At 54.2% G+C, this 249,928-nt stretch overlaps 4 protein-coding genes across 15 annotated transcripts; 1 reads left to right on the forward strand and 3 right to left on the reverse strand.

Moving 5' to 3' along the window:
* Nucleotides 1–759: 759 nt before the first annotated feature.
* On the reverse strand, nt 760–124,257 carry ARHGAP23 (Rho GTPase activating protein 23). 10 transcript variants are annotated; one of them, XM_030541621.1, is made up of 25 exons: nt 67,880–68,680; nt 54,929–55,108; nt 45,586–45,610; nt 43,010–43,102; nt 41,205–41,283; nt 38,946–39,000; nt 30,955–32,566; nt 27,629–27,784; nt 26,629–26,740; nt 25,559–25,616; nt 24,270–24,407; nt 22,105–22,404; nt 19,508–19,569; nt 18,298–18,425; nt 16,876–16,994; nt 15,837–15,992; nt 14,739–14,817; nt 12,846–12,919; nt 12,319–12,408; nt 11,209–11,334; nt 10,423–10,464; nt 9,918–10,011; nt 9,139–9,163; nt 6,598–6,629; nt 5,514–5,570 (listed from the first exon to the last, which is right to left on the reverse strand). In XM_030541621.1, exons 1-23 carry the CDS (start codon nt 68,189–68,191, stop codon nt 9,144–9,146), a joined length of 4,110 nt encoding a protein of 1,369 aa, XP_030397481.1. In that variant the 5' UTR covers nt 68,192–68,680; the 3' UTR covers nt 5,514–5,570; nt 6,598–6,629; nt 9,139–9,143. The 10 variants fall into 10 exon arrangements, with proteins under 10 accessions (XP_030397478.1, XP_030397475.1, XP_030397474.1 ...); XM_030541622.1 differs by having other exon boundaries at nt 5,521–5,567; XM_030541618.1 differs by lacking the exons at nt 9,139–9,163; nt 67,880–68,680 and adding an exon at nt 124,234–124,257 and having other exon boundaries at nt 760–5,570.
* Nucleotides 124,258–138,166: 13,909 nt separating this feature from the next.
* Nucleotides 138,167–176,979, reverse strand: SOCS7 (suppressor of cytokine signaling 7). The gene is made up of 10 exons (XM_030541712.1): nt 176,243–176,979; nt 167,796–167,860; nt 162,978–163,082; nt 162,197–162,298; nt 161,116–161,246; nt 160,141–160,309; nt 156,435–156,563; nt 152,548–152,683; nt 151,913–152,070; nt 138,167–146,374 (listed from the first exon to the last, which is right to left on the reverse strand). The coding sequence occupies exons 1-9, from the start codon at nt 176,977–176,979 to the stop codon at nt 151,950–151,952; spliced, it is 1,695 nt and encodes a 564-aa protein (XP_030397572.1). The 3' UTR covers nt 138,167–146,374; nt 151,913–151,949.
* A 7,512-nt stretch (nt 176,980–184,491) lies between these two features.
* Nucleotides 184,492–225,308, forward strand: GPR179 (G protein-coupled receptor 179). 3 transcript variants are annotated; one of them, XM_030541266.1, is made up of 12 exons: nt 184,492–184,982; nt 185,094–185,572; nt 198,207–198,315; nt 201,844–201,946; nt 203,758–203,987; nt 205,281–205,349; nt 207,676–207,785; nt 210,645–210,883; nt 212,302–212,440; nt 213,136–213,241; nt 214,631–214,777; nt 216,194–225,308. In XM_030541266.1, exons 1-12 carry the CDS (start codon nt 184,707–184,709, stop codon nt 220,220–220,222), a joined length of 6,036 nt encoding a protein of 2,011 aa, XP_030397126.1. In that variant the 5' UTR covers nt 184,492–184,706; the 3' UTR covers nt 220,223–225,308. The 3 variants fall into 3 exon arrangements, with proteins under 3 accessions (XP_030397126.1, XP_030397125.1, XP_030397127.1); XM_030541265.1 differs by having other exon boundaries at nt 184,492–185,572; XM_030541267.1 differs by lacking the exons at nt 184,492–184,982; nt 185,094–185,572; nt 198,207–198,315 and adding an exon at nt 198,869–198,907.
* A 712-nt stretch (nt 225,309–226,020) lies between these two features.
* On the reverse strand, nt 226,021–232,619 carry MRPL45 (mitochondrial ribosomal protein L45). Its single transcript, XM_030541268.1, has 8 exons — nt 232,533–232,619; nt 231,908–232,109; nt 230,990–231,107; nt 229,696–229,794; nt 228,994–229,042; nt 227,961–228,110; nt 227,705–227,878; nt 226,021–226,812 (listed from the first exon to the last, which is right to left on the reverse strand). The coding sequence occupies exons 1-8, from the start codon at nt 232,608–232,610 to the stop codon at nt 226,714–226,716; spliced, it is 969 nt and encodes a 322-aa protein (XP_030397128.1). The 5' UTR covers nt 232,611–232,619; the 3' UTR covers nt 226,021–226,713.
* Between the last annotated feature and the right edge of the window lie 17,309 nt (nt 232,620–249,928).

Consider the following 249,928-nt stretch of genomic DNA (forward strand, 5'->3'; position numbering starts at 1 on the left):
CTACATCGCTTGGGGAGGTGGTGTTGCTATAACAACACTGGGGGGGCATCCCTTTAAGAAGCAGCTACATGACAGCGCCCCTAGTGTAGACAGGGCCTGAGTTACAACTCGGGTGCTGCTCAGCCAATCCCTCCAGCTGGTCACTGTGTGGTGGATTCACTTGGCTCGCGTGCGAGCAAGTGTACGAACATGAGCCCAGTGGGGCCATGCAAATGAGCCACAGCCCTCGTGTCTGTACAGTGCCTAGCGCCATGGGGCCCTGCTCCAGCACTGGGACTGCTGGGTAATCCTGTAAGACAAGTAATAATGATAACGATGCTAACAGGGACTGCAGCTGCACCCCCACTGCCCCTTTTTGCAGAGACAGTCATGTGAGGTGGGGAGCCTTGATCAACCCCGACCTGGCATCGTCTTGCCCAAATGGGGGGAGTTTATTTTGTGGCTGCATCCCCTATTCACCCGAGCTCTGCCCCTTCTTCCCACATCATGAGACGTCACTGAGTCACCATCACATTACCAGCCCTGCGGGATTGTCCAAAGGCCCTGAGTTAAGAAGGTGCACGAGGCCCACGAGTGGTATCATGGGAACTGCCGTAATGCACCATCCAACGATCCAGCGCGCCCAGCGCCAACCCAGGCAGTTGCTGAGTTCGGTGTCAGATACGCCCCTTAAGTGCATGGTGGTGGAATTGGCTGGCCCACGCAGGTAAGTTTGGTTGCTAAAAAGCCAAGTGACCAGATCAATAAAAGCAGAAAGACTGTTCCTTGAATCCGCCAGTTTATTTCCAATATATAGAACTGTACGTCGGCGAGGGCTAGTCCCAAACCAGGTGGGGTTTGTTTGTTTGTTTAGTTTTGCATATTCCATAGCTATGTCTGACCTTTTACAACACATCAAGGAAAAAAAATGACTCATGCAGGAAGGTTTTAAAAATTCAACACTGTTACAGCACTTGGTGGTTTTCTTCTGGGTTTGTTTTTTTTTTAAATGAGCGAAACTTCTTTAAAAAATCCTTATAAATTCTTTGTAATATGTTACACGTTTAAAGACAATATTTACACGAAAAATGAAAACAACAAAACTTTACAGCAATTATTTGCATAAAGTATGAGAATGATGCATAAACTGGAGTAAGATTTTTTTATTTTATTTTATTTTTAAAATCCTCCCAAGGCCTCTCATTGGAATGGCTGCAGTTCGTAGTGGAAGATGCGGCGTGGCGTTATTTGGTAGCCCCAGCGCAGTAGAGGACAGATGGATGTTCGCTGCAGAGCCAGTCCCCCTAGTTCATTAGGACAATCGCCTGGCATGGGGCTGCAGGTGGCTTTTTTCTAAACACAGAGACGGGTGCACTGGATTTGGCGGGGGGAGGGTTGGTTTTAATTTCAGACTAAAAGGGACCCATAGTCTAGCAGCATGAAAACACAGTTTACCATTTTCAAGAGGAAAAATATAAACAGCTGCATAGGATGACAGCTGTTTGCTTGGTTGGTAGAAAGTGGGACTTTCTGTGCATGGAATCAATACACAGTCCCTGGGATGAATGATCTCACGCCAGCGTCGGCTCTCCTGACGCTGAGAAATGCAGCCTGCAACTCTCGGACTCAGAACTCTTCCTTGGCACTTTGTTTGTAGCGAGAGACAGGCTGCCAGGGCCAGCCAAAGTCCAGCTTGTATAAGATTAGCCTCACCTACCTGCAGCACTCTCCCCAGTTCCCACTGGCTCCCTTAACGCCGGCCTAACCCAAACTCTGGCCCGACGGGTGCGAAAGCGCTTTGAGACGCAAGGCCATGACCGGTGCCCCCAGCGGGGCGGGTGGCACAAGCACTGGGACGTTGGCGAGATGACAGCAAACAAACCCCACACGAGTGCCCGGGTGAAACCAGCAGGGGCGGGTGAGGGGAGTTTTGCAGGATGGGAGGTTTGACTGCTACGGGCCTTGCGCATTCCAAGGGCTGAGCAGGTGCACACGCTCCGAGTCCAGCAAGCCCTGGATTCAAACTGAGTTAGCTCTGTGCTCTGGCCGCAGCTGCTCTATCCAGGGGTGCACTGGCTCCCGGGCCCACTGGGCACTGCGGGTGCATAGGCCCAGCTGTTCTGGGCAGGTGCGGGGCAAGGGGCAGCCAGTGAGTGCTGAGGGGGAACCAACCGGGCTGTGAGACGCAAACACACCAGGCCTGTCACTGGGCACGTGGGGGCGAGAGAGGAAGCAAGCTGGTAAGGTTAAAAGCCGGGACTAGGATTAAACAGCCTGGGGCACAGGCACTGCTGCGTTCGCAGTCACACGGCACCAGGTCTGGAGCATTAACACTGGGCTGCCCAGAACTCGCTCCTCCCCAGCTAGAAAGAGGCTCAGGGCCGGATGGCACAAGTGGGCATTATGGGTTTACCCTGGGCCATTTCCCGGTTGGCAGGGGGCTGCCCAGCCAGGCTGAGCCTGCCAAAGACACGAGCCCACCCCCGCTGGCAGCGCCCGAGTCCCACCGGGTTGCCTAATCCCAGGTGGCTTTGCACAGCTCTGCCGCGGAGCGTGAACCCGCCTGTCCAGGGGCAGGGGCAGGAGGCCTCGGGCCGCAGACAACAGCTGAGGGTCGTGTTGGGGGAGGGATGGCAGCTGCCGAGTGCTCAGGGTTGAACTCCATGGAGCTATCGACTGCAATGGGACCAGGATTCCTCCCTCCTCCCCTGATGTTCCTGGCTGGCCCACGTACCTCTGCTTCCCTGCCACACATGGGGTGGGTAGACCCACCAGCATCTACACGGGGGGATGGTGACGGGCACACCGGGGCGGTGGGTGTGGGGGGCCGAAAATGAGGCTGGGGGCGTGCAAGGAAAACTCCCATGCCCAGAGGGAATTCGGCCCCTGGAAGCACTGAACCAGCCGTGGCCCGAGCCCCCTTCCTACGCCTCCCCAGCCCGTGCCTTTGAGGCTGGCAAACAACAGCACCGCCTGCCCCCAGCACCTCCTCCCTGGCAGAGAGCAAGACCCGGCACGGCCTGGCCCAGGGGAGGGGCTGGGGAACAAAGGGCCCCTTGGCACAAGGGACATTTCCCTGCATTCACACGAGTGGATCCCGCACCTGGTGCCAGCGGGCATGTGGTCACTGAGCATGTGCCAATAGCCCCAGCACACACACTCCTGGCTCAGGTGCCAACGATGCCAACACACTTCCATCTACCAATTACCCAACACTGAATCAGGCTGGACACAGGCACCCACAGGCACGTGCTCCATAGGGCACAGCCACAGAACACACGTGCACACACACACGTGCAAATGGTGCACACACACACGCGAACGGTATACATGCACACGTGCAACTGGTGCACAGGCATGCGCACGCAGGCATGCACACACACGTGAATGGTGCATGTGCACACACATGCACACGCCAGTGTTACGAGCCAGCAGGAAAACGCTCACGCTCATGAGCAAAGCCCACGTGCGGGCGCTGTGTCTGTGCAGCCTCCTGTCTCCATTCTACAGCCGCCTCGCTCACCCTGGACTGACCCGGGGTGGGAGAACTGGCTTGGGAAGGGGGGGTGGCTCTCTGGGGTGGGCAAGACTAGGGTGCCAGGGACCCTCTGTTCAAAGCCACCCAACAGTTCCTTGCACACTAGGGGGCACTTTCTCTGAGCCAAGGGGGGCAGGCGGAGGGGCACAGTAATGTGATGCCAGAGCTGTGGCAAGATTTCAGAGGCAGCAGCTCCTGCTGTGAGGAGGTTTGGGGGCTAGCAATGGTCTCATGGAAATTGGAGCATCCTTCCCCCACCCCTAACCCCCTAGTCAACCAGGAGCAGCACTAGGCAGGAACTGTGAGGTCTGGGGGGCAGCGGAGCAGGTCTGGCAGCCATGCAGGGAGATGAGCTGGGAGAGCCAGGAGGCTGGGGCGGGGTTGCCTGTCTCAGGCCAAGTGCTTTCTGTGGATGCGCTGTGCCCGCCCGTCCGCAGCTGGACCCAAAGGGCTGGGATCCTGGCTCTGTGGCGAGGCCGGGACACCCCGAGCTGCAGATGATCCCCCCTCCCCCCCAAGACCTGGCCTGGCAACATCAGGGGTGGGGGAGTCTTAAAAAGGGAGACAAATCAAACAGACCCACGATTAAATGCCCAAACCGAGGGAGGGTCGTTCAATCAACGCTGCGCCCGAGTGCCAGCTAGGCAGCGCGGCCAGGGCAGGGCAGGGGCGTCTCCGCCAGCCTAGGGAGCCCCATGACAAATGCCAAAGCCGGCAAAATCAGGGCGAGTGGCTGCTGGCCCTTAGGAGGTGCTCCAACCTCTGTGCGGCGCCTGGCTCTGGGTGGATGGGGAACCGCCGCCTTGGCCACAAGAGGCAGCACAGGGGGTGAGAGAAATGTGGGGGAGGGAAGCAGAGACAGTCAGGCCTCGGGTTCCGGGGGACGCAGGGGTTAGAGACACTGGTGGAAGCGGAAGGAAGCTGCGCGGGTGGGAGCCGGGCCCCGGTCGCCTGGGTTCCCCTCCAGGCCCTTACTGTGCAGCTGCTCACCGGCGCCGCCCTGGTGGCTCAGTGCCGAGGACGAGGAGGGCCTGGCCTTGGTCGACTCCAGGCTGCTGAGGCCCGAGTCCTTGTTGTCTCTGTGCAGGTCCCTGCAGGAGGCGCTGGCATCCGGGGGGCAGAGCTCGGGACCAACGGGGGGTCCCTGGCCCGGCGCCTGCTGCTCCTTCCATTCGTTGAAGTTGAGGTCCTTCAGGCCGCCGGGCACCACCACCGTATGGCGCCGCCAGGAGCTCTTCTTGCGCCGCGTCTCCGGGGAGTGGGGCTTACGCAGGCGCACGGCCAGCATGTCGTCGGCCGAGCCGCGCAGACGCAGGCGGATCTGCTCCGTCAGCGAGGGCTTGGTCGGGGCCCCGCTGCCCCACGGCTCCCCACCAGCCCCCGGGGGCTGCAGGGACTCCTGGCTGCCCTTGGTGGACGAGTCGCTGTCCAGCCAGGGCCGCGCCAGCTTCCTGCGGGCCAGCGTGTCGCACTGGATGAGCCGGTGGGAGTTGAAGGAGGCCCGGGCGAGTTTCTCCTTTTCGCCGCTCTCCGCCTCGGGCCCCTGCCCGGCGCCTGGCCCCGCCCTCCCCGGCAGGAAGCTGCTCTCCGTGTCCGTCTCCACGTGGCTGAATTCGCTGCGCTCGTCGTCCGCCTCCTCGCCTCGGCTCTCGGCCACAGACTGCACCTCCGAGCACAGGCTGCGGTCGATGGTGGACAGGGTGGAATAGCCCGAGACGATGGACCGGGTGTCCGGCGCTGGCTCCCTCGGTCCCGCCTGCTCCTCTGTGCCCGCTCGGCGGCTTAGAGCACCACGCGTTGGGCCTGGCTCTCCGGGGGCCGCGCCACACCCCGGCCCCTTGGCCTCTCCCTCCTCCGAGCCCCCGCCTCTGGCCTCCTCGGCTCTGCCTTTGCTGGCGCCCTTGGTGGCCTCGTGCTCCGAGTCGTCGTCCGTGCTGCTCCCCAAACGCTTGGCCTCCCGCCGCTTCCTTCTCTTGCGGTTGACAGCGGCGATGAAGGACATGGCGAGCAGCTCCTTGCTGTACTGATCCTTCCGGGGCACCCCCGAGCCCTGCTGGAGAGAGAACCACCCGGCTTAGTGCCACGGCCCCGGTCCCTGCCGCCCACGAGCCTGTCTGTGCCCCTGGCAGCTTCGCACCAAGCGCTCAGGCCACCAACCTGGCCACAGCCGCTCTGCTGCAGCAGTGCCTTCTGGGAAAATCAGGGGTGCCATCCAATCATGCTGTGGTGCATTATGGGAAGTACTTAGGCCACTGTCCCATAGTGGTGCAGTGCATTCTGGGGAAATGGAGGCTGCTATCCTGGTCCTGTGCCCATCTCTCAGGGCACAGGATTGCATGTGCCTTCCCACTCCTCCCTGTCCCAGCAGAACCACTGGGACGGACGCTAAGAAGAGCTAGACCCAGCCCAGCTCCTGGGAAGGGGCCGGGCTCAGGCAGCCCACGCAGTTAGGAACCATGTCACGTGTCAGCATGACACATACGTCGAGTGAACCAGAGTTACAATTCTGGATACTGCAGAGATGTGCACAGCCCCATGTCAGGATCAGGGCCAGGCTGGGCGGTCTGCTCAGAGAAACTGGTCAAGACACTCCCTCCCCCAAAGGAGCTAAATAGACAAGGGGAGAGGGGAAACTGAGGCAGAGAGAGAGCAGTGACACACAACAGGCCATGGCAGGAACAGAACTCAGTTGTCTTTGACTCTCAGGCCAGTGTCCTACCCACTGGGCCATGCCACCATCCTGTGATCTGCAAGGTCACCTTGAGGCTTTCTCCTGCCTCATTAGACCCATGTAAACCTCTCGACCTCCCTCCCTCATACAGAGTTGGCAATCCCACAACCCCCCGTCTGGCTGCTCTCGGGAGGACAGGACAGCACGGCCCAGGACTGAGGTGGGAAGGGCCATGCAAGCTGCTCTGTGCTTTTACAGCAACAGGATTTATTGGTAAAAAGCCAAATTTCCACCCTGGGTTTCCTGCCCCTTTCGCTAGGCCAGAGGCCGAGGCCCAGCAAAGCTGGAGATTTTAGCAAACACAGGACCCCTGGCCCCAGACTTCAGCGAGTCCCACGGGAGTCCTTACCTTCGACTTGGCAGAGCTGTCATTGGTTGAATCTGTAAGGCAAACGACAGAGCAGAGATTAGGGTGGGCGGGGATGTCTTTGCTAGCGGGTGGGGGGAGCTAGGGGGTGTATGGGCATCACAGCAGAGGGACAGTTCTCAAGGGCACCCCCAAGCTCTCCCTCCATGTGTGGCTCTAATCAATAGCACGATCAGCATCCAGATTGATCCAGAACTGGCAGTGGGGCGCCCGGGCTGGGAAATTAACCAGGCCCAGGAGTAGCTGTCGGGAGGGCGCCAGGACAGCGGAATTTGGGGCACTTTGCATAAAGTCCCCAAAGCCCTTGGTTTTGTCAAATTTATTTTCCCCCCGTTCAAAAGGAATAATTTGGCAAAACTGATGCGAATTTGTCAAATGTTCTGGTGCTGCTGATGCCAGAAAAAAGGTTTCAGCCACAAATTTTCTCCCAGCTCCGGCTGGCCAAGCCATGGCAGCCAGACTTGGGGGGAGCTTTCTGGGGATCTCTGGCCTCATGGGAGGAGCTTCCAGGAGGGCAGCCTACAATGATCTCTGGGTCCCTCTGTCCATTTGCATGCGACCCCCACACCCCGGTCACACAACCGCTGGGTTAATCACAGCACGTGGGAAAAGAACGGCCACCGCCACAGGGTAAAGAAAAGGAAACGAGAAAAAAAGACCCACGCCCAGCCGAGAAACGCCCAGTTGCCGGACGGGTGCCCCATCACCCACCCAGCAGCCGGACGGCTCCTACCAATGGCGCCAACGGAATGGAGCCACGAGCCCAGGACGGATGGAGGGATGGGGTGAAAGGTGACAGTGGCGCAATGGGAGAACACAGCAGGAGTTACTCCGCGGGCACCTGGGCTTTCCCCTGGGGATGGGGAGGCCCCAGGCAGGGTTATGCAGCGCTCACGCGCCCCAGTGCAAACCAGGGAGCTCTCTCTTCTGATGCTGGGGACATGTTCACTGAGCTCGGCTTAGACCCAGAGGGGCCCGATCCCCATTTACACTAGGGCCCCCTTGCACTGATCCCCCGCGGCCACACACGTGTCACTGACCCTCCATGCAGTTCAGACTCAGGGCCTGCAGGCCCCAAGGCCCAAGCTCCTTCCACGGGTGCTAGAGAAGGGGTCTCCTTCAGCTGGGAGCAGCCACCAGGGGTGATGCCCCCCCCCACACTACTACAGCAGGGAGGTGCAGGGAGGTTTTTAGCAGGGGGACCACCAGCTGATCTCTGGTGGTGGAAACTCCAGCTGAAGTCAGGGAGCGACACTTATTTCCAGCAGCCGGGGACACCCGGGGCGGCGGGACCCCAGAGGCTGTACAGCAAAGGGCCAATGCGGCTCAGTATTGCCCACGGGCTGCCTGCTCCGAATCTGAGTCCAAGTCTCTCACTGGGTCGGAGGAGGGGCAAGCCCCAAGGAATGCACAGGCGAAGGCCGTGGGGGGGGGCGTGTGTTAATCTGCAATGTCTCACAAGCAGGTTAAGGGGAGGGAGAGGATGCACCCACCGCGCCAGCCCCCACTCCACCACACTGAGAAGCACAAGGACAAACACAATGACCCCTGCACCCCACCCTGGCGAAGGGATGGGACTCACGGCTGGTGCTTATGAGAGGGGGAGCCAGGAGGGGAACGCTGACCCCTGGGAGGATCTGGAATCCCTGCCCCCAAACCTGCAGCCAGCCACCACTGGGAAGAGCGTGCTGTGAACCATGGGGGCTGGTGGGTCAGCTTGGGCTCCTTGGGGGCACAGGGGTCATGTGGGGCTGGGGGGCGCAGCCAGGATGGGGCTGGGCTGAGTGGCCACTGGGAAGGCTCAGAGGGGAGAGGCCCAGGGTTGAAGGGGAGTCTCTGCACCCTGGGCAGGCAGAGGGATTGGGGTCTCCCAAGGGCCCACCGCTGACCTCAGCACCCTGGGGTGGGTGGCACCAGCTGATCTGATTCCAGAGGAATCCCCCGCACCCACTCACATGGCCAGGCTCACACTCCTGGCATTCACAGAACCCAGCTGGCAAGGCTCCCCCTGCGCCCAGCTACGGCTCAGGTGGGCTTATGCCAAGCACCGGGGACATGGGCACCAGGACCAGCAGGCCTCTCACTCAATGCTGCTGGGTGGCAGAGGGGCAAGGGGCTCCCCTGTGCTCCCTCACAGAGCAAAGCCCAGAGAAAACTGCGTGTCTGCGGCAGTGCCCCCTTGTATCCAAAGCTGTGGGTGAATGTGTGTGTGAGGGGGAGGGGAGTGTTCCAGATCATTCATCCTCTGACTACAATGGTGGTGCAAGAGCGATGAACCAAACCAGGGGGTGTCGAGCTGGGGGTTATACAGGTACTAGGGGGCTTGCCCCCCACCCATGGCCGAAGAAAGACCACGTGGGTCACGGGGTGACGTGCGCTGCGGCCAGCGCCGTGGGGTAGGGGTGGGGGATGCTCTTCCCGGGGGGAGGGCGCAGGGATCCGGCTCCCCTCCTGCACCCGCTCTCGCACGATCACCCGACAGAATTAGAGCATGAGCAATGCACCCAGGCAGCAGCACCGTACCCGCTCTAGAGCTCCAGGAGATCCGCTGGAGGAGGAGAAGGAAGAGGAGAAGGAGGAGGAGACAGCAGAGAGACGTTTAAGGAAAGAGCATAAAGAATAAACGTCATTTCAAAGCCGCTGCGCTCCCCATGCGCAGCTCGAGCCAGGGGAGAGGACCAGGCACAGGACACAGGCAGACCGGTGGCAGAGTTGCTGGGGCTGGCTGGCTAGTGAGGGAACAACGGGCAGCCCTGTGGTTTGATGGCTGTTACCTGGACTGTTCCGCGATGGGGCCTAGCGGGGGACTCGGGAACAGCAGCTATCATGGAGTATACGTAGGAGAGGACCTGGGGAACTCACTGACACTAGACCAGCACTTCCTGGCAGTAACACTAGGGGGAGCCCAACAGCAGCTGGTAACCAGCCCGTGGGCAGTGATTGGCTCCTTGTTGTTCCTGGGTGCCAGCCTCCCCATCACACCCAATCCTCAGCAGTGGGCGTGGCCTGAGGAAATGCCCCTCCTCCTGCCCGGGAAGGCTTGTGGCCGCTGCTAGACGGGCAGCTCCTGGGTCACTTAGGGCAGGTGCCCAGCTATCCTGCGGATCAGCAGCTGCTTGAGAGGGGGGTGCCAAGCTTGCCCGGGGGGGTGCCTGGTGGGGGGAGCCCTGGCCTGGCCCAGGGGCAGTGGACCAGTAACTCCCGTGGAGGTGGATTGCCTGCGAGGTCACTCCTTCTCCGGTCCTGATGGCCCCACGACTAGAGCCTTTCCCCGCGCCCCCACCCCAGACCAGCCCCCTCACCTGAGGCGTCCCCTGGCACCACTGTCCTCCCGATGTTGGGGAGCAGGTACTCGATGTTTGGCACCAACTGCGCCTCCTTCTCGTCCACAGGGGTCTGGAACGGCAGCAGGGGGAGAGTGGTGAGCAGAGGAGCCCCTGGGCCCAGCCCCCTGACTCCCTTCCGCTCTGTCTGCCGAGTGCCCCCTGCCCTGCCAGCCGGGCGGCCGTGCTGGACAGCACTCCCCAAGCGGAGCTGCTCACCCTGGCAGGGTCCTTCCCCAGGGGCAGAGGGGGGCGCTGTTCACACATAGGGAACCGGCTGGCCTCCCCCCCCACCGGGGTCTCCAGCAGGGGGCAGGACAGAGGCTGCCCCCAGGCTGGCGTCACACGGGCCATGCATGCAGAGCTCAGCGGGTGCGTTCGGAGACCGGCTACCCCCAGAAGCAAGCAGCCCTCCCATGGCTTAGACAGGTGCCCACTGGCAGCCAGGGAGTCAACCCCCCTCCTCCCCCGGCCCAGGACTCACCTTCTCCCCCTTGTCCTCCTTGTCGCTGAAGAACCAGTCCGACTGCGGGGGCAAGGAGAGGGGACGAGGGTCAGAGCACGGCAGGACGGCAGTACAACATCTCGGGGGGAGGGAGGGGCAAGGGAGGCTGCGGGGGTGTGTGACTGGCGCCTGGTTGCTGCCAGATTCACTCCCGTGTCGCCCCCGCCCGGCGTGGAGATTTGAATGCATGAGTCCCAGTCTGCCTCTGCAGGCCTCTCCACCCCACAGCCTGGCGCCCCCCCTCCCCTCCAGCCTGGCCCACTGCCCCGGGGCACCCGCCCCCCGCTGCCCCACACTAGGAGCTGAACGCGGCAGATCCCGACTGTGCAGAAAAGTCCAACCCCGAGCCGCTGACGTTCGGCTTCCAAGGAGGGAAGTTTCCCTTCAGTCTGGTAAGATGGGCAAAGAGCAGGAGGAGCAGGGTGCCAGGGGCCCAGCCTGCCCGGTAAAGTGCTGGGGAGTGCAGGCGAGGGAAGGGCACCGGGGGCCCATCCTGCCCAGTAAAGTGCTGGGGGGAGCAGGGCACCGAGGGCCCATCCTGCCCAGTAAAGTGCTGGGGGGAGCAGGGCACCGAGGGCCCATCCTGCCCAGTAAAGTGCTGGGGGGAGCAGGGCACCGAGGGCCCATCCTGCCCAGTAAAGTGCTGGGGGGAGCAGGTGGGGCAGGGCACTGGGGGCCCATCCTGCCCAGTAAAGTGCTGGGGGGAGCAGGGCACCGAGGGCCCAGTAGAGCGCAGGGCTGCGCAAGGGGCCACCTGTCACTTACATGCTGGATGAGGGTCTCCACGATTTTGTAGCGGTCTGGCATGTGCGTCACCATGTCTGTCATGTTGTCCTCGGACGTCCGGACCAGCGTGGGGCCGAAGACCAGGGCCAGGTTCCGGGGCTCCATCTGCAGACAGGGCAGGGGGTTACAGTCCTGGCAACCAGCCCCAGGAAACCCCATCCCAGGGGGGCTCTCACCCCACTGTCAGCAGCCCGAGCACAGACTGTGCCCGGGGGGCCCCCCTCTGGTATCGGAGAGTCTCATGCCAAGGCCCTGGGCTGTAAGATCCCAGCGATAAAATCTCATCAACCCCCAGCCTGGGGAAAGGGCAGGCAAACACCCTGTCCTGCCATCGGCCTCGCTGCAACCTGTCCCTCCTGCTCTCGTCACACCCATATGAACCAATTCATTAATGAACTCTCAGTCACTTTCCCAGCACCGGTGGGTTAGGGTGATCATCCCCTTCTTACAGATGGGGAAACTGAGGCAGTGGACAACACTGTCACAGTCAGGGACAGAACCCAGCTGTCCTGACTCCCAGTTGCCTGCTCTAACCATTAGAGAACGCTGCCTCTCTCTCCACTTGGCTTTTGAGCCTATCTTCCCGGTCCAGGAAAGGAGGATATCCCAGCTGGCAGGGCTCTAGCCTGGAGCTTGGGAGACCAATCCTCTTCTCCATCACAGACTTCCCGGGTGACCTTGGGCAAGTTACTTAGGGCATGTTTACTTCTGGAGCTGGAGGCGGGGCCCGCTGCTCGGGCAGACACGTCCATGCTAGCTCTGATCACGGCAGACGTGTCGTGGCAGCCACACAAGCAGAAAGAGGGGCTGGCCGCCCTGCATGCAATCCCAGCTGAGACCCCAGATACCCATTCGGCACCAATGCAGAGAACACGCAGCACTGCTCAGGGACTCGGCTGTAGGTTTTCACGTCCACGCCCTGCTGGGGGCCTGGGGCACAGACCACGGAGCACTTGGGCCCTGGAGAGCACCAGGCGTCCTGCACACAGAGAACCCGCACCCTGGGGACCCCAGGCTCTCTAGCAGGGTGCGGGGGCTGGCTGCGCCACACGGTCTGGCTGGGTGGAGTGCAGGTGGTGGCAACGGTACCTTGTTCTTCTCGGAGTGGTCCGCGATGGTCTTCAGGTGCCCCACCAGGAACTTGAGCGTCTCGTAGTATTGTCCCGGCAGATCCCGGATCTGGGGGGGCGGGAGCAGAAGCAGCATGAATGCCTGGCCAGCCACAGAGAGGGATGGGGACCCCCACCTCCCCACCCCAGCCTCACGCCTTCCCCGCTAGGACCCTCCTCATCCCGGATCGGCTCCTCTGTTTTTCCTCTGCCCTCCACTGCACACACCTCCCCTTTTGCAGGCCAGAAGAGGGAGCAAGGCAGGGGGCTCTTCCCCCACCCCTAGCCTCAGGACAGGGCTGGGATCCCCTCACACGCTGGGCAGGTCAAGACTGGAAAGGCAGGGAGAGTCGTTCCTGGGACGGGGCTGACTCCTGCTCCCCACCCATGGGCAGCAGGTTTGGGGGCTCGGAGGGAGATCCCTGCTTGAGGGCTGTGGCCAGGGGACCTGCGGAGGGTTCCCCACGTCCCCAAGGGACCTGCAGCCCCGAGGGAAGGGCCCCATACCAGTTTCCGCAACGTCTTCATCCTCTCGCTGGCATCTTCTATCCGGTTGGCTTCGATGAAATCGTTGTACTTATCTGAAAGCCAGACACGCAGAGAGAGGCTGGATTCAATGGCCCTGCCAAGCACGGCCCCGATGGAGCACTCCGGGGAAGTGCCCGCTGGGCCAGGGCTGGGGTGAAGCCTGGGGCGGGTGCCCTGCTACAGACGCTGACGAGGGGCGGAGAAGAGAGGAGCCACCAGGCCAGAATGAAGGCAGCATTCGGCTAGGGCCTGGGTGGGCACGCTGGGGCAGAGGGGTAAGGAAGGACGTGGGGCAGCGAACGGGCTCTGGGTGACAGTAGTGACATGTACCCGGAAGGGTTAGGGTTGGAGCATGGTGCTCAGGAAGTGCTGGCAGCAGAGGACACATGGGTCATGCAGAGACAGCGAGGGAAGTGGCGCAGTCTATAGCTAGGGGGATCTGGGAGGTGCTGCATGGCCACGGGTTCCCAGGGCAGAGCGCCAGGCAGTGAGCAGAGCAGTGTGCCAATGAAGGGGTCACACGTCCAGTAGGGAGGTGGGGGTGAGAGGAGGGGCTCCAAGTGGGGTTTAGTCACATCAGCGCAGTGAGTCAGAGGTTGCAGGGGAACCTGGTTACCACTGGGCAGCAGGGACACACATCAGAGCCAGCCGCACTCCAAGTCCTGATCCTAGGGGAGGCTGAGGAGTTTGGAGTGCACGGGTGGGTGTGTGAGAGAGAGAGAGCTCTCTCCAGCTGTGTGTGCACAAGTGCGTGTGTGAGACCTGTGGATCTGTGTGTGTCCCCTCCAGCTGTGTGTGCGCGCGTGTCCCCTCCGGCTGTGTGTGTGTGCACAACCGTGTGTGTGAGAGACATCTGTGTGTGTGTGTGTGTGTGTGTGTCTGTCTGTCTGTCTGTCTGTCTGTCTTCCGGCTGTGTGTGTGCACGTGTGTCCCCCCTCCGGCTGTGCATGTGTCTGAGAGAGAGACTGAGAATGAATCCTAGGACTGGCAGGGACCTCGGAGGTCATCTAGTCCAGTCCAGGCCCCTGCATTCATGGCAGGACTAGGTATTATCTAGACCATCCCTGACAGATGTTTGTCCAACCTGCTCTTAAAAATCTCCAGTGATGGAGATTCCACAACCTCCCCAGGCAATTTATTCCAGTGCTTAACCACCCTGACAATTAGAAAGTTTTTCCTAATGTCCAACCTAAACCTCCCTTGCTGCAATTTAAGCCCATTGCTTCTTGTCCTGTCCTCAGAGGTTAAGAACAACAATTCTTCTCCCTCCTCCTTGTAACAACCTTTTATGTACTTGAAAACTGTTACCATGTCCCCTCTCAGTCTTCTCTTCTCCAGACTAAACAAACCCAATTTTTTCAGTCTTCTCTCATAGCTCATGTTCTCTAGACTTCTATTCATTTTTGTTGGCTCTTCTCTGGACTTTCTCCAATTTGTCCACATCTTTCCTGAAATGTGGTGCCCAGAACTGGACACAATACTCCAGCTGAGGCCCAGTCAGCGTGGAGTAGAACGGAAGAATGACTTCTCGTGTCTTGCTCACAACACTCCTGCTAATACAGCCCAGAATGATGTTCACTTTTTTTTTGCAACAGCATCACACCATTAACTCATGACATTTAGCCTGTGATGCACTATGACCCCCAGACCCCTTTCCTCAATGCTCCTTCCTACACCATCGTTTCTTATTTTGTATGTGGAACTGATTGTTCCTTCCTAAGTGAGTACTTTGCATTTGTCCTTATTCTCTGTGCATGCGTGTGTGTGTCCTCCAGCTGTGTGCGAGTGTGTGCCTGAGACCAGTGGATCTGTGTGGGTGCGTGTGTCGTCTGCCTGTGTGTGCTGGGGGGTAGGGCTATACCCCAGACTCACCGTCCGTGAACAGGGGCTCCGGCAGCTTCCGGAAGAAGGATTTCAACAGACTGCTGATGACGTTGAGGTCCTGCCATCTCTGTATGGGGAGAGGAGGCGATGCTTAGGGGGCAGGCTGCCTGAGGTGGGAAGGCTGAGAGCAGGCAGGCCAAAGTCAGGCTGGCCAGTGGGGTGCCCAGTTACAGCTGGGGGGAACCTCAGAGCCCAAGGCCTGGGAAAGCCACAGGGGCCTCACCACTAGCATCAAGCTAACCAGCCCCTCTGCCACATCAGGCGAGAGCAACTACTAGCAATGCCCGCCCAGGAGAGGGCACCGGGGAGGCTCCTGGCCACCTCCAGGACAGCAGGAGCCAGGGGCCAAGAGCCATATGCAGTGAGGAGTCGAACTCTTCCGGCCGTGCTCAGCCCCGCGGGATGCAGAGCGGGTAAGCTGGGTATAAATGGCACTAGCATCCATCAGCAGGCGCACCCCACAAGTGTCGCCGCCCCCCTGGGAAAAGGAGCTAACAGGAAGATGCGAGGCAAAGCGTGTCCCTGCCACCCCTCACCCCCACCCCGGTTAATTCCCATTCCTGCCCCCCAGGGCGCCTGGGAGATGAAAGCTGCTCTGTGCCTGCTGGGTGTTATTACAGGGCAGAGTCACTGGACTAGCCGGCTGGGCCACTACTGCCCTGCACAATGTAACATCAGCAGGCAGCTGCAGCCTGTTGGTTTGCGGCCCTGCATCCCGGGGGCTGGGGCCACGCCAGGCTCTCGCCCAGGGGCTGCTCTGCCTACAGACAAACCTTGCAGCCTCGGCAGCCGGGTCAGACACAAGTGGACCTGTGACCCCACTCGCCAGGTCACAATGCTGCTCCCTCAGATTTGGCCTGCCCTCCCCTCCGTCCTGACGAATGGGCAGCCGGGCCAATCCTGAGTGACTGGTGCTTGGCCCTTGTACTTATACCAGAACTGTGGATGCATCCGAAGGCTCAACGTGCCCCGCTCCAACAGAGCAGCGTGACCCTCCCCTCCTGTCTGTCCATCTCCCCCCAGTTCTGGGGGCGACACACGGGAGTTTTGCTGAGGGAGGAAACTTGTCTCAAGCGGGCTCCGCACCTCATCCTGCAGGTTGATCTCGGTGCCCCCCTTGTTGAGCTGCTCCTGAAGGCTGGACACCACAGCGTTGTTCCCGGGCACGCGGTAGATGCCCATGTACTCCAGCCCCTTGTCCTCCACCACCTTGCAGCAGGCCTCCACGATCAGCGGGACGTTCTGCAGGGAACAGATACGGCCTGAAGGAGCTGAGACCACAGGGAGGATCCACTGCTCAGCATGTGCGTGGGTGCGTGGGGGGGGTGAGTCAGAGATGGGCACAGCTGGAATAGCAGATGCCAGACGTGAAAGGGATGGAGGGGAGTCAGCGATGGGCACAGCTGGAGTGGCAGCTGCCAGATGTTAAGGGGGGGATCAGCAATGGGCATAGGTAGAATGGCAGCTGCCAGATGTGAAGGGAGGATCAGAGATGGGCACAGCTGGAATGGCAGTTGCCAGATGTTAAAGAAGTGGGGGGAATCAGAGATGGGCACAGCTGGAGTGGCATTTGCCAACCCACCCCAGCAAAGGCAGCGGAGCCCCACCTTTGCCCTGGCAGTAAAGCCGGGCAAGGAGAGAGGGCGGCAGCGCCGTTCAGGCCCCGGCTCAGCTGGGCCTTGAGCCCAGACTGGGAGAAAACATAGATGAGAACAAAAGAACGGCGGGGGGGTGGGGAAAGAGCCCCCGCAAAAGGGCACAGGGGCTGCAATTGGCTGAGCCCTCCCTACTCAGGGATCCCAGCAACGACAGCTGTTCCCAGTCCCCACCTCCTGAATGCTGCTGGCCAACGCTCCTCAGCACGGACGTCCACTCCCTGCCTCGTGCTGGCTGCTCAGCCAGCGGGCAGCAGGCCAGGGGAGGAGTCGATCCCTAGGCCAGGGGTGGATGGTCCTGAGAGCAGCCCCGCGGGCAGAGCAGGGTGGTACAGCTGGGTAGATGTGCTCAGAGCAGGCGGGGCCGCGCCTTCATTCCGCCCAGGCGGGGCGCTCAGAGTGGGCGGGGCCGCACCCTCGTTCTGCCCAGGCGGGGGGCCCAGAGGGGGCAGACGCAGGCTCAGACCTACCTTGTTGGCTGGGGCGGGCTGGCAGTCCTCCAGCCTCACGCCGAAGGCCCGCGGAGCAGGTTTCTTGTTCTTTTTCATGATGTTGATGCCCCAAGGGGCTTTCGGGGGGGCACCGTCATCTAGAACCAAACTCTGGGTCAGTGTCCGAAGAGCAAGACCCCGGGGAATAAAGACCCCCAACCACCCCCCACCACAGGCAGGTGCACATGCCCCCCCCCCCCCAGCCTTTCAGCCCCCAACACAACCTCACACGCACACCCACCACCCGTGATGATCTGGGCTCTTCCAGACAGGTTCTCGCCCCGCAGGAGCTGAGCACTGGCCGGCCGGCTGTCCACTGAGCAGACGTCTGCACGCACGGTGTGCGCTCCCCGAGCGAGGCGCATGTGCAGCGGAGTGTTGTTTCTGGAGGGCGTTTTTGGGGGCGTGGGGGGGTTAATACAATTATGCCCATTGCTCTGGGTCTAGGCTGGAGGAGGCCGGTCCCAGCAAGGCACTGAGTACTGGGAGCTGAAAGCGGCGAGGTTTATGACCGCCGTTTGCTCCCGGGAAGCTCTTTGCACCAGCCCCGAGAAAGCACCGTCTGCCCCGCAGCCAAGCTGGTCCCTGCAGCGTGTTGTGCCTGGCCGAGGAGCAGAGATCTTCGGTCTGGAGCGTCAGACCATCGTGTCGCTCCCCTGGGCCCGGCCATGGGGCACCAGGGGAGCCTCTGGACGGAGTGCAGGACAAGCCAGATGTGCTCAAGGTAGCGGGCAGTGCCGAGACATGCTGTGGCGTTCTGTGCCGGTGGACAGCGTTCCCAGGTGCCGACTGCTTCCCGCCCACATCTCTCGCACTGCTGTGACCCAGCCACAAGGCGACGAAGGCAAGGCAAACTGAGGCCAGGTCTTTGTCCGCCAGAGCGGGCGGAGGTTCCTAGCCAAGCAGAGACAGCAGACCGCGTCGCTTGTGGATGCTGCTACGAGGAATCTGGGAGCACACCTGGATGGCAGGTGTGTAGCTTCAACCCACAGAGACAACCGTGTCCATGAGCTCTTCCGAGCACAGCCCCCTGCTCAGCAGCATCACCTCCTCTTGCTGGGCCCAGCTCCCCCCGGTGGTTCTTCGGCCCAGAGCAGATCTCAGCAGAACACTGGACCACGCTGCAGGCAGCAGGCTGGCTGCATGTGCCGAAGGAGAAGCCACATCGTGGATCAGCTGCAAATGGCTGGTGCTTGAGGCCGGGTTGTCTGACCTGGTCCCCTAACTGCTGCACGTAGATGTTGATCCACAATCTCACGCACCCCACACATCCCCAGCGACTCACAGAGCCCAGACCCCCAATGCAGACACCCCACCAGGTGTACACTCAATGCACCGCGACACATGCACAGCCCCGGGCAGCCATGCATGCTTCCCCCCCACGCCGGCGACTGGGTGTACCTTTAGTCACGGCCATGTCCTGCCTTGGGGAGCGGGGGGCGCTCGTCCCTGTCTGCTTCAGGAACTCGGCCTTGATCCCCAGCCCACGCGAGCCCTTGGGGGAAGAGTCTGGTTTCGTTCCAGAGGGGCTGCAGAGAGATCAGACGGGGGGCTCAGCCTCTCCTCTTGGCCCCCGGCCTCTCACCCCCACCCTCACACCAAGCACTCCCTGGATCACAGCCACCCCTGCACAGGGGGGCAGGCTTTGGTGGCAAAACTGCAGTGCAAGGCATCCTGGGAGTAGCTATGCAAATTAACTCCACTATTTACTCACAGTGCTTTACACTGCAGTGGGCTCCCCCTTCCTGGGCACACCCAGTGCAGCAAGGGCAAGACCTTCTGCTGCCCAAATGTTACAGGGGCATCCGAGGGCGCCTCCTCCAGCACGCGCAATGCAGGTTCTGCCGGTTCCTGGCTTGGCCCTCTCTGCCCTACTCTCAATGTCAGTTAGAAGTCCCCAGCTAATGGCAGTACCACCCTCCCCCCCTCAGCAGGCTCCCAGCTCTTCCAAGCCCTGGTCCCTAATGGAAAGTGCCACCACTTGAATCCAGCTTGGGTTCTTAAGTCCCTCTAGCTGCACCAGTGTAAATCTCTGGCCAAGGTGCCCTCAGACTGGATTCACCCGGTGCTTAACGTCGGTTTGGTTAAATTCGGTAATTTCCTGACACAAAACCGGCTGACGTACTGCTCCGGTAGGGACGGCAGCCAGTTATCTAGCTCACTCGGTGCAAATTCACTTCTGTGGCCAGGCCGGGCCTGAGCTCAGGCACTTACACGCTGCACCTTTCTGCTGAGGGCCCAAAGCGCTTTAAGGAGGCAGGTCAGTATTATGAACCTCATTTTACAGGCACAGAGCATTAAGTGACTTGCCCCAGAGAACCCAGGAGTCCTGTGTCTCCAACCACACACAATCCTCTGGATATTCGCCCCCAGTGCAGCCACCCAGAAGGTTTGCTAGCTGTCTGTACATGGTACTGCTCTAGCCTCCATCTCTGAGGTATCGACCCTCCCAGGCAATCAGCCCCTTGGACCGAGAGGCTAAGTGACTTGCTCAAGGCCACACAGGCAGAGCAGGGAACTGAACCTAGGTCTCCCATGTGGCAGGCTAGCTCGCTAACCACTGGGGAAGGCTCCCCCCAGCAGGTCGGCAGCTGGCGCGCAGAGCCCTTACCTCACTTTCCGGTAGTCATTTAGCTTCTTGTTGATAAGTGCTTGGCTTGCAAACCCGGGGTCCTGCAGCGGCACAAAGACAAGAGGAAGGGGAGAGCATAAGTGCCATGTCTGGCACCAGAGCCCAAGCGAGCGTCGTCTCTTCCTTCAGCCAAGCCCCTTCCCAGCGAGGGGTTCGTGCGGGGGCTGGGGGGCTCACTGGCCCTAGCAGGGGCAGGCTGGAGGATTTTGCTGCTGATTATCCTTCTGATGGGCACAGCCAGGCAGGCAGGACCAAAGCACCAGGGACTGAGTCCCGGAATACAGGCCTGCCTGGGAGCGCTGTACCGGGCACAGGCAGAGAGATCCCCCTCAGCCGAAGGGGCATGACCAGCCCTCCGGGGCCTGGCACACGCTCCCACCCTGCAGTGCCTGGGATGACCAGCGCAGCAGTCCCCTGCGCACGGCACTTTGCTCTCGTCCCTGGCTTGGGAAGGTTCCGGGGGTTCCCAGAGATCAGGCTCCCAAAAGGCAGCTGGTTAGACAGTGGGGCGGACGAAGCTGCGCCCCACGTAACTCTGGGGAAACCAGCATCATTCCCTGTGGGGCACCCCCCCCCCCCCCCCGTATCACACTCCTAGGGCACAGCTCGGCCAGAGCATGGGAGGCGCCTCTCACCACTCCCCATCCTACTGCCTACTGATCCCCAGCTTCAACACAGCCTCCCCACTGAGCCCGCATGGGGGGCTGGGCTGTGGGGCAGGCCTCTGAACCCCAGCAGCTCCACTACTGCTATGCCCTGCCAGTGAGAATACAGAGCTGGCCGGTGCCGGGGGAGAGGAGAACTACCACATGTTCCACGCTCGGCAAGATCTTCCTGGAACCCCTGCAGGGCAGCCTGAGCTAGGCATGGATCTTAGGGCAGCTCCCACCCCTCTAGTGCCCTGAGCTGGGCACAGATCTTAGGGCAACTCCCACCCCTCTAGTGCCCTGAGCTAGGCACGGATCTTAGGGCAACTCCCACCTCCGTAGTGCCCTGACCTGGGCACGGATATTAAGGCAACTCCCATCCCCGTACTGCCCTGAGTTGGGCAAGGATATTAGGGCAACTCCCACCCCCGTAGTGCCCTGAGTTGGGCATGGATCTAGGAAAGCTCCCATCTCTGTAGGGGCCTGAGTTGGGCACGGATTAAAGGCAGCTCCCACCCCTGTAGGGGCCTGAGCTGGGCATGATCTAGGGAAGCTCCCACCCAGATCTTCGGGAAGCTCCCATCCCCGTAGTGCCCTGAGCTGGGCATGGATCTAGGGCAGCTCCCACTCCTGTAGTGCCCTGAGCTGGGCACGGATCTTAGGGTAGCTCCCATCTCTGTAGTGCCCTGAGCAGGGCATGGATCTTAGGGCAGCTCCCACCTCTCTAGTGCCCTGAGCTGAGCACAGATCTTAGGGCAGCTCCCATCCCTCTAGTGCCCTGAGCAGGGCATGGATCATAGGGCAGCTCCCAGCCCTGTAGTGTCCCTGAGCCGTGCTCAATTCTCCATACAATTAAAAGAATCTCCCAGCTAACTTTCTCCAAAAGCCGAAGTGGTGGATTGTGCAGCCCACATCAAATCAGCAGGGGTTTCCCTTCTCCTGCCCTACAGCCCAAACTGCTCCCAGCCTGTGCCCCAGGGAGGGAAGAGGAGCTCTCCTGGTGCGCTCAGCTGCTCAGAGGGCCCTGCAGGCACGCGGCTGCATTACATAGCAAGGCCTATATAGAGGGAACTTCATGCCTGGGATCCCTGGAAATTCAGGTAATTATCCCTCTGCAGACCAGCAGGGGTCACCATAAGCTAACGAACACACTAGCCAGCTGCTCAGGACCCGGGCACTGCAGGGACAGTTTAGTGCCAGGGAAGGGATCTCACCAGGACTGACCCACAGGGAGCCATCAGCCGGGAATCTGGCTGGTCAGCCAACTGGCTGGTCTGGCCTCTCCATCTCTTGAGTGAAAAGAGGGGGCTGGAGGACGGCTGCCATCACCCTGGCCCTGTCCTCTGCTGAGCCCTCCTCTCATCAGCCCCTGCAGGATGACAGGCCCCGGGGGAAATGACTTCATTCAGAGTAAAGAAGGGGGCACAAGGCCTGGATTGGGGGAGGGAGCAGAGGGATGGTGGGAATGGAGATGCACCTGCCACATACAGCGCCCCTGGACTGTGCCCAGCCAGAGGCTATAGCGAATAGCATAAGATGAAGGAGGCTGACCCATTCTCCTCTTTCAGGGAGTAGTGAGGTTCCAGTGGACTACAATTCCCAGCATGCAGTACAGTACAGTCTCCTTGGGTGGAGAAGCATGGCATGCTGGGACTTGGAGTACCAGTACACCCATCCGGGCAAAGCAGAGCATGGCATGCTGGGACTTGGAGTCCCAGTGCACCAAGATGGCATGCTGGGACTTGAAGTCCCTATAAGCTGGTCCTCCATCCAGAAGAGGGCAACTGCAGGCCCCACACTTGGACCAACCCTGCCCTAGAAGGAGCAGCTGAAGGCAAACATCTGGAGGGAACCAAAGTGGTTAGTGCCGGGGCGTCTGCGGAGAGCCAGGGGCCTGGAGGGAGCCAGGAGCCCCATGCTGGCTCTCACCTCGCCCTCGGCCTTGCTGTTCTCCCTGACGACTTTGATCCAGGCCAGCATGTCGTCCCGATCCTCTGCCTGAAAGAGATATTCACAGAAGTCAGCGGTCGTCAGCCGGAAGACGTGCTTCCTCTTGGTCTCGCTGTAGGAAATGTCCACCAGGCACGCTCGGATGCTGATCGGCTGCTCCTCCTCACCTTGGGGCGGCACGTAGGTCACGGCCTCCCGCCTGTCCTTGCACAGGTAAAGGGAGTGTGCGCGGAGAACGGCGAAGACGCGCTTCCACTGCCGGATGCCCCCGCCAACTTTCTGCAGAGGGAGAGGACGGGCAATGAGCGCTGGCCGGGAGAGAGCCAGTCTCCTCCTTGGCTAGCCCGCCGGGTACTGCTGCCCACCTCGATATGGGGCAGCGCCACCTGGCATTGACATGAGCACCTGTTCAAGGCGCTGCCACGCAGCCGAGACACAGGGAAAGCCTAGGCCCAGGGCAGAGCCAGTTGGTTAAGCCCACGGCAATGTGACCTGGGCATGCACACCCAGCAGAGATGCAGGGGATCGGGACAAAGCCCCCCAGCCTCAATGCAGGCCCAGAGCCTCAGTCCAGGAAATGCCACCCAGGATGCTGTTGCCCAGCCTTGACCACAACACAGACCAGGGGCACTGCTAGCAAAACTCAACCAGAGCAGCTCACGCCCTGTCTGTGCATTCAGCCAAGCAGACGGCAGATCCCCACAGAGCAGACACTGAAAGCATGTAGCCCCTTTTTCCAGCATGTTCCTTCCAGCTCTGACGCATGGATTTCACCCGGGGACCCAGAGAGAAGGACCCCCATTGCCTTCTGGTAGCAATCACCCCACTGTAATCACAGCAAAGCCCACCCGGAGCTGACAGCAGCGGATCCTGCAGGGCTCCAACAAGGAATGCTGACCCAGGGGCTTTGATTGTAACGAGGGAAATTGCGTTCCCCAATCAGAGGATCAAACCCACTCCCACCAACCTGGAACTGCCTTATGACCCCATGAACCCTGCCCCTCCGAAGCATGACCTACTCCCAGTGTTTCCCTCTCAATCCACCACACCAACCCCCTGCCCTGGAAAGTGAACCCCTCTTGGGTGGTGATAGGGGAAGGCCTCCATTCAAACCCCTTCACTTACAGGATGCTGCCAAGCCCTGCTCCCATTCTCTACTCCAGCCTCACCCCCTGGAGACCCTGCAGAGCTGCTTGTCCGGCAGCTGCGGGCGTCTGACTCAGAAGGGCTAGGATTCCCCGTGCCCTGGGGGATGCTCGGAGGCAGCGGGATGGCCCTACCCTTCTTTGGGTCTCCCCCAGGGCACCCCACCCCCCGTCCCAGCCCTGCTCTCTCTCAGCCAACCCACCACCACAGCCCTTGGAGTGTGTGTGGACCTGGACAGTGCAGATGTCTGGTGTCTGCCGCCCACAGGGTGCTGGCATTGGCGTGACTGGCAGGGGTGGAAGTGCGGCCACTGGAAACCGCTGCCTCCCTTGCACTGGCCAACCCCTCGACCCCAGCTGCCCTCACCTCCTGGCCAGGCCAAGTGCCCCTTGCCAGAAGAATGGGGCTCCCTGCCCAGGCTTGAGGGAAGGCCCTTGATTGGCCAGAGATCTCTGCGTATGTCCAAGGACAATCCCGTGTCTGACCAGCGCTCCCCACACGTATGTGGCATCGTTTGTGGGTATGAGACTTCCTCCACCCGGTTAAATTCCAGAGGCTGTTCTCCTTCTCCCACTCCTGGGTTAGCACATGGGTTGGCAGGGTGCTTGGCAGAAGGGAGACTATCGTGGTACCCCCTGGAAGGCAGGACTCCTGCATTCTATTCCTTGCTGTGTCGGAGGTGTGCCCTAGTGGTTAGGGCAGGGGCTACTGGGAAGCAGGACTCCTGGGTTCTATTCCCAGGTCTGCTGCTGTCTCCCTGTAGGACGCTAGCCAATCGCTTCATGGGTCAGTGCCTCAGTTTCCAGTAAAAATACCAGCCTTAACAAGGGTGTTCGGCGGCTTGATTCATTCATGTTTATTAAGTGCTTGAGATCCTCAGGCGGAGAAGGGGATCACATGACACATCACATAAACATCTCCAAAGAGAGGTTCTTCTCCGTACAAGCATGCCCAGCACTCCCCTCCCGGCCTGGGCTTCCTGTGCAGTGAACACGTACCTTCCCCTTTTGGGTGAGGATCTGTTTGTAGTGGAGCCAGCCCTCTTTCCTCACATCGCTGAAAGTCACGTCCGAGAGGTCGGAGGTCGAATGCCTCTTTGATCTCGTGTCTTCAGACATTCCGAGGCTGTCCAGAGACTGCAGGGGGAGAGGCGAACGGAGAGATGGGTGTATGGCCCTCCCGGGTACTGCACTCATGCCTGGCATCCAGAGGCAGGCAGGCGTGCATGGTGCTGGGGGGGCACCTCTCCAGCTCTGGCGTGCTACCCCCTCAATCACACCACGGGGCATTACAGGCAGTGGCTTCCCATTGGGGATAGGAGAGCCAGGCCTCCCAGCTCGATCAGGCCCAGCACCGTGATAACTATACAAACACCAGGCAACTCTCAGGTTTTGTCTCCACCAGGATTTCAGCCACCTCAGTGCAAATCCCTCGTGTACACCGAGTTTCCACGGGGGTGGCAAAACTGACTCACTCTGGCCTGAAATCAGGCTGGCGCTGATGCAAGTCATGCTGCACTGGAGTAAGTTGGATCTGTATAAGGGGTTTAAACCAAGGAGCCAAACCTGGGGGCTGAAATCCCAGTCGAGATAAGGCCGTGCAGCTCCCACTGATGCAATCGTGAGCTGTGGGGCAGCAGGTGCCCCCCTGCCGTACACCTCAAAGGCCTCATTTATCCCAGCGCAGGGTGGGCGTCAATGTCCGAGCGGAACTGACGCGCACTGGCGCGAAGGGCTCTGCCAGGTGCAGGGAAATGCAGCGCATGGTCCAGCCTGCGTCCCTGAGCGTTAGAGGAGGCAGAACCCACTGGGCCAAACTCTCTGCTGGCGGAAGCAAGGAAAGCTCCCCTGACGTGAGTGCTGTTTGGCCCGTTTTACGCCAGCCCGTCCAATTGATCCCGGGTGTCACCTGCCTTAAGCTGATCGGTGCAAATTGTTGTTCATGGATTACTCTGGGCTGTGCGGGGGTGATGCACAAACCTGCGGTTTTCCGCTGGAGGCACTGGGTGCAAGACCGAAACAGCACAGCTAGGACTGTACTGTGCTAGCGGGAGGCTGTCCGAGCCTCAGGAGGGACTCGGAATAGCAGAGTGGCAGGCGGGGAAGAAATGCCCAGCTGCCTCAGGAAGAGCAGCCACCCAATATGAGGCCCCGGCTCCCCTCACACGAACCAGGCCCCTTGGGTGGCATCCACATGGCTGGGGGTGCATGGTACCTGCACAGCCTTGGTGGGCATCATTGCAGCAGCAGGTAGAACCCCCACCCCATTCTTCACTGTGAACACCTACCCCGTCTGTGAAGAAGCTCCTCAGCATACGCAGACTCGGCACCCGGCTTGGCATCCTCCTGCAAGGAAAGCAGCCGCCCGTGAGCCCGGAGCAAGAGGGGTGGCAAGCATTCCCGAGCACAAAGGCATTTCAAGGACAGGCCCCACTGGCTCCAGCCCCTTCTCGTGGTGGCTGGGGCATCTCTTCATATGAAGCCACAGCAGTCACTGGCTCCTTGTGGGCTGTGGAGAAGGCTCTGGCCTGGGGCTCAGGAGACCTGGGTTCGAGCTCTGGCTCTGATGGAGGATAGGGGCAATTGGGCCTTTGAGATCCACATATACAAACCTTGTGTGAGCTGGGCATTAATCCCCCACCAGGAGAACCACGAGGGCAGCAGCAAACGGAGGGGCTGGTTTGCATCGTTCACACCCCGTGCTTTGGCGGAGCTGCTCCAGGACGGACAATATGGCCGAGCGAAAGGAACACAGAGGTATGTGGTCCCAAGTTCTAAACCTAGCTCTGCTACTTCCTCACTGCAGGGCCTTGGCAGAGTCACTTAGGGCCTGATTTTCAAAAGTGCCCTCTCACATCTCTCAGACCATGAATGCAAAGGCTGGCTTAGGGCTTGTCTGCATGGGGATGCTACTGTGAAATCAGCTAGGGTGTGAACTGACCGAGGCCACAGCTATAACCCACCAGCTCTCCTAGGGACAAGCCTTAGGCCAGGCAGTGAACACCACCACACTTTGGAAAGTTAGCTGCGAAACAACACAAAGGATTCTGGGGTATGGTGTAACGTGGCGAACTCCTGATCTCTCTCAAACACAGTATCGAGCCTCACGTCTTTTGTGGATCAGATCAGCTGTGTCCCACCCCCTGCCCTAATGGATCACACTCCTGGCCTGTCAAATCCAAGACCAGCCAATAGTGGCACTTCAGGAGGCACTGAAGTCTCTTGTCCTATAATGCCCAGCAGCTGGAGATCACACCCTGCCGTGTGCAGCTGCAATGCCAGGTCGGGACTACCCCGAGAAGGGAAGAAGCCGTTGTTTGGCTGGCATGCAATGGGGTGGGGAAGAGGTCACCCCTACCTTAGGATCTTCCCCTCGTCACGAAATGTGTTCAGACCATCGTCACACGACTTGGAGCGCTCGGTTGTTATGGCCAGGAGGTAGGAGGATCGGCGGCTGGCTTTGATGCTGCCTGAAAGGGAAAGGAAAGAGAAAAGGGCCATCAGTAAACCCAGGAAGAGCCAGTTCACAAGGCAGTTGGTGCTTTACCAGCCTCGGGATTGGCTTGTCACAGTACTAAGGACTGGGGATCAGGACTCCTGGGTTCTATTCCTGTCTCTGAGAGGAAATGTGCCTAATGGTTAGAGCTTGGGGATTGGCAGTCAGGGCTCAGGGGTCCTGGCTCTGCCACGGTTTTGCTGCATGACTTCAAGCAAGTCATTTAACCTCTGTGCAGCAGCGTCTCTGTCTGGAATACGTGCGAGCAAGCCAGGAATGCAGGGAGACAACGTATGCCATGTCCCAGAATGCAGCAGGACCCCAGATCAGAATACCCCAGCAGGGCCCACAGCTTTGCGGGCTACTCCAGGCAGCAATTTACTGGAGCCCCTCATGGCTGACACACACTCCCGGCTGCCTGATTTACGTAGCCCATTTCTCCCCATCAGGCCAAGGGCTCCCCCTTGGGGCAAGGCCCTTTCCTACCTGGCTCGTCTGGCCCAGCTCCCCTCAGTGGGTCCAGGATCATCCCCTACAGCAGACTGTCAGGTACTCTGCATACACCTCATTTCCCAGGACATAAGCGACGGGGATCCCAGCTCCTTCCCTGGGGAGGCTCCACCACGGCCCAGCAGGACCCTGAGGGCTTCCCCCCATGTTCACCCTGCATTTCCCTTCCTCCGCCGACTCATGACGTCCCCCCTCTGGAAGTTGGGGCCGTTCCCTACTTCTCTCTCGTTCTGCACTCTGGCTCCTGGCTGCTCAAGGCACAGGCCACTCTCCGCCCTGAAGCCCTGCCTGGTACCGGTCAGCGGCTGCCCCCGAGGGTGTCCCTGCCCCAGCGGGAGGGGCGGGTACTTACTGCAGTCCTGGGAGTAATGGCGGCTGATGGCGAAGGTGAAGGTGGGTGAGGAGGGGCTGCCGGTGATGGCGGGGGCAGAGTTCACGGCACTGGAGACGACGGAGGAGGCGGGGATGTGCTTTGCCTTCAGGTCGATGCTGGGGCTCGTCGGCTCGTCTGGAAGAGTGGGGGGCACCGTGAACCAAAGGAACCGCAGGGGGACTGAAGAGAGCAGCTAGCCAGCCAGAGACCCATGCGGGAAAGGCTGGGGTCTCCCGCCCAGCGCCTCCCACTGGGGTACCCTCCCCCTGCCCTCTGGCACCAGCCCCCAGAGTGCCTCCTGCTGCGAGGCTGGGATCTGTGCAGTCTGGGCTCCGCCAGCACCCCCTGCAGTGAGCAGCCCAGGACCAGAGTGCCAGGGAACTCCTGGCTTCTGGATCCTCTGCCAGGGCCCTTCCCCGTGGGGCAGCGCCAGTGCCCAGGGCAGGCTCAGCAGCAGGCACGCAAGAGGCCGTCCCCAACCCCTTCTTTACCCCTCCCAGGAAGGAACAGCCCAGTGGGTCAAGAAAGTCAGTGAGCAGCCCCTGCCCCTCCAAACCTAGGGCTGCCTCCCCAGGCAAACCGGTCATCCCCCATGGCCGCTGGTGTCAGAGAAACCAGCCCTGCCCTCCACCTCCGAGGAGCCCTGCTGCCCCGAAAGCTGCAGGCCAGAGGACCGCTCGCTGGGGCTGAGGCACAGAGCCCAGGCGGCAGCGCCCGTGCCAGGGGTGCACCGATACCCTGTTGCGGAGGTGCAGGCAGGTCTTGATGCCATGTTCTAGGTACACACAGCTGCTCTTCGCTGGAGCGGGGCAGGGGGATGGGAACTAGTGGGAGGGGCTGCATGTGGAATGAGGAGGAGGGAGAGGGCCCTGCCTCGATGCACCTGCTCCACTGCCAACAAAGCGGACTGTGTGCGCCAGGGCAGCCCCATGCTGCTGCTTCCCCCAGGCAAGGTGGCCAGCGGGACAAAGGCGGGCAGGGCCGGGTGCACAAACAATAGCCAGGCTTGTGAGGAATGCATGGAGGACAACGGTCCCACAGTGCCAGGCTGGGCACGTCGCAGGCAGCAGAGTAAGACTTCCATTGTGCCGTGGTCTCTCCCGGGTATGAGGAGATGGCATGTGCCAGGGAGAAAGGCCAAGACGTCCCTCGAAGGGGAGCGTGGGGCCCAGTGAGCGGAGAGAGGCTGGCAGGGCCAGAGCTGCCCAACCATGGGGTCTCACTGGATGGAACCCCAGGCAGGTTTTATCTTGGGCCCCACAGGAAAGCCGGGGGACAAAGTGGCTGCAGGGCAGGCAGAGGAGAATCAATCCCTTTCCCCGGGACCCGTGCTCAGGAGAGACCAGCTGCTGGGCTGACACGGAGATGCCAGCGAGCCACGCGAGCAGCTGGGCCTGCCCAGCTCAGGAGACACACCAAGGTGGCAGGGTCTGCAGGTTCCCCGGAGTCTCTACCTCCCCCCGTCCTGAAACCCCCAAGCGGCCGTGTCTGGTCTGGCTGCAGCTGGACCAGCGTCGGGGAAACAGCACAGTCAGCAGCAGGGCCCTGGACTGGGAGTCGGGGTCTGCTGGGTGACGCTGGCCAGGTCCCTTCCCTCCTCTGTGCTTCTGTTTGCTCCTGCCCTTAGTCTGACTTGTGTGTTCCTTGTGGCCAGGGCCAGGGCCGTCTCTCCGCGACTGTGTCCAGCTCTCGGCTGGGGCTCTGCCAAAGGACGGCCTGGCAGGAGACCCCCCTCACTACAAGTGTGGCAGCTTTCGGTGGAAAGGGGGGGTACCAGGCAAGTCGGAGCCCCCTCACTGTGACCTCCCAAGGGGCAGCAAGGGACCAGGCAGCCACCGCTGCTGAAGAGCAACTCAGGCATGGGGGATGGTGCCTCCCCAGGGAGCCCAGCAGCCCCCCCGCCCCCGCAGAGCTGGTCTCTGGTCCTCTCCTGTCTCCTGGTGCCTTTTGGCTGGGGGAGTTCCTGGGCACTGAGCACATGGCACACTGGCAGGCCTTGCCAAGGCTTTCTGCCAAGCCCGGACTGGAGAGACATACTCCTGGGAAGCCGGGCCTGCCCTGCTGACGGAGGCCAGCGCTGGGCAGGCGGGGACGGCTGCAGCAACCTCGCTAACCACATCCCTGCCCTGTCCAGGCAAGAAGGAATTTGGAGGGTGGAGATCCTGTGGCCAGCCCCCTCCCAGTAATGCGCAGAGGGATCGGATGGCACAGGAGACCAGAAACGGGAGACGAAGCATTTGGCCTCTCGTTAGCTAGTCTGAATCTAGCACAGCCAGAGAGCAAAGTGTGTTGCAGGGGCTCAGCCCAGGTCCGTGGCACCCGGAAAGGCAGGACTCTCCATGTTGGAGGAGTGGCACGTTCAGGGCAGTGCCCGCCCCCCTGCCTCTCTGGCAGCCAACTGATGGAATTCAGCCACAGGGGTCGCCAGGCAGGCACCTTTCACGGACAGCACATAAGGCCAGATCCTACCAAGCCCCTGCAAGCAGCTCCAGCTGCAGGGCTCTGGGGGTATGCCACTGGTATGCCGAGTCTAACAGCATGTGGAAGGGGCAATGGGACAATCAGAGGCCACCTCGATGGGCTGCTCAGGCATCCGAGGCCAGTGCCCAGCTTTAAGGCAGATATGGGGACGGTCCCAGGCTCCACGCTGCACACAGAGACAACAGCAGTCATGGGATCCCAGCGGCCAGGCCCCCTGACCAGAAGGCTCCTTCCTGGGCATCCCTGACCCTTCCAGCACTGGACAGATTGGAGACCCCTTCTCCCTATCCCAGGCTGGATGCTTCCTGCCCATGCCCCCCTGTGCTTCACTGCCTGCAATGGCAAGATTTGTTTGGACCTTATGTGACTGTCTGGATGACCACAGTGGGCTACCACGAGACCAGGGCAATGGCCTATCCGGACCCCTACCACCCTTCTTCACCTGGCCCTTTGCTCTCCTGATCTGTGGGACCACCTAGCACATCCCTGGTGGGTTGGCTTCTCCAAACCAGGCACACTCATCCAAGCAGGTGGCTGCACCTGGCTTCACTGTGACCATTTGCACCTGCCCCGCCTACAGTCGCATCTGCCTGTGCACCAGCTGCCATTTACCCTCTGCGGGTCAGACCCAGCGGGGACACATCATTACCAGCAGGTGACGCCCGCTCCGAAGCATCCATTACCCTGCAACCGAGGCTGCTTCCCACCCTGGGCCTGGGCTTTCAGAGGCAAAATGCTCCCTGGTTCGATACACAGCTGTGAGACCCCCACCGCCTTGTGCTCTGGTTGAAGGCACCCCCCACACAAACACACTCCCCCCTCACCTATAAATGGAATGGATGCCAGGGAATCCTCTGGCACCGCCAACGGTGCCACCCGCCGGGCAGGCCGCTCCACCGCTGGCTTGTCCCCTTTGCAGCTCAGCGGCGGGTCACAAATGTCCGTTTCCTTCATGTGGTCGGGGAAGATGAAGTTCATCTGCCTGGCGGGGGCCGGCGCCTTGCGGCCCGTGGGGGGCTTCTGCCTGAGGACCACTTCCTCTTTCCTCTCCTCCACCTCAGGCTGAGGCAGCTGGAGAGACCTGGCGCCACTGTCTTGGCTGGGGGTTCTTTGGTCCTTGGGGATCTCGGGCCCACTGCCTGGCAGGGGGTCCGGGCCAGGGGGGGCAGCAGCTGGCAGTGACGGGAACCTGTCCGGGTAAGATGCTGGTTGGGTTCCTTGCCTTTGCGATATATTGAACACTGGAAGGCCACCAAAGATAGGGTCCCTGAAGGAGAGCGCGTGGAGTAGGCCAGTCCTGCGCTGGAAGGAGGGGCTATAGCTCCTATACCCGATGTACCCCGAGTCATCGATGCTCTGCAGGTTGGGCTGGGAAGGATGTTTCTGCACATGGGTGGGGTGAGGCTCTCTAGAGGAGCAGGGGGGGGCGCACGAACTTGGCTGGCTAGGCTGAGCTTGGGCAACTTGCCCAGGGCCCGGCCTATAGAACTTCTCCGGCAGCCACGTGCCCTCGTCCAAGCGCGGCGAGACCAGGGCGCTCTGCTCCAGCGCCTCCATGGAGCGTCCGTACCTCCCCAGGGAGTTGTCGGACCGGGCCCGGTAGCCCCAGCTGTCGTGGCTGGGCTGGAGCAAGGTGTCTTGCGAGGCACTGTGGGGCCAGCCTCTGGAGGCTGGGGTGTCTCCCAGGCGGTCCTGAGAGATGCTGCGGTACCGGGGCGGCATGGCGTACCTCCGCTCTTCCGAGGCGCTCCGGCGAGGCACCTGGCTGGACAGCCAATTGGAGAGCGCCTGCTGGCACTCCAGCTGGCTGATGGCCTTGGGGCCACTCAGATACTCCCAGGAGGGACGGCCTGGGCCGCCAGGCCCCATGCTAACATCCCGGCCATCCTTGAAACCGCAGGGAGTCCGATGGTCTGGGAGGTGCCTGGGGACCCTGTAGCAGGCCTGGCTGGCCATGGAGGAAGAAGTTGGGACGCCGTACCTCTCTGGTAAGGAAGAAGCAAGGGGACCTGCGAAGCTGGAGTTGGAGATGCGTGAGAAGGAGCCGGGGGCTGGGACCGGCCTTGCGATGGGCATCCTGGGCCTCGGCTGGGTGATTCCATACTGGATCTCCTCTGTGCGGTGCGCCGGGCTGGAATGGGTGCTGCCGAATTCCTGAGCAGTGTTGCTTCTGGCTTCGTTCCACGTGCCGGGCATGGGGCTGCCAAGCGCCGCACTGTTCAGGGGGGAAGATGGGCCTGAAGGAACAGGCCGGTAGGATCTGCCGTCCGCCTGCTGTCCCTGCAAAGGCTCGGCTACCATCGCCTCCCAGCTGGGAGCCCTGGACTGGAACGGGTAGGTCTTCCGAGGGTAACAGATGGGAGGTGGCTCTGGGATGCTCTGGGCTCCCCCAGAGTAGGGTTCATTGCCCTTCAAGTAGGCATCCTGAGAATAGGCCTGAAAAGGAGAGAGAGGAGAGGAGTCAGGGCAGCCGGTGTCCTGGCCCAAGAGACATTGGCACCACCAGGCATCCTCCCAACACCCATCCCAGGCCCGCCACCCCATCAACACGGCCCGGGTTCCTGGGAGCCGACCAATAAACTCGATGGGATGGGGGTAACACCAGGACAGTGGCACAGCTGAGCCCACACGGGACAACTGAACCAGGACAGGACGAAACCTGAGCCCCATGGCGCTGTCATTCAGAACAAGGACACCACTGATGCACCAAGGCCATGGGAGGCTGAGTGCGAAGAGGCACTCAGCTCTGGGATCTCCCAGGCCCCCCATGCTTGACTCAGATGATCACAGGGTACAAACAGGGCAGAGACCAAGCACCGGCCTCCTGCGACTGTGAGGCACTTGAGCTTATGAATCCAGCTGGGATGGGCACTGCTGGGCCCTTCAGGGATAAAGACTCAGGGAGACAGCTGAGGTGAGGCCACCAGTGACACCAAGCTGTGTGATGACTGCGGCGCCACTCGCTTGGCACGTCCCTCTGGCAGGACAGATCGCATCCCCCTTCTAGGGCAGGGCTGGCAACGCGCAGCGTGAGCAGAACTAGGGGCTCCTGCTGGAGGAGCACTCAGCGCTGTGGGGAGGGGGGAGGGGGGCGTGCCATCACGGCACCAGGGGGATGGGGGGCTAATGCCCACTTAGGGCCTGATCTGCAGGGCGTGCCAAGCGTGCCCACCTGGAGCCTAAGTCCACTGGGGCTGCGGCCAAGTGATTTCGAGGGGCTCCCTGTGAGACATGGGAAAGGGAGCTGATTTTCAGGGGCAGGGGCTCGGGCTCAGCACATTGTGAAAAACCAGGTCTCTAAAGCTGAGCCTCTCAGAACTGCTGCTCCTGAAATCATCAGTGACCATCTCAGCCCAGAGCCTCGCTCAGCCTGGGAAAGGGCCGCCCGAAATCCTCCCTGCTGTGCAGATGTCAAACATTTCCAGACGCGTTTTCTCCTGGGGTGGAAAGTGACTAACACACTCCAGTCACTGCCAGCTGCATTGCTCTCCCCTGCTCATGTGCTGTGCTCCCAGCTATGCTGGCGTCACATGGTCTCCGGTTCCCTCTCCTTAAAATACTCCATGACGTGCTGAGCTGGACGGAGCGCCAGGGTTTTCCTTCTCATCTCTTGCAGGCATTTATGAACTAACATGCCCAGCTGCAGACCGAGCGTAAACTGCACCTCTTTACAAAACTGCCTTCTACAGCCTTTGTGTGAGCAGAGAAAGCGCTACCCAGTGGTTAAAGCAAATGACTGGGCGTCCGGACATGGGGGTTCTCAGCCCAGCCCTGCAACTGATGCACTAAGTACGTTTGGGCAAGTCACTTCCCTTCTCTGGACCTCAGTTTCCTCACCTGCAAAATGGGGCTAAACCTGCCCACCTTTGGAAAAAACCCTGAGACCCTCCAGCACAAGGCTCTAGATAACGACACTAAGTATTATTGTAACCTACACCAGATGTGGCTCTGACTAGGCAACCCCAACAGATCACCCCAAAACGTCATCAAGGGCACGTCCTGAGTACAACCTGGGGCCAGCCTCTATTGTCCGCCCCGTGTCACAGACGGGGAGCGCGAGGAAGGGAGAAGGGCTGCCCCAGAGGGACGCAGGATAAGAATTCCGGGACGAGGAACCTCGGCCCAAGGCGAAAGCGCAGCGAACGCCGGTGAGGTCTAAGAACACTCTCCACGCCAAATGCCAGGCATAACTGCTGGACCTCCCTTGGCTAACAGAAACACAGAGCCCAGCAGCCGGAACTCCCCTGCCCCAGAGAAATCCACCCTGCAGGACGAGGAAGAAGGAGAAGACCCATGTGTGACAGGTGCCAGGTGGCTTCCTGGCAGGTGCCCACGTCCCATGGTGATGGGCACAGAGTAAGAACTTGAGCGGGGGACACACAGAGGCCGCTCTGCCGGACACCACACCACGATGCTTCCCAGCAGACCATCAGGTAAGACCAGACGGGAGGACGGGGGACACAAGGGAAACGTGGGGCATTGCCTACATACACAACACACACACACGACACCCTGCTGGATACCACGCTGGGAAGCTTCGGGCTGGAGTTACCCAGGACCCTTGCTGCTGCAGGCCACACCCAGTGGGACATGCCAAAGAGTCAAGCAATGACCTGGACAAGAAGAGGCGTCCTGTAAAGCAAGAATCCCCTGCTAAGCAGAGAGACCCAGATAACTTGGTGAGCATGGCTGGGCCCGCATGCTGAGGCCGGGTTCGGTGTAGTGCTCTCTAGCCTGGCCCCTAGCTCCCAGCCAGGATTCGTTCATGCAACATCCTTTAACCCCCTGCACCAGCTGGGGCATTTCTAACGTGCCTGGTGTTCTCACCCTTGGGCCTGAGGTTGGTTCCCAGAGTGAAAGGGTTAACGACTAAGCGACGATAAGAGCCGCACTGCAGCCTCCTTTCTCCAGACGAACAGATCACAAGCGGATCGCAGGCAGGGCAGGGCTTCACCTGGAACGCAGCTGCCTCTGGGGTGGAAGGCAGCAGCCTGTCAACACGGCACAGCAAAGCCACAAGAATCATTCTGGAGCAAAAGTGATGCTGCAGTGGAAACCGCCTGGTAGATTTAAGGAGCCCAAGCGCAGTCAGAGCTGGAAATCAGCCAGGGGAGAGCGAAGGCAAGGGTTTCCAGTGAAGTTACCACACTGACAGCTTGCTGTCCATGGCACTTCTGGACACAGAGACTGCCCACACAGGCCCCTGAGTGGCCACGGCTCCCCAGCCACCGGAGCCAGACAGCAGCTCTCCAAAGGGAAGCAGCTCCAGCCACCCCACTGCATTGTCCCCAAACGGCCCTACCCCTGGAATCTGCTCCGATTCTGACACCCCAAGAACCAGAGAGAGGGGAGGGAAACAGCCCCCCTCCCAAAGCTTCCTCTTTCTGGACGCGTGCTGGGGCCCGAACCCCAGGGTCCTTCCTGCCTCGTCACTCAGTCCTTGAGAGGCCAAGGGAGGGAGCAGTGCCCCTGGCTGCTCTCAGCCCCCCACTGTCCCGGAATCCTGTTTTCGGGAAGGCTGCATTTCTGGGCAATGACAAACCAGCTCTTTCTGCTCCAAAAAAGGAGCGGAGTGGTGCGGAGCTCCGACACGCTCGCCTAAAGGGGCGGCCAGAGCCCTGGGCTTCCTTCCCAGACTGTTCCACCTACTGAAGGCCCCCAACCCCGTTTTTAACCTGCTCAAGCTACAGCCAGAGAGTTAAACACTCGCCTTTACGAGTAGCCGGCTCAGCTTTGAGGGGTTTCCTCTGCACTGGAATAAAAGGAGTCATCACAGGAGCCCCCCGCCGGCGTTTCTCTCTACAGACACCGTCTCTTATGCTAAGCTCGTACAGCGCCTGGCACAATGGGGCCCTGTTCTCGGTGGGCTCAGGCACTATCGTGGTAAACACGTTCAATCCGAATAAGATAGACGATCGAACAATAATATAATACGCACCAACTACTGGGATCCCATGTATATCACAGGCATCGGCAGCACAGAGCTCTTTACGATCCCTCGATCCAGCAGCCTTCTCCCTCGGCTGGCCACTCCCTCACTGCTCCCCGGGCACAGCCCTGGCCCAGACTAACATTTCCTTCTCAATTTTTCCTTTTAAGTTGTTTGGGGATTTTGCGACTGGGACGTCCTGAGGCGGGAGGGAGGAGAGGCCGCCCCCAAGCTGCAGGGAGCTCCTGGCTGAGGCCTGCCATTGGCTGCCCGAGCCGCACACCGCAGGAATGCACCGGGATGGGGAAACCCACACAAAGGTTCCTTTAGAATCCGAGCCGGGAAACAAAGCTGGCCCATGGCATACAGCTCCTTTCGCACCTCCTGGGTCTCCTCCGTGGCCCTCTTCCAGGAAGGTCGGCTGCATCCCACGCACAGAAAGACAGATGCAGGCAGGCAGACACACGAAACTGCACTGCCCTTGTTCAAAAACCATTTGCTCCAAACACACCCACAGGCCAGTGCCCTGGCCGAGGAGAGCTGGGCCAAATTCATCCCCGGTGTAACTCAAGAGGATGTGCCCTGCCTGATCACAGCCACGGCCCAGCTAGGCTGGAACCCTGAGCCTGCCAGAGGTCAGCCCCAGATGTATCAGAGGAAGGTGCTGAAGGGCTCCAATTCCCCGCTCTGCCATTGACCTGCCGGGTGACCCTGGGCATGCCAGGCCCCTGCTTGGTGCCTCAGTTTCCCCTCCCACCCTTTGTCTATTTCGACTGTAAGCTCTTCGGGGCAGGGACTGTCTCATACTATGCGTCTGGGCAGCCCCCAGCACAATGGGGCCCTGATCTCTGTTGGCACTACTGTGATATACATGACAACAAAAACCAGGCAATTAGACACTAACCCCAAACCTGCCCAGGGGAGCTGTTCCTTCCTGACCCCAGTGGCTAGTGGTTGCAAAGGCCCTGAAGCCAGAGCGTTTGGAACCCAGGGACTTCCCTGCCATTACCCAAGGGATGAATCTATCCCATTGCTGCAGACGCACTGGGAATCCTCAGCTTGGGGCTCTAGAGTAGCCTGGGTCTCTGCGGGGCCCTGGGAGTGGCTCTGGGAGGGGCTCTCATGCAGGCCCTGGGTACATTTGGGCTTCCCCTCGCTCTGTATGGCCTCAGGGCAGGTGGATCACAAAAGCTCTGCCCTCCCCACCCCCCCCGGCGTACTGCTGACACCCAAGCTGCCAAGGGATGGGGACAGAACTGAGGATCTTTCTTGCCCAAGGAGACAAACTCTCCCCACCCCGTAGCCAGCATCCAAGAGTGGGGAAGAGGGGGAGGGTCCTGTGTCAATCATGCCTCAATGGCCTGATGCTGAGTCATGCCCTGGCAGCAGCAGACGCCGCACACCAGGCCATGGGGTCAGTGGGCTCAGATGACTGTGTGTCCCTCCTCCATTCCTTGAGGGACGGAGCACCTCCCCGGCTCTCCCAGGGCTAGCTCCGCTCCTTTAACACAGATCACCCCAGCCGTCCGGACAACAGAACTGCAGGCTGCTGGGAGCATCTAGTCCGACCTGCCATATCCCACTGGCCATGGAAGTCGCCCAGAGATTCCGACACCCAGCCCAGCCACCCGCAGGCAGCACTAGAGCGTGTCTCCCACAAACGTCCCCCATCTTCACGGAGGGACTCGGGGTGATGGTGAAGCCACCACATCTCTGGACAAGCTGCCCCTCACCCCCCACCCACCCCCAGCTCATTCCCTGCACTGCCAGACGTGCCTCTTCTCTGTGGGGTGATCTGGACTGGTCCTACTTCCATCCCACCCCGCAACAGCCACGTCACGGTGACCGACTCCAGCCCAACACTCAATGATCTGTCACTTACAACCAGGGTCGGCTTTATTCCATCTCCCTCCTTGCACGCTGCACCCCCACCCCGGGTGACCCTCCCTCGTTCCACCCCTCCCCACTCTCCCAGTGCGGTGGATGTTTGTAGCTGCAGCAAGAGGAGGTGGCCAGTCAGCCCAAGGCAGGAGACAGGAATGGATTTCAAACAGGGTTGAGGTGAATAGGCCAGCAGCATTCAGAGCTGGCAAACCCCCAACCAGCCTTGAATTCAGAACACACCACCCAAACTGCTAATGCATGGGGCCCCAAGAAAACAAGATTCCGTTGGGGGGCTGTTAAAGGGAACCCAACCCCCTCTCCATATTCCACCAGCCTCACCCCCAGTCGAGGGAGGGGCTCAGGCACGAGGGATTTCAAGTACCACAGTTAACACCACTCGCACAGATGGCCGCTGCTAATCTGCTGGAACAAGGCCCCGATGTCAGGTTTGCCCAGATAACCCTCCCGCTGCAATCAGCCTCCTCACGCTGATCTGGCAGCCCTCAGCCTCCCACTGTCCTATCAGCCCCTAGGAGGCCACACGCACCCTCTTGGGCATGACGTGTGCCTGGCAGCCTTGCAGAATGCCGGCTAGCTAAGGCTTAAGCCGGGCTAGGCCAGCGTGCAGCCCGAAAAGCTGCTACTGCACAGCACATGGCCCCTTGCTTTTCAGAACTGGATGCGTCCCAGTGCAGACTACAAGTCCCAGCATGCAACGGGGCACACAGAGGTAAGATGAGAGTGACTCAGGTGCACCTGACAAGTTGCCCATGTGGCCCACATCCCTGAGTTAAGCCATCTCTCCCCGGACTGTCACCTGCTCCGGTACCCTGGACAGCGGCAGTGCTCAGCCCCACTGCCCGAAGAATGCTGAGCTAGGGGCCCTGTGTCAGCTCCTACCCACCAGGAAAGGAGAAGGGCTCTGTGCCGGGCGTGGCAAAGCAGGGCGAGGCGAGGCACACCCAGCTCACCACCGGGAGAGATCAGCAGCAAAAGGCTCACCAGCTGGAGGACGTCCTCGTCTTTGGGCATGATGGAGAGTTCCAAGGCATCGTCACTGCAGAGAGAGGGAAAGGTAGAGCGCGTCAGGGTCCGGGTACTGCCTGCAGCCAGCTCCCCGTGTCTCCAGGCGGCGAGCCCCGCAGGGACCAGAGGCAGTGACTGGACGCCAGGGATCCGCAGTGGAGGTGGGTTCCAGACGCACAGGACAGCACTCCCCACCCGATGCTGCGTGAGTGGCTGGGAAGAAGGCAAGGCCTGCAACTGGCAGGCAGCTCTGGGAATTACCCTCGAAGCTCAAGTGACAGGCGTGTGCTTTTGGTGCTGCAAGTCCAGGGTTCGGTCCTCACCGACCTGGTGTCTGGCTGGCTGCTGCCGGGGGGGGGGTATCTGATTAGTAGGAGTTAATGCTGAAGGAACAAGGATGGTGGGTTTTATTGATTTATATTTTTTTAATTTAAATTCCCCAGTGCTGTTTAAATGCTGCAGATCTGCAGCATCGCGGCCCTGGGCTAGTGCACGAGAACTGGGCTGGAGATTTGCAGGGCAGCGGTTTTACTCCAAGGGTTTGAGCTGGAAGATCCCAGCAGCACCGGGCCCATGCAGGCCAGCGCAGCAGCAGCAGCAGCTCACACATGCAGCCTGGGACAGTAGAAGCTGCTGTTACTCCCAGAGGAGACAGCAGCCAAGCCGCCACGATGGGACATTTTCCTTCCCAGGGGACAGGCAAGACTTTGTCCTCACGCCACATGCAAAAGCCAGGACCTGTCAGAGTGTAGCTACGCATCCGCCCGCTGCCCCCCGCTAGCTGCATGGGGGTGCACAGCCAGCAACAGCTCTCAGATCCAGCCCTGGGCTGGGCTGGGCACGGGCCGCTGCTTGACTCACAGGCAAGACAGCCGCCCGCTAACCTGGCAAAGGCGCCTACTGCACCATGGCCCCTCCATGCCTGTAGCTCACCTCACCTCTCCCTTAGTCTGAGCAGGGCCCTCCCCACCCCCGTGAGGCACTCGTCCACCCTCTCTCCTTCAGTCCCTCCTCCCAGCTCGGCACAGCCAAGCCCACCATTGCGAACTTGCATCGAGAAAAGGGCTGGGAGTCCTGACCCCTAGTCCCCCTGCTCTAACATACCCTCCCAGGGAGCAGAATGGAACCCAGGAGTCCTAGCTCCGGTCCCCTGCTCTAACCATTAGCCAACATTCCCTCCCAGAGACCAGGATAGAACCCAGGAGTCCTAGCTCCGGTTCCCCAGCTCTAATCATTAAGCAACATTCCCTCCCAGAGACCAGGCTAGAACCTAGGAGTCCTAGCTCCCGGTCTCCTGCTCTAACCATTAGACCATGCTCCATCACAGAGCCAGGCCTGAAACCCAGGAGTCCTGGCTCCCCATCCCCTGCTCTAGCCACACGATCACTCCCTCTTCCTTTGGTGATGGCGGCTGCTTATTTCTTTCTCCACTAGCGAGAAGCACAAGCCATGGCAAGAAACTGCAACAAAACCGCAGGAAAACCCATTTCAGTTTGAGAGCCAGTTGACAGCAGACAGCCCCGCCATCCCCCTCCCCGGCTGACTGCCACCGGGGATTTTTCCAAATGCATTTAGCATCCAGGGCCGTATCTTATATTTAGTTCATATCCAGATCACTTTCATTTGGTTCCTTCCCCGGGTGCTATATTTAGGAGTTATCTTGGTCAGGTCTGCCCCTCTATCTCCTCTATCTAATCAGTCGTTACACACAGAGTGGAATACACACAAATCCAGGTCATTAATTAAATCCCAACTCCAAAGAGAGACAGACGCACACACTGGCTTCTTTCTTCCCTTTTTGGTGTGTGAGGGAACGTGTGAGAACTAAGGGGTGGGGGATAGGAAATTCTCCCACATCCATCAACTTAGCCGATCCAGCACCTGCCAGTAATCCATACCGGCTTTTTCCCAAGTGCCTGGTGATGGGGACCCACCTTCCTGGGGCAGGACCTCAGCACTTCATGCAAACCAGGCCCCTTGGGGTGTCTCAAGGTGGCCACCCAAAAATCACTCATCACTTTGGAAAAGCTTGGCCTAGGGCCCAGTTCCTCCAAGGTATTTAGGCACCTGATTAGCACTGGCACCACTAGGAGTTGGGCACCCATGCACCTTTGAGGATGGTGGATTTGAGTGTGAACATTTGGCCTGAGCCCCCCGGGCGCACTTCGTCTCAGCCAGCAGTCTCACCGCAGGGCGTATCCGGCCCCCCGGCCGGCGGCACAAGCATGCCCTCACCTGTTCTGGATCAGCGCTATGACCTGGGAGTAGGTTTTCCCGATGATGCTCTCCCCGTTCACCTTGACAAGCCGGTCTCCTGCAGAGGGAACACAACCGCGGGCCCACACGTGAATGGGAGAGCAGCTAGTCAACCCAGAGTGAGCACAGCTGGCGGTAACCATAGCAACGTGCAATACCACCCATAGCGTGCTGCTACCCGTGGGAGCTGGGGGCACTCGGCACCTCGCAGGAGATGGGGCAGTGGCGTTAAGAGAGCCCCCCTCTGTCCCCAGCAATGGAGTCCTCTTGCCTTTGCACAAATGGAGCTGGCTTGTTATCTGACTGCTCTCCTGCCTCAGCCTGCTGGGCAGACGACCCATCCACCTTGCAGCCCTGTCCCTGTTAACGAGCGCTCAGCGGCTGGGCCAGGGGGCCACAGCAGGGTGGGGCCCTCAGCTGGCCTCACTCAGCCGAAGACAAGGAAGCGCCCCAGGTTTGTGCCAGCTGACGTCTGGCCTAGAGTATACAACACTCAGCGCCTTCCTTCCGTTTACTGCCTGCTCATTTTAGCCGGGCACATGCCATCCTCACCCTGAGCGCTGGCAGAACGGTTACTGCTGTTGCCACCGACAACTGGGGGCCCAAAAGTGCCAGCCCCTGCGCTGCTCTGGGGGGGCACCAGCTGATGGTGGCAAGAGACAACTGCTTTCAGAGGTTGTAGTATAGAGCAATGGGCAAGGTGGGGGGAAGAGACAGAAAGCCCCTTCCCTCTGCCCCTAGCCCCAGCCTGGAGCAAGCGATCCACCCGGGCGGACAGGACGTCGTACGGACAAATGTCACACAAGGACAAGGACATTTTCCCCCAGGCTGTGAGCTCTGAGGCAAGGCCTGTCCAGAGAGGCTCCCTTATGGGGTTCCCTAGGTTCTGCTGCTATGGCGACTCCCCTTCTTTCCAGGCAGTGAGCTCGCTCAGAGCCAAGAGGCCTGAAGGGACCCTTTGCCCCAACGCCCCCCGCGGAAGGGGAGATTTTCACCCTAACATGGCACAGCTAGCTTCCCCACTGCTGGCAAGTGAACAAGCTTCCCCTTTCAGCCCACCGCCAGATGGCTGGAGCATGCCCCGGGTGCTGCAGGATGGCTATGCGGCTGGCATACACCGAAGAAGAGCAGCCCAGGAACATGGAAGGGGTTGAGAAGGTGACATCTGGGTGGAGCCAGGGGCTACGGACCCATTAGGGGGATCTGCAGTGAAAGCCCCAGCCATGTCCCGTGCACCCAGGACACACTTCCACTCCCCACCCCCCATTACTTAATTACCGCTTGAGAAGCGATTCTGACTCTGGCCCTGGCTCCACCACCAGTTTCCACCCCACAGCTGAATGGAGCTAAGAGACATGCAGGAGGGAGGCTGGCAGGACTTGCTGGAGTTAGGAGGAACCAAAGCTTCTCTCCCGCCCCTCTGCGGGAAATGGCTTCGCTGCTAATACACGGAGTGCCAGGCTCCTTCCTTCTCTGCTCCCACCTCCATCAGCACCTCCCTTGGTATTCAGTGGGGTTCAGATCATGCCCTGTGCTTTGCAGACAGGCGTCTGCCAGATTCGTCCCTTGGGGAGGAATGGCCCCTGCAGACATGAATCTTTAACAAAGCCCTGTTCTCCCACAGCTGTTTACCAAGCATTTGAATTAACTGGAAGGGTTTTTCGGTCTGTTTCCCATGGGAACCCTCAGTCCATGGGATTTCAATCCCCTCCAGGAGCACTTTGCCACTGGCTTTCCCAGTGCAGTCCCCCAGGTCGCCCTCACCCCATGGGGGGCTCCCTCACCTGTGCGGAGGCCAGCCTGGTGCGCAGGCCCGGCTTCCTTCACATTCTTCACAAAGATGGTGTCCATGGGCTCCAGGCGGCTCCGCTGGGGACCTGCGCCAGGAAAGGGAAGGGAAAGGATGTCAGAGACCAGAGCTCGACACCAGGGGGGTCCCTCACGGGAAAGATGGGTACATGCTGTATACTCACACACTCATGCATGCTCACTGGACACAAGCACACAGAGAACTACGTGCATGAGCACGTGCACACACACACACACACACACACAGGATACAAAACGCTTCTGTGTACTGGTTACACACGCAGAGAGCTACATGCATGAGCACACACACACTGGATACACACACGCTCGTGTGTACTGGATACACAGTGCTTGAGTGCACACACGTCATACACACACAAGACACTCACATGCATACACGCTGGCTACACACACGCAATTAAAAAAAAACCCAGCAGGTTCCAGCACTGCAGCTCCACACCGGCAAACACAGACCTCGAAGGCTAGGACCCAGAGGAACAATCTGGTCCTAGGGCGACACACATTATCTGAGAGCGGGAAGCACGTGTCCCCCTCACTGGACCCCTGGTGGGACAAGGTCCTCCTGGGCGGGAGGGAAGGAAGGTTTCAGCCCCTCTTCAACTGGTAGTTCTCAGCCTCTCCCCACCTGGGACCCAACCACCAGCCCCGATTTCTTGCCACGACCCACCCCATCCCACAATCCTTTGGCCGCGAGGGATTGGGGTCACAGCAAGAGGCTGTGGTTGGTTATGGGCAGGGAATGGCAGAGCAGGAAGGGGCAGGGGATGTGCCAGAGGAGTAGCCTGTATGTGCCTTGGTCCATCACCTGGCCCCCACCTCCAGCCTCGCTTCGTCTGCAGCCAGTCCCCTCCCCACAGGGCTGGAGTCAAGCAAGGGGCCAGAACTGAAAGTACTCTGTCAAGCCCGGCGTGTGGCTATCCATTCTGACTGCATCAGATCCGGTTAACTCAACTCCAGCCTGGAGGTGCAGGCTGGGTGCTGGGCTTCAGACCTGTCCTCTGCACAAAGCCAAGCCAAGAGCAGCTTCAGTAACTGTGCACGGGCCGTGGAAGTCACAGCTTCCCCCCACATCCATGTGCACTCCCGGGAGGGCCCGCTCCCCCCGCTGGGCCCCTGGGCCTCAGCAGATGCCACTCAGGCATGGACACTTGTACACCTCTAGGTCCCTGATCGGAGCTTGGTCTGGGATCTGTCTACAAGACCTTCTCCCCCGTTCCCCCCCATGACTCTGCCGGGCCGGCGCTCCCTGTGCAGGGAGAGGCCTCGGAGCGTGGGTGCTGCAGGACAGGCTGGGTGGCAACGCCAGGCTGGGTACCCCTGTAGGCCAGGCTGGAGGTGGATCATCCCCAGAGCTAGAGGTTCGGAGGCGGGAGAGCCTGGGACAGGAACAGAATTGAGGTGCCACAGAGCTGGGCAGCCTGACTCTCACAGTTGCTAGCCCACTGCTCAGGCGCTATGCTTGTCTCAGACATGACGTGACGGGGGCTGGGAGCTAGAGTGCCTGTCTTGCACTGAAACCCCCAGGGCAGCGGCTGGGCTCTTGGCTGGGGAAAGACACCAAGAAACCGCGGCCTTGAATCCAGATACAAACAAGGCAAAAGCCAGTGATGTGCACCCAAAGCACCCGCCGGCAGGCTGAGGGAGTCGCTTTGCACCCTCCGATCCCACCAAAGCAAAATGTTCCCAGCTGGCCATGAGCACAGCCTCCCTGTAGGGAAAGGCTCCTTCGCTGTAAATCTAGGGCAAGGCACAGTTCCCAGTCTGGGAGGGATGAACAGCACAGAAACTGGCTAGGTGGCAGCTTTATTCCTTCCCAGGAGCAGTTGGTCTGCGGCCAGCACACAGCCGGAGCCAACGCGGAGCAGCCGGGGGAGGCGGGAGAACCAGCTGGTTCTGGGATCTAGTCGGGAAGGTCCTAGCTAGGGGCAGAGACGTAGGGAAGTGCCCAAGGTATTGCCAATGGGGCATCACCTAATGGATTTGGGGATGAATAATGCAACCGCTAGTAAGCGGGGGAAGGGGACAGATACCCCCGAATGGCTGGGATGTTAGAGGGATCCTACCACAGCATCTCTACATGGGCTTCCTCCTGCACAGTCTGAGATGGTCCCACCAGGCAGGGCAGCTTCCCTTGGCGTCAGGGGAGCCCAGCTTGCCCATCTCCGAGTGCGACAGAGCCGGTTCAGCTCAGGCCTAGGTTGAGTTCAGCAGATTGGTTGGTGATTCATGCTAAGGGGAGCCGGGTACCTTCGTCTGTGCTGGAAAGATCCCCCCTCCCTGCCTGGCCGGTCTGCTGCAACACTGATCTGCTGCTCAGCAGCCTGGCGCATTTCACAAACCACCAGGGGCTGCAATCACTTCCCTGGCAGGGAGGTACGGAGTGTGGGCTGGTCAGTAAAGCAGGCCAGAGCACCAATCGGCTCCCTTTCACACACGGCCATCCGTACGTGTCTGGCCACACACACGACACATACACACACGCACATGCACAGACGATACAAGCGGCAGGGTGCCAGAGATAGGTGCTTACCTCCTCGGTTTCCATTCTCTTCCTCCTGCACAGGGAAGAGAGAGAGACCAATGTCACAGAGGCTTTGGAGAAGTCCGAAAGGTGGGAAGAGGGACAGATCCCTCAGGACGGTTGATTAACACGAAGGGGGGAACCCGGCAGTAGGGGCGGCTCAGCAGACAAGGAGCATGGGTAACCTCTGAGGCATCGAAACACCAGCAAAGTGACCTGGTGCCTTCTTATCCTCCCTCTGCCACCCGGACTGCCCAGAGGGTAAAATTAACTCTTGACACAGGATCTCCCTGGGCCGTCAGCACATCAGTTCAGCTGGGCGGGCAGGGGAAGGGTTTATTCTCCCTCACAGTGACTGTATAATGGCCACTCCAGCTTCCGATTAGCCAAGGGGAGAGCGCCACAGCAGGTTTGCCCTTTCTGACGGCCTCAGAGGAAGCCCTGATCTGGTCATACAGCTGCAGGGAGGGTGGGCGCACACTCAGCTCCCACAAGCCTGCTCCCTGGAAGAAACAATCACAGACTCCTGGGGCCACCAGGTTGTGGGCTCTGCTCACCCAGGGCCCTGGCCGGAGAATGAAGCTGTAATCTCCTCTCTCCCATAGGGGTCAATGCCGCTCCAGGAGTTCGGGGGTGAGGCACCATGATCGGGCATTCCTTGAGCAGCCTCTGCTGGCCCCTGGGTGGAACGTAAAGCTGCCCCCCCTCCCCGCAAGGGTAAATCCTCTCACCCCACAACAGGAGCCTGTATCAGGAGGGGCAACCCTGGGATGCCATGGGCAGCTGGCACTGCTGGAGGGAAACAGAAGGTGCCAGCTCAAACCTGGTTGGGTCTGGAGCAGAGGCAATAAGGGAGAGAGCTGCCCGGACCAATCTAGGTACCATCGTGGGCTGGGAAGTACAAGTAGGTTGGGGAAACAGACATTCCCCCTGAGCCCTTCAGGGTTCCCTGCCATTCCCGAGTCAGCCAAAGGGGTCACTGCAGAGCAATCGAAAAAACTGCAAAGCAACCTAAAGGATTTGGACGCTCAGCTCCCATTAAACTGAATGGGGACTAGGTGTCTAAATACCCCAGGCAGCACTGCAAATCCCACCCCCTCCGTCCCCAGGAGACGAGCTCCCTGCCCTGGGTGTGCTACCAGCTTCCGACAGCCAGGGGAGGCAGGCTCTGAGTCCTCTCCCATGTCCCGTCAGATGGGAATCTGAGATGGGTAACGGGTAACGAGCAAGGGAAGCAGAAGGGCTTCAGAGGGGCAACCAGGGCTATAAATTGCAGTGCAGATGTTCGGGCCAGGGCTCTGAAACCCCACGAGGGGGGCGGGTCTTGGAGCCCGGGCTCCACCCGCAGCCCAAATGTGAACATTCCCCGCAGGCTGAGACAATTAACCTGGGATCTGAAACTGGTGACGCGGGGTTTTGAGGCACTGCAGCCGTCCGAGACAGCAGGGGAGACACACATGGGGAGATGCTGGCGAAGGGAGACCTGGCCTGCTGCTCCAAGGTGTGACCCGGTGGGTTTGATTTGAATTCCTTTTGGGGTGGGGGAAGCAGGGGGAAATGTTGTTGCCAGGACTCAATACACCAGACGGAACCATGTGAAGTATTTTGGGTTGCAAAGCTCTTGTGAAGACCCAAAAAGGGAAACTGAGGGCTGGGTGCTGCAGGGCTGCCCCATGCCATAAGGGGGCGATCTGGAGGCAGCGACCCTGGTTACAAGGGCCAAAACCTTGCCACGCGGCTCGGAAGAAAGCTGATGGTGCCACCCTATCACCAGGCCCCGTGTCCATGCCAATAGAGGGGCTGACAGACAGAAAGGGAGCGCCCCGCCATGGGGGGGCTGAAAGCCTCCCCCATCTGGAAGCGCCACTCCGGTGATGCTCTCTGGAGGCCGGTCCCAAACTGCGAGCGTGGCTATATTTAGCGCTGTAATGATTATCCAGGGCGAACTGCGGGAGGCCACGTGCCGGTTTCGGCCAGAGGGGCCGTCTTCACGGTGCTGCGTTATTTATGGCATGACGCGAGCTGACAAGATCTGGAGCAGGGAGGGGGGAGCGAAGAAGGCGTCTGGACTTTGGGAGACAGACGTGGGGATGGGCTGGGGGAACAGGGGGATCCCGGCGAACTCAGAGCTGATGTTTCTGATGATGGCTTGACCCCAGCTGGTCCCAGTCAGAGGCTGACACTGGGGGGATACTCCAAGGTATGCCCGAAACTTCTTAAGACTCCAGCTCTGCTGGGCTTCCCTGAATGTCACTTTCTAGGTAGCCAGGAGGGCATGAGCTGGGTATGCGCTTCCAAGAGTCACATGCCAGATTCCCAACGTTAACCCACGGCTCTGGGTCAGTGGGAAGGGGGGAAGTGGGGGGTAGGGCCCTGTCAGGACATGCAGCTTGCGACCGTGGCAGGTAGGTCCCACACTGGCTATGGGGCACAGATTGATCAGCCTCCAGGCAGGGGAGCCTGGACACACTGTCCCATCCTGCAGCCCAGTGCCTGACCGCCGTCCCAGAGGGCTCTCGGCGCGAGGAGAGACCTGTGATTGCACAGGGGTGGGGAGAAGGAAGGGAAGCAGCCCCCCCAAACCCGAGGGGGAGGAGTTTTTCCAAGCCCAGCTGGATGGGGTCATCGAGGTGGCAGCTCCCTCCCCAAATTGCTCAGCCAAAGCAGCGGAGCTGGCGAATGCGGGAAGATACAAACACCCCCAGCTACCGAACTCCTGGGGCCGTGGGAAGGGAGTGGGATGGGAAAGTTCCCTTAAGCCCAAGGCTTCCTCCTCCGCAGCCCCACCCTGCTTCTCCCCTCCCCTCCAACCTGCCCTGGCTCTTGTGCCAGGCCAGGCAACCCGGGGGGATGTGGGTTTGGCTCCCCTGCGACACGGAAAGGTGTGATGCCAGCGCTGTGTGGAATGCAGAGCTCCTGTCTCACTCCCTGCTGAGTCAGCTCCACCGAAACCTGCCCTCCAGGTCTAGCCTGGGGCCTGGCTCCCCAGCCCTGCTTCCCACCACCCGAAAGCCGGCAGCTGGGGAGCAAGCTGCATTTCCACTCCTTGCGTTGCTACTTTCCAAACAGGTTCTGATCCCGGGAACAGCTGCCCTTTGCTCCGAGCACCACCGGGGGGATCCTACGCCTGGAGCATCCCTGATCAATTCACGAGTCCCTCTGCCAAGCACTAGCCCCCAATACACGGCCTTAATCCCGAGGTGCAAAGCTCCCTCCTGCTCTTTCCAGGGCTAACTCAGGCTCCCTTGCCTGGGGATCCCGGGTGCTTCCGAATCCTGACTCATCACTAGGCCCTACGCTCATTACATAAGAGCGGCCAGACTGGGTCAGACCAAAGGTCCATCTAGCCCAGTGTCCTGTCTGCCGACAGTGGCCAATGCAGGAGCCCCAGAGAGTATGAACAGAACAGGGAATCATCAAGTGATCCATCCCGTCGCCCATTCCCAGCTTCTGGCAAACAGCGGCTAGAGACACCATCCCTGCCCATCCTGGCTAATAGCCACTGATGGACGTAGCCTCCAGGAACTTTAGTTCTTTTTTGAACCGTTATAGTCCTGGCCTTCACGACAACCTCGGGCATTGTTCTGCACCTGCCCTAGACAGGCTCATGCCTCCCTCCTGGGAGCTTGCAGGAAGCAAGGTCGGGGAGCCCTGTGATGCTTCAAGAAATGCAGATGCAGAAAGGAGGCCGGATGGAGATTTCTGGATGGGTGGGGGCTGGTTACAACAGCCTGGGAAAGGACCCGCTCACCCAGGGAAAGTAGGAGAGGTGTCGTTGGTGTTACTTACGGGCGAGTAAAACACCCACCCTTCTGCACCTATTGGCATCCAGGGACAGCGGGCAAGGAGATCGGGTGCTTGGGCTGGTAAAGCTCCAGGCCCATTTTGAACAGCTGGGGCGACACATATTTTTAGTGTGGGCAGGAAAGTGGCAAGGTGAGGGGGGGACGCTCCATGGCGCCCGTGTGTGGGAGAGGAGGCAAAAGTGAGACCTCCAGGGTTGTGCAAGTAGGGAGGATGATCGAGTGGATCAGGCACTGGGCTGGGACTCAGGAGACCTGGGCTCTGTTCCTGGGCGAGTCACTGAATCTATCCTGGGCCTCGCGCCCCCAGCTGGACAACGAGGCTAGCACAGGGCACGGCGAGGATAAACCCCACTAGCGACGCAGAGTGGCGTGACGAGAGCCAGAGATGGGGGAGTCCTGAAGGGGGTGGGGGAACCTTGGGGGCACTACAGAGTCAGGAAGGGGGCTGCATGGACTCATAGAAGATCACGGTCGGAAGAGACCTCAGGGTCATCCAGTCCAATCCCCTGCTCAAAGCAGGACCATTCCCCAACTAAATCATCCCAGCCAGGGCTTTGTCAAGCCAGGCCTTAAAAACCTCTAAGGACGGAGTGCCCCATGGGTCACCGGGCTCTCCAAGACAGGTCCCCCTTTGTCTGAAGGACACTGCACAGAAGAGAGGGGAGAGAATCCAAGCGATTCCAGACCCCAGGCAGCCTTTCAATGGGCCTGGCAGAAACTTGCTTTTTCTTTTCAAAGCGACCCAGACAAAGGCTCGGCTGGCGGAACCTGGGAGCGCTGGCTCCAGCTGCGATGCTGAGTCCCACCTGGTCAGCAGTTCCAGGCCAGACGCCGAATCCGAATGGAACTGCCGCCAGCAAACAGTGCTGGGGTTGGGGGTTGCTCAGGACAGGCGCCTCGGTGCCTGGGATCCCCACCGCTCGCTGCTATAGCTCGGCAGCGCTGGGAAAGGGGGTGGAGGGGAAAGCGGCCAGGCCATGGTCCCACGCGGGAGGGAGTTATCGGGTGGTCTCGTCACACTCATGCTGCCAGTTCTGCACCAGGCTGCCCCAGGGAAAGGCAGACAGGAGTCAGGCCCATGTTGGAGCCCTGTCATGCAGCAGGAGAAAGGCAGGCCTGTGTCCGGGGAAGGGATTTCTGAACAGCTCCCGAATGCAGCAAAGAGAATGCAGCCAGGGCTCGGCGTCAGCATTTCTGGATGCAGGTTTTCAGGTCCTGAGCTGGGATAGAGTGGAGGGGGTTCCTGGGCCTTGTGCTCTGGGCAGTCGTGTCACGGCTCCACACGCAGCAGAGGAGAGAGAGCCAGGTCTCCGTGCTGGAGGCATCGGTATTTGGCGCGAGGCAGCCAAGGGACATGTCTCAATGTCAGACGACTCCAGATGCTGCTGTCACACAAAGCTCCATTTTAACGGGCTCCTCACATCCATCATGGACCAGGACGGGGAAAGGGGCTAACAGTTGGGTGCTATTGTCAGACGTTTCAAAGTCTGCAAATATGTGGTGGGAAGATGAAAGGTAACCTGGAGACAAGATGCTGTTTGATCCCCAAAACAAGTTGGGCGGCCGGGGGAGGAAATGACTTAGCAAAGGAACCGGTTCTGAGCAGCCATGAAAAAGCCCTGGGTGTACCTCCGTCTCCAGATGAGCCCTGTCATTAAATGCTCCCCCCTCCAAAGGGTCTCACATCTCCAGCCAATGAAATTCCAAGTTGGCAGACGTTCATCCTGGGGTATTTTAGCAGCTGCCTGTGTAAGGCAACCGCCAGTTCTCAGGGACTGCCCCAGACATAGGGAGGTACTGTCCCACTCCGACTCCACCCAATCAGGTCAGCCGTTGGAGCAGGTTCTTGGGGTAGATTTCACGGCATGTAGCTACCCTACAGCACCAGTGAAACGCAGCCACCTGTGGGGCGGAGGGTGGCAGTCGAACCGAGGACAGAGCGGAGAGGGGCAATCTGAGCCATGGATCTGGGCCAGGTCCTGTGTCGAGCACAAAATTAACTCCAGGACCTGGACCGGCGGCAGAACGATGTGAGAAAACCACGTGCCCCACATGCAACTGGTCACGTGCCTGTGGCCACCTGGCTTACACGCCAAAGCTGTAAATACCTTCATGCACAAACTAGGCATGTAGCCTACATGTTGTTAACTACAGCGGAGGGTAGGGCCCCAGCCGAGCTCAGGGCGGGGGCAGAAGAGGCACCACACACGCAGCAAGAGACAGCTCCTTGCAAAGAGAACTTATCATCTAAGCAGTGGGAAATAATCTTTCCTTTCTCTGGTGTACAGGCTGGAGAATGCAGGCTGAGATTAAATGACTTACCCATGGTCACCCAGGGAGTCAGTGGCAGAGGCAGGAACTGACCCCAGGTTTCCTGAGTACCAGCCAAGGGTCTTGACCCATAAGAACATCCTTCCTCTTTACACAAATACCTTTCAGGAGCAGTCCAAGTAGAATTGAGTGGTCCCTGGGGTTTTACAGCTCGGATTGTTAAGAGGTCCCAGAGGGGAGATAAAAAAGGTTTGTACTATTTCGGTTAGAAAGGAGCTGGGTGGGAGATGATTTATAGATAATGACTGGTTAACGAAGAAACCAGCTGCCATTTCTCTTGACCCTGCCACAGCAAAGCAAGGAGCTCCTCCATCCGACAGGCAGTAAATTTGAAAAGCTGTAAATTTGCTACCAGTCAATCTGCCGGAGGCAGCATGTAGCGAATCTGCGGAATTCATCGCCATCGGCGATCAGCAAAGCAAACAGTTTGGCGGGATTTGCACAGGGGGATTTACGGGCACCCACCAACAAACAGAGGCAGCTGTACAAAGCTAAGGAATCAGGTCAAAAAATGTCCCAACAAATCCTCATGCTGCAGGGCAGAGGCTGCTCCTCGTTTGGGAAGGGAGGGGAGGCACACGGAGGGGCACCAGGTCCGAAAGGAAGCATTGCGCAGCTAGTCAGCTGCACGGCCCCGGGGCAGAGAAGGGGCAACAGCTTCCCTTGAGACATCAGGCCCTGGGCACAAGAGCAGACTCAGAAGCTTTTGCTTTGGCAGCTCCTGCGTTGCTGTGATCTTCTGCCACTGAAACCTCTTCTTCCTCCCCAACCCCCGAGTCTGCAGCAATCAGCTGTACCCCCCCCCACACACACACACACACTCTGTCTCCTCAGGGACCAAGAGGGCGAATCTAGGAATCAAGCAGGGGATCCCTTCCACGGCAGGGGGCTGGATACACCTGCTCTCCCCCCATAATGCCGCCGCACTCCATGGGCAGAACTCTTGGCCCCACCCAGGTCTCGGCTGAATTAGTATTCCCCTGAAACTCAGGGGTTATTTTGCACGAATTGTGCCGGGTGAAGCATCCAGATCGCCTGCCCCAGCTGGTTGCCTTAATCATCATTTGCTGCTGCGTATGCGCCCTGCGAGGGAACATCAGGGCAGGCCCTGTCCCTCAAACCATTTCAAGGGAGCCCATTGGCTGCGCCTGTCTAGCCTGCTGTTCAGCGATGAAGGGGTTAAACTGTGTGTTGAAGATGCAGTTCTCAGCCTGAACCCGGGGGGGGGGGGGCACCAGCAGCTGAGCTGGGGGCTGGGATGCTCCCCAGCTCCCTACCCTTCCACACAGCTCAGTTACAAGCAGAGTCAAAGCCCCACCATAACTCCCGCTTCTGGGGACAGGAGCACGGGATTCTGGGATGCATCCCTGGGGGCGAGCAGCACAGCTATGGGAGAGGGTCCCAAACCCCGATTGCGGAAGCTGATTGGCTCCCCAGCTGGGCACTGCCACACACCCTCGTTCTGGAAAGGCAGCCTCCCCCAGGCTCCTGCACACACAGACCCGCAGCAGCCTTCTCGATAGCAATCGCAGAGCAAGCCAGACCCCGTCGCTGGGATGGCCCCACATACCAGCCATTTGGCCGTGGTACCTCTGGGCAGGCGAGCGAAGGTCCATCCACATGTGCAGTGCCGCAGGTGCCAGGCCAACAGGCAGTGCCCTAGCCAGATGCAGCTCTGCTCAGAGAGGAGCAAACACCAAGCCGTTCCAGGCGGCAGTGGGTCAGGCAGTCAAACAGCAGCGCAGGAGACGGTTGTGTGGTTATTCTCGCTGATCGGGTAGGCAAATGCCATGCTTCAGAGAGGCCTCCGCCGGTGGCAGTGAACAGGAAGGAATTCCCCCCACTTGGCATTGCACGGTAAGGGATGCCGCAAAAGCAACATGCATCGGCCTCTCTTGGAGAAACGATACCAGACCCGACGGGCCAACGCCCCAGTCAAGTAGGAGGAAAATCCTCTGGGTCAATAGTCCTGAGGCAACCAACTATGCATCTGGCATGGGCCCCACAGTAGCAACTTGAACAGCTAAGGGATTTATTTCGCTCCGTTCTATGGCAAAACCTGCAGAGCATCCGGGCAGAGGCACCAGGGGGTTTGCAGGGCTGGTGGCCACTCAGAGTCATCGGTTTCTCATTACGACGGTAGCTTTAGTGGTGGAGAGCTGGGGCGGGTGGCTTTTCCTTCAGCTGTGGCCCCATTCACTGGCCAGACACTGGAGCGGATCCATTTGCCCTTCCACTTCACAACCAAAGAACAAACAGTGCGGGGAAATCTAAGCCAGCTTTCCTTCCCTGGACCGGCCGGGGCCATCTTCTCTGCCACCAGCTGGCTGGAGCCAAGGAGCATCCTGCCGGCAGGAGCTGAGAGGACTATGGATGCAGCACGTTCAGCCCCAGGGAGATCTGCATGCCTACAGCCAAGGCCTGGCCAGGCTCATCCAGTGTCCACCTTGGCCACGGAGAGGTCACCATCATGCAAGGCCTCCGCAGGTATTTAAACCAGGGGCGATGTTGGCGAGTGTCCCTGGAAGGCAGTGCAGGGTGGGTGGCTGAACTATGGGAGAGAAGGGGGAAGAGAGAACCAGCCACTTTGGAGTGACAGTGCCTGGAACAAAGAGATGGAATTTCAAACTGGGGGACGGTGGGGCACCTGTCCCCAGTAGAAATATGCAGAATTCAAAGCACATGGGAGAGATGCAAGCCAAGGCAACAGACAGTCTGAACAAGAAAGTAAGGATGCTCCATGGGCCAGAGGGAAGGCAGCGCTGTGGGCCTTTCACACCGGATTCAGAGACCCCCATGAGCTGAGCACATCGGATTGCAGAGACTCGAGATTCCCAGGAGGGACCACGGTCAGATAGTCACCACAGGCTCTGGGGAGGGAGGGAAGCAGTGACTTCTTAAGCAGGCAGAATTTGAAGGGAGGCTGCTATCATATAACGGCTGGGAGGGAGCCAGGGAAATTGGCTTATTTGGGTTGTTTCCCCTTTGGGGACCTCGGTAACATTCACTCACATGAATCACCCTGGGAAATTTGATAGGGATCAACATCCAGGCCTGTCCTGGGGGGACGGGGACCCAAAACTGCTGCCCTCTCCCCACTCCTCCCAACCCCCCCCCAAATAATGCTATTGTTGTACTCAGCAGAGGGAGGGGTCTTCCTCCCAAATGGACATGCCCCGCAGGCTGTTGGAGCCAGGGGAGGGAGGCAGGGCTACCTTGACATTGGAGTGGACCGCCGACTCCGGGGGGTAGACGATGAAATGTCGGAGGGTGAAGCCGAACCCCCCCTGCGAGCTCTTCTGCAGCAGCACCGTCTTTGGCCCCACCCAGGGGAAAGGCTCCTCCAGGGGGGCGTTGGCATTCGGAGAGGTCCCATCTCTCCGGCCCAGCGGCGGCTGTCGGGGGCAAGAAGAAAGCAGTTAAGGCAAATCTCCACTTGGATTACTGTGTACTTCCCTCCCAGCTCTCCACGTCAGCCCCATGAAAGGAAGGACGGCCTGCTGGTTACAGCACTGGGCTGGCACTCAGGGCACCAGCCTGCTGTGTGACCTGGGTTAATTCATTTCACCTGTATGCAGCGCCTGGCACTGCGGGGCCCCGATTGCAGCTGGGCCTCTGGAGGCTACTGGAAGGCAAAGGCTCATTCATTATTGCGCTGCATTGTTGGTGTTATGGTAACACCAATCCAAGATCAGGGCCTTGTTGTGCCAGGCGCTGCACAGGTGTCGAGCAAAAAGACTGGCCCTGTCCCAGGAAACCCATCTACATTTCCCACCCTGAGCTGCTCCTGGGCAGTCAAAAAGTGTCCATGTCCCCATAGAAATTCCTGTCTGTACATTCCTTTATTCCCCTTCCCACACAGGAATAGCTACACTGGCATAAGGACCCTGACCAACAACTGGATCTACCCTAGGCAGGGGTCTACCCCGGTAATGAGACCAGTATCGCTGAAGTGACCCAACTAGCGTGTACACATGTTCCCGCTGGCAGGAGCTGCGCTGGAGAAGGCTCTTGCACCGGCTGCCGGGAGCGTGTGTGAAGCTGGAGGGAGACGAGGCCAGTGCACAGGCAGTGAGGGAGTAGGGGAGAGAGCAAAACAAGTGCTGCATGGCTGGCTGGACCGAGGGGCAAACGAGGCAGGGGCTTTTGAACTGGATCCCGGAGCAAATGGGGAGCCGGCGGGGCAGTGTGAGGAGGGGGATGCAGCTGGGGAAGGCCAAAGACAGCGTCTGGGAGGCCATGGGGAGGGGAACTGCTAGGACAGGCGCAGCATGAAAAAAATGTCCCCTTCCCATTACATGCCTGGTGAGAACCAGAGCGTGGGTGGAGCCAGGAAGGGGGCAGGGGGTGGGCACCACTGTGGGCACTGGCACTCAAACACTTCCTGGAGCAGATCCCACTTCCCAGGGCCTGGGGCTCAGCCGCCTCCGGTTCCTCCTTCCCTTCCTGCAGGCAGCCAGCCGACTCCTGCTGTCCTCTGCAGACATCTCCTCCTTGCCACCTCCCCACAATAAAGCCACGGGGCAGAGGCCTCCCCATCAGGCGCTACACGGTGCTATTGCCTGACGGCAGCGGGCAGATTCTGACCGATGCCCAGATCGGATAATTGGCAGCTCCCAGCTGGTGGCTGCAGGATTTTCTGCTGGATCACCAGACACGCAGGGAGACACTCTAACGGTTGGGAGTCTGGGCCACTGAAAAAGCCAAGTGCACCCCGGCTGCCTGTGGCAGACCGAACAAGACACCAAGGGAGAAATGGGCGGGTTAGGGGGTGGAATCTACCAAGTCTGACGGCACCGTCTCCCCAGCAGGCTGTGGGAAGCAGACTTGCCGCAGCCCGGCTGGAGCTGCCCCATTCAATCAGCCAACCAAAGGAATGCCGAGAGGCAGTGCAGGGTGTAATCTACAGGCCCTGGGGCTCCCTGCCAGCCACCCCCCTTCCCGCTCCCCAAGCTCTGCAACACAACACGCTGTACTTTAGAGACACGCTTCACCTTTGGGCCCCTGCTTGGACCCAGCCTCTTTTGGCTCCATGGGGCCATGCTGCACGTCACGTGGCTCAACAAGATTACAGAGCAAACCTGTCCCTGCGGCACTTGTGACCATTGGCCAACGGATCCCTCCTATGGGGAAGGCTCTTCCCAACCCTCCTGTCCCCACAAAGCTGCTCCAGTGACAGGCCTGATCCTGCAACCCTTCCTCCTGCCCCATTGGTGGGACTTGACTGGAATAAACCAACACTCCAAGCCCATTTCCAACTGCGGGTGACACGACAGGCCGCTAAAGTCTCCCGCCTGCATGCACCAATGGGCCCAGCAGCCCAGCAAACAGCCGCTTCAGGGCCTCGTAAGTGTCCCAAGGCTGCCAGGGCGTCAATTCATAACTCCTCCGGCCACTCAAAACCATGGACTCAGCAGAGACTCTGGTTTTCTGGCTCATCACAACACCAGGTAACACACCCTGCTGCCTGCTAACACAGAACTGACCACTCCATTTTAAGGGGTGTCCTACATCGTGTGCGTGAACCCCACATACTCAATCTGTCCTACCTTACGTTTAGCTTGGATGCTCTGGTTACCTTCTCCAGACCGGAGGAAGAGCTCCGTGTCCCTTCCCCGAACAGAAGTTGGTCCAATAAAAGGTATTAGCTCCCCCACCCTGCCTCTATAATGAAGAATAAACTGTGGCTCTGTCCTAACAATTTTCATCAGCAGATCTCAAAGCGCTTCACAAAGGAGGTCAGTAGCATTAACCCCATTTTGCAGTTAGGGAAACCGAGGGACAGAGAATGTGGGGACAACAGCGCTGCCCTGTCTCCCTGGGGCCTCATGAGGATAAACCCATCACAGGTTGTGAAGTGCTCTGAGATCCAGTGAGGAGAACGGGGTGTTGTGATTGTTCTGATTATGAACTATGTAGGGGCTGGGTTCGCGAGACAGATAAATGTGGCGATAATCCCACTCCCGCCACGTTCCCTTTTTCCATCTGTGAGATGATTTTATTGCTCTTCCCCTGGCCCCTAAGAGAGACACGCACAAAATAAAGAGATGGGATAAAATTAGCCAAAGCCCCCTAAGTGATTTAGGAGCCTCTCCTCCAATGACTTTCAATGGGAAATCTTGGAGCTTGTCTACAGAGGGAAATCGACCAGCAAAGCTACTGTGGAATAACATCCCACGTGGACACACTTATTCTGGAACAGCTGTAGTGTTTTCAGCTCACGCCCTACCTGATTCCAGAATCACTTTCCTGCACAGATAAGTCGCGAGCTCTTAAGTCCCTTTGGAAAACGAGACTTCAGCTGCTTAGTCACTTGGGGGCTTTTTAAAAGTTTACTCCTGGGACCCAACTCCACGTTGCCCTGCATGCTGGGTCCCATTCTCCACTGGCCTGTGTAGCCTAGTGGGTAGAGCACTGGACTGAGACTCAGAAGACTTGGGCTGTAATCCTGGCTATGCCACCGGCCAGTCATGACAACGCCCTATACCTCAGTTTCCTCATGTGTAAAACAGAGGTAAGGATTCTGCCTTCCTTCGTCCAGTGTTATGAGAGCTAGGCAGTACTGTTTTCATTGTTAAATCTATGCAAAGTGAGTGCAGATTTGCCCTGGCGTGAATGGCTGCGCAAGAGGCAGGCCAGTGGAGCTGTTAGACCCGGCCAACAGGCTCAAGCTACATTGCAGGAAACGTGGCAGCAAAATGAGATTGGAGCCGAACAGCAGAAGGGGTGAAACATTCTTGGGGTGGGGGGGTGGGGGGGAAAAACCGACAGGAGGAAAAGGGGAAGATTTGTAATGACGGGAACAGAGGTCGGCAGCTGGGAGGGAGTGGACTGGAAGGAGGTAAGAATCGCAGTTCAAGAGGAAGGCTGGCCTGGTGGATACAGCTGGGACTCAGGACATCTGGGCTCAGCGCCGGTGCCTGGATCAAACTCCCTTTGTCACCGCAGACAATTCAATTCACCACGTCGTGCCTCAGTTTCCCCACCTGTAAATGGGGGGAGGGGTGATCGCGTAGCTTCCTTGCAGGGGAGAGGCGAGCCTGAATAAACAGGATGTTTTAAAGGACAAGAAGAGCCTCAGTCAAAGGCAGAACAGAAGAGCCCAGTATTATCATAGAATACAACTTGGCAATTCCATAGCCGGAGGGACATCTCGGGCTACTCCACTCACAATAGCAGAATCTGGCACTCCCAGCCCTGCTCTCCACGCTAAGCGAATCACATGTCGCCTTCTTGGCTTGAAGAGATTTAATCTGAGACATTTGCAGGGACAAGCCCAGACCAGAATCCTGTGCCCAAGAGAAGGATCTGAGCTAGTCTCATGCCTTCCCCCAGGCTCAGCTTTTCACCCAGGCTTTGCCTGCACAGAGGATTCACTCTCTTGTGACCAGCGTGAACCCAAGTGCAGAAAGGCAAAGCCACACGCAGCTGAGCCAGGGTCCAAGCAGGAGGAAGCTGCGCTGGGTGCAAATTGTGCCTTAGTGCCTGGCTTTATTGCGTGCCGTCTGCCTCGGCACAGCTCCCCTGCTACGTCCCCTAAGGCTGTCGCTCTGAGACACAGAGCCCCGTCAGGCAGGGGATGTAGATTTTAATTGCGCTGAGCCAGCCGCCTCCTGCTCCCCCATGGGACTCCCAGTCCCGACAGAGATCCAAGCAATCGATCCAGGGCATAAAGGGCTTTCCACGCTCTCCCTTTCCAGACGAGCGCTTCACGCTCCGCTGCGGCTGCAATCCTTATCGGACATTCACAACAGAGCCTTTCTTCGGCTCAGGCCGGCTCGTGAGACTAAGCTCCCCCAATAACTCTCTGAATAGCCACCCGGCACCCTCCAAGCCCGCGCGGCGAGCCAAGCCATGTGACAAACAGCTGGATACCGACCATTCCCTCTGTGTAGAGCCTGGTGGGGTTGATTGTGCCAGGAGGCAGAGTGGGGTCTGGGATGGGGCACAAGGAACGTGAGACACTCGACCACACATCATGCAGGCCTAAGCCAGCTGCGCTCCGGGGCTGTAACACCCAGGGTCAGCACTCGAAAGGGAAAGAAACAGCCCTGGAGCCGCAGCAAACCCAGATTCCTCCCAGGCTCGCTCTTGTCACAACAGCACCAAAAATGCAGGAAGCGGGAGAGAGGAGGGGTTATCGGAGGGCAGGGCTGCTGGGGTAAGCATCAAGGGCACCCCGGAGCGTTTGACTGGCGTGAAACAGACAGACAGAAAGTGACCAGAGAAAGAAAAGGAGAAAGGTCAGGAAAGGAAACGGGGAAAGGGGAAAAAAGAACCAGAGATTAAAGGAGAAGGATGTGGGAGGCACCAGCAGGTTGCTGAAGTGGCTCCTGATCAAGGCCACATCTAGAGACCCCCTTCCCCCGCCCCGCCTCCCATGCATCCTTCTCCTCTGGCGTGTCCAAGCAGTCGGAAAAGCCGAATATCTGATCAGGCCTCATCTGTGCACTAAAAAGCTATAAGCCGAGACAAATCCCCCCAACGGGACACCCCGAAACAAAGCAGCATCAGACAGGGCCCGAAGGGACCCGCATCTCGCCCCCAGAGCCCCCCGGAACACATGGCTGCTCAGGAACGATAACCTGGGGATGGAGGGGGTGCAAATGTTCCAAACAGGCGGGCGCAGGTGGCAGCCTAGAGAAGATGGGCCTGACGCTGCCAGGGAGGCGGGAGCAATGCGTGGAGGGCAGAAGCCTATTTAATAAAGTGACTGCGTGCGAGCACCTGGCACTGCCCGAGTCTCCCCAAGGCAGAGAGGAAGAAGAAAGAGATATTCAGTCATGACGAGTCCATCTTCCCCTCCCCGAGGGGGCTGGCTCGGCCCCTATGTTCAGGGCTCTGCTCCTTTCAGGGTGCACCGGGGAAGACAATCCCAGCAGCCAGAGGTTCTCCGGGAAAGGGAGTGTCCCGCCAGTAGGGCCCCAACCTCAATCTGGGTCCCTACATCCTACAGGGATCCAAATGCCCAGGATGTTCCCCTGGGGGGCGGAGAGGGCAGGGATGTCTGCACAGAGACCTCAGCTGGGTTTTTCAAATTGCCCAATGGGTTTGCATGCCCAATCCTCGCTCAAATGACTGGGAATTGCACATCCCGTTCCATTCCCAGCTCTGGGCCTTGGTTTCCCCATCTATAACATGGGAAGAGGCATCGATACTCCATCACAGGGAGACAGGGTAGTGAGGCTTGATTAACTAGCATGTGGGAACCTCTCTGGGATCGTCCAGTGGACAATGCTAGAGACACACAAGTGTGATTCATTCCCATCCCATTGCTCCTAACTCTACTAACTCCAATGGCCAGCAGTTCCAGCTCCCAGGGGATGCCCAGCTGCCTGGAACTTTGCTCGACAAACCAATACTGCGGGTCCCCGGGTAATGACAGCCAGCGCAGAGGCACGCTCTGCTTTACCTACATAGACACCTCAGGCTGCCAGCAGCCCCAGCCTGGCCATGCATCGCCATCACATACAAACAGGCCTGGGCCAAATGGCCGGAGGCAGAAGCTGGTGCAGGCGGAGGATCACTGGGGTCCTTTCCGAGCCCTTCTTCCTCCCCTACTTGGGGCTTCGTTAATATTCCCAGCGCTCCGGCCTGAGCGGCAGCTGAATAAAATAGCCTCTCGAGGCGGGAGGGCATGGGAGAGCGAACCGGCAGTGGGCCGAGGGTGTTAAAATTCAGGCGCTGTCCTCCCTCGGCCTCGTTACTCGATGTGTGAAAGAAAGAGCGAGCAGTGGGGGACGGGAGTGGGGGGGTGGCAGAGGGGAGGGGTACAAAACCCCTTTGTCTCTCCCCATGCTGTTGGACAATACAGCCATGCTGTAGAAAGGCTCGTCCTGTCCTGCATGTGGGAACACGCTGCCCTCAGCTCCCAAGTGCCCGGCCTCCTACCCAGGAACGGTTCCCCTGCCTTGGGCCCAGTGCCAGCTCTGCACACACCACAGCCGCGGTGTCCTGTCCTGGCACTGACCAGAGGGGTGCTCGAGCTCTCTCGGGGTCACGGTTTGCAGACTGGGATGATCTTCTCCTGCCACAACCAATCCAGAGGAGCCATAGCAGGACGGCTCAGGCCTGGCCTGGTGATCTGCCCTGGGCTCCGAGCCTGTCCTGCTTGAGAAGCTGCCTGCTTCCAGCAACTGGCTGCCCTGACCAACCCGCCATTCTGAAACAGGGGTGAGCACAGATGCCCAGCCCATCGCTTATTGCTTTCCAGGCCGGCATTATCATGGACAACAGTTAACCCGCTTCCCTCCCGCCTGCCTGCCGTTAACGATAATAATCCCTCGCTCTGACACAGCTCTGTTTCCAGATCTCTGAGCGCTTGCCAAAAGGAGGGTGAGATCATCCTCCCTATTTTACAGGTGGGGAAACTGAGGCGTGGCAAGGGGCAGGGACTTGCCCCAAGGCCCCCAGCAAACCAGTGACAGACCCGGAGAGAGACCCAGGTTTCCCGAGTCCCTATCCAGCACCCTAACCATTAGTTCACACTGCCACGGATCCTGCAGACAAGCCAAGACGGGAAGCAGTGACGAAGCATCCTGGTCTCTATCCTCCAAAGCCAGGCGCCTCCAGGCCACTCCTACCCCAACTCTGAAGAGCAAAAATAAAGATGCCCAGCCTGACACATTCACCTGCGTCTTTCCCAAGCGACAAAGACAGGCTGCCTGTTGGCAATGAAAACCTGCAGCAGGTTAGGTTGCCCCCCCCGACCCAGAAACTGCAGGGGGGGGCATACCTAGTATTATTATTAGTTATCTGAAGCGTGGCAGCGAATAGGAGGCCTAGTCCTGAAACAGGACCCCGTGGCACAAGATGCAGGACAAATGAGGAACAAACAGTCCCTGCTCCCAAGCCCTCAGAGCCTAGCTCCAGAGCAGGAGAGAGAGCTCGCCGCAAGGCTCCTGCTGCCTTCACTCCAGCAGACCCTGCCCCACGGTACAAGGAATCCCCTGCCGCCCATTGGGAAGCTCTGCCCCCTACTCACTGACATGCAATGACCCACTCCCATTCCACCCAAGCTGCCATCTTGGTTTCAGGACACCCTGGCTGTTCCGGGACTGGGCATCCCAGCAGCCCTGGAATAAACAAAATCTCTGGGTTTTGGGTCAGATGCTTATGAAAGACCCGAAAGCCTGAAATCAGTCACTTGACAGCTCTCCCAGGATCCAAGCGAGAGTCCAGGTGCAACTGGGCCACACTGGGTTGGAGATGCAGCTCTAGGCTAAACAAAGGAAGCCCTGATTCTCCAATGGTGAAAAGCACCACGGGAGCAAACGCAATTGCGCTAATGGCCGTGAAAGGCCTAATCCCCCTCACATGGTCTTCTCCAGCCATCCTCCAGCTGCAGCCTTAAGTGCTCGCGGGGAGAGCTGCTGATTGGATGTGGGCAGAACCCCGAGGACAGGCATCAAGTGCTGGGTCCCCAGGGGAGATTTTAACATGGCAGCCCCCAGGCGATTGCTAGCCAGCTGTCGCACCCCACTCAGGAGCCTCAGCAGGGAAAGAAGGGGTCTGATTCTCTGCTGCCTTGTGCGCTGAACTGAGCAAAGGGGATGAAAAATACCTCCTATCCAGGTAGTGTTTTGTACCCACATTGCAAAGGCGCAAGGACAAGCAGAGGAGAATTTGGCTGCAGGGGATCCACACCCAGCTTTCTCTCTGCCACAGCCCCGTTAACCAGAAAGAGAACGCACTGAACCAGCCCCAGGCCACTCATCCTTCCCCCTACGTCTGCCAGTCCCTGTAACTACCTCTCAGCGTGAGGCTCCAGGCAAGGTGGGGGAGCCCTGGCCCCGCAGGGAAGGATGCGGGTGGATCCTCGCCACTTCGGACCAGGAGTGCCCTGGCTCAGCTACTTTCCCCATCTGTGGTCTCCATTGTCTCGGCTGCCTGCTCGCTGGATTATTTTTAAGCTGACAGCTGAATGTGCCCTCATGATTCTAACCAGTACGGACAAGCCTTGGAAAGAGAGCCCGAGAGAGGGAGCAGCACATGTGCTACCTAGACATTAACCTGCAGCCATGACGACTCCCTCGCCCGCAACGTCCATCCCAGACACACCAGCCTACCCATCGCAGGGACGTCGGCGGGGCTCCCACGTGGCCAGTCCGTGGCACTTTAATTACACACCTGCCCATGGTAACAGCTTGCTAGGAGCTGCCTCCGGGAAAGCTCCTGCCCTTGTCTCTCACCCCCGTCATCTTCCATTCACGCCCCCTCACCACCCCTCCCAGCCAGCAGATGCCAAGAGGAGGGGGGCTGCGGGAGTTCCTGGCCAACAGACCAGACAGCAGCCGGCCAGGGACCAAATGGCCCCATAGCATGAGCTCCTTTGCCCCTCACAACCAACGGGGCACCCCCAACATGGGCAATTCCTTCCTGCCAGCCTGCCCTTTGTGGCAGGGGGGCCGTTCCCCTCAGCCCATCTTTCCAGCTAGGTCTCTTGCTGCTGGCCATCCTGGGCACAGCCTTCAGACTGGGGCGGCTCCAGGCACCAGCGCACCAAGTGCGTGCCTGGGGCGGCAAGCCGCAAGGGGCGGCCTGCTGGTCGCTGTGAGGGCGGCAGTCAGGCAGCTTTCGGTGGCAGCCTGCAGGAGGTCTGCCGGTTCCGTGGTTTCGGCGGCGGGTATGCCGAAGGCGCGGGACTAGCAGACCTCTCACAGGCAAGCTGCCGAAAGCTGCCTGACTGCTGCGCTTGGGGTGACAAAATACACAGAGCCGCCCCTGCTTCAGACCCAGTTCAATTGTATCCTGAGTCAGTTATACCAGGGATGACTGGCCCCCTGTGCCTAGACTGGGCCAAAGGGCCGATTCTGCAGCACTTACTCACTTACTTCAGGGGAAGGGATAGCTCAGTGGTTTGAGCACTGGTCTGCCAAACCCAGGGTTGTGAGCTCAATCCTTGAGGGGGCTGTTTAGGGATATGGGGCAAAAATTGATTGGATGATTTAACTGGGGATTGGCCCTGCTTTGAGCAGGAGGTTGGACTAGATGAGGTCCCTTCCAACCCTGATATTCTAAACAAGTAGGCTGCAACATCATAGCCATAAAGGATTAGGAGATGGTGCCTGTCCACTCCCCTCGGCCAGTGGGTCTCAGCCATTTCCATTGCACGGCCTCCCAGATCACAGCAGAAATGAGTTTCACAGCACCCTGCTCATCTAGCTGTTGGAAAAAACAGGAAGGTGGTTGCAACCCCTGAAACATTGTGTGACCTTCCTTGGGGGCCATGCCCCCCCTCCCCTGGGCGAGACCCAGGCTGCTGCTCTGTAAACCATAGGATCAAACTCAGGGCTTCCTCGGCCCCTTTCCCAGAGGAGGAATGGGGGAGGCGTCTTTAAAAACGGATCGCATTTCGGGGAGACAGGTGGTTTCAAACAGGAACTCAGCCCATTGAACGCACGTTGGTTTCTCAGTAAGCGCCTACTGAACGCTCATGGGTCCTCCGACGCAGGTCGCCCGGCGCTAGGTTCGGCTCGTCAGTGAGCACACGGGGCAGGCTGTCATTCCCCCCCTGCTCCGTCACAGAGTCGTAGCTAGAAGGCTGGTGTTTGTAGACACGTAGCCCAGCCCCATGGCCGGTGCAGGCACAGTGAGAGACACGGGCAGGAGTGAATGCCAGACCCCAGGGAAGAACAAAACCTCCTGCCGGACAAAGCAATATCTGCCCCGCCAAGCCCATTCCCAACTGGCTGCTGGGAGCAGGGCCGGCTCTCGCTCCCGGCCGTAGCAGATGCAGCAAAGCGTCGAGTGAGTTTGCCGGTGTGCTGTTGTGGCCTGGGAGGAGCGGACACGGCTGGAGCAGCAGAAGCCCTGGGCTGGGGCATTATGTGGCACATGCCTGGCGTGTTCCCGCCGCTGGCCTTGCAACCTCTATCTGCTGAACATACTGCAAGCTCCATTTCCTCTCTCCCTTCAGTCCCTCCCCCTCGCCGCAGTTTGACAGAAAGAACCAGAGGACAAAACACTCAGGAGGCCGTTGGGGCTGGAAAGGGCCTGGACTGGAATCTCTGCCCCTGACCAGCAGTATGGCCTTGGGCAAGTCCCTTCTCTTGCGATAAATAACTAAACTAACACACGTCCCATCTTGAGCATCAGGAAAGGCCAAGTTCAGTCCCTGATCTGGCACCCTTCCCCCAGGCTCCTTCCTTCCTTTGCCCTGGGGGAAGCCAATTTTCCCCCCTTCTTTTTATTTTCAATGAGGACAGAAGCATCCCAAGGTGCTGTGACTGGCCAGGGTCCACTCCCTAACGCTGCGCCGCTGACATTCACCATGAGATGCGCAGATCTGCTGGCGATGGGAATCACCCATAGTCACCCAGAAAGGACGATGAAAGAAGCCCCACAGATTGATGCCCGACTCCCCAAAAGGCGGCGGGGGAAAGGGGCGATTCCTTCCTGTGGGCACGTCCCTCGCATCAGACCCTTTCAGTGTTACACAGGTCTCAGCTTTGCTCTGAACGTAACAGCAGCAACCTGAACGTCTTACAGCCCCTGTTCGAGGAGGCTCCCAGCACATAACTAATTCAGAGCCCATGTGAAGCTGGTAAATATTATCTGCATTTACAGATGGAGAAACTGAGGCACAGAGGAGGCAAGTGATTTGCCCAGGGTCACATAGCAGTGAGTCCAGACATCCCCAGCCCCCTGCACTAGATCACTCAACAAGGCTGCCCCAATGTTGTGTATAAACAACCCACATGAAAACTAATCACAGTAACAATTTGTGCAAGCCAGTCATCTCGACGCTGGGCACAAAGCCATCACTGAATCACTCACTATCGGCTGGCAGATCCCTGGGTTCACAAACACAGAGAAACCTTAACCCCCTCCCTTTATGTTCCTCATCCTGCGGTCATTCATTCGCCTCTCTCATTCTGTCCGCTTTGCATTTTGTCCCTCATTGTGAGCCGACTCGACAGCCCTCAGAAGGGACAGCGGATGCACGACCATCCAAGCACCCACATAGTGAACTTACAAACAGCCTCTTAGCACTGTTCTGGGCACACACTAGGCACTCCGGTAGCAGCTCAGGAGAGCAGGAAGCAATGGATCCCCAAGGAGACACAGGTGGAACCCCAAATTCTAGGGTCCCCTCATCCCCTCTTTTCCCAGCTCCCCACATCCCCTCCACACTTCACCCACTTTCCTTTCCAACCCTATATATTTACTGTGGTGGCACTCAGGCAAAATTCACATTAATCCAATAAACCCAGGACTTGCTCCATTCGCGTTTATCACCCACATTGCTAAGCCGGAGTATCTGGTCACCATTCACTGAGAAGATATGAACTGCGATATAGGATAGGGAATGACTTCCACTACCCCCATCCCACAAACTCAGATCATCTCAACAGAGATAAGACCAAGCAAATAACCCACCACACGGCATCCAACAGCAATAGAAACAAAGAGCCATCGTATGTTGGACCCTAAATGGATCCAATGGATCTCGACTGGGCAGAGCCAAAGGCCTCCCTGATGGAGAAATCCTGCCTCCAGGACTCTGACACTGGGGTCGAGAGCCGCAGCCGCTGGAGGGCACCAGGCAGGCTTCCTAAACAGCAGGGCCAGGTACCCTTCAGGACTTCTCAGATCAAGGATCAAGATCGTGGTGGTAACCAGGAAAAGAGGTAAGACCTGTCTTAGCAAAGGAATGGCAAGGCCCTCCCTGCTGAAGTGCTGGAGAAGGATACCATGAAATACACCCCTGGAGATTGACCCCACAGGCACCTTACCCCAATGCCATGCCCAGTCACCTCCCCAATACTCCTGGCAAAACCTGGGGCAGAAGAGTAAAGTCCCAGGAGCGAGAGACCCAACCCACTCCTATTACAGTGGAACAAAAGCTGGTAGACCTCCACCCAAGCTGGGGTCTTTGCCCCAGGTGCCACGTTCACGGGCATCACTCGTTAGTCCCAAATGCTAATCAGGGCACACAGCAGTACTTAGTCTCCAGTGATTCCTCTACTTCCTAGTGCCCATCCACTAGAGATTTAGTAAACATGCCCCCCCAAATTGTTCACGTACCCCCCAAAAGTATTTACATCCCCATAGGACAGTGAACTAAGGCTACAAGGACCGGATCCCCCCTCCCCAGGTTCCCCCGCTCCAGAGTGAAAGGGGATCTGGGTGCGGTGACCAAGGCAAGCCAACGCGTCTCTCACCATGTGGCGTGTCTCCAGCCGAGGGCGCGAGCGGTGTTTCTGCCTGGGGAGGGCGACCCTGGCATGGTACCACCTGTGCTCCAGGTCGGCATTATCATTCTGCAGGCTGCTCAACCAGATGCAGCGGGGCTCGGGCGAGCTGCAGTCCACTCCGATGGGCTGCTCAAACCGCCAGCCGTTCCCCGCCCGCTTCACGCTCCACAGGGCTTTGCCCACCACCGACATGTTCCTTGGCGCAGCCAGAGGATGACGGGGTCCTCGCAGCCCCCTGTGGGGTGCCCTGTCCCCGCTGCTCACGCCTTCTTCCACCATCCAGGAAAGGGGAAGGAAGAGATTCTCCCTGGAAAGTCGCTGACAGGGCGGAGGGAGCGAACTAAAGATTCTTCTGGGAGAGGTAAGTGAGCTGAATGGATGTCAGTCCCTGGTGCAGCTGGTGCCCATCCCCTGTAGATCCATCGGTGGAGAGGGAACAGCACAGGTTGCTCCCTGCTTCCCTCGGCTCGCCCCTAAACTTCAGCCGAGAGTCTGGTGTAAAAGCCCTCCCTGGCTGCCAGCCGGAATCAGCTCTATCGTCTGGTGTATCACAGATGAATGTTGATCGTTCCACTCCTGGGCATGCCAGATACACGCCCCCCCCCCCCCCCGGACGCTGTCCTGAATGCACACCCCCCCCACCCGCACCGAGGGGAAGGCAAAAACCCCTCGACGGATGCCAGAAAGCCAGCTCCCAGCCACACGGGGAACCAGCAGAGGCTGAGCTGAGGAGGCAGAAGCAGGCGGCCGGACGGACAGACAGATAGCGAGAGAGAATGCACACGCTCTGCCTGCAGCTGCTCTGGGCTATCAGGCCACCCAGCATCACCCCGCCCTCCCACCCCCTCCAGCGCTGCCTGGCTGGGTGACCCAGCCCCCTCCAGCTGACACAAGAGCAGGGGGGTGGAAGTTTCACTTTGCTGATACTTTTTTTTTTTTAATCCTCCAGCTTCCTCCTCTCCCTCCCTCCCGGCCTCTTCCTTCCTTCCTCAACTCGCTTCCCAGCCTGGCAGCCCTGCGCCCACCAAGAGAAGGGGGGGAGGGAGGGAGTGCAATCTAGTGACTAGAGCCAGAGTCAGGACTCCTGGGTTCTCTTCCTGGAGCGGGCGGCTGACAGGGGACTGACTCACCAGCCCTGCTCCGTGCATCACTGTTTCCCCAGTTATGAAATGGGCTGATGAGCCTGACCCACTTCTGCCAAGTGCATTGAGGTCCTTGAATGAAAGGGGGCATTGAGGAGTGGACACAAGGCAGGGCAGAGCTGGGGAGCATGAGGGATCACCCCAGGACACATTCTCAGAGCCAGGCAGTTCCCATCTCTACTTCCTCACTCTCTTCCCTTCTTGTTCTCTCTCTAAGCCGAGCATTTGCCCAGGGACTGGCCAGCCAGTGCTCAGGAACCAGGCCTGGGATTCCCCCATGCAACGGCCCCCAAGACAATGCTTCACCCGCTAGGGTCCCCTCTAAGGCCGGGTCACCACAGCCCGTTTTATCCTTGGCCCCCCCTTTACGGAGTCACTGAGTACCCATCATAATGATGACGTGGACATTCGCCCATTAGCAATCGGCCTGGGAACATTCCAAATCCTACCGCTTTAAACTGCTGCCAGCCGAGAACGACTTTCGTCACTTTCAGCCTCAGCCGGGTTCGACCCGGCAACCTCAAGGTAATGCTGACCAGGATTCTGATTAGATCCAGCACAGCCAAGACCTCTGGACTTGCCATTTGCCACGAATCATCCCCTGAGCCACCCTTTGCTTTCCAGTTCTTGTATTTGTTATTGCCAATACTTCACCAGTGAAATAGCCACATCATGCCTCTTCATGGCCCGGGGGACATTGGAGGGCATCATTCAGCTCAGTCCCTGACAAACTACCAGCCACTAGGCAGGACAGAACCCTAGCCAGCCCGAGAGACCTCAGGATCTTGTCCCTTTCGAGTCAAAACCCTGGGGAAAACTCCCAACACCTGAAAGCTGTGGAGGCCCCGGCACTTGGAAAGTTTCATGGCACCCTGGAACCAGAAACAGGGGCGGCTGGATCTCATTCATCAGGGTGTCTAAGGATCGGTGTCGCGGGAACAGGAAGGAATTTCCTATGTGCCTCCGCCCATGTTACTGCACTACCATACCAGCCTGGTGACGAGAAGGGTGGGTTCACTTCTGAAGCATCAGACGTAAGCCCCAGCCAGCGGCAGGCTGCCAGACTGGATGGCCCAATGGTCTCCCCCGTGTGGGAAATCCTGGCTTTATCCTAAAGCAGCAGGCAGGCAAGGATGGCAAGCTTCCTCCAGAGAGCCTGGGGGGATAAATTACCCTGCCCCGAGCCCCAGCCCCTCCTCTTCACGGTGTCGTCTCAAGAGACCAGCTTTTCAAGGAGCTGGAGGTGCCCCAGGCTGAGTGTATCTTGATGCCCCTGCTTCATGGGAGCAGGATTGCAAGGCAAGGATGGGAGAGCTCAGGGTCTGGAAGCTGTCTCCTCCAGGCCAGATCTGCGGTCCATGGGGAGTGACATTTCCCCCTCAACCCCAGAGATGGCACTCTCCTCAGATCCCCGCTGAGATCTTTCTGTGGAGCAGTGGGGAGCGGGAAGCAAGGATTGAAGAGTCTGAGACCCTCTTCTTCCAGGGGCAAGTTGGGTTCTGGGCTGTGTCGGGAGCCCAGGACTGAATTCCCGGAAAGGAGGGAAGGGTGATCCAGAGACTAGAGGTACAGAATTGGGTGCCAAGGTTCCTGGGTTCGATCCCTGGCTCTGCCACCGAGCTGCTGTGCGACCTTAGGCAAGTCACTTTGCCTCTCTACACAATGGTGGAAATGAAACTTCCTCACCTTTGGAAAAGTGCTAATTAATATTAGTCCCTCCAGGCCAGAGCTGGGTAAAATCCCTTGGCGGGAGGAGGGGGGAAGGAGGCAATGTTCTAAGAACTCAGCACCACAGAGCATCTTCACTCACCCTGCACCGTCCCCTGCCCTGCACATTCAAGGGCCTGGACACACAAGGCAGTGAGAACACAATGCGAGGCCAGAGGGAGGGGTGGGAAGATGGGTTGAGCAGAGAGAGATTATAGGCAGTCCCGTAGTATGATGAGGCTTTGAAAGAGGAGGAGTAGGAGATGATCCCAGAGCAGAGAGGCCAGGTGGCTAGGCTGGTACTCGGGACCCCTGGGTTCTATTCCCAGCTCTGCCACTGACCTTGGGCAAACTGTGCCTCAGTTTCCCCAGTTACCCTGAGCCTTTTGGTCCATTTAGTCTGTGAACTCTTGGTGGCAGGGACTGCCTCTCCCTCTGTGGCTGACAACTCTGGCTACTGAAACATAAAGAAGGCTGATTAGTCTCTGCGGCACTGGAGGAGGGAGATCAGCCTAGGAGGAGGTAGGGGGCATAGAAAACAGGTGACAGTTTGAAAAGGGGAAGGAAGGGGCAGGGTGTGGGGCCATGGGATCAGGGCAGGGACAGGGGAAGGGGAAGGACCAGGATGATGGAGAGGACAAAGGGGCTGATTTGAAGGGACGAGCAGTCAGGTTGGGACTGTGTGCGAGACGCACCCTCAGATCATTTCGCCTGAGGCACGCTGGAAAGAGTGAGGGACAGGCAGGCTGCAACAGACAAGGGCAGGGGAAGATGGATGGCCTAGTCGATACAGCGCTGCCATGGGTCTCAGGAAACCCGGATCCAATTTCCAGCCACAGACTCTGGGCCTCAGCTTCCCATCTGTAAAATGGTACTACCACCTCTCAGGGGCGAGGCGCTCAGATACCATGGCGCTGGGGGCCAGATAAGGACCTGGACAGAGACCGTCTGTAACATGGTGCTGCCAAGGGACCAGCAGACACCCCCTGACTGCAGCCCCGGCCTGTTCTGCCACGGGGCTGGCCTGCCAGGTGCTTCCCCGACAAGCACCAAACCCCTGGGCCCCTCCAGGACTCCGGCCAGCCTTGGACGCAGCTACAGTCCCACCACTGCTACAACCCAGAGTCAGCAGGGCCTGGGCCCCAACACAGGGAGAGGACGCCTCAGTCTGGTGGGCATTAAAGGAAGGGGAAAGGAAGTGGCACTGCCCAGGCCATGCGGGCACTGATCATCCAGCCCCCAACGGCCCCCAGGTCCCCTGCACACGGGCTCCACCTAAGTGGGGCACGGATCTGGCCTTGCAAACACAAGGCGGGGGTCCAGCCGCCTGCCGCGGGGAGGATCGGACAGAAGCCCAGGCTGTTTCCATGGCGATGTTTGTTCCTCTCATTTCCTGTTTGCCAGTTTTTAGCTTGGCGGGAGCTGATGAGGCCAGGGAGCAAGGCGGGGAGCCAAGGGGGAGAGGTCAGCGGCTGGTGCAAGGCAGAAGGGAAGGAGCGCGGTGCTCATCCCAGGGCAGGGACCCGGGCCAGAAAGCCAAGCCTGCCTCACTGCTGGGACTGGGGCAAAGGAGGGCGGCTGAGGGGTCAGAGGCAAACCCAGCCCATTGTGGGGCAGAGGGGGCTCCGGAGGTGGAAGGTGGGTCGCCCCTCCCAGTGTGGGCAGCGTGGGGCTATGGGAGGAGAGGAGCAGAGACAAGCCTCAGGCTGCTAAAACGGGGGGAATCCCGTTCTGCAGTCCTGCAGGTGAAAGGGGCAGGGGGTATTTAGCAGTGAGTTTCCCTCCTCTCCCCACCTCCGAGGGAGAGAGAAGGCTGAGCAGACTCACAGAGGGGGTGGGGGGATTCGGGCAGATCTCAGGCAATCATCTGGCTTTGATGCTGAGGGTCTTGCCTCTCCCACTGGGTCAGCACCATGCAGGACGGGCCCCCTTGCCTGTGGCCAGGCCCCGCATGAGCAGGTCCCATGGAGCATTCTTGCAATTCTAGTGTCTGAGGACAAGCATATGCGGCCGCTCCGGGGAAATGCCAATCATTGTTCGGATTGTATCCTTTGGCCTCCAGGGGCCAGGGACTCAGCTGCCAGCAGGCACTGGCCCTTCCACCTCTCTGGGCTCGTCCTTGCCAGCCAGAGCCGCAAGAAGCCTCCCCAGGCTAGGCATGCCGATGGGTGGGGAATCAGCTCCCCCCACCACACGGTTACAAACACCCCCCACCGTTGGGGTATCAACGTAACAGGAGCTAAAGCAGCGACCAGCCAATCAGATTCATCTCACCTGGGGGCACAGGTGCCTGCTGGGATCTGAGTCGCCCCAACAATACAGGTAGCACTTTACATAAAGGCCTGGGTTGTTGGCTGTAAGCAACGATCCCTCCTCTGCCCCAGCAGATCCCTCGTGACAAGGGCACTGGAGACAGAATGGGTGCAGTGCATTCAGCCCAACAGAGCAAGGGGGAGAATCAGAAAATGAGAGAGGGCGCGCGAGTGCATGTTAGATGTGGAATGCGAGTGTGCCCTGGACAGGAGAGAGACAGGGCACGTGCTGGATGGGAGAGGGAAAACGCTGTCATCAGCATGGACCGTCGGATGGATGAGATCAAGGGGGAGCGTGCATGAGAGCGATCGGAGGGATAGAAGAACACAAGAATGGCCACGCTGGGTCAGACCAATGGCCCAGCTAACCCAGTGTCCTGTCTGTAACAGTGGCCAATGTCACGTGCTTCAGAGGGAATGAACAGAACACGTCCCTTGTCATCCAGTCCCAGCTTCTGGCAGTTGGAGGTTTAGGGTCACCCAGGGCATGGGGTTGCGTCCCTGACCATTTTGGCTAATAGCCATTGATGGGCCTCTCTTCCAGGAATTGATCTAATTCTTTTTTGAACCCAGTTATATGTTGGATCTTCACAATGAGTGCCACAGGGGAGATACTTCCTTTTGTTGGTTTCAAACTGGCTGCCTATTAATTTAATTGGGTGACCCCTGGTTGTTGTACTAGGGATAAACAACACTTCCTTATTCCCTTTCCCTATCCCAGTCATGATTTTATAGACCTCTATCATATTCCTCCTCAGTCATCTCTTTTCTAAGCAGAACAGTCCCAGTCTGATTAATCTCTCCTCATACGGATGCTGTCCCCATCCCTAAGCATTTTCGTTGTCCTTCTCTGTACTTTTCCAACTCTAATATATCTTTTGTGAGATGGGATGACCAGAACTGCAAGCACCATTCAAGGTGTGGGCGTACCGTGGAGCTATACAGCAGCATCGTGATAAGTACTGTCTTATTATCTATCCCTTTAACATGGTTCCTAACATTTTGTTTGCCTTTTTATCTGCCACTGCGCACTGAGCAGATGTTTTCAGCGAACTATCCATCGTGACTCCAAAATCTCTTTCTCAAGTGGTAACTGCTAATATAGACCCCATCACTGTATATGTAGAGGTAGGATTATGTTTTCCAATGTGCATTACTTTGCATTTATCAGCACCGAAGTCCATCTGACCTTTTGTTGCCCCGTCACGCAGTTTTGTGAGATCCCTTTGTAGCTCTTCATAGCGAGCTCTGGATTTATCTTAACAGAGTTTGCATCTGATATAAAATTACTCACCTCACTGTTCACCTCTTTCTCCAGATAATTTATAACTACGCTGAGGTCACTGGTCCTAATTCAGATCCTGGGGGATTCCGTTGTTTACCTCTCTTCACTGTGAAAACTGACCATTTATTCCTACCTTTTGTTTCCTGTCTTTTAACCAGTTACTGATCCATGAGAGGATCTTCCCTTGTATCCCATGATCGCTTAATTTGCTTAAGAGCCTTTGGAGAGGGACCTTGCCAAAGGCTTTCTGAAAGTCTAAGTACACAATATCCATTGGATCATCTTTATCCACACTTGGTGACTGACTCAGAGAATTCTAATAGATTGGTGAGGCATGATTTCCCTTTACAAAAGCCAAGCTGACTCTTCCCAACAAGTTGTGTTCATCTCTGTGTCTGATTATTCTGTTCTTTACTATAGTTCCAAGCAATATGCCTGGTACTGAAGTTAGGCTTACCAGCCTGCAATTGCCAGGATCACCTCTGGAGCCTTTTTTAAAGCTTGGTTTTCCATTAGTTACCCTCCAGTCATCTGGTACAGAGACTGATTTAAGCAATGGGTTACATACCACAGTCATGGATGAGAGCAACCGAGGGGGAAAGCGCATGAGATCATGTTGGAGGAGGAACAAGAACAAGGGGGAACACGCACAAGAGCGCGCTGATCAGAGAAGGAACAAGAGCCAGCGACAGGGAGCGCGCACGAGAGTGCGTCGGTCGGAGAAGGAACAAGAGCCAGCGACAGGGAGCGCGCACGAGAGCGCGTCGGTCGGAGAAGGAACAAGAGCCAGCGACAGGGAGCGCGCACGAGAGCGCGTCGGTCAGAGAAGGAACAAGAGCCAGAGGCAGGGAGCGCGCACGAGAGCGCGTCAGTCGGAGGAGGAACAAGAGCCAGCGACAGGGAGCGCCCACGAGAGCGCGTCGGTCGGAGAAGGAACAAGAGCCAGCGACAGGGAGCGCGCACAAGAGCGCGTCAGTTGGAGGAGGAATGAGAGTAAGCGAGGGAAGCGTGTCGCTGAAGGGCTGCGATCACGACTCCACGGGAAACACGTGTAATACATTTATTAGTCTATGTGTTCCGTGCCACAGTTACAGCTCTGGAGCCTCCTATTTATGGCCCATCTGCATGGCCCATTCAATCGCTAGGTCTCTGAGGAGATGGACAGCACGGGGCCCGTTAGCACTGGCTCAGCGACGTGGGCGCCATGCAGAACTGGACCAAGAGCTCGCTGCGGAGGGGAGGAATAACAGAAAGGCCTTGTCACAGAGATGTCTCACAAGGCAAAGCCCCAAGGGTTATGGGTAGGGCCCTACCTGAATTCATGTCCATGAAAAATGCATCACAGACCGTGCACTCTGGTCTCCCCCTGTGAAATCTGGTCTTTTGTGTGCTTTTACACTACACTACACTGATTTCATGGGATGGGGGGAGACCCGTGTTTCTCAAATTGGGGGTCGTAACCAAAAAGGGAGTTGCAGGGGGGTCACAAGGTTATGTTGGGAGGGTCACGATGTTGCCACCCTTACTTCTGCGCTGCTGCCTTCAGAGCTGGGCGGGGGCAGAGTGGTGGCTGCTGGCCGGGCGCCCAGCTCTGAAGGTAGCACCCTGCCAGCAGCAGCAGCACAGAAGTAAGGGTGGCAATACCATCCCATGCCACCCTTACATCTGTGCTGCTGCTGGCGGCAGCTCTGCCTTCAGCGCTGGGCTCCTGGCCAGCAGCCGCCGCTCTGCACCCGCCCAGCCCTGAGGGCAGCGCCGCCGCTAGCAGCAGTGCAGAAGTAAAGGCAGCAGTATCACAACCCCTTCAACAAAACCTTGCAACCCCCATGCAACTCCTTTTGGGTTCAGGACCCCAACAATTGCAACACTGTGAAATTTCAGATCTAAATAGCTGAAATCATGAAATTTACGATTTTTAAAATCCTGTGACTGTGAAATTGACCAAAACGGACCATGAATTTGGTAGGGCCTTAGTTAAGGCTGGGGACCCCCTTCCATCACTGTAGGCACCTACTCCTCTGGTTTTATCCAGGGCAGCTGGGCGACATGCGTGGAGCAGGAAGCTCGGGACAGACTATCTGGCTCTCTCAGCTGATTCAGCCTTGGCAGGCTGCACCCTCCCTTTTCCTTTCCTTCCCCAACTCCCTCCCTCTTCACGGCCCCCTTCCTCCCCACCCCCCCGGCCTTTGTCAGAAATGCTGGCTAAGCTAACATGACATAGTTGGCGGAGAGGTGTGCATCTCATGGGAGCTTCAGCCTAAGCAAGATGCTCTGTCCAGGCTGATCCCCGCTCACGAGGTTCCACGTGGTCGCTCTTACGCACCCCCTATGCACATTGTGCCAGCCCCTCGACCCCTCCCAGTTTCCCGGATCCCCGTGGAAACATCCTCCCAGCTCCCACCACAGCCTGCCCTGCTCCAAGGTGGGCTGGGGATTGCTATACGGCCCTGTTTGGCGTCTCCCCGACATGTCCCAACAAGCTGAGTCGTGGAGCCTGAGAAACAAGACAGGCCACTGTGCAGCTGTCAGCGTTGATCCACAGGGTTGGGAGGGACAGGGAGGGGGCTGAGAGGGGCTTTTGTTTCCAACTACCCAATCAAACTATTTAAAACCCCAAAAGTGACTTGCCTGGGAGTGGAGCTGGCTTCCACCTGCCCACGGGGGCAGGCACGCTCAGGTGGCACCAGGCCACGTCCTGCTTTTCCCCGCTAAGTCTCAGGAAGGGTCACGCACAATCTGCTCCACTCTCAGACGCCTGCAGCTCTGGTTTGGAAGGTGCCCTGCAGGCCGAATGACTCAGGCAGTTGTTAAAGAACAAGAGAGCTGGGCACCGGCTCCGACCCTCCCAGGGGCAGCGGTGGCTGAAACGTCTCACTCTCCAACTGTTATTGGGGGGTGCGGGGTGGATTCTTTTAAACTGGTGCAAAGTTCACCTAGAGACACTGGCGATGGGCCCGTTATAAACACCTGTAACAGCGACACACTCCAAACAGAACATACATGGATGGATCACAAAGCCCATTTTAAAGGTGGAAAACACTGGCTAATAGGATCTTTAATACGGTCAAAAAAAAGCGAGGGTGGCTCGCAGCAGTCCCCCACGCACTACTTCCTGCCCCAGAGAAGGCCCCTTTCTCCAACTCACGGCAGCAGCATTAGCCAGAGGCTAATTAGCCAGGTGGAGACCGACAGACCAAATGGCTGATCCTGCCCATTCTACTCCCATTTATTTGCATCAACGTCTTTCCTAATACACCCACATGGAGCTTTGGGTGAATGTACAGCAGCGGGTCACTGTCCAATAGACCAGCTCCCTCTCCTAACCCAGGGCTCTCCGACCGCCTGGTGGAGGGAGCAGGGGAGGGTTTACTCATGTGAGTAAGAGCAGCGGGATCGGGCTCCGGTATCGTTCTGACAGCCCAAACTGGAAAAGGTCAGGTGGCGTTCAGCAGGGCAGAGCCTACCCGCTGGAATGTGAGCGCGACTGGCCTCCTGCCAACATACTTCGCATTTCATACAGGAGTGTCCTAAATATACAGCCGAGCAAGGGCAATGGAAGAATACGGCAAGTTCCCAGAATGCAACACACACACACACACACACCTTCTCTCACTCACACCACCACCACATACACACACCCTCTCTCTCACACACACCCACTCCCTCTCACACACCCCCACCCCCCCACCCTCTCTCACACTCACATACACACACCTAGGGTGACCAGATGTCCCGATTTTATAGGGACAATCTCGATTTTTGAGTCTTTTTCTTATATAGGCTCCTATTACCCCCCAACCCCTGTCCTGATTTTTCACACTTGCTGTCTGGTCACCCTACCTCCACCCCCTCTCTCATACACACCCCCTCTCTCTCACATACACACCCCCTCTCTCACACACACACACACACACACACACACTTTCCCTTAGCTGACTCCCTGTGGGCGGCAGAGCCCTCTGCTGGCCCATTACCAGCATTTGTTCCCTTTCCGTGTGGAATGGAAAAAATGGGCAGGAGAGTGAAGTGACCGAGTGTTTATCGCCATCATCACATTTACACAGAGCTTTGAGCTTGGCTTTACCTTCTGCCTCTGTCTCGCATCGACCACCCCACAGGCTCACAGACTCTTGTGAACACACAAACCTGTCTCTGGCTCTCATCTAGCCCCCTTTACCAGTATCTGAGCATCTCCCCACCTTATGACACTCCTGTCAGGCAGGGCAGGGCTACTCGCCACATTGTGCAGGTGGGGAAACTGAGGCACAGAGCGACTATGTAACCTGCCCAAGGTCACCCAGGTCTACCAAGTTCTAGGCTGCTTTTCCTACCACAAATACTCACACACGTGCTTAACTTTAAGCACAAGACTAGCCCCACGGGCTCACAGTTAGGCATGTGGATTAGCTTTTGCAGGATTGGGGGAAAAGGCAAACAGAACTGATGGTGATGAGAGAAATATCTCTTTGTTCTTTGTTTTTTTCAGACTGTTTATGTTGTGCATTTGACAGCACTTTGCGCCTAGTCGCTTGCACAATCTCTGCCTGTCGTGTTGTGTGGATCTCTCCTACAGAAACAGGGGACAGGAAAAGATTTATCATCGACAGGAAAATAGTCTGGGAAAACCACCGAAACGGGCAGAGGGAACCAGGGCAGGTGGACAGCCTGGAAGTCCCTTGCAACTTATTTTCAAAAGTTGACTTGATTTCCCATCATTGACTGGGCTCCTGTATCAAGGGAACAAGTGTAAGCAAAGGCCAGGCCACCCATATACGCTACCCCCTCCCACCAATGGCCAGACCTCGGCATGATCAAAAGGCATTCATTCTCCAGAGGCACTGCTGAACTGGCCCAGATATGAACCACCCCCAGGCCTAACAGATCAAAGCTCCAGGTCGCATTTCTAACCCTCCGAGCCTTCCAGCGACCACACGTGCAGGGACAAGGGGGATCTCTCACCAGGCCTGGATGTGACAAGCAGAATGAGCATTGACGGACCAGCCCTGAGCCTTTAAACCAAACCATCCCTTTCTCCCCATCTTCACCTGACAAACAGGCACCCACCTGGGAAGTTCCTTTCAGCAGAAAAAACAAAAGATTCTCCCAGGAGGCAGCTTCAGATTTTATCATTCTTGTGCCAACGCATGCCAGAAAGGACAACCTTGCCCACTACTGCCCTCTCCTGGTCTATCGGTTCCCACCGCCCGGCAGGCTCCTGGAGCCGCTCCTGTAATTCACTGGTTAGTAATAATACTTCAGTGCTTGTATTATTAGTCACTATGTACTGAGGCGACTATGCCTAGGAGCACCGGTCATGGGCCACAGCCTCTATGTGTTAAGACGCTGGTCATCAAAGGATCTGCAGATGAAACCCACTTTATTTAATACTTGCAACCCCCAGGGAGAGATTCGTCCCATTTTACAGGTGTGGAAACTGAGGCCCAGAGTGATCTAAAGTCACATGACTTGGATCAGCTCAGAGGGATGGGGGCTTCCCAGGGACGGTAGTGCAGAAGCAGCAAATGGAGAAGGAAGCACCTAGACCCAGCTCCTTCTACAATCTCCGTCTCAGGCAGCATCCCCCATCCCTTCCTGGGTAGCAACTCCAGCCTGGTCCTTTCGCTGCCACAGTCTGACACCAGGCAGGCAGCGAGTGTGCCGGGGCTGCTGCTTACTGCACTAGAGCCAAACCATCTCACCGTGTCCCTCCCCATCTGTATCTTGGATCCACCTGTGCCTGCAAGTTCCTTGAGGCAGGGGCCGCCCTGTCATTATGCGCGTACAGCACCCGGCGCGATGGGGCCCTCAACCCAGACTGTCCCTCAGAGGTACCCCAGCTCCAAAGTACGCACAGCTCGCAATCTTTACTGTATTTATCCTCCCAAGACCCCTGAGAGATAGGGCAGGGCTGTTCCACTCATTGCACAGATGGGGAACTGAGCCCCGGAGAGGCTAAGTGACTTACCCAAGGTAAGTTGTGGCCGAGGAGAGAATGTCTCCCACATCCCAGGCTGGTGCTCCAACCACTAGGCAAGACTTCCTTCAGCCTGACCATTCTTCAGGAGCTGGTAGGTGCCCCCATGGTACAAACAACAACAATCACCCAAGGATGCCCAGAGACCCATGCCAGAGCCCGGAATTAAACCCCAGACTCCTAACTTTCAGCTTGGATCATGCCTGTGTCCCATGACAGCGGCCTGCGTTTCTCCGAGTCCACAGTCAGGAGCTGTGGGTCACCAGGGCTCTGTGTAACAGTACAATCTCCTGTAAAGCACTTGCTACACCCCACTGGGGAACCCGGTTCCTTGGCGCTTCCACACGACAGCCCCCGGGCCCCGAGCTGTCGTCCGCTCCAGCTGGGACCCGCCACAGAGTTCACAAAGTGCCTCTCCTCTCCCGCCACCGCACCCCAGAGCATGACACACTGCGTAAGAGACCTGCGTGGATATCAGCAAGCCACATCCCGCCACCCTCCGGCGCACGTCCTGTTCCCTGAACATCTGCAGCTGGACCGGTCACTGCCAGAATGACTCCCACTAACACCTGGCCACAGCGCGAAGAGAAGAACATCATGCGCTGGGAAAGAGAGAGGAAGTGAGACAGGAGCAGGGAATGGAAGCTTCTGATCCCAGACCAAGGGACAAGTGATCACAAAGATTCAACAGGGAGAGAGGAGACACGCCTGGTGCTATTTGAAAACTGAGCTCTGGGACCTTCCCCGCACCCCACCGCTTCCATCCTAGGAAGATTTTGGCAGCTGCTGGCTCCAGCCCTAGAGACACTGACTGCAGCTTGGAATCCCAACTTTCAAGGACAGTTTAAGCAACGATCTCTAAGCAAAGGGGCTGTAAAGAGGAGGCAAGTCATTGGGGACATAGCAGAGTTACTGAATAGCACAGAGATGGTGGATCGGGCTCTTCTATTTGTCCTTTTCCATCGCCCCAAAATAAGGGAAGCATCAATGAAATCGGAAGGCAACAAAGCCGAGACGAGGAAATTATTTTTTTTAAACCCCAGGCACAATTGAACTGTGGAACTCACTGCTACTGGATGAAGCTCAATGGGTTCCAAGAGAGAGGTAGACATTGAAATGGAGAATGAGACGATACACATTAGATAGTCTAAAAACTGTTGAGAAGAACATCACCACCAGGGCAAATGCCAACCACTGTCTGAATGTTTGCCTGCAGGGTAGGTTATTTCACCTAGGTCCTGGCGTCTTCCTCTGAATCACCCGGACCATGTCCAGGAGAGACAGGATATTGCCTGGGCAGGTCAGAAGTCACATCTGGTGCAGCAGTTCCTACATTGTAGCAGTTTGCAAGAAAGCAGCTGCTAACCTAAGATCACTGTCAGAATGGTGTGAGTTCCGGGACCGTGGATATTCTGCACGCAGCCAGGGCGTGACTGGAACCAGTCTATGTGATTTCAGGGCTAGTAACTCTTCTCCTAGCTTCAGTCCTGGACCAGAGATGAGAAAGAGAGAAATCTTAGCTCCCTGGGAAGATGGAGGGGAGGCGATAAAAGCAAAGAAGGGAAGAAGAAATGGAAAAAGCGAATGACTCTCTGAGCTGGGAGAAAGGATTTCTCTAAATGGAACAGGCCGGCAAAGGATGGAGAGATCTGGGATGGAGAGATTATTTTTGTCATCCGGGGAGGGGGGGGGGGGAGGGGCAAACACTAATCCCTCCCGAACTGTGAGCTGAGATTAGGGTCAGAAAAATGAGAGCTTAATAGGATTTCCAGGGCAGATAAAGCCCATGTTGAAACAATAACTGAATTTCAGACCTTATATGGGAAAGAGCTTCCCCACCTGGGCTCGTGGCAGCCGAGATAGGGGGAGGGAAGAAGGGCTCCATCCATCGCCTCCCTGCAGGGCCAGTACGAATTCAGACACTCGGCAGGGTTCTTGTGGATAACCCCCGTGTCCCCCACAGCCCCCGTGTCTCCCCCTGGTAAGGGAATAGTTTGTACTAGGGCATGGAAAGGGGGTGAATAGACCCAGGTCAGTTTCAAGGGCAAACAGCTGGAAATGCTCTGCAGAGAAAGAGGTGGGGGTGGGATCCAGTGGACTCTAGCTCCTGTCTCCCGCGTGGAATCGCTGGATTCCGAAATGTGCCAAAGGCAGCAGCTTCCCGGCAGCTAATGGAGCGCCGCTCTGAAAGTCGAGGACCTGGGTGCAGCAGCCTCGGCAGGTGCCATTAACCCCCCTACCTGCCCGGCCAGGTTCCAACCTGCAATCACTGCCCTCGGGTGTCAGGAGAGCAGACGCAGCACTGCCTGGCTGACAGCTGAGGCTTGACACCGAGGAGTCAGCCAGCAACTCCCACTCTCAGGGTCAGGGTCAGGGACTCCCCCCACCACTACCTCCCGCCCCGGCACACTGAAGGCTTTTCTCTTGCCCCAAGCTCTCTGGGATGAGATCCACCCAAAGGTGACTCCCAAGAATTAATCCATTTAAAACCAGCCCTCGGCCTGATTACGCCTCCATTCCCACCCCCTCAATCTTCGCCGCCCAGCATCCAGGGCTAGGTAAATTTATCGTGATTATCCTCCTTAGAGCAAGAACCATTCCAGGGAGGCCTCAGGGACGTGGAAAGGGGAGGGAGGCTGGCAGTACACGGGAAGGGCTGGCAGAGGAGTGCCCGGAGAAGGGTGGGAGCGACGGGGTGTTCCCCACTCCGAGCAGGACCACAGCAGTTAGAGACAGAAGCAAAGCCCACATGGCTGCCAAGGCAGAACAGGGCAACCTTGACAGAGGCCTGGCGGGTGCAGACCCATGTTGATGGAGTGGCAGGAAAACATCTGGAGATAAAGAGCTTTGGGCCATAAAGAAGGAGCTGGAACATAAGAAAATGAATTAAGCCCAGAGCAGCACCCGCCTCCCTGCCCCAGCTGCCCCCTGGAGCCTGTCTCTCCAACAGCTCTGCCTCCTTGCATGGTCTGGCATGGGGGCGCACCGGTTTGGGGGCAGACCGTGCTTCAAGCGCCCAGAACACCTGGTAACGAATGGGGCTGTCCCGTAGGCCACCCGGCTGCGATGCCTGCATTTGTAAATAGCCCTGCAGCCACAGATGAAGCCCGGCATAAGGAATCAGTGCACCGTGGTACACAGATACAGTTGTCACAGAAATCTCTCACACACGCGCCTGTCTTGGGAAGCCCGGCCTAGAACCACCAGCTCCAGACTGAGGGTCTATCATGTGGGCGAGGGGTGAACACCCTCAACTGGTAAGAGCAGTACAACTCATGATCTCTAGGTCAGCTGCTCCAGGGAGCCAACACTCTTAAAAGCAGGACCTCACTAGTCCTCTGCTGCTCAGGCGGAGAGAGAAAATTAACAACCAGGGGAGGGGAGGTGTCTGACTTTTGTGACACCCAGAGTGTGGCTGGTACCCAGCACCATTTGCAGAGAGATTTAGATAAAGGCCTAACTAGAGCTGGGAAATTCGGACTTTCTGTCCCACAGGAAATCCCAGATTTCAAAACTAGGTGGGAAAGTCAAAATCCCGCAATTTTTCACAAAATGAAACAATCCCCTACTGCCCTATTGAAACGTTTCATTTCCCCCTTTAGCACTTTGCCGAACTATAAAATACAACGTTCAAGCAGGACTGTAACCAATTGATCGTTTCCTGCAAAAATGCCGACGACATTGACAAGTTCCCGCAAAACGCTTCAGCGTCATCCAATCAGCATTTTCCAAGGAAAACTCTCCCTTCGGAAAACTTTCAACCCCTTCTAATTTTAACACACCACACACACACACGCGCGCGCACACACACACACACACACACTACTGTTACCTGGGCACAAGCTTTCCCCTGTCAGCCAAAAAGAAATTGCTGATTGGCAGCACCGGAAACCTCCAGCCAACCCCCTCTGCTGGGAGGGCGACAGCATGCCCACAGGCTGCATTTCACCATCACTCGGTGGCATCTGTCCCACAGGAGGCACTACAGGCTGCCCCTGCCACCATCCCCACCCGGGAAGGACAATATCTCTAGGTCAAATGCACTATAGGCCTCTGTAGCAACAGACCTGTAGATCCCAGTGTAAGGTGCCTCTCTCCCCACACTGACAATACAGGAAGCTTAGGGGCCCTGCTCAGGGGTTGTGGAGCCCTGTCACAACGTGCATCACGTTTCTGATGGACAAATCACAAGATGGGGTGTGACACTGTTATAGACACCAAATCGGACTAGAGAACAGGATGATCAGCGCTTTAAACATCTATCAATAATGAGCAGAAGGAACGGAGAATACGAACCTGGCTATAGGCGAGAGTCATGCAGAGAGGTAAGCGCTTGGCGGCAGCCCGGTCCCGGAGATCAGCGCCCAAGTGTGAGAAAGCATTTTAATTCTCTTTAACCAAAAACACAGAGAAAGAGCTTTGCAGCACAGCAGGGATTTGGGCAACGGTTTGTTTGTTTAAAGCGTGTAGGCCCCTCTAATTACACCTCTTCAGGGCAGACGAGCCACTCCTGGAGTTCCCCAGACTCCTACACCCCAGGCCCTGGGAAAATACAGCTGGCACCCAGCAGGGAGCTACACTGAAGGGGGAGGGCGGAGAGACTGGCACAGCAAACTAAGAGACAGAGCAGGGACAGAGGTAGGGCACGCTGCTTAGGAGCGCGCTCTTTCGTTTGCCTTGGAGGTGTATTTACACACGTGCAGAAAGCCGGGGCTACGGGGAAAAGAGGCCAGAGAGCCACATGGAAACAAGAGGAGCAGTCCTGGGGGACAGAGACCTAAGGTGAAATCCCAGCCCCAGTGAAAACAATGACGGAGCTTCCATCCGACCTAACGAAATCAGGATCAACCCACATAGTTAACGTGGTGCATCCAAACGAGGGGGAAATCACGTCCCCATTGGAGGGCAGGTCTACACTGCCGTCAGAGGTGTGACTGCAGCACGTGGAGACATACCTGAGGAGCTGTCATGTAGCGAGGGCGGCTAGAATGAAGGTGTGGCCGCATGGGTTATACAAGCCCATCAGAGACCCAGGGGCCTCCCTCGTCTGGCTAACGCACTGACGTCTGTACCGCTACGATTTCACTGCTATTGGTACGCGAGCAGCGAGATTAAAGTGAGCTCTGAGGTGTCTACACGAGCTGCATTCACACCTCTCGCTGCAGTGTAGACAGACCCTCCATGGGGCCCACGATCCCCCCTCTTGTCTAGATCGAGTTGATGACATGAGCTTAGACCCAGATTTAGTCAGGTCGGTGCAACCTGATCGCGTGGACCCTCTTCATTTGGTTTACGGCCGTCCTCACAACCAGCTGAGTCGCACTGGTGCCAGGTCTGTGCGTAGACAAGGCCAGAGGCAAAGGGAAGGAGAGGAGACGACGCAGGAGAACGGGATCTGGGAGGTCTCCCTGGGGACCAGCTGTCTGAAAGACGAGCGCCTGGAATGCTGACAGGGAAGGTATTCCAAATACGCAGCCCCGGCCCCGCAAACACACCAGCTCTATGTATAGCACGAGGCTTTGCTGCAGCCCCAGCGTGGGGTGCACTGTCTGGGTCACAGCAGCCCACATGCCCTAGCCATTCACCTCCAGTCTGGAGCAGTGCAAGCCGGGTCAGATCACCCATTCCCCACTCCCCCAACCCCATGAGTCTTGTGGGGATGCTGGCATCCCATTGAGCTCCCGCCTCCCCAGTGCAGCTCTACTGCCACTCACCCTCGCCGGCCCCTGCTAGGCGCAGCGAGAATGTCACTAACGCATCAGAGGGAAAGGCAGAACTGTCTTTCTAACCAGCATTCAACTCCCAGAGCAAAGCCTTTCAAGGTCTGTCTACACTGCACAGAGCCCAGGCTCTGACTCATGTTTGAGCCCCAGCCCTGTCCACACACAAACGAGGTTGACTCGGGTCAGTGAGCACTCAGGGTCTGGGGCCCAAGGCCCTGCTAGCGGGGTGGGTCAGAGCCCGAGTCCTGCTGTGATGAGTGCACGCCCTGTCATTTTGCAGTGTGGACACAGGCCTAGCCACAGACCTGGGTTAGAAGACCTGCACAGTGCAGTATGGATGCAATAGCATGGCTGCGAGACCCAGGCCCAGCAAACGTAAGCCTAGGTTTACATTGCAGCAGAAAAACCGAGTCCACAAGCCCGGGTGCCACAGTCGGGGGTTTACAATGCAGAGGAGACGTACCCCAAAAACTCCTCTCTCTCCAGATACAGACCCTCCCAGAAACAGTGAGCCCCATTCCACTCTCACTTTCCATTTGCACCTGTGCGAGACCAGAAATGGGCCCAAAACGCCTTCCAGGGCTGGCCAAACTCTCCTCAAACACAGCCACAGGAACCCCCCCTCGGTTCTTTGTACCACCCCAGTGCAGTCGCAGCCACCTTGGACTAAGGCCCAGACCTCAAAGGTATTTAGCCTCCTAATTCCCAATGAAGCCCACTGAAACAGGCACTTAAATACCTTCGAGGATTTGGCCCTCAACACCTGTCAGCCCACAAGAACTAAGCAGAGTCAACCATGGGAGGGGAAACCCCCAAGGAAACACACTGGAATTGGTGTGGGCTGCTCAGTAGGTGGGGACCAGACCAGATCATTAATACAGCTAACGAGCAATGGAGTGGCTACTTATGAGCCCCAAATGCTCTGCTAATTAATGTGCCATCAATGTAACCTGCAGATTTGCTTGTTTTGCATGTCAGCTTCCTCATCAGGGGACAGCTCAGGGGACAGCTCACCGGACATAAACACACAGTTAACAACTGCAATCGGATATTGACTGAGTCCCTTGCAATGCAAACACACGGGCATCCCCACCCCATCCAGGGCTGGCAATTAAATAGTCCAGAGTTCACACCCTGGTGAAGGAAGGGGGATTCAACCAACTGAACACAATCTGGGTGCTGCTGAAAGATGCTGGGTTGACAGGTCTGAAGATGAAAGCCCTTGATCAACAGTGCAGGCAGCCTCTCCGGTGTTATTTGAATTACATTATCACGGGAGATCAGCATCCCATGCCAGCTGGGCGCTTCACACAGCAAGAGACAGTCCCTGCCCTGAAGTGCCTTGCCCAAGATCCCCCAGGAAGTGAGTGGCAAAGCTGGGAATTGAAGGCAGATCACCTGAGTTCCAATCCAGTGTCTCAACAACAAGCCCATGCTGCCTCTCAATGCCCTGGCCAGCAGACCTCAGCCCTGGCCTTGAGGAACTACTCTCCTAGGTAAGAGGGGAGCTGAGTCTCCACCGCCTATCAAAATCTTTCATCTCTCATTTAGACCCCTTCAGGAGGGGGTCGATTGGTGACAGGAGATGTGGGTGCCTGTCTACTGCAACCTGGGCTGAGTCCATTTTTTTTCCAGGAGATTTTTCCCTTGTACAGAGAGAAACCCAAGTCTAGACTGCCACATGTTAGATCAGGACAACAGGAAACTGAATCTGACCAGGCCAGATTAGCGGCACTAATTGGAACAGTGAGTGAAAATGACACAGTCCCCATGAAGTCAAAGGCAAAAGGCAAACAGCAAAAAGCAGCAGCGAACTGGATCTCTGACATTCTTTCAGATCCGGCTGGGGTGAAAGTTGCTTTGTTCTTTTCAAAGACAAAAAACTTTTATCTTGACAGCGCCTCATTTAATGCTCCGCTGTCAGCCAGAGCTAGATTCCCATCTGGCTCCGTTCCCCGCTCATCTGCATCATGACCAAACTAATCTCTCTCCTGGCAGCCTCAACACTTCAAATGTCAACTTCAGCTCAGCTGTGCTTTCGTTCCTTTCATGTTTAAAAGCAACAGCTCCCAGCTCACCAGAGTCTCGCTCTGACTGTTTGTCCAGAGAGCAGGGCTTGCTGGCAGAGCATCAAGAGAAACTGGGAATCTGGGCTGAGAGTGTCGTCCCATATCCTGACCTTTCCTGGAAATGCCAATGCTCCACCACAGAGCAGCCTCAGTGACCATGAAACCGTCTCCAACCCAGGGACAGCACGCTGCATCTCACCAGCCCTGGGGCCCGAAATCCCTGCTCACTGAACCAACCCAGGTTCTGCCACACATGGAGAGAACGCGACCCTGTCTAAACTGAGGGAGGGCGTTGTATCACTGCGACTGCAGCAATACAGCGCCACTGCCCTGGTCTACCCTTAATATTTAGATTGATGAGCTATGTTGTGAAAAATTCACACCCCCTGAGCACCATAGTTAAGCTGACCTAACCCCTGATGGGACAATTCTTCCAAAACTCCTTCCACTGATGTAAGAAGCGTCTAAGGTACAGCACTGCAGTGGCATGAGAGCAGGTGTCCCACTCCAGGGCCTTTAGGGTATCCCTGCCCTAACACAGGCAAGGGAAGGACTTCCCTGGTACATTACGGGGACATGCATATCGGCCCCATTTTGCATGGGTGCAGTGAGCCTGTCCTGTGGCTTTGCACTTACGTCACAGTATCGATGTGACATGTTGCTAGACAAGCCCAGAGCCATGCAGCCCGGATGGATGCAGTCCCTGCCCCCAGCTATTGCATCACACTCCCCAATCCAGAGCCTATTGGATGCACAAAAGCTGCACTCCCTTGATGGCCAGAGGCCTCCAGGACTTCTGTTTTTTCAATGAAAAAACACACTAAGTTCCAAAACATACACGCAGATCGATAAACCCACGACCTCCACGTGCCTTCCCTGAAACAGGGCAGAACTATCCAGCACGACAGGCAAGGAAACTAGCTCATGCTGACAGGAGCAAGGTGCACTTAACCCCTGCCCTAGCTGATAAACAGGCCTGGCTTCACACGGGACAAATCTCTCGGTTTGCCCATGTGCATCCAAGGATCTGACTCTACGGAGGAGGGAAAAGTAACCACATGTGATGCCCGAGTGCTGTCTCCCGCCGCCGTTCTCCTCCCGTGACTCCAGGGGCTGGTAGGTTCCCCCATCGCCCCACCTCAGGAACTGAGGTTTCCGACCAGGCCGCCCTGCCCCTGTAACGGAAGAGCAAGGAAGCAGAGTGTTTTCCCGCTGCGCCCCCAGAGCAAGGAAAAGCAGCGATGGCTATTTTAAACAGCCGTCTTCCTGCTAATTAATGGAGCACGGGGCTGACGTGGGGCTGCTGGCTCATTGTTCAGTGCTAATAATGGACTCGCACATGCCACTCACGCATTCCGCAGCACGGAGCTCTCTGACCCATGAACACAATGTGTTAATTTACAGCGCTGCCTGCCTGCCATTCCCTATCAGGCTCTGCAGATGGGGAGGGCGGGGGGGGGGGTTGGCAGCTCAGGGACGAGAACAGGGCTTTGGGGAGTACAAACTGCAGCGGGAGCGGCTCAACCTCTGCACCAGGGAGCACACGAGCCGGCCTGCGCCGAAACAGAATGCTGGGCCATGTGGATTCACTCTCACGTGCCTCTCCACCCCCAGCCGGAGACAATGCTCCTGTGCAAAGCCATGCCAATCTTTCAACACACCTCGGTCACGTGGCCTGTACGAAACCTGCCAGTTCACGAGGAGGGCGATTAGGGATATGCCAGAAGCATCGAGAGGCCTCCGCTGAGATCACGGTCCTGGTGTGCTAGGTGCTGTACAGACACCTCTGCGCTAGAAGTGGAAGTGGGACTGTAGCAGATAGGCACAGGCATGCTAGCTTTAATCCAGCGAGCGCACCAGCAACATAGATGTGACTACACGGGCTTCAGCATGGGTCTAGCATCTGGAGAGGTCTGCCTGGACCCCTTCCCCTACAATGTAGCTATCCCCTGAGTGAATGAGAGGCCCTGCCCCTAAGAACTTACACTCAGATAGAGCAGACCAAAGGATTATGATCCCCATGATACAGATGAGAACCAGAGGCAGGGAGAGATTAAGTGACTTGCCCAAGGCCCACGTGGGACGGGTTGGGGTTCTGTGGCAGAGCTGGGATTGGTAGATGGCAATAGCTGGCCCTTACTTCAGCTGCTCTGCATTCGTTATTTAAACAGGCAAAGTGCTGTCAAGTGCTCTGAGTAAACAACCAGAGAAGGGACCAAAAGAATCTCTCCCTCCTTCCTGTCTCTCAGGGAGAACCACCTTAGGTGTCTCTTGGAGCAGCGTCGTTTCACGCACAGATGTGATTGCATCTTGGCTGGGTCCCTTTAACTGGCAGCTCTGTTACACTTGTGGGTGCAGGAGCCCTGAATATTCTCCTCGGGCCTGATCCAACACCCACTGGAGTCAGTGACAGTCCGTCCTCTGTTCTCAAGGGGGCTTCTGGATCAAGTGTAAGAGCAGCGGCTCTGCTCAGCGGGGAACACAGGTCGCTGCAGATTGAACAAGCATCTTTCTTCCCCTGTCCTTGCAGGGTTGCCAGGTGGCCAGAGAACCAATAATTGCAACCTAGTCTACGTGACCCGTCTTAAACCTACGGCCCCAACAACAGAAATGCCTAAAAGGCTCCTGCCGCGTGTCCCCCTGGTCAAACCTTCCAGGCTAAGCAGAGTCAGGACTGCAAGGATAGTCTCTGAGGAAACACTGGCGTGCTGCAGGAAGTGAGGCTGGCGATACAGCAGGAGCGGCTCTTCCCTCCAAGTTCGCAGCGACCTGAGGCTTGGTGCCAGGCACGACTGCAGCCCTGATCACTTACGGTGAACTTCCCTCCCTAGCTTGCGTGCTGTCTGCAGAACTCCACCCCAGAAGTAGCCGCATTTCAGCAGAGGTAGCTGGTGAAGAGAATTGGGGGGCGGCAGTACAAAAGGGATTGGAAGAGCATGTTACTACGCACAAAAGTAGATCGTTTGTTTCAAAAACAATCCTTAAACTAGCCTGTTTCTCAGGGGTCTCAAGTCAGGCACTCGGAATCACCGACCACTTTTGACAGGGTAGGTCTGTGTTCCCCTGATGGCCACATGGCCATCTCTCTCTCTTTCATTCAGAACAGGTCCTCCCACTTCCTCCCTCTCCTGTCTCCATTCAAATCTAAGAGATCGGGAAGCCCTGAGCTACACGAGACACCAAGAGGGAGTTTCTCTCTGAGCAGGAGAGGAAGCGGGACGGAGCCTTCGAGAAATGGAGGAAGAAGGCCTGCTGGCTCGGCTGTGCTCTTCCTCAGACTCCGCCTCCTCTGCTGAGCTGTCCTAAAAACAGCATTATCAACAGCAGGCCCTAGAGGAGGACCAGAATTCCGTTTCCTGTTTTTCCCGTGGAAACCCTCAAATAGAAGCTGGCCTCATTTTTGGTGGTGGTTGTTTTTTGGCAGGAGGTGGGGGCTAACAATGAGCCGTTTCCTCTGACAGCTTGGAAAGGCACCTCGGGCTCAGCTCCCCACAGCACTGCTGGCGGGAAATCCGACCCAGCAAGGCCAGGGGAAGGCTGACCTCCGTTCCCTGCCCCTCTCAAGGACACAAAGGGGGTGCATCGCTCTCCGGCCTGCTGCTGGAGAACCTAGCAGCAGCCCCTATCTGCTCGAAGGGTCCCTTGGACTCCACCCAGGGCTACTCGGATGAGTAAAGGTTCCGGGATCAGGTTCAAGGTTGGGCTGGACAGCAAATAATGGGCTGAGAACAGCTGGCGTACAGGATACTAGGCCATGCGATAACAGGGCTGGAGTTTCACAATGAAACTCTGTGTAGCTGAATGAAGGTTACAGCTGCAGCCCTGCGCCTATCCTGCAGTTTGCCAGGAGATTAATGGCTCTTTCACACCATTCACTCTCCATCGCCCCACTCAAACTTGGCCTCTGGAGCAGGATGTCCCTGGAGGATTGTGGGATCGCAAACTGCCGCACTCCCGCAGCTTACGCTGATGCAATGGGAAATTCCAGGCCTCATCCTGGTCTCCTCTGGCAGCTCGGAAAGCTCCTCTCTCCTTTGAGCTACGGCCCGGGGCCAGAGGGAGGGCAGCTCTGTGGCACTAGGTGGAGCCTCTCCTGTGCAGATGGTGCCCACCACATGTTTTCTGTAGATTACTAGCGGTTAACATTCTTCAGCCCACACATATTTCTAATCAGAAGCTTGAGAACCTTGTTGGACTCTCTCCTGCTCTCTGTCTTTTCCGTATGACTCTGAAGTTTAAAAATAATCTTGATGCTCCGAGGGGGCTAGATTCCCTAGCTGGTGCAAAGCAGCACTGGGCCAGTGAAGTCAATAGAGCTTTGCCCACGTACCCCCAACTAGGGATCTTGCCCTGACACCGGGGCTGCGGGGAATCCTTACCCACCCGGCATCACTGCAAGACAATGCACTTAGCTACGTAGCCACAATAGGGCAATTGTCACAACAAGGCTACTCGTCCCTTTCCCACCCTCCCGACGCACAATCCCATGAAGAGCACCACTGTGACGCCTTCCCCCCACCTCGCTGCCGCTACCCCCGCAAGCTGCTCACGTGACCACGTGCTTCTTGTGACTCGCAGACCCAAGCAACGCCCTAGGTCAAAGCACAGCACCACGTGTGCTGTTAGACCCAGCTGTCCCGACGTCTACCTGGGCGTGTTTTCAAGCTACCCAGCCAAAGGTCACCCAACCACGGCAAGTGTTGCTGTGTGAATTCACCGCAAGCAGCATTGATTTGAGTCTCATTTTTAAATATCTTAATTAAGGGGGTGGGGCTAGTCTCCCCTGGGCAGGTATACTGGGTTCCCTTGGAGAACCAGGCTGCTAGTACCTGCTGCATACATCTGCACGCAGATCCCTCGGACAGCAGAGTAGGGAAGAGCCCATTCTCTGGAGCCAGAATATCCTTACAGTGAACCGGACACACGGGAAACCCCCGGGAGGTCATCAGACCCGTCCCCTCGGAGCCAGTGCAGGCCTGTGCTCACTGGCACCACCGCCAGAGTTGCGGCATGTCTCATTTCAAATGTCTCAAGTCATTGGGGTTTCCATCACTTCCCTTGGGAGATTAGTTCACAGCCTCGCTGTCAGGAAGCTTTTCCTAACACCCAGCTCAAATTTTCCCTTTGCTCAGTGTCAGCCAAGAAACACCTCTAATGCTAGAACCACAGCCCTATTCAGCATGGGGAGACCAATCCCTGGACGAGACCTGCAGTGTGGAGGCCCGGACGAGTGGGACACACATAACCCCCTGGGGCGTGAGTGTTACAAGCCCCTGGTACACAGGAGACTGAGCAGTCACAGCCCCAGCTACAGTCTTGCTTGTTTGGCTCAAGCTGTAGCAGCTTCTGCTTCCTGCTCCGAAGGTCCCCACAGTCCAGTTCCTGGTGTGTTTGCCAAGATGGCAGACGTCCTTCACACCCCAATGCGAGCACTGCGGGCTTTTCCCCACCTTACTGATGAGCCTCTGCGTGGGGCCCTGCAACACGACTCCCATCGAGGGTATGTCTACAATTAGACACCCGCGGCTGACCCACGCCAGCTGACTCGGGGTCACGGGGCTCGGGCTAAGAGATCCTAAAGTCCAGCGTGAGCCCAAATGCCTAAACTGCAATTCAACAGCTGAGCCAGCTGGCATGGGCCAGCCGCGGGTGTCGACCTGCAGAGTAGACATACCCTGAGAGTGCTGCTCCAACCCGCAACAGAGCTTGGCTGGTTCACTAATGATCTGGAAGATGGCGTGGACGGCACCCTCAGCAAGTTTGCAGATGACACTAAACTGGGAGGAGCGGCAGATACACTGGAGGGTAGGGACAGGATACAGAGGGACCTAGACAAATTAGAGGATTGGGCCAAAAGAAATCTGATGAGGTTCAACGAGGACAAGTGCAGAGTCCTGCACTGAGGACGGAAGACTCTCATGCATTGCTACAGACTAGGGACCAAGTGGCTAGGCAGCAGTTCTGCAGAAAAGGACCTAGGGGTTACAGTGGATGACCAGGCCCCAGTGCAAACCACTAGTGTAGACAGGAAAAGCCAAGCCATGATCTGCACCCAGGTAAGCTGCACCTTTGTCGGTCTACATTTTGCATCATCACAACTATGTTAGCGCCCAGCCATTGATGGCTGTTACTAGGATACATCTCAGTGCAGACAAAACCTTTACATATTTAACTGGGGCAGTTGCCAAAAACGTTGGGAACCACTGGACCAAACTTCATGTTGCACAGAAAATCCCTGTCAAAGACGTGTTGTCCAGGCAGTGAGAAAGAGACAGAGACTTCGTTTTTCAAAGGCACCTGGAATCAAAGTGCTCACCCTCAGACCCAGATCAATGACACTGCTCCACAGGCTGCAATCTTCCCCAGCAGACCCCCCCATTCACTGAGACTTTACTTCCTTTGATAGTCCCCCACCTTCTTCCTCCAAACAGTTCACTAGAGTGAAACACCACTAACCCCTCTCTGGTCTAGGCTCCAAGGAGCAGAACCACATGCCATTGCTGCATATCACCAAAGTCCTCAGAGGTGGGTTTGTTTCTGTGCTGCTGCAGAGCAAAACTGGAGGAGTTTTAAATAAAAATTCTGCAAGTAACCAGTCTGTATAGCAGACTGAATCCCTTCTGATGTCTGTCACAAAACAAAGAGCCATTTGGGAAGTAATCGAGGTTTCTGAAAGAACACTGTCAGGTGAAAAAGACAGCCAATATTTTCACACTGGTGAACTTAACATAAGACACCTGAATGCATCCTCGAACATGTAAGCAAGTGGCCTGATTTTCAGAGGTCGTTCAGCTCTCACAGGTCACAATGATTATTTAGGTGATGTAAAAATAGACTGAGGTGCCCAATTTTAAGCACACAGGTTTGAAAACCTTGGCTCATACACATTTCTCTTTAAATTGGATACTTGTCTCTGTTACAGGTGACCTCTTAGTTTAGTAATGGGACATCATCACTGAAAATCTAATCAATTTTTTCAAAATGAGTCTAAAAATCAATTTCACAGAGGCCACTTGCTCCAGCGTCCCCTTGTTGACGTTTGTGCTTTTATGACGATATTTTCCTACGTCTCTTTTTTAAATTTCTTTCGCATCACTGTGTGAAAGTCCCATATGGGACAACAGCTAGCTGGCTACAGAGGGGGCAAAAGAGAAACTGACTCTAAGTGGGGTGCGGGGGGGGTAACAAGAAATATTTTGTAAAAGCAGCAAAGAGTCCTGTGGCACCTTATAGACTAAGACGTATTGGAGCATGAGCTTTTGTGGGTGAATACCCACTTCATCACCCACGAAAGCTCATGCTCCAATACGTCTGTTGGTTTATAAGGTGCCACAGGACTCTTTGCTGCTTCTACAGATCCAGACTAACACAGCTACCCCTCTGATACAGGAAATATTTTCTTATCTAATCCCTTCCATATAGTCTCTCAGGCTCCAATCCTGTAAGCTGCTCCATTCAGGCAGCCCCACAAGGAGGGAGAAATAAGACTGGTCAGTTTCATGGCTGTTTCTAGTAAGTTTCACTTTCCAATTCACAGGCACTAGCCCAGTGCATTCAGCTGCGTTCGAGGTGCCTGTGCATTCGCACACGCACACACACATCCTACAGCACTTACTGCTGGAGGCAGCGTATGCGCAGCGATGATGGGGAGGTGCCCATGCCCTAGACTGGCAAGCCACACCCAAAAAAGCATGTCAAACAGGCTTGGCTACCAGACTAGGAATCACTCGGACGGAATCCAGTTCAGCTGCCATGTGACTGCATCAGGGGAGTGAAGGGACGGAGAAGAGACACTCTCTGCCCGCACTTTGCTCTTCCACTCCTCCCGCCCCAGCACCCTCATGCAAGACAAAGCGTAGGATTGTGCCCTCACCCCAGAAGGATGAATTGGTATCAACAGAGGAAGGCTTAGCAGAGGCCAAGCGAACCTCATGTGACTAGTTCTTGTTGTTCCTAATTCAAGGCTAATGAACCATAGTAAATATTCACGCAGAGCAACATTACTCCACCCAGGCTAAGCTCACTCAGCCAGGTACTGTGCTGAGGCACAACTGAGGTTGAGAATCTATTCTAAGCAGAGAAATTTCACTTGTCCTTACATAACTATAAAATTAAACATACACACAAAGACCACACATCTATTGTCTTTTACCAAGGCCTGTTCTTAGTTTCCTGGTAAATAATAGTTTGTTTTTCATGCATTCAACACGACAGCCCAGAAGGCGGCCTAAATTAGTTTTCAGCTGGCTCCAGATGGTGAGGGAGAGAGCGAGGCCTAGAGGATAGCACACCAGACTGGGACTCAGGAGACATGGGGTATAGTCTCTGCTCTGCCACTAGCCTGCTGGGTGACCTTGGGGCAAGTCATGTCACTTCCCTGTGCCTCAGTTTCCCTGCCTGCAAAATGGGGTGATGATATGAACCTCCCTTTGTGAAGTGCTTTGAGGCCTACTGATGAAAAGCCCAGTATTATTATTCTTGCCTCGGTTTTGGGGACACTAAAAATCACCCAAAATCTTTTGTAAAAGAAAATGTATGGCATGTATGCAGGCCACTGGGGAGAAGCCCGACCCAGGTTTCAACTCAGAAACAGAGCACAAAAGACAGTATTCAAAATCATAGCGCTACACCAAACTCCCAAACCATCAGCGAGTTGCAATCTGTAGCTCTACACGCGGGTGGATTCAAACGCCAAGCAACGCACAAACGCCAGAATTCAAACTCACAACAGGACCCAAGTGCCAAGACACAACACACAATTAGCTCTCTAGGTTAAGCACTAAAATAGTAAACGGCAGAGTTTTCTCAGCAAGGCACAAGTGCCAGGCAGGACGGAGCCTCCAGAGAGCATCTTGGGCTAAGCATTTTAAGTCACATCAGCACAGCACCCGTGAGCTCCTAGCGCAGGGTTTCAAAGCCACAGTCCCAGATTGTGACAGCAGGATCACGCAAAAACCCTCCTGGTATTTCATGTTCATAGTAAAAACACCCGGTAAGAAACTCCGCATCTGTACAGCAGCTACTGTAATGGGGAAAAAGAGGAGGCAGGTACACAGGAACCAATGAGCCTTCTCCCACTGCTTTAGCTTTTGTGGGCACTTTTAGAGCACTGCTCTGAGCAATGAGAAATACTGCCACGGCACTTTCCAGCTGAGGATTTCCAAGCACTTTTGAAAAGGCAGGCCAGTATCAGTATCCCCCTTTTACAGGTGGGGAAACCGAGGCAGCAAGAGATTAAAGTGACTGAAGCCAGCTTGTCAGTAGCAGAGCCAGGAACAGACTCAAGGTCTCCGAATGCCCAGTTCCCTGTGCTCTGACCACTAGACAACACTGCTTCCCTTGGTGGAAGTGGGCCCTTTTAAACCACAGACAGCACCAGAAAAGGAAAGAGTGGAATAAGGCAAAGGCTGGGATTTTGGCTCCTAAATTCCTTAGGCTCCTTGGGAAAATCTCTGCCCTAATATCATTGATAACGAGGAAACTTCCAAGAGATTAAACACAAGCCATGGTTAACACGCCACACCGCTACCGAGCAGCGACTTCATTTCCAAAGCATTGCGCACAAGTTAATGAATCCTGCGAGGCGGGTTATATTAGGCCCATTCCATGGACAGAAGAGGCGAGTTTAACAACTCGCAACAAAGGAACACAGACCGAATTCAGCCCCGGGGCGAGGAGGCACCGCCTCCGCTGAAACCTACAGGAGCTGGGCCAGCTTCACAACAACCACCAGTCTGGCTTCCTGTCTCAAAGCCACTCCAGGCACCAAACTTCATCCACAAACACAATAATCCGGACAAATGCAGCAAGAGGCCCAGACTTTTTTCTGCAAACAAGCCTTCCAAATACCCCTGTCTACAGCAGACGCAGGATTCCCCCAAACTGTCTCTCTCTCCCACCCCATGCACTCCCTTTCCGGTTTCTCTACCCACACCCACACCTTTGGCTTCCTCAACCGTAATACCCAGCAGAAGCAAATTGAGCAATGTGCATCTTCGAGAAAACACCTTTGCTGTGTCATGGCACGAGCACGGGGCGAAGGCATGACTCGAAATGGGGCCCGATCCTGCGCTCTCTGCTTCCGCTGAAGTCAAGGGACATTGACACACAGCAGGTGGCCAGATCTGGTGGCCAGAGGGCAGGTGAGGTGGTCAAAAGAGGTGAGATACCCCTGGTTTACCACAGGAATAACGTTGCCACTTTCTATGCAGTATTTTTTCCCCCTCTCCGAAAATGGGAGCCCCAACTGGTCTAAACTGATGCAGTTCCATGAGCGCTATCTGATCTAGTCTAGCAACGTCTGAGTTTCTACGACTTCGAGTCACAGCGGTCATGTGGGCAGCACAGGCTTTCAAGTCAACGCAGCTGCCCAGGTTGACTTCGGCTGGGGATCTATTCCCGTAGCTCAAAGTGGGGGTGGGGGTGGGATCTGCTTAAAGCAGCGTCAGCTCACAGACCTGCAAAATTAAAAGCAAAACCAAACACTTATCCAGCCGAAGGGGCCGGTTCTCGAGGATTTCTCCCGTGACTCTATGCTGCTGAGCCGGAAGGCTTGCCACACAGACCTCTCTCAGGCTGATAAGGAGCACTGGGCAGCCTGGAGTCAGCAGGGGAGACAAAGGTAACAGTGGATGGATGGACCAAGATGGTCGGCCGAGATCCTTCCTAGACCTGGCTAAGCCAACTCACAAAAGCAGGCTGCCAGACCGCACCCCCCACCCCATGGCCAACCTCTCCATTCAACTCCCTGCTAGCAGCCACCCACACCAGCAGCACTGTGTCTGCTGGCAGTCTGCAGCCCCCTGTGGAAGTACCAGCAGACACCGTCCCAGCCTCCCCGCAGAGTGCTGGCATCTGAGCCGCCAGCCGTCCTGCCCTCAGACTCCACACTACCAACCTCCCCACCAGCACAAGCCCCCCCCACCCACCCCACAGTACCAACTTCCCCACCTGCCTCATGGTACCAACCTCCCCACAGAACCAGCGGCAAAGTATCCACCCCGGGCAGTCACTTTCCTCAATACCAGCCCCTCCGTCACCAGTTGCTACGTGCGCAACTCCCCACCAGCACCCCAGTGCCAGCCCCTGTTGGGCCACTCCTGCCCTCCAAGCCAGCCCCAAATGTCATGTCAGTCCCCCCGGTGCCTGTTGCCCATCCCATGCCAGCCCTCCAGTGCCAGTTCCAGGCCCCACAGCCCCCACAACCTAAGCCCCTCCAATGCCCCCTTAGGTCCTGTCCTTAATCCTCCTCAGCCCCCACAATGTCCCCCCACTTCAGCCTCCCAACTGCCCCCAAACGTCCCCCAGCCCCCCAAGGTCCCCCTGTCCCAGGCTCCTAACATCCCCCTAGTTACCCCCGGCCCCTCAACATCCCCCCAGGCCTCCAATATCCCCCCTGCAGTCCTGATCCCCAGCCCCCCATGTCCCCAGCCCCCCCAACCCTGCTCACCAGCCCCCCAAGATCCCCCGTTCCAGGCTCCTAACATCCCCCTAATTACTCCCAGCCCCAGGCTCCCAATGTCCACCCTCCAGTCCCTGGTCCCCCCACCCCACAGCCCTCCTCTCCAACCCCCCAGTCCCAGCCCCTCCACGCCCCCAGTGTCCCCCAGTCCCAGCCCCCCCACAGCCCCTCCACACCCCCAACGTCCCCCAGTTCCAGTCCCAGCCCCCTCACAGCCCCCCCCACACCCAAAGTCCCCCAGTTCCATTCCCAGCCTACCCCACAGCCCCTCCATACCCCCAACGTCCCCCCAACGCACCCAACATCCTCCAGTTCCAGTCCCAGCCCCCCCACACTCCCAACGTCCCCCAGTTCCAGTCCCACACCCCACAGCCCCCCTAGGCCCCCAAAGTCCCCCGGTCCCAGTCCCACCCCCCCACAGCCCCCCTAGGCCCCCAACATCCCCCAGTTCCAGTCCCAGCCCCCCCACACTCCCAACGTCCCCCAGTTCCAGGCTTCCCCCACAGCCCTGCTCCCCAACCCCCCAACATCTCCCCAGGCCCCCAACGTCCCCCAGTCCCAGTCCCCAGCCGCGCTCACCTCGGGGCTGCGGGGCGGCGGGATCCCGACCAGGCAGAAGGCGACTCCATTCATCGGGGAGCCGGCGGCGCTGGGCACCGAGCGGGGCGGACGGGCTGGGCGGGCGCGGCTGCGGCTCCGGCTCCGGCTCCGCCTCCTCCGGGCTCCGGCGCGCCAGAGACTCCCGCCCCCGCGGCCCCGGGCGGAGCAGGGACAGCGACCGCCCTGAGCCGAGCGGGCCGAGGGGCGGGGCTGGCACGGCCAGGGGCTGACAGACCCGGGGGCACCCGGGACAGGGACCGACCCCGGGACAGGGACCGACACGGGGGCACCCGGGACAGGGACCGACCCCGGGACAGGGACCGACACGGGGGCACCCGGGACAGGGACCGACCCCGGGACAGGGACAGACCCCGGGACAGGGACAGACCCGGGGGCACCCGGGACAGGGACCGACCCCGGGACAGGGACCAACACGGGGGCACCCGGGACAGGGACCGACCCCGGGACAGGGACCGACACGGGGGCACCCGGGACAGGGACCGACCCCGGGACAGGGACAGACCCCGGGACAGGGACAGACCCGGGGGCACCCGGGACAGGGACCGACCCCGGGACAGGGACCAACACGGGGGCACCCGGGACAGTCCCCGGGACAGGGACAGGGACCAACGGGACAGGGACCGACAGGGACAGACCCTGGGACAGGGACCGACCCCGGGACAGGGACAGACCCGGGGGCACCCGGGACAGGGACCAACGGGACAGGGACAGACATGGGGGCACCCGGGACAGGGACCGACCCCGGGACAGGGACCAACGGGACAGGGACCGACAGGGACAGACCCCGGGACAGGGACAGACACGGGGGCACCCGGGACAGGGACCAACGGGACAGGGACAGACATGGGGGCACCCGGGACAGGGACCGACAGGGACCGACCCCGGGACAGGGACAGACCCGGGGGCACCCGGGACAGGGACCGACAGGGACCGACCCCGGGACAGGGACAGACACGGGGGCACCCGGGACAGGGCCCGACAGGGACAGCGACAGACACTGGGACAGGGCCCGACAGGGACAGCGACAGACACCGGGACAGGCACCGATGGCCACAGGGACAGAGAGACAGGGACCGACCCTGGGACAGGGACAGACCTGGGGGCACTCGGGACAGGGACCGACCCTGGGACAGGGACAGACCCGGGGGCACCCGGGACAGGGACCAACGGGACAGGGACAGACATGGGGGCACCCGGGACAGGGACCGACCCCGGGACAGGGACCAACGGGACAGGGACCGACAGGGACAGACCCCGGGACAGGGACAGACACGGGGGCACCCGGGACAGGGACCAACGGGACAGGGACAGACATGGGGGCACCCGGGACAGGGACCGACAGGGACCGACCCCGGGACAGGGACAGACCCGGGGGCACCCGGGACAGGGACCGACAGGGACCGACCCCGGGACAGGGACAGACACGGGGGCACCCGGGACAGGGCCCGACAGGGACAGCGACAGACACTGGGACAGGGCCCGACAGGGACAGCGACAGACACCGGGACAGGCACCGATGGCCACAGGGACAGAGAGACAGGGACCGACCCTGGGACAGGGACAGACCTGGGGGCACTCGGGACAGGGACCGACCCTGGGACAGGGACAGACCCGGGGGCACCCGGGACAGGGACCGACAGGGACAGCGACAGACACTGGGACAGGGCCCGACACGGACAGCGACAGACACCGGGACAGGCACTGATGGCCACAGGGACAGAGAGACAGGGACAGACCCCGGGACAGGGACAGAGTGACAGGGGCAGACCCTGAGATAGGGACCGATGGCCACACGGACAGACCCCGGGAGAGGGGCAGACCCCGGGACAGGGACAGACACGGGGGCACCCGGGACAGGGACCGACCCCGGGACAGGGACCGACACGGGGGCACCCGGGACAGGGACCGACAGGGACAGACCCCGGGACAGGGACCGACCCTGGGACAGGGACAGACCCGGGGGCACCCGGGACAGGGACCAACGGGACAGGGACAGACATGGGGGCACCCGGGACAGGGACCGACAGGGACAGACCCCGGGACAGGGACAGACCCGGGGGCACCCGAGACAGGGACAGACCCCGGGACAGGGACAGACACGGGGGCACCCGGGACAGGGCCCGACAGGGACAGCGACAGACACCGGGACAGGGCCCGACAGGGACAGCAACAGACACCGGGACAGGCACCGATGGCCACAGGGACAGAGAGACAGGGACAGACCCTGGGACAGGGACAGACACGGGGGCACCCGGGACAGGGACCGACCCTGGGACAGGGACAGAGTGACAGGGGCAGACCCTGAGACAGGGACCAATGGCCACACAGACAGACCCCGGGAGAGGGGCAGACCCCGGGACAGGCACTGATGGACACAGGGACAGACCCCGGGACAGGCACTGATGGACACAGGGACAGATTCAGGCATGGACAAACAGACAGACAGGAACACCCCAGGACACAGAGACATAGGTTAGAGTTAGGGACTGGCGTGGACAGACGGACAAACAGAGGGATAGGCATGAATGGACAGACAGAGTCACACCAGCACAGGCAAACACCAGGGCTGATGGACAGGAGCTGGCATGGACAGAGCGACACCAGGAGGGGGCTTGGGATAGGCAGAGCAGAGGCTGGCATGGACAGGGATTGGCAGGCAGAGGGACGGGTAGAGGTGGGGGGACTGGCACAAGGCAGGGAAGGGACAGACACTGAGATGGGCAGAGCAGGGACTAGCACAGACATAGAAAACGGGACAGCACGGTAAGAACCACACACAGACAGCCGCAGAGCTGGGATAAACAGAGGGCCTGGCAGAGACAGACACTATTAGGGGGTACCAGCTTCATTTCCCCAGAGAGAACCTACATCAAGCAGCAGAGAAAGGGTGGACAGTGGAGGGCACCGTTAACCCTTCCTGCACCTCCCTGCCACCTGCAGCTTTGCCCAGGGTATACAAAACAACCCTGCAGGCGCTGAAATGAAACCCAGGGTGTGCATGAAGACACTGGGCATCACAAAAGCTTCTGCTCTCAGCCCACATGCCCAGTAGCTTCTGCCCTGCCACCTCCCTCACCCTACCCTGTAAATGCCTATTTGCATCTCGGCATCAAAATAATCATTAAGCATTGCATAGAGACATAAGAACATAAGAACAGCCATATTGGTCAGACCAAAGGTCCATCTAGCCCGGTAAACTGTCTTCCAACAGTGGCCAATGCCAGGTGCCCCAGAGGGAATGAAGAGAACAGGGAATCATCAAGCGATCCATCCCCTGTTGCCCATTCCCAGCTTCTGGCAAACAGAGGCTCAGGACAAACTAAACTCTCTCACACACACACAATTGCCCTCTCTCTTAGGATGGTGCAACAGAGGAAGGATGGTCCAGTGGTTACACCGCTTGCCTAGGATTTGGGAACCTTGGATTTAACTCTCTGTTCTGCCACACACTTCCCATGTGACCTTGGGCAAGTCACTTAATCTCGCTGTATCTCAGTTCCCCATGTATTAACAGGAATGTTGTAAGCAAGACACGAGAAGTAATTCTTCCGCTCTACTCCGCGCTGCTTAGGCCTCAACTGGAGTATTGTGTCCAGTTCTGGGCGTCACATTTCAGCAGAGATGTGAACAAACTGGAGAAAGCCCAGAGAAGAGCAACAAAAATGATTAAAGGTCTAGAAAACATCACCTATCAGGGAAGATTGAAAAAATTGGGTTTGTTTAGTCTGGAAAAGAGAAGACTGAGAGAGGACGTGTAACAATTTTCAAGTATGTAAAAGGTTATTACAAGGAGGAGGGAGAAGAACAGTTCTTCTTAACTTCTGAGGACAGGACAAGAAGCAATGGGTTTAAACTGCAGCAAGGGAGATTTAGGCTGGACATTAGGAAAAACTTCCTAACTGTCAGGGTTTTTAAGCACTGGAATAAATTGCCTGGGGAGGTGGTGGAATCTCCATCACTGGAGATTTTTAAGAGCAGGTTAGACAAACACCTGTCAGGAATGGTCTAGATAATACCTAGTCCTGCCATGAATGCAGAGGCCTAGACTAGATGACCTCTCAATTCTGGTTCACACTGGAGAATCCGGGACAGAGCCCAGGAGTCCTGACTGCCAGGTCCCAGCTATAAACTGGAGTATCAGGGCCCCAGCTCCCATTACGCAGGCTGAGTCTGCCAAGATGTCATCTTCCTTCCTGCCAGAGACAGACTCAGCTGAGCAAGCGCCCCTTCTTTTCCAAACCATCATCGCTCAGGCTACATAATTCAGCAGAGAGGAAATGGAAGGGCATGTGACAGGAAGAGCAAAACAAGGCAGGGGAAAAGAGGGAGGAATTGTGACCATGTCTGTCTGGATGGAGAGACCCAGACGGGGGCATGGGGGATGGGAGAGCAAAAGCCACAAGACCAGAGAATGCTGGCACTAAAGGCGACATTTGCCTACGGATCAGAGCAGACTGAGACTCGGGAGTCCTGGTGTCTGTTCCTAGTTCTTGAGGGAGTTCAGGCTGGGGCTTATAGCTGGGGAGCAGCAGTCAGGACTCCTGGGTTCTGCTCTTCGATCTTGCAGCCTGAAGTTTTGGTCTAGCTGGGTCCTGGCAGGGGAGGACTGCTTGGTTCTGTTCCTTGCAGTAGACAAAAGCCTGGCTTGGGGCTTGCAGCTGAGGACCAGGAGCTGTGGGCTCTGTTCCTGGTTCTGCCACTGCCCCATTGTGTGACTTTGGGAGAATCTTTTCCCCTCTCTGTAGGCCCCGGTTCCCCCCATAGATAAAATAGGGATTATCGCTGACTCACCGGCGTGAGGCTCAGTTTATTAGCTGGTGGTTGCAAAGCATTTTGAGATCCTCAGATGGCCTGTGATGGGATGTTAGATGGGGTGGGATCTGAGTTACTGCAGAGAATTCTTTCCTGGGTCCTGGCTGGTGAGTCTTGCCCACGTGCTCAGGGCTTAGCTGATCACCATATTTAGGGTCGGGAAGGAATTTTCCTCCAGGGCAGATTGGCAAAGGCCCTGGGGGGTTTTCGCCTTCCTCTGCAGCGTGAGGCACGGGTCACTTGCTAGAGGACTTCAATAGCTCAGACATAGGTTAAGGGTTTGTTACAGGAGTGGGTGGGTGAGATTCTGTGGCCTGCGTTGTGCAGGAGGTCAGACTAGACGATCATAATGGTCCCTTCTGACCTTAAAGTCTGTGACTCTATGAAAGGTGCATGAGAAGGTCAAACTCTCAGTGTTACTAGCAGGGCTCTCCAAGGGGGAGCTTCTAGTTAAGACAGAAGAGACCAGCCCTAGGGGCAGGGGAACCAAAGGCCTTTCACAACAGACTCCAGACAACAGCCACGGCACCAGTTCGGCAATGAGCCTCCTGGTCTGGGTATACAGCCCCCCTCGATCATTGCATCACCCTCCTCTCCACCGCAGGGGCATCAAGGCTCTAACCGCAGAAGAAGTGGGGGGGCAGAGTTGCCATGGAAACTCAGCATTCAAAGACATAAATAAGCACAGCATCTCAGGGAAGGAGGGAGGATACCGAGAGCTGCGGATTCCTCTCCTTTCGTGTTTTTTATGCAGCACAGAATATGCAGAACTCTCTTGCTCTAGGCCTGTAGCATCGATTTAATAGAACAGAGCCAGATCCTCAGCTGGGGACAATCAGCGGCTCTTGGATTAAGTCAATGGAGGACTCTCATCTGCTGAGGATCCGGCCCATCTAGCTGAAAAAGAGCTTCAAAGCTTGTCTCTTTCACCAACAGAAGTTGGTCCAATAAAAGATATTACCTCCCCCGCCTTGTCCGTCTAATATCCCAGGGCCAACGCAGCTACGACAACATTGCAAACCATGACATCTAGCGACACTTGATGCAGCAGCAGGGCTCTCAAAGCCCTTTACAAAGGCCAGTTTGTTAAGGATACTGACCTATGACATGCTACAGACCATTAGGGCTTCTCGCCCTATTTAACAGATGGGGAAACTGAGGCACAGAGCAGGCAAGTGACTTGCTCGAAGTGATACGGCAATTGAGTGGCAGTTAGGAACAGAGGGCAGGAGACCATGCTGTCCTCCAGCATCATTACAGTTGAAGCAAAGCAGGAAAGCTGGATTCGACTCCCAGCTCCACAACCGCTTCATTGTGTGGCCTTGGAAAAGTAACTGCAACTCCGCAGGCCAGATCCTCAGCTGGCATAAATCAGCGTAGCTCCATGCATTTCAATGGAATTGCACTGACTTATATACACCAACTGAGGAGCCAGCCCTCTGTGCCTCGGTTTCCCATCTGTAAAATGAAGACCACAGTCCTACCTCACAGGGAAGGAGGGGTTCTAAAACTTAATGAATTAATGCTTACAAAGCCCTTTGAGATCAGTGGACGAAAACACAATACAATAGTGCCAAGTATTAAGTATTAATAAGGAACAGATGAGCAGAGCAAATAAGTTCACAGTTCTTTTGACCACGCAAAAAGCAGCTTTCCTGCAGCTGCTTGTTTTCTCCCTTAACTAAATTGGACTCTCTTGTAAATGGTCAAAGATTTTAATCTTTGCCTCTCTCCCACACACATATACACAGACACACATGCAGCATAAACACAGACGTCTAATATAAATTTTCCATGACACAATTAAGAAAGTTCATATCAACAACTATTTCCTCTGGGGCACTTGCAAAAATAATAATAAAACAACAGAAACCGACTGAAATGGAAACTTCAATTAGAAAACACACAGTGCTGGTTTACGATTTTCTCTCTCTAGCCCCCTGTGTCCTGAATGAACTCACAGTCGTGTGGGCAAACAGGAGGATCAAAACAAGCATCTACTGGGGCGGAGATCACCTTCCAAACTCTGTATGGAGAACAGATGTTTGAATAGGCAGTGTCGCCTAGCAGATAGGGCACTGGACTGGAAGTCTGGATGCCTGGTTCTATTTCACTGAACTTGGGTAAGTCGTTTCTTGCTATGCCTCTGTTTCTCGTGGTGCCCTCGTCTTGTTTTGTCTAATTGAAGTGTAAGCCTCCAAAGTACGAACCGCCAGTTACTATGTGTGTGCTCACGATATGTTATTGTAATCAAAATAATAACCAGAGTGATTTGCGAGCTATCAGTACCCAGCAATGTTGAAATGCAGCCTCCTCTGGGGTGGAGGACAGCAGCCAACAGCAATTCACTGCACAGCACAAGAGAGGGGGCAAAGGGACAACAGGGCGAACCACAGCTCCTTGGGAACATGCTGTGGGATCTTTAACCTCTGTGGGGAAGAAAGAGGACGTTGGTTTTGAAGGTCCCCTCTGAAAGATCCCACACGCACGCTAAACAGCATGGAGTCCCCTGGAATCTGGCTCCCAAGGGAGAAGGGGTGAGTCAGCACCATCAGGATGGGAACCTGGGAAAAATCCTCCTGGGCTGAAAAATTCCAAGGAGGTGGAAACCTCGGGGGGGCCGAGCTTGCTGACACTGGCAGCAGTGGTGGGAAGAGTGTTGGTGTTTTAACCACTAAGGGCCAGATGTTCTCATGGTCAGCACCCACAATCGCCTGGATTTGGGAAAGAGCTCAGCTCCCATTTAGGGCGCCACAGTATGTGGATGGATTTTCCAAAGAGCTGGGCACGTTGGGTACCAACACCTGTTCAGGACCTGGCTGTCAGCATCCTACCAGGAGCGCTGAGCGTTGGAAAATCAGGCCCTCATTTAGGTGCCTAAAGGCCGAGTTCAGGCCCAGAGGAGCCTCCAAGGTATTTAGGCACCCAACTCCCATTGAAGCACCTAAATACCTTGGAGGATCTAGGCCCAAGCTCTTCGGATTTGGATGGGCTGGGTTCAGCCAGCAGGACAGCGGGAGAGTTCCTGAAAGTCGGCAGCCGGAGGGTCCCCGGGGAATCAGGAAAGTGGGACAGCTGCTGTGCAGGCTGCGTGGCAGCTGCCTTCCCCTCTGCACAGCCTCGGGGGATGCCGAGGGGGTTTTATTGACCATCCCCTATTAACAACCTCATTAACGATCCCTGCCACCAAGTTCTGTTCCCCCCGCCTCTGCCTCCCCCCCCCGCCCCAGCAACTGGCCTTGGCATCAGGAATCTCTCCCCTCCCAGCAGCTGCCAGCTGCAGGGAATAAACAGTCGGATACAAGTGACAAGTCACTTCCTCCCCACCAGGGCGTAGCCAGACGGAAAGCGCCCCCTCCCCAGACACACACACTCGCAGGGAGCACAATGGAAGGAGTGGGGCTGGGGGAATAGTCCGCCCAGAACGTGGGGCTGCCAGCCACACCTATGAGCCTGGGGGTGTCCTACTATCTGGGGGGGGGGCGCCTATCAAGCTCCATTCCCATCTCTCTCCCCTCCCCCGGTTTATGTCTGTTCCACATCCCCCCCCATCCTCCTTGTCTGTCTCCCACCTCCTTGTCATCTATCTCTCTCCCCGCTTCCTTGTTGCCATCTCCCCCTCTTTGATGTGAAAATGGGGCAGGAGGGGTGGGGAGCCCAAGAGACATGAGCTCCCCCTCCCCTGGGGGCTCAGAACCAGAGGCAGCAGAGAGAGACACCTTACGACTCACTTTCGCACACACACCCCACCAGTGCTGCTGGTGACACAGGGCGGGGAACGTGGGGGTGGGGGTGAAGGGCACGCCTGAAAAGGAGAGGGAGATGCAGGCACCCCTACTCGAGACATCACACATGGTCTGTCGGAGCTCAGATACTACAGTGATGGGCAGCAGTGTGAGAACCCTGACAGACAGACATCGGGGTACCTACAGTGACAGACAGACACCATTCCGGGCAGAACGCCCCCTCCCTAATGCTTAGCCTCTCCCTGCGATCGCCGTGTCTCTGTCCCCTCTCAGCCCTCATCCCCCCAGCTCACCCAGATCATAACAAGCTGAGGCAGCTGCATTTTATTTTCAATGCGAACACCCCAATCTCTGCCCCAACGTTGTTTCACCACCCGCCCGTGCTCCATAAACCGCCCCCGTTCCACAGCCTGGGATGGAAGCTCTGGCAGCCTCCCCCACCCTGCACATCCATACAGGCTGCTGGCCGTGCATGAAGCTCTGGGAGCTGCAGTCCTGGGAGGCATAGATGCCTCCGATTGGATTTTTCCCCCCCAGCAAACATTGCTGAATGCTGCAGGCGGGAGAGGGATGGGACCTAGCAAAGCGGATCTGCTGGTGGCAGTCGGGGGAAGAGCGGCCACATTTCAGCAGGCAGCCAGTGTTCTCCTGGGGGGTGGGAGTGGGTCACTGGCACTAGGGTGCACAGGGTGGGGTGCACCATAGTAAGGGGTTGTGGTAATGGGAGTGATGTTATTAATAGCATCACTAAAAGCCGAAAGCCCAGTGTTCACCCTCAGCAACACTGGCACCTCCCCGCAAGAATGGATGGTTCAGACACAGGACTCCTGAGTTCCATCCCCAGCTTTGTGCTCTCACTGATCACAGGGGAAGTCACTTCATGGCTAAGTGCCTCTTTCCCCCAGCAGTAAAATGGGAATAGCAGGGCCCTGGATGGTATGTAAGAGCCACTGCTGCCCTCTCCTGGACCGAATTAGAGAAGTTCAACTGTGTGTCATTGGCCATGTATTGCTAGCACCTTGTGGAGGTTCTTCCCTAGGCAGTAGACATCTGTACGCACCAGTGACATTAACATCCACGATTCCATAGCCCTGTTCATCCTGAAGGTTTCCCAAAGCTCCTTACATACTGTGAATGCACACAGGAGCCCCATACCCATTACTGAAATGCAGCCACCTCTGGGATGGAACACAGCAGCGGGTAAACTGCCCAAAGTAACAACAAATGCTGCGTACTGCTGAGACGGCCAGGAGATCTAAGGGAGGCCAGACATAGTTGCCCAGTTGGATTATAAGTGCAAGCATCAGTGGACAGGCCACTATCCGCAGACATCTCTAGCTTGCTTGCTAGCATATATATACCTGCCCCTGGAAATTTCCACTACATGCATCCGAGGAAGTGGGTATTCACCCACGAAAGCTCATGCTCCAAAACGTCTGTTAGTCTATAAAGTGCCACAGGATTCTTTGCTGCTTTTATCTGCAGACATGAATTCTATTCCAGTGGCCTGCTGCCTGGTGACCTTGGGCAAGTCATTTCCCTGACCTGTGCCTCATTTTCCCCTCCTGCCCTAGGTCTGTCTTGTCTATTTACGCAGTAAGCTCGTTGAGGCAGGTGCCTCTGTGTGCAGCACCTCACACAACAGCACCCTGATCTCAGTGCGGGGCCTCTAGGAGCTCCTGCGATACCAATACTGACGAAACACTGATGTCACTTCCTTACTTTGGGCCAGTCCCTTCCCACCCCACAACCCTGCACCCAGGGGAGACAATCCAGTTAGGCAGGAGTCAGGAAGAGCAACACAACCAGGGCCTGCTGTTTCGAATGATTTACACCCTCCAAGGGACTGCAAGTAAAGCAGACCTCTGACGTACCCCACGCACGCCCCCACGCAGGCGCAAGTCCCTGGAGACTTCTTTTACCCTCTTTCCCCACAAAACCAGATGCACTAGTATGGGATGGGGGTGGGAAATGCCAGCCCGGCTGGCCCCAGCCCCATCCTCCCTTGAGACCCTTTTCAGGAAACTTCAGCACCGTATTTCAAACATGAGGAACAATCCAATCTGATCTCGAGCCCTTCCTGGAGCCCAGTCAATGGGGACTGCCCTAGACTGCATGGAAGGGGGAGCAGGGAGTCTGCCCAAATGCCACCTGCTCACATTTTCCATCTGTGAATGCCAGCCCCGGTGCCCCCTCTTCCCGTCCTTCTCCAAGACGGGAAATGAGATCACATCCTGGCCATCAATTAGCAGGCTAATCCCACAATGGACAAACTCCCTCCTCCCTGACAACCAGTCCATACTTCCCGCTGCTAATCATACCAGCATGGGACCTCCAGACACAGAGCCACAAACACATGGTGGGAAGTGCCTTGCCCTCTGGGAGATCCCTGTGCTGTACCAGGCTGATACATAGAACCCCTTCCTCTTTTCAATTCATGCGAATCCAGGAGCTTTGTGGTCATGGCTGTGGAGAGGCAGCATTGCCTAGTAATTAGAGCAGGAGTCTCAGAATTAGGACCCTGTGGTTCTATTCCCGGCTCTGTAAGGTATGCGGCCTAGTGACTGGGGAGAGAGGGGGCTGGGAATCAGGACTCCTGGGTTCTTGCCCTGTGGGTGGGAGTGGGAGCTAATAATTGTGCAGGACTCCTGGGTTCTATTCCAGACTCAGCCACTGCCTCATGATGAGACCTTGGGTGAGCTCCTGCCCTGCTTTGTGCCTTGGTTTCCCCATCTCTAAAAATGAGGAGACCCTCCCCTCCCCCTTTACAAACACACTTTGGGATCCCCAGCTGAGAGGTGACCTGGTCAGACTAGACAACCCCAGTGACCTTTCTGGCCTTGGAATTCACATCCAAGCCAATTTGACTGTTAATTATCTCCACGGCTTGCAGACTTCTGATCGGTGCAGGTCCGGGCTGTGACCTGAAAGTAGCTCAAGGGCCAGGCTGTGCAACACGGGCGATGCCCCAGGACCCCTTCCAGACTCAGAAGAAGCGGGAGACTAACAGCCCCTCACCCCCATCTCCCCGATCGGCACATGGATTGGGGACTGAAGCAGCTTTGTAGGGTGTGGGGTTGGTGGGCTTCAAAGGGGCGTCCCACCGAATTTCCCAGCTATGAAATCCCAGTATGGGCATGGAAAATAAGAATAGGTGTAACTGGCTCGGAAAGCTCTGCAGGGAGCTGGGTTGGGAGCTGTCGTTACAAAGGAGAGTTACTTGCAGCTTGAATCTCTTTCCCCCAAACACCTATCGCTGTAGCCAGTCTGGGGACACGTCCCCATCAGGGGTGAGATGCAGCTATAGCAAGGAATGGCTTTGAGCTCCTAATGGATCTGTCCCATCTGGACCTGCTCCTGCAAGATATTTAGGGTGACCAGACAGCAAATGTGAAAAATCAGGACGGGGGTGGGGAGTAATAGGGGCCTATATAAGAAAAAGACCCAAAAATCGGGACTGTCCCTATAAAACTGGGACATCTGGTCACCCTAAAGACACTGGACCTCTTGGGTGCCTGTGAGCATCCAGACAGTCACCTCTCCGATGCTCTACTCCCTGCAGGAAGGGGCTAGGCTGGGAGGATGAGACCCAGCAGCTCGCGTTTCCCAGAGCTGCCACCCCAGCACAGGTGGGTGGGAGACTCCGATCGCAACAGGGCACATTCCCACTTCCCAGCTCAGAGCCTCACCCTAAACCAGGGCCTCCCGAGGGGGGGGTGGCAAGTGGGGCAATTCGCCCCAGGCCCTGCAGGGGCCCCCATGAGAATATAGTATTCTATAGTAGTGCAACTTTTTTTTTTATGGAAGGGGCCCCTGAAATTGCTTTGCCCCAGGCCCCCTGAATCCTCTGGGCGGCTCTGCCCTAAACCACTTCCCCCCCCCCGCACCCACTCTCATGACCACGTCAGTGTAGATCGCAGCAGCGTAAACCCTCCTCCACCTCCGCCTCTTGCAGCTCAGAACATCCCAGGGCCCCTCTGAGCCAGGTGGCACCGAGACCCCAGAGCAGAATACGAGACATATACCGTTTGGATTCAAGTCAAGATCCAAATCCAGGGTTTTGTCACAGCCCACTAGACACGTAGGGGTGCTGGGCACACAGCTGCGGGTGCTGGGAATGCCTGGAATGGAATCTAGGGGAGTCTAGGCAACACCTCCCCAAGCCTGTCTTCCCCACAGGAGGGAGGGAGGTGGAAGCTGGAGGGTTTCTCCTCGGCGAGGACATTGTGGGCGGCGAGGGACAGAGTCAGGCTCCCTGATGCCAGGCACTGAGCAGGGCCAGGGTGCCAGGCAGGGAGCGCGGGAAGTAGGGGTGGGGAACAGCTGACACTCACATTCGGTGGAGAGAAAGAGAAAGGGCCCCCTCTAGTGAGGGCCCCTGTGAATTGCCAGCCAGCGGGTGGGGGGGCTGGGATGGGAGGGGGATCCCAGTTATTTGACTGGCACCTGGGGGACTGGGGCCCCTCAGCGCTGGTTTAAGGCCATCTCCCTTCACTGGCTTTCCTCCAGGGCTGCGTTTGGCCTCAGCAGTTTGTTTGTTTTCTTCCAAATCCTCTCCCCCTTCTCCCTTTTATTTGCAGTGAATTTTCTCTTGGGGGCCAGCAAGAGACCGAACCTCTAGGGGGAATAAAACCAGAGTTCCTGCCATCGGGGCGGCACCTGCTGTCTCAGTGGGGGGTCCTCGGGGGATGGGGGTGTTGTCTGGCACAGCACCCCGCGTGGTGGAGGGGACACACCCAGCACATGGTTACCCAGTGGGGCTTTTTGCTGCTTCGACCCTGGATGTTGATTCCTCTCTGTTGATTGGCTGTTCGCTTCCACCCCCACCCCTCACAGTCTGTCTGCTTCAGACTCACTCCTCCCTGCCCGCTCCCCTTTGCTGCCCCCAGCCCTTGATTCCCACCCACCTCCATCGCCAATTAATTCCCATGCCACAAACCCCTCCCACAAATCCAAGGGAAACAAGCCAACATGACATGACGGTTGCAGCCCGTCACTTTCTTGCCTCTGCTTGTATGTTAGATCCTGTTCCCCCAGCCCTGGTCTGTCCCATCCGTTTAGGTCGTAGGCCTTGTGGGGCAGGGACTGCCTCTCAGACCACGTCTCGCCTAGGAAGGCCTTGCCAATGTAGTTACACCAGTATACTAGCCCAGCAAAGCGCTCCTGGTGCGGACACAGTTTATACCAGCCAAACCAGAATGGGCAAAAGCACATGCCGATATTAGCTGCATCCACATTGGCGGCTTTTCCCAGCACACCCGTGTCGGCCAGGGATCATCCACCTCTTCACACCCCGACCCACATAACTGCGCTGGCAGAAGTCTGTAGTGTATGGACGTACTCTGCTTGATGCCCCACACAAGCCCTGATCTCCAATCCCTATGGAAAATAAGCAAATAGTTAATACGAACAACTGCAGCATGCACAGCTCGGGTCCCAAGGGCTGGGAAGCCTGCAGCTCTCCCCTACCTCTGCTCCTATAGTGAAGGTGGTTGTGGCTAGTCAAGACCAGAAACCCCGGTTCCACTGGGAGCTCTACAGAGCAAGAGGCAGTTCCTGTCTCAAAGCACTTACCGTCGAAACAGATAAAACAGGTCACGGAAGGACTATTAGCTCCATTTTACAGATGGGGAACTGAGACCCAGAGAAATCGAAGGCAGATTTTCTAAAGAGCTCAGCTCTCATCTAGGCACCTAAGATTTGGGTGCGGGGGACCTCAGCACCCAATGTGCTGAGCTCGTTTGAACATCAGGACACTTACTGAAGTGTCAAAGCAGTGCTAGGCGCTTGTGCACATTCTGGTCCGTGGGCACTAAACCTGAAAGAATTCTTTAAAATCTCAGGCCTTGCCTAGGCGACAAATGCTTTGCCAGTACAGCTGCCCCATCAGCGCTCCCCAGCGTATGCTGACAGTGACCGTCCTTCTGGTAGAATAACACCCCCTCCCCGAATGACATTAGCGATCCTGAAAAAAGCTCTCTTCTGGCAGCAGCATCTGCTCTGGGGGTTCTGTCGACAGAGCTACCTCGTCTGGGGTGTGGTTTTTTCACACCCTTAACTGGCATAGCTATGCCAACAAAACTTTTTAGGGTGAGCCCAGCCTCAGTTACCAGCTAAACTAGGCAAATGTTGCAAGGTAAATTTCACTTTTACTTCTGTTCAGTTTCTTTTTCGGACTCTCCTGCACTATACTGGGGGTAGCAATGCTTGAATGTACGGCCTGAGAACCCGGAAAGGAAATTGACTAGAAGCAATAATGAAACCAAGCAGCTCATCTTGGCTGAAAACTTGGCTTGTTCAAACTAAACAAAAACTGCTGACCCTGGATTTTTAATATTTTAATGACTATTGTTTAAAATGAAGAAAAACAAAACACAGCCCATCATGATACCGACACTTTTATACCAGCATAGCTGCGTCCGCACTAGAGGCAATAACAACTGAGGTGTTTCAGTAGAAAAATCACTCCCCTGATTGGCTTTAAATCCGTACAAAAACTACGTGGGGAGCAGACCTTAGCGGGTAAACCAGCCCTTAAACCAGATTCTCCATTGCCCCACAGTCATTCACCCCATTTATAACAATCTGCACCTGCTTTGCACCAGTTCCACAAGGTTAACCAGTTGAGGCCAAGCCCAGGTGCGGGAGGTATATAGGGTGCGTTGATAAAAACTACCCATGCCTCATCTCGCCTAGGATTTTGCAGGGAGCTAGGTACGTCAGCATGAAAGCCACGCCTTTTTCACGGGAAGAGAAAGCCCTAGGTCCTCTGTGCAGTGATTTACTCCTTGCACAAAGAAGGTGTAAAATGGCACCAGATCAGAATGGTAACCTTAGCCTTGCGATGGTTTCAATACTGACACACGGCACAGGTCAGTGGCCAGTCAGGCCCGCAGGGGGAGCATTTCAAAATTGCCTGCAGGATTTATTCACAGATTCATAGATTCCAAGGCCAAGAGAGACCACTGTGATCATCACATCTGGCCTCTTTTGTAACACAGGCCAGACACCTTCCCTGAAATAATTCCTGACTGAATTAGAGCAACTATTTTACAAAAAGATGGTTAGAGCACAGCTCCCAGTGAACGTCAGGGGCGGGACAGGCACGTTTTAACATCTCTGTCTGTAGGAATAGAATAACTGTTCAAAGCATTGGCTGTCTTAAGACATCGATTCAAGAAACAAAATGCATTTAAAAGAAAGTCGTGAAAATATTGGTCTGAAAAACTGCGTGTGCACACGTGTGCAGGTGTGTAAAAGTGTAAGTGTAACACACCCTAAATTTGGATCCAGGCTGTTTCTCTACAAACAGAGAAGTGCAGATTCTGCTCTCCTTTACATCAGTCTGATACTATTTAACTCCACTGGGCCAGACTCTTAGCGGGTGGCAATCAGCTATACCGAGAAGCTGTCACGTTGACTTTAATGGGGCTGATTGACAGTGGCGTGACTGAGGTCAGAATCAGGCCCCTCGTGTGTGGTGAACCCCGATCCTGCCATGCGCTGAAGTCAATAGGACTATTCCTGTGCTAAAAGTTAAGCTTGTGCTTCAGGGAAGGCAGGATCGGATCCAGAGCGCTCAGCTGGAAAAATATCCCCGTCGAACCCGAAACAGGAGATGCGGATGGGGTGTGACCCCCAAAACACCCGGAGGCAATCTGAGACAGCAAGGAAAGAGTTACCATGGCTCCCTCCCCCTTCCCCACCCCCTTCCGCTCAGCTCAAGAGCTCAGCCCACATAGGTGGCTATGTGAAACTCTGATAAACAAGAGAAAACCTGGCTAGCAAACCCAGGGTCGGAGCTATGCTTGGCACCCGAGGGCCCGGAAGGCCGAATGGAAGCCTCTTAAAGGAACCACAGCGAGGGTTCTAATATGAAAAATCAATGAAGGCAGAAGCGGTCTGGGCGGGAGCATCTTCCAGCATTTTCTCCCTCCCCCCCCAGCACAGTTACAGACATGCTGCGGAACGAAAGGCCAAGCCCAGCTGCTTTATGAGAGCGGGGAGGATTTGCTCACAGATTGGGGCATTCCTAAACGGAGGTGTTTTAGGGCTAAAGTGGCACCACCTTCCCACGTCACGGGGTGAGCGGGGGACGCTCTGCAGGGACTCCAGGAGGACGGAGCCCTGGGGACATGTGTTCGCTCCCCGGCAGCCCCAGAGCCATTCCACAGCTGCCATCAGCCATTTCAATTATTAGCAAGAGACAACAAGCAGGCCCGGCCCGAGTCCAGCACTCTCCCTGGCCGGGTTATATCACAGGATAACGCACCCCCAAGCTGTCCAATCCATGAGCGAGCCGCATGCCAAGCTGTTTGATCTCACTGCCTAAAATTAACACAGCCTGCTCCAGAGGAGCCCAGCCAACCAGGGCAAAGGGAAGGTGCCAGGGCGGCCCAACAGGGAACTGCCCTGCAACGCAGCTGGGTGGCGGGGAGGTTATTTTTCCACCCTGGAAAGCTGGCCCTGGGACACTTCCAACCGGCAGCAGGGGAGCCGGGGAATTGTTAGGCTCTGAGCAAAGGGCAGCTGCAAAGGCCGATACCAGGGATTCTGTGAGGGTCCCAATTAGCCAACCCGCCTGGGCCGCACCAGGAACCTGGGTAATCGGGAATCAACAGAAGAGCAAATTGGGCAGGTGTGGGGGTCTGCATGCTACTGAATAGGCAAAAGCTGCCCTATTCGGACATGAGCACAGCAGATGCACTGATCTCTCAGGTTTAACCTGCAGCATCCCCTGCTATCCCAGTCCTGAGTCCCCGGAATAGCTCCGTCAATGACTTTCCATCCCAGCCCACAGCCTGCCCTGCTGTTCCAGCCCTGGGCTTCTCAGGCTCTTCTATATCCCTGAATCCCCATCTGCAGCTGCCCCTGGCCTCCTCCCACCCATTTCTGCTGATGATCCTCAGTCCTGACCCACGACCCCCGGGGCTCCATCCCAACGCCCCTGCAGCACCTCAGACTTGACTGTACCCACACACATCCACTGTCACACAGTCCGCACAGGCAGGATCATGTAGTCACACGTGGCAGGGACACGTGTTCACAACCATGCACACTCACACACGCACACCTTCCCAGAGTGTCATACACTTGCACAGCTCCATCTACAAGCACACACTGTACACAGGATTTCACTGACGCACAGTGGGTGGACATGCATTCAGCACGCCACACACAGGCATGTACAGAGGGCCCCTATGCAGGCGTCATGCATGTGCTGCACATGCAGGCTCTCTATCCTCACACACACACACACTCACACACACACACCCTTCTCACACTCTCCCACCCCCTAAGGCTTTATCTTCTCTGGGGAAATAGGCACGTTTTTTAAACACGAGATCATCAATGTGTTAAAATCCTGATGTATACGAGGCAAAGGGTGGTTTTAACATGTTTAGTTTGTCACGGTAAACCCTAGCAAGAACCCTAAATTCAGGCTGGGTTGTGGACATAGCAGTCTCAGATTTAATTCCCTGCACCGCCACAGACTTCGTAGGTGACCCTGGGCAAGTTACTTAGCTGCTTGGTGCCTCAGTTTCCCCCTCTCTAAAATGAGGGTGTTAGCACTGCCCTTCCTAACAGGGGTGCTGGAAGGATAAATACATTAAAGATTGTGAGGTGCTCAGAGATTATGGTAACGGCAGCCATATAAGAATGACAGATAGATAGAAACAGTGTACAGTTTACTGCCAGGGAGCACGGGGTACCAGAAGGGCAGGCTGGATAGAGAACAGAGCAGTGAAGGCCTGGACAGTTGAGAAGCTGAAACACTGAAAATACACACACCTGCCTTCAGGGTGTGGGAAGGAGATTCTAAGGCTGCCCAGACTGCATCATAATTATGTTGGCCCACAGAACAGGCCGTCAGGAGAATGCAGCAAAAAAATCCATCATCAAAATTAATCCTCAATGAATTGTTCACCAGCAAGTATTTGCCACCAGGTGCTACAGTGTGTGTATGTGTGTTGGGGCGTGGGAGGGAGGGGAACCAAGGGGATGTTACCCAGATGCACTAAAGTAAACGTTACTGTAGATTCAGGTCCAGACGTGCCGTAAAACGCACGGGCCTCTGAGGCTAAGGAGCCTGCCCTATCAGTTCTGAACAGCTCGTTTATCAGTGCTAGTGTTAAATGGCTGCCCCAGCCCACCCCAGAAGTGGCTGCATTTCAGTGGGAGGTGAAGAGAGAACTCACACTAAGAGAATCAGCTGATGAATAAAGTACACAGAAGGTGTGCGGCAGGGAGGGGGAATTTGGCAGAAGGGGGAGAGAGAAGCTGATATGTCTGGGCAGCATCCAGCAGAAGGGGGGCCCAGCCTGGTTTCCCCCTCTAGGCACTACTGCAACATAAGTGTTAAATAAGGATCACAACACGAGAGAGCATGGGAAACTTTGATTGAAGTGCGCTATGTACCTGTCAGTCATTATTGTCATCATCATTCAGAGCCATCACTCACTCCCTTCTGCCAATACGAAAACTCACGACCAATAACACCGGAACAGACTGATTGGCTTTGCTGCTACAGTCAAGCAGCACAGCCCAGGGCAAGGCAATCCAGCAACCCAGGAACGTTAGAGACATCCTCCGGCCGGAGGCGGCTGGGACTCGGACCCTCTGGTTCCAAATCGGAAGAGAAACGGGCAATTTCAACATTTCCTGGAAAACGGAACTATCCAAAAACGTGACTCCAAAACCATTTCATATGGGAAAAAAATGCAACATTTCATGCTGAAGCCAATTTTGAGTGCAATCGAGACGGGTCCATGCGACGTTTCGGTTTTGACAACCCTGCGTTTTCCGATGGAAAATTTTCATCGGAAAACTTCCAACCAGGTTTACCTACTAGACACCATCTAGCCCACGTTCACCCTCTACAATTACACTTGGAAGAATTAGATTTTTATCAAGAAATGTCAGTTTTGCCCAACTCCCCTGCCACACACCCCAAGGAATAAATATTTCCAGCAATAATACCTGACATTCACAGAGGGCCAATGGAAGAAGAATCCAACTTGAAAACTTGAGCTTGACTTAAGGCTATTTACGTTGTCTCTTTTGGCACACGACGCTTGCAATTGGGGTTATAAAGCTTTAACTTCTGTAATTTTAAGGTCAGCTGCCATTAATTGTTGCCTGACTCTCCTCTGCTGCCTGTGGAAATTTAAATCAATCAAAATAAAAAAATGCTTAAACACCGATATTATCGGTCAAAATCGAATTCTGCCCAGTAGACCTACCTGAAGAGGAGCTCTGTGGGGCTCGAACACTCATCCCTCTCACCAACAGAAGTTGGTCCAATAAAAGATATTACTTCACCCACCTTGCCTCTCTCCTACCCTGGGACCAACAGGGCTACAACCACATGCCAAGCCTACCTACCGTCCTGTTCTCTGCATCTAGCTTTCAGTGTTCCAGGTGACAGTGATTTTTCACTTTAGCACATAATTCCTGCCTCCGTCTTAGGGTTTATGTGCTGCCGTGGCCTCATCCCGCTCACTGGCAGGCAGTTTTCCTGATATTCAGCCTGAGTTCATCTAGCAGCCCCAGTCCTGGCACAGGGCTCCATTGTGCTCGGCTCCGTACAAACACGGACAGTCCCTGCCTTGCCCCTGTTACAATCAGAATTTTCCTTTTCTTAACTGTCTCCTGTTTCTCCTAGTTCCAGGCCCCCAGAGAGCAATTCTGCCCAAAGCCTCTCCTTCCAGATGGGTCTGGTGAGATAAGCCCAGCCCTGGGGACAATGGAGCCCTGGGTTCTAATGAGCCACTGGATATATTTGTCAAGTATCAGGGGTAACTGTGTTAGTTTGTAGCCACAAAAACAACAAGGAGCCTGGCGGCACTTTAAAGACTAACCGATTTATTTGGGCATCTGAAGAAGTGGGTTTTTTACCCACTAAAAATTATGCCCAAATAAATCTTTTAAGGCGCCAGCGGACTCCGTCTGTTTGTATGTATTTGGGCATGTCACTTCCCCACTCTGTGCCTTGGTCTTGTCGCATGAGAAGAAGGATGCTGATCTACCTCACAGGGGTGCTGTGAGGCTTGGGGCCGAGATTTTTAAGGGAACCTAAGGGGGTTAGACACCCAATTAACTGGGGGCTGGAATTCTCTTAGGCCTTTTTCAAAATCCTAGCTTAAATTGTGAGCACTTTGAGATCCCTGGATGGGAGTGCCGGGAGCCCAAGGGTCACTGTGTAGATGAGCTGAAGCAGCCATCGGACTCGGCCAACGTTCAGCCAAGCCATACTGGTTATGGGCTGGGTTCTGCTCTCAGTTACCCTGGCATAAATCCGGAGCGAGCCCACCCAACTTCCCGGTTTACAATGAGTGCAGAATACAGGCCAGGGCTCAGCCTATCATCCCTCACAGGCCAGCCCTTTCGTCCATCCTCAGGTGCCTGCTTGTCTGATCCCTGCGATAAGAGCCTGCTGCCCAGGCTGGACACTCACAGCCCTGAACGCCCCACCCCTGCCCTTCCCCCCTCATGGGGGGCCCTTCACCTCCTGCCTAGCGGCTCCCAGAACCCCAGGGAAGAAAGCACAAACTTCTGCTTCCCAGGTGGTGTGGGAAGTCCTGGCTATACCTGCACCCAGGGAAAGCTGGGGTGCTAGCTGGGATATTTGGGGGGGCTCCCAGTGACCTGGCCATGCCACAGCAGTACCCGCAGAACAGTCGAGTAGAGCAGAATGGGAATATGAAGTGCAGCAGTACAAGGGATTCCAACTGGTATGGGAGGGATTCGGGGGAGGGACACGCTTGGCCTGTGGATTCAGGTGGCGGGGGGAGAGGGGCAGCTTGCAGAAGGGGGACAGTGGTAGATAGGGGCATGGCAGAGTGGGGAGCTGCTCTTTGGATTCAGGGAGGTGGTGTGGTGGTGTGTGTGGGGTGGTTACTATCCTTCAGATTCGGGTGGGGGGGGGGGGCCTCTGCCTTTGATTTCCCACCTTACAGCTTGTTCCAGCAGAGGGGAAGGTTCTCGGGATTCATTCAGCAAAGTGACATTCATGAGAAGAGGGAGGGCCTGATGTTCCCCACCTGCTCCCCTCCAAACCCGCACTAATACCCCCCACCCTGCCAGAAACCCAGAGATCCCACCCCACCCCCACCACAGAGATTCTCTGATGGCGGCTGCTCCTCCCGCCCCCAGCTTCCACGCAAAGACAGGCCGAGAGAGGCTCCTCCGATGCAGAGATCCTGCCACAGCTGCCTCTCCCTTCCCACATCCCGTCCCCTTGCCCCCCACCCCACTGCCATAAAATGGTAGCGACTGCTCCCCCCAACCCATCAGTGGGAAGTACCCCCACCCCCAGAGTCTGCTCCGTCACCCCGCGGCGCGGCACCCCCTGGGGACAGCACAGATGGGAACTGGCTGGCTTTGGGCAGGGAGAGGGACCCCTCGCCCAGTTTGGCCATGGGGCAGAACCCGGTGGCAGGTGCTTCTCTCCCTCAGTCTCCTCCCATGAGCTGCCAGAAACAGAGGCCAAAACTCAGTCTGAACGAGACCACGACCAGGAGCAACAAGTGCCGCGTACTGCAAAGAACTAACCCCATGCAACCAAGGGGAGGGAGAGGGTGTGTGTGTGTGTGTGTGTGTGTGTGTGTGTGTGTGTGTGTGTGTGTGTGTGTGTGTGTGTGTGTGTGTGTGTGTGTGTGTGTGTGTGTGTGTGTGTGTGTGTGTGTCCTTTCTAATCGGTGTGACCACGTTTCTACATGCAACAAGACTCTTTGTCTAAGGCGTGTGTGCATGTACATTACGATGGTCTCTGTCTCACGGTTCCTAGGGACAGCTGTAGAGGATGAAGGTCTCTGATGGGTGTGAGCAGGCACATGCACTTGTGTGCAATGATCGTGAGGGTCTCTGGCCAGTGGGCTCAGATGCCCGCAAGGCCTCCCTGGTGTAACATCCTCAATACCAGGGCATCTCGACAGGAAGTTTCCCTGGGTACCATGCTGACCATCCAGCTGTAATTCCCTGCATGGGGTCAGGCAACCCCTGGCTAGGTAAGACCATGAGGGGCCACTCCGAAAACAGCTCTGCTCTCCTCCCCCACACCTCCCTGGCCCCTCCAGGAGGGAGAGTCAAGTGGCGAATCGTGGTTCTCTGAAGCATCCCCTGTGCCACAGGACCCGCATAGACCCGGCTAAGCAGCACCGTGACCCATGTGACTCACAGAATCCCTGGTCTGGACCATTCACCCAGAGACAAGCAGAGGGCACATGGCGGCTGCCCTCCTCCTCCACCAGGCTGGGATTCTGCTGGGCCCAGAAGCTGAGCTGGCAGCCAGGGGATGTTTATACACCCCTGGGCAGGCAGCCCCCTTCCCAGTCGTCCCTTCGCAGACACCTCGCTCCCTACCCACCCCTCCCTAGACAAGCCCCCTCCATGTCCCCCCTCCCATCTCCTTCCATGCTCCCCCTCGATACCCCTCCCATATAACCCCCATGCCCTAGCACCTCCCTATACAAACCCCACCTCCACTCCCCTCTCCGTACCCCACCCCTCCCTTCACTTCATACACGCCTGTTTTTATTATCATTGTAATAGTCTCTCTCTGCCACACACCTGCTGTGTTCCCCCCCACCAGGAGGGGTACCGGGGGGGAGGCAGGGTTGGACCAAGCCCCAGCCTCCTCACTAGACCCCAGGGTGGCAAAGCCAGCCTGGATGGCATACAGAAGCTAGAGATCAGAGTCCCCTTCTGTGCCCCCCCATGCTTGCCGTGCATTGCACCCCAGGCTCCTTGTACACAGCTCAGCACTCAGCCCTGGCATGGCTCTGACCTCACCCCACCCGATCCAGAGCCCCACCCAAAGCACAGACCCCACACCCCCACCCGATCCAGAGCCCCACCCAAAGCACAGACCCCAGACCCCCCCCCGCAGAGTCCCATGCACAGAGCCCCACCCCATTCACAGAGACCCACCCTATGCACAGAATCCAGGACCCCACCTCAGGCACAAAATCCAGGACCCCACACCACACAGAGCCCCACCCTACACACAGACCCCAGACCCCCATGCACAGAGCCCCACCCCATGCACAGACCCCAGACCCCCCACGCAGAGTCCCATGCACAGAGCCCCACCCCATTCACAGAGACCCACCCTATGCACAGAATCCAGGACCCCACCTCAGGCACAAAATCCAGGACCCCACACCACACAGAGCCCCACCCTACACACAGACCCCAGACCCCCATGCACAGAGCCCCACCCTATGCAGACCTGAGACCCCCAGGAACAGACCTCAGACACTCACACACAGAGCCCCACCCTATGCAGACCCCAGACCCAGGCTCCCTGCACAGAGCCCCCCACCCCATGCCTAGATCCCAGCCTCCACGCCTTACACAGACACCCACCTCTTCCACAGAGCCCCCCACCCCGCTCTGTTGTGTGCGCGAGCCTCCCCGGGAGGGGCCGCGAAGCCGCCCCCCGAGACCCCCCGGCCGTGCCTCCTACCTGCTCCATGCTGCGCCCCTCAGCGCGCCCCCAGGCCAGGCGGCGGAGGGAGGGCGGGGGGCAGCCCCCCGGCGCGATCCATGTGACTTTCCTCTGTCAGGTCCTCGGGTCCCCAGGAGCCAGCCCGGCTGCTGCGTCTGCTGCGAGCGCCCGTCCCCCCGCCGGGCGTGTGTCTGCCTGGCCCCCTCCCCGCGTCCCTCCCCTTCCCTCCCCGGCTCATCCCGGCACAGCGGCCACAGGCTGCTCCGGCAGCCGCTCGGCAGGGTCATGTGAGCCACCGCCCCCCTCCTCTGCTGCACAGCCCCATGCGCGCCCTGCAGCTGCCAGCCCCACACCTGGGCTCTCCCCCCCAGGGCTGCCCCCCACCCGCCCTGCCCCTGCAGCTGCCAGCCCCACACCTGGGCTCTCCCCCCCAGGGCTGCCCCCCACCCGCCCTGCCCCTGCTGCACAGCCCCATGCACGCCCTGCAGCTGCCAGCCCCACACCTGGGTTCCCCGCACCCATCCGCCCTGCCCCTGCTGCACAGCCCCATGCGCGCCCTGCAGCTGCCAGCCCCACACCTGGGCTCTCCCCCCCAGGGCTGCCCCCCACCCGCCCTGCCCCTGCTGCACAGCCCCATGCACGCCCTGCAGCTGCCAGCCCCACACCTGGGCTTTCCCCATCCGCCCTGCCCCTGCTGCACAGCCCCATGCGCGCCCTGCAGCTGCCAGCCCCACACCTGGGTTCCCCGCACCCCTCCGCCCTGCCCCTGCTGCACAGCCCCATGCACACCCTGCAGCTGCCAGCCCCACACCTGGGCTTTCCCCCCCCAGGGCTGCTCCCCATCCGCCCTGCCCCTGCTGCACAGCCTCATGCGCGCCCTGCAGCTGCCAGCCCCACACCTGGGTTCCCCGCATCCATCCGCCCTGCCCCTGCTGCACAGCCCCATGCACGCCCTGCAGCTGCCAGCCCCACACCTGGGCTCTCCCCCCCCAGGTCTGCTCCCCATCCACCCTGCCCCTGCTGCACAGCCCCATGCACGCCCTGCAGCTGCCAGCCGCTAGCCCCACACCTGGGTTCCCCCCACTCATCCGCCCTGCCCCTGCTGCACAGCCCCATGCACGCCCTGCAGCTGCCAGCCCCACACCTGGGTTCCCTGCACCCATCCGCCCTGCCCCTGCTGCACAGCCCCATGCACGCCCTGCAGCTGCCAGCCCCACACCTGGGTTCCCTGCACCCATCCACCCTGCCCCTGCTGCACAGCCCCATGTGCGCCCTGCAGCTGCCAGCCGCTAGCCCCACACCTGGGTTCCCCCCACTCATCCGCCCTGCCCCTGCTGCACAGCCCCATGCACGCCCTGCAGCTGCCAGCCCCACACCTGGGTTCCCTGCACCCATCCGCCCTGCCCCTGCTGCACAGCCCCATGCACGCCCTGCAGCTGCCAGCCCCACACCTGGGTTCCCCGCACCCATCCGCCCTGCCCCTACTGCACAGCCCCATGCACACCCTGCAGCTGCCAGCCCCACACCTGGGCTTTCCCCCCCAGAGCTGCCCCACATCCGCCCTGCCCCTGCTGCACAGCCCCATGCACGCCCTGCAGCTGCCAGCCCCACACCTGGGTTCCCCGCACCCATCCGCCCTGCCCCTACTGCACAGCCCCATGCACACCCTGCAGCTGCCAGCCCCACATCTGGGCTTTCCCCCCCAGAGCTGCCCCACATCCGCCCTGCCCCTGCTGCACAGCCCCATGCGCGCCCTGCAGCTGCCAGCCCCACACCTGGGCTCTCCCCCCCAGGGCTGCCCCCCACCCGCCCTGCCCCTGCAGCTGCCAGCCCCACACCTGGGCTCTCCCCCCCAGGGCTGCCCCCCACCCACCCTGCCCCTGCTGCACAGCCCCATGCACGCCCTGCAGCTGCCAGCCCCACACCTGGGTTCCCCGCACCCATCCGCCCTGCCCCTGCTGCACAGCCCCATGCGCGCCCTGCAGCTGCCAGCCCCACACCTGGGCTCTCCCCCCCAGGGCTGCCCCCCACCCGCCCTGCCCCTGCTGCACAGCCCCATGCACGCCCTGCAGCTGCCAGCCCCACACCTGGGTTCCCCGCACCCATCCGCCCTGCCCCTGCTGCACAGCCCCATGCGTGCCCTGCAGCTGCCAGCCCCACACCTGGGCTTTCCCCATCCGCCCTGCCCCTGCTGCACAGCCCCATGCGCGCCCTGCAGCTGCCAGCCCCACACCTGGGCTTCCCCCCCCAGGGCTGCCCCCCACCCGCGCTGCCCCTGCTGCACAGCCCCATGCGCACCCTGCAGCTGCCAGCCCCACACCTGGGTTCCCTGCACCCATCCGCCCTGCCCCTGCTGCACAGCCCCATGCGCGCCCTGCAGCTGCCAGCCGCTAGCCCCACACCTGGGTTCCCCGCACCCCTCCGCCCTGCCCCTGCTACACAGCCCCATGCACGCCCTGCAGCTGCCAGCCCCACACCTGGGCTTTCCCCCCCAGGGCTGCCCCACATCCGCCCTGCCCCTGCTGCATAGCCCCATGCACACCCTGCAGCTGCCAGCCCCACGCCTGGGCTTTCCCCCCCTAGGGCTGCCCCCCATCACCCTGCCCCTGCTGTACAGCCCCATGCACGCCCTGCAGCTGCCAGCCCCCCAACTGGGTGGCAGGACCCATGACCCACCCATGCCCCTCTGTCTGCTCCAGCTCCCCCATCCCCAAAACTTTGTGCCCCCTAGCAGCAGATCCTCCCCTTTTCCCTCTCCCTCCATGCTCCCCCAGTTACCGTTAGGTCCAGGCCCCCTTCCCTCCTAGCCTGGGGAGGGCTGGCCCGCCACTCAGCTGGTTGGCCGCTGTGGCTTGTCCTCATGTGACACTCCCCAAGGCGGAATATTCCCAGAGCCGTGCCAGGTCCAGGAGCAGGAACTGCGAAAGCATCAAGGGAGACACCGATTTAACCCTCTCTGGGGCCAGCAGCCCACATCTCCCCCTCACCCCTTTCCCTGTCCCCCAGGCAGCAGGAGGGGTGCTGCTGGCAGGCTGGGCGTGATCTAGGCCAGAGCCTCTTCCCCGGACCAAAGGCAACATTGTGGAGATGGGGGGGACTGAGCCCTAGTGTCTTGGGAGCAAGTTACCTGCCCTGCCCTGGGCCAGTGGGCGATGCTGGGGGAGACTCAGGATATTGACTCAGAGAAGTCCCGCAGCAGGGGAAAAGGGGTGGAGGGAATGTTTCTCTGTCCAGCTGTGTTGCCCTTCACTTGAGTTTTGCCAGGCATGCCTCAGATATGTAATTCCACCTCCAAGCAGGGGTGTGGGTCAGTGTCACTCTCCCCATTTTTCAGGAGGGGAAACTGAGAGCAGGCCCATGACTAGCCCAAGGCCGCGCGCTGAGTCAGTGGCAGAGCTGGGGTTAAAAGCCAAGAATCCCAGCTCCCGCTCCAAACCCAGGAACCCTTGGTTCCCTGCTGAGCCCCCGTCCCCACATAAACCTTGGTCGCCTGGGGGGATGGGGAGGGAGAGGAGTATGAACTTGGTTTCATGCCGATTGTCTGCAACACCAGCAATTATCCTCCATGAGTAATTTGTTTGCGGTGCATGGCATGGAAGTCATCAACCCCACTTGCCGAGGAGTCCTAAATATTTGCTTGGTAGCAGCACCAGTGCCAGAAACATTTGTGTTATTTGGAAATTCCCAAAAGTCAAAAAACTTGGTGCAAGCTTTGGCGTCCAGTGGACGAGGACTCAAGCACCCTGGACTCTGCTCCTGGCTCTGCCACTATCCTGCTGTGCGACCTTGGGCAAGTCACAGCTCTGCTCCATGCCTCAGTTTCCCTTCCCCACCCTTGGTGTCTATTTGGACTGCAAGCTCTCTGGGGCAGGGATTGTTTCTCACCGTTTGTACAGCCCTGAGCACAACAGGGCCCTGATCTCGGTTAGGGCCTTCAGATGACACAAACACGACCTCTGAAAGTGAAGCCGGAAAGTGAACACCAACCGCCCTAGCCGAGGCTCCTGGAAAGGGTGAAGTTGGTAGGGTGGAGGGAAGTGCCAGGGAGAACTGATGCCACCATCAACCTTGGCTTTGTATCGTTACCCAGGGCCCCATCCATATCAGAGTCAGTATGAGCCACAGGCGTTGCCATGTAGTTAGACAAGGGGGCCTGAGAGCCAGGACGTCGGGGGTCTATTCCCTTTCTTGGGTGGGACAGTGTCATAGAGGTTAAAGAGGAGGGCATGAGTTCGAACATCCGTGTACTGCTCCTGTCTGTGATTTAGTGGCTAGATCTGGGGACTGAGAGGTGAGACTCTCGGGTTCTATTCCCAGCTCCAAGACAGAGTCCGGTCTAGTGCTCAGAGCAGGGAGAACCAAGTTGCAGGGAGGGATTGCTCAGTGGTTTGAGCATTGGCCTGCTAAACCCAGGGTTGTGAGTTCAATCCTTGAGGAGGCCACTTAGGGATCTGGGGAAAAAATCAGTACTTAGTCCTGCTAGTGAAGGCAGGGGGCTGGACTCAATGATCTTTCAGGGTCCCTTCCAGTTCTAGGAGATAGTTATATCTCCAATTAGTCAACAGCACAGGCTCTCTTCCCCTCTCTGCAAGAAGTGTGGTTGAGTGGTGAGAACACAGCCGGGGAAGTAGAATACCTGGGTTCTTATTGCTGGCTCGCTGTGTGACATTAGCGACCAGCTGCCCCTCTGGAAAACAAACGCTCCCCCCTTGCAGGGGTGCTGTGAGACTTCATCAAGGAATGTGTGGAAAGGGCTTGTCAGTGGGGTACAGGCCCAGAGCTACCTAGCTGCAGCGTGAGATGGGGACAAGGTAACTGTTTTCAGAACTAGTCAGCTGATTTTTTCAGTCAACAAAGAGTCCCAAGGCTGCTGGCATGTTGATTACTAGCCCCAGCACCTGGGCACTGAGAGAGCAAGGTCCTTGCACAGGGATGCAGCCATGAATCTGTGCCAAGTGTGCACCAGAAACTGACTCGGGGCTTTAACTCTGAGTGGCCCCAGTGAAGCCTGTCTGAAGGCACTAGATTGAGGGGCAAGAGGAAATTCCTGCTGGCCTGGAACATAGGGAAGAACCATACTGGCTTCCTGTGCCCACTTGGAATGGGCTCTGGGCACAGCCGCCGGAGAAGAACCGGTGCTGGATTTCTGTGCCCAACTGGAACGGGCTCTGGGCATGGCTGCGAGAGAAGAACCGGTACTGGCTTCCTGTGCCCACCTGGAATGGGCTCTGGGCACAGCCGCGGCGGAAGAACCGGTACTGGATTTCTGGGCTGTTTGGAGTGATCTCTAGGTGCAACCCGTGGCGTTCGAGCGGCTGCCAAATGCATTAGCAATGATGAGGCCTTTAACGCAGAGCCCCATGCCACAGGAGCAGCCGCAGCGTGTTGCAGAGTAAACAAGCCGAGTCTGCTGATTTGCTCTGAGCACGCTGGGCCATGTGGGCAGATGTGCTCCAACTGTACCCACTGCATTCCAGTCGGGAAATGGCCTCAGCAGGCCCCACGTGAGGAGCCATGTGAGAGGCAGTTCTCGGCAGTGGAAAGCGCAGCTCTGCTAGCCTTTCCTGGCCCTGGGGTGGGCCATAGGCACCAGGGCCGGTGCGACACCCATCACGGGCTCAGGAGGGAGGGAACAGGGATGCTGCCCCTCTGCACCACAGGGAAAGGGAGTGACAAACCATGACTATGTTCTCACACACACAGGGTCTAACACACACTCACACACTCTATGAATGAGCCCAGACTGGGCCAAGAGATCCGAACACTCCCAAGACGCAGGGAAGCCCGGCTTGGATTCTGATCTGATCCGGGCTTGGCTCTTTGAAGTCAGGGCTTGTTTCTAACTCAGATCCCCAGGATGGGAGAGCTCGGGGACCGGCTGGCTGAATCTTCACTATTTCCCTGCTGGCAGAGAGGCCCCAGCCCAACTGCCCCCCCGTGGGCGGCTCGGAAGCATTGGCCACGCTAATCTCCTTCGGTAATTTATTTTGTCGTTTCCCAGAGCCGTTCTAAGTGCTCGTTTGGCAGGGGATTCTTTGCCAGGGCTCGGCCTCTGCAGTAACAGAGGGATGGGTAGAACCAGGGAATAGGACACAGCAAATTCCTCACGGGCGCAGGCGAGCGTAACATCACAGGCCAAGTCAGTTCTAACTTTGCCTTGACATGGGCCTGTGTTCTCCAGGACCCAATCTGTCCTACACCACAGCAGACAGTGGCTGATGTACGGATGCAGGAGCCAGGATGCCTGGGTTCTCCTGGCCTTGCACAAATCACATAGGCTGATCATTTTCAAAAGCGGCCACTGAGTCGGGAGGAGGGGGCTCAAATTTTGAGGGAGTCCAGCCTGAGCCACCTCGGGACTGATCTTCCGGAGCGCCCCATAGCCACAGATCCGAGCAAACCCAGAGACAGGCCCCTCTTCTGAATGATCAGGCTCTTCTGAAGCATCTCAGTTTGGCCACCCAGAGAAGTGGAAAATCTCAGCCAAGCTCAGAGGCATAAGCCAGGCTGGGCACTGGGCATTCACAGCAGCCCAGCGGCATCGGGACCTAAAACCCCTGCCTAGACAAAGCCTGAGATCAGAGCAGGTAGCAACTGAGCATCAGGATTTCAGAGCAGGAGAGGAAGGCGGCTTTTGCACGGGGACCGGGTGTGCAAGAAGGGGGATGCTTCACAGGATAATCTAGGGATGGCTGCCCAAGCTCTGCAGTGCAACAGGGAGGCGATTATGCAGCAGGCATGTGTGGATGATAACACAGAGCAAAGGGAAGCCTAGTATATGCCGGTTGGAAGAATGAGGCTTTTGTCTCCTGGCTTATCTGGCTTTGAACCTCTCCAGGAAACGGGGAACTTTGCTGCTTCTGGATGCTAATGAGAGGTTAAAAATAAGATCGGAGCCAGGCAGCCATGTTGGTGTTTCTATACGGCAGGGAGGGAGGGGAGAGGCCGGGCTGCGCCTCTGACAAAGGGGGCTTTATTGCGTGTATGTGGGGGTGGGGGGGAAGGGGGATGGAATCCAGGGAAGGCCGGGTGGCCGCGATGCTGCGGGTAGAAAGGATCCTTCTAGGCACATAGGGTGGGCACCAGCAGATGTGAAGATGCCTCCTGCCCTGAGCCTAACCCCACCCCACCCCCATTCCCGCAGGATGCAGCAGCAGCACATTTGGCTTTTCCTCCTTCCTTAGTGAGCAACACGGTTGCTCCTTGTCTCTAGGCACCAGCGAGGGCTGGGCATGGTCACGGACACACATCTATGCGCCCACAAGTGCCCGCGTGGCAGTCGAGGACAGCTGTTGGGAGGCTCCCGGGGCTTGGGGCAATGGAGACTTCCCACCGCCACCTCCAGCCCCGAAGAGTCACCTCCCCAGCAGGCCAGGTCTCCAAGCACCTGCCCGCACAAGCATTAGAACTTGTGGTCCACAGGGGCTAGGACCATTTAAACCAGCTGAAGATCTGCCCTTCTCATCCTATGTCAAGGAGCCCGGACGCTTGCCCTACCAGAGTCATGGCAGCCCACTTCTTCCAGCCACCTTTGAGCCTCCGTTGCTCCAGCTTCGGGTTCAGAACTGCTGCCCAACACCGGGGTATCTGGTCACATTCCACATTGCTAATAGCCACGGCCCTACGGGGGCTAGGCAGACGCTTGCTTTTGGGGTGCTGCCTGGGCTAGGGTGCTTTGCAGGTGGGCGAGGCAGCAAAGCTGTCTTCTTGAGGCTGATGAGACGACTTCGCCCTCTGCTCCCCTGGGCTGCAGGATGGGCCCCAGGACTGCACCCGCCTGGGAGGTTCATGACTGGCGATGCGCTTTCCAGCTTGCTGGGATCCCAGCCTCCACTGGGGAGGAGAGTTACAGGGTCCTGGCTGGCCCAGTCGACAACAGCTTGCAAAGCCTCGTGGGGCTGAGCCGGGCGAAGCAAAGTGCTATTAGCTCCGACACATGCTGCCTGCTATTAGTTACTGACTACAGGGTCGCTTGTATGCTCCTTGGGGCAGGGAGTGTCTTTTTGCTCTGTTTGTACAGCACCTAGCACACCAGGGTGGTTCACAAGGAGGGATCCTGGGTGGCACTGCAACACAAATAGTAAAGAAGAAGAATGCAGGCTTACCCACGTGGGAGACAGTCCCCACTGGCTAGTCCACTCATCAGCGCACCGGCTCTCGGAGGTTTACCCCAGCCATCCCGGCGCGCTCCAGAGTCACCAGGAGATGGCGGTAGCTACACTGCAAAGGTGCCCTGTACAGGAGGTTGGTTTGTTATTAAATTGGGCATGGGCCCTATCGCATCGGGCTTCACCAGGGTGGGTAAAGGAAGGCTGGGGATCTTTGTTTCTGCTTGTTTCTTACTTTAGGACCATCGGTTAAGTGCCCCGGAGTGGGGTAGGGGGTCCTCCCTCCCTGTCACTGAGTGGCTGTGACTCACAGCAACAGCTTTTCCCCAAAACATCCATTAGGTATTGGAGTCGAGGCAGCCTGGCAGAAAATCCCTTCCCCTGCTCAACAGCTCAGCCTTCAGTCCCTTGCGACGTCCCCATTCCCTGAGTTCTCCAACTGGCCACAGAGTTGCCTACTCCACGAGCGCTCTGGCCAGATACGTACAGAGTTACCAGAGAGGCAGCGCCAGCGGGTGGGGCTGAAGGAGACATATCGCCCTTCCTGGCTCTCAGGGATTGCCAACGGCTTCCTCGTGGCTGCGCTTCGCACCCACTCGGGCCAGCTTCCCAGCTAGACAAGGGCAGAATTCCTTGTGGGAAAATGAAGTGGGGAAAAACCCTTATCTTGCAGCTGGGGCGGGGGGGGGAGCCCACACAGGGCAAATCCTCCCTGCCCTCCACCTCGCCTTTGCTCTGCCACGGCCCCAGAGGTGAAGTGACCCCAAATCCTACAGGAAGGTGGCACCGATGTTGCAGCATCCCCATGCCCTGCACGGCTTGCTACATGCATCACTCCTTCAAGAGGGCAGCAGGCCAAGAGGCAGGGGCAATACCCTGGTGCAGGGAGACCCCTTAGCAACCATTGCAGAGGAGGGTGTGGGCACGGGGAGGCAGGGCCAGGGCAGAGCTGGGCCTGGCCATGGGCCAGCCAACATGGGTGGAACTTAAGGCTGCCCTTGTCTGGGCCAGGGGTGACACTGGGTCCTAAAGACCTTGAACTGGGACAGCACCAGCCCTTGCTAAGTGACAGAAGCAAATCTGCCTTCGGCTGCTGGGTGCGTGGCCCGGCCCTATGCACCAGCTGGCAGAGCCTGTCTCCCCTCCCTCTGCCCCCACCACCTTTGTCAGCTGCCAACACACACTCAGCAGGCTGGGGGTGGGGTGGGGGTGAGGGGGGAATCCCAGCTCCAGCCCCACACTCTGAGCAGCAAATAAAATCCCAGGATACAAAGTTCACAGCCTGGGAGACACTGTCTGGCAGGTTCATCAATGAGGCCCTTTGTTCTCACAGACAATACCAGGCCAAGGGGGCTACAGCCTCAGCAGGGAGAAGGAAGCCGAGATCCAGGCTGCCACACAGGCTCTCCCCCTTCATTGCAGAAGGCAGCAGTGGGGACTAATGGTTACAGCAAAGGTCTGGGTGCCAGGCGGGGCATGGGTTCCAGTTCCACTCCCTCACTGACCATCACTGGATCCAATTTGTGCCTCGCTCAACCCAAACTGAAGCAGCAGGAGGATTCAACTAGCAACCCGAGGCTGGCTCCTTAGCCTGTGTAAGTGGGCGGCTGGAGTGGCACCAGCTGAGGAGCTGGCCCAGCATGGCCTATGGATGCTCCCTGCACTCAGAGTGCTGGATGCCCCCAGTACACTCCCTCTGCCAGGTCTGGGCTTGGCCCCTGAGCTCTAAAGGCCCCGCTCCCAGCCAGCATGCAGCTCCCAGCCCGTGCCTCACAAGCCTTTCCTAGATCAGGTTGTCTCCCATATTTAGCAAGGGCAAAGGGGTCATGACTCTTGGATGGTGTCCAGATTGAGAACCCCCTACTGTAAATCACGGGGAAGGAGAGAGAGTTTCCCACCAACTCCGCTGCAGCCCTTCTTTGTTTCAGCAAAGCATCAAGGCTGGTGCAACGCATGCACCTTGCAACAGTCAGTCAGGGCCCTGTGCTCACCAGAGCTGCGGCACCAACACAGAGAGGTGCAAAGTGCCCTCGTCGCCCCAGAGAGCTCCAGCCCCAAGATCCCCCAGCAGCCCCCTGCCCGTGGGCCGGAGAGAAACCAAACGAACCGCAGGCAGCAGAGCCCCCTCGCACCAACTCCTCTGCTGCGTTTGGCGACCCAAAGCTTCGTTAAAAAACCACTTCTGGTGGGACAGCCATGGGCTCGAGGGAGCTGCCAGGCGCTCAGCTGCTCCGCTGCTGGGCTAACATAGCCACCCTGCCCAGGGGCCAGGCCATAAAATAGCATTCACGGCTGCCTCCATTAGCACAGGGGGGTGCCCTGGACAGCCAGGACCTGTCTCCCACAGGCTAGGCACCCCCAAGGGGGAGATTGTGTCTGCACTTCAGTGTAACAAGAGCTGTGGGGCAGGGGTTGATGCTTTTCTTCTAGGTCTGTACAGCACCTAGCGCAGCGGAGCCAGGGGCCGTGGCTGGCTCTTTGCACACCTATGGGCTGGCCCGTGCTTTCAACCACAAGCCACATACAGAACAGCAACAGTCTGCACCTTCCATGGTCGGCACTGCTCTGGTGCCAGTGGCCCTCAGTTCTATTCCTGGCTCTGCCAGGGGCCTGACTGCCCCAGCCAGACCAGATCCTTTCATCCTCCTCCGTGCCTTGGACTCCGCAGCTGTGCCCCAGGGCCAGCAACGCTGCCCTGCTTGGAGAGGGGGGTGTTGCAAGCTCCTCTCCACCGCAGCCTGGGTCAGTGGCCCAGGCGTCCCCGGGCGCTGGGTTTGGCCAGCACAGACTCCACAAGGCTAAGCCGGGAAGGTGGGGGGGGGTGATGAGCGCCTTAGCCTCACCAGCTTCCCCTAGCCCCCCTCCTCTCCAGCTCCCGGCAGCCGCTGGTGAGCAAGGATTCTTCTCCGAGCACTCACCCCATTCTGTCGCTCCCCGGGCTTTGATCTGCCAAACGCCGCCGAGGCGTTCAGAGACGGGTTCTGACGGGGGCGGTGGGGGTGGGAAACAGCTCAGTGCTAAAATGGAGCAGGACCAAGGAGCAGAGCTGCCACCTGGGGCTCTGAGGGCAGCATGGGCCCAGACCCAGGGGTGCTGTCGAGGCAGGGATGAGAGCGAACTCCTAGCGGGGGCTCTCACTTCTGGCTGCAGCAGGAGCAGCTGCCCTTAGGCAGGGGGTCAGGGCAGTCAGAGGGGGAGGTAGAACTCTAGTGTCCTGGCCCCCCACAGGGGCCACACTAGGGGCAGGGCAGGCTGCCAGGGGCCTGGCTGGTTTGGCAGTTAGCTTGCGGCTGGGATTTCCCAGCTCCCGCATAAAGTCAATGGGATGCCGGCCTCTGCCCCACTGGTCCCTTACAAAAATCCCAGGCCGAGTTTCTTCCAGAGCAAAGCAGGCTCCCTCCTGGCCCATCTCCCTCAGGGCCTAACTCCCCTGGGGTGACTTCATTGCAGCCCGGACACCCCCAATGGGCTCCAGCACCCAGCTCCAGCTGAGAACCGTGAGCCATCCCTGCAGGCTCCGAGTGCTCACCTGCCTGCCAGGGGCTCCAAGCAGCTGCTCTTGCACACAGCTCTTCTCAGCGGAGCAGGTAGGGTGACCAGACAGCAAATGTGAAAAATGGGGACAGGCTGCGGGGTAATAGGAGCCTATATAAGAAAAAGACCCCAAAATCAGCACTGTCTCGATAAAAATTGGAACATCTGGTCACCCCAGGAGCAGGTAAGGAGGCTGAATGAACCTTCCATTGCAATGAGGCTACCAAGCATTCAGGGCTCCCCTCTTGGCACATCCCTGTGGGACACAGGCCGGCCTCAGCATTGCTCCATCAGGCCGGATGCCACGGGCACCATGACACTTTGCTGGTTGGCCACGAGGACCAGTCTGGAGACACCTTCTCGCTCTCCCTCGACAGCCCTACGCCAGCCACCAGCAGCCCCTCAACCACGTCCTCAGCAGCACTCAGCCAGGAAATCGCTCCGCTGGTAGCTACCGTTGTGTCCCACAGCTCGATTGGTTTGGAGTGGGAGGACACATGGGGGGCATTGCACCAAGATGGGAAAACCACACAAACCAAAGCCAGCCGCAGAGCAGGCCCCGTCAGAATTTCAGCTTGCACCACGGGGCTCATTCCCCTCTCCATCCTCACACCCCCAGCAGGGACCCCATTGCAGTCCCAACTCAGCCCTCAACTCCTACAGGGACCCGGGTCTCCCTTGGCCAGGGAATCTCCCCTGGCTCTAAGCCAGCCAGTGCTGCCAGGAGTTAAGCTCTTGGTGGAAGCCCTTGGGCCCTGTCCTCCATGCACCAGGTGACAGCACACAGGCATAGTTTGACTTCTAGATTTGGAGGGGCAGCTCCAGCTAGGCCAAGAGGGCTGCACAGGGAGGCAAATTCCACTCCTGCCCGAGGGCTTGCAGTTTTGAGGGGGCTTACTCCCCGAGCCCTGGCTCCCTCCATGCCACACAGCTCCCCAGCAGCCCCCTTCCCAGCAGCTGTTCAGCTGAGCGACAAGATGCAAAGCTCCCCCCTGCAACAGCTGTTTCTTCTCCTACCCCTCTGCCAGCCCAAATTCAGATGTGTCAAGCCTGGCAAGGGCCTGCCGGGTCACAGCAGAGGCACAAACGCTACCGGCAGTTGCGGAGATTGGGCACAAGATGGCGCACCAGGCACAGCAGAGGATCCCAGCCCCCCAACCCCTTCCATGCTGTGCCCAACCTCAGAAGTGGCCAGAAATTGATCCAGCCCCCCTGTCAGCCGCACACAGGGGCATGGACGATGTGATGTGTTTTCTGAAGCAGGTAATCAGGAGCTCTGGACGTTGTAAATGACTGAAGTGATGCCCAGTGAGCTGGGGTGGCAGAGGAGGGCGCACGATTTCCATTTAGCAACAAGAATTCACATCCACCCCAAGCAGCAATCAGAGCTTCCCCCCTCCCTGCCTGGCACAAGCAAAGGTCAGCTAAGGAAGAATCTGACTATGATAGGCCACTACTGATCGCACAGCAGCCACGCAGGCCCATGCGCTGGGTCTGCTGCAGCTCTTCCTCCTTATGGAAGCCAGCTCAGAGACCCAAACCAGAGAGCACAAGGGGCAGGACTCCGAACAGAGGAGGGTGCCTGGCCTCAGTCGACAGAAGTAAAAAGCAGCACGGAGGAGTGGGACAGTGAGTTGGGGCTCTCTCCCCCCAGCCACCAGTGGAAGAGCAGTGCTAGAGGCACAGTTCCAGCACTTCAGGTGCTGCTGCATTTCACAGTAGGTGGCAGAACATAGGGACTCGACTTACAGCAGCATCCCCATCCCGCTGCAAACCCAGGGGAGTTTAAAGGGGGACAGAAAATGGAAGTGATCCCTGCTGAGGAGAGTCCTAGGAGCCCTGGAAAGGGAAGAACTGCCTTTACCCCGATTTCTAGGACTGGATCAGATAAGCCCACTTCCAGTCCAGCATCCTACTACCCACAGCAGCCAGTGCCAGGGGCTCTGGAGAAAGAAACAAGAAACCCAGACAGTGATGGAGGAGCCTGAAGGATCCTCTTACCGCCAGAGGCGTAGCTGTTGGAGCACGTACCACGGGGTGTGTGGAGAGAACACCAGACAGTCGTGTATTCCATTCAGTGTGGCACGCTTCCCTTCCAAGGTGAGGAGCTTCCTAGAGCCTTTCCTAACAGGGCTGTTGCTTTACAGCTCCCAGAGTAAAGAGGCTCATCAATGCAAGAGGGGGAACAAAGCCCCACAGTAGGTGGGATGGGTTACAGTACCCACACTGGTGCAGGTTCCTGGCTGGGAGTGAAATATCTAAAGACAGTCTGTGAAACAAATTTCTAAACATTTTATTTCAAATTCCCCTGTCCCGCCCCTTGGCCCTTCCAACCAAAAAACCCATTGTTCGAAACGACAATAAAAATGAGTTACAAACACAAAAGTCAGAGGTCTCCCTCATTGACAATTTACAAAAAAATGAGAATTTTACACCGGCTTCCTGGACAAGATCTGCAGCAGTTACTAATGCTTCCATACGAGAGGCCAAGCATGCCTATTAATACACTATATACAGACAACCCTTCTGGAACTAATCCACAGATACACCTTGTTTCCTGCCCAGCCACCCCCAAAAATAACCAAACACTCAAAGTGCATTTGTTATGTTTATATCAAAAAACTATTTTTTTTAAAGATTGGCCTGCAAGTATGTTTACCATTTAGTAACTTTTTATATAGTTTATGAAAATAAATTATACAGCAACTATTTTAATAAATTAAGCCAAAAAAAAAGACCAAAAAATTAAGCAAAGCTGCATTTCTGCTGGATGGTGGTTGAAGAGTCTGGGGCTTGGAACAAGTCAGAGCAAAAGCTTTTATCCACTTGGTTTACAACATGCACCACACAGAGGGAAGTTCCATCTGGATTACCCAAGAGTCAGTGTCTTTGAGCTAGGCAAGAATTTTGCATGCTACTTTGATTGAAATAAATCAAGATCAAACAAACAGAGTAGATATTTGCCTATATAATTTTTTTTTTTAAAAAAAGGATAGGAGGCTTTAACTCCAGTGTTTGTTTTATTGGTCACTGGTTTTAAAGAGTGACATGCAAAGAAAAGAGAGAGGGTGGGACCCTTTTTTCCCCCCTTTGTATTAAGGCTTGAAAGTTTTTTTGTTTCATTTTTAGAGAGTGCACAAGAGTTTGCCTGCATTTTTCTTGATTAGCACCTACAGCATTTTTCATCTGAAAGCACTTTAAAAGGAAGCATCTTTCACCCCATTTTTCAATGGGTCAATCAGGCACAGCATTTAAGAGACTTGACCAAGGTCTCACCATGGCAAGCCAGTGGCAGAGAGAAAGAACCCAGGTTTAACACCTAGCAGAGTATGCTATCCCCTTGGGAGTCACCTGCCCCTAATTTGTAGATTAGAATTTCGGGTCTTGTCTGCCCTGTTTTACCTAGAAGACACTATGGGGCAACTAGGATTGTGGCATTAGTGGACAACTAAGTGACACCTGCCTGAAAGAGGGAAGGGATTTCTGTTCAGGGTGTTTTCAGAAAAGCTTCCTATGAAATGCTTCATTGGTTTAAAGTTCAACTGAAAGATGAGACGGCTGAATGCACATCCAAGACCTCCGCTGAGTCCTCCAACAGGGAGGCCTAGACCAGACAGTGATTTTAATGGTAGGATACAGGCCAAACCTGAGGTCTTATTTATAAATTGTGAAGAATCGAGAAAGGGCACAATCCAATTCCTCTCTCACCCTGTATGTTTAGCAAACTCTGCTGCCTGGATTCCCTCATTGCCGGCCCTACAGTGAGCTAGAAAAATCCCACCGCTCGCCACCACCTGCACTAGAATTCCTCCATCCTGCTCAGATCCAGAAACAGCTGTTGTAAGCCTCTGCACTGTACTTGTCTATCCTGCAAGATACGCAACCACATACCCGGCTGGTGTTGCCAAAGAGGTACAAACCCAATTGCCAGAGGTGCACAGTAGCACAGGCCCCGATCTGGAATGAACACTTTTGGGGTCTTCAAGTGCTGGATGTGTAATGTGGTGCCACGTGCCTGGAAAAAGTGCAGCAAGAATTGAAATTCCCTCCTTTGCATCAGAGGTCTCTATAGCTCAGCTGCATCACACCCAACCCAACCATGATTCAGCTTTTGCTCTTTTAGCCCCAGGAGCTGCTAGTTCCTGAAATGGCGACTGAAAACTTTCTTGCACCAGTACAACTTATGGCATGAATTTAAACCGATTTAGGTAAATCTGTGTAAAAAGACTGTTGGGAGCTCTTCTTTCTGTGGACGAGTAGCTTACTGAGGTTTAACTTAAGTCAATTAGGAACAGAGGTTTAAACTGAAATGAAGCCATTCAAAATCATCCACAGGGCCTTTTGCAGTGGTTTCACTATCAGTTTAAAAAAGTGATTCAAGTTCTCAGTGCAACTTTCTCGTCTTGTGTAAGCTACTTGGGGCAAGGAACATCCAATTTTTACAGCACCTAACACCATGGGGCCTGGTGCGCCTACGCATTACGGTGATACAAATAATGAAACATGCACAAACCCTTACAGAAATAAAGTATTAAGTAAGTGCCTTTATAGTGGTAGAACTGCATGCACTAGGGGACAGTACTGCTTCCATAGTCAAAATTAGGAAGCTCTGCTGACTAAGATCTTGTCTAGATGGGAAAATCATTTTCACTGTAACCTAAGGTATGAATTTAAAGAGATACAGTTAGAGCTGTGTAGTCCAAGCCCAGTGGGCACTTTTTCCAGTGGAAGAAGAGGTATATTTCAGTTTAACATCAACCCCTTTCCCAGCAACAAACTAAACTGACAAAATCCACTTGCTCTAGTATAAGTGTCCACAGAGAGGGTTACAGCTGTATACTATACGCGTCAGACAAGGCAGAAGACAGCAATGTCTGTAAGGTGCTGAGCACTCTGCTTCCACTGACCTCAGTTGGATTGAGGGTGCATAGGCTGTGTAAACAGCACTCCAGGGCCTCTTGAGATTTGCTTGGTTAAGTCAACCACTTTAACTCTTTAAGCCACTGAAGATAAGAGCTGTCTCCCTGTGTCATTTGACAGCAGGCAGCAGGTCATAACTAGGAGGTGGGGCACGGGCTGGGCATGCAATACGGGGTGCCTTTTAGAGAAGAACCTAGCCAGAAGTGTCACAATGTGAGCAAGACAATCTGCGCTCTTGCGTCCTGAACTCACTGTAAATGGATATGGGATGGTTATTTACAGTAAGTTCTAGGATTGAAGACTGAGCCAAATATTTGAAACGCTGTTTGATTTTGAGCTCCACCTCCTTGCACAGTTTCCCCTTCAGAGGAGAGGTCTTCACAATTTCTACACTTAGTTTTCAACTTAAGTATGGGAGCCCCACAGTTCAAATCCTGAGCTCTCTGCTGACAGCTGGCTTCCTAAACGAATGCCTCACTAGTGAAAATATTTGCAGTTTAACATCACTGGGGACATCAACTATGTTCTTCCCTCTTCCTATAAAGATTCAGAGCTGCTTTCACACCAGGTCACTCATTAGTAAGTTGCACCTGATGCTTAAAAAAAAAAAGTTGCCTTTTTTATTTAAAAAAAGTTTACTCCCCAGGAGCAAGTCAAGTCCTCTCACTACCTATAGATTCTGTTGCTGTGAAAAGAAAGATGGCAATGTATGCAACAGGACAAATTTGGTGTTTGAGCTAGCTACCTTTAAAGGCACCTTGTCAACATGAATGTTTGATTGGAAATTTTGTACCAGCTGTAGTTACATCAAAGATCAGCAAAGAGATTTCTTTCAACTTTAATTTGTGATCTGACAGCACTTTAATATTAGTCAATTTCACTGTCCATCTCCCTCGCCACATCCAATAGTCAAATTCTCCCTTACTCAATAGGGCCCCAATAATCTGCAGAAAAAACCCATGGTTACAGGACTCTAAGGGGCCCCCTTGGGTCATCTCATCCAGTCCCCTGCTATTGCAGGCAAACCCATCATAGAATCCTATTCATAAACTTATCAAATTTACTTTTTCTTAAAGGAAAAAGAGACCAGGACACTAAAGGAAGCCTTAAGTAACTTTGAGAATCAAGTTGATCATGTCCCCTTAAATCTAGACAAGCCCACTAACCTACAAGGAAAACAAAATATTCCCATAGGAAAGTGAAATGTTCCTCCCTACATGGGGACTGGGATCATTCACAAAATGGGAACTAGGAACAGGTCACCTGTAAGATCTCCATCCACAGGCCTGCAACATCCAGCAAGGAAGAACACTTGGAGAGGAGATGGCTCTGTCCATTCCCTTCAGACTTTGATAGTCTCTGAATTGAAGCAGTAAAAGAAACATTTACACCTGTTGCCAGAATCTATGACATTCCCATCCCTCTAGCAGGAAGAACTACCAGCTCAGAAACCTAGCCCTGAAGTGATAAGAGGTACTTTCAATACGAACAAACTTCTTTTAAACATGGATTTCAAAAGAGTTCTTATTTACTGCAAGCCTGTCAGGAACGTTATCCAAGCGATACTAAAGAGGCAGCAGAATGGTTATGCAGTACATGTGCCTCCCTTTGCTCGGCTATGCCTGAGAAATGTGGAGATTGGGTAAATATACAGGGCAGGGGTGTGGCACCCTGTCGCCCTTACATGTCGTGTGTTGCTGCTATGCCTGCCTTCATTCAACACAAATCACTAAAATGATGTTGCGTAAGAAGAGAGACATGCTTCAGATTAGCTCATTTACTATAGCATGCAGAACCCCGCAAGCCCGTGGTAAGTTTGGTGGCGTTTCCTATTGATGAAGGCAACTAAAGTGAAGCCTTACAAACAGAGTAATTTGCTGACAGGTAAAGCCTTGTTAATTTCTCCATGGAAAAAGTACAGGCTAGTAAAATTGTGATGAGCTTCTGACTTCTGCAAGGTGCTTACAGGATACCTGTTGGGAAGACAGAGGCTTCTGCTAACAGAGGCGCCTCCTATGCTCAGCAGCAGACAGCATTACATTCCATACCAAGGAATTCCTGGCAACAGGCAGAAAAAAATAAAAGCCTCTCTGACCAGCTGCTCAAGGATGCAAGCCACAGCCCTGTTAGCCGACCACCATCCAGCTAGAACGCTCACCCGCTGCAGAGTTCAAGTTTCAAGTACCAGCAGAAATTGCCAAACAGCCCATGAGGGAAATTCCTTTTCGAGAATGCTTACAGAAGACCAAATACAGATGCAACAGCATTTCAGCAAGATATGCTGCTTCTTGGACTGCTCCTGGATGTTTTATGTAAATGACTTGCCCTAGGACTCAATGGCTCAGCAGGAACGCGTCCTCAGTAGTTGCACAGGGCTTAAAAAAGGAGAGTGAAGTGGAGAATTAACATGCCAGAGAATGAAGAGGTCAGAATAGTTGAGATCAGCGTTTCTCTTTCAACCAGCCAATGCTGGGGTGTAGATTTGTGCGTTTTTATCCTGCCCCCCCCCAACCCCATTCAGGGATGGTAGCTCATTCTACGGGGTTATTTCAGTGCTTGGCCATTCCAAATACATTTCCTCTTCTTTTTCCAGCCTGCCTATTTAAGTCTCCACCTTGCTTCCCCAAATCCAGCATCAGTTTGACAGCTTGACTCTTTTTCTGGGTGGGTGGTATGTGAGAAACAGCACAGACATCTTCCGAATTTAAGGGGGGTGGGGATAGGTCCTCCCCCCCACTCTCTTTACAAGCAGATCTGCAAGACTCACAGACCCATGTTGATTGCAGGTATTCCCCATGGCTGGCGGAAAACAAGGGACCATCAGAGTCCAACAGCCAGTCCCTCCATGCTCTGCATTGTTCTCCCAATCCAGTGCCTCACAGAACTGTCCAATTAGAGGGAAGGTTAATGAGCTGTTAGTCTGCAGCTGCACGTAAGTTTATAGACATTTTGGAGGTGTCAGATCCTCCTTCGCAGTCACTCCAGGGAAGTAGATTTTTTCCAGTGTATGAATTCGCTGGAGGTTGAATATTTGGATTCTCAATCCATGGCTAGGATGAGCTGTATCAAAGCTGGAGGAGCTACACATCAGGGATCGCTGTCAGATCCAGGGCACCTCCCACTGTAAAAGACGACGCAATCAGTCTTGTGCATCCAAGCAGCACGGCTGGATTTTCAGGCTGTGCATCATTCGTCCCAATTTGCTGTGCGCTCCTTAATCTTAACTAGGCCCACGACTATATGTGAACTGCAAATCTCCGGCTGGTGGGGAGACGTAGGGTTTATGAGAGAGATTAAACTTCTGGAGGCCTCGCTGGTGAGTCATGTTGTGCTATGGACCTAAAGAGCCCAGATTTCACAAGAGAACAAGACATGCTACAGCTTTGTCTACACTGCAATAAAAACCCAAAGTAGCAAGTCTCAGAGCCCAGATCAACTGGCTCTGGCTTGCGTTACGGGGCTAAAAATAGCAACACAGACATTCCCGCTTGGGCTCTGAAACCTAGCCAGAGAGGTAGGTCTTGGGGCTTGAACTCCAGCACAAAGAAGGAACATCTACACTGCTATTTTCAGCCTCCATAGCTTGACTTAGGCTCTGAGACTTGCAGTCGTGGGCTGGGTTGGGTTTTTGTTTGTTTGTTTTTTTGGGGGGAGGGGGCAGCGTAAACGTCTTGTAAATGACCAGTCTAAGAGAGTATTCATCCCTCTCTGCTACCCCCTGCCCAAATAGGTAACCACCAACGGGATGCAGATTCAGTAGCAAATTTTTTCAGACGAGGTATTTCTAGAGACTGCTTAAGCCTTGTTGTGGTTTCATCCGGAAGTTAAGTTGTTCTCATTTACACAGGAAAGGAAGAGCCCTGGCCTCCAGCCCGCTCTGTAGGAGCTCTTTACAGAGAGCGAGGCAGATTTCATGCTACCCTCTAACCTCAATATGTACACCATTCCTTAAGGAATGGTGTGAATCCTAAAGGCTCACGAATTGCTACATCCAACGTAGGGGACACTCAGAACTCGGCGAAAGGACTGCCAGGTTAGAAGATCACAGCCCAAGTGCCAGACACAAACATCACAACTTCCAGATCACCATGCTGCTGGGAGGGGAGGTGGACATCAGTCAAGTTGAGAGGAATTTTTAGTTTTACTAGATAGGACGCGAGACCCCTCCTTAGAAGGGTCTCATCCCCACCAAAGGACAGACACTACATTTTGCTATGAAAATAACTCTTTAGCAGCTGTGAAGACAGCAGCAGACCAGGCTCCTTGAGATGAGAGGGCTATTACTAGCACCAAACGCAGTAAGCCATGGCAAATTTAGGAGCCACATGGCAAAAAACAGTAGAAGCAACACCATTTTAGCTCTCCTGTTACTGGCCTCATCTGCAGGAATTGTTCTGTGCTGCAATACTCCCAGATCACCATGTTCTAGGGCATCACTAGAAAGGCTAGAAATACAGAGCATCACCCTCACAGGAAAATCAGGAAGCTGTCTCCATTTACGTTGGGATCATCCTTCAGTCCTGAATCATCCCACCTAACCCACGGTCAGGGTCAAAAATTTGTTCCCCGTCTGTTGAGTCGGAAAGATGTCCCACAACAGCCTTCACAATTAGTTGTCAGGATCTGACACTGCTCCTTTGATTAAAAAGCCATTTTATTCACAGCTTTTGGGAATAGCCAGCACAGAGGCCATAACAAAACTCCCCATGGCTCTGCAGTGCTGAGATTGCTTCAGTGAGGCAGGAATGCCCTTGGCTCAGGGATTGCTGGAATTTAGAGACAACAGCTTTGCCAGATTCCACAGCTATCACAGGAACTGTAAAGGACTTCAGCCCAAAAAACTCTTGGGCTAGATCTTCTGGCATTTGCTGTGTGGCTGATAGCTTCTTACTCCTCAATGCTATAAGCTATTCCACTGGCAGAAGGCTTCAGAACATTTGAATGGATCACACACAGTTCCCCTCCTTGGATAGGATGTGAAAGCGCACAGGACCACTCGGCTACTCCAGGCTAGGCTGGGCTCTTGCACTGTCTCCTAGAAAGCACAGGATCTACGAAGCTGCACTGTTTAGAGAGCTGGCGCCTCTCCTCCCTCCCACCCCAATTATTCTATATAGCTGCACACGAATCTGGCCCATTTTCCTTCCCAGCAGTTCTTTGGCCACAGCCACATGATGGTAGCCAAAGAGCAGTTTTACCAGGGTGGCTGGTGGATGATCTTGCTGCAAGATCCCTTTCTTCCCTCACCCTTGAATCTGCGGTATAATAAAATCCAGCTGCTCTCAAAGACAATATTTCCCATGCTGAGAAATGGAAACATCAAAAATAAAAACTTAAATAATAAACAGTGCCATGACATTCTCCGTTCTGCGAGGAGTCTGGGATCCAGTTCACTTGCTGTCAAAGGCTCCATCTCCAAGCCAGGAGCCAGAGCTCCAATTTCCATTCTGCTTTGCTTCTTAGGAGTCCTCTTCAGAGGACAAAAGAGCTTGAAAGCAGAAGTCACTACTGCAGAGGCAGGCTTCCCCCTTCCTGCGCCTCGGTTCTGCTGTAGCTTTGCTTAGGCTCTTTGCTACAGGATCTCAACAAGCAAATTCCTAATTGGAGAGATAAGAGTAAGAGAATTAGTCAGCCTGTTTTACATGGAAGAATTCAATGCAGATCAGATTCCCACAGGAGAGCTGGGCTGGTACAGCATAGGAACCTCCATACCGACATACCCAGCAATGTGGATAAGGAGTACGCTAAAGAGGAAAAGAGGCTCCCCCCTAGTCGGACAGGGAGAACTCCATTCCTTGGCAAAATCCGAGACAGTCAGTTAACAGCTCATTTTGTTAACCACTTGGATAGTATTGACAGCTTGTTCCTAGAAGCCTAGCTCTTGGCTTCAAGGGGTTAGATTACAAGTAATTCTTTCCTGAGCTACCTCACACTTAGATTTCCCCGCCCAATTATCAGATTGATCTGCCCATCTCATCTCTAGCTCTCCTTTTGTCTCTCTTCTCTCCAAAAACGCCAAGCTAGCACTAGCCTCTCCCATAAAGCAATTGGTTTAGTCCAAGAATACTCCAGATCTGCTTAGCCAGCGCAGCTAGAGAAGCCCTTACCCAGCACCTTCTGGCCTGGCTAAGGAGCCAGAGTTAACTATTTACACATGGGGATTTATGAAGTGCGTCCTAGCTAGCACACTTCAGGGAAAACGCACACACACATTCTACAACACTTTCAATTGTTTTTCAAGGGCAAAAAAAGCCATTCCCATACAAACCCCTCCGGTCTCATGTACATGAGACACAGATACTGAACGAACGACTCAAAACCTTCCCGTAACAGGGCATGAGGCTTTCAGAGCACATGCAGGCCCCCAGTACACCTGTCATGACCATGGGGAGCAGAGGTCACAGTCACATGACTAACTGCAGGCCCATGACCTACAGGAAGCCTTGCAAGGCTTACCTTCATAGACAGGGACAACAGACTGTAGGGACCCCAAATGTGAGGGAAGCCCTACTGCGGGTCCTTCTACTGTAGCCAGAAAGGCTCAATGGGGGAAGGGTGCATCCTCTTCCCCTGAGATGGCGGAAGCTGGAAAGGCTTTGGGTGGTTAGTACCCAGTACCATGCATTGAACCGCCCTGGTTTCCAGATGGATTTGGAAATTGAGAAAAGGATACAAGGACAGCCGTAGTTGGGACACTTTTTCCATCGCTGGCTCAGGAGTCAGTGCACCAGACTACACTTGCATCCAACTCACAAGAGCCTGTGTACTGCAGGGCAAGCTGGACTAACCCTGCAACATTCCTGCTCCCCCCTCCACGAATCAGGAAGTTCTGCACCCACTTTGTCTCCATTCAAAACCGAAGGGTTTGCACACTGTACTACAGGGAAGCCCCAGGGGATTGGAACTTGCTAATAGTGTAGCTTTGTTCCCTCTAGAGGCTAGACCATACATAGGCAGTAGCAGACTCACCCCTTTTAGCTAATGGGCATGGCCCTCAGCTCAAGCAGTGGAGATTCAAGCTCTCAGATTCTGCGGCACCCGGTTCAATCCCTGTTGACAACCCAGCCAAGAGGGTCATCACATGTTATTTCAGTGCACCAAATGTTCAGTGCACATGAGGAGTCGGTACTAGCACCACAGCATCAGGGAAGTTCTAGGGGGAAGCTTTGGCTTTTTTAAAATACAAGCTGGAACAAAATTCTGCACCAAGAGGTAGATTCTACAAGTCAGGGAATTATGCATTACAGGATGACACTGGCTATGGGAGACTGGTCCAACCTGCAGGCAGAAGCTTCCTTAATACCTCTAATCTCAGCCATCAGAATGAGCCAGAACTCCTAGAGGAGACCGAGCATCTGTCCTCATCGAAAGTGAATCTACTGCTTCATGGCAGCAGATTCAGTCTGATCGATTTTATCCCTGAAGTAGATGGAAAATTCCTCGCAGCTTGAAAGATCTGCTTCAAAGCAGAGGCAGGGTGGATTTATCAGGCTGTCAAGTACTCCAAATAGTTCCCTGTGGGTGCAAAGGTGGAGAAGAAAATTCTCCTTGCTCCTCCTGCTAAGCTTCAAGATTGTTTACCAATCAGACAAAATAACCATTGACATTTTAACTTCCACCCCAAGTGTTGACTCCGGGGCAGGTCATTGCCACACCATGGAGTTCAGAGGGCAGTGGATAGCGGAGAGGTGCTTCAAGAGGTAGGACAAGTGATCCCTGTTAGTGGGCCAGCCACAGAGCATTATCCCATAAGAGAGTTCTGGAACCCAGTGGAGTCCTGCCATCTTTGTGGATGAACTATTAAAACACAGCTTCAAACTGCAGGAATCATAGAATCACAGAAAGGTAGGACTGGAAGGGACCGCAGTAAGTCATCTAGTTCAGTCCCCTGAACTGAGGCCAGACTATGTATTATCTGGACTATCGCTGACAGCTGTTTATCTTACCTGTTCTTAAACACCTCCAATGACTCAGATTCCATAAATTCCCTAGGCAAATTTGTTCCAGTGCTTAACCACCCTTACCCTTGTATAATAAAAAAATTATATATTTATTATATAGTGAGGAAGAGTTTCCTAATGTATTATCTAAATTTCTCTTGCTACAATTTAAGCCCATTACTCAATGGATAAGGAGAGCAATTTATCACTTTATAACCACTTCTTACAGAAAGACTTACATTTTCCGCCACCCCCTCCTTCTCCAAAGTAAACAAACCCAATTTTTTCTTCTAAACTTTCCTCAGAGGTCATTTTCTTGACTTATTTTTGTTGCTCTCCTCTGAACTTTCTCCAGTTTGTCCACATCTTTCCCAAATTGTTGGGCCCACAACTGGACACACTACTCCAGCTGAGGCCTTATCATTGCTGAGTAGAGTGGAAGAATTACTTCTCGTGTCTAGTTTACACTCAGGCTAATACATCCCAGAATGGACGTTCATTTTTTTTTGCACAACAATTACTGTTGACTCATTTAGTTTGTAATCCACTATAACTACCAGATCCTTTTCTGCAGCACTCATTCCTAGGCAGTTATTTCCCATTTATATTTGGGCAATTAACTGTAGTACTTTGCATTTGTCCTTAATGAATTTCCATCCTTAATTCAGACCACTCTTCTAGTTTGTCATGATCATTCTGAATTTTAATTCTGTCCTGCAAAGTGCTTGCAACCCTGCCCAGCTTGGTATCATCCGCAAACTTTATAAGTGTTCTCTCTACGTCATTATCCAAATCTTTTATGAAGATAGTGAACAGAACTGGACCCAGGATCAGATCCTTGTGGGATCCTACCTAATATGCCTTTCCAGCTTGACTGACCATTGGTAACTACTCTGAGTTTATGTTTTTTCCAACCAGGTGGGCACTCTCCTTATAGCAGGTTCTCTGGACTATATTTCCCTCCTGTGCTTACGAGAAGGTCATGTGAGATAGTATGAAAAGCCTTACTAAAGTTGCGATAGATCACATCGACTGTTTCTTCCATATCCACAATGCTTGTTACCATGTCCAAAAAGGATATTAGGTTGGTTTGACATTTGTTCTTGACAAATCCATGCTGACTGTTACTTATCACTATTATCTTTCTATGCACTTACAAACTGATTATTTGCTCCATTATCTTTCCGGGTATCAAAGTGAAGCTGACTGGTCTATAATCCCCTGTGTTGTCCTTATTCCCCTTTTTATAGATAGGTACTATATTTGGCCTTTTCCAGTTCTGGGCCATCTCCTGTCCTCCATGAGTTCTCAAAGAGAACAGCTAATGGATCAGATCTCTTCAGCTAGTTTCTTAAGTATTCTAAGATATCTTCAAGTCAGCAGGGCCTGACAAAAGACATCTAATTTGTCTAAGTAATTCTTAACTTGTTCTTCCCCAATGTTAGCCTCAAATCCCACCCTATAATCTGGAAATGATCAAGACTTAACAGTCATCCACCCACCTAGGATAGGCCCATGGTGGCCACAAAATCCTGAGCCAATTCAACGGCGCCCTCGCCCTCAAGAAAGTTGAAGTCTCTGAGAAGCCTGGAGACTCCAATGCCAGTGAGCACTGTGGTAGCCATCAGAGGCACATCATGAACGCTACATTGCCTCTCCAAGTCAGAGAAAGGCTCGACTGCCTCCCCTAGCCTTTGCACTGCTCTTGGTTTTTACCATACATGTTAGATACAGGCCTAGCATCCACCCCATCCCTTATCAAGCAGAACTTGTCCCATCTGATAAAGTGCACATGGGGGTAAATTCTGTCATCACTGATCCAGCGATATCTAAGGGATGTTAATGAGCCACAATGGACCAGGGGAGTGTCCCCACAGGTCAGACAGCACATGGCTGCCATAAACGATCCAACGTGGCCCGTTCCTTGCAAGCGCCACTATAGATGGCATGTTGGGATGGACCTTTAAGAGCTGGCACTGCGGGGATTTTTGACAGAGCTGCAGTCCATAGGGAAACTGGGATGGACTACTGCTCTGCTCCAGGTGTAGGTTGTTTGGATCCCTGGAGAAGCTCAGAACCTGGAGGGCCTAGAAGTGCCATAAAGTGACCTATCCCCACCTCTCCCTGGTCTGCACTGCACCTCTTGGAGACCTGGCACAGAATCAGACCCAGGAACCTTTGTCCTCTAGATTAAAAAAAGGGAAAAAGGAAAAAGGTAGCTTCACCTCCTACTCACGATACAGTGCATTATGCTGAGCTTTTAACCCAGTGCCCCAGCACTGTCAGTCCATGTGAAAAGGCAGCCGGACTGAAATTTAATTTAACTGTGTATTCTGTTAATACCAAGCCTAATCACTGCCTCCAACTCAGATTTCTGGTGATCTCCTCTACCCCTCAGCTGCCTCCATCCACTTCAATACCATTTAAAGAGTCATTAGAATTCCTCTGCATACAATGGTGTGCCAAAGAGCTTTGCAGGAAGATAAATGAGCAGAGGTCAGTCCACTCAGGCACTGGGAGAATAATCTTAGATTAATTAATTCCCCAGTTAATCAATTCTCTTCAACAATTTGCCTTTTCAGACGCCTGAAAAGAGTCTTGTAGAGAAGGAGAGGTGTCTCCCAAGCTTCCATGTCCCAACACTAGAGGCTGCCGCCATCAAGCTTCCAGCTGCCCCCTGCTAAAATGGAGAAAACCACTTCCTACTGACCAGGTATTTATTTCCCTCCCAGTCTTCATTCCTGGATTGCAGCTTCCTTGTCACTGCAGTAGCTGCCCAAGCTCACTCCCTGACCACGTGTGTGTGAGGGGAAAGCTCTGTATCCTGCACCAACTTCCAAAGTGTTCACCCAGGCCAATGTGATTTGGGTCCTGGCTAGTTAGGAGACCACCTCTTTGCGTACAGTGCCAGAGGCAGGACCCACCACCACCAAAGCAGCTGGTATTCCCTATGCCCTCCCATCCAAGTCTTATCAGAGATGACACACACCAGAACATTGTTATCTTCCTGCACCCTAACCAAGAGATCAGAAGGAACAAATCCCAGGATAAACTCTGGTCAGCAAGAATGAGCCTTGACCTCCTAGCTGGGATTTCTTTGCTCTTTGCAGTTTCCCCGCAACAACAGGATAGCAAGGATTTTTTTTTTTTTTTAACTGCATGGAATAACGGCTGGGATGGCAGAGTGGATTTTACCGTCTGTGACAATGACAAGATGGGCGAGGCAGCCTCGCTACGTCAAGGATTCAGTCTCCTGCTTCTGTTTTGAGATCAGCTGAGCTTCCTTCAGTGACAGATACACCTCCTCTTGGGGGTCATAGTAATAGAACTTCCGGATGTAGGAGATCAAAGGCCTGGAAAGGGTAGGGGCAGACACCTTAGCGATGAGTCAGAACATTTAAAGAGAGCTACAGATTCCTCCTGCCGCCCCACCCAAGGCCAATGGTGTCCACTCCGAACAGGAAAGCAAGGGGCTTTGCAGCCAGAAGAGCAAGCCATCTAAGACTCCACATTGCCCATTCATCCGCTAGCCACCACTCCTGTCCGTTCGTTTGCTGTGCTACTAGCCATTGTGCCTGGTGTCCCTGCTCCAACAGCTCCTCACCTTGGCAAGCAAATGGCTGCTCCTGACCAATGTCCCTCCCTTCCCTGGCTACACATACAGATTCCCTCTTGCACTGCTCCATGGCTAAATGTTACAGCTGTCATGCAAAGTAGCCACAGGCAAATGGAGGAACAGCGAAGGGGCTGCACTGCTAAGATCTGCCTTCTAGATTCTAGGCCCAGAACCAGAAAAGTTCCTCCACCCACTCCCAGTCATGATAACTTACTTGGGCAGTGGGAGCTCTGGAATGTGGTCTATGCGGACAAGTTGCCTGATCCGGAAGCGGCAAAGGTGCTGAAGGGATTTGACGTTGCTGAACCTGGAGACAGGATACAGGAGCTGGACAGGCGTTGGAGGGAGACCTTAAAACCAAAACAGAGGAGAACAAGGTAAGGCTTTATTAGAAGCAAAGTAAGTTATTTATCAAAACCAGGAGGGAGCAAACTGGCCCCAGTGGGAGACGAGACCAAGGCACTGCTTTGCACAGGGGAGTGGAAAGTCTCCAAGAGGGAGCCATTACTTTCAGCCTGCATGGTTTTGCTGGTCATGGTCTACGTGGATGGGAGCCAGTCTCATGAGCAAATCCAGGGAGAACTGTCCCCTCTGAACAATACCCCATCAGTTCTGCCATTTCCAGTAGTGAAGCAGATTCTAGGATTGCGCATGTTTCCAACCAAGCTCTCTGGGAATCAACAGTAGCTGAAGCATCACTTTACAAAGGAAAGCGACAGGGCTTTGAAAACCATCACATTTCAAGGATGCGGACGTCATGGGGGAGGGGAAGCAGGAGACTGAACTGGAGGGTTTGCATGGCGTAACCAGGGAGCAACTGTATCCACACTGGGAAGGGCAGGTTGGAATGAGCCTCAAGCCATGGGGTAAGTCACCCACTCTTGAGGCCAGGAGGCTGGGCATAGAGGCAGCAGCAATGTCAAGCCCTGGGGCAGGAACTGTATTGAATCACTGGAGCCAGCCCATGCACCGGACAGCCTTTTGAGATACCCACCCAAGCTAAAGGCAGGGACTGAACCCGCAGAGCTGAGAGGTCAGCAGCAGGAGTGTTTTATCTGTCTTTTCAGAAGGATTCAGTACTAGTTCCTCTCTAACTCCCTCCTGCTGGCAGGGAGATTTCTGACTGAAGCCTTTGAGGCCAGCAGAGCAGAGTGAAAGGAGAGAAGGCAAAAGCTCTTCACACTAAGATGGGCTTGCAACTGCTCCAGGCAGCTCAGCAAGCTGTGAGCCAGCTTCTGAGAAAGCAAAGAAAAGGAACCAATTGAGGGTTCCCCCCTGCCCCCGCAAAGAGGAATAAGCCTCTGGGAGCTCGGCCAGGAACTCCAGGGACACAGCAAGAGATTTGCATACTGCACTAGCCATCTGCCTCGCTGCTAGCAGCCAGATATACACGAGAAACCCCCCCATCCAGAGGTTAACAATATTTCTGCTGCAATGTAGCACACACAAGTGTGCAGAGGAGATGTGGCTCCAAGGCACTCTGACTCAGGGAGACTACACCAGATAGCCAGGCAACGGCGCTTTGTTCTTAAAGAGTCAGAAATCACTGCTGGCATAGGGGCTGCACAACCTGTTCAGATTCAGGGCTGCACCCCAGTGGGGAGTCACAAGGAAAGTGTTAAGACCCAGGTGAGACAGCAGGGGCGAATGTGCAGTTTGAGAGAGGCAAGCAGTGCCATTCAATGACCGATCCTAGGGGGGCAGGCCAGGGGGAGGGGATGATCACCTGTCTGGAGTAAGTTGCTTTTAAATAAGCTATTCTCCTTGTAGAGAGGAGGGACAGATTTCAGGGAGAAACAGGGGTCTGGAAAGAAAGAATCTTTCAGGTCTAAGCACATGGGGACAAGAGTAAGGGGGAGCTGTATTAGTTACTCCAAGACATAGTGTGCACAAATTGACTCCCCGCGCACCGAGAGGAAGGATGGGCTTGTGGTTAAGAGACAGGGGCTCCCATCCCAGCTCTGTCTCTGATCCCATGTGTGATCTTGGGCAAGTTGCTTAATCACACTCTGCTTCCCTTCTTATCTAGAAGAGGAGGATATTACTGTATCTCCTCCTACCTAGTTTGGTCTGTTTAGACTAATCTCTTTAGGGCCAGGACGTAATGTTATATATAAGGCCCTTTGTTTTCAGTATTTACCAATTTTCTCCAATTCCCAGGTTTTGAAAAAGCCAGAATTCAGGTTTTACTGATTTTCACCTGGATTTTAGCTTTCAGGACCTGGGAATTTTTTATTTTTGAGTATGCGCACGTGCAGAGGAAGTGCATGGGGACACGCTGAAGGGCTGGGGTCAGAGGAACAAACGGCTGTAACCCCATGAGCACTGGCTCCCCTTCCAACCCCGGCCCTGAGAAGTGCAGGGGGCCACACAGAAGGGTCAGAAGGGGCTCTGCCTGGCAGGGGAAGCAGATGGGGCTGGACGCCCTAGGGAGCAAAATGAGCAGGGAGCTTGGTCCCAGCTGTTGAGACCGTGGAGCCCACTTCTGATCCTGGCCCTTCAATGTGGCCCCAGGAAACAGACAGGGCCACACTGAAGGGGGCTCTGTCCAGTAGGAGATCAGTGCTCATGGTATGCAGCCTTCTACTCTCATCCTGACACCGACAGCCCCATCCAGCCGCTTTCTCTGTGCAGTGGGGAAGCAAGGGGACAGGAAGCCGAGACATGGCAGCCGAGACCACCCGACCATTACATCTTGAGTACCAAACACCCCTCCCTTCCACCCACTGCCCTTTGCTTTCCATTTACCTATTTTCACCAAATTCCCAGGAAATTAATAAAAACCCCAAAATGAAGGGCCTTAGTTATGCAGAGGGCCTAGCACCATGGAGCCCCAGTCTCAGCTGGGCTCGCTAATTAGGACTATAATACAAGCTGTAAATTCACACCCTCATCACCCTTATACTCTTCACACCTGTGTAGATATCACTACCATTTGCTTCCAGCTCTTTGCAACTTCCTATTTGAGTGTGGCTGAATGGGCGGATTCTTCACTCTGGCCATTTAATTCAGGGGTCACTGTGCATCCCCACTTGAACTTCTGTACCCCATTACTGCCCCCTTCAAATCAGTTTCACACTTATTCACTTTACAGAAGTATTTTCTTCCTTTCATACTGGATTTATCCCATCAGCTTCTGGATACGGGGGGAGGAGGGAGCCGGTGACAAAACACCCCAGCACACAAAGGTGAATTCTGCTGTCAGACTGCACTGGGGCAATAGGGAATCACGAGCATGCATACCGAGTTCGACTTTGGGGTGGAACTGCAGGAAGCCTGGTCCCTAGCAGGCCACAATCAAACATGAACCTGACAGAGCCTCACTAATGCTCCCTTCTTGTGGCAAGCATGGATGTATTCCATCACTGCTGTCCCCCAAGGGGCTCTGAATCTACAGTAGCAACTGCTTGAGGCTCACGTTTACTCGCCACTTGGAAATCTTCCTATGCACCTGCACTGTTTAATGTGTCTCTGCCCAGCGAGATCGAGGCGAGAACTGGAGAGCTGCAAAGCGTTGAGTTGCCCACAAGAAAGGATAGCAGCATTGAGACTGGGGGAAACAGTAAAGTTTTAGCAACTAATTAACTGGCTACAAACCAGGCGCATGGCATGATGTGCGCTGTGGAGCACTAGGAAGTCTGTGTCGAGGGGGTGGGACCATTGTCTAGTGGGTACAGCCACATCTGTAATAGCAATGAGCTATCCATTACTATTGGGCTAGTGCTGAAAAGAACTGGCTAACAAGTGTTTCTTAACAGTGCAGGGATCCAAGGCTACTGCAAACGATGGGAGCAGATGCTTTACGTCATTCATTTAACATGGATAAAAAGTTAGAGATCACCCAGTAATCCCTGCACTTCCTGGGTGCGGAAGATGTTGATACGAGCTCCCGCCAGAGGGAAGCTTATTTCCACAAGCTGTGGGTGAGAGACTCTTTTCAGCCACACATACAAAGTGGATGTGTGAGGACACTTGTCATAGTATTGGTCAGAGCGCACGAAACCAGAGCCCAATACACACAGCTCTAGGACTTGCCTGCCTGATCACAGATCAAACACACACACACACAAAGTTGTAAGTAGTTTTAGGTGCAAGACTCACCTGGAACCCTGGATCGCAGGAAGTAAAGGAACTTCCCGTTTTTCGAGTGCATGATCGCCCTCTTTATAAACTCCACCACAGACTGGCAGCGATCCTCAAATTTGGGGTGACACCACAGACTGAAGGTTCCTTCCAACAAGAAATGTTTCGTATTACAAAGGGGTTGGCAGGGAAGAGGAGACTCTAATCTGCACTGCTCACTCATGTCCCCAAAGGCCAGATGACCAAGTCACCACCATCGCTGGCGTACTCGTTGGCAATTTCAACAGACAGGCCAGTGACTGGGCTACCCTCTCAGAGCTGAATTAACACTGGCATTATGGCCCATGCCCACGTCACTGACAAATACGCTTTTGCTTAAAAACGCCTCTAAGCCCTTGCTGTTGTAAAGACCTGAGTGTACCTGAGCAGTGATTTCTCCATGAAACTGCAGATAAGCTTCGGCAATAGCTATGAGAGGAGTGACCTGCCCAACTGTGTCTCTGGGGGGAGGGGTGTGTGTGTGTGCGCGCTCTAAAGGGCCCCAACACCATCATCCCAGCAGAAGAATGCGGCTGTAGCAGGAGCACAGTGATCCAAACAGATACTCCAACAGCTGGGATGTAAGTACCAGGGAGCCTGCGTCTCTAGACCCTTTGGCCATCACCTCTACAAGCAGGCACGGTGTGGCCCCATCTTATGACATGCTTCAGTCCAACCCTGTCCTCTCACCCTAGAGGCAGGGGTAAGGCACACATAGTGATACTTTCTCCCCTCTTGCCCTGTTGATACAATGTCTGTATTAAGCTAGGGTTGGAAGTGATGAAGCTGGGAAGAGCCAATATAGAGACAGCCCTCCCCCATCTAAGCTACTTGGAGAGCTCTCACTAGGTTATAGTTTGACCCTTAGAAGCCACTCAAGACCATCATCTCAACAGGGCCAGCTCGACATTAGTGATGTGGGCACCAGGGCACCTACTCCAAGGTTGGTACCCCCGCGGGGCAGACCCCGAATGCAGACATGCAGTATTGGCACAGAGCAGCGCTTGCAATGCTGCAACTTAAACCACTAAGTTATCAGTAAATTCGGCTTTGCAGGCATGCAGAGAGCACTTAAATTAGGGACTGCCCAAGGTGTAGCTAAATCAATGTAGTTACCCCAGTGCAAATTTCAGCCTTTAGGGCTTGCCTACACATGGAATTAGTCCGGAATAGCTATTTAGTAACACTGAGCTAATAATCCCCCCAGAAGTATAGTATAAACCCCGGGCTCTAAAATCTACCTGCTTCAGGAAGATCAAAGAACAGTTTTGTCTGCATGTTGCTCAGAATGCAGGAAGTTTTTATGTAGCATGTATGCTACAGTTCCTAGGCACAAATAGATGTCCCACTGTGCCTCTTCACCCACCTGAAATCTGAAGGTCAAATATTTCCCTATTTACCATTCCTCTAGCTCAATCACTTGTCACTTCCATTGGTTTATCAAAGTGCTCAGCTCTGCAGTTTTCAGAACCGCTGTAGCACATTCAGACAGACAGCTCAGCCAATCCTAGTGTAAGTGTGGAGTTAATTACACAAACAGGAGTGCTGGGGTCTTTCTGCAGGGCGATTGCTGGGAACTGCTACAAGCGTGACAGGACCGTTGGAGTGGAGGGAGCTTTGGAATTCATCTTTTATATTCGACTGGGCCCCAGCGGCCCAAATCAGGGTCTCATTATACTATGCACCGTACACAAAGACATGGGGTAACATTTTCAAAACCACATTCGTTACCTAAGAGCCAAAAAGCCAGGCACCTAGGAACTTAAATCCCACTGACTTTTAATGAAACTTGGGCTCCTCAGGGTCTGTCACTTTTGAAAGTTTTATTAATGGACTATGCGCCAAACAGTTTATCATCTATGGCCCCAAGCCTGCAGAGGAGCTAAGCACATGCTTAATTTTAACCATGAGTAATCTCATTTAAAAATCAATAAAACTACTCACATGCTAATAGCTAAGCACACACTCTAGGTGCATTGATGAATCAGTGTCTAAGCAACTTGTGAAGGGCAGTTGGGAAGGAGGGATACAACCAGATATGTACACAGTTGCAATTGATTATGGCCACACAGTGGAGGCAACGCTGAGTGAAGGGTAGCAGCCTTACAGAAGTACAGGAACAAAGCTCCGTTAACAGAGGAATGAAGCTCTGGTAACCGAGACCTCTCACCCTTGAGGTGTGAAACCTGAAGAGCAGCAAAGGAAACTTGCTCCAGCTCTCGCTCATGGCAGGAGAGAGTCACTGTACAAGAACTTTTGTCAAGAGGGCCTCAAATTACAAATTGCTACAGCATCTGCCCTTTCCGGCAAGGGACACTGTCCAAAGGGGAAGTGGGCGAGGCAATCTCAGAGGAAAAACTCTTTTTATAGGCATGTCTTCAGAGGTTAATTTTGGTATCTACTGAGGTTCCCAAGTACTTTGCTGCTTCTGCACCTAGTTAAAGGCTGCTGATTTGTAACAGGGAAGTTGTAAGACCACCTGTTTTGATGGTATCTCCTCACAACACTGAGAATCTCAGCCATTTTGCTACCCTCCAGAACATTTTGTGCAGTCCCAAGACAGAAAATCACATTTGAAATGCAAATGCTTGGGGGTGGGGGGCAGTGGGCAGTACTCTTCAGCAAGATGACAAAAGAGGCAGGAAGCTGGTATGAGCAACATGCAGAGTTCTCAGAATAGAAAAGCCACAAGATCAAAGTTAAAACTTCAGCGTGGACATTGGCAGTTTGTATCAGCCAGATGCATGAACGCTGAAGTTCTGCTCCAACACAGTAAGTGTGAAAGTGACCAAAGGCAAAGTAACTCATCAGCAATGACATCCAATGATCACCTCCCATTTAACAGGTGAAACATCAAGACTAAATTGTCCCAAAGTTTTAGCCTTGCTAGTCTCCAACAACCAAAATAACTGAACTCTCTCATAAATTGCATCATAAGATGACGGTACAATGATTGCACACTGAGCTAGGTCTTCTATGCAGGTCAGACTTGCTGATCACAATGGTCCCTTCTGGCCCTAAAGCTCTATTAATGAATCAATAAGCTTTTCCTTCATATTTTCTTGCACAGCAACTTTGTAAGTCCCCAAAGTGAAGCATGCAGAATGGGCATGGAGGAAAAGGGACCAGGGGAATTTTATTATATTGCTCAGTTTCTCAATGGAGTGATGTTTGAGAAGGAGGGGGATGGGAAGATGCCGTTCAGAGGAGTTAAGGGATTAAATGGAGCATTCACAGCCCGAGACCCTCCCTCGGCCACTAAGTCTGTGATCACTATGACAAGAACAGTCCGCAGAGATGGCTGCAATCTAGGTTGGTCTGTGTGCTATGATAACTCACGAGGTGAATGGCTCCTTATTTAGCCTTCCCTGTCATGAGTAGAAAAGGGTTTTTTGTTTTTTAATAGGATCGATCACACATGCAACTTAGAGCCAGATATTCGCACTTAGGGCCTTCATTATAACCTCTGGGATCAATCCACAACAGAACCCTCCCTGGGGTCTGCAGTCTAGCACAGAAGCAGAGGGCAAGGTATGGCTGCATTCAGTTTCCCCTTTGCAAGCATGTCTCTGCATTGTCCTGGGCTCCTACAGACAGGTGGAGTCGCAGCGCAGAGCTGATTAGCAGATGGGCCACAGCCACATCTCAGTGAACGAGACCATTCCAAGAACCTGGCTGCGCTTACCTCTGTAGTGCTCCATTCTGGTGTGGTGGGTGATACCCTGTGATCGAAAGCTTAAGCTCAGGATGTAACGAGGGTCGGAACTGTCTCGTACCAGGAAGGATCCATCCGGTTTCCCCTTCAGCTTCATTTCTGCGTCTTCCCAGTTCATTGGTCCCCAGTACCAACCACACTACCAGCAGAGAGTGCAAAGATGTCTTCAGACTTCTGGTAAGCTAGAAAGGCACTTGCCCATTAACTGCTCCGTACTAAGAACGGAGTAACTCAATCATCAATGGATTCCAAGAACTGTCGGTCTTTTCTGCCCCATCCTAGCACCAGTGCGCTCCCAGGAAAAATTAACCGTTTGGCACTGTCTGTAGCTGTTGGCAAAAGCACGGCTGAAGGATTTCTTCGACAAGGCTAGTATTTCACCGCAAGACGGCAATTTACACCAAAATGCTCAGCTGTTCACTAACAACTCAGCCTACACTGGGGAAACATCTGATGCGAATCAAAGGTATCAGCCACAAGTTCCCCATAACCTGCTGCTGGGGAACACTTTAAGAGCAAACTTAGCCATGGTTACAGAAAGTCAGACCATATTAAATCATTTTGTTCTAGCTATACTAGCAGATAAACCTGTTTCATCACTCATCCAGGAAGACAGACAGTCAATCATTGACAGCAATGAGTAAATTTCCTAACGTAAACAAGGCCATCATGTCTACCACATACAAGCAAAATCTCTTTACGCATGTAAGCTACCAGAATAAGGAAGACATTACCCCTCTTCCAATTATATCCAAGTGCTTCTAAAGCTGGTGAGGATATACAAGTGGGGAACTGATCACTGGCAGAGCTATCATTAGGGGAACATCTTTCCTTTTGTCCTATCCCCATCTCACGCTTCCAAATGCACATGGGGGAATAATGAAGCCCATGTGGCTGATTTCTGTACGAGTGACCCCAGATCTAGATCCCGCACGAAGCCTTTACCTTTTCCAGTTCTCGCAAGCTAGCGGCAAAGCTGCTCGAGTCTGGTCGGTAGAGAGGACAGTGAAGATGCTGGGTGGTCTGGCTGTTCACTGCCTCTATCGGTCTGAACGGGACGATCCGGGGAAACGCATCTGCAGGGAAACAACCAACGATGGCAGGCAACAGTCACTCATTTACAAGCAATACTGCAAAGAATAAGAGCCGCCCTCCCCAAACAGGCCCTGGATTCTAGAGGACAAAGCAGGCGCAATGAAGCCATGGCATAGAAAAAGCAGCTTTACTGATGGATGGACAGTGTCCTTGGGAATGAGGATAGAGAGGAAACCTGGGTAGCAACTCCAAGAGAAACTAATTCACTGTCTTCACCACCTATTCACCTGTGTCTCCTCAGAGGCCTGTCCATGGAAATGTCAAGGCCTTTTCACCTTTTAAAACAGATTGGAGAGGGATGTTGTTAAAGTAGCTTAGGCCTAAAATTTGACAGCTTAAAAAATTAGACGCAGGAAGACAGGAAACAGAAGGTTAAGTGATAGAGCTAGGTAGCTACAGAGCCCTGATGTGATTTTACTCCAGTGCTACAAAACAAGAGGTCTTTTGAGCCTAGGGAGCCAGTGTTGAGCCCTATTCCCAGAACTACGCTAACACTAGCAGACAAGAGGCCCCAGTGATCACAGAAGACACGTGTTAGGCCGTGCCGTGCCTCCTGCAGCCAGTTTAGGGTTAGAGGCTGTGATTCATGCACATTCCAGTTCTGCTGAGCCAAAGGGAGGAAGTGGAGATTTGAGAGTTGCCAAATGGAAGAGGGTAACTAAGCTATTATGAGCAATGCAGACAGCCACATTAGATGTACAAATAGTTTTAAAAGGAACCTAGAGGTTTGACTCAACCATGTCCCAGTATGTAACAACGTGGGTAGACCACCAGCTCAATCTTGCATTACCTGAACTGGTCAAGGGGGCAGCACCCAACTCTTGCTATCATTCTGACAATCAATACAGACTTCAGTAAGGTCAGACATTTGCCAAAAAAGATTAGTCCAGATCTCTGCACAACACAGCCTTGCCACTAAAACTAAGCTGACCTGGGGCATGGGGTGGAGGAGGCGGAGGCAGAGGGAAAGACTGCAGGGAAGACCCCATCGGACCCACTAGAACAGATGTAGGCAGCGTCCCACTGATATCATCTAGGAGAGAACAAAAGCAAGAGAGATTGAGAATATAGGAAAGTAAGTGAGCAGCTACATCGCCAAGCACCTGCCAATGGAGCAGGAGTACGCCCAGTGTTCAGCTCCGTCGGCAGTGCTGAGCAGGAGGGGAAGGGGTGGCACATTAGCCAACAGCTCAGCCTTTCACTAGCTTCTCTGAAAAGCAGATATTGATGTAACCTCAGAACTTGTGTCACGCAGTATCACCTGGACACATACACCACCTCTCCTGCAAATCAAGAAGTTAGTTTCTAAACTGGGTATTTAAGGAGAATGTGACTGGCAATATAAGATTAAGAACATCAACAGATTTCTGAGTGTCTAACGGCAGCCCAATATGCAGCCATGTATGAGACATGCAAGTTTGCGTTTCAATCTCAAAAGCCAGGGGAGTGCTGTTGAGTTAGCATGCTAAACCCGGGAGAAAGGGACAACCTCACAGTGTTCTACAACAAACCTCCCTGCCAGCTGATTCAGCAGCAGCACTGCATATGGAACTGGAAGAAATCCTTTGCTTGGGAAGGAGAGATCAGTTTATTGGAAGGGATCTTGTAAGAGCTGGCATTGTACTCCAAACTGGAAAAATAATTCAATCCCTATCACTTACAACCACAGACATGACCAGGAAGGAAATTCTAGGGAGATGCATGTAGAGTACCTAGCAGGCTGAGGCTTCTCCGTGGCGGAGGTGGAGGAGTCGGAGGGTGAGGCGAGGTCAGTCCTCGCTGGGAGATGTCCACATCCACTAGTGACACAGTTTCACCTGAAGATTCATGGAGAGAGACTGGTAAGAGTTTGCACCTTCTCCAGAGCATGCAAAGGGAGGAGACAGTCAAGCAGCAGGAGGTGGCTTTAGAAAGTTTTTGGAGATCAGTTTCCACGCAGGTCAGAGGCCTCTGCTTCAGTCTCATATTAAACGCTTTCAAGTTGAATTTCTCCATTGCTCTGATTTTAAGACATTGATCAACTCTGCCCGAGCAGCCCATGGGTCAGGCTCTAAGCAAGAGTCAAGCATGAGCAAATGGCAAATACTGATGCAGGCTTCTGAACCCAACCTAAATTCAGCATACACTGTGGAAAGTTTTTCAAAAGCACAACAGACTCAGTCATTTTGAAGGCTATTACCAGGCAAGACTTCCAGGCTGACACAGCAGACAGTGTGTTTGGGCAACTGAGGTATACAGCAGAAGGGAGTTCCAAGCAAGGAGCTGGAAGGGTTGCGTTTTGTTTAACTCTACTTGCTACATTAAACAAACCAGTGCTTGCCAATGCTTCCTAACGTGTTCGTTTCATGCACACTCCTAGGCATTTGCTAGACACAAATGGAAAGACTCCAATGGCCAAAGGCCCATCTGATGGAACGGTCAAGTTTTGGACTTAAAAACCCATTCATGTTTTTAGGTATTAAAGAGATTTTCCCACCAACCAGCCCAAGTGGAAGATAGTCAGCAATACTCCAATGGCAATTCTTTGACCACATTCTCTCTCTCATGATATTAACCCTCAATATGCTTTGATGGGCACTTCTGATTTCTAGATTCAGATGCTGAACACCACAGCATTACAAAGACTCCCCTGAAGTTCTCTACAGCCTTAATGCTCACGAAATGGCTTAACAGGCCAATTTCATGCACTGATACCTGTGGCCAGATGCGATAAACCAAGGATGGGCATCTAGCAGCCCAGAGGCTGCAAACAGCCTGCCAGATCATTTTATCTGGCCCATCACAGCCCAGCTTGGGGCAGGTACAATGGCCAAGAAGGGGGCAGGATGAGGTATTATGGGGGGAGGGCCTCTCTTACAGACATGTGGGTCAGGTGATGCTGTGGTGAGAGCTAATGGGCCAGACGGGGGGTACCAGGCCCAGCTCCATGGTACAGGAGTCACCACTTCAGGGTGGGTGTGGGGCTGGCTCACTCTTTAACACCCCCCAGGGGCTCCCACCTCCTAGGTGCAGGACCCAATCCCCAGGTCACACACCCAAACCTGCCAAAGGGTTTTAGAGAATTTTGTGGCCCTCTATCATCTTAAAGTTGCCCATCCCTGTCAGAAGTCTTATAGGCAACACTCCTGTTGACTTCAAGCGGAGTTTGCCTGCCAACAGCCTACAGGATCAAGTGATTTGTGGTTAAACACCTGTTTACTGCTGCAGAGTAGCCCTTAAGAGCAGCGTCCTGCTTGAACCAAATAACTGCGAGAGCTGGTCAGGCTTTTAGGTTACCTAGCTGGTATCAATCAACCCAGGTGCTCAAAGGTTCTGGACCCCCATTGCAGTGAACATGTGTTAAAACACGGCATTAAAATAAAGGAAACATCACTAAAGCTAAACTACTAATATTAAACTAAACTAACCCTAAAGCAATCCAGCTGACAAATCCACAAGTTAGTCTCACTATTAGATTGGACTCACATCAAATACTAAAAATAACCAAGCCTCATCAATTCTAAAGAGGATTCTAAGCAGGTGGCTGGCTGTGTAGTTTGAAATTGTTTAGCTGGAATTTATAAGTCAATCAAATCCATAACTTGGGGCCAGTTAAATCTCTTAATATTGAAACTGAACCATCTGAATCACAACCTCAGAGCCAATTATAAAGCTTCCTTCCCTTGATTTCAATTCTCGTGGGTGGCTAACTCCCTCAAGCCCTCTCAAGATGTAATATTTGCATTGTTGGAGCACCCAGGAACCTCAGCCAAGCACTATGTAAACACTGAACAAAAAAGGATAGCCCATTTAACAAAAGTCTGGATAAGCAGAAGTTTCACAACTCTTGTTTACTAGAAATTACAGATGGCAGAACAGAACACGCTGAATAATTTTAGTAAACAAGATTGGAGGCGGTTTACTTGGGTAGCTTCTCTTTCAGGTGCCTTCCCCATGTGTGGGTGCGTGCACACCTGCTTGCCTACAGCCACACTTTCACTGCCACCCCCTAAAAATAAAGCTAAGTAAAACAAAAGACAGAAAAAAATACTTAAGGTAACAGGGGCTGCAAACGCATCAGCTCTCAGTCTTGTGGACTAGAAGCTATCTAATTAAGCTTCCAGCATTTCCCACTAGTGGACCTCCAGGTGCAGGGAGAAACGGGAAAAGGAAGGAATGGCCTGGTAGTTGAGGTCCTGACTTGGCCATCCCAAGGTGAAGAGTCCAAGACTCTTGAACACAAGTCTCCCCACAGGTAGCTTATTGACCTGGAAGGCCAGGCAGGCTTCCTGGCCTTATCTTTGATTTCCAAGACCTTTGGACAAATCAGATACAAGGCCCCATGCAATTTGGTCCAAGCAGGTTCTAATTAGGTCATCCTTAGTGAGTGTCAATTTTTGGAAAAGTCCCATTTAAATCAGCAAATAAAAAACTACCTGGTGTTTTGCATAAGAGAACCTGACGTCTACGAGCAGACAAAGATATCAATAATCCAGACACAAGACCGTGCCAACTTCCTCAAATGGTCTCATGTAAGTGAAAAGGACTTGAGATAACACTGTCTCCAGATTACAAAAAGTTTAGCTATTTAGAAGAGTTTTGTCAATTGGAAAAACCCAAGTAACAAAATCAGTCACATTCATTCATTCACCGGCAAAATTAAAAAGTGATTTCAAACTTGTGATCAATTTAGTCATTTCCAGTTTCTTCTCTGCAATTTCTCTGCAAGTTTAAAAGTTACTTTAAAACTCATCATGAAGAAGTCCATTAAAGTTTTAATTTCTTAAAAGGTTATACAAGGTTTGTATTCCCATGCATGCTCTCTCTCACACACAGTGAAGATCCCAGGCCACTGGCAACAGCTGGGGAGGTGGTGTTAGCAGTTCGGCTTTGTGAATCTCTGGTTTGCAGAATGAATGTACATTCTGCACATCTATGGGAAGCTAGGCATGTTTCGGAAAAAAACCCAAGTGTGTGCTGCTACCATAATATTAAAATGACTTCTGTGGGGGTCTCAACTCATGAGGAAATGGAGAAGATGAAGCGCTATGGCTTGAATTCTCCCCAATCTTTGTTTGTGGTGTTAGCTCAGCTCACTCTGACAGAACTAAAAGCTCGGAGGGGGCAGAATTTTTTTTTTTTAAACAAGTTCCAGGCAAGGTAATAAAATGACCTTCAAGGTAGGCAGCTCTCGGCACTGTCACTGCTCAGCACAAAGGTCAGCCAGAACCCTATAAAGGGACATCAATATGTGCGTGCTGTTCCTCCTCTCAGACACCAAGCCATATGCAATTTCCAATCCCACCTACCAGGTACTTTCAATGCACCCATCACCATATTAGCTGGGTTTCTATGGATACCTGTATCAAGAAGCAAATGGGATATGCAGGAAGCCCTTTGCTTTTATTTATAGCCAGTCTGATCTCAACCCCATACCAACCAAAGCTCTGGGCACCTGAGAAACACTTAAAACCACAACACTGAAGTTGCAGCCTACATGGTCCAAAGCCAGCAGCCCCCTTCTTCCACCACACGTTCCCAGACAGCAATTCCACTATAGCACTGCCTCAGCCCTCCACCAAGGCCCATGCAAAGTCTGCTGGTTTGAAACATCCTTTAAAGGTTAATAGATTCGGGCCACTACAGACCAACATGCTGGGGAGAAGCATTCCAAAGGGGGCCCATCACACAGAATATGACCTCCAGCCCGTTTGCTCTTTTCCACTCACAGATCAAGCTCAAGCACCCACCCAACACCACCACAGCATTTGGTCATGGGGAGAGGTAGTTTCAGGCAGGACAGGCACAGGAATCTAACCCTTCTCAGCACCCAATGGATAAGACACTGGCTCATGGCAAGCTTCTCTAACAGCAGGCCTTGATTCTGGATTCGGTTGTGCACGACAACTGAAGTAGAGCCACTTGACTATATGCTTGTTGGTGCAGGAACACACTGTTGTGATTGCACAGTGCCTAGGACAATGTGACTGGTGCTCTCCATTACAGACATCTGCACCGATGCAACTGCACCAGTACAAAACCCAGTACAGAAGTGTTGCTTGCACCAGGGTGAAGATTCCTGCTTTTAAACATGTTAGGTCACACTGGTTATACTGCTGTGGCTACAAGTGCCAGCATATCTAATGAAGACAGCCCTTTGTGTGCTAGGATCACAGTTCAGACTCCCATTGCCCTTTCAACAGGGGAAAATAAAAAAACATGAAGCAGAATGAGGAGCTGTGTTCTTCAGGGCTGGTCTACACAGACTCGCTTCTGATTAACTGTTCCTGTTAAGAGTGTCCCACACAGGCATTTAATAAGGAACAGTTGTTATGCTTTGAATTCATACCCTACCTTTACCCACATTAACATCCCAGTGCCGACAAGTCTTACACTGGGTTCTTGTTTTAGGGGGTTGTGAGATTATAATTTCTGGTGGATTGTATAGCTCTTAGTAGATGAACAGAAAGGAAATCTTAATTATCTGTAATTAAATCTAAAGAGTAACACACCTGAAAGTGTAAAAGTATTTCACTTCTTTTTATCCTTACCTGTGAAGAGGGGGCTGAAAGCAACTGGAGAAAAGGCACTTTGAGTTCTTGTCAATCGGGGTTTCCTATTCAGAAAGAGAAAGAGCTAATGAATTAAAAGTAGCAATTCTTCCTCAGCTCTGGAAAAACTGTTCAGCTTGATCTTCTGAAAAGCTGGCAGAGCCTAGTCACTATGCTTGCAATGCAGTTTAAGACTTATGAGAAAATGTATGCAAATATTAAGCCAAACCTGCTCTAGAAAAAGTACAATCACCAATACACAAAGCGAAGTCTCAATCTTCATACCACATCTCTAAATGGATAAGTAACAAGTTAATTTCAGGAGGAAAGTCAGTTAGAGCAAATACACTCCAACTTGGGTCGCGCAGGATATTTCAAACTAAGACAATGCTATGTTGAGCTAATTCTTTCCCCAGGTTGGCCATTACATCAAGATGCCTTAGTGAAACACACATCACCAAGACAGAGTTACAGGTTACATGTGGCATGCCAGACCAGTTAACTCTGCATTGACATTCACACGACGCGCAAGTGTCACATGAGGTACACAGCCTTCTTGAGACAGTTTGAAAGATCAGGTGAACTGCGGAAAAGCTGCTCTCTAAGCCCATTCAGCTACATGGAAATGTAGCTAAAACATCTCTGAGGATTCCTGTAAAATTTCCTTTCCAAAATTTACCTAGTACGAGGCCTACAAGTTTAGCCACGTACTACCACTGCCCAGTGAAAATTAGCCTGTACAGTATCCTTGACTAAAGGATCCTGAAGGGCTTTGCACAGTTGGGTATTATCACCAATTAACATAGGAGAAACCAAGGCTGAGTAGCTGTGACTTGCTCAAGATCCAAGTCTGTTGCAGAAGTGGGAACTTGAAACTCTGCAGTCTCCCTTTCAAGGCTCTCATCTAAAATCTAGCTCTTCGTGCAAGAGGTGATCTTGCAACAGTAACGACAGAGTTAAAAAGTGGTCAGAATTCTCTAACTTGATCCCTTGCTTTATACTTGAAAGTTCTATTTATAGAGAGCCCAACCACAATTGTATCTGAGCACAGCCCGTGCTGACCATGAACTGTTTAAAAAAAGGCTCCAACAGGCAGGCCGGCTGGCTTATGACCTCACAGGAAGCAGGTTTTTTTGTCCACAACAAATAAAGAACCTAGCCTGTTTAAAGCTTGCTTTACAGAAGTTTAGTTTCATGCTAGAGGCTGCACGACAAGGTTCCTGTGTTGGTGGTAAGAAGTACAGGACTGCTACTTGAGTGCTTCCAGGCAAATCAAGCCTGAATCTTGGCCTTTGAGCAAGACATGATCTTAAAAGTGTGCTACAGAATTCTAACTAAGTGGTAGCTTCCAGTAAGGCAGACAGCAAGCTAATACTAGAGCATTATCTTAACAAGACTCTGCCCAACTGCTGGCCACTTGAAAGATGTCGAATGCACTACTCCGGAAATCCCCCCTCAGGCCAGATGAGTCAATTACTTAGTGCCATGCTTCACAATTTAAGAGCAGTGCCATTCAAACAAACATGTTTTTCTACATTCAGCCTTGCAACATTGACATGAAGATTTACCAACCTAGACATAAGCCCTTCTTTCCCATCCTTACCATGATGGAAATGCCAATATTTTACTTGCCCATCCAGGAGAATCTCTCACCCTGGGCAAGCGGGATTTTACAAGGCTGACTTGGTAACTCTCAAGCTCTCTTCTTCACCTCCATTTTTAGATTTGCAAGGAGGAAGCACTCTCCATAATCTGAATGCTTCCCTTAAATCCACTAAAAGGTTTTGCCTTTGTTCTTTGGCTGTCCTATCACAAGCCTCTTAAGATGCTAGCCAGTTTCAGAGAAAATTAGCTGTCTCCCAACTTCTGCAAAGTGTTAAGCTGCACAGAATATCAATTTAACCAAGTTTTTGGAACACTGAAATCTAAGCTCCAGTTTTGTATTACCAGGCATTAAAAATTGTTAGAGTGCAGAATATGCAAGTATAATCCTGCCTTTACTGCAGGGCATACAAAATTCTGCTGCCATTTATACCTGAGTAACTTCATTGACTGATGGGGTAGCACAGGTGTGAAGGAAGTATTCCATTCTAGTTTTGCAAATAAGGACAGTAGTGAGAAATACTCCTACCATTTAGATACTGATCACTTTTATGGAATCACTTAAAACCAAAATAGTTTGGAATTAAACCTCTAGCCATCTATTATTGAAGCCCTATTTTATCCTTAGAGGAATGAATAGCACGGAGCAGAAACATTTTAGACCTCTGTGCCATTACCAAAATGGCTACATTTTTACGCTACTATTCTATAATCATGTTGAAAAAAAAGCACCATGTGTTATTTCTCACTTCTAGATCTGCAGTGGGGTCAGATCCAGAAATGATTCACAAGGACCGGACTCTGCTACATTTCACTATTAAACTCAAATGATCTCTTCTAACATTTCCTTTCCCTCTTCTCCTCAAGCACAGCAATGGTCTCCAAACGAGGGTGGAAAATATTAATAGTAATCAAGTGTGACCGTCAACAGAACACCGCTGCCTCAGTTTAACTTATTATTGCAGAAGATCCCTTAAGTGTCCTGAGGGAGCCATACGTTGGCATTATGGTGAACAGGGCACTTGCTAAAGAATGCTAATGATAGAATTTCCAAGCGGCTCACATGGCACGAACGCAAGTCTGAGCATCAGATGAGCCATATCAAATATCATGGATGACATGGCTAAGATGAGGTATCTTTAAATCATTAGAGATCAGAGGAGAAGAGTGTTTTAGGTTCAGTTGTCCATCATATCAGTAGAAGCTGAGACAATAGCCATGAGAACTCATTGTTCTGTAGTAAGTTAGGACAAGGTGACTTAAATCTTTTCCATTTCCAGTTTCTGTAATTGGTTCCAGACAGGCAGAGATGGTAATAAGTTAAATTGGCTTAGATCAAAGTCCTAGCCAGTCAGCCCCACTGGGGTCATGTGACACCTTCTGCATATGAATGCATAAAGGAATGTTAGAAGTGACTGTAAAAAAGATCAAATCCTTGATCGTGGGCAGATGCTGCTGGCCAGAGCTGTATGTGAACTAGCTATTGTAAACCGGCTACAAGACTTGGGCCCGGGGCGGCTCTAGCCTTTTTGCCACCCCAAGCCGGCAGCACGCCTGCGGGAGGGTCCCTGGTCCTGTGGAGTGCCTGCGGGAGGTCCGCCGGTCCTGCAGCTTCAGCATACCTGCTGCCAAATTGCAGCCGAATCCGCAGACCTCCTGCAGGCAAGCCACCGAAGGCAGCCTGACTGCCACCCTCACAGAGACCATCAGGCAGCCCCCCACCGCTTGTCACCCCAGGCACATGCTTGGAGCACTGGTGCCTGGAGTGGCCGCTGCTTGGGCCACGAGCCTGCAACCGGATTCATTCAACTGCAACTGGATTCTCTTATTGAAGTCACTGGGACTCTGCCTGTGCAGATGCAGTTGCAGGATCCATGCCTAACTCTGCACTCACATGTTGAATATGAATGGAGCAGTGGTGCACAATGGCTTCGGACAGCCATTTCTGTGATGCAGCATTTATATATCAATGCTCAGGCACAAAGGCAGGAATATTGCCATGGGTATCCCTATATTAGGTTGCAGTCAGGGGCGGCTCTAGCCATTTCGCAGCCCCAAACACAGCGGTACGCAGCGGGGGGTGCTCTGCCGGTTGCCGGTCCCGCGGTTGCCTGCGGGAAGTCCACTGGAGCCACCTGCTGCCCCCCCGGCGACCGGCAGAATGCCTCCACGGCATGCTGCCCCAAGCACATGCTTGGCATGTTGGGGCCTGGAGCCGCCCCTGGTTGCAGTCAAAGTCTGCCCTAGTTCATCAGAACAGACTATTGATCTTAGATAATGGGGTCAGTTTTCCTTTCAACTTTTGCTACATTTACTAAGCAGAGCTGCAACATGATCCCTCAAGGAATCTGAATGCTATGGATTGCCTGGGCTGCAACTTCAAATACTGGGGATTCTGCTTAGCAGTAACTTTTAAGAAAAAGTCGCACTGGGTAAACACCCTTCTGCAGTATAGAGACAAAATGTCTAAGCGTCAGTATCTTAGAACAGGAATTATTTGGGAAGGGGCCAAGAGTCAGATATACTGACAGGAATCTGCCTGAAAGCTATGTAGCAAGTCCAGGAATAGCAGCCTTTGACTGGATCAAAAGTCAACTTTGAACTGACAGGAGAAGCTTTCCCCTTAGACCGCTGCAGCCTCTTCCCCAGTCCTAAAGTTAGTCTTCATGGAACTGATTTTTCCCCCAAAAGCCTTGAGCAGCAATATAATCTGGTCAGGGCAGCCATCTGTGACTCACTTTAAATGCCATGTCTATACTAGAAAAAGTTTATTTTAACATGTTAGCTAACAAATGTTAAAACACTGGTGGAGACAAGGCACGCTGCAGATTTAACATGCATTAGCTCAGGGGTAGGCAACCTATGGCACATGTGCCAAAGAGAACGCAAGCTGATTTTCAGTGGCACTCACACTGCCTGGGTCCTGGCCACCGGTCCAGGGGGCTCTGCATTTTAATTTAATTTTAAATGAAGCTTCTTAAACATTTTAATACCTTATTTACTTTATATACAACAATAGTTTAGTTATAGATTATAGACTTATAGAAAGAGACCTTCTAAAAATGTTAAAATGTCTTACGGGCACGTGGAACCTTAAATGAGAGTGAATAAATGAAGACTCGGCACATAACTTCTGAGAGGTTGCCGAGCCCTGCATTAGCTGATTGAGGTAAACCCAAAGGGAGAGCACAGGATTTACCTCAACCAACCAACATGTAAACATGCCTTGTTTACACTAGACTTTTCACAAGTGTTAAAGATTCCCCTTTTCTCCTAGTGAGGACAAGGGCAAAGAACCAGCAGTCTGCACAAAACACTGCTGGCCATGAGGAACCTGCAGATATGGGCATCCTCAGGAGAGCAACTCAGCTAAGCAGTGCAAGTGAATTGGTATCTTGAGAAAGGAGACCCAGCATACAAGTTAGGAAACCTAAAACATCTTCCATACTTTGAGGCAACTTAGGAGAAGGAGAAAAGACACCATTTAACCTCCCGTCTGAGGTTATACTAACAAAATAGGGGGCAGAAGCAGCAGTAAGGACCCTGGTGCTGCCCCACTGCTAAAGCACAGCGGGTCCAGCAAGTTTGAGCAATGCAGTACATGGTTCCCTGAAAGCAGCCTTTCTTCCTTCCCACTTCTGCACAGAAGCAGATTGTGCCCATAAGGTTGCAGGCATGGTCAGCAACCCACCACCCTAACCCACTCTTCTTCACTGGCACGAGATGGCATAAAGCTCAACTCTCTAGTAGCTAGCAATGGATGCTCCACTATGAAGCCTCCTGGCAAGTAGGGGAACGGGAACAAAATACAGTGATGCACCTTCTTTCCTATCCCTCACAAGGAGAGCTCCATGAAAAAGTGCCCATGTGAACAGAAGGCACAGTTTAAACCTAGACCTTTTTGAGAGGACTTGTGAAGTTTGATTCAGCACATTGAGCTAATTTTTGTTAAAATACTGCCTAATGTGTGCAACAGAATCCCATGCTTCCACGTGTAAGAGTTGGAAATTGTAAGAGCAGTGACCATTAAATTCTCCTACAAAAGGAAGAATCCAAGTGGCAGTATGTTCTTTCTGATCGAAATCTGTTAAAACGTAACTGCTAATTTCACGCCACTTTATTTCAGTTCTCAGAAATCATAAAGACTTCCAGTTCTGGTCAACGGCAAGAACAAGGAGTGAGTGAACAAACCACAAGTACATTAGCAAAATAGTGTCATTACAAGCAAATGGAATCTCTGCCATCTAAGGCCCACTTATGGTAAATAGAGCTTGTAAGCCACAGTATAAAGCAGCTTCAATATCCCACCGGTAGAGAACCACCAAGGCTCATCTCAGGAGTGCATTAACAGTACTTAAGGCTCAAACACATTGACCAGCATTAAGTGGTAACAAGCTGACACTGCAATTTAGCCAAGAAGTTTAGGCTATATGATCTCAGAGGCTAACTCATGACATCCCCTATTTAGAAGCAGCCAGTAATTTCAGTCTCCCAGCCTACACCAGTAAGGTGAGCAAGATTTTTGGCATATTGGTTGCATAGTTACCACAATCTGGTGCTCTGAGCCACAACTCTGCAAAGGTTGTTTGCTACTCGCTCCTGAGATGTTGGGGGATTTTCTTGCTCACCCATCATAAATTCTTAAACTACACCCTTCTATATGTCCTCTCTTCGCAAAAGGACTGGCATTAGGCCAATCAATTCTCCTGGTCAAGGACTAGACTGTTTCCAGAATCCATTAAATGCTGCTCCTGGGCTGACCAGAAACTTACTTGAGATCTCAGCAAGGCACTCCCTGCCTCCCCACCGACAAAAGCCAAGTAATGTCACCTCTACAGCATCCCCAGCCGCAGAAGCGAGCATGTAGCCTCTGCAGTGCAATGGAAGCTTGGAACTCCAAAGCCCACATGGTAACATGGAGAGCAGAGAACAGGCCACCATGTGAGCCCCTTTTGGTCCCAAACACTTCACTCCTCCTGCTGAAGCAGTTTCCGTTTGTCTCTATTAACTTATGGCTATCACAGGAACAAATACAAGCTCACTGGATATGCAGAGCTCACATGTGACTATTCCTACTCCAGCGCTGAATATTATTGCTGAAGTCATATTGGAAGTGGCCCAGGAGAACATAAGGCTCATTCTTTTGAGAACACTGTTCAGCTCTACAATTCTTTTCATCAGTGGCTCACGAGATAGGTGCTGACTTTAGCACCCCAGGAATAAACAAAACAGAACAGTTCAAACACTGGCTCAAAACCGTGAAGTCACCTGCTGATGGAGACAACAGCACAGCTAGTATCACCAAGTCTACAGTAAAATTTAGATTGTGATACTAGTGCTTCCTAATTTTTGGACAAAAAGAGGGGGTTGTTTAGTTGGTGTTAACAAGCCACTCTACCTTGAATGGTTGCTTAGAATGTGCTCTAACAGCTTATGCTAAACACCCTGTTCCACCTCATATTTAGCTGTGATGCTGGGACTATCTTTCCCAGACCTGAAGAAGAGCTCAGCATGGCTCCAAAGCTTGTCTCGCTCACCAATGGAAGTTGGTCCAATAAAGCTAACACTTCCCCCACCTTGTCAATCCAAGTACAAGACAAGAGACAAGACAGCAAATGGAAACAGACAAATAGATGGAGGTAGGAAACAATGAGACAGTACAGGCCAGCACAACAGGCTGCAGTCTCAGCACACTCCAAGCCCAGCCAATGTCAAGTTTTTTTTAGGCATGCCATGACTGCAGTCACTAAGCGAAGAGCTGCAGTTAGAAAGCTCTAGCAGTAATCAAGGGCCTGATGAACTAAACCTTCTTAAATGAAGAAGTTCTGCCCTGAGGATGCATACACCCAATACTACAACTCAAGAACCCAAAAGCCCATGGCTCATTCTTCTGGATATTTAACAACTATTCCTTCCCAGGTGCTGCTCCCAAAGCATTGCTGGGAGTGTATTCCTGCTTACACCTGACCTCCGTTGGTGGGAATGCTGAGCCCCTCAGAACAGGGATTTAACAGCAACAAGCACAATATTGGATATACATATTGGATCTTTGTGCTGAGAACCCACTCATGGTGCATGCCTGCCCATGGAGCTGAACAGGCATGCTGTTGCATAGGCATGCCAACCTCCTTCTGTCGGCATACCCCTGCCCCTCCTGGTGAATGGACACTAAGGCACCCTTCTGCCCCACACCATGGCACACACTTGCCATCTCCCATACCCCCCTCCCACCCTTACAGTGAAAGCACAGAAGCTGCATGCCATGTTATATATCCCTCTCCCTCCCTTGCATTAAAGGTGTACACCCCGGCATACACACCCCTCCCCAGTATGGCTTCTCGGAACCCTTGCAGAAAGAGCATAGGACAGTCTGTAGCCTGGCCTCATTCCTCACACCCTTAGGCCAAGGGCAAGCGCACAGGTTGTTGCTATTCCCATGCACCGCCACCACCTCCATACTCTTGACATCTGCACCCACAAGCCCACTCAGACCCTTGCCTGGAAAACACACCCCTATTGCATCAAGAACATGACGGGGGGCACCCCCAGAGCCCCTGCTCCCTCTGAGAGGTCAGCAAGATGCAGCACAACCACTGCCCGTGCCCCCTGACGTCTCCTGCACCCGGCGCCTCACACCCCCGTGATTAGTGCATGGCTGCTGTAGGCCTGCCCCCCCAGCCTCCCCCCCACAAACAGCCCCAGCCCACTCCCTTGGACATTCCCTGCCCCAAGCCTGCCGAGCCGACCAGTGCGCTGCCCCCCCTACCCGCCCCCCAGCATCGGAGAACCCCCAGTCCCGAGCCCTCCCCCCATTGCTAGGCCCCCTCTCGCGCCCCCCCCCTTACCTGCCCGAGTCCTGCTCCCGGCCCCTGGGGCTGGACACGTCGGTCAGGCTCCCGGCCGAGGCGGGCAGCTCCCCCGAGCGCCTCCTGCCGGCGGCGGGCTCCCCCCCGGCCGAGGAGCCGCTGCAGCTCTTGGTGCGGAAGAAGCGGCTGAGGCGGATTTTGAGCGAGCCCTTCCTAGCGCCGGGGCCGCCTCCCCCGGGCGGCGCGGCAGGAGGGGGCGGCGGCTGGGCCCGGCCCCCCGGCCTCCCTCCCACGCCGGCCCCGGCCCGGCCCGGGCTGCCCAGATCCTCCTCGGAGCCGCTCTCGGCCTCGTCGGGCTCCAGCGCCTCCAGCACCAGCAGCGCGTCGCTGGTCTCCTCGGCGGCCGGGCCCCCCGGCGCGGGCAGCAGGCTGAGGCAGGGGCAGCCGCCGGGCCCCTTCCCGCGCCGCAGCTCCAGCGCCGCCAGCTGCAGCTCCAGCCCGGCCGGCGGGAGCCCCCCCCAGCGCGGGCCCGCCTTGGGCTCCAGGGCGCAGCGGTGCCGCGGGCAGAGCAGCTCCGAGGGGCCGGGCCCGTCCCCGTCCCCCGGCCGCCCCACGTTGCGGAACACCATGAGCTGCGGCGGCGGGCGGGAGCCCCTCAGCGGCGGCGGGGAGCCCCCGGCCGCGCCGCCCGGCTGCGGCCCGGCCCCATAGCCCAGCAGGCGGCTGAGCACCCGGTACGAGGCCGCCTCCGCCTCCCGGAGCTCGGCCCGCTGCATCCCCCGCCGCCGCTCCCTCAGCGGGTGGCCTGCCGCCGGCCACGCCCCCTCACTTCCGCCGCAGGCCCCGCCCCTTCGCTCCGGTCCCTTCCGCCGACCCCACTGCAAGCCCCGCCCCAGGCCTCACCCCTCACCTGCGTCCCTCGAGCGACGTTAGCGCCGACGTCCCTAGGCCCCACCCCTTAACTACGTAACTCGCCCTACGTCAGCCCCGACTCCAATAGGCCCCGCCCACAACCAAGTACAGGCCCCGCCCCCTTCCCTAGGCCCCAGCCCCGTTCCAGCCTAGTGTGGCTCCGCCCTGTCTCCGATAGGCCACGCCCTTACCAAAACCTAGGCCCCACCCCTTCTGTTTTAAGCCCCGCCTCCTGATTGCCCCCCCCCCCCATCAGCCCTATGCCCCCCTACCCTTCTTCCTGGCACTGAGCCTGATGTGTATTGTGCTGGGCACTGTCTGTGGGGTGGGGCTTAGCCTGCCCTCTGATTTCCCCTAGCCAGCCCATCACTGTGCCTGCCGATTATGGGGTGATGTGACACTGACCTAGGGTGATCCGACAGGAAGTCTGAGAAAGCAGGACGGGGTGGGGGGTAATAGGGGCCTATATAAGACTAAGCCCCAAATATCAGCACTGTCTCTATAAAATCAGGCCTTCTGGTCACCCTACAACAGGGGTTCTCAAACTGGAGGTCGGGACCCTTCCGGGCAAGGTTATTACGGGGGGGGGGTCATGAGCTGTCAGCATCCACCCCAAACCCTGCTTTGCATCCAGCATTTATAACGGTGTTAAATATATAAACAAGTGTTTTAATTTGTAACGGGGGGGTCACACTCAGGCGTGCTGTGTGAAAGGGGTCACCAATACAAACGTTTAAGAACCACTGCCCTACACTGACTGGTCTCCTCTGATTGCCCCGTTATGTTTCCTTTTCCATCAACCACCTTCTCCACCCGTCTGTGGTCTTAGGCCCCCAGTATTGCAAGTCATTCTGCAAGGGCAGCTCAATGCAGCCTCAGTCACTGATGATCCATTTGCAGGATCAGGGCTTAAAATCTCCCCCACTATCCATTCCTATCTCTAATCCCTGCTCACACCAAAAATATAACTGGGTTCAAAAAAGAATTAGCTAAGTTCATGGGGGACAGGCCCCTCAATGGCTATTAGCTAAGATGGTCAGGGACGCAACCCCATGCTCTGAGTGTCCCTAAACCTCAAACTGCCAGAAGCCGGGGCTGGATGACAGGGGATGGAGCACACAATTTGCCCTGTGTTATTCATTCCCTTTGAAGCATCTGTCACTGGCCACTTGTCAGAGACAGGATAGTGGCTGTCTGGACCATTGGTCTGATCCAGTATGGCCCTTGTTATCTTCACTTGGCCTAGCTCACCATTCTCTCCATATCCCATCACAGCTGCCTCCAGACTCCCTCCTCCCTCTCGGCTCTGTAACGCTAGGCCCCCTCGCTGCCTCCATCCCTCCCAAAGCATTAGTTAAGGTCCTTATTCAGAACCAGTAACATTGCTCCTCGATCCCATCTGCTCCTCACCAGGGCTAGTTCCTGACTCGGAGCCCCAAAGGCTGCAGCTGAAAAGAGGAGGGTTCATCAAGCACTTACAAGTCCAGCAGAGATTCAGCCCCTTCACATCTCAATGGAGCAAGTGCCAGAAAGGCAGTGTGACCTAGTGGGTAGGATGCTGCTCTTAAACTCCGGGGACTTGGGGTCTAGTCCTAGCTCTGCCATTGGCCAACGTGTGTGAGCTTGGCTGAAGTGGCATGGGCGGGAGAGGAGTCTGCCCGGCCCCCTACCCATTCAGTGGCAGCTGGGAAGCATAGACAGGAACAAGGGTGGTAGCCAGACAGATGCCAGGAGCTCAGACAGGAGACAGGGCTGACCACAAGCACCATCCCTGCCGCCCATAGAGACACCCCCTTACCCAGCCCTTTGCTCCCCTGAGCTGTTGTCTATACAGATGCCCTGAGTGTGCCCCCAGCCCCTCCTCTGGACTCATCCTGAGCTGGAGTTAACTCCTTCCTGCCCGAGAGGTGCTGCACAGAATCTGGCCCCCAATAATTCCATAGACAGGAGCAGACCCAGATCCTCCCCCCTGGGAGTTTCGTGCCGAGTTGAGGCTCTGGGGTCTAAGTGTTGATACAGTTTCTCTCCTGGCTGCTGAGCACCTGCAAAACACAACGCCTGGAAATCCAAACTGAGCTACGTAAAGGAGGAAACTGAACATGGACTAACATTAGCAAAGCGGCTAGTTGAATGTAACAATATGGAACTTTACAGAAAAGGGGCTGAATGGAAACCAAAGCTCAGCCCAGCCTTGCAGCTGGGGTAATGGAATGGAGAAAGCAATTCACTTTCACATCATTACATGTGATTTGAGTGAAGTGACCAGAATGCAAGAGCTGCATTCGGAGAGAGTTAAGTTCAGCGCGGGGGAAGGAGACACGCAGCTTTTCTCAGCAGCTCAGATCCCTTTAAATGATGATAGACGTTAGACCCAGCAGCGTCACTGACTGCCCAGTTGGCTTAGGGTTGGCACTCGAAAGTGGCCATTTCAGCCCAGTCGCATTTCTGGGAGAAGGATTAAGGGCAATTCTCTGAGGATACCAGCGAAGGAGGGCATGAAACAGCAGCAAAAGCAACTAAGGAGACATTTTCCAAAGCCCCCTTATGACACGCGGCACTGGATTTTTCAGGGTTGGGTCAGCTCCCTCCGGACAAATGCTCTGCTCTGATTGCAAACTTCAGTCTCCCAGGGCAGGCCACGTCGGTCAGGAACATGATCCCCATTTCACAGACAGGGAAACTGAAGCACAGGGTGGGAGGGTGAAAACTTGCCCAAAGTCACCCAGCCCCGCTTGCTGGACTTACACACCTAGGCTTTAACCACTAGGCCGTGCTTCCCACTCCCGTTAACTGCTTCCCTATAAGAGTGCAAAGGGGCCCCATGCCACATCACGCAGGGAGAAGTGCAGATTCAGTCAGCAGCCCCCGGGGGCATGTCTGTTTCCCACCTGGGACCCTGACTCCATGGAAAAAGGCTCCTGAAAGTGTACATGGTGTTATTGCAGATATGCACCTAGATCCAGCAGCCCTCTCAGGGTGCCAAGCAGGACAGGCTGCTCAGTCCTTGTGAGCAGGAGATAGGCACCAGACATAGACAAGGGAGATGCAGCATCTTCTTTGTGCTGAGGAGGAGCGTAGCTGCTTGCTCCCCTCTTAGGTCTCTCTCCTGCTTCGAGGCAGCATTGCCCAGGGTCCCTGTGCTCCCCATCACTTTGTAACTTGCAGGCCTGTGGCCCACACTCTGCCCCTGCACCATCAGGGCCAAGCCTGCCCTGTGATCTTGCAAGTCAGGTAACCCCTCTGTGCCTGGGGTGTCCTCTTTGTAAGACATGGGGCTGACCTGCCTCTCGAGGGGGCTGGGCGGCAGCATTCCTGCGTGCAGAGTGCTTCGAGAACACCCAGGGACCGGTGCTTTGCTGCAGAAAGGTGTTAAAAAGGAAAACTGAGTTGTAGCGAAGATCTGGGTTTGCTTCCTGGCTCCCCTACAAGTTGTGCGGGGCCAGATCTTTCAGAATTGCTCAGACTGTTAAGAAATGAGCTCTTCTCGAACCTCTGGCCCGGGCTGTGGGTGCTCGAAAAATCTCATCCTTAATCGATCTGTGCCTCAGTTTCCCCATCTGTAAAACAGAGACCATAATACTCCACTGATCCTGCCCCTTGTCTGTTCAGACCACCAGCTCTTCCAGGTGGGCCTATCTCTTACCATGTGTCTGTGCCAGGCTGAGCACCATGGGGCCTGATCTCAGGTGAGGCCTTCTAGGCTATACTGCAACGTAGCTAGTAATTGCCCTGTGAATCCAGGGGGAGGGGTTCTCCAGAGAGGGTCTCTAGGGCCAAGGTCTCTCTCCGGCTTCATCAGAAGCCGAGTGATTCCACTGTAGTTTCTGTCACTGCCCCATGGCAGCGCCACCTTTGCTATTTTAATGTGCACCTGGGCATGCCTGCCCCAGGGCACAGCGTGGGCTTTATGGCTGCGCATGCCAGCCCGTCCCTGCCGGGGGGCGAAGGACTGAGAACTGGACACTTGGGGCAGGAGTGACTATGGGCATGTGGAGTTAATGGGAAAGGGGATTTCTGTGATGTAACAGCGCCCTCTGGTGACACAAAGCCAAGTGGCTGGGCAAGGTGAAACCCTGCAGTGGGTGGGTGGCTGGGTGGGTGGGTGAGTGGGTGGGTCAGGGGAGTCCTCTTGCGGGGGATGTTCAGCCGTCTTCAGCCAGGTCATAAAGCCTTTGGAGCTTGTGGGGGTTCAGGCACATCCTTCTCCAGGAAACCTGCTGCATGGGACATCCTGGTGCATTTGCTCTTCCACGGATTTTGATGAGATCGGAGCTGCCGTCAGCTCCGGCAGGTGGGGGGAGCCAGGCCGGTGGGCAAGCAGCCAAGCTGAAAGACTTTCCCCGGACGCCCCATCACCCTTCAGTTCAACACTTCTGGGCCTGATCCAGCGGCCGGCACTATGCGAGCCGATGATGGACACAGCTGGGCTTCTGCTAAGGAGGCTCTCTAGGGAACAGTTCGCACATTCCCACCTAAGCCGGTCTCCCCACACCAGGCCGTGGGTGGATGGTGCCAGTCCCAGGCCTCCTCCTCGTCAGCCTGACACCAGTGCGAATGAGCCGGTGCAGCTCAGTGGCTTGGGAATCACGCCCTGGCGAGCGCTCCAGAGCCCACTGGGCAAAAGCGTCGTCGTGACGGGCCCAGGGCCGAGCCTGCAGGCCCTGGTCACGGGGAAAGCCCTACACACTCTCTCCAGTTTTGTCACTGCTGCCGATCCACCGCCTTGGCCCCGGTTTTCCTCCTTGCTCGTTGCGAGGATTCCACCAACAGACCAAACGCCATTAGCTGCATGCAGGAGCCCCCCGGGTGGAGTTGATTGGCTGGACAAGTTCAAGCACAGGGGGCCATCGGGGTGTTAAAGCCAGGAGCGTCAGCACTCGCAAGACTGCAGCAAAGGTCCTTTTCCTCAGGGCCTGGCTGATAAACGTGCCGGCCTGGCTGAATGACTCGACGTGACATGACAGCACCACCCTCGGTGTGCTGATGGGGAGTCAGCAACGGGAGCTGGACGCACGGGCTAGCCGCTGCAGCACACGGCTATGCTTCAGGAGATCTGGATCCTCTTCCTGGCTCTGCCACTGACTCGCTGTGGGACCTGCGGCAAGTCACATTGTGCCTCAGTTTCCCTGCCTTCACAATGGGGAACGGGCTAGCTAGGCGGCAGATCAGGATGCAGGGTTAGATGGAGAGGAGGAAGCAGGAGCCACCAGTGCTGTGGGCTGTGGCATTGGCTGAGCAGAACCATCCCCAGGCGAGAGAGATTCTGTTTAAGCCTAAATCAAAAGGCAGCAGCCTCTGCTTTCCCCCTGCTCGGGGGGGTCCAGCACGTCATTTGCTCTGACCCATCGGCACAGCCACCCTGGCTGCCCAGTGCCTTGAGCTCAGCTCCAGCCCCACCAGCGCCATCCTCCTCCATTCACCCCATTGACTTGGATGGAGTCACTGCACCAGGCTGAGCGGGAGGAGAATCAGGCTCCCTGTCCACAAGGACAGGTGCGGCCCCAACAGGGGTTTGTCACCTGCCTCTTGCCTAAATTAAGTGGCTGCAGATTCACAGCCAGTCCCTTCACACCGGGACTCTGATCCTGGGGCCCCAAGTGGGAGGGTTACACCATCCCGGGATCTCTGGCCCCAGGTGGGAGGGTTACACCGTCCCGGGATCTCTGGCCCCAGGTGAGAGGGTTACACTATCTCGGGATCTCTGTCCCTAGGTGGGAGGGTTACACCGTCCCGGGGTCTCCGGCCCCGGGCGGGAGGGTTACACCATCCCGGGGTCTCTGGCCCCGGGGGGGAGGGTTACGCCGTCCCGGGGTCTCTGGCCCCGGGTGGAAGGGTTACGCCGTCCTGGGGTCTCTGGCCCCGGGGGGGAGGGTTACGCCGTCCCGGGGTCTCTGGCCCCGGGTGGAAGGGTTACGCCGTCCTGGGGTCTCTGGCCCCGGGTGGAAGGGTTACGCCATCCTGGGGTCTCTGGCCCCGGGAGGGAGGGTTACGCCGTCCCGGGGTCTCTGGCCCCGGGAGGGAGGGTTACGCCGTCCCGGGGTCTCTGGCCCCGGGTGGGAGGGTTACGCTGTCCTAGGGTCTCTGGCCCCAGGGGGGAGGGTTACGCCGTCCTGGGGTCTCTGGCCCCGGGTGGGAGGGTTACGCCGTCCCGGGGTCTCTGGCCCCGGGTTGGAGGGTTACCTGCCTCCTCCTGGTTCATAAACAGCCGCTGTCTGCAAGGGGCTCCGGCTGTAGGGGCCTCCCAGCTCAGCCCCCCACTCCCAGCAGCTGTGTGTGTGCGGTAACAGGCAGCTGAGGCAGAAACTCTTGTCTGCAGGAGGGGAGGCCGCTCCCAGCCCCCAATCTCTCCCTCTGGCCAGTGCCCTTGGAGGATTGTGTACAGTGGGGGTGTTGAACCAAACCCTACACCCTGCATCGGAGGGAACCCACTTCCAGCCAGGGAGGCGGCACCCCGAGTCCCAGCCCCCCACAACCCCCCGGCTCTGGCTCTCTCCTGCCCGGATCCTCTCTTGCTCACTCCTTCTGTGTCTCGCTCCCTTTTTCATTCTCTCCATCTCACTCCTTTTTGTCTGCTCCCCCCCCTGCCCCCAACACGCTGCCCATCACACACACGCCGCATGGGGACACTGGGTGCGTAGCAGGCGAGGCTCGTGAGTAGGGTGATGTCCCGATTTTATAGGGACAGTCCTGATTTTGGGGTCTTTTTCTTATATAGGCTCCTATTACCCCCCATCCCCGTCCCGATTTTTTACATTTGCTGTCTGGCCCTACTCGTGAGCAGCGCAGACTGGCTGAAACCGCCCACCCCCGCGCCCCCAGCCTGGCCCGGGGAAGGCGGCGCCCGAAGGGTTACTGCCATGCAGTGGTGTGATGCGAACAGCAGCCGGTGACCTTATCAATGCCCATCCTGGCCTTGGCGAAGCTGCTGAATGGGGAAGCGGGGTGGGGGCGAAACATTTTCAGGCTCCGTTGCCATGGAAGCCCATCGAGGATCTGCTTGCATCACAGCCAGCCCCAGATCTCCCTAATGGCACTAGAGCAGGAGGGAGAGTCGCCTTCAATCATTCCCTGCCTCCGGCCCAGGGTGGATTTCTCCATTGGGAGCATTAGTGGGCAGCGAGCCGCTCTGGGCGTGTGCAGGGGGGCGGGGGGAGCGGGGGAGGATCTGCAGCGGTTTAAAAGCCTTCGCATTAGGTCCAGGCGTGGACGAGCGACCGGGGAGGGGTGGCGGAGAGGGCAGCGCCGACAGATGTACATATTTTGGAGCCGGTGACGTCCGTTCCGTCGCGAGCAAAGGGGAGGAGGAGGGGGGACCAAAAAAAAAGAAAAAAGGAGCAATTGAGAGAGTCCTGCGTGTTTCAGGCGATGCAGAGGACACTTGGGCCGGCATAAATGCACCCCAGCGCTGCTTCTCTTAGCAATGAGCCTGTCACCGCTTTGTTCCGCCTCCTCCACCGCCTAAGGGTCCCACTTGTCCACGGGAGGGGGGAGGCATCTTCCCCCTGCCGGCTTCTGCTGCCACCGCTGCTGAGATGAGCCCTGCCGGCTGCGGGGCGGCAGGGTCTCGGCTCTTCTGATAATTCACCCAGTCATGGGGGTCTGGCTGTGGCCTCTGCTCTGGGGCTTCCAGATGGAGCTTGTGTGGGGCGTGGGGATCTTCCAGCCCCAGAGGTCGCCTCCCCCCAAGGCCAGGACGCCCAAGGCAAAGGAATGGACCCCGTCGTCGTCCTCGTCCTCTGCTTCCACTTGGGTGCCCACCCCTGACCTGGAGAAGGTGGACCTGGAGGGTTCTGAGGCCGCCTTGTCTTTCCTGTACTCGGGGGACGCGCTGAGGCTCTCCCAAGCCAACTGCAGCCGCCGCTTTGAGGTGCGGGATAGGGGCAGGGCCTCCAGTCCCCCGCCGAGCCTGCGCTCTGCCCTGCGGGGGGCCACCGAGACCCTGACCCACGCCACCAACTTCCTCAACATGATCTTCCAGACCAATGACATCAGGGAGTCGAGCGTCAAGGAGGACGTGGAGTGGTACCATGCCCTGGTCCGGAGCGTCGTCGAAGGGGATCCCCAGGTTTACCGGGCCGTGCTGACCTTTGACGCCCACCCGGTGTCTTCCAAACCCCAGCTGATGCTCCAGGCCACCAAGGAGAACAACGAGATCCTGCTGCAGGACCTGTCGGCCTCTTCCGAGAGCCTACGGAACCTGAGCTGGGAAAACCAGTGGTTCAACAGCCTGCAGGCCCAGCGGGGCCTCTTCCTGCACAAGCGGGTCCTCAGCAATGACCTCAAGAGCCTGGACACCCCCAAGTGGAACCGGGGTGATAGCTACATGATGGACGCCAGCCACGTCAAGTGGTCGCCGCCCTTCCTGGAGTGCCAGGAGAGCAAGTTCCTGCCCAGCTGGATGGTGACCCTGTCCTCCTCCTTCTATGGGCTGAAGCCGGACCTGACCCCTGAGTTCAAGTGAGTGGGGGCAATGCCTGGGGGGGAATGCCTGTGGGGGGAGGTGCATGAGGATGAGGGTGGGGGTGCTTGGGAAGGAGAGTTTGCAGCACTGCATTCCTCCTCCCCTCCGCCCGCCGCTGGGGGTGGGCAGATTCTCTTCTCGTCTCATTTCCCTGGGCTGCAGACTCGAAGGGATTCCCCCCATTCCTGCATTAAAGAGTGCAGAGCTGGGGAACCCCTCCGACCTAACGTACCTCCTGGGGTGCCGAACGGGGAGATTCTCCCCCCACCTAACATACCCCAACCGGGGGTACCAAGCTGGGGTTACCCCACCTAATATTCCCCACCCCAGGGTATCAAGCTAGGGATCCCCTGACCTAAAATACCCAACCCCCATCTGCAGAGCTGGGGATCCCCTATCTAACATACCCCACCCCAGGGTGCCAGACTGAGGGATTTCCCACCTAACACACCCACAGGGGGAAGAGCTACCTAACATACCCCACCCTGGGGTGCAAAACAGGGGGGACCCCCACCTGACACACCCCTGGGATGCAGCGCTGCACAGTTCCCTCATCCCTCACGTTCGGGATCCCTGCCACTGACATGCTCAGAGCTGTGGGAAATTCTCCACCCCACCTACACTTTGGCACAGAGCTGAAGAGGTACTCGTCAGCCCAGCTAGCCTGGGACAGAGCTCTGGGGCCCCCCTCTTATCCATCGCCCTGGGTGTGGATCTGCAGGGCCCCCATGTACACACCTCTGGGTCTCCACCACATCTTTCCTCCCCGCACTTCCCCGGGGTTTCCGGTGCCCAGGACTCTGCTGGAAGACAGGCTGGATGTCAGCTGACATTGTCACTGTGTATTCAGGTGGGGTGACCCCAGCAGACCCCCCAAGCCACAGCCCTGGCCAGCCAATCCATGGCTGGGCCCTGAACGAACCTGGCTCCAAGTGGTTATTGCAAGGGGGGGTTGAGGTACACCATGATGGATGGGTCGCTGATGGATTGGGAGCTGGGGGAGCCCTTTCACTCCCCTGGCCTCAGCCCTCCTTTCCTGCCGCGGCTCTCTCTGATCACCGAGAACCTCCACACTCCTGCCAGACTCCAGGCATCCAACATGTTCGGTTCTGCTCCACGTCTGGGGGTTACAAGCTTCCAGCGAGCAGCTCCGGTGCTCAGTGCCAAGCCCCCGAGCGACCCTTGGTATCCCCGTCCTTTCTTCCAGGCTCCCCACAGGCGTCCTTTGCAGGGAATCATGTAGGGGGAGGGGAGAAGCTATTTTCAGCCCCCAAGAGTGGCCAGGGACTGACTGAAATGGGAGGGGGCCTCCAACCTGCCGGTTTGCATCCCAGCGTTCCAGATCCATCAGGAACCCTGTCAGAGCAGCAAGAGGGGGCCAGGCCAGGGCACCTGCTGAGCAGCACAGGGGCAGCAAAGGGTGAACGCAGCCTCGCTGGCGTGGGCTGGGCGATCGGCTCTATTACAAGCTGAAATGAATTCTCCCCAGCAAGCCACTGTCTTTCCATGCCATGACCCGGACCAAGAAGCCAAGCAGTGGCTCGGCCAAGGGGAGGGAGGGACGGCAGGCAAGACAAGCCAGAGAGGGGACTATAGAAGTGCAAAGACGAGCAGCAGGTCAGAGGCAGCACTGGGATTTATCCGGATCCCAGTCTAGCGTTTCCCCCACTGGACCGTAGTGGCTCCCCTCCTACCCAGCTGTGGGTTATAGGGACAGCTCTGGACTCAGAGCCTTTGGCATTTGATGCCGAGGTGTTTCTGGAACGACGATGCTAAAGGGGGTTGATCTATCCCGGTGCAAAGGGATGGTAAGAAGGTGCAGGACCAGAATGCTGAGTGATAAGACCAGAACATTGCCAATGCTTTATCAGGGCTCGGAGGTTAACGTTCTACAGGTCCCAGTCAGAGCCTGTTCTCTAGGATATCCATCCGGATGTAGGATTTACGCATTTCCGTCTAGAGCGTCACTACCTGGAGCCCAAACCAAAAGTTCCAATCCAGAGTTGTGTCCAAATTCTCGGCTCCAGTGGGCCAAATCTGAGGACCTTCCCAAACTCTGACTCACTGTGGATTTGGAGCCAGAACCCCTCCCCCCCATTTGGGCGGCTAGAATCTAGTTCAGCCCATTATAGAGAGAAGAAGATTGGAGCTATATCCAGAGCTTGGACCTGGAGTCAGATGTCCTGAGGCCAGCAGGGCCCATTGTGATCATCCAGTCTGACCACCTGCATAACATAGGCCAGAGAACTTCCCCCAAATAATTCCTAGAGGGGATCTTTTAGAAAAACACCTGTCTTGATTTTAAAATGGTCATGGATGGCGAATCCACCATGACCCTTGGTAAATTGTTCTGATGGTTAATGTCTCTTACCATTAAATTTCCAGTCTGAATTTGTCGAGCTTCAACGTCCAGCCATTGGATTCTGTTAGTCCTTCCTCTGCTAGGCTGAAGAGCCCATTATAAAACGTTTGTTCCCCCCGTAGGTACTTATAGACTGTGACCAAATCAATCAAAAGATTGGTTTCATCTTTTCTTGGGGCGTGTCCCCTACAGGTGATTCTGCTCTCAGGTCCTGCCTTATAGGCTCAGAAGTGAGAAGCAATATTACCCTCTAGCCAAAGAGGGGTCCCATGACCCCAGCCTTAGGTTGGGGAAGGACTGGGTGCTGATGGAGGTATGTATCTCCTTCTATTTGTTTTCTGAGGCTGGTTCCATCTGGAGCCACCCAGAGTCTCAGCATTCTGCTTTTGCATGTAGCTAGGCATCAATATGTCCCCCCAGCCCTCCCTGCTATTGACAGCTGTTTTCCTGCTTACAGAAAACAGTAACAACAGGTGGGCATTTACACTGTGTCTTGGCACCCGCTGGCCATGAGTTTAGGTAGGCGAATAAGTCTGATCTGAGCATACGTCATGCCCTCCTGCTTGTTTCTGGTCACTTAGGGCCGTATATGTCAGTTTCAGCTCCTATAAAGTCATGCCCTGCTACAGAGGTACCACCATGTTGTGTAACTGGCAGTGCCTTTTGTATAAATCACAGGGTACACGCGCAGGCACTCGTATACATACACAGTCACACGCACACAATCCCACAGTCATGCCCCCAGGGACTCAGAGTCACACCCAATCCCACACACGCAGAGTCACCTACATACTCAGGACCACACACACTCAGATACACCCCCACTGATACACACACAGTCTCACAAAAACACACACAACCGCCAGACAAGTATTCTTAGCACCGTAAAAAAAAACAAAAACCACCTCTCGCATGGCTGGAAATGCACAGCCAATGATTCTACCAGCAGACACCTCTCACTAGGGAAACGTGAATTGTTGAAGTTAGCCCTGTTGAAAAAAAAAAAAAAAGGAAAATGGCTTCCCTTGTGGAGCTTAATACTTCTCAGAACCTGGACAACAGCTGAATAAATATACAGCCAGCCCCTTTCCAGCATCATCTAGCTAATCCGTCTGCCTAGAGCTCATACACAGCACATTCATGTTGCTCTCTGGACGGCGATCAGGCCCCTTCGAGCTTCGGTGTTATTCCAGCTGCTGGGTCAGTCAGACACAGCCAGCAGCAGCGATACTGCAGTTGTTTCAGTTTTACGGGGAATGAAGTTCCCTCCTAGAGGATTTCAGACACTGCCTTGGCTGCCTGGGCAGCTATCTGCACAAAACAGACCCAATTCAACACCTCCTCCTGCCCAGCCCACCCCTTGATTTATTTCCCCATCTCCCCTGTATTTCACGACATGTCCCACGTGTACTTCATGCGTTGCCGAATCCCTAGTCGCTGCTCGGTGTGGCCTGTGCCACTGACACATTCCCTTAATAACTCCCTGACTCGTCCCTCCCCCCAGCCCACTCTCTTTCTCCCTGACTTCCCCAAACTCTCCGTTGGACTGACTTTCCTCCTTGATTCAAGGGGTAGAGTCCCTGTTGGGAACAGGCAGCATGGTCTAATAGGTGAAGCAGCAGACTAGGGAACCAGGAGACCTTCATTCTGTGCCACTGACCTGCTGGGTGACCTTGAGCAAGTCACATACCTGCTCTGTGCCTCAGTTTCCCCTCCTACCTTATCTAATTAGCTTGTACATTCTTCAGGGCAGGGTCTGTCTCTTGCTGCATGTCCGTACAGCATCTAGGCCAATGGGGCCCTGATCTCGCTTGTTGTAGTATAAATAATAATTTGGTGGGCGCTGCTGGTCCTTATTTGCATGCTCATGGCTGGTCCATTGGGCACTACAATGGTCCGAATCAGGTATCCTAATTGTGTTAGTGAAATGGGCGTTTCCTCTCACATATATATAAAAAGTCCTCCTGAATTGTGATCACTTCCAAGTCTATTGAAGATCTGTCACTGTTTGAGAGCCCTGTAACAGGGAACACTGCTGGGGTCTCTTGGTGGAAACGGCCATACGGGAAGCCCTTTGTGCTGGGATAAGGCCCTACCATCCCCTCCTGCAGAACCACCTCCCTTCGGGTCAGTTCTCTGCAGAGAGGTTCCCATGGGCCTCATCCTCAGAGGGCCAGGGGGGAAAGGAAGCCCTCCCAGCCAGCCACTTAGTTCTGCTTCTCAGCTGCACCTCTTCCTAGGCGCTTATCTGTCCTCACCTTAGCCCCTCATGGGAACTGATTGATTTTAGCCTCGCAGCATCCCGAGGAGGTGGGGACGTCTCCTTGCCACTTTGCAGGTGAGGGGATTGAGGCACAGAGAATTAAGACCCAGACCCTCAAAGGTACCTAGGCGCCCAACTCCCATTGAATCCCTAACATAAGAACATAAGATTGGCTGTACTGGGTCAGACCAAAGATCCATCTAGCCCAGTATCTGTCTACCAACAGTGGCCAATGCCAGGTGCCCCAGAGGGAGTGAACCTAACAGGCAATGATCAAGGGATCTCTCTCCTGCCATCCGTCTCCATCCTCTGACAAACAGAGGCTAGGGACTCTTTACCCATCCTAGCTAATAACCATTTATGGACTTCACCACCATGAATGTATCCAGTTCTCTTTTAAATGCTGTTATAGTCCTAGCCTTCACAACCTCCTCAGGCAAGGAGTTCCATAGGTTGACTGTGCGCTGCATGAAGAAGAACTTCCTTTTATTTGTTTTAACTCTGCCCTACTTTCAGTGGGATTTAGGCACCTTTGAAGACCTGGGCCAAAGTGACTTGAGCAAGGTCACACAGGACATCTGTGTCTGAACCAGGACTTGCACCTAGTCTCGGTCCAGTGCCCAATCCATTAAACCACTCTTTCTGCACAGCTGCACAGCACTCTCCCTCTCTCTCTCTCTCCCCCACTTTCTGAGCAAAATTCATCTCTGTGCCAAGGGCCCCAGGGCTTATGCCCCACTTAACCTCTCTTTCTTTGTTTACTATGGTGCTGAGGAGCCCTGGACCAGCACTGCACTGTGCTTGGCCCTGTACAAACAGACAGGCTTAGTCCCACAGAGCATGCAGTCCAAGATAGTAATAGGTGGAGATATACCAATCTCCTAGAACTGGAAGGGACTCTGAAAGGTCATTGAGTCCAGCCCCCTGCCTTCACTAGCAGGACCAAGTACTGATTTTTTCCTCAGACCCCTAAGTGGCCCCCTCAGGGATTGAGCTCACAACCCTGGGTTTAGCAGGTCAATGCTCAAACCACTGAGCTATCTCCTCCCCCCATGTTCTAGCCTGACTTAAATAGGGCATAAGCCTCGTGCTGACACCCAGAGAAAAGGCTGGGAGCCCCCAAGTGGTTCTAACAGACAACGCCATGTCCTGCAAACGATCGGGTCCAGCCCGCCACTGCATCTGGAATCATGGGTCTGTCTACACTGCAGCCTGAGGTGTGGCTGGCTGTGGACCTAGCCAGCTCCAGTAACAATAGCAGTGCAGCTGCAGCAACATGGGCTCGCCACTGGAGTAATTACCCAGTGGTCCGGTGTGGGGTCGTACGGCCCGCGCTACCACTGCTTCGCTGTTACTTATCGGAGCTCAGCTAGAGCAGAGCTAGCTGGGATATGTCGACACGTGCTGCAGTCGCTTCTCTGACTGTAGTATAGACAGACCCAGAGCCTCAACCATGTGGCATTTACATGGAGCTGCCTTTGCTGTCCCTCCCCGTTGCTTCTGCATTAGAGATCAGTCCTGCAAGGTGCTGAGCACTCTGCATCCAGCAAAAGCACATAGGCACATGCTTAGTTTTACGTACGTGAGCAGCCCCATTGACTTGGGTGGGAGAAAAGTATCCATTTGTCGCCTTTCATTTCATACTTCGCTTATAAACCCTTTGGGGCAAGGATCACTTTTTGGTTATAGCTGTGTACAGCTCCAGGCACGCTGGGGCCCTGATCCCTGATGGGGACAGGTAGGCCCTACCCCGATACAAACAACAAATAGCAATTCAAAGACATTAAATCCCGAATTCTTTACTCAGTTATTCGACAGTTTTTCCACAGTAATCAGTCACAGCAGCAACTTTGCACTCATTAAAGACCAAATAACTCATACGAAGGTGCTGGAACTAGGGGTGCTGCTGCACGTGCTGTCTTGAAGTGGTTTCCATCATATCCAGGGTTTGCAGTTTGGCTCTCAGCCTCCCCCACCCCCGTAAATATTGTTCCAACCCTCCTGCTCTTATGTCAAGTAGGTCTTTATACCCCCAGAAGGGAAAAGAGCCAGAGACTTCACAAAGTGCACTATGGACTTTGCTATTGCCGATGTATTGTATGTAGGGGCTCAGATACCATGGTGATGGGCAATGACACAAAACCCTAAGGTAGATAGGCAGATTTTACTCAATACTTTAAAAGAGCTCCTGCTGAATTCCCACAGGTGAATTTCACCTGAGTAAATATTTCAGGATTTCCCCCCAAGATTTAAAAAAAAACCACCCCAAAGTCCTTAGTCTTGAGAAAAGAAGACTGAGGGGGAGGACCAGGTAACAGTCTTCAAATATGTTAAGGGCTGTTGCAAAGAGGACAGTGATCAATTGTTCTCCGTGGGACAAAATACAACATGGTTTTACAAAAGGTAGATCGTGCCAAACCAACCTGATCTCCTTTGAGAAGGTAACAGATTTTTTAGACAAAGGAAAGGCAGTGGATCTAATTTACCTCGATTTCAGTAAGGCCTTTGATACGGTTCCACATGGGGAATTATTAGCTAAATTGGAAAAAATGGGGATCAACATGAAAACTGAAAGGTGGATAAGGAACTGGTTAAAGGGGAGACTACAGCGGGTCGAACTGAAAGGTGAACTGTCAGGCTGGAGGGAGGTTACTAGTGGAGTTCCTCAAGGATCGGTTTTGGGACCAATCTTGTTTAATCTTTTTATTACTGACCTTGGCACAAAAAGTGGGAATGTGCTAATAAAGTTTGTGGATGACACAAAGCTGGGAGGTATTGCTAACGCAGAGAAGGAACGGGATATCATACAGGAAGATCTGGATGACCTTGTAAACTGGAGTAATAGTAATAGGATGAAATTTAATAGTGAAAAGTGCAAGGTCATGCATTTAGGGATTAATAACAAGAATTTTTTTTTATAAGCTGGGGACGCATCAGTTGGAAGTAACGGAGTATTGGTTGATTGCAGGCTGACTATGAGCCACCAATGTGATATGGCTGTGAAAAAAGCTAATGCGGTCTTGGGATGCATTGGGTGAGGAATTTCCAGCAGGGATAAAGAGGTGTTAGTACCATTATACAAGGCATTGGTGAGATCTCATCTGGAATACTCTGTGCAGTTTTGGTCTCCCGTGTTTAAGAAGGATGAATTCAAACTGGAACAGGTACAGAGAAGGGCTACTTGGATGATCCGAGGAATGGAAAACATGTCTTTTGAAAGGAGACTCAAAGAGCTTGGCTTGTTTAGCCTAACCAAAAGAAGGCTGAGGGGAGATATGATTGCTCTCTACAAATATATCAGAGGAATGAATACCAGGGAGGGAGAGGAATTATTTAAGCTTAGTACCAATGTGGACACAAGAACAAATGGATATAAACTGGACACTAGGAAGTTTAGACTTGAAATTAGACGAAGGTTTCTAACCATTAGAGGAGTGAAGTTCTGGAACAGCCTTCCAAGGGGAGTAGTGGGGGCAAAAGACATATCTGGCTTCAAGACTAAGCTTGATAAGTTTATGGAGGGGACGGTATGATGGGATAGCCTAATTTTGGCAATTAATTAGCGGTAAATATGCCCAATGGTCTGTGATGGGATGTTAGATGGGATGGGATCTGAGTTACTACCGAGAATTCTTTCCTGGGTGTCTGGCTGTTGCATCTTGCCCACGTGCTCAGGGTTTAGCTGATCGCCATATTTGGAGTCAGGAAGGAATTTTCCTCCAGAGCAGATTGGCAGAGGCCCTGGGGATTTTTTGCCTTCCTCTGCAGTGTGGGACATGGGTCCCTTGCTGGTGGATTCTCTGCACCTTGAAGTCTTTAAACCACAATTTGAGGACTTCAGTAACTCAGACATAGGTTAGGGATTTGTTACAGAAGTGGGTGAGTGAGATTCTGTGGCCTGCACTGTGCAGGAGGTCAGACTAGATGATCATAATGGTCCCTTCTGACTTTAAAGTCTATGATTCTATGTCCATTGGAGGTAGGATAAGAAGTAACGGGATTAACCTGCAGCAAGGGAGATTGAGGTTAGATGTTAGGGAAAACTTTCTAACTATACAGGTAGTTAAGCTCTGGAACAGGCTTCCAAGGGAGGTCATGGAATTCACTGGAAGTTTTTAAGAACTAGCTGGACAAACCCGTCAGGGATGGTCTAGTTCCTGCTTCAGCGCAGGGGACTGGACTGGATGACTTCTTGAGGTCCCTTCCAGGCCTACATTTCTCTGCTTCTCTGAAATGTCCTTCCCTGAGTTACTGCGAATACCTCAAATGATTAAACCTTTTACAAATCTCACTTTCCACCACTGCTGCTTCGTGTTCACCTTTTAGAGCCTATCACGCAAGTGCTGAAAACACATCCGTTTCACTTATGGTTTATAGTCAATTTCCATCTAGTCTAATCTAGCTAGCTAGCTACATCATCCTAACCTGGCCATCTCATAAGGGTATGGGTCATCTCTGTGGATTATAGGTTTCTTAAAAAGTCTGTGATTTTTGTTGAGGGGAGGACTGGGGTGCTTTTTATTTTATTTTGTTTTTGTTTGCTTATTTTATGGAAAGTAAATCTAGGCATTTAGGCCCTGATACTCCAGTGGACCCCAGCATAAACCTGGCAATGTCCCTTTAAGAAACCCGACCCTTCTTTAAATGGGGTTTATAATTAAAAGAGTGATCAATCTTAGTGCAGGACTAGTGGGAGATGCTGTAATATGTCCAGACAAATAGATTAGGGATCTGATGGGGGATTCCCCCACATGTTGCCCTAATTCAGGCTGTATTCCTCCCTCCCTTCCCTTGTCGCCCCAGACCTCACCTCTGTTATTAGAGGTGTTGTTAGATGCTACTGGTGTGGTGCTCTGCTCTCTCCTTGTTGGTATCACTTGGCTGCGTGCGTGTGTTCCCTCTGCGTGCTGCCCCAGCTCTGCGCAGATAGCTGACACAACAGACTCGAAGAGAACCCCCAATGACCACAGAGTCTAGTAAGGTACGAAGGCATGTTGGCCAGGTTTATTGCCGTATTGGACACAACGATAGTTCCCCTAGATTGTTACTCTAGTAAAAGGCATACTACTAATATGTGCCCACGGTCAATGGACTCGGCTCAGTTAGTGGCGGGACTTTCCACTGCCCCCTCGGCCGGACAAAGACACCGCCCCAGGGATACATTCTTATACACAGGTACAAATAAGTTACACATCACTCCTGACGTATGAGGTGCAACCCCTTTATGCAGAAAGGTACAACCCCTCTACGTAGTAAGGTGCCGCCTCTCACCTTGTACGGATTGGTTCGATCAAAACAACTCCATCCATCATATTACCCTTTTGGCCCTGTCATTGGGATGGGTCAGCCTGCTCCTTGTTATCTGTGTGGAATGTGCAAGTATGTGAATGTTCTGATCTCTAGTGTTCAGTACCTTTTAGGTACATATCTTCTTGCAGCACCAGCCCTTTCTTTGCCAGTTTCTGTGAGCAGGGCCTGCCTCTGGCTCACAGCTTCACTTTGCTTTATGTTAGCAAAGTCTTGACCATTACTTTAGTTTAGGCCTCAGGCCTCATGCTAGGCCTCTGATACCAAGGTTTATATCTTAGGGCCTCCTCTTACTACAACCCCCACTCTGGCTGCCACCCAAGGCAGGTGATATAAATAGAAAGGTGGTTGTGACTGCCTGGATCGCTCAGCGTCAGGCAGTGCAGCCTCGGGAACAGCTGTGCCAAAGACACACTCACAGGCTGAGCAATCAGTAAGCCCTAGATCTCATCTCCCTGCATCCAGGGCAGAAGCGTGCCGGGGGGAGCCCAGGAAGCCAGCTGGCCCAGCGCCTGTAGAGGCAGGCCTGCCACAGCCCACACTGCTTGTTCTGCCTGTCAGGCTTTGTTTGCAAAACAAACAAACCCTCGTCAATTCCCAGGCAACACCTGGCGCCGGCAATTTCCCCTTCCCTGCCAGCTTTTGGATCCATGCTGGTTAAAAGACTCTCCCTGTCTGTGGATGGAGAATGACAAGGGAGAGAGACGCAACAGGGAAGGGAGGTTGTTGTCATCCTGTGCATGGAAAATGGGTCAAAAACTGATTCTAAATAATGAATGGCTCCTGAGTAGAGCTGCAGAGGCAGATCTAAGCTATCTATCAATATATGCAAGACAAGAGCCGTCTGTCTATTTCCCCACCCCTTGCATCCAGCCACACTCTCTTTCTCCCCATAATTTGTCCATTTCCTTTTCCTTGCTTTCTGTCGTCTCCTTCGTTGATGGATCCTGGCCCTAGGATCCTTAGCTCCATAGCTCCCAGGCCCAATTATCTTCTTCATCACACCAATGCCACTGCGGGGAAGTCAGAGGACGACAGTGATGGGCTTAACCGAGGGGAGGGATAGCTCAGTGGTTTGAGCACTGGCCTGTTAAACCCAGGGTTGTGAGTTCAATCCTTGAGGGGGCCATTTAGAGAGCTGGGGTAAAAGTCTGTCTGGGGATTAGCCCTGATTTGAGCAGGGGGTTAGACTAGATGACTTCCTGAGGTCCCTTTCAACCTTGATATTCTATGAATTTGCCCCAATGGGGCCTATTTCTCCCATTTGATGTGTAACTTCCCATGCACACAACTATACACAGATAAATCCATGCACACACTATGCATGGTGATGACAAGAACAATATTTTGCACATCACTAGATCCTTTCATCTGAGCACGGTACAAACAGCATGAAATTCCACTCTGGGCAGAGAACCAGTGTGATACATTAGCACCACTTAAGTCCCCTGCCTGGGGGCAGGGTTCACCCAGGGAGGACACCTTTCTTTCCAGCTCAGGTTCTGGTTTTGCATTTTGCAGGTCGCAGTCTGCTGAAATACGATGGTTATATACATGCAGTGGTGCACAAGGCTAATGTCACTCCAGGGTGTATTCATGGGAGCTTTATATGTAAGACACAGGAGGTAACTGTGGTGATTCTCTCGTTCTACTCGGCGCTGGTGAGGCCTCAGCTGGAATCGTGCGTCCAGTTCTGGGCACCACTTCAGGAAAGATGTGGACAAATTGGAGGGAGCCCAGGAGAGAGCAACAAACGGGATCAAAGGTTTAGAAAATCTGGACGATGAGGAAAGGTTAAAAAAAGCAGGCATGGTTAAACTTGAGAAAAGAAGGCTGAGGAGGGAACCTGTAACTTTCTTCAAATATGCTCAGGGCTGTTACAAAGAGGACAGAGATCCATTGTTCTCCATGGCCACTGGAGTTAGGACAAGACTTAATGAGCTTGATCTGCAGCCAGGGAGACTTCCGTTAACTATTGTGAAAAAACTTTCTACCTTTCAGGGTCATTAAGCTCTGTGAGGTGAGGCTTTCCAGGGGGGTTGTGGAGTCCCTGTCATTGCTGGTTTTTTAAGAGCAGGTCAAACAAACACTCATCAAGGATGGTCTAGGTTCACTCGGTCCTGCCTCAATGCAGGGGGTTGGACTGGATGATCTCTCGAGGTCCCTTCCAGCCTGACAGTGCTATGAGAGTAGCCACTGGAAATCTGAGTCCCATTGCGCTAGGGGCTGTACAAACTCATGAGAGACAACCCCTGCCTCAAAGTGCCCACAGGTTGAATAGACGAGACAGACAGGGGGTAGAAGGGGAAACTGAGGCAGAGAGAGGGGAAATGATTTCCACGAGGTCACGGAGCCCGTTAGTGGCAGAGCCAAGAATAAAACCCAGGCCTCCCATGGCCTTAGTGAAAGCAGAACGAGACGTCTGTGCCATTGGGAGCCCGTGTGGCCAAGCCCAGTGTCCTGGCTATTGGACCACATGGGCAGAGTCTGAGTTTACAGTCTTGGTCCAGGTGTCATTCGAGGGGCGTAGGCGGAAGGCAGCCTCCTTTCCCACCCTGGGCACCAGAACAGCTGTGGGGACCACTGCAGCTTCTTTGACCCTTAGTACTCTGGCCTAGTCCCATGGGAGGAAAGAGGGGGAACCGAACGCTCAGCTTCCCAGCGCCTGCTGCACCCGACCCTTGCTCCTCTCTTCCAGGGGCGTGGTGAGGATGGACGTGAAGCTGCAGAACGTGGACATCAATCAGTGCGCCAGCGGCCCAGGATGGTTCACAGAGACTCACCAGTGTGATCTCAACAGTACACAGGTAAACGGTGCCTGGGCTCCTGGTGCTGTCCACACGCCTCCCTGCCAGGCACCACTTAGCACCTTGTTCACCCCCTCTGCCTCTGACAGCTCTTGCCTCGTGGAAGCCCCTGTGCAGGAGCAGCTGGGCCTCGGAGGCCGAGTCCAGATCCAGACTTTCTCACAGCCCGAGCTGGGATCTGGGGACAGGGGAGTTTCCAGCTCCCCAGGCAAACCCCAGTGTGACTGAAATCCCTCCCCTTGGGCTGGAAGGCATGACCCAAAGCTCAGTGGACTTGTCGGAGGGAGCTTTTCCCTCCTGAGATCTCACTTCCCTCCACCCCCAAAGGACACTATCCTTCTTTGCAATGTCACTCCTCTTTCCAGAGTCCTTAGGCGGCAGGAAGTCCTGAGCACAATTCTGCGCTAGAACTGAAGCACTTGCTTGTAGGGTTGCCAATTCTGATTGGACATATTCCTGGAGGTTTCATCATAGGAGATGATCTTCAATTCAAGATTAATCTTTAATTCCTGGAGATGCCAGGAAAATCCTGGAGTGTTGGCAACCCTACTTGCTTGCTGTGTGGTGCTGAGCACGTCCCTTCGCCTTTCAGGTGATTTCTCCATCTGTAGAATGGGGAGAATCATGTTTTCCTCTCTCACAGGGGTCACTAGCTAACATCTGACCATACAAACTGCTGTGTTAGTTAAGGACGAATCAGATTTCAAGAGTTTTCTAACCCCGCCCAACCCCATCCGCCCCCCCTGAAGACAACACCAGTACAAAGTGTGACTTTTCCTGTAGGTCCTACAAAAATAGGCTGCTTCGTTGTGGTGTGGCAAGAATGCAGCCTGGAGATCTCACAGGAGTTTACGGGAGTGAGATTCGGGCCCCCAGCTCACTTTGAACATCCCGTTTGTCTGGAATGCAGATATTTTAGCATCATTAGCATGTGCTGTTTTCCTCCCCATCCCCTAGGGCTGAGTGCCGTATAAATGCCTGGGTGATTAGATAGATAGAAATACCAGATTATAACCATGTTAAGGTAGGTCACATTTCGGGGCTTAATGTACTTGGCAGTGTCTCTTAGCCATTATATTGAGCATTCACCTCTCTAATACCCCTCCTGGCAGACCCTGGCTCAGCAGGGAGAGAGGAAGCCAGCAGCTTCTCCAAGCAGGCGCGGGATGGGGATCGAGATGGTTGCTTTAATCATTTGGGGATTAGGAGGTTCAGCGCTTGGGATCTAATGTCCAATCAGATCTCCTGCAGCCTCCAGGGCAATTTTAAATGACAAACACAGCAAGATCCCACCCCATGCCCCTTTTGATGTAATTATCCATTAAAAAATAAATAGAAAGGAAGCGTGGCTGGCTTTGTTAATTAACGAATCTTGCCTTGTCCTGCTTCTCTTTTTGCTCCCCTCTCTCCCATGCTGGGTAAATACCAGGGACACACGGCTCTCTCGCTCTCTCTGTGTGCAATTAAAAGGCTGCCTTTGAATGACTGGAGCGCTGCTTAAGTTTGCAGGGTTAATGCACTCCTGTCGGCGGAAATCATGGAATCAGCATACAAGACAAGGCATCCAGGAGCAAAATGAGAGGGATGGGATGGCGGAGGGAGGACAGGCGAACCAGGTGGGCTAACAGAGCCAAGGGTAATAATCCTGCCTCCATTAGCGTGACCCGGCTCAGAGACATCCCCCAAGACCATTAACGAGCCTGGTGGCTCCTTGTGTCCCAAGCCCCCACTCGCTATCAGTTTCTTTGGTCTGTTTCTGGCTCCCGTGGGGGATTGCATCTCCCCATACCCACCGCATGGTTACTCGGCTCCACCTCACTTCCATCCATGGGCCAGCTACTGCCCCCTTCCTGCATAGCCACTGGTCCTGCATGAGCAACGTGCGATTAGCAAACAAAGCTCGTGCTTCCCCTTATGAGCATAGAGGCCTCGGCTGAGATCTGGGCCCCACTGTGCAAACACACGGGAGAGACAGTCCCTGCCCCAAAAACCACTGAATAGACAAAGGGGTGGGAGGCAGAGAGGGGAAGTGAAGTGCTCAAGATCACCCAGCAGATCAGGGCTGGATATGAGAAGAGAACCCAGTTCGTTCTGATCCCCAGTCCAGTGTCCTACCTCGCTGAAACCTGCTGGCACCGCTCCCGACTCTGGCGGACTGAGAGTTTAACCCAGTCCCTCTTCCCTGCTTTCCGAGGCTCGGCCTGTTGTCTTAGATTCAAGTTTCTCGCCAATGTTGCAAGCAGCTCCACAAGCTCAAACAATGCCGACCCAGAGAAGCAGCACTCAGACGGAGAGCCCTAGGGAAAAGCAGAACGCGCTCTGATGAACTGGCCTGAACAGACAGGATTGCAGGGGGAGCAGAGTGGATACTTTGGGAGCCGCTGGCATCTTGCCTGGCTCAAAAGGAGCACAGGGATGGGAAGCAGTGGGCTAGGGGACCCATCATCTCTACATCCCAGACCAATAAAAGCTGTTCCCGTTCTCCGATGGTCTATCACTGGCCTGGGGAATGGAGCTGGTCGCCTCAGGCCACTTCCTAGGAGCCAGGTGTTACAGCACGGGTTACGTCACTCATTGGCAGTCCTGGCACCCCCGCTGGGTGACGGCTAAGACACCTGGCCAGAGCGGAGCAGCACAGGGACTGTTGTGGGGGTAGCACCGGAGGCAGGGCTGTCTGAGCCAGCAGTATGGCCACCTGCACACAGTGGATGGTGGGGAACATGCGTTGAGAGCCAGGAGAGCGGAGATGGGGGGAGCTTGTCTCCCTCAGCTGCCTTCACCCTTTCTTTACCCACCCCCGCACCTCCTCACCCACCCCCTCTGGTTCCTTGGGCCTGCCTGGCCTCCTCTCTGGAGCCCCTGCCTTCAGTCTGCCCTGGGGGGCACGCCATATGGCAGGCAAAAGATTGATTCCTCCCCCCAAGCAATTGCCTCCTGGCAGCAGAGCAGCCGTCGATGCTGTTGTGTTAGGAACGACATGGGTGGGGAGCGGGTGGGCAGGCAGCGGGTAGGAATGCATTAGCTGCCAGCTCTTCGGTGGGTTCATGGCTGGGGCTTTCCAGGCTCCTGCCCTGCTCCCTGGTCTAGGCCTCACATGCAATCCATCCCATTTCTCCATTGACATCTGCCTCTGGTGTGGGATCTCAAGGTCCCCAGCATTAACTGGGAAGCTCTTTGTAGGCTGCCTGGGCCCAGCTTTTGCCCTCACGGTAGCAGGGATTAGCGCTTGGCAGCATTACACATCCATTTAGGTTTTAGGAGGGGATTTGAACATCAGGCTTTTGCCGTTAATTCTTAAATGTTTAACCACTGGCTTCCAGAAATAAACTTAAAGGGATGGGGGGACCAAACTGAGCAGGGGCAGGGGGAGGGAACCCCTCCAGGGACAGAGCTACAGTCATACTGAAGGAAGCCATCTAGATTCCCGGCCGGGAGGGCTCGGGGAGAGGCCACACATTCCCATTGAGGCTCCAGGTTCCCCCCAGAGAAGAGGATCCGTGTCACTCACACGTGGCATGTTTTGTTTAGTGTGTCCCACAGGAAAGCCGTGGCTTCGTCCTCGGAAGATACCTCTGTCTGTGCAAGCCGGGCTTCTACGGCACAAGCAGGGCCTCTGGCACTGGCCCGTCTGGTAGGTGGTAACCCTGCCTGGCCTACCCTGGCCGGAGCATCTCCTCTGGGTGGCTGGGCTTGGCTCTTTCCTTTTGCTGCATCCACAACGCAGAGCTTGGTACTTGGCTCCTCCAGCGTCCCATCTTACCCGGCCGCATCGCATGCCAGCACCTCCCCAACAACACCCCTCCCCCGTTTCACAGCAGCGGAGCTGATGCTAAATGACTTGCCCACGGTCGCGCAGAACGTCGGAGCTGAGCAGGGAGCTGAAGCCAGGTCTCCCATAGCCAAGGCTGGTGCTTTAACCACTGCACCCTCCTTCCTCTCTAACTTCCCAGCTCTGTGACTCCACAGCGCCCCCCCCACCCCCCACCCCGCCATCTCTGAGCATTCTAAGCACCCAGCCTTTCCAAAGGGCTCCCCTTCCCAGGTGCTGCAGTTCCACCATCTGGAAATGCATCCATGGGTTTGGATCTGTGCCCTGCTTTGCCTTAACCTTGCCCTGATCTCCTGCCCAGTGCAGGAAAATACTCTTCAGCAGGAGCCAGGGATGGGTGGGACTGTAAATCACAGGGCCAAGATTAACCCTACGTGGTTGGGCCAGTTTATGTCACACCTTGAGTTAAACCAGTGGTTCCCAAACTTTAACAACCTGTGACCCCCTTTCACTAAAATGTCAAGTCTTGCGAACCCCCGCTTAAAAATGAATATTTCCAGGGAAATACTCAGGTACAGAAGGAAACAATCATCAAAGCAGTGATCTTGGAAATATAAAATTTGTTTTTATGACATGCTTATTACACACTATTTATTATTAATTACTATTTATCATTACAGTATTTTTTATTACATTATGAAAAGGGCAACACTCTTCCAAGATCTCACTTTCGTAGCTTATATCACTTTGAATAAGCCTGTTATGAGACAAGGCTCCTGTGTTTCAGCAAGGAGTATCAGATGTGAAGCAGCAGGAAGGTATTTAAGAGGCCAACTCAAAGAGTTCCTCCTGCACAAGCATTCAGGTCTTGAACAGTCCTGGCAAACGACGCATATTACAAGAAAGCTTAAACTTGGTCTTCATAATCATTTTAAAAACAAGATTAGCTGCCTATTTCATTTTAAAAACAGCAAAAAATATCCACCTCCCTTTCCATTTCTTACAAGGAGTCTTGGAGTTTCAATCTCCTCGCTGTGCTAGATATGCTTGCTTTGATCTGCTCAGTTCTTGGAAGTCCAGGAGCTCCAGGCTGCTGGCCTCGTGCTGCTCGAGGTCCCTAAGGACAGCTCTGTTCACCATTAGGGATTTTTCCCCCCTGAGAACCCCCTGTAACATTTCATGAACCCCCAGTTTGGGAACCACTGAATTCAACTGATGCAGCTCTGGCTCTGGACCAGGCCTTAGAGACGCGCTAGCCAGACAGAAGAGTGTCCCAATGATTGCTCTGCACCTTGGGCTAGCATTGATAGCAGCGCCAAGAGGGTGCTATCAAGTCTGCATTTCACACCTACACCATGTGGGTATAGATGACGGTGCGTGGTGCGGGGCAGCAGAGAATCAGGCCCAGACGCAGTGCTGGCCCATTGGGTGCCATAAACAGGAATGTTTTCGCTCCCCCCACCCCACAACACACAATAAAAAGCAAACAGGGGGACCCCTTGAGCTGCTCGGGGCCATAAGCAATTGCTTAGTCTGCTTACGCCTAGCGCCAACTCTGATCAGGCCTGGGACCAGTCACGTGAATCTGTTTTGTGGGAGGGGAGAAATCAAAGGCTGTGCAGAGTTGCGACGGCATTTTAACCTTCCCACATGCCTCCTCTTCACCCCTGCAGGCCCACAGGAAAGCTCGTCCCAGTATGCAGGGCAGTATGGAGCCATGGACTCTGGGACCTTGCTCGAGTGCCGTCCCTGCAAGGAAGGATGCGTGACATGTGTGGACGACACCCCGTGTTTGATCCAGGAGGATTGGTCCCTGCGAGCTGCCGTCCTCTCTTTCCAGGCCTTCTGCATGCTGGCCGTCTTTCTCAGCATGCTGGTGTCCTACCACTTTCGAATGAGCAAGGCAAGGCATGCGGCGGTCACTGAGGAATGCACTTTTACTAGGGGGCCCTGCTTCTCTGCTACAAAAGAACCCGGTTTCTTGGGCAGTCCTCCTCTCTGCAGCACCTCGGTGCCATATTGTGGAGCTTCCGAGACCTGGTGCAAGTTCTCTTCATATCCCTGGCAAGAGAGGAAAGCAGGATGCTAATCCCGTCTCAGAGCCCACCTCACACCGGGAAACGTTTTCAGTGGTCTCTGGTTTTCGGTGCCTCCGTTTTCTGAACGCCCAACTTGGCACCGAGCCCCTGCAACTGCTGCTGACATTGGCTGGAGCGGGATGGGGTGTGTGTGTGCACCCCACCGCACCCCTCTGTAAATCAGGTCTTGAATGTCTCCAGCTGGGCACCCATAAACGCGAGGTAGCTAAAATCAGAGGCCGCTTCAGAAAACGTTGCTTCAGCCTCCGTGAACTGGGGTGATGCTATTGATCTCCTGTCTCAGTGGGACATGGGAGGGTCAGCTGGCTGTATGCAATGGGCAGTGGGCCAGCAGAACCCCATACATGCCTTAAGTCCCAAGAAAGCCCTGCTTGACCCTTGTACTGGTGCCCTACCCAGGGGTCGATTTCCCCTCCAGCCCTCCAGAGCGGAGGACGAGAAGCCAGGTGCTCTCAGTTCTCTTCCCAGTGCTGCCCCAGAACCTGGACAGGTCACTTTCCCTGCTCTGTGCCTCAGTTTCCCCATATGGAAAATGGGGTGATATTTAACTGCTTCAGTCATGTGGGAAAGGCAGGGGGTGAGGCATCCTAATTGCTTGTGACCTGCTTTAAGGGCCTCATCCAGAAGGTGTTAGAGGTGGCAAAGTATTATTGTTAGCAGCTTGGTTTCCTGCCTGCCCCATCCATTTTCATTCACCTGGCAAGATCAATGTTTCCACATGCTCCTGTTCGTTTCCATTGACAAGGGCGCCTCCTGCTGGTGCACAGTCTCACCCGGCGCATTGGATTAACTCCATTTTCATGCCACCTCCTTTTCTAATGGGATTATTTCAAGAGCCCAGGTCCAGAACATACGTATATATATTAGTTTTATTAGAGAGGAGTGCCTGTGCCCATGGAGCTTAATTCTGGGGGGCTGCAGTAAGGATGTGGGGCATTTCCCCCCTCCAAGTAGGGGCACATTCAGGAAATACCTTCTGTGCATTCAGCTCCCTTGCAGATCCGTCCTCCACATTGGCAGCATATGCTTGCTTGGTCTGTTCCCCCACCGCATGGATTCTCTACCAGGTGTGTGTGTCTCTCCCTTTGTTTTCCCAGAGGATCCGGGCATCAGGAGTTATCCTGTTAGAGACCATCCTCTTTGGATCTCTGCTCCTCTACTTTCCTGTAAGTATCCGGCTTGCACTGGGCGGTCAGCACTCCATCCCTTGCCCCAAGAGCACCTTGACTCTTGAAGGAGCTGGGCCAGAAAGAAGGAGGTTCAGTGTTTTCCCTCTTCTCAGACCTTCCTATCTGGTGATCTCCTTGTGCCATGGTACCTTTGATCCTAGCCAGGACAGAGAGAGAGACCCCAGGGGGCCAAATCCAACCAGTAGAGTTATACTGGAGATGGATTCACCCCAGGAATCCCAAATGAAGGCACGCGCTGGGCAGTTAACCTGTCCCACCGCTCACGCCAGCGCAACTACAGGGCTATTTTTAGTGCACTGGCTTGATCAGAGCTAGCACAGATCCATCTACCCTGGCTGGGAATTATCCCACCAGACGCACCCTGAGGCTACCTGCCATGCCCTCCCACAGATCCATCATCCAGCGGAGGATTCAGAGGCTAGAACCATGTTTCAAGCCCTTGCACATACCTGAGTGTCTCCAATATCTAGTAAGAGCCGTCAGGAACTGTGTAAATTCCTAGGCAGAGAGGAGCCCTCGACTGCACAAGAACATAGACATGTCCTGCCCCTCCTCCTCGGGGACCGGCTCTGATTCTCCTGTTCCACAGGACCCTAGTTCTCTGGGGTGGGGAGCTTGTTTATTGGTAGACAACATCACATGGTCCCCTGATAGGCTCCACGGTAGCTAGGAAAGCCCATGTGAGGGTTTGGGTCCAGTGGCATATTTCACACCCAGAGTTCACTAGCCGGAGGGTATGCCTACACTTCAAATGCTACAGCGGTGCCGCTTCGGTGTAGACACAATCTACACCGATGGGAGAAGCTACTTCCCCGAAAGGCAGTAGCTAGGTCAAAGGAAGACCAGGCCTGTGTGTTCCTGATGTTCTTCTCCTCCGAGAGCTGGGCGTGATCCAGCCAAGCTGCCTTTCTCCTGACCTACCCGGGTGTAGCTCAAAGCTGATCTCAGGGCACCCCAGCCCCTGGGATCGGTCACAGTGCCCCTGCATGGGAGTGGGGGGGACAAGAGGAGCCCCAGCACCTCCAGAACCCCAAGGATCAACCTCTTCCCTTCGGAGCACAAGAGTCCGTGGCAGGTTCGCATGCAGCTGAGGGACAGGAAGCAGCCTAGAGTGTACAAAAGGCAGATGGACAGTGGGGCTCACTCTTCTGGAAGGATTCCCTCCAGGATCCTGGCTTCCTCCTCCAGGCCAGGGACAGCGAGAGATCTGCCATCCAACAGGGTGTGAGGGCAACTACGCTGATGGCTAATTTTGCTGGCCCGGCCACCAGCTCCCGTGAGATCATCCTTCTCAAGAACTCAAATCCCTTTTCGGCCACTGGAATTAAATTAAATGATCTTAATCCTCTCTCTGTCCTGCAAGATTTACTGCTTCCGCCTTTCAAGAAAGCACCAGGGAAGGGGAGTGAGTCTTTTCCAAAGTAACTGATCCTTGGGTTTTTCAGCAACTCTCTCACACGTACGTACCCTCACTCCCAAAATAAGGGGGCCGAGGAGAGTTACTTAGTTTAGTATTTGGTTAGTATTTGCTAGAATTCTCATTCTCCCTATAAACATCCAGTCCCTTCTGTGAATCGTGCTAGGGTTCTGACGCACAACACACGCACAACACTGCACAGAAGACATTGGGCCTAATTCACATTAAACTAAGGCTCTGTCTAGACCAGGGGTCGGCAACCTCTCAGAAGTGCTGTGCTAAATCTTCATTTATTCACTCTCATTTAAGGTTCCACGTGCCCATAAGACATTTTAACGTTTTTAAAAGGTCTCTTTCTATAACTAAACTATTCTTGTATGTAGAGTAAATAAGGCCTTGAAAATGTTTAAGAAGCTTCATTTAAAATTAAATTAAAATGCAGAGCCCCCCTGGACTGGTGGCCAGGACCCAGGCAGTGTGAGTGCCACTGAAAATCAGCTCGCGTGCTGCCTTCGGCACTCGGGCCATAGGTTGCCTACCCCGGGTCTAGACGAAGATAAAAGATGTTTTGTTAGAACTCGGGTAGCTAACCCAATCCAACAACCCAACTTTTATCCGAGTCTAGATGAGCCGCAAACCCCTTTTTCCACTGCATTGGCGGCGTCCCAGGGCCTCAGTGCGGCTATTAACATCACTGACACCCATTATAATGCCCCAAAATGCTGCCAGAGCAGTCTCAAAGGTCCACAGGTGCAAACAAGACCTAGGCTCCAAATCTCAAGTGCAGTCCAAGCTGGGAAAGTCGGAGCAGCAAGGCCCTCCCAGCTTCCCCAAACAGAGATTTGAGCTGCCCCGGAGTCACCCCTCTCTCCCCTTTCTGTCCAGGTGTTTATCTTGTACTTCAAGCCGAGCATTTTCCGCTGCATCGTCCTGCGCTGGGTGCGCATGCTTGGGTTTGCCATCGTCTACGGAACCATCACCCTCAAGCTCTACAGGTAACACAGCCGGGGCAATGACCCATCAGACAGTACCTCCTTCTAGCAGCCCTCCCACAAGCAGCTGTTTCATAGACTCCGAAGCCAAAAGGGGACCATTGTGATCAATCGGTCTCACCCCCCATCTGACACAGGCCATAGGACTGCCCAAGAAAAAAATTCTAGAACAGATCTTAATCGGCAGCAGGGTTAAAACAAATAAAAGGAAGTTGTTCTTCACACAGCACACAGTCAACCTGTGGAACTCCTTGCCTAAGGAGGTTGTGAAGGCAGGGACTATAACAATGTTTAAGACAGAACTAGATAAATTCATGCAGGTTTTAAGTCCATTAAAAGCTATGAGCCAGGCTGGGTAAGGAATGATGTCCCTAGCCTCTGTTTGTCAGCGGGTGGAGATGGATGGCAGGAGAGAGATCACTTGATCATTACCTGTTAGGTTCACTCCCTCCTTCTGGGGCACTTGGCATTGGCCGCTGTCAGTAGACAGGATACTAGGCTAGATGGACCTTTGGTCTGACCCAGTATGGCCGTTCTTATGTTCTTATATTATCTTTTCAAAAAACATCCAGTCTTGATTTTAAAACGGCCAAGGATGGATAATCCACTCTGAGCCTCAGTAAATTGGTCCAGTGAGGAGCAGAACTGCTGACTGGTTATGTTCAATCCCCACAGGAACTGGAAATAATTTCCCTAATACATGGACTAAGTTTCACCACAGCTCAGCTGCCACGCGAGTCCAAAAGCCACTTGGTGATGATTACATCCATCCACAAATACAAGCGTATACACACTTACGCTTGACAGCCTACCAACAAAGAGCATTGGCCAGAAATTCACAACTGCCTCAGGAGAACCTGGCCTCCCTGCAGTCATGCGATAGTGGGAAGGTAACAGATGTGACAAAGAAACCCCTAAAAGCCTGGCCTTGTCTACACTATACTAAACAAGAAATGTCGTTGCCAGATGCTGGATCTTAGCTAAAGCCCGAAGAGCGGAACCCCATCCACAGGCCCAGTTAAGACAAGATTAAAGGGCTGGGTCCCCATTTTCAAGGTTTTTTTCTTGTTTTTTTTTTTTGCCATATTTCTTCCTAAGCAGTTCTTCATAATAAATTAAACAAACCTAGATCACCAATTATTTACTGCCCCTGTTTGCCAGAAGCTGGGATTGGGTGACAGGGCATGGCTCACTCGATGATAACCTGTCTGTTCATTCCCTCTGGGGCATCTGCCATTGGCCACTGTTGAAAGACAGGACATTGGGCTTGATGGACCTTTGGTCTGACCCAATATGGTTGTCCTTATGTCCTTATGTCCAATTAACCATATTTTTCTTTTCCTTGCCTCAACTCAAACTTTAAATAAGATCATGCCGGTACCTGAAGGTTCACACAGATCTAACACAAACAACCGCACTTTCTCAGGATCGCCTTCTTTCGGGTCACGTGCTTTGGGCTTATCACATAGACTAACATTAAATTAAAAACTGTAATTCACCCAGGCCCAATGTCGGTCTAAAGGCACACGGGCAGATCTTGCTCCATACACGAGAGGGTCATTTTGTTTATGATGATTAATTATTTGTATTATCGTAGCACCCAGGAGCCACCTGGCCCCTCGTGTGCCAGGTGCTGTACAAACACAGGACAAAAAGACAGTCCCCCACCCAAGGGGTTTACAATCTCGCTGTTGAACTCACAGCCCCATGCTAGTTTACAGTGACAGCAACTCCTCACTTAAAGTCATCCCGGTTAATGTTGTTTTGTTGTTACGTTGCTGATCAATTAGGGAACATGCTCATTTAAAGTTGTGCAATGCTCCACTCTTACGTTGTTTGGCTGCCTGCTTTCTCCGCAGCTGGCAGCCTCCCTATGCCCCCCCCATCCCCATAGCGTCTCCTGCCCACCAGCAGACCCGGCAGATCAGCACCTTCCCCCTCCTCCCCCCGCCCGTGGCTATCAGCTGACTTGCGGCGTTTAGGAGACAGGAGCAGTGAGGACTCGGCGCGCAGGCTCCCCCTCCTCCTGCCCGCGGCTAGCAGCTGGCTTGCGGTGTTTAGGAGGCGGGGGGGGAGCAGCGAGGACTCGGCGCGCAGGCTCCCCCTCCCTCCCCTGCCTCCTGCCCATGGCAATCAGCTGGCTTGCAGCGTTCAGAAGGGAGGGGGGAGGAGTGAGAACACAGCATGTGAAGTAAAGGGGGAGGTGGGGAAGGGGGAGAAGAGGCAGATCAAGGGTGGAGTGGAGTAGATGGGCCGAGGGTTGAACCCCCTGCCCCGGCAAAGTCAGTGCCTGTGCTTGCAAGAACAGCAAAAGGTGCAGCCGGACAATCCATCCTCTCCCACTCTCTGACTCCAAACCTCAACCAAGCTTCATACTCAGCAGTGATGACTGTAATATTAAATTGTTTCTTTAAAATTGTTTAAAACTCATACCTGTATTAAACTGCTTGTTTAAAATGTATATAATGCCTTTTGTCAGGAAAAAATTTTTTTCCCTGGAACCTAACCACCCCCCCACCCCATGTACATTAATTCTTATGGGGAAATTGGTATTCGCTTAACATCGTTTCACTTAAAGTTGCATTTTTCAGGAACAGAACTACAATGTTAAGTGAGGAGTTACTGTACACCTGCATGGCCTCAGACCTGATATAATTAATATTTTAATCCCCTTCTATCAGGTGGGCTATTCTTTTAGCGGTGTGACGGTGCAGACAAGATGCAACGAGACTCCAGAGCACTGCGGGTGAAAGCCACCCGGCACAAAGGGACCCCTTGAAGTCCTAAGTCCGCCATCAGCTGGCCGTCGAAGGAAAGGCCCACGGGGATGCTAGAGTCACCTCCTCCTTCTCTGTCATGCAGGGTCCTGAAGGTGTTTCTCTCCCGCTCGGCCCAGCGAATGCCCTACATGACCAGCGGGCGGGTGCTGAAGATGCTGGGGCTGATCCTGCTCTTGGTGCTCTGGTTCCTGGCCGCCTGGACGGTGGGGATGTTGGAGAACATCGATAAGAACATCCCGCTGGTGATCCGCTCCCAGACCGTCAAGGGGCTCCAGTTCTACATCTGCGACCATGATCGGTGGGACTACATGATGGTTGTGGGTGAGACCCTCCGTCCGAAGCTTCGGACATCAAAAGAGAGGGAGGGGAGGGGACCTTCAGTTTGCCCAGAGATCTCATTGTCCCAGAATCTACAAAGGTCTAAGGGGACAGAGCCCACAAATGGGGCAAGGTGCTTAAGAGACTCAGTGGGCTTGTCTGTAGGACCCAGGCTTGGGGACTTGGTGTTTCCAATCCCACACTTGAGAGTCCACCCTGCAGTGTAAACCTAGGTTTACAACTGCTAACACGTCCTTCTGACTTGAGTCTGTGGCTTAAACTGCGTCCACATTGCAAAATGACAGGGCTTGGAACTAAGTTTCAGCAGGGCTTGGACTCTGAGCCACCCCATCTAGCAGGGTCCTAGGACTTGGGTCTTGAGCGCTTGCTGACCTGGGTCAGACTGATTTGTGTGTGGACAGAAGTAGGGGCTTGGGCTCAAACCGGAGTCAGAACCCAAGCTTAGTGTGCAGTGTTGACATACTCACTGCGACCAGTTCTGGCCCAGAGCAATTCTCAGCGAGGAGGCAGGAAAGCCACAAGCAGGTTCAATGTAAATCACATGGGGCCGGGTTTGCTTACCCTGCTCCTCAAGTGGCCCCGTTGACATGAGCGGGATTATTCCCACTTTCAGGTACCACTTGGGAGGAGCAAGAGTGGCAGAACCTGGCCTGTGGTGAGGAGGGTCAGAATGGCCCCTGAAACGTGCCTGGCTAATAACGAAAGGCCGCGCATTAGCACTGAAATGGCCCTCATGGGAGAACCTTCTGCTGCTGGTCCTCCACTCCACCCGCTGTGCTGTGGAGGTGCTATGGCAGGCCTCCTTTCAGGCTCCTCCACCTGCCTTGGCAACATGGCGATGTCCCATTGCACTGATGGGGAGACGTGGGCCCCAATGCACAATGTCTGGGATCTGCGGCAGAAGCCAAGTAGCAGATGCTATAGTGCTTATTGCATAACTCACACACGTTGGCTTCCCCTCCTGGTCTCTCTTGCGGGTTTACTTCCACGGATGCACAGAGGGGCAAATAAAACAGAGGGGAGATCCAGGCAGGTCTCCGGGGCTGCCCCTCTTTCCCGTCCCGGTCCGGACGACTCTAATAATGTGCGGTGTTCTGGGGATCACAACGCTGCCTTCAGAACCACAGTGATCCTGCCCTGCAATCAATCTGTTCCACTTGGAAACCATTGAGGGCTTGCGGCATACAGGCCATTCTGGCTCTAGGCAGAGAGAAGTGCCCGGTGGGCGGGCACGGAAGAAGGCTGAGTTCGTGCCAGCTAGCTCGCCTTAACTAGACCATCAGCTGGTTGCCACCTGCGCTCCACGGAGCACGGCTTCGCGATATAAAAAATGAATGTCCTAGAGCAACGGGCTCTGGCCTTTATTGCTCAGCTTTCCATCTCTCTTTTTCTCCTGCCAGCTGAGATGCTCTTCTTATTCTGGGGCAGCTTCTTGTGCTACGCCACCCGGACGGTGCCCTCTGCCTTCCATGAACCTCGCTACATGGGCATCGCCCTGCACAATGAGATGATCATCTCTGCGGCCTTCCACGTTGTCAGGTGGGGATGGGGAAATCGCACTGCCAGGGGTTTCCTTTGGCTGCAGGACCTGGTGCTGTCTCTGCCCAGGGTGCCCCACAGCTCAGTCCAGTTCAGCTAGAAAGGGAGCTGGAGACTCATGTCTCAGCAGCAAGCACAGTCCCGTTCCCCTCTTCCGCCAGGGCCGGACCTAGATTTTGCACACCCGCTGAGGCTTGTGCTGTAGCTGTTGGTCATGGGGGCAGGTCAAGGGTAAGTGGGGACTGCACCCCCACCTTGCCCAGCAAAGGAGTGGGATAATTTAATTAGATGGGCCAAATGCTGGGGACTTTATTTGTCTTTAATCAGGCTTTTCTCAGGCCAGGCTCCCACTAGGACCGATTCCCTCCCTCCCAGCTGTGTTACATCCATGTAAAGACACTGGTGTCAATGATTTACACCAGGGTCCAGGAGAGGTGAATCAGGCCCCCAAACAAAGGCATTGTGACAGAGCAAAGGGGATCTGGTCCAAAGCTTTTATGTGGTACCTCTCTTGGTCTGGATCCAAAGTCCAATAGAGTGCCTAGGACGATTCCCAGCCTCCCGGCAGCTGTCACTGGGGCTTTAGCCCCCAGTCCCTTTTGCAAATGTGCGGGTAAGATTTTATTCCCCAAGGCCGTGGGGAAGAAAGACCAAGTCCGGCCCTCGGTAAATTACCTCCCTGCCTCCCCCTCTAGGTTCGTGATGGTTCCCTCACTGCATCCCGACTGGACGCTGCTGCTCTTCTTTATTCACACGCACGTCACCATCACCATAACGCTGGCGCTGCTCTTCATCCCAAAGGTAACCGGCCTCCGGCCTCTTCCCCCAGCATTGCTCTCCCGGAGGCTGAAAACACAATCCTGCTTTCTCCTTCCAGTTAGATTCCCCTATTTAAATCCTTTACAAGCATCCAGAGCCATCCCTAACAAGCTAAGCAGCCTGTCTGCTCCCTGTGAACTGACCGGCCTGCAAGAGATAACCATTTGCAGATGCTGCAGCATTGGAAATAGAGCGGCAAATTCGTCCTTGCACAGTCTGAGACAACAGCGGGGCCATTTGTACCTCCCTGATTCAGAAGCTGTAGGAGACGGTGCAGCAAGGACTGCGCCATGGGGCTTTCCAGGGGGAGAGGTCAGACCCAGCCACTCACCTTCCCTCCTCCAGCCTGCCCTGCAGTGCCCCCTCTGCCCAGGGCTGGGGTAGTGGTGCAGAGCTGGCAAGGGGTAGATAGTGCCTTGAGGGCTTGCATGTATTGCAGTGGTGGGCAATGCATTCTGGGTTATCCAACTGCACAGAGAGCTGGGAGGAAGGAGGGCCAGTCACATCAGTCACTCCAGTACCATTCAGGAGTGCTAAAAAAATTGGGTACCAAGGCCCCCGGCAGGGGTGACGCATGATTGGCGGCCCTGGCTAGTATCTGAGTGACTGATGTGCTTACTGCCAACCACGCCGGTTAACTGGTGCAAAGCTACATTATACTGCAGGGGGGGGTGGAGGAGGGAAGGGACAGACAGACAGACAGACAGACAAAAGGCTTCTGTCTTGACTGCAGTTATCTACACCCAGGTATCTCCTCTCAAGTTTGCCTCCCTCAAGGGAGTGCAGCCACATGACAGCACCCCAGCGGCTGTGTCCACACCGGTGCTGTGTGCACCCATGTTGTTGTGTTAAAGACTCCCGGGGGGCGTATCGCAGGGGTCTTTGGGCTTCAGCAGGCTAAGCCGCTCTACAAATTCTTTCCTGCTTACCTGCGGGGCAACTTTTCTGTCCTTTCTCGGTGCACGGGGGGAATTGGGGGATGGCACTGGAGGATCAGCAGCAGTCAAGCAGAGCTAGCCCGCGTCCACACTACAGAGAGGCTGTGTTAGCAGCTGAGTTGCGCTCACTCGATCTGTAGCCTATTCCCTCTCTAAAGCTGGGCAACTGATGTTAATAGACCCACCCTGCTTGGGAGAAGCATTCACATGTGTGGGTGGGATGCGAGCGAGGGGCGATGCTCTGGGTATAATTCTGCAGTGAAGACAAGCCCTAGGTCATTAAGGAGAAAGACAGGCAAGGTGGATGCAGGATTTGCAAAGGCGTCCAAGAGGAGCTAGGTGCATTTGCAGGCCAAACTCCTTAGGCTGCCCTGACAACCCCAGCTGGCAAGCAGCGAGGGCTTCAACCTGTGCCACCGCTCTCTTCCCCCAGTTCTTGCACGCCAAATCGCCCCTGCGGGAGGAGATCGCGGCAGAGGTCTATGAGGACGAGTTGGACATGCGGCGCTCGGGCTCCTGCCTGAACAACAGCATCACGTCGGCATGGAGTGAGCACAGCCTCGACCCCGATGACATTCGGGTGGGTGGCACACTCAGGACCTTCTTTTGACGCTAGCTATGCAGAACTGTGCAGAGTAAGAGTTGCCTTTTGCAGTCTTTCTCCTGAAGCAAACCAAAAGGGGTGGCGAGGGTTATACCTGCCCTGGGGCTTTCATGGATCTCCCTTCCCTCCTCGAGTGAGGGGTGACATCCCTCTGCGAGCATGGGACAGGGGGAGGGGAAGGGGTGGAAGCAGGGGCTGCTTCGCCTGTGCTCCAGCCGCGACCGGTAGGACAGTCAGTAACAAAGCAGTTCATAAGGCTGACATCTACAACATCCTCGTTAGTCTCCAGAATCAACACTCAATTGAAATGGTGGTGGGGTGCTAAGTTCAGACCTTTCTCAGGGCCTGATCCATCAGCCCTTACTCCCAGGAGTCACCCCACTGGCCTGGTGGCTCTGTCTGCCTTGCTGAAGACCCAGGCACACAGTGCTGTGGGGTAGAGGGAGAGGTGTCACAAGTGGAGGGCTTCTCCTTTGCAGCTTGAGGGGTTAGCAATGAGGGTCTGGTTTTCCAAGGTGCTGAGCACCAGGTTTAAAAAGCCTGCATGAACAGATGGGGCTGGTACAATGGATGGCTGTATCCCAGCTCAATCCAACCCCCCTCACCGCCGCCCTCTCTTCCTCCCAACCCCTCTCCTATAGGAAATCCAGACACATTTTACTCCCCTGATCAGAAAGGAAAATGAACTCAGAGGCTGACAAGCAACATACATTTCAGAGGTTCATAGGCACAAAGGGCCAGGAGGAGCCTTCCAATGGGATTTAGGCACCTCCCTTTGAAAATCCCAGCCCTGAGAAAACCCTTCAAAGAACTGGATGATTCAGTTTAATCAAGATTCGCTCTGTGATGTCCCGATCAGCCCAAGGACTGGGCTTAGAAACGCACGCTGGTGAGAGGGGAGGGGAAGTTGAGTAAACATGACTCAGCCCTGATTGGATCAGATTTATCTCATCTCACTTTGGGAGGCTGTATTGCTCTCCAGGATATGTGCTCCCCCATGTCGGCCCATCCTGGGAGCAACCAGGCTTGCTGTTAATTCCTGGGCTTGTAGAGAAGCTGGGTGGGAAATGGATTTGTTTTCTGTGGAAAACTTGGGGTAGATTAAAATAAATTCTAATATGTTGGCTGAAAACCAAAAGAGTTTGATTCTGAACTGCCCTCCGGGTGTCTCATGAACCCATTCTTCTACATAGGCCTGGCCGGCTGGTTGGCTACACGTTCTCAAACTAACAGACCTGGTCCTTTCACTCAAGGAGCAGAGGCCTATGGTTTTTGCTCCAGAGCCATACCAACCAAGTGGTGTTATTACACTTTGAGTTTTTATATATTTACCGGTGCTCCTTTCTTTTTATCCTCTCTCCTCTGCCTTCCCAAACTCCACCCAACCTGTAGGATGAATTAAAAAAGCTTTACACGGAGCTGGAGGTCCACAAAACCAAGAAGATGACCGCCAACAACCCTCACCTTCAGAAAAAGAGGAGCTCCAAGAAGGGCCTGGGTCGCTCCATTATGAGGCGTATCACCGAGATACCAGAGTCTGTGTCTCGGCAGTGCAGCAGAGAGGACAAGGACAGCTCCAGCGGGGCTGGCGGCGGGAGTCGCTCCGGCTCCTACAAAAGAAGGCTTCTGGACTCCGGCAGCTCCAGCGTGAAGGTGAAAGATGACCCCTCCAAGCACAAAGCCTTCTCTCTGAGGAAGTCCCACAGCACCTACGACCATGTGCAGGACCCCAAGGAGGGCTCCTCGCCCCCCAGGCACGACAGCGTCTGCAAGGAGCCCCCGCTGCTAGACACCTTGATGAGGAAAAAGCTGGCCAAGAAAGCCTCTGAGAGAACCAACAGTGATTCCCTGGATTCAGCCCCCCTCGTCTACAAGTCTGCCAGTGCCCACAACCTGTTGGCAGACAAGAAACCCCTTCACCCCAAACCGTCCCCCTTGCAGAAATCCCTCAGCGTCCTCACGAGCGCCAGAGAGAAGGCCCTGCTGTTGACCAGCCAGGCATATTTGGAAGACGGCTGTGAACAAGCTGGAGAAAAGGAGGGGAAGGGGAAGGAGGGAGCTTCCACTCCTGAAACGCAATCCTCAGGGCGCGCAGATGGCGCGGGGGCCGCTGAGCAGGCCCAGGAGGCAGGGATGCAGCCGCAGAGCAACGACGTAGCCAAAGGGACTGTGAGCTCCCTCCTGCAAGACAGCTTTGACAGGGCCACCGTTTGCCCCTGGGAGGGGGAAGTGAGCCCGCCAGAGAGCAAGGCACAGAAACACGTCACGTATACCCCGATAAAAAGCATCAGCGTCGACAGTTCTCACCTGTTGGGGAGGGCGCCCCCAGCCGGCAAGAGAACACCACCGCAACCACCCATCAGGTACCAAAGCTTGGCTCATAGCCTCGAAAGGAGCGAGGTTGCCCCCTGGGACTCTCAGGAGCACATGCAGCCTGCCACAGATGCTCCCAGCCAGAGCTCCAAAGATACCGGGGCGCTGATCTACAGCTGTCCATGGGAGGTGGAGCAGCTTTCGGGAAAGACGGAGAAGGCAGAGCGGGGAGAAGATAATGTGCAACCTCCGTCTACGCCTGGGAACAGCAGGCTGCCGTTTGTACCTTCCTTTGCTGCGGAAATATGCCCGTGGGAACTGACAGAGGAGGAGGTTTTCAGTCAGAGTCAGCAGGACAAGTCGAGCGAACCAGGTGCTGAGAAACCGAACAGCTCTTTGGCAAAAGCCCAAAGCCTTAAAATCCTCCCCCAGAAAAGCTCCCTCAAGGGTTTAGGGTTAGCCATCAAAGCGTTTAACCGGGCAAGGGAGAAGAGCAGCATTAAAAGAAGAAAGGAGGACGAGGGGAGCCAGAGGGAGAAAGAGAAAGAAAGAGAGGCTGGCAGTAGATGTGATAAGCCCAAACTGGCTGAAACCTCAACGCTCTCCAGCAGCGGGACGGCAAGGCAAGAGGCCACAGCCAGAGGTCCTGAGGAAAGCAGGCAGAAAATCAGTAAACAAGCCACCATCTGCCCCTGGGAAGAGGAGACTACAACCCCACCCCTGCAAAACAAGGACACCAGCAAAATGTTTGAAATATGCCCCTGGGATGTGAGGCTGGAAGAAGCAGATGGTCCCCAAGATGGGTCGGCGCCAGCCAAAGCAAGCAGCGGCGCAGAAAGGAGGCGTTCAAAAGACACAGGAGGCATCATACGTAGGAAGCTGGAGAGGGTGAGAAGCCAATGGGAATCCACGTGTCCCTGGGAGACCATAGATTCTGGTGGAGCCCTGCAACCCCTGAGCAGGGATGAGGATAAAACACCCTGTCACGCCAACATGGACAGCAAGAATCCCGAGGCATGCCCCTGGGAAACCGCAGAGGTAATAACCAGTGTCAAAGATGAAATATGCCCTGTGGACGTGATTGAAGCTCCACCAGTGAAACAGGATAAAGATACATCTCCCAGAGGGGACAAGAGCATCCCGCTGAAAGCAGCGGCAGGTCCAGGCAAAACACCGACGACGAGGACCAGCCAGCGAGAGGCCATCTGCCCCTGGGAGAGCTTGGATATGGAGGAACTGTCAGCGAAAGCTGACACAAAGCACACTGATCTGCCTAAAGGGACTTCAAAGAAATCTGACAGCGTCGAGAGCAGAAAAGCAGAGGTTTGCCCGTGGGAAACAGAGGAGGTCGAAACCAGTGTTAATGCTGAAACCTACCCCTGGGAGGTGGCTGATGCACCATCAGAGAAAGGAACTTTATTAAGAAAAGTTGGTTTGGCTTCCAAAGAGGATAAGAACATCAGGTCAAAAGCAATAGGTCCATCTATAACACAGGAGAAGGGGAGCAGCCAGAGAGAATCCATCTGTCCCTGGGAGACCATGGATGCGAAGGAACCACCAATAAAACCAGCTTCCAAAAGTTTTGATCTGGCTAAAGTTGCCTCCAAGAAATCGGACAGTGCTGATAACAAAAAGGCAGAGGTTTGTCCATGGGAAAGTGCAGAGGTTGAAACCAGCATTCAAACGGAAATCTGCCCCTGGGAAGCAGCTGAAGCGCCATCAGATAAAGGGAAAGTAAAACAGAAGAGCGATGGAGCTTATAGAGCCGGTTCAAGGGGGACTGGAGATATGCCATCTAAGAAGTTAGAAACGGAGGGCAGCCAGCGAGAATCTGTCTGCCCCTGGGAAAGTATGGACAAGGAGGAACTCTCAGTCAAGCCTGCTACTAAAAGCCTAGATCTGTATCAAGCAGCTTCAAAGAAATCGCACAGTGTTGAAAGCAAGAAGGCAGAGGTTTGTCCCTGGGAAAATGCAGACATTGAAGCCAGTGTTAAAACTGAAATCTGCCCCTGGGAGGTGGCTGAGACTCCACCAGAGAAAGGAACAAGGGAGAAAGTTGGTCTCTCCAAAGGCGACCAGAGCATCACCTTGAAAGCAGCAGCAGGTCCATCTAAAACGCTGGAGAAGGGAAGCAGCCAGCGAGAGTCCATCTGCCCCTGGGAGAGCCTGAGCGTGGAGGAATCCCCCGCTGTAAAAATGGACAGTAAAAGCTTTGAACCATCCAAAGGCCCTTCAAAGAAATCCAGCAGTGTGGAGAGCAAAAAGGCCGATGTTTGCCCTTGGGAAAGTGAGGAGGTTGAAGCCAGCGTTAAAGCTGAAATATGCCCTTGGGAAGCGTCTGGAGCTCCATCAGCTAAAGGGAAATTAAGACAGGACACAAGTCGGAGGGAGAAGACAGGTTCAAGAGGAACTGGAGACATCCCAGCTAGAAAGCTGGAGAAGGGAAGCAGCCAGCAAGAGTCCATCTGCCCCTGGGAGGACTCCTCTATAACAACTGACCTGGGCAAAATTCTGTCGAGGAAATCTGACAGCATCGAAATCAAGAAGTCCGATATTTGCCCTTGGGAAGGATTAGACCCAAAAGCGATTGAGAAAGCAAGTCTGAAGGCGGAAATACATCCGTGGGACGTCGAAGGAGCCTTGTCCAGTCAGGCAGTCATGGAAACAGCCAACACAGCTGTCACAGAAACTCCAACATCCCAGCTGAAACAATCAAAAAGTAAACCCATGGGCCAGGCCGAACACAAGCCGCTGCATCGCCTCGTGCCTGACCCCAAGCCCCCGAGAGGTTTCAGCAAAGGTCATAGCATGATGGCAGATGTGCTCCCCTGGGAAGTGGGCGTGGCACCCATCGTGACCAGGTGTCTTAGCACAGGTAGCAGCACGATGGCAGACATCTGCCCGTGGGAAGCGGAAGGGGTTCCAACAGTGGCCGCAAAGGATGAAGTAGAAACCAGCAAAACCTCGGAGGTGCATCTGCTGGAGGCAGGAGACATCAGTCCTGTCCACGCCACCCCAGCCGAAAGCAAAACAGCAGAAGAACAGAGAGATGAAACCAGGGGTCCCAGCCCAACCAAATCAGATGTCTGCCCATGGGACTGTGAGTAGCTTTCTCCATATGGGTGGGAAACGGACGCAGATGAGGAGATACGGCGGCTTCAACCAATGACTGCTTCAATTCTTAGTGCAGCCTACTGCGTGTACACCAAACCTGGATTAAGGACATGACTGAATCCTACATTGACAGTGTGATGGCGTGGGTAACAAAATCCCAGACGTAAATATCCTTGATCCTCTCAGTTAGTGGACATGAACCACACTTGGACTCTCTATGGGCCACTCCTGTCAGGGGACAGTTGCAATTTTCTGCCTTCACTGAAAACCCAAGTCAACTGTGATACTCTGCAGATTCCATCCGTTGTCTGTCAACGCATAGCGAGGTTCCATAGTGTCCTCTCTGTCAAACCAGTGGTATTGGAAAGCGTTAAGACCATCCTCAAAGCCAGCCTCACCCACTTTCACCAGCCATATGTCCAACAAGCTCATCTAAAACTGGAACTCGCTAAACAAAGTCTCAGCTGCGAGCTCTGGCAAAATGAGGAGGGATGTGCATGGCGTCCTTCATCATACGATTCTCCGTTTACGTTTACAGCTATGTGTCTGTTAGCTGATTGTCTGGAAGTGCGTGGAACTACTTGGTGTGCAAACCAATGGGCCCATACAGGAGGGTAAATCAAACAATGAGAGGTCAATAAGCCTTATACCCAAAATGCCGCTCATCCTTTATCTAACAGAGGAAACTTACTGCTCCCTTGAGCTACTTACATTGAGGTTTGTATTTTCCCAAGTCACTGACCCTCTCTCGTGGGCCTGAGACTGCCAAGGTCACCTCCTGCGAGGTCCTGAGCACTTTCACATTATTGCTGTTTAACATTTGTATTATGGTAGAGGCCCCAGTCAGGATCAAGACTCCACTGTGCCGTGCGTGGATCTGTAATGACAAAATAGTCTTTGCCCAAAGAGCTACCAATCGCAGCAAAGGAGGGGAGCTAGCCAGTGGAGAAAACATACACACGGGGGGGGACAAGGCAACAGGGAAACAGTTGTGTCTGGTGTAATAAGCAGCACTTTGGGCACACAGCTGGAGTCTACAATTTGAAGATGACAGGTATCGAGAGACTTCTGCAATTGACAGGCTCGGACCCTGAACGTCAATGAAAAGCCTATTGTGCAGAGCCAAACAAAATTTAATAGTGAGGTGGAACAAGGGGACAAGGTCAATGCAAAGTTGAGGCCGAGGAGGAAAGGGAAGATGCTTTTCAAGTCATTGCCAACAGCCCAACTGATCACTCATCAAACGCTGCTGCCATCCTCATTCTGGCAAAGGGTAACTCCAATGATCTAGTTCAGGTTCTGAAGCTCAAGATAAACAAGCTGCTGCTCATGTTCCACTCCAGTCCTGTGTCACTCTGCTGCCTAGATTTCAAATTAATTTACCTTTAAATTCCCCACAAAGGCCCTGAACCAGTCACACAAATTTTATGCATCTGAAACGAGCCATTTTTGTTTCGTTCCAGTGATGCTGGCTCAGTGCCTGAATGTTATTTGTGAGCAAATGATTCTCTTTTCTCTTGCCACAAATCTCTACATGTCTTCCCAGGGAATAAACTAACCTTCAGGCCATTCCAATGCTTCGCTTTTAGAAACCTTGGTATTAACGAACCCCAGGGACCGGTCACCACAGTACCAGCAGTACACCTGGCTAAATACACTGCTCTGTTACACCACAGTCACGGGAACTCCAGCTTAAGGGTGTTTATTGTCTTAACTAACCATGCCACTAACTTTCCAAAGCACTTTGTCTTTACTGGTTACTGTGCGTGTCTGTGTGATCACACCCTGTGCAAACACACCTAGGGCTATGATTCAGCTTCCTGGCACAGAAGGCAACCAAGCCTTTCCAGGAAGGGTAATCGCTTTCAACAGTGTTTTTTACTGTCAAGAATAGCAAGCCTTCACTTTCAGACTACACAGAGAAGTGTGTTTTCCTGGATGCCTTTATTGTCTTGTCCCCACCCTACCCCCACCACCCATCTTTGGGTGGAGTTGGGAGATGTTAGGCCTGCTGGAAGCCCAGTCCTCAAAAGGGCCTAATGCTGCAGCAACCCAAATAAGGGCCCCTGTGCAGAGGAGGGCATATTCTGGGCACCTGAGCAGCATGGATCAATGTGGTGGGTCCTTAGACCCTAGGCAGGAGAGCAGAAGTGGAGCTGGGCAAGGACCAAGGTGCGTCAGCAGAAGGACGCATGGGAAGCCAGCAGTGCCTACCTGTCCACCCCATGCCTGGCTCTTAACAGTGCCTCGTTCTCCCCAGGACCAACGTTTGCTGGCTCTCCCCACATGTGGGAACTGTACAACGGAAGGCGCATGCAACTTCCTCCCCCTGGAACTTCCCACAGGAGGAGACGCGGTGCCTGACGCAGGCAGCAGCAGATTGACCATGGACAATTATTGACCACGGACAGAAAGAGAAATACACAGGAAAGCTTTCCCCACGAGGAGAGAAATGGGGGGAGAACAGCCAGGGCCAGCCTTAGAGGTCCCCACCCAGCTCCAAGCTCCGTCCAGCAGTGGTTCGCTGCCCAGGAAGTATAGGTCTGAGACCATTACAGAGAAAGCGCTGTGAGAGAAATGCCAGTTCTACCAATTTGATCTTGTCCCTTTCCCCCTTCTCTCCAGGAGTCAGGGCTGCTCAGGACAGTAACCTCCCAGTATTCATTACCTCTGCCACCTGTCCCGTTCAGATGGGAGCAGTGAGATCAGAGACACCAAAACTGAATGTTTTAGCTTCGTCCCCCATCACATGGCTTTGGCCCCGGATTTGTCTCCTCTCCCCTCCCGTCCTTTACTTTCACTGTGTCCGTAGGGAGTAGCGATGCCGTAGCGTACGTGACTGTTTCAGCGCTGAATGTTACACGAGATCATCCGATTGTGTAAGAAAATGTACATACAGAGAATAAAGAGTTATCTATATCCACAGGCAGAACTCCTGGCTGTGATTTATTGCTGGGGTTTTCCTATCGCTTCTTTCTCAACGCTCTGGTGTGGCTGAGACTGTGGCTCAGGGATTATGGAATCATTGATTTCATTATAGGCCCAAGCAGTGCATCGTTTGACAAGCTGGTCTGCATAACATTCCCCAGTGCTGTTCCTCTAGTTAGGGGAAGCTTTTGCATACCCAGCCTTCACCGCAGGCCACCTCTTGCCGTACAGAATTTAACACTGTCCTTTCACAAGGCATGGGTTCGAGTGGGCGGAAGGTCACACAGGGAAGCAACTGTGCTTCTGCTGACTGGCACTTTGGTGCAAGTGTCTATCTCTGTACAAGAAAACACAGTCCTGGAGAGAGGGAGCACAGTCTAGTGAGTAGAACATTGGACTGAAGATCGGGGGCTATCCCTGACTCTGCCACTGAAGATTGGGGGCTATCCCTGACTCTCTTGAGTAAGTCACTTTTCTACTTAGATTAAGCACTCCGGGACAGACAGTGTTTGCACAGCGCAGCCTTCAGCTGGGTTGGGGCCTCTAGGTGCTAAATAATGTTAATGAAAGAGACACTACAGGATTACACAAGGCAGCAGAGCAGATACTAACTTGCAGGGTCTGTTTAACTGCAGCACAGACTTTCCCCTGATGAGCACAAACCCATTCAACGACGTCAGTAAGAAAGGAATGGGCACCTTTCACTCAGAGCCCACACACTATGGATTCTTAACTGAAAACCAGAGCAGGGAAGGCACTTGGGTCTGGGTTTGTATCATACAGACTATACCAGCAGCTTTGGTCACCACAGCCTCAAAATGGGTCTGAAACTGTAATTTTTCTTAGGTAGCTGGTCCCCTCCCAACCTGTGGGGATTTCCCTATAAGCCCTGAGCCCATGGGTTGACTATCCTCTGAAAGCTCTGTTTAGAAGATGCTCTTTTGGAAAAGGCAGGGGGGATTTGGGTTCAAAAATCAAGGGATTCTTAAAGAGGCTCCATTGCTGGCTTTGCTCCCAATGGAGAGAGCGGGGCTTTGGCTGAGATGTTAGAAATACTCCACTCGCAGGAGATATTTAAGATTTACGCAAGAATAAGTAGTTAAGAGTCTCTTGCCGCAGGCTCCATGTGGAACAGATGGGACCAACTCTCCTCTGAGGCAGAAGGAATAATATTCTCAAATCCCACGGCATATGGCCCCCTGAAGAGGGCCAAGTAGCAGACAAGGGGTTCTGGCATCTGCTAAAACATGAACAGCTGTATTGTTAGTAAGAGCAAAAGGAATGAGTCTGAGGACAGGTCAAGAAAACCCCCTTGGCTTCTCCCCCAAGAGACCAAACATGTAATCTGCGGTGTAAGCACTTTCCAAACCCTGCACTCTGGGAAAACCTGGGAGACTGAAGAAAATGGAGGGTCTCCTGCCTTAGGTTCACGCCACTGAAAAGTCAGGAGGGGCACTTACGCATTTGTAAGAAATGTTTCTATTTTTAAGCCAACAAAACTGGCTTTAGGTTGCAAGCGCTCTGGGGCAGCACCTGCCACCATGGGGCCGTGTGCTAAAGTAAAATAGGACGTGGTCAGTTTCTAAGGACGCTGTATTCCCAGTAGGTGTGGGCATCATTCCTCAATGCAAGTTTCAAAACGCAGCTACATCCAGACTGGGATTGCTCTAAGGACTAGGAGCCTGCAGTATTCTAGCGAGTGCTGCAGCTTGTGACCTCATTCAAGGCACTTGCTCATCACCCTCTCCTTCGGAAAGCCAACTAGGACGCCGGAGACTTAGCTGGGGTAAGCCCCGAAGCCAGTGCTTTGCTACTCTCCCAGGGTGGGTGACAGGACAGCTTCTATTCACTAAACAGAACACCTCAGCCAGGCTACGCTGCTGCCTTCACACCACTCCCCCAGCGCAGTGAGACACAGGCAGAGCAAGGGGGATGCTGGTCCCCAAGGCAGCCCTTGCAAGCAGAATGCCAACTCAAAGCAAAAAGCTGGGAGGAGCTACATGTACAGCCCAAGGATGGGGCAGGAGCTAACTGGAGCTGGTGGGGAGCCTTTTACTTCTCTCACAGGGAGACAAGAGTGAGGCAAAGGGAACATAAGACTGGCCATACTGGGTCCATCCAGCCCAGTGTCAAGTCTTCCGACACTGGCCAATGCCAGGTGCCCCAGAGGGAGTGAACAGAACAGGTAATGTTCAAGTGATCTCTCTCCTGCCATCCATCTCCACCCTCTGACAAACAGAGGCTAGGGACACCATTCCTTACCCAGCCTGGCTAATAAATTCATGGAGGTTAAGTCCATTAATGGCTATCTAGTTCTCTTTTAAACCCTGTTATAGTCCTAGTCTTCACAACCTCCGCAGGCAAGGAGTTCCACAGGTTGACTGTGCGCTGTGTGAAGAAATACTTCCTTTTGTTTTAAACCTGCTGTCCATTAATTTCATTTGATGGCCCCTTGTTCTTATATTATAGGAACAAGTAAATAACTTTTCCTTATTCACTTTCTCCACACCACTCATGATTTTATATACCGCTATCATATCCCCCCTTAGTCTTCTCTTTTCCAAACTGAAAAGTCCAAGCCTCTAATCTCACCTCATATGGGACCCATTCCAAATCCCTAATCATTTTAGTTGCCCTTTTCTGAACTTTTTCAGATGACTCAGGCTGTCCTACTGGGAAAGTGGGGCTGCAAAAACTTGTGAGAGCAAATATGTCCTCCCAACCACTGCCCAACGTAGCCACTGTCAGCAATATATCATCACCCATCTTCATGATCGGCAATCTGATACAGACCTTCCAGAAACATCAACAGCAAAACCTGCTGCCTCTTGGGCTGCAAATGGCAATTGACTAAATTTTCTGGGTCAACGAGTCAGTGGAGTTTTATTACGTTACAGGAGCAGTATTACGCCATTCGGGACCTGCCCACTTCTGGATGCAAGCCGGGTGGATGGCAATCCACAGCCTGGCTTCCAACATTTGAGCGGGAGAGTTTGATGCTTGCCTCCCACACATTGTTATTGTGACTATCGGGGCACAGAGCAAGGGAGGAGAACAGGGGGTTCAGAATCACAGAATCCAGGGGTAGGCACTACCCCCTGAGGCGAACTAGGGGAAGGAAAAAAGAAAAGGATGGTCAGTGCTAGCACAGCGGGACTTGCAGTGCAGATTAAGGGGGCAGCAACGGTATATAAAGACAGTGCGTCACACTCTGCACCCATAGACACTCCTCTGGCCAATGAAGCAGGGATCAGTCCCTGCACCGAGAGTTGCTTAAGGAGCAATTCTGAAGATGTAGGATCAACGGTCTCCAAAGCAAAACTGATACAGTTTGAGAGGCAGCACGTTAGACGGCGTGTAGTCCGGGGAAGAGTCGACCCACGCCGGGCAGTATTCTGCTTGCTGTAAGTTTCCCTGCACAGACTTTTCTGCTGGCGTCTCTGCTCAGTTGGAATGGAGAACCGCAGTCGCACTGCTTGCTGACCACACAACCGAAGAGCAGTCCCGTCTCTAGTCTAGTGCTTTCTCACCCCCGTCGCTGCCCCATCCATCCGCCGTTATTTGTACCACTGCGTCTGTTTGGGCTTTGGAATTTCATACTGGATCTCATCAAATTCTTGTGAGGGGTCCAGGACGGGGCCAGGGACCATCACCGTCTGAGAGAGCAAGACACCGAATTAGCTTGCCACCGGACTGACTGCAGAGAAGCTCTGTGCTGAAAGCCCCTGAGCTAACAGAAAAACACCTTCCCAGGCTACAAAGGCAACCACAGAGTTATGGCACTGCACAGCCCTCGAGCAGGAAGGTGGTCAGATGGTGCAGTGTGGTGGGAACATATGTGCCATTTCTCTTGTCTCACCAGCCTTCCTTAGCTAGAACCTGTCTGCTGTAACAGGTGATTGCCAAAGCAGCAATAGCCCATGCATGTCTCTGCCTGGCCACATGCAGCAGCAGCAAGCCTGGGGAGTGTAAATGGCCAAAAGGGGTTGACTTCCTCCTCCAATCAACTCTCAGGTCAATAAAAATCAGTGCATATAGTGTCTTCCAGCTGAAGACCTGAAATGCTTTACAGACCTTAACTGACTAAGCCTTCCAACACCCCGAGATGGGGATAGGTCAGCATTACCCCCATTTTACAGATGGGGAAGTTAAGTCACTCACTAAAGGACATACAGCATGTATGTGGCCGAGCCAGGCTCTCCTGTGCTTTAGCCACAAGATCATCCCTTTCCCTGGGCTTCCCACACCATTCAAACCCCAAAGCTCCTAGTCCCCATTCCAACCAGCCGCACCAGGCAGTGGCTCAATTATATCTAGCCCAATGTATTATTCTTTGCACATATCGTTGTAGAAGCTACTTGGCGACATCCAAATTGCACAGAATGGCAAGAGCGGCTGGTGCACACACCAGAGAGCCTCCAGCAGTGAAGCTGCGAAGATCCTGAAAGAGCAGCTTTTGAGCATAGGACTTGAGGGGTGGGGGTAGTTTTGCAGATTTATCACATGGTCTATGAAGCAGGAATGGGTGCCCGCTCTCAGATGTGTTACCTTGATAATGGGGTCCTTTGGCGGAGCCCAGGCTGGCACTATCTTGCCATGTAGCCTCCAAGACCCATAAGGGTTGACCAAGTGCCTCTCGAATACGACATACTCCAAAACATCTTTCGGCACCTGCTCCCCACCATACATCAGCCGTCCAAACCGGTCATAGATAGCCAAGGTCTGTAGGGAGAACCATGAAACCTGTCATGCGGACATTAAACGAGGGCTGGCTGTGCGACACCACACAGATATGAGACCGTACCTGTCGGGTGTGCATGCGGACTGTCACCTGTCCATATAGGTTGCCCTTGTTCACCATATCTGGGCACCGAATCTGAACCACTCTGGGAGGCTCCAGCGACTCCACAAAGCTCCAGCGGATGGTTTTGTATCTGTTCCCACGCACCATTTCCTAGGGAGAAAATGATGTCACTTAGCAACACAAAGATGAATTGGTCGACAGGCTCCAGCATTCAGGGGACAGAGAAGCTCCAAATTCATGAAGGAGTAAGTGAGCCGTCTGTGCTCACGTGGCACGATGGTAAGACGCAGAACATGAGGGGTTAACTCTGGGCCCTCTGGTCACAGTGCTGAGCACTGTTACAAAAACTCAGTACCCCCAGGGCACTGTAAAAGGCGCTCAGCTTTCCATGGGGATATGGATAAATGCCTTCCAGTATCACTCTTACTCCAATACAAAGGAATTCAAAGACATGGTCCAGTTTACACACTTCCTTAGCACTGTTTTAACAGCCTCTCAGGGAAATGAAAACAAGGTTGCTCTCAGCTGAACTGTGCCTCCCCTTATGCTTCCAATGCAACAGAAATTAATGTGGCTTTGTTTACTTCCTCTGACTGCTCAAACAAGGTCCCTCTGTTAGTTACTGGGGCAGAGCCAAAGAGGCAGCTACAACTCTCTTTGGGCCTGATTCTGTTGCCACTGATATCAACGGGGGAGTTTGGTATTCTCTCCAATGGGGGCAGCAAGCCCATTGTGGAGAACCTACAAAAATGATGTGCATTGTTCTCTAAAAGGTACATCAAATTCTGGTCCGTAACACACAGCAGCATCCCTTCAGCTCCAGTCAGATCCCAAACTCATGTGTTTACAAGACACTTCCATACTGATCCCGAGATAAACATGGAATGTATGCTATAAAGTGCCTGGTCCTTAACTCCTAGCTAGACTTGTGTTCTGCCTCATTTCTCTGACTACAAAGAAAGAAAGGAGAGTGCTGATGGTTCAGCCCGTTAGTGGTTTCTAAAGGACATGCTGACTCCAGATAAATATTTACCGGGTAGCAGCGTTCAGTCACCAGGGAGTGAAGTTTCTGCTTGTTGAAACTGTAAAGTGAAATACACCACATTACTCAGATGCACGTGCTGAAAAGACACACCCAAGAAGCCCTGCTTCCCACACGTTGTATATAATCCACTGGCAAAATGCAACGGGCTGAGCTGTGAACCGGGATTTCAGATGAAGGACAGAGCCCAAATGGAACCAGGCCCCAAAGGCAATGACATTTAACAGCAGGACTCCCTCGGGAAGCCAAATATGTCTCAATTGTTTTATTGGCGGTTAAAACTGTAACTAAGCAAGATGCAATTTTGAAATGTGTTTTGTTTTATTACTGGAAAATGGTGCAAATTAGCATGACAATCAAAACAATCCCTCAGGGGCCTGATTTCCAGAGGTGCTGACTGTTCACGTTTCCACCGGTTTCAGTGAGCGCGGAAGATGCAACACATCTGGAAATCAGGCCCCAAATATATTTGCCACCTCTTGTTTCTTGCTGTCCTTGTCAGCTGGAATTAAAGGAGTATCGGCCTGTGGCATCTCAGCTATCTCCTATTCAAGGAGGTAGCAGCAGGAAAATACACAGCACTTGAGAAATAAAGAGGGTCTACTAAAAAGAGAGGAGGAAAGAATATGGCGCATAAGTAGGGCCAAGGGAAAACCCTGAAAAACCACAACACCCAGAAAGAACAACTCTTACTTTGTCAGGCAATTGTGAGCTTCAATGAATATCTCCTGGGCCTTCTCGGGGAATGTTCTAGTGCTGAAGTAAGGATCATAATCTTTTACCTTCAGGATTCTGCAAAGACAAGTATAAGAAATGCTTTATGATGGGAGCTGGTCTGACGCCCTCAGCATCCAATGGCTTACAGCGAACATAGTGCTCTTGAGCAAAGTGCAATTCAGAACCCTCACATCCTCCAGATCAAGACGGGGGGAGAGATAGCTCAGTGGTTTGAGCATTGGCCTCCTAAACCCAGGGTTGTGAGTTCAATCCTTGAGGGGGCCACTTAGGGATCTGGGGCAAAAATCAGTACTTGGTCCTGCTAGTGAAGGCAGGAGGCTAGACTCAATGACATTTCAAGGTCCCTTCCAGTTCTAGGAGATGAGGTATATCACCCATTTTTTTTTATTATTATTATTTTTTATTTGCTTTAATCTCAGCTTCCATTAAGAAGTCACTGATTAGGGACTCTCTGATGACACACAGTCTCCTCGTGCCCACGAGAAGCTATTACATGGGTGGAGTGTGTGGTCTAGAATAACCAACAACCATACAGCACATAACATTGCAACAAAAGTCAGGCAATTTGCCCCGTGACTAGTGCCTTGTGCTCACTCCCAATGGCAGAGACTCATGTTGAAGTTTCCAAACAGTGGCTTTGCAAGCAAGCAGAGGCTGTGGACATGGAAGGGAAGTAGAGAGGAAGGATAGCCATATGGTTAACCTACTAGACTGGGAATCAAGAGTTCTGGGTTCAATTTTCAGCTCTCCCACTGACCTCCGTGTGACATTGAGCATATCATCTAATTCCTATACCTTGGTTCCCTGAAAGGGGGATGATAATATTTCCTCTCTCCTCCCACCCTTTGCCTTGTCTATTTAGATTGTAAATTCTCTAGAGCAGGGACGGCCTCTTACTCTGTCTACACAGTGTCTAGCAAAGTACAGCACCAATATTAGCTGGGGACTGGGGCCGCAAGTGCAACAAACAACAATAACAAACAGGAGTTTAGCCATCATCTGTCAGGAGGTAGTGCATCATGGACACGGTCCTCTGAGGACAAAAAACTGATGAGTAAATCACAGCCCCCCCAAGATTATTTGATGGTATCACAGAAATAGCAGAGTTAGCGGCACTGACATAGGACAGTACAGCAATAAGGCGAGATCCGGGTGGAAAAACTAAGCACCCTACTGTTGCAAGCAAAGATTTGCAGTGGAACTGCTGCTACACTGAAGGAGCTGCTGAAAGGAAGCCTGAGATACATACGCGAACTGTGAAGCGGCACTCTGCTTCAGCTGCTCTGCTCTTTGCCTCAGCCCCTCCTTTGACAGAGAAGACAAGCGGGCATCACCCTCAGGAGGCACATAGGGGTCAAAAATTCCAGCTGTATTAGAGAGAGAGAGAGAGAGAGAGAGAGAGAGAGAGCAGGAAAAGATCAACACCATGGCAACAGGTTAGGTTCTTAAAGAAACATGAAAGTCTCAAGAGAACAAACAGTTGAAATACTAGATAGTCAGGGAGAAGTAAGACACTGGACTGCCTGTTTAGTCCCTAAACATGCTTTTATCCCAAAACCTAAAGGAAGGAGCAGAGGTACAGAGGGGATTAAAAAGCTCAGAGGATCGATAATAGTAGCCAATCACTGCTATGGCACTGGCCCCTAAACAGCACAGGTTTGGACCTAAAGTTATTACCATCTATTGGCTGTTGGATGGCCCCTGTGAGAGGTGTTTCGTGAGTTTCAATCCAGTCTCCACAACACACGAAACACCACAATCATCAGTAAACAGGCCCTCTTCATGGCAGATCAGGGTTGAATGGGTCAGAGAGACTGGACTCCCCTCTCAATCCTAGAGCCAGTCCTTGCAGATCACAGAAAGGCACATTCCTGTGGGGAAAACGAAAGCTTGCCATGCACTATCTATCCCATTTCTGATCCATTAGTCCGGCACCATTCAGCAGCACTAAACAGAAGTTAAGTATGAGGGTTATTCTCTCTACGTAGAGAAAGTGAATGTAATCAGAGCCAACAGCCCCATTTTGAACCAATGCACTAGACTGAGAAAGGGTCCAGATTTGTTAGGTGACTGGTCCCACACTTCTGCCTATGATTAGTCCTCCCTCTATCCCACATCCAACTCCCATCCCTGGAAGACACCAACAGCCTTTTGATCCTGTTCCTACCTGTGCAGGCAAGATTGATGGGGCGTTCTGGGGGCTCATAAGGGACCACAATGCCTGCAGCCCTGGCTTTCAACTTCTGCTCCTCCTGAGTCATATCCTTGGCACTGACAGAAGGAGGGATAAAGTGCCGTCGCTTTGTTCTCACCGGGACCAGAAGCGAGGTCTGAGTCAGTCTGGTAGGACTGAGTAAGGGTTCTACACCCTGAGAAAAAAACGCAGATAGTCAAGCACCCAGCCTTCCTAGCTACCGCCTCACGCCGCCCCCCCCCAGCTCACTATGCACCCCCCAAGTTCTACAGCCCCCAGCCTCAGTCTGCATCCCCCCAAACCCCACAGTCCTCCCCCATGCTCATTCTGCATCACCCTCCAAGCCCCGCAGCCTCCCCCCCACAGTTCACCGTGCGTCACCCCTCAAGCCCCGCAGCCTCCCCCCCTCGGCTCACTGTGCCTCACCCCCCAAGCCCCGCAACCTCCCCCCAGCTCACCGTGCATCAGCCCCCAAGCCCCACAGCCTCCCCCCGGCTCACCGTACGTCACCCCCCAAGCCCCGCAGCCTCTCACCGTGCGTCACCCCCAAACCCCGCAGCCCCCCCGCTCTCTGCGTCCCCCGCCCAAGCGGCTCCACCTGCAGGCACCGCCCGAGCAGCAGGAGCCGGGACAAAGCCCGCTGCGTGGGGGCCGCCATCTTGGATCCGCATTGCATGACGGGACGGACGGACTCGGGGTCAGGGGGCGGAGCCTGTGCTGAGGCTGGGGCGGGCGGGCGGAGAGTGGAAAATTCCACGGGCTGCTGGCGGCTTCCTCAGGGGGCGGGGCGATAAGCTCAAGAGCCCCGCCTCCTCCCACTCAGTGTGGAGCCCCCCAGCTCAGTGTGCCTGGGGGAGGGGGAGGGGGAGGATAGGGAGCCCCCAGCTCACTGTGCGGGGGGGGGGGGGAATATGGCGCCCCCGCAGCTCAGTGTGCACTGGGGGGAGAGGGCAGGAGCTGAGCCCCCAGCTCAGTGTACCAGGGCGGGGGGGCGAGGAAAGAAATAGGCCGAAGAGCCCCACGCTCTGTGTGCGGGAGGGGGGGAAGAGAGAAGATAAGGAGCCCCCCAGCTCAGTGTGCACGGTAGGGGGAGAGAAGAGAGGCCCAAGAGCCCCAACCTCAGTGTGCACTGGGGGGCAGGCTCGGGAGCCCCCACAGCTCTGGGTGCACAGAGGGAGCTGAGCCCCCAGCTCAGGGTACATGGGGGAGCTGAGCCCCCACTGCGCAGGGTACATGGGGGAGCTGAGCCCCCACTGCGCAGGGTGTAGGGTGACTTTGTGGTCACCATTTTGTTTACTGCTAAGTTGTTTAAGACACCGGGAGATAAGGAGCCTTCCCTCCCCAGCTCAGAAGGTGCTGAACAGATCCATGTGCCAGCACAGGCCTGGCTGATAAGCCAATGTGCACCAGTAAAATAAAGACCCTATACTTTTTGTTTGCATCATAAAGGCATCTTTTTAATTATAGTCAAATGACACTGGCTAAGAAACTAAAAATGGAAGTTCCTGTGGCAACAGACACATGCTGCCTTTCCTACTCCCCCACATTGTGTAGGGTGGGCTCAAAGTTTTCTTTCCAGACCTAAGAACACTTACTTCGCAAACTGGTCCAGTGAATAGATCACATTTTAACTCCACAGGAGCAGAAATGCATCATTTGTTAAGTCTCTGTGACCAGTTGTTTTTTCCCTTAGAATAAATTTTCCTGTATAACCGCAAGATAGTGCTAACAGAGAGTCAGCCTCTTCATCTCCCTGAGGGGTGAAATCAGGCACTTCCACTTTAAACAACAGGCCTGTTCCAACAACTCATCCTCTTTCTTATGACCCTCACGCAATACTTTCGTAGCCAATAGCTTAGGGACAATGCTTCAAAAGTCCATTGGCTTCCCTCTTGGTAAGGAGAAACTTCTCTCTGTGGCACAGTAGGCAAGGGGAAAAGGAGGTTGTTACAAGGAAAAGCAAGGTGCATGCTTAGTTATGTATTCTTTTTATCTTCCACCTGTCAGGTGACAGATTGTTAACAAAAGGCATATGGATGGTCTGTTCCCTTAACAAGAAAGCCCATGTGCTTGTGCATTAAGAATATTTGTAGTTGGGCCTCTGGCCATTTCAAAGTAACCTCAAAGCACTCCACTCCCCCCCACTTCTCTTAAATCATACTTTCTTCTACTTCAGCCGAGCCTTTTAATTTCCCCCAGGCCCTCTGCATTAGGGCATTAGTCATCATAACACCTCTGTTTTCAGTCATTTCTCAGCTCTCTCATCCACTGGCTTGTATTATTTAACACTGCAAAGCATCACCAGTTAGAGTTTGTATACAAGTAAATTTTGAAGTATTGTGTAAAAACAAAAAGTTCTTTAGAGCTCCTGGAATGTAATGCTAAAAAACATTTTTTAAATGTTGTTGCTTGGCAGGTACTGCTACAAAATAGCTCCAAGCATGAGCAAACACATTGAGGGAGGACATCTTATTTCTGATAGTCTATTGAAGGGGGGAAATAACGCCTCACAAAGCGAGGTCTTTCTATATGACTAATGCTTGCCCAACAAAGGAGGGCCAGCTATGAAACTGTTTCACCGAAAAAGATTTCAGGGAGACTAGGTGGGTGAGAATCTCTTTTATGGGACCCACATCTGTTGGTGCTCCAATTTTGGGTGGATGTATTCCTGCAGGTTTTGTCACAACATCTTTAATTAAAGATTAATCTTGAATTCCTGGAGACTCCAGGACAATCCTGGAAGGTTGGTGAGAGATCTCCAGCCCGGAAGAAGAATTCCGTGTGGCTTGAAAGCTCATCTCTTTCACCAATAGAAATTGCTCCAATAAAAGATATCACCTCACCCACCTTGTAGCCATGTCAGTCCCAAGATATGAGAGAGACAGCCACACTACTTACTAAAAGATTTTAGGCAGTTAGCAATATTCCCCTAAAATCCAGGCCAGTTCTCTTATCCTCCCTGTCCTGCGTTACAGGTTAAACTTTTCAAAGTTTCAAAATATAAACTGTTTGATATGATTAAAAACTGTATGTTTAGCAAAAGAACATGAAAAGACAGTTTTAAACAGAAAAAAGTCAGGACATGAAGAGGAGGAATAGAGCAGAGAGGTTGGGGGCGCTTTCTTTATATAACTGAGTGAGGGGTAACAGCCTTATCTCTGAGCTTCCTGTGGTGTTTTGTCTCTTTAAAACAAAAAATATATATATTTTTTTCCATTGCAGAAGTCCTCAGTTGTAGCTTATACACTATTTCCCAAGCTTTATTTACAATTTACTAGTAGTGATGACTAGTAACAGTTTGTTTGGTTGCGATTTTTGTATTCTGGTCAATTCATTTAGGCAAAACTCTGAAAAGCAATTGAATGCTATGTTTGTAAATAACTCCTTTAAACATTTAGAAAGCTATGACATGTCTTGTTACACCCTCCCCTTTTTTTTATTTTTAAATTATAAAACCCTTCACACAAGGATTTTGTATAATATTGCTATTCCCCAGGAACAATTACATTCCTTTAAACTTGTGAGCAGAGCTGCATTGATTTCACCAGCTGAGATTCTGGCCCTATTGTTTGTCTAGCCCACACTTGCTGAAGGGGGAAGGTTCAGCTCTGGGAGAAGCTGCTGGAGGGGAATCCCTGCAGCTTTGCCCTCATTTGTTTCTTGGTGAATACTGTGCTTGTGAAATGAGTTGGTTTAGCAGCCCTGGGTACTGAGGCTCCCCTTATGTACTTCTCTGAAGTTCCACCCTGGGATGCATTTCTGGGGCTCAAGGGATAGCTGGGCCTTTTAAATCAATTCACTTCTTGGCCTCTACTGAATACACCATAATGAGGGTCAGGTAGTGCCAGCTGTACCTTGGTATTTGTACTAGGGGCACCTGCCCATATGACAAATTGGGGTGAGGCCACTAACCTAGAGGGTGACAATGCAGCAAATTTTATTCATGACTTCAGCTTTACCCCAGTCTAACCACAAGTAGATCTGACTCTACGTGCCCTATAGCCAGTTACCAGTCCCCTGACATCCAGAAGGATCCCAAAGTGCTCTGGAAATGACAGAATTAGTACTCCACTCCTAGTACGGCTCAGCTCCCGGCATGCAGAGCAGCCTGCACCAGAGGGCACACTCCCCACACCCAGGGCAGGCAGACAGCTCTGATGTTCCAGGGAGCAACACCTACCCCACACTAGTCTTAGTCACTGGGGCGGGAGTGCTTTCCAATTGGTTTGCAAAATAGGCTCTGCACCTTCATGGGGTCACAGAGTTGCTATATGTGTTCTGCCATCTGGGATCCTGAAACATGTCAGGAAATGTTAACCACCAACAGTTCTGATTCAGGACACGGGTTGAGTTGCAGACACTCAGCTGCTTTAGAGAGCCAGCAAAGAGATGTGCAAAACATGACAAGAGCCCCATTTATACACCCAGCCATTCAGCAGCTAAACACACTGCTCTGATTTACAAACCCTCACTTTGGAGGTGGAGCGGAGCAGCTTAGGGGGATAGGTATAGGGCCAGCTGAAGGGAAAGCTGGGCTTCGGAGCCCTGCTATTCAGAGAGAGTGAGCATCTCGCTCAGCCAAATCTTAAAACCATGTATTTACCTGCATCCCCACAAACACAGGGGGCTTTGAGAAAGTGGGACTTGGATTCAAGCCATCCTGACTTTGGCAGCTGAGAGTCCAAGCCACCACTCCTCTTTTGCCCACCTCCATTTCAGTCTGTGGGGGCCAGAGGTCACCACAAGCCATCTTTCTGATTCCCCCCAGTCTGGGGCTGTGCAACACAATCCCTGCTCAGCCGGGTGTAAATTAGAGCAGCCTCTGGTCCTCCTTCCCCTGCCATCCGCTGCCACCGCCCCCTATGCAAGTCCTGTTCTGGGGGCTGGGAGCAGGCCCTCACACCAGCTGTGCACTGAGCAGGGGAGGCCCTAGCACCCGAGGCCTTCTCAGAGACTTTGCGGGGAGGCGGCTGAGTACCCGGGCTGCTGCAGAGCAACATAAATGGGCCTTAGCATAACTGAGACTCAGGCCAATTAAATCCAGGTTGGAATGGGCAAACCTGAACCCAGGGGCTGCTCCAGGCACCAGCGGATGCCTGGGGCAGCAAGTCGTGGGGACACCCTGCTGGTCCCTGCAAGGGTAGCAATCAGGCAGCCTTGGGCAGCATGCCTGTGGGAGGTCCCTAGTCCCACAGATTCGGCAGAGGGTACGCCAGAGCCATGGGACGAGTGGACCTCTCGCAGGCGTGCTGTTGCATTACCAGAGGACTTCCTGCAGGTGCCCTGCTGAAAGTGGCCTGACTGTGCTGCTTGGGGTGGCAAAATACATAGAGCCGCTCCTACCTGAACCAGGGCTCCTTTGTTTGGTTCTTGCCCAATATTCATATGTAATGGCCTGAGAAGGGGCTTGATTCCTATGTTACTCATCACATGAGCTGAATGAGACAGGCTGGGCCAAATGTATCCCAGGTGCAACAACTACAGTTGAATTGACTCATGATCACAAAAAATTCCCATGGCTTTTTTTTTGGGGGGGAGGGGGAGCAGAAAGAAGAGGTAGAGTAGGTGTGTGAACCTCAGCATTCTGAGGAGATTCCAGTTGGGCAAGTACCTTTATGCTGACTCTTACTCCCTTGTCAGCACCAGTTGGATTCATTTTCCCTTCTGGTCATGAATGACTGGGTTGTAAACAGCTGCTGGGCTCTGTCACAGCCCCCAGGCCAACAGCCCCTTTGACCCCTCCTGATCTGGCTGAGTGCACCCCACACTGCCCAGGCCTCCAGCCATCACCTGGCTTGGGGTGGAATCACAATTCTCCCACTTGTGATTGAACTGTCCCATGGTACTCACTGTGGTGACCTCAGCAGGTCTGACTCAGGCTCAGATCCTGCTGCTCTAGTTTCTCCAGGGCTGTGATAGCAGAAACCAGTGACCAAACAGCCAAGCTTAGAACAACTGCATTTCAGAGAAATACAGTCATCAGCCAGCCCATATGCCTGCCTGCTTACCAGGTGTCTAACCATCTTCCACCTGGGGATACTGAAAGAACTAGCTCCCTGTAGACTCTCACAGAGCCACTGTGTCCCTTGTTTTCCTATCCAAGCTCATGGACAACTCCCTATCAGTTGCAATAAATTCCCTCCCCTCTTTTACAGCTGTTAATAGCCCTTTTGATCTCTAGTATCCCAGCCTGGCAAAAACAGCTGAGTCATTTCAGCCTAGAAGCAGGCCAATCTAGTTACCCACCCATTTGCTGAGAGGTTGCTTCTCTGGGACCACTGGCTTGCCTTCCTATTCATCTTTCCTCAGCTCCCATTTATACAAGAAAGTTTTCTAACTATTACAGGGTTACCACCTCTAGAGCAACCCATCATTGCTGAGGGGTGGACCTGCCACACTCCTGTCTCAGTTTCCCTCTAAGGATCCCAGAAATAAGCCACAGAGGCTGTCTTGGAGCTAATGACACCCCAGCCTAGGGCTGGTTTCCCAACATAATTCAAAACAAGCTTCAAAAATGTAAAGTCTATCACCCAACACAAAAGTTCATACTCAGCTCTTGCATTTTCTGCTAGTCTGGGGGCTCTGCAAGCATCAATTTCAGGCATTCCTATCTGGAGTCCTTCTTCCCCTACCTAGCAGAGGATCCAAAAATTCTTCCTGGGTTATCTTCTCTATGGCTTAGAGATTTCCCCAGCAAACCCCTTCTTCTGGCCCTCAAGATAGCCTGCAAACACCTTAGTATCCTACCACCTTCTGTGAGCCTCTCCATTATTTATCCCAGAGTCCTGATTGTGTCAATTATCCATCTTGATTTTCCCCACCTGGGGAAAGAGAACTAACAATGTCACAGGCAGGGGCTAAGACCTATTTCCTGTTAAAGAACCAGCCACCTTGTGAGGAGCCCCAACAGGCAATAACTTCCCATCACTGACTAGGTCACACACAGTGTTCATAAACTTATTATCATCACCGTATTACATATCAGTTCCTTTGCTGTCCCTGTCTCTACCCCAGAAGTGGCTGCATTTCATAGCTAGGGATCCAGTTTGTATCAAAGTGGGGGAGGAAAGATGCAAAGTCATTTTCATTTCTGGCTTTCTTGGCCCAGATCCCTCATGCCACAGGCATTCCTCCAGCAGCTCTACCTTCCTCACTCAAAGCGTGCAGAGCTCAGCAATGTGTGCTCTGAGGGAGGGAAGAGAAGCAGTCCTGGAATGTGCTCTGGCTGCTCTAGCTACAAGTTCTCTCCGCCTGCTGCTGAAAGTCCTGGGGCAGCTGGAGGAGGAATAAGATGTTACGAGCAAGGGAGGGGACCTGACTAGGCATAGGGGAACCAGTTTCAGAAACATAAGACCCTTTTGAAAGCAGCTTGCTTTGGAGGTGGAGCAGAATGGACGGGAAAAGCTGGGATCCTGGCTCTCTCGAGCCTCCCCACCACCGAGCAGAAAAGCTAGAAAGGGGAAAAAAAACGATGATGTTTTGAATTGCCTAGGCTGAGCCCTGGTTCTGAAAAGCACAGTGTGCCGCCTTCGCTCGCATCGGCACTCCGTCCGGGCAGGGATCAGAGTTGTGCCAGCTACAGCAGGGTGTGTCTGCAGTTCTAGGCGTGGGTTCCACAGGGGACCTTGCTTCTCACACACACAATCCCTGGCCCTGGGAATGGGGAGGCCTGGCTGGAACTGAGCTATTGACAGCGATGTTGACATGTGACTGTAACCGGCAGGGTGTGTGGAAGGAGGATTATTCACCCAGGCTGCCTGTTGCTTAGAGGGCTGTGTTCTCACTTACCCTCAGAGGCCCCTTCAAGCTGCTCTGACAATGCAAACAGGATGGAAAGAACTCCCTGAGCCTCCCCCCACCCACCCCTCTATAACCAACCTTGCTGTCAGCCCGTGCTGTAGAGGGTAAGTCGGGGGCATGCCCATGGTGCGCTATGGTGGTTCTGTTGCTCAGGGCCCATAGGGAGCTGTGGAAATCAGAGTATAAATTAGAACAGGTCCCCTTATGCCAGGGTGCAGTCAGGGCCCTGAGTAGCCCCGGAATATTGGGAGCGCTGCTTAAAACTACCTTCTCCCCCACTGCTGCCCGTGTCCCTGCCTCAAGCACAGGAACAAAGTCACTGAGAATGCAGCCCAGTATTTCTAGTCCCACACTGCCTCTCCTCTTGGCCAAGTTAACTCCCCTGGGATCCTGAGCTGCTCGTGCCAAAGCTGGCTCTGAATGTTAATCCTTCCTGTGCCATCAGCTCCAAACACTAGGCAGAAGGAGTCAGCCTGCCAGCCCAGCGTCCCAGTTTCAGGTGTGCTGCTGAATTCAGTGCAGGAGGTTCTGTTTGGCTCCTGGCTGGCTCCGAGGACTGGACTGAAGGACACGGGTCCTCAGCTGGGTCCAGAGCCAGACTCACTCCAAGGACCGGAGCTGCTGGAATGGAGCTGTCGACTGCTGCCACCACTGCTCTCTGGCTCGCTCGCTGCAGTTCAAGTGTCAGTTGGTGATTTACGACATTCATGAGTCTGTAATGGGGAAATTCTTTATGGCTGATTATCCACTTATGCAGAGGAAGCAGCAGGGAGTGCAGAGAGAAGGGAGGAAAAAAGCAAAGGGCACTGGGCAAGAGTCTGTTGATGTCAGTGGAGTAACCCAGTTTGGACCAGTGCAAGCGAGAGTATGATCAAACTAATGGTTTCCGCTTTGCTCTAGAAAAGGTGTTGTCCCTAGATGTGAAAGGGCAGCGTGGGACATCACAATGGAGAGTGTGTGGGCAGGCGGGAATAATCCAAGACAATGCACTGGATGGAAGACGGGATCACCCCAGCACTGGGGAAAACAAGTGCTGCATCTAGAAAGGGGCCAAGTGCAGATGTGCCAAGTGTGGGTTCTAGATGTCTCATGCTTCAGTCTAGATTTCTAGTAGATTCTAGGCTTCTTGTGTGCTTCTGGTTTCGTATGGGTTCCAGGTATCTCATGTTTCTTGTGGGTTCTAGTCTCCAGATAGATTCTAGGTTTCTCATATGACTCTGATTTCTCATAGGTTCTAGGCTTCCAATGGGTTTTATTTTTTTCATGGGTTCCAGAGTTCTCATGAACCTTAGGCTCTCTGTGACTTCTGAGCTTTTCCTTTACACACACCACAGGGCCTTAGCTGTATCTGCTCTGCAAAACTTTATGACGGCTCCAGATATCCACAGGTACTGGACAGCCTACCACTCTTGGCATCCATTGCAGCAGGAACAGCATTGTTCTTGTTGCTCCTTTCAATTCCATCTTTCTGCCTGTCCCCAGTGGTGTTTTGAAAAGCAGGGGTGTCTCTTCCAGACTCTAAAGCAATACTCTTACCAGACTGTTCAGTCACTGACTAGCCCTGAAACACAAAAGACAGCACCTGGCCAGTACTTCACTTCGCAAACTCGTGTGGGCTCTTTCCAAATCATTCCTGATCTCAGAACCATGAGAGAAGGTCATCTGTCCTGACTCATGCTAAGCTTCCTGGCTGTTGGTTGAGCTGGCACATTCTTGTTAGGTCGTCCCTTTTAGCCATCTCTAATTGGCTGCCTTCCCTCTGGTGGCTGGCAATGTAGCAGGCGCTTGAGAGCATGATGGGCACACTGAATACATGAACCAAAAGATGCTCCTTGCCAGAGTGCTCATCTGGATGGACGGAGAGGGAGGCCAGTGCTCCACAAGGGCCTGCGGCTCTAGCTCTGAGCCTGTTGTGTTGGAGGAGGACCGATTATTAGAGATTAATAATAATTATTTTTAGAGATAGGGGCCTAAGAATAGCCCATTGGCACTGGCACAATACTAGTCAATGTCTCCCTCTCTCTGTATGTGTGCAACAACTTTGCAACTTCCCTGACATTTCAGTTAACTAGCAACCTCTCTGTGCATGGCAATGCCAGTGCTAATGCCCACACCGGTCCCTCTCAGAACACCGGCCCATGCTAGCAGATTTGCTCTTCCTGGGTTGGGAGCGCAGAGTGGAGATGCATGAAATGAAAAAATCCACAACAGAGCATGTGGTCATTTATTTTCCTCGCTGGTGCTGTTTCCCTCTACTCCTCCCGCTGCATATGGACACCTATTCATCCCACCAGGGACTAAACAGAAACTCTCTGACTCATTTTTACTTGGAAACATCTGGTATGAGCCCCGGTCCCCAGAGGCAAACGGCTGATGTGCTACATCAAAGCACTGCATCTGTTCCTGCCCTGCCCGCCTCACTTTCCCTCCAGGTTAGTCAGTTACCATCACAGGCAAGGGAGTGGGGGAAGGGAGTTTGCCCCTGTGTATTTTTTGCTCTTTGAGCTCCAGCTTTGCTGTCTGTGCAAAGGCTGTGAGACTAGATCCAGCCCTGGCCTGGGAGCAGTGCTTAATTTGTAATGACAGAGGTGGTCTGGCTCATGCAGTTAGGTGCCAGGGCTCAAGCAATTTTTTTATATCCATAACTGATGCAGCAAGCCCAGAGGTGCCGGGGCTACGAACCGTCAAGCCCAGAGGTGCCGGGGCTACGAACCGCCAGGCCCAGAGGTGCCGGGGCTACGAACTGCCAAGCCCATAGGTGCTGGGGCTACGAACCTCCAGGCCCAGAGGTGCTGGGGCTATGAACCACCAAACCCAGAGGTGCCGGGGCTACGAACCGCCAAGCCCAGAGTTGCCAGGGCTACGAACCGTTAAGCCCAGAGGTGGCGGGGCTATGAACTTCCAAGCCCTGGCACAAATTAAGCACTGCCTGGAAACAGATGCAGGGGCACTTTGGATCCCACCGGGGCAAATCTAGAGGCTCTTCCTCTGTACTCAGACATTCCCCCACTGAAGTCAAAGGGAGCTTTGCTTGAGTAAAGCACTTCAGGATCTGGCTCCTTCACTTTGCTGGCTTGACAAGTTGTACAAATGCCCCTGGCGCATCACACATCTGCGCCTAGGACTTTGCAGTGCTGCTGGGCTAGAAAGGCAAATGTGTCATCCGCTGTGAGTGTCAGGATGCCTGGTTCTATTCTGAGCTCTTCCACGGAGCTGCTGTGTGACCAAGAACCAATCACTCTGGGCCTCAGCTTCCCTATCTCTAATAAGACCTATTTCACAGAGGGGTGAGTGGCTCAGTTTCTGTCTGTTAATTACAACTTTTCAATTGCGTTTCGCCCAGGTGCCTGTTTTACATTCTCACACCTTTTTTATTCAGGAGGCTCCATGTAAGGAGGCTATTTTCCGGTGCCTCTTTCTTTTCTCCTCAAAGTTATACCGAGTTTTTCTCCATGGTTGTTTAGTGGGACTTCTCCTGCTTTTAGAGAGCTTGGTGAGGCATGTTTGCATAGCGCTTTGCAAGCTGGCTGGGTTTGTCTCACAGTTTCAGTCCCTCCCTTCTTGCGAGTCCATCCTCTTTGGGTTTCTGGCATGCTCCACTAGCTGGATTCTCAAGGGCTCAGCACTCACAATAGGGACTGGATTATCAGACACTCTGATCTGGGCACCGAAATAAAGGCTGGATTTTCCAAAGTGCTCAACCCCCAGCAGCTCCTGTTAAGATTTTCTAAATAGCTCGGTTCCCAAAGTGGTGAACCCTTTTGCAAACCTGCTGGTATAGTTAGGTGCTCACATGGGAACTGAGCTCTTCTAAAATAAGGCCTTCATTGTGGGTGCCCAGCATGGTGGGGGGGAAATGGCCACATGTCACCCCAGATACAGTGTCCCATTTGTGAGAAAGGCTCCTATCTTTGGCAAGAGCCTGCCTGTGTTTTGTGCATCTGACTGTAGTAAGTCTGTTTGCCTGGCGCTGCTGTGCAGGGATCTTAGTTTGGGGTGGGTATTTAAATTTGTCCCTGTGTCACCGACTCTCTCGATTTTATCCCAAGTCTCAGGGTAATTGGTATTTTTCTTAAAGCCCCAGCTACTGGTGTTAGCTGAATCCGTAAGAATGAAAAGTCTCTACTCCTCATGGTTGCAGATAAAAGCATGGAAATCTGACCCTAGTGTATTAGAAAGGCTGAAAAGTCAGAAGACGAATAACAAGAATCCAAACTGCTTTGTGTTGTTGTTCTTATTAAATCTCATGATTTTTTATAGCCAAGCTTATGTCCTTTCTGCTCAGCGGCGTACTCTTTCAAAATTGACCTTTCCCAGGAAATGTTTCCACCATGGGCCGGCCTTGCCTGGAAAACGGCATGGGGAGAATCAGTTGAGATCAGCCATGCTGTGATGTTCTGCAGCTTACGATCAGTTTCGGTGACGTCCAGACCCAACACGCTGTGTTGCTCTTTGATGACAGACGGATTAACGGGGGCCTGCTGGAGCCCTGGAGGGATACGCCAACAGTGACACACACAGCTCTTGAACTGCAAGGCCAGCCAGGACGTAACGGTGACCTCCCGGGAGCCCTGGCGAAGCTCTGAATCAAAACGTCTCCCGTCCTGTTTCTTATTTCAGCGCACATGCCGGCAGGATCGTTCCTTGCCCAGACATGCTCTGAGGTTTGCTTCAGGGACTGTTGATCTTGGCCGAGAGGAAATGTTTCTGTATCAAATAGCTGGCTAATGCGTAGTGACCAGGGCGCTTGTCTCTGCCCATGGTATGTTCTGTGTCAGTGACTGTGTGAGCAAAGCAGGCTGGGAAAGGGGGCACAGAACTGTGCAGTTGATCTGGAGGGTCGACAGTGGGAAGAGGAGAGGGTTGAAAGTAAGAAGTTTAGTTTAAATCTGAATAATCAAGAGCTGAACTCATAATCTTTACAGAGCAAGGGAGTTGCCCAAAGCTGGGCATTCTCAGGGCTACCTCAGAAATCCCTTTTCTGACCTGCACGTGCACAGGCTTTCTCAGAGGAGGAGAAGCAGCAACTAGGGTGGGAGGCAGCAAAGAATCCTGTGGCACCTTATAGACTAACAGACGTTTTGGAGCATGAGCTTTTGTGGGTGAATATCCAGTTGGTCAGATGCAGGAGGAATGGTTGGGAGGAAGGTTTTCCTCACAGGGTGTGAGTTGGTGGTAGCTGAATAAAAGAGATAAGGCACAAGGGTTTTGTTTTCAGTTTCATGGCTGCAGCTCCTATGAGATAATACTTGTTATAATAATGAAGGAAAGATGCCTAGTGACTGAGATTTTCAAAGATACCTAAGGGGTTTAGGCACATGGCTCCTATTACTTCAAATGGGAATTGTGTGCCTAAATCCCCAGGCAGATTGTAAAATCTGAGCTGACATGATTTCCATTGTTGAGATCCTTTACCAATATGAGCTGATTAATCCTCCCAGCCACATGCCGCAGGAAGGTAAATCAATGTTATCCCCATTTTACGTGTGGGGAAACTGAGGCACAAAAGGTGTCAAAGCTGCGATTGGAACCCTGGAGTTCCCATTCTTTGGTCCTGTGCTCAAACTGCTAGGGAACCAGAGGGGATGAGTCATCTAACTCTGCAGATGAAAACACCTGTAACCCTGCAGCTTCACCACTGTGACAGCCTCCATCTTGGCTGACACCCTGGGGATTGAATCAGGAACTTCCACAGTTACATGAACTGCTGCAGCTTGAGCTAAAGAGCCAAGACTCTGTAACACTCATTAGTGGGTTACACAACCACACGTGGGGAATTGTGGGGTGGGATCTATCCAGTGCCGACAAATCCTCCCTCAGCCTTCACAGATCCCCTCTAACAGACGTGGTAGCTATCCTGTGAGATAACCTGGCCTGAACTGGCACTCAGTTTGACCACCTGTGAGCTGCTATTACAAGCCATTCATGACTGTGGAGCACAGAGATTGCTGGAGGCTATCTCAGCCATCTACTTGGCACGGCTACATCCCAGCTATGTCCGCCCAGGGCTGGAGGAAGAGGCATTCTCGACCCCTCCTGCATAGTGGTTGACAGTGACTTCCCGATGCAAAGCCTTAAAATCAGTGTAAGCTTCTCCCTGCAACAAACGACTATGCTAGGCTGGAACTGGCTACAGCTGACGGAGGGGAATGGGAAACATATCCAGTGCAGATGGTCCATGGAGGAGGGCCCTTGTTAAACAGAAGAATAGGGGTCATGCCCCAGTTGACGCTGCAATGAATGCAGAAACACCCCAATTCCCCGGAAGATTCACGCTTCCTCCGCATGGTGCAGATCAGGCTGCGCCTCCAATTGTTCACTGCTCCTGCTCCTTCCCCGGGCCCAGGCATCATGCTCCAGCATTTCGACCGTCTCTGTGACATAGCACCCTGGAGCCCCCTTGAAACTGCAGGTTTGGCTTCATCGTCTGAACCGTCCTGAAGCTGAGCAAACGACCCAGGGCTGGCTGTTGAGTTCGGCTCCTGCAGGCACAGCCACGCCTGTCACGACGATTACATTTCATTCTTTGAACTGCATCATGGTAGGTGCTGTACCGGCACAGAGTAAGGGCACGGCTACGCTAGAGAATGCATCTGCCGCTGTAAGTTCTCTAATGCAGCTGCTCTAAGATACCAGGAGGAGGTCTCCCGTTGGCTTAACTACTCCAGCCCCGGCGAGAGTCAGTAGCTACAGTATTTTGGCCGGAGAAGTTCTCCCAGCGACATAGCGCTGTGCACACCGGCTTAGGTTGATGTAACTTATGTCACTCGGCAGATTGATTTACTCACCCCCCTGAGTGACATACGTTATGCCAACATAAGCTGTAGTGTAGACATAGCCTTAGAGACAGACTCTGCTTTGAAGAGTTTACAGTCTAAATCAGGAATCGGCAACCTTTGGCCTGCGGCCTGCCAGGGATGTGCTGGCCGCCACTTCTCGCAGCCCCATTGGCCTGGAGCAGGGCCAGCTTTATGAAGGGAGGGGCCTGATTTGAATACCCGGCGGCGGTCCGGGACTTCGGCGGTGGGGGGGGGTCCACTCCGGGTCTTCTATGGCACCAAAGGACCCTCCGCTGCCGAAATGCTGCTGAAGACCCTCGTAGCAGACGTCCCCACCACCAAAATGCTGCCGGATCCCCTACCGCCGAAATGCCGCCGAAGCTCTGGACCGCCACTGGGTAAGTAAAAAAAAATAAATTAAAAAGGTGCCTAAGGCTCGGGGGCCTGGTGTGGGGCCCGATTCCGGGGAATTGGGTGAATCGGCCTAAAGCCGGCCCTGGCCCGGAGTGGTGAACCGCGGCCAGTGAGCGCCACAATCGCCCGAACCTGCAGATGCGGCAGGTAAACAAACCAGCCCGGCCCCCCAGGGTGCTTACCCTGGTGGGCTGCGTGCCAAAGGTTGCCGATCCCTGTCTTAATAGATAAGACAGACAAACGATGAGAGAGGAAATGGAATGGAAGTAACTTGACCAAACTCACACAGAAATTCAATGAAAAAGCCCTGAAACCCCGGTCTCCTGGTCCAGCATTCTCTCCACTGGACCATGCTGTATCCCATTGTAAGAGAGAGAAGACAGAGTCCTGAAATCATAGTTACCCAATACAGAAGATCCCTCCCAGTCTAACTCACAGAGGAATGTTTGCTGCAGGAAGTTACAAAATAGCCTTTCAGCAGCTAACAGCGAGATTTTATACAGGGGCAGCTACAATGCGTGCACATCACCATTCCATCTGCGGATCCAAGGGCCAGGAAGCTTTATTCCCAGACTGACTGAATAATGATAGATAAATATCAATCAAAATTAGTTAACAGCATCTGGGGCATTAAAATACATGAGAAAGCAGGGGTGGAGAGAGAATCAGTGCAAACGGGTTTTTAAATACAACAGCTGGAGGCAACTGGTGCTCAAGGGCAACTCACAAAGGGGCCTATTGAGTTATTTCCCCATCTGTTACTGCATCCAAGAAAAAATGTCAAACTTGTGCGTGTTTCTGTAAAAATACCTGAGATTCCAACTGTGAGCCGCTTTTCCCATACCTTCAAGGCAACATTCGTCGGTTCCCTTGAAGCTCCTCATTTTCACAACAGAAGGAGGGGCAAAAAAACCTTGATCTCTTTTGTTCGCCAGATAAAATGATGACTAACAGTGGCAGCTGAGATTCTGGGTCAATTACAGCTCACTGACTTCCGTGGAGGAGTTTAGGTCTTTTATGCAAGGATGATATTTAATCCTCGATCCCTCCTTTGTCCAACAGCTGCAGAGGAGTTACCTGCCCGCTTCATTTTAAGTGGTTTCATACAACATGTGTTAACTCTTTATGCTTAACAGTCTGTCTCAATTTGTATCGAGCTGTGACACTGGTTATCTTTCCCAGACCTGAAGACAGGCTCTGTGAAGCTCAAAAGCTTGTCTCTTCCACTAACAGAAATTGGTCCAATAAAAGATATGACCTCACCCACCTTGCCTGTCAACTCCTGGCATCAACACATGGCTACAACAACACTGTAAACAATGCTATACATTTGTCTTGTGGAACCACAGGAGAAGCTGATTTGATTGGGAAGCCACATTGGCAGGGGGTGGAGATGTTTCCATGGGTTTTCTGGGTGGACGGATTCTTCCAGCGGTTCAACACAGCCAAGACCATCTCATACTGTACCTACGGGAGAACCATAGCCATGGAAAGAATCTATCATCCCTTTTATCAAACTCAAGCCAAGCAACTACTTTGACAACCAAATTCAAATGCATTCTGTCTGCAAATATTTGTTTCCATTTGGAAAAGATAAATTGCTTCCTGTGCAGCCGGTCTATGTGGGTTTATCCTACCTTGCAGCAAACCTTTGGTAGTCACTCAGAAACCACTGTGATTAGTGCAATATCAATACATAGCTAGCAAATGAATCGCTTTCAATAGAATACCTGAGACCGGAATAAACTGTTCAAATGGACGAATACCCGGGGATGTAAACCAGAACAAGAAGCTGACCCGTTTCAGGATTTAGATCTAGTCCCCAAATGCCCTTACTGTGTGCCAAACCAAAGTGTATTCCTTCAAATCCTTTGGCAGCCCGTCTGAGGCAGGAACCCATTGAGAAGATATTTGTATATGAATTGTAATGACACATTTGAAAACAAAGGTGATCTGGACAACGACAGGAAGGTGGCTCTCTATCCAGGTATCTCTCTGCAGCCAGTCCTCTCTGCTAGGAACCTTGGCATAGTTACCTAGACCTTCGTTATGCCTAAGCTCATTGATTAGGCTCCTGCTTTGGGCTGCCCTTGACTAGCACCCAGAAACAAGTGGTGTATCTGTAATGGGTTATTGTGGTTCTCACTGTCTGCCTACTTATACAAGCAAGTGGCTCAGGTGATGGGTAATAGGATATGGAGCCTTACACCTTTGATCATCAGTTCTTATTCAGCAAAAAACAACAAGAAGTCCTTGTGGCACCTTAGAGACTAACAAATGTATTTGGGCATAAGCTTTTGTGGGCTAAAACCCACTTCTAAGGTGCCACAAGGACTCCTCACTGTTTTGGCCTATACAAACATGGCTACCTCTCTGAAACCAGTTCTTATTCAGTACAGCATGGTAGTTGCTGCCAGTCATTGTCTGTAGGCTATTCCCTGCCCTATGTACGAGCTTGGTGATAACAGATCAGTTTCCGGTAGACAGAGGTCAGTATTTCCAAAATCATTGGCTCGAATCATCCACCCCCTTTCTGGCAGGCTCAGGGCACGGAGCACTGTGAAATGATGCTGACCTCAATTACATTGGCAAACAGCCACAGCAATAATTAAATCACTTTTGAGTGTCCACGCTACAGTCCTTGCATCGGTAGTGTACGTCCTCACCAGGAGCACTTGTACTGATTGTCCTGTCAGTGTGGGGCATTGTGGGATAGCTTCTGAAAGCCAGTAACAATGTAAGCAACACAGCATCGATACTGCCACTGTGTTGACCTAACTACATCAACATTGACTCTACACCTCTCGTGGAGGTGGAGTTACTAAGTTGGTGTAGCGAGGCAGTTAAATAGCTGGAAGTGAAATTTTAGTGTAGACGCTTCCATAGTTAGGTCAGCATAAGCTGCCTTGCATTGACCTGTGTAATGAAGACCAGACCTCAAAAAAGCAGCCAAGGAGTGAATGGGCCATGGAGACAAACTAATGCTTTCACCACAAGAATT

This window comes from Gopherus evgoodei, chromosome 23 (assembly GCF_007399415.2).
Source record: "Gopherus evgoodei ecotype Sinaloan lineage chromosome 23, rGopEvg1_v1.p, whole genome shotgun sequence".
Taxonomy (NCBI): domain Eukaryota; kingdom Metazoa; phylum Chordata; order Testudines; family Testudinidae; genus Gopherus; species Gopherus evgoodei.

Excerpts from the sequence above, each read along its gene's own strand:
- GPR179 (XM_030541265.1), top strand. The coding sequence starts at position 184,707 with ATGGGGGTCTGGCTGTGGCCTCTGCTCTGGGGCTTCCAGATGGAGCTT. Across the intron at positions 198,316-201,843 it reads GTGATCTCAACAGTACACAG|TGTGTCCCACAGGAAAGCCG; the intron begins GTAAACGGTGCC and ends TGTTTTGTTTAG. Across the intron at positions 210,884-212,301 it reads GGACTACATGATGGTTGTGG|CTGAGATGCTCTTCTTATTC; the intron begins GTGAGACCCTCC and ends TTCTCCTGCCAG.
- ARHGAP23 (XM_030541612.1), bottom strand. The coding sequence starts at position 68,191 with ATGGTGGAAGAAGGCGTGAGCAGCGGGGACAGGGCACCCCACAGGGGG. Across the intron at positions 55,109-67,879 it reads GGCTGGAGACACGCCACATG|CCGCCGCTGGGCCGGAGAGA; the intron begins GTGAGAGACGCG and ends TGCCCCCGACAG. Across the intron at positions 10,465-11,208 it reads TGGAGACCCTCATCCAGCAT|TCGGACTGGTTCTTCAGCGA; the intron begins GTAAGTGACAGG and ends TTGCCCCCGCAG.
- SOCS7 (XM_030541712.1), bottom strand. The coding sequence starts at position 176,979 with ATGCAGCGGGCCGAGCTCCGGGAGGCGGAGGCGGCCTCGTACCGGGTG. Across the intron at positions 163,083-167,795 it reads TTTCAGCCCCCTCTTCACAG|GTGAAACTGTGTCACTAGTG; the intron begins GTAAGGATAAAA and ends ATGAATCTTCAG. Across the intron at positions 152,684-156,434 it reads CCTGCGATCCAGGGTTCCAG|GTCTCCCTCCAACGCCTGTC; the intron begins GTGAGTCTTGCA and ends TTTGGTTTTAAG.
- MRPL45 (XM_030541268.1), bottom strand. The coding sequence starts at position 232,610 with ATGCAATGCGGATCCAAGATGGCGGCCCCCACGCAGCGGGCTTTGTCC. Across the intron at positions 229,795-230,989 it reads AGTGCCGCTTCACAGTTCGC|AATCCTGAAGGTAAAAGATT; the intron begins GTATGTATCTCA and ends TTGTCTTTGCAG. Across the intron at positions 229,043-229,695 it reads GCTCACAATTGCCTGACAAA|TTTCAACAAGCAGAAACTTC; the intron begins GTAAGAGTTGTT and ends TTCACTTTACAG.